Source organism: Paroedura picta, chromosome 16 (genome assembly GCF_049243985.1).
Source record: "Paroedura picta isolate Pp20150507F chromosome 16, Ppicta_v3.0, whole genome shotgun sequence".
Lineage (NCBI taxonomy): Eukaryota > Metazoa > Chordata > Lepidosauria > Squamata > Gekkonidae > Paroedura > Paroedura picta.
In genome coordinates this window covers 10,087,283-10,373,744 of record NC_135384.1, presented here as the reverse complement: position 1 = coordinate 10,373,744, position 286,462 = coordinate 10,087,283, and the positions used below count along the sequence as shown (strand labels likewise).

Here is a 286,462-nt window from a genome sequence, read left to right as displayed (position 1 = left end):
GCTGAAACCAATGCCAATGTCAGAGGTTTCTAACATTTCTCATCCTGCCACTACCTTGGGAATATTAACTCAGGATGGTGTGTGCATCTACAGATTAGCTGCATGGATGGTGGAGTCAACCACAAAATATTAGGGACGACAGTGTACTCCCTGCCCTGATAAGATTCCATTGGGAATTATATCACTAATAAGGAACAGCTTACTAATAAGGAACAGCTTATATCACTAATAAGGAACAGCTTACAGCTTCTTCCTACAATCACTATAAAAGTGCTTCAAAATAAGCTCTCTTGGCCCCACTATCTGAAGCATTAGCTTCTTGCACTGGATTCTCTCCCACCGCTTGCACGTGATGACACTACTGCATCTCTAGTCTTTCCTTCCTGCTAGGATCCTTTTCCCTTCTCTTAGTTCCTTACCTTTTATTCTTGACCAGGATCTCTTGTCTTTCTCCATCCTTCCTCTCCAATCAACTCTTATATGTTGTCTGCAACTCAGTGTTGCTGCTTTGTTCAGAGAGTTTAATCCTGAGCTGATGCTTTGACTTTTCAACACCCTTCCTCTAAAGGGGATTTGTTTCAGTGATTATTTCCAAGAATTTGGACCTGACCTCCCCTATGTGTTCCACATTTCAGTGGAAAAGGGATTGTTCAGCTGTATCATCAGGTACTTGATTTGTGACAGAAGCTCCTTTCTTTTGAATATATAATGGTAGTATAACAATATATGTTTTTAAATAAAAGGCTGGATGTATCATGGGGAAGAGCATAGTTGTTGCCGTTTCACTAGTCCATTGTTCCTCTTTAGTCACCAACTATGAAATTAGCCTATAATATTCTACCTGGACACACACATTCATTAACTATGAAGCTTGCTTAATGTATCAAGATTCAGCATGGTGCAGTGGTTAACAGCAGTGGCCTCTGATGTGGAGACTGTGGGTTTGATTCCACACTTCCCCACTTGAAGCTAGCTGGGTGATGTGGGCTAGTCACAGTTCTGTTAAAACTGTTCTCACAGAACAGATTTTACAGAGTGTTGGTTATGGGGATTGGAAGGGACAGTTGTTTGTAAATTGATTTGTAATTTCTTCAGGTAGTGAAATGAGGGATATAAAAGAAGAATAAGAAAAAGAACAGTTGGATCTTGTATGCTGCTTTTCTCAAGTAAACATTTATAAAAAGAATAGACCCTCCCGCCCAACCAAGATGAATTGCCACCGCAAAAGGCTCAAACGCAGCAACTTCTGTGCTTAACATTTAATTCTGTTGAAATTAAATACTTAAACCTCCCTTCAATCTTCCTGGCCCTATCCCAGGCAGAGTTGCTAGAAGACCTTTCTTTTCCTTTTCAACATTAAATCTATCAAAATTAAATTATACAATTGAGGGCCTGTTGACTGAATTACTAGAAAAAAGCATTCACTTGGAGAAAATGAGGGAGGAAATCTACTAAAATTGTACAAATAACGATTTGAATAAAGGATCCAGAAAAGAAAGGACAGCATGCCAATGTTCTGGACAAGTCTAGAATATCACAAATCACCTAGCTTGGCACAGATGTGCTAGATGCGTCTTTTGTTGTGAGAATATTTCTTGTCACAGAAACAGCATACTTTGAAGAGTCTTGAATTATTCTTTACAGTAATATTCATAAAGCTCAAAATCTGGAATCTAGAAGAATAGGGCTGACATCCTCACATGACCCTAATCATCTGCTCGCGGATGTTCATCTCCGGCCTCAGCAAAATGATGTAGCATTTTGGGAAAAAGATGCAACCCAGTAAACCAACACTGGAGGACAAGATGGAGAAGATCTCCACAGCCACCATGAATTTGCCTTTAGAGCTCAAATAGCTTGGAATAAAGGAAAACCAAACACTGCAAAAGACCAACATACTGAAAGTGATGAACTTGGCTTCATTGAAACTGCCAGGTAACTTCCTGGCAAGAAAAGCCACTGTGAGGCTGACACTGGCCAGAAAGCCCAGATAGCCAAGGACAGAGTAAAACATCATAGCAGAGCCCTCATTACATTCCAGGATAATTGTCTTGGGTTGGGAATGAATATTCATTTGTGGAAATGGGGGATAAGTACAGATCCAAAGGGTGCAAATAAGTACTTGAATGAAGGAGCCAGAAAGGACAATAGAATGGGCCAGTTTTTTTCCCACCCATCTCCTCATGTGGGACCCTGGTTTGGTAGCCATGAAGGCCAGGACCACAGTGATGGTTTTGGCTAGGATAGTAGAAAGAGCCACACAGAAGATGAGGCCAAAAGTTGTCTGGCGCAGAAGGCAAGTCACCTTCCCTGGTTCTCCAATAAATAGCAAGGAGCTGAGGAAGCAGATTAGGAGGGAAAGGAGGAGAATGTAGGTGAGGCTTTGGTTGTTTGCTTTGACGATGGGAGTGTTCTTGTATTTCATGAAAATTCCGAGTACCAAAACTGTGAACAGAGAGAAAGATACAGCCAAGGTAACTAATATGATCCCTAAGGTATCTTTGTAAGAAAGGTAGGTTGGGAACTTGGGAAGGCATTCATGATGGCCATCGCTGGGATAGTGATCATCTGGACATTTGACACAGGCATCCATGTCTGAAGGAATAAAAAAAACGGTTTCAGTATTTCAAAGCTATGAGCAGTATCTAATAGACAATGATATCAATGAGCTAGAAATTATTTTTCTGTCTTCCTTTTCTTTCACATCCTTCTCACTATGTAAATATCAATCATTTGAAATAATGGTGTAGCTTATGGTTTTGTGGCTTGGCATGCATGCACCCCATCATACAATCTAGGTTAAAAACAGAAGTATATTTGTTCTCAGCGGTGGAAACTTTAGGGCCATGATATTTTGTATATTGAAGTACAGAGAAGTTGCTAGCATTCTATATCATACACTGAAGTGCTTTTAGCCCTGTCCATATTCCCAGAATCAGAAAAGTGACTGTTTAATTCTATGTCATGGAAAGTTGCATTTTCTTATCTCAAAATGGCAGAATAACAGAGCTTATTCAATTATTTCTGCCTGTTCTACCAGAATGTTTCACAAGAGGCCTCTTACCCTTCTGCCCAGAGAACATCCCTTCTGGACAGGGAGTACAATTGTAGCAGCAAAATTTCCTTCCCTCCATTTTTGTCTTACTGTGGCCAGGCTGGCATGGGTCATTGCAGACTGAAACGGGAAGCACCTGTCCTTAAACAGAAAATTAGTTTAGCACCAAGCTATTGGCTTTTGATAATGGATGGTTTTCCAGAATACTTATTGGGGGGGTTGAATGATTAATTCCTTCAGATAAAAGAAATTAAAATTCTGTAGCAATCAGGAGGTTCTCTGTGCTGTCACCATTGATCTGTGATTTATCAAGCATAGGGTGACAGAAATGTGGATATCTAATATACACAGTTAAGAGTTGATAATGATCAAAATCGTCTATTCTATCTTGGCCCAGAAAGCAGTTATATATAAGTGAACACAAGCACATAATTATGTAATCTTCCCCCGGATACTGGTCATTTAAATGTTGCTCTTATTTGCACAGGAGGGGGTTGGCTTGCTCACAAAAGGAGGAATCAAATTGAGAAAACCAAATGCTGGTCTCCTTCACTCACCTGATCAAAGCCTTTATGCCACACAATTTTATCCTCTGCCAGAGTCAGCTCTTTGCCTGAAGGGGCCAGAGGATCCAGTTGTCCCACTTTTATTCTAGCAAAGGACCCATTTGACAAGATAAGCCAGTTGGTCACATCAAAAACAGAAACTAATTCTCTGTCTTGATCAAACTGGATGGTTTCTCCGACACTATTGTTGAAATAGATTCTCCTTAGAAAATTGTGTAACTAGATTGAAAAAGAATATAAAAGGGAAGAAAGATTTAAATGCTGGACAATTTGGATCCAGATTAAGTAAATTTTAGTATTTGAAAATTTGCTTCTTAGGCTATAAAGAAGTCAAATTACACAAACTTATGAAAGTGTTTTCAAAAGGCATAAGGATTTATGATATTGGGGGGGGGGAGGAGGACTGAATGTGCAAACTGGGAAATGAGAAAAATTCTAGCTATCTTTGATGACCAGTTTGAATAATTGCTGTACCTGCCATGGCTGTATATTCCGAACATCCACCTGCCCACCTTCTACCAATCTGGATTCATGTGTTTGGATCTTGTGCAAAACATGGGCCACAGCATGGACAGCATTGTAGACATTATAGCTGCGGCCAGTCATCTGCATTTCAAACAAAGGGCCAGGAAGGCTCTCCAGTTTCTCCTCCCCACTGCAGGTATCCTTCATATCCTCTTGATCATGTGCCAATGAACAGAAGAATGCTTGCTCCCAAAAGTTCTGAATAAAACCATCTCCTCCAGTCCAGGAAGGTCTTATTGTACGCAGGAATTCTTGGAATCCAGGAGGCTGATGAGAATGAACGGTAAAGGACAGGGCACCATGGAGGGTGTCTGTATCAGTAATCCTGTAGAAAGAGAATGACTCAAAGTCCCAGTGTGATGTCACTATCCACACTTTACTCAAAGGAGGCAATAAAACAAAAGGAGCTAGATAAAGAGTCATCCTTAGAGCCATCATGGTTGGAGTTTCTCCATGTACAAAAAATACATTGGTTTGTCTGTCCAAAAGAACTGGGTACAATTGAAGCTGCTTTACAATCATGTCTGTCAGATCTTTTATGTAAGTCATCATGGGTAATTTGTATGTGAATGCAGAACAAATGCTGTTCTCAGAGAGGAGAGGTACTATTCTCTGCAAAAACTGGTTTCCATTGTCATCATCTATAGCAAGAAGCCCAATCCAAGTCCACCTAAAATGATGAAGTAACTGTACAACTCCCCTGTACTGATAGGTGTCATCAGGCACCATCTGATATATAGATAGAAGTTTTTGTTTGTCAGCCTTTGCAAGGGAAAATGACCCATGAATGATCTGGGGAGAAATGTCATATGAATGAAATCAGAACATTCCATGTTTTCCTAGAATTTTGATCACTATGTACCCCCCCCCCCCCAATATTTGTAGCGTACCTGAGGAGTCTTGTAGATGTTGAGGATTGAGGCCATATGAGCAGAGGTGTCAGACAAAAGTCCTCCTATCACAGCTATGACTTTCTGCTGCTTATCACAGCTAAAATTAGGGACCAGCTTCTGCTGGGCAGAAAGTAAGCTGAGGGTGGCCTTAAAAGTCATCCTTCCAAGGCTGTAGCTGTTGAGGATGTAGAGCCCCAGACTGATGTTTGGTAAGAAATTGGGATTCTCATTCTCATTCAGCTCTTTTACAGCATATGTGAAGGCCAAAATGTGCTGGTAGTTTTTGGTTATTGACCTGCAACGAAATTATTTAGGAACGTTATCAAAATTGCTCTTACAATGTTCATTTTATAAAATGATATTTTAGTTGCTTAATTAATTTCTTTAACCATTCCTTTAGATTAGTGATCCCCAACCTGTGGGCAGCGGACCATATGTCGTCCTTCGACTAATTGGAGGTGGGCCCCAAAGGGCGCCTTCTCCCCCCCCCCCGGCCCTTTACTTCACCCCCCCCAGCCCTTTACAAAACACTTCATTCTTGTGGCATGTCTGCATCTTATTTTGAAGGGATGTTTAAACATTACCATAGCGATCAAAGAGCGCTAGGGCAGTGGTTGAGAGTAGAGGAGTAAACTACCCCCCCCCACCAGGCCTCAGTAAAAGGCGTTGAGTGGTCCTCGGTGAGTGGTCCCCGGTGATAAAAAGGTTGGGGACCACTGCTTTAGATTATACTGATTAGCAATGAAAGAAAAAACATTGACAATAGTTATCATGGCCTCTCATTAATCCCATGGAGGGCCAAATGGGGATGGATATGACCATCTCAGCAGGAAATAGGGGTGTATGCATTATACATCATGCGTAGCATCAGGGGTGATGTGGGACCTGTGCTGTATATATAAGTCCCCACATGCAAGGATCTCTGCTGCTCCGCCTGGTACATTGCCAGAGCAGCACCTCTCACACCTATTGTATGATGATCTTTATACAGCCTTGTCACAGATTTTGAGGTGTATGTTCCACGGTCAATATTTTGTCACCGCTATAGTTTTCATGGGATAGAGCCTCTTGGCAGGGCATCTAGTGTGTTTTTGATCTCCCTGGTTTCAGGGCCTCCCTAAGAGGTAGCACATACACAAGCACAGCATACCCAACTGGGGTCCAGTGCCTCATTTTACCAGGTGGTCTGGGGGCAGTCAGAAGAGGTTTGTGCCCATTGGCTACCCTGCATATGTCACTTCCCTTATTGGTGGTCTTCAGTAAGCAAGGGCATCTGCTGTCTCAGCTGAGAACGGTGTGGTTCCCCAGGGCATCCCTGGGTTCAACAGGGTGTTGTTGCAGTCTACTGACTTAAAGGTCAGGATCCCTCTCCCATGCTGTGCCACTCCTCCCATGGGGAGGTAATAAAGCTGTAGCCTTGTTTATACCCACCATTGGTGTGTCATGTCTTATTCCAGGTTATAATGCCCTCTTGCAAGTCAATTTTATTTGTAATCATGTCGGGTGTTTTGAAGCCTGAGATTATTTTTCTCTGCATTTCCTGCAGATATCATTTTCATATTTTTTTTGTTTTCACTTGACCACATTGTTATCTGTTTGGTCACTCTCCTTTCTCATATGATTTAAGACTTCCTCATTCTTTTACATGCCAGCCATTTAAACATCATTCACTGATTTATGCAAAGTTCCTTGAATCCCATTGGAGCTCATACAATATAAGAAACATGATAGTTTAAAGGAACAAGCGACTCAGCTTTCTAATTAATTAAAGGAAAAATTGGTCTACCAGTTGGACACAGTAACATCAATTTAAATCTACAATAATCCCTTCCAAATATGAAGGCCTATTAAAATTTACTCCTCACCAGAAATGGAGTTAACACTCTTTATATATATATTTAAATCAAATTATTCAAAAGAACTTGCCAACAGTTAGAGGAAACTAGTTTATATTCCTGGATAGAAAGTTGAGTATGTCAGTCATCATGGTGGTTGGCAAAAGCGTAAGAAGCCCCAAAGCCCAGATGCAGAGGGGAGCAGTCTCCTTCTAATCTGGCATGCCAGGTTCGATTCTGCACTCCCCCACATGCAACCAGCTGGGTGACCTTGGGCTCACCACAGCACTGATAAAACTGTTCTGACTGAGCAGTGATATCAGGGCTCTCTCAGCCTCACCCACCTCACAGGGCGTCTGTTGTGGGGAGAGGAATGGGAAGGTGACTATAAGCCGCTTTGAGCCTCCTTTGGGTAGGGAAAAGTGGCATATAAGGACCAACTCTTCTTCTTCTTCTTTGCCATCACAGATATTTCTCTAGTTTATTCATTCACACTTAAAAAAAATTACATACAAGCTCTATTAAGCCCTGACTCAATCCAACTTCAGATTGAGAAGCCTTATTGTAAAACAATGGAGTCTACAGCTGGTTTCTTCTTTAGTCACAGAAGTCTGAGAGTAGCCAAAAGGTGGAGGAAAGAGCTTAAGTTGCAAAAACAAGCTGGCACATGTGACTCTCTGCTGCTTCTAAAGAGAAAACAGACATAGCAACTCATCTGTGAGTTCAAAACAGTGAACAGAGGACAGATGTTTCATGATTTCTACACTGGATCAAAATGTATGTATCCATGCAGGAACCATCTTTTGGCGTTGAGTTGTAATTCTTGCATAAAACTGCTACAAGGTAGGTGGAATGTGATTCAGAAATATTTTTGAAAAATGCATTCAGTTTGATGGAAATGATGGTGGAAGAAAATGTGGAGCAAATGGAAAGATAAGTTTCTTACTTATGGAACCCGAAATCAAAACGGTAAACATTCAGTTTGACTGAACATGTAACATTATATGACTTCTTTGAAATCTGAAATGTCCACTCTCCATGAACAGAGGGATGTTAATAAGATATCTGACATTAGGTCTCATCGCAATAAGACAGAGAAATACCAAAAGTGCACATGAATATATTTCATATGAATTACCTGAAGATGAGCTGATCTGGCAAGTTTCCAAAGCCAGGCAATAAAATAATTATTTCTTAACCATAACGAACAAAGAGAATTGTAAATCTTCGTTGAAAATTTCCACAGACCTGCATGCTTGCTTTGAGAAAGTATTCCCAAGCACCAATGACTTATGATTCTGTGCAGGTAAAATATTTTCTTTTAGATTTCCATCCCTAGTGTGTTTATTGGCTGCAACAAACAAGGTAAACAGACCCAGCTTTCAGCCCATCAAAGTAGGGTGGCTCAAAGGTAGTCATCATAAACTAAACCATTCAAAGATGGGGGCCTGTTGCTGGGGCGAAATGTCCTGACCAGGAAGCACACCAGGACAGAATTCAACTTATAACTGGACATATGGCCAGGAATCTGGGTTTGATTTTTGATGCCTCCCTATCTATATAGTCTCAGGTCATGAAAATACCAAAGCTAGCATATTTCCATCTTCACCAGGCTAAGCTACTAGTGCCCCATCTAGCCCTAAGAAACATTACAGTTTAAAGGAACAAGAGACACAGCATTTAAATTGATAAAAGGAAAAATTGATCTACCAGTTAGAAACAGTGACATCAGGTAAAATCTAAATAATCCCAGCTCAATGATGAAGCAAAATGATCAAATTAAGTCAAGAAAAGGAAACTGAAATCCTTACCCAGGTTCATCAACTACCATATGTGATGGGTGTTCTAGGAAAGTTGGCGGATTATTGAAGTAAAGAACTTGAGATGCAATCCCACCAACAAGAAGGTCCCCTGGTTGATAAAAGTTGTGAGGAATCGGAAAGGGGTCATCATTTATGGAACAATTAATAGAAGACATCCAACACACTATATGATACGGTAGCAGCAGCAGCAGCATCAGTAGCAGCAGCATCTCAATGACAAATCTTTCCTTCCAGCTACAGACAACTCCTTTCCTATCCACCAAATTATATCACATATGTTTTGCCATATTATTCCTCATGAGGCCGATAACGTTGTTGGTTCTTTGGATTAAAACCTGATACAGAAGAACATATCTTCCTGAGCTATAATTCATAATTGGGATTCATATTGTCTTATTGTATTGATGAAGCAACTAGACCAATTCATAAATAGAATATAAAAAGTTATTTAAACATTTTTGGTCATTTTATGATTCAAGGGCAAGTAAATTCTATCAAACCAGAGGACATTTGACAAAGGCCATTCTGAAATCTATGACATTACTTAATTTCAAAGAACAGCATCTTTATTATGTTGTGTTTTTGTTCACAGATTTTTCATTGTAGAGATTCTCTTTAGATTAAAAAAAACCCCACAGAAATAATGGAGTAGTTAGTTGAAGAGAAGGTATATGGTACAATATTATGCGCAGATTTCCACATACCACCACTTTTGAAAGAGTAGCAAACACCCCAGAAGATAGAGATATAGTTCAACAAGATCTGAATATGCTGGAAAAGTAGGTCAATGAGAACAAGATGCAATTCAGTAAGGATAAGTGCAGAGTCACTTGAAGGAAGGTAGGGAGCTGTTCCTATTGGCAATAGAGGATAGGACCTGACATAAGGGAGACGATGCGTAGATGGGTACTGGCGAGATATCAGGGAAGAATATTCACAGACAGTGCATAAAATTAAATAACAATATAGCAGGGTAGGAATTGAAAGAAAGGGATAGTAAAATAGAAAGGGAGAAGGGAATACAATTGATCACCGGAGCCCTGTTTAATTCTCATGCATTTGTAATGAAACAGTTATCGGTTTACACAAAAGAGGTTTTTGTTATTTATCATATCAGTGCCTTCAGGAAATTTATTGCAAACCAGGAAGTAAACAATCAGTGGGCCAGCTTGGGTGGAGATAATTGCTACCCTGCCAATTAACCATGTAGACAGGATAATGTCTTGTCCCCAGAGTTCTAACAAGCAAACTTTTACTTTGTTGTTGCTAAAATGTCAATGAACTCTCTCTCTAGGCAGTGCAGATTCCAGCCAAGTAGGGGCCCTCATTAGTGATTTCATGCACCTAGAAAACTATCCTTGACCTTTCCTTGTGACCTCTACTTTGAGATTTTGTTTGTGTATGTAAGAAACCACGCCCTTTTCAACTGGCACTCACCAGACACAGTTACCTTCTCCTAAAGTTATAGACCTAAGATATAGGAGCTGAAACCAATGCCTTTAATGATTCCCCAAATCAGTCCCTATGTCACACATTTCACATCACAGCATGTTATGTCATGTATGTCAGAGGTTTCTAACATTTTTAATCCTGCCACTACCTTGGGAATATTAACTCAGGATGGTGTGTGCATCTACAGATTAGCTGCATGGATGGTGGAGTCAACCACAAAATATTAGGGACGACAGTGTACTCCCTGCCCTGATAAGACTCCATTGGGAATTATATCACTAATAAGGAACAGCTTACATGTTCCTTTTTCCTACAATCTCTATAAAAATGCTACAAAATAAGCTCTCTTGGCCCCATTATCTGAAGCATTAGCTTCTTGCAGTGGATTCTCTCCCACCGCTTGCACGTGATGACACTACTGCATCTCTAGTCTTTCCTTCCTGCTAGGATCCTTTTCCCTTTTCTTAGTTCCTTACCTTTTATTCTTGACCAGGATCTCTTGCCATTCTCCATCCTTCCTGTCCAATCAACTGTTATATGTTGTCTCCAACTCAGTGTTGCTGCTTTTTCCAGAGAGTTTAATCCTGAGCTGATGCTTTGACTTTTCAACACCCTTTCTCTAAAGGGGATTTGGTTCAGCGATTATTTCCAAGAATTTGGACCTGACCTTCCCCATGTGTTCCACATTTCCTTTGAAAAAGGATTGTTCAGCTGTATCATCATGTACTTCATCTGTGACAGAAGCTCCTTTCTTTTGAATATATAATGGTAGTATAACAATATATGTTTGTAAACAAAAGGCTGGATGTATCATGGGGAACAGCATAGTTGTTCCCATTTCACCAGTCCCTTGTTCCTCTTTAGTCGCCAACTATGAAATTGGCGTATAATAGTCTACCTGGACATACAGATTAATTAATTAGGAAGCTTGCTTAATGTGTCAAGATTCTGCATGGTGCAGGGTTTAACAGCAGTGGCCTCTGATGTGGAGACTGTGGGTTTGATTCCCCACTTCCCCACTTGAAGCTAGCTGGGTGATTTGGGCTTGTCACCATTCTGTTAAAACTGTTCTCACAGAGCAGATTTTACAGAGTGTTTGTTGTGGGGATTGGAAGGGACAGTCGATTGTAAATTGATTTGTAATTTCTTCAAGTAGTGAAATGAGGGATATGAAAGAAGAATAAGAAAGAGAACAGTTGGATCTGGTATGCTGCTTTTCTCAAGTAAATATTTATAAAAAGAATAGACCCTGTCTCCCAACCAAGATGACTTGCCACCGCAAAAGGCTTGAGTGGAGCAACTTCTGTGCTTAACATTTTATTCTCTTAAAATTAAATACCTAAACCTCCCTTCAATCTACCTGGCCCTATCCCAGGCAGAGTTTTTAGAAGACCTTTCTTTTCCTTTTCAACATTAAATCTATGAAAATTAAATTATACAATTGAGAGCCTGTTGACTGAATTGCTAGAAAAAAGCATTCACTTGGAGGAAATGAGGGAGGGAAAAACTACTCAAATTGTACAAATAACCATTTGAATAAAGGATCCAGAAAAGGAAGGACAGCATGCCAATGTTCTGGACAAGTCTAGAATATCACAAATCACCTATCTCGGCACAGATGTGCTAGATGCCGCTTTTGCTGTGAGAATATTTATTGTCACAGAAACAGCATACTATGAAGAATCTTGAATGATTCTTTACAGTAATATTCATAAAGCTCAAAATTTGGAATCTAGAAGAATAGGGCTGATATCCTCACATGACCCTAATTATCTGTTCCCGAATGTTCATTTCTGGCCTCAGCAAAATGATGTAGCATTTTGGGAAAAAGATGCAAACCAGTAAGCCGGCACCAGAAGACAAGATGGAGAAGATCTCCACGGCCACCATGAATTTTCCTTTAGAGCTCAAATAGCTTGGAATAAAGGAAAACCAAACACTGCAAAAGACCAACATACTGAAAGTGATGAACTTGGCTTCATTAAAACGGCCAGGTAACTTCCTTGCAAGGAAAGCCACTGTGAAGCTGACACTTGCCAGAAAGCCCAGATAGCCAAGGACAGAGTAAAACATCATAGCAGAGCCCTCATTACATTCCAGGATAATTGTCTTGGGTTGGGAATGAATATTCATTTGTGGAAATGGGGGATAAATACAGATCCAAAGAGTGCAAATAACTACTTGAATGAAGGATCCAGAAAGGACAATAGAATGGGCCAGTTTTTTCCCCACCCATCTCCTCATGTGGGACCCTGGTTTGGTAGCCATGAAGGCCAGGACTACAGTGATGGTTTTGGCTAGGATAGTAGAAAGAGCCACACAGAAGATGAGGCCAAATGTTGTCTGGCGCAGAAGGCAAGTCACCTTCCCTGGTTCTCCAATAAATAGCAAGGAGCTGAGGAAGCAGAGTAGGAGGGAAAGGAGGAGAATGTAGGTGAGGCTTCGGTTGTTGGCTTTGACAATGGGAGTGTTCTTGCATTTCATGAAAATTCCGAGCACCAAAACTGTGAACAGAGAGAAAGATACAGCCAAGGTAACTAAGATGATCCCTAAAGTATCTTTGTAAGAAAGGTAAGTTGGGAACTTGGGAAGGCATTCATGATGGCCATCGCTGGGATAGTGATCATCTGGACATTTGACACAGGCATCCATGTCTGAAGGAATAAAAAAAACGGTTTCAGTATTTCAAAGCTATGACCAGTATCTAATAGACAATGATATCAATGAGCAAGAAATTAATTATTTTTCTTTCTTCCTCTTCTTTCATGTCCTTCTTACTATGTAAATGTCAATGGTTTGAAATAATGATGTAGCTTATGGTTTTGTGGCTTGGCATGCATGCACCCCATCATACAATCTATGTTAAAAATAAAAGTGTATTTGTTCTCAGTGGTGGGCACATTAGGGCCCTGATGTTCTGTATATCCAGGTTTAGAGGCGTTGCTAGCATTCTATATCATGTATTGAAGTGCTTTTAGCCCTGTCCATATTCCCAGAATCAGAAAAATGACTGTGTTTTATTCTATGTGACAGAAAGCTGCATTTTCTTATCTCAAAATGGCAGAATAACAGAGCTTATCCAATTATTTCTTCCTGTTCTACCAGAATGTTTCACAACAGGCCTCTTACCCTTCTGCCCGGAGAACATCCCTTCTGGACAGGGAGTACAATTGTAGCAGCAAAATTTCCTTCCCTCCATTTTCGTCTTGCTGTGGCCAGGCTGGCATGGGTCATTGCAGACGGAAATGGGAAGCACCTGTCCTTCAATAGAAATTGAGTTTAGCACCAAGTTATTAGATTTTGATAATGGATGGTTTTCCATAATCCTTTTTTTTTTGGGGGGGGGGTTGAATGATTAATGACTTCAGATAAAAGTCACTGGTACACCTTGGAGGGCCTATATCCATCCTGTGCTGAGGCAGCTGCATTGGTTGCCAATTGCTGCCCGGATCAGGTTCAAGGTTCTCGTTTTGACCTTTAAGGCTATACACGAGTTGGGACCCACATACTTGAGGGACTGCCTACCCCCCTATATCCCCTGCAGGGCATTACGCTCGGCGGGGGAGAATGTCCTGATCATTCCTGGCCCTAGAGAAGTACACCTGGCCTTGACCAAGGCCAAGGACTTTTTGGTCCTGGCGTCGACCTGGTGGAATGAGCTCCCGGGTGAGCTGCGGGCCTTCGGGATTTACTAGCTTTCCGCAGGGCCTGCAATACAGAGCTCTTCCACCAGGTTTTTGGTTGAGGCCGGGATCAGCGAATGAGTGCCAACACTCCCCCCCCTGGACCAAGTAAGTTAGATCTCCTCCCCTCCCTCCCTGCTGGTCTGATAGCAGGGAATAGGAATAATGAGAGCTTCCGCGATGTTGGGATTGTTTTAAAGTCTTTTAATGGGGATAAGACTATTGTGACCCACCACGAGCCTACGGGGTGTGGGGGGGAATAAATCTAATTAATAATAATTAATAATAAAATAAATTAAAATTCTGTAGGAATCAGGAGGTTCTCTGTGCTGTCACCATTGATCCGTGATTTATCAAGCATAGGGTGACAGAAATGTGGATATCTAATATACATAGTTAAGAGTTGATAATGATCAGAATAGTCTATTCTATCTTGGCCCAGAAAGCAATTATATATAAGTGAACACAAGCACAGAATTATGTAATCCTCCCCCGGATACTGGTCATTTAAATGTTGTACTTATTTGCACAGGAGGGGGTTGGCTTGCTCACAAAAGGAGGAATTAAACTGAGAAAACCAAATGCTAGTCTCCTTCTCTCACCTGGTCAAAGCTTTTATGCCACACAATTTTATCCTCTTCCAGAGTCAGCTCTTTGCCTGAAGGGGCCCGAGGATCCAGTTGTCCCACTTTTATTCTAGTAAAGGACCCATTTGACAAGATTAGCCAGTTGGTCACATCAAAAACAGAAGCTAATTCTCTATCTTGATCAAACTGGATGGTTTCTCCAACACTATTGTTAAAATAGAGTCTCCTTAAAAAATTGTGTAACTAGATTGAAAAAGAATATAAAAGAGAATAAAGAGTTAAATGCTGAAAAAATTCGGATCCAGATTAAGTAAATTTTAGTATTTGAACATTTGCTTCTTATGCTACAAAGAAGTCAAATTACACAAACTTATAAACAAAGAGAAATTTATTTCAAAAGGCATAAGCATTTATTATATTGGGGCGGGGGACTGAATGTGCAAATTGGGAAATGAGACAAATTCCAGCTATCTTTGATGACCAGTTTGAATAATTGCTGTACCTGCCATGGCTGTATATTCAGAACATCTAAAAGCCCACTTTTATGTGTTTGGATCTTGTGCAAAACATGGGCCACAGCATGGACAGCATTGTAGACATTATAGCTGCGGCCAGTCATCTGCATTTCAAACAAAGGGCCGGGAAGGCTCTCCAGTTTCTCCTCCCCACTGCAGGTATCCTTCATATCTACTTGCTTATTTGTCAATGAACAGAAGAAGGCTTGCTCCCAAAAGTTCTGAATGAAACCATCTCCTCCAGCCCAGGAAGGTCTTATGGTCCGCAGGAATTCTTGGAATCCAGGAGGCTGATGAGAATGAACGGTAAAGGACAGGGCACCATGGAGGGTGTCTGTATCTGTAATCCTGTAGAAAGAGAATGACTCAAAGTCCCAGTGTGATGTCACTATCCACACTTTACTCAGAGGAGGCAATAAAACAAAAGGAGCTAGATAAAGAGTCATCCTTAGAGCCATTATGGTTGGAGTTTCTCCATGTACAAAAAATACATTGGTTTTTCTGTCCAAAAGAACCGGGTACAATTCAAGCTGCTTTACAATCAGCTCTGACATATCCTTTAGATAACTCGTCTTTGGTAATTTGTATGTGAATGCAGAACAAATGCTGTTCTCAGACAGGAGAGGTACTATTCTCTGCAAAAACTGGTTTCCGTTGTCATCATCCATAGCCAGGAGGCCAATCCAAGTCCACCTAAAATGATGGAGTAACTGTACAACTCCCCTGTACTGATAGGTGTCATCAGGCACCATCTGATATATGAAAGAAAATTGTTGTTTGTCAGCCTTTGTAATGGAAAAAGACCCATGAGTGAGCTGAAAGAAATAAGAATAATTTTGTTCATAAGAATGAAATCAGAATATTCCATAATATGCTAGAATTTTGAACCCTATGTCCCCTCCATGCTTGCAGTTTACCTGAGGAGTCTTGTACACATTTAGGATTGAGGCCATATGAGCAGAGGTGTCAGACAAAAGCCCTCCTATGACAGCTATGACTTTCTGCCGGTTATCACAGCTGAAGTTAGGGGCCAGCTTCTGCTGTGCAGAAAGTAAGCTGAGGGTGGCCTTAAAAGTCATCCTTCCCAGGCTGTAGCTGTTGAGGATGTAGAGCCCCAGACTGATGTTTGGTAAGAAGTTGGGATTCTCATTCAGCTCTTTTACAGCAAATGCCAAGGCCAAGATATGCTGGTAGTTTTTTGTGACTGACCTTCAAAAAAATATTTAGGAAAGCAATCAAAATTACATTTAGAATGTTTATCAACTGAACATCCAGTTTATGAATTGGTTTCTTTAGCTATGCCTTTAGCAATTATATATTTGATACTGCTTCGCAATGAAAATTCTGTCTGTAAATGACAGGGATTTTGAAGGGTACAGAGAAGTCTGGAGTTTTTTTCTCTGCCTTTGCTGAGACTCTCATTTTCCCGTAAGTTTGATTTCATATGGAATCATTTTCATCTTTTTAGATCGCTATCATGTTTCATATGACTTCATACTTCAAATGTTTTACTTGCTGCATTTCACCTCCCCACATTGGGGGCACCTTGCTGGAATATGGCTGCCTGGTGATCGACTGATCACCAAGGCAGGATCTACTTATGATGTCCCACGCTTAGTTACGTTAATAAAGTTGTGGACAGAGCCCAGAATCTGGGTATCCCGTTAGCTAATTATCTGAAGAAATTGAAATTCAGCTGTGTTAATTAGAAACAATGGATTAAAATGATACCAAATGTGAGGGACTCAGCAATTATTATAAAAGCAGCAAAGTTTCTATTGGCAATTTTAAATGAAAATATTTTACGATAGATTTTACATCTGGAACTGTTTGAAATTGTCGTTTTATGCTTTGCAATTTTATTGGTACTCTGAATCTGAATCTGTGGCCAAGTTATGACAAAAAGAAAGTTGTTACTAGAGTCATCTTTTGGACATGGTGAAATACCCCTTACCAGACAGATGTGACTATCTGCTACTTCTAGAGGGAGAAGAGATACAGCAATACATCTTTGGGTCCAAATCAATGAACAGAGGACAGATGTTCACATGATTTCTATATTGGGACAATAGTTTAGGATCCACTTAGGAACCCTCTATTGGAGGTGGGTTGCAATTGTTGCCTAAAATTGCTGTAAAAGTGATGGGATGGGATTCACAAAGGATAAAAAGGAAGAGAGAAGAGCAATGGAAGTCACTTTGGGTTCCCATTGCAGAGAAAAGTGGGACATACCCAAAAGACATAAAATGGAATGGAAAGTCCATCAGTGGTTACTTACTCACTGACTGAACACAAATTAAGTCAAAGAAAGAAAATCAAAGTCCTTACCCAGGTTCATCAAGCACCATACGTGATGGGTGTTCTAGGAAAGATAGCAGGTTATTGAAGTAAGCAACTTGAGTGGCGATCCCACCAATAAGAAGGTCCCCTGGCTGGTAAAAATTGTGAGGAATAGGAAAGGGGTCGTCATATATGGAGCAATTAATGGAAGACGTCCAACACACTATATGGCAGGGCAACACCAGCACTAGCATCAGTAGCAGCAGCATCTTGACGACGAGTCTTCCCTTCCAGCTGATAGCTGCTGCTTTTCTAGCCACCATATTTTATCACACCACTTTTGACGCATCATTCCTCATGTGACTGATGGTTCTTTGGTTTTAAAAAATGACATAGAAGGAAATGTCTTCTTGCTGCCGCTCAATGAGAATTATTTGTTCTCTCAGCATATGTAAGAAACAGATCAGCATACAAAAAGAATAGAAATCTGATCACAGCTGTTATGAAAACTATTGCATTATATCATTTCAATGAGCAGCATTTGGATTGCACTGGGTGTAGCTGTTAGCTATTTCACTGTTGATTTTTTATTTAGATTAAAAAAGAAACCAGAAAGGTTGAAGTTATTGGTTGAGGAGAAGAAATACGTTACAATATTGTACCTAGAAGTGATTAAAAAAAGAAAAGAAAGAATATATGATGGTAATTGTAATCGCTGAAGGAAACCTACCATAAAGTAGAAAGTGAATGGGGAACTCAGTTGATCATCTGAGCCCTGTGTCTATCTCTAGAACCAATTCTGAAGAAAATGTCATCATTTCAGACCACTTAAATAAAATTCATATTATTCCCCTCGATCGTGCCTTTAGGAAATCCATTGTAAACTAGGAAGAAACCAATCATTCAGACAATTTGGCAGGAGATAATTGCACACTACTGAGGACTGCTTCGAGGTCCCACACCTGCTACCTTGTAAACTGTGTGAGTTGAAAAGAGAATTTGTTGTGACCAAAGTTCTAACAGGTCAGCAAATTCCCTTGTGGTTCTACAATAGGAAAGAAGTATTTGGGGAATACAGATTGTGACAAAGTTGGAGGCCTACATCCTTTTCAACCGATAGTAAGCAGACAAACTAATAGGACCACCTGGAAGACAACATTTCTCTCACAGATCCACATTCCCCCATTTTCTTCAGTGACTTTCAATGTCATAGCATCAGGCAGTCAGCTTTGCATAGAACAGCTGTTCTGTGAGTTGGCTGGCATTCTGATTTTTCACCCTGAGGTATAATGGGATGCACCTATGTCTTTATATTTCCCACAGTTCAAATGTATTGCTGTTTCTAGTTCATTTCCATTGATGCCCCTAAGCAACTTTCAATGCCTGTCCTAAAACTCTCAGACCGTTTAAGCACTGGAGGTTTCATGCCGGGTTGCAGGCTGGAGTTTGAGTCATGGCAGGTTGCCCCACCTCTTCCTGCACCCACATGAGGGAGCATTTGGCCCGGTGCACCTCAATTGCCCCAATCTGTGCTCCTGCATGGGAGGTGGGGCAGTGAAGTTCCCAGTGTGTAAATGGTCTCAGAGAGATCAGAGTGACAAAGGACTGTTTGCCCCTGATTTCATCAAACGAGCTTTGGTTCTCACAATGAGGTCTTATACCCATTACTTGTTTTGTTCTATATTTCACTTGTGGTGCCTCCTGCCATCCACTGGGGGTTAGCTTGGATGACACTTACAGTGTTAGTAATCACAGGGGAGGGACTTATTCTGTGGTGGCACCTGACTCAGGAAAAGACATCTGCACACAGTTTTGTCCAGAGCTATTGCCACAACTCTTATTTGAACTTGTGGAATAAGAGGGCATAGAAAATGAATGACTCAAGTTCCCTTCCTAAATGTAGAGCAAGATCCATCTGCAATGACTAGTTTGATACCAGAGCAGGAAAATATGTCCATATCATTGATGAGTCTGTATATTATAAGTTTAGGCTCCTGAGGCTGATTCTTGATAGTTTGAAAGAATCAGATTCAAGTAATAGCTCCTCTTTCTACCTTCCACTAAGATATTAGATATTGATATACAGATTAAGCACACACTAAAGTATGCACTGACCTGAATGGCACAGGGTAGCCCATTGTCAAATCTCAGAAGCTAAACAGGGATAGCCCTGGCTATAGTATATGGATCTGAGATCCCTAAGAAATAGGAGGGTTGGAGCGCAGAGGCAACCAATGGCAAACCACCTCTGAATGTCTCTTGCCTTGAAAAGCATGACTCCATCACAAGCTGGATGGATGCGCGCACACATACACACACACTCCCCTACACTTCCCACCCCCCAAAAAGGGAAACAAAATGAACACTAAGTATATTTATAATAATAAATATTTATATATATATATATATATATATATATATATATATATATATATATATATATATATATATATATACACACACACCTAGAAAACTATCCTTGACCTTTCGCTGTTACCTCTACTTTGAGATTTTTTTTGTGTATGTAAGAAACCACGCCCTTTTCAACTGGCACTCACCAGACACAGTTACCTTCTCCTAAAGTTATAGACCTAAGATATAGGAGCTGAAACCAATGCCTTTAATGATTCCACAAATCAGTCCCTATGTCACACATTTCACATCACAGCATGTTATGTCATGTATGTCAGAGGTTTCTAACATTTCACAATGGTTTGTGCATCTACAAATTAGCTGCATGGATGGTGGAGTCAACCACAAAATATTAGGGACGACAGTGTACTCCCTGCCCTGATAAGACTCCATTAGGAATTATATCACTTACAGCTTACATGTTCCTTTTCCCTAGAATCACTAGAAAAATGCTGCAAAATAAGCTCCCTTGGATCCCCTATCTGAGGTATTAACTTCTTGCCCCGGATTCTCTCCCACTTTTCGTACGTGATGACACTACTGCATCTCTAGTCTTTCCTTGTTGCCAGTGGGCTCTTTCCTCCCCTAGGAGCCTTTTCCCTTCTCTTAGTTCCTTACCTTTTATTCTTGACCAGGATCTCTGGCCTTTCTCCATCCTTCCTCTTCTATCAACTGTTATATGTTGTCTCCAACTCAGTGTTGCATCTTTTTTTCAGAGAGTTTAATCCTGAGCTGATGCTATAATTTTTCAACACCCTTCCTCTAAAGCGGATTTGTTTCAGTGATTATTTCCAAGAATTTGGACCTGACCTCCCCCATGTGTTCCACATTTCCGTGGAAAAGGGATTGTTCAGCTGTATCATCATGTACTTGATCTGTGACAGAAGCTCCTTTCTTTTGAATATATAATGGTAGTATAACAATATATGTTTGTAAACAAAAGGCTGGATGTATCATGGGGAACACCATAGTTGCTGCCATTTCAGCAGTCCCTTGTTCCTCCTTAGTCGCCAACTATGAAATTGGCTTATCATAGTCGACCTGGACACACAGATTCATTAATTATGAAGCTAGCTTAATGTGTCAAGATTCAGCATTACGCAGTGGTTAACAGCAGTGGCCTCTGTTGTTGAGACTGTGGGTTTTATTCCACACTTCCCCGCTTGAAGCTAACTGGGTGATGTGGGCTAGTCACAGTTCTGTTAAAACTGTTCTCACAGAGCAGTTTTTACAGAGTGTTTGTTGTGGGGATTGGAAGGGACAGTTGCTTGTAAATAGATTTGTAATTTCTTCAAGTAGTGAAATGAGGGATATGAAAGAAGAATAAGAAAAAGACAGTTGGATCTTGTATGCTGCTTTCCTCAAGTAAATATTTATAAAAAGAATAGACCCTGTCTCCCAACCAAGATGAATTGCCACTGCAAAAGTCTGGAGCTGAGCAACTTCTGTGCTTAACTATCCCAGGCAGAGCTGCTGGAAGACCTTTCTTTTCCTTTTCAGCATTAAAACTATCAAAATTAGATTATACAATTGAGAGCCTGTTGACTGAATTGCTAGAAAAAAGCATTCACTTGGAGGAAATGAGGGAGGAAAAACTACTCAAATTGTATAAATAACCATTTGAATAAAGGATCCAGAAAAGGAATTACAGCATGCTAATGTTCTGGACAAGTCTAGAATATCAAAAAATCATCTAGCTCGGCACAGATGTGCTAGACCCCTCTTTTGCTGTGAGAAAATTTCTTGTCACAGAAACAGCATACTTTGAAGAGTCTTGAATGATTCTTCACAGTAATATTCATAAAGCCCAAAATTTGGAATCTACAAGAATAGGGCTGATATCCTCACATGACCTTAATTATCTGTTCACGAACGTTCAACTCTGGTCTCAGCAAAATGATGTAGCATTTTGGGAAAAAGATGCATCCCAGTAAGCCAGCACCAGAGGACAAGATGGAGAAGATCTCCACGGCCACCATAAATTTGCCTTTAGAGCTCAAATAGCTGGGAATGAAGGAAAACCAAACACTGCAAAAAACCAACATACTGAAAGTGATGAACTTGGCTTCATTGAAACTGCCAGGTAACTTCCTGGCAAGAAAAGCCACTGTGAAGCTGACACTGGCCAGGAAGCCCAGATAGCCAAGGACAGAGTAAAACATGGCAGCAGAGCCCTCATTACATTCCAGGATAATTGTCTTGGGTTGGGAATTAATATTTATTTGTGGGAATGGGGGATAAATACAGATCCAAAGAGTACAAATAAGTACTTGAATTAAGGATCCAGAAAGAACAATAGAATGGGCCAGTTTTTTACCCACCCATCTCCTCATGTGGGACCCTGGTTTGGTAGCCATGAAGGCCAGGACCACAGTGATGGTTTTGGCTAGGATAGTAGAAAGAGCCACACAGAAGATGAGGCAAAACGTTGTCTGGCGCAGAAGGCAAGTCACCTTCCCTGGTTCTCCAATAAATAGCAAGGAGCTGAGGAAGCAGATTAGGAGGGAAAGGAGGAGAATGTAGGTGAGGCTTCGGTTGTTGGCTTTGACAATGGGAGTGTTCTTGTATTTCATGAAAATTCTAAGCACCAAAACTGTGAACAGAGAGAAAGATAAAGCCAAGGTAACTAAGATGATGCCTAAAGTATCTTTGTAAGAAAGGTAGGTTGGGAACTTGGGAAGGCATTCATGATGGCCATCGCTGGGATAGTGATCATCTGGACATTTGACACAGGCATCCATGTCTGAAGGAATAAAAAAACTGGTTTCAGTATTTCAAAGCTATGACAATGATATCAATGAGCTAGAAATTAATTATTTTTCCTTCTTCTTTCACATCCTTCTCACTATGTAAGTGTCTGTGGTTTGAAATAATGGTGTAGCTTATGGTTTTAGTGGCTTGTCATGCATGCATCCTGACACACAATCTATGTTAAAAACAGAAGTGTATTTGTTCTCAGCGGTGGGCACTTTAGGGCCCTGATGTTCTGTATATCCAGGTTTAGAGAAGTTGCTTGCATTCTATATCATATATTGAAGTGCTTTTATCCCTCTCCATATTCCCAGAATCAATAAAGTAACTGTGTTTTATTCTATGTGACATAAAAGCTGAATTTTCTTATCTCAAAATGGCAGAATAATAGAGCTTATCCAATTATTTCTTCCTGTTCTACCAGACTGTTTCACAACAGGCCTCTTACCCTTCTGCCTGGAGAACATCCCTTCTGGACAGGGATTACAATTGTAGCAGCAAAATTTCCTTCCCTCCATTTTTGTCTTGCTGTGGCCAGGCTGGCATGGGTCATTGCAGACGGAAATGGGAAGCACCTGTCCTTAAATAGAAAATGAGTTTAGCACAAAGTTATTGGCTTTTGATAATGGATGGTTTTCCATAATACTTTTTTGGGTTGTTGAATGACTGATGACTTCAGATAAAAGAAATTAAAATTCTGTAGCAATCAGGAGGTTCTCTGTGCAAAATCGTCTATTCTATCTTGGCACAGAAAGCAATTATATATAAGTGAACACAAGCACAGAATTATGTAATCCTGCCCCGGATATTGGTCATTTAAATGTTGCTCTTATTTGCACAGGAGGGGGTTGGCTTGCTCACAAAAGGAGGAATCAAATTGAGAAAACCAAATGCTGGTCTCCTTCACTCACCTGGTTAAAGCTTTTATGCCACACAATCTTATCCTCTGCCAGAGTCAGCTCTTTGCCTGAAGGGGCCTGAGGATCCAGTTGTCCCACTTTTATTCTAGTAAAGGACCCATTTGACAAGATAAGCCAGTTGGTCACGTCAAAAACAGAAACTAATTCTCTATCTTGATCAAACTGTATGGTTTCTCCGACACTATTGTTGAAGTAGATTCTCCTTAAAAAATTGTGTAACTAGATTGAAAAACAATATAAACCAGAAAGAAGAGTTAAAATGGTGAAAAATTTGGATTCAGATTTAGAAAATTTTAGTTCTTGAAAATTGGCTTCAAAGTCAAATTACAGAAACTTATGAACAAAGAGAAAGTGTTTTCAAAACGCATACACATTTATAATCTTGAGGGGAGAACTGAGTATGCAAATTGGGAAATGAGACAAATTCCAGCTATCTTTGATGACCAGTTTGAATAATTGCTGTACCTGCCATGGCTGTATATTCAGAACATCCACCTGCCCACATTCTACCAATCTGGATTTATGTGTTTGGATCTTGTGCAAAACATGGGCCACAGCATGGACAGCATTGTAGACATTATAGCTGCGGCCAGTCATCTGCATTTCAAACAAAGGGCCAGGAAGGCTCTCCAGTTTCTCCTCCCCACTGCAGGTATCCTTCATATCTACTTGCTTATTTGTCAATGAACAGAAGAAGGCTTGCTCCCAAAAGTTCTGAATAAAACCATCTCCTCCAGTCCAGGAAGGTCTTATGGTCCGCAGGAATTCTTGGAATCCAGGAGGCTGATGAGAATGAACGGTAAAGGACAGGGCACCATGGAGGGTGTCTGTATCTGTAATCCTGTAGAAAGAGAATGACTCAAAGTCCCAGTGTGATGTCACTATCCACACTTTACTCAGAGGAGGCAGTAAAAAAAAAGGAGCAAGATAAAGAGTCATCCTTAGAGCCATTATGGTTGGAGTTTCTCCATGTACAAAAAATACATTGGTTTTTCTGTCCAAAAGAACTGGGTACAATTCAAGCTGCTTTACAAGCAGCTCTGTCAGATCATTTATGTAATTCATCTTGGGTAATTTGTATGTGAATGCAAAACAAATGCTGTTCTCAGAGAGGAGAGGTACTATTCTCTGCAAAAACTGGTTTCCGTTGTCATCATCCATAGCCAGGAGCCCAATCCAAGTCCACCTAAAACGATGGAGTAACTGTACAACTCCCCTGTACTGATAGGTGTCATCAGGCACCATCTGATATATAGATAGAAATTTTTGTTTGTCAGCCTTTGCAAGGGAAAATGATCCATGAATGATCTGGGGAGAAATGTCATATGAATGAAATCAGAACATTCCATGTTTTCCTAGAATTTTCATCACTATGTACCCCCCTCCCCAATATTTGTAGCGTACCTGAGGAGTTTTATAGATGTTGAGGATTGAGGCCATATGAGCAGAGGTGTCAGACACAAGCCCTCCTATCACAGCTATGACTTTCTGCTGCTTATCACAGCTGAAATTAGGGAACAGCTTCTGCTGGGCAGAAAGTAAGCTGAGAGTGGCCTTAAAAGTCATCCTTCCCAGGCTGTAGCTGTTGAGGATGTAGAGCCCCAGACTGATGTTTGATAAGAAATTGGGATTTTCATTCAGCTCTTTTACAGCAAATGTGAAGGCCAAAATGTGCTGGTAGTTTTTGGTTATTGACCTGCAAAGAAATTATTTAGGATAGTTATCAAAATTGCTTTTACAGTGTTCATCCTACAACATGATCTTTTAGTTGATTAATTAATTTCTTTAACCATTCCTTTAGATTATAGTGATTAGCAATGGAAAAGGTGTTGAGTGGTCCCCGGTGATAAAAAGGTTGGGGACCACTGCTTTAAAGGTAAAGGTAAAGGTGTCCCCTGTGCAAGCACTGAGTCATGTCTGACCCTTGGGGTGACGCCCTCCAGCGTTTTCATGGCAGACTCAATACGGGGTGGTTTGCCAGTGCCTTCCCCAGTCATGACCGTTTACCCCCCAGCAAGCTGGGTACTCATTTTACCGACCTCGGAAGGATGGAAGGCTGAGTCAACCTTGAGCCGGCTGCTGGGATTGAACTCCCAGCCTTATGGGCAAAGCTTTCAGACGGCTGCCTTACCACTCTGCGCCACAAGAGGCTCTACCACTGCTTTAGGTTATACTGATTAGCAATGAAAAAAAAAGCATTGACAATACTTATCATGGCCTCTCATTAATTCCACGTAGGGCCAAATGGGGATGGATATGACCATCTCAGCAGGAAATAGGGGTGTATGCATTGTACATCCTGCGTGGCATCAGGGTTGAGGCGGAACCTGTGCTGTATATATAAGTCTCCACATACAAGGATCTCACAGATGTTTCTCTAGTTAAGTCATTCACTAAAATAAAATTACATAGAAGCTTTATTAAGCCCTGATTCAATCCAGCTTCAGATCGAGAAGCCTTATTGTAAAACCATCAAATCTATAGCTGGTTTCTTCTTTAGTCACAGAAGTCTGAGAGTAGCCAAGAGGTGGAGAAAAGAGCTTAAGTTGCAAGAATAAACAGGCACATGTGACTCTCTGCTGCTTCTAAAGAGAAAACAGACATAGCAACTCATCTGTGAGTTCAAAACAGTGAATAGAGGACAGATGTTTCATGATTTCTACAGTGGATCAAAATGTATGTATCCATGCAGGAACCATCTTTTGGCGTTGAGTTGCAATTCTTGTCTAAAACTGCTATAAAGTAGGTGGAATGTGATTCAGAGATATTTTTGAAAGATGCATTCAGTTTGATGGAAATGATGGTGGAAGAAAATGTGGAGCAAATGGAAAGATATGTTTCTTACTTACAGAAACCCGAAATCAAAATGGTAAACATTCAGTTTGACTGAACGTGTAATGTGACTTCTTTGAAATCTGAGATGTCCACTCTCCATGAACAGCGGGATGTTAATAAGATATCTGACATTAGGTCTCATCACAATAAGACAGAAAAATACCAAAAGTGCACATGAATATATTTCATATGAATTGCCTGAAGATGAGCTCATCTGGCAAGTTTCCAAAGCCAACCAATAAAATAATTATTTCTTAACCATAACGAACAGAGAGAATTGTAATTCTTTGTTGAAAATTTCCCCAAAAATTGAAACTTTCCAAAGACCTGCATGCTTCCTTTGAGAAAGTATTCCCAAGCACCAATTACTTTTATTTCTGTGCAGATAAAATATTTTCTTTTAGATTCCCACCCCTAGTGTGTTTATTGGCTGCAACAAACAAGGTAAACAGACCCAGCTTTCAGCCCATCAAAGTAGGGTGGCTCAAAGGTAGTCATCATAAACTAAACCATTCAAAGATGGGGGCCTGTTGCTGGGGCGAAATGTCCTGACCAGGAAGCACACCAGGACAGAATTCAACTTATAACTGCACATATGGCCAGGAATCTGGGTTTGATTTTTGATGCCTCCCTTTCTATATAGTCTCAGGTCATGAAAACAGCAAAGCTAGCATATTTCCATCTTCACCAGGCTAAGCTACTAGTGCCCCATCTAGCCCTAAGAAACATTACAGTTTAAAGGAAAAAGAGACACAGCATTTAAATGGATAAAAGGAAAAATTGATCTACCAGTTAGAAACAGTGACATCAGTTAAAATCTACAATAATCCCAGCTCATTGATGAAGCAAAGTGATCAAATTAAGTCAAGAAAAGGAAATTGAAATCCTTACCCAGGTTCATCAAGCACCATACGTGATGGGTGTTCTAGGAAAGTTGGCGGGTTATTGAAATAAAGAACTTGAGTTGCAATCCCACCAATAAGAAGGTCCCCTGGCTGATAAAGGTTATGAGGAATCGGAAAGGGGTCATCATATATGGAACAATTAATGGAAGACATCCAACACACTATATGATACGGTAGCAGAAGCAGCAGCATCAGTAGCAGCAGCATCTCAATGACAAATCTTTCTTTCCAGCTGCAGCCAGCTCCTTTCCCATTCACCAAATTATATCACATAAGTTTTGCCACATTATTCCTCATGCAGCTGATGATGTTGTTAGTACTTTGGATTAAAACCTGATACAGAAGAACATGTCTTCCTGAGCTATAATTCATAATTGGTATTCATATTGTCTTATTGTATTGACGAAGCAACTAGACCAATTCATAAATAGAATATAAAAAGTTATTTAAACATTTCGGGTCATTTTATGATTCAAAGGCAAGGAAATTCTATCAAATCAGAGGACATTTGATAAAGGCCTTTATGAAATCTATGACATTACTTAATTTCAAAGAACAACATCTTTATTATGTTGGGTATGGCTTTTTGGTAACAGATTTTTCATTGTTGAGATTCTCCTTAGATCAAATAACTCCACAGAAATAATGGAGTAGTTAGTTGAAGAGAAGGCATATGGTACAGTATTATGCGTAGATTTCCACATACCACCACTTTTGAAAGAGTAGCAAACACCCCAGAAGATAGAGATATAGTTCAACAAGATCTGAATATGCTGGAAAAGCAGGCCAATGAGAACAAGACGCAATTCAGTAAGGATAAGTGCAGAGTCACTGGAAGGAAGGCAGGGCGTGGTTCCTATTGGCAGTAGAGGATAGGACCTGACGTAAGGGAGACGATGTGTAGATGGGTACTGGTGAGATATCAGGGAAGAAAATTCACAGACAGTGCATAAAATTAAATAACAATATAGCAGGGTAGGAGTTGAAAGAAAGGTACCGTAAAATAGAATGGGAGAAGGGAATACAATTGATCACCGGAGCCCTGTTTAATTCTCATGCAGTTGTAATGAAACAGTTATAGGTTTCCACAACTTAAAAGAGGTTTTTGTTATTTATCATGTCTGTGCCTACAGGAAATGTATTGCAAACCAGGAAGTAAACAATCAGTGGGCCAATTTGGGTGGAGATAATTGCTACCCTGCCAATTAACCATGTAGACAGGATAATGTCTTGTCCCCAGAGTTCTAACAAGCAAACTTTTACTTTCTTGTTGCTAAAATGTCAATGAACTCTCTCTCTAGGCAATGCGGATTCCAGCCAAGTAGGTGCCATCTTTCATGATTTCATCCACATAGAAAACTATCCTTGACATTTCCCTGTGACCTCTACTTTGAGATTTTGTTTGTGTATGTAAGAAACCACGCCCTTTTCAACTGGCACTCACCAGACACAGTTACCTTCTTCTAAAGTTCTAGACCTAAGATATAGGAGCTGAAACCAATGCCTTTAATGATTCCCCCAATCAGTCCCTATGTCACACATTTCACATCACAGCATGTTATGTCATGTATGTCAGAGGTTTTGTAACATTTCTCATCCTGCCACTACCTTGGGAATATTAACTCAGGATGGTGTGTGCATCTACAAATTAGCTGCATGGATGGTGGAGTCAACCACAAAATATTAGGGACGACAGTGATAAGATTACCCTGATAAGATTCCATTGGGAATTATATCACTAATAAGGAACACCTTACATGTTCCTTTTTCCTACGATCTCTATAAAAATGCTACAAAATAAGCTCTCTTGGCCCCACTATCTGAAGCATTAGCTTCTTGCACTGGATTCTCTCCCACCGCTTGTACGTGATGACACTACTGCATCTCTAGTCTTTCCTTCCTGCTAGGATCCTTTTCCCTTCTCTTAGTTCCTTACCTTTTATTCTTGACCAGGATCTCTTGTCTTTCTCCATCCTTCCTCTCCAATCAACTCTTATATGTTGTCTGCAACTCAGTGTTGCTGCTTTTTTCAGAGAGTTTAATCCTGAGCTGATGCTTTGCCTTTTCAACACCCTTCCTCTAAAAGGGATTTGTTTCAGCGATTATTTCTAAGAATTTGGACCTGACCTTCCCCTTGTGTTCCACATGTTCATGGAAAAGGGATTGTTCAGCTGTATCATCAGGTACTTGATCTGTGACAGAAGCTCCTTTCTTTTGAATATATAATGGTAGTATAACAATATATGTTTGTAAACAAAAGGCTGGATGTATCATGGGGAACAGCATAGTTGCTGCCATTTCAGCAGTCCCTTGTTCCTCCTTAGTCACCAACTATGAAATTGGCTTATCATAGTTTACCTGGACATACAGATTCATTAATTATGAAGCTTGCTTAATGCGTCAAGATTCAGCATGGCACAGTGGTTAACAACAGTAGCCTCTGATGTGGAGACTGTGGGTTTGATTCCCCACTTCCCCACTTGAAGCTAGCTGGGTGATGTCGGCTAGTCACAGTTCTGTTAAAACTGTTCTCACAGAGCAGTTTTTAGGGTGTTTGTTGCGGGTATTGTAAGGGACAGTTGCTTGTAAATTGATTTGTAATTAATTCAAGTAGAGAAATGAGGGATATAAAAGAAGAATAAGAAAAAGAACAGTTGGATCTGGTATGCTGCTTTCCTCAAGTAAATATTTATAAAAAGAATAGACCCTGTCTCCCAACCAAGATGAACTGCCACTGCTAAAGGCTTGAGCGGAGCAACTTCTGTGCTTAACATTTAATTCTGTTAAAATTAAATACCTAAACCTCCCTTCAATCTACCTGGCCCTATCCCAGGCAGAGAAGCTAGAAGACCTTTCTTTTCCTTTTCAACATTAAATCTATCAAAATTAAATTATACAATTGAGAGCCTGTTGACTGAATTGCTAGAAAAAAGCATTCACTTGGAGGGAATGAGGGAGGAAAAACTTCTCAAATTGTACAAATAACCATTTGAATAAAGGATCCAGAAAAGTAAGTACAGCATGCCAATGTTCTGGACAAGTCTAGAATGTCACAAATCACCTAGCTCGGCACAGATTTTCTAGACGCCTCTTTTGCTGTGAGAAGATATATTGCCACAGAAACAGCATACTTTGAAGAGTCTTGAATTATTCTTTACATTAGTATTAATAAAGCCCAAAATGTGGAATCTAGAATAATAGGGCTGATATCCTCACATGACCCTAATCATCTGTTCGCGAATGTTCATCTCTGGCCTCAGCAAAATGATGTAGCATTTTGGGAAAAAGATGCAACCCAGTAATCCAGCACCAGAAGACAAGATGGAGAAGATCTCCACGGCCACCATGAATTTGCCTTTAGAGCTCAAATAGCTTGGAATGAAGGAGAACCAAACACTGCAAAAGACCAACATGCTGAAAGTGATGAATTTGGCTTCATTAAAACTGCCAGGTAACTTCCTGGCAAGGAAAGCCACTGTGAAGCTGACACTGGCCAGAAAGCCCAGATAGCCAAGGACAGAGTAAAACATGGCAACAGAACCCTCATTACATTCCAGGATAATTGTCTTGGGTTGGGAATGAATATTCATTTGTGGAAATGGGGGATAAATACAGATCCAAAGAGTGCAAATAAGTACTTGAATGAAGGAGCCAGAAAGGACAATAGAATGGGCCAGTTTTTTACCCACCCATCTCCTCATGTGGGACCCTGGTTTGGTAGCCATGAAGGCCAGGACTACAGTGATGGTTTTGGCTAAGACAGTAGATAGAGCCACACAGAAGATGAGGCCAAACGTTGTCTGGCGCAGAAGGCAGGTCACCTTCCCTGGCTCTCCAATAAACAGCAAGGAGCTGAGGAAGCAAAGTAGGAGGGAGAGCAGGAGAATGTAGGTGAGGCTCCGGTTGTTGGCTTTAACAATGGGAGTGTTCTTGTATTTCATGAAAATTCCGAGCACCAAAACTGTGAACAGAGAGAAAGATACAGCCAAGGTAACTAAGATGATCCCTAAAGTATCTTTGTAAGAAAGGTAGGTTGGGAACTTGGGAAGGCATTCACGATGGCCATTGCTGGGATAGTGATCATCTGGACATTTGACACAGGCATCCATATCTGAAGGAATAAAAAAAACGATTTCAGTATTTCAAAGCTATGACCAGTATCTAATAGACAATGATATCAATGAGCTAGAAATTAATTATTTTTCTTTCTTCCTCTTCTTTCACGTCCTTCTCACTATGTAAATGTCAATGGTTTGAAATAATGGTGTAGCTTATGGTTTTAGTAGCTTGTCAGGCATGCAGCCTGACACAATCTATGTTAAAAACAGAAGTGTATTTGTTCTCAGCGGTGGGTACTTTAGGGCCCTGATGTTCTGTATATCCAGGTTTAGAGAAGTTGCTTGCATTCTATATCATATATTGAAGTGCTTTTACCCTTGTCCATATTCCCAGAATCAATAAAGTAAGTGTGTTTTATTCTATGTGACAGAAAGCTGAATTTTCTTATCTCAAAATGGCAGAATAACAGAGCTTATCCAGTTTTTTCTTCCTGTTCTACCAGCCTGACATACAGAAGTGTTAAAAACAGAAGTGTATTTGTTGTCAGCGGTGGGAACTTTAGGGCCATGATATTTTGTATATTCAAGTACAGAGAAGTTCCTAGCATTCTATATTATACAGTGAAGTGCTTTTAGCCCTGTAATTATCCCAAGAATCCAGGAAGTCACAGTGTTTAATTTTATGTCATGGAAAGCTGCATTTTCGTATCTTCAAATGGCAGACTAACATAGCTTTTCCAATTATTTCTGCTTGTTCTACCAGACTGTTTCACAACAGGCCTCTTACCCTTCTGCCCAGAGAACATCCCTTCTGGACAGGGAGTACAATTGTAGCAGCAAAATTTCCTTCCCTCCATTTTTGTCTTGCTGTGGCCAGGCTGGCATGGGTCATTGCAGACTGAAACGGGAAGCACCTGTCCTTAAACAGAAAATTAGTTTAGGACCAAGTTATTGGCTTTTGATAATGGATGGTTTTCCAGAATACTGTTTGGGGGGGTTGAATGATTAATGACTTCAGATAAAAGAAATTAAAATTCTGTAGCAAAAAAAAGGTTCTCTCTGTGCTGTCACCATTGACCTGCGATTTATCAAGCATACGGTGACAGAAATGTGGATATCTAATATACACAGTTAAGAGTTGATAATGATCAAAATCGTCTATTCTATCTTGGCCCAGAAAGCAATTATATATAAGTGAACACAATCACAGAATTATGTAATCCTCCCCCGGATATTGGTCATTTAAATGTTGCTCTTATTTGCACAGGAGGGGGTTGGCTTGCTCACAAAAGGAAAAATCAAATTGAGAAAACCAAATGCTGGTCTCCTTCTCTCACCTGGTTAAAGCTTTTATGCCACACAATCTTATCCTCTGCCAGAGTCAGCTCTTTGCCTGAAGGGGCCTGAGGATCCAGTTGTCCCACTTTTATTCTAGTAAAGGACCCATTTGACAAGATAAGCCAATTGGTCACGTCAAAAACAGAAACTAATTCTCTATCTTCATCAAACTGTATGGTTTCTCCGGCACTATTGTTGAAATAGATTCTCCTTAAAAAATTGTGTAACTAGATGGAAAAAGAATATAAAAGAGAAGAAAGAGTTAAATGCTGAAAAAATTGGATCCAGATTAAGTAAATTTTAGTATTTGAAAAGAAGTCAAATTATACAAACTTATAAACAAAGATAAAGTGATTTGAAAAGACATGAGCTTTTATTATCTTGGGATGGGGGGGACTGTATGTGCAAATTGCGAAATCAGATGAATTCCAGCTATTTTTGATGACCAGTTTGAATAATTGCTGTACCTGCCATGGCTGTATATTCCGAACATCCACCTGCCCACCTTCTACCAATCTGGATTCATGTGTTTGGATCTTGTGCAAAACATGGGCCACAGCATGGACAGCATTGTAGACATTATAGCTGCGGCCAGTCATCTGCATTTCAAACAAAGGGCCAGGAAGGCTCTCCAGTTTCTCCTCCCCACTGCAGGTATCCTTCATATCTACTTGCTTATGTGTCAATGAACAGAAGAAGGCTTGCTCCCAAAAGTTCTGAATGAAACCATCTCCTCCAGTCCAGGAAGGTCTGATGGTCCGCAGGAATTCTTGGAATCCAGGAGGCTGATGAGAATGAACGGTAAAGGACAGGGCACCATGGAGGGTGTCTGTATCTGTAATCCTGTAGAAAGAGAATGACTCAAAGTCCCAGTGTGATGTCACTATCCACACTTTACTCAGAGGAGGCAATAAAAAAAATGGAGCGAGATAAAGAGTCATCCTTAGAACCATCATGGTTGGAGCTTCTCCATGTACAAAAAATACATTGGTTTTTCTGTCCATAAGAACTGGGTACAATTCAAGCTGCTTTACAAGCAGCTCTGAAATATCCTTTAGATAAGTCGTCTTTGGTAATTTGTATGTGAATGCAGAACAAATGCTGTTCTCAGAGAGGAGAGGTACTATTCTCTGCAAAAACTGGTTTCCGTTGTCATCATCCATAGCCAGGAGGCCAATCCAAGTCCACCTAAAATGATGGAGTAACTGTACAACTCCCCTGTACTGATAGGTGTCATCAGGCACCATCTGATATATGAAAGAAAATTGTTGTTTGTCAGCCTTTGTAAGGGAAAAAGACCCATGAGTGAGCTGAAAGAAAAAAGAATAATTTTGTTCATAAGAATGAAATCAGAATATTCCATAATGTGCTAGAATTTTGAACCCTATGTCCCCTCCATGCTTCCTGCTTACCTGAGGAGTCTTGTAGACGTTCAGGATTGAGGCCATATGAGCAGAGGTGTCAGACAAAAGCCCTCCTACGACAGCTATGACTTTCTGCCGGTTATCACATGTGAAGTTAGGGGCCAGCTTCTGCTGTGTAGAAAGTAAGCTGAGGGTGGCCTTAAAAGTCATCCTTCCCAGGCTGTAGCTGTTGAGGATGTAGAGCCCCAGACTGGTGTTTTGTAAGAAGTTGGGATTCTCATTCAGCTCTTTTACAGCAAATGCCAAGGCCAAGATATGCTGGTAGTTTTTTGTGACTGACCTTCAAAAAAATATTTAGGAAAGCAATCAAAATTACATTTAGAATGTTTATCAACTGAACATCCAGTTTATGAATTGGTTTCTTTAGCTATGCCTTTAGCAATTATATATTTGATACTGCTTTGCAATGAAAATTCTGTCTGTAAATGACAGGGATTTTGAAGGGTACAGAGAAGTCTGGAGTTTTTTTCTCTGCCTTTGCTGAGACTCTCATTTTCATGTAAGTTTGATTTCATATGGAATCATTTTCATCTTTTTAGATCGCTATCATGTTTCATATGACTTTATACTTCAAATTTTTTACGTGCTGCATTTCACCACCCCACATTGGGGGCACCTTGCTGGAATATGGCTGCCTGGTGATCAACTGATCACCGAGGCAGGATCCACTTATGCTGTGCCATGCTTAGTTACATTAATAAAATTGTGGCCAGAGCCAGAACTTTATTATAAAAGCAGCAAAGTTTTTACTGGCAATTTTAAATGAAAATACTTTACGATAGATTTTACATCTGGAACTGTTTGAAATTTTCATTTTATGCTTTGCAATTTTATGCCAATAAAGGTACTCTGAATCTGAATCTGTGGCCACGTTATGCCAAAAAGAAAGTTGTTACCAGAGTCCTCTTTTGGACATGGTGAAATACCCCTTACCAGACAGATGTGACTATCTGCTACTTCTAGAGGGAGAAGAGATACAGCAACACATCTTTGGGTCCAAAACAATGAACAGAGGGCAGATGTTCACATGATTTATATATTGGGACAATAGTTATGGATCCACTTAGGAACCCTCTATTGGAGGTGGGTTGCAATTGTTACCTAAAATCACAAAGGATAAAAAGGAAGTGAGAAGATCAATGGAAGTCACTTTGGGTTCCCATGGCAGAGAAAGGTGGGATATACCCAAAACACATTAAATGGAATAGAAAGTCCATCAGTGGTTACTTACTCACCAACTGAACACAATGATCAAATTAAGTCAAAGAAAGAAAACCAAAATCCTTACCCAGGTTCATCAAGCACCATACGTGATGGGTGTTCTAGGAAAGATAGCAGGTTATTGAAGTAAGCAACTTGACTGGCGATCCCACCAATAAGAAGGTCCCCTGGCTGGTAAAAATTGTGAGGAATAGGAAAGGGGTCGTCATATATGGAGCAATTAATGGAAGACGTCCAACACACTATATGGCAGGGCAACACCAGCACTAGCATCAGTAGCAGCAGCATCTTGACGACGAGTCTTCCCTTCCAGCTGATAGCTGCTGCTTTTCTAGCCACCATATTTTATCACACCACTTTTGACGCATCATTCCTCATGTGACTGATGGTTCTTTGGTTTTAAAAAATGACATAGAAGGAAATGTCTTCTTGCTGCCACTCAATGAGAATTATTTGTTCTCCCAGCATATGTAAGAAACAGATCAGCATACAAAAAGAACAGAAATCGATTTTGCTTATTTTATGATGCAAGCATAAGAAAACATACTAGATCAGAGGAGATTTGATCAGAGCTGTTATGAAAACTATTGCATTATATCATTTCAAAGAGCAGCATTTGGATTGCACTGGGTGTAGCTGTTAGCTATTTCACTGTTGATTTTTTATTTAGATTAAAAAAGAAACCAGAAAGGTTGAAGTTATTGGTTGAAGAGAAGAAATACGTTACAATATTATACCTAGAAGTGATTTTAAAAAGAAAAGAAAGAATATATGATGGTAATCGCTGAAGGAAACCTACCATAAAGTAGAAAGTGAATGGGGAACTCAGTTGATCATCTGAGCCCTGTGTCTATCTCTAGAACCAATGCTGAAGAAAATGTCATCATTTCATACCACTTAAATAAAATTCATATTATTCCCCTCGATCGTGCCTGCAGGAATACATTGCAAACTAGGAAGAAACCAATCATTCAGACAATTTGGCAGGAGATAATTGCACACTACTGAGGACTGCTTCGAGGTCCCACACCTGCTACCTTGTAAACTGTGTGAGTTGAAAAGAGAATTTGTTGTGACCAAAGTTCTAACAGGTCAGCAAATTCCCTTGTGGTTCTACAATAGGAAAGAAGTCTTTGGGGAATACAGATTGTGACAAAGTTGGAGGCCTACATCCTTTTCAATCGATAGTAAGCAGACAAACTAATAGACCTATTATGTAGGAGCTGAAATCATTGCAAAACTTGCTACCCAAATCAATCGCTGTTCTGAGAGGTAATTGTTCCGATGACAAGGTCTCCTGGTTGCTAAAACTTGTGCAAAACGGGCAGGTGGTCACTATTTCTGCATGTTTGTGTCTTCTCACACACTGCATGAGGCCATAAGCCAAGCAAAAGCAGTAATATTAGGACCAACTGGAAGACAACATTTCTCTCACAGATCCACATTCCCCCATTTTCTTCAGTGACTTTCGATGTCATAGCATCAGGCAGTCAGCTTTGCATTGAACAGCTGTTCTGTGAGTTGACGGGCATTATGATTTGTGGTATTATGGGATGCGCCTATGTCTTTATATTTCCCACTGTTTCTAGTTCATTTCCATTGATGCCCCTAAGCAAATTTCAATGCCTGTCCTAAAACTCTCAGACTGTTTAAGCACTGGGGGTTTCATGCCAGGTTGCAGGCTGGAGTATGAGTCGTGGCAGGTTGCCCCACCTCTTCCTGCACCCACATGGGGGAGCATTTGGCCCGGTGCACCTCAATTGCCCCAATCTGTGCTCCTGCATGGGAGGTGGGGCAGTGAAGTTCCCAGTGTGTAAATGGTCTCAGAGAGATCAGAGTGACAAAGGACTGTTTGCTCCTGATTTCATCAAACGAGCTTTAGTTCTTACAAAGGGGTCTTATACCCATTTCTTGTTTTGTTCTATATTTCAATTGTGGTGTCTCCTGCCATCCACTGGGGGTTAGCTAGGATGACACTTACAGTGTTAATAATCACAGGGGAGGGACTTATTCTGTGGTGGCACCTGACTCAGGAAAAGACATCTGCTCACAGTTTTGTCCAGAGCTATTGCCACAAGTCTTAGTTGCCACAACTCTTAGTTGAACTTGTGGAATAAGAGGGCATAGAAAATGAATGACTCAAGTTCCCTTCCTAAATGTAGAGCAAGATCCACCTGCAATTACTAGTTTGAAACCAGAACAGGAAAATATGTCCATATCATTGATGAGTCTGTATATTATAAGTTGAGGTACCTGAGGCTGATTCTTGATAGTTTGAAAGAATGAGATTCAAGCAATAGCTCCTCTTTCTAACTTCCACTAAGATATAAGATATTGATATACAGATTAAGCACACACTAAAGTATGCACTGACCTGAATAGAACAGGGTATCCCATTGTCAAATCTCAGAAGCTAAACAAGAATAGCCCTGGTTACTATATGGATCTGAGATCCCTAAGAAATAGGAGGGTTGCGATGCAGAGGCAACCAATGGCAAACCACCTCTGAATGTCTCTTGCCTTGAAAAGCAAACCCTTTTCCCACACAAAAAGAGCAGAGGGTGACATCACAAACAGCGTATGGAGGCCATGGGGACTGCTTGAAAAGAAGAAAGCCTGTTCGAGCCTCCAAAAAACAACCTGTCCACACAAACACAAATGGCAAACATGACACAGTCACAAGCTGGATGGATGCGCACGCGCGTACACACGCAACCACACACCCCTACACTTCCCACCCCCCAAAAATGTCCCTTAAGAAAATGGAGGATGGGGACCCAACTACACGCACAACACAACAAGGAAACAAAATGAACACTAACTAAAAGCACTAAAGAAATGTATGTAATGGCTACACCAATTATTGTGTCATGAACTTTCTTGATCAGTATATAAATATACACATACACACATATAAATGTGTAAATATAAATGTGTAAATATAAATAAATATAAAATATAAATGTGTAAATATACAATATACACATACACACACACACACACACACACATACATACACATACATACTGTTACATCATGGGTACACAAAGACATGAGGAGTGAAGAAATACAAATTAGACTCCATTCTTTTAATTAATCAATATAATTTTATTTTCCTGATTCATGGGAATGGTAGTTTGTTAGTTACAATTGGTAGTTTGTTAGTTACAATTAGAAGACTAAATTGCATAAAAATGTAATGAACTGACCCCTTTGAATTTTCAGTCAATCAATGTTTATTTTATAGTCATTCAGACCAAAATTCACCCCCTTTGGTTTGTTTTTTAAAAATCCCACTTATTTCAGTGCTAATTGCTTCCATCTAAATGTGCAGAAATGTTAGACACAGAGGGTGCCACTCTAAGTACATTTTCCAGAGAATCAGGCCTGTTCTATTTCCACCTGGCTAGTTTTGTTCTCAGACAGAATTATTTTTGAATTAACAGGTACAGAAATGACAATTGTACTCCTATTCAGTTTTAGATCGGGCCTCTTTTACTTTTCTTCACAGACATCTCTACTTATTACCACAAATAGAAAAAAAATCTTCAAACTCTTGCTTAGATTTTCCTCCTTATTAGTTGTTCTTTATTGTTGAGGTCAGGCCTCATGATGATGATGTAACATTTAGGGAAAAAGATGCAACCCAGTAAGCCAGCACTGGAGGATAAGATAGAGAAGATCTCCACAGCCACCATGTATTTCCCTTTAGCACTCCAGTAAGTAGGAACAAAGGAAAACCAAACACTGCAAAAGATCAACATGCTGAAAGTGATGAACTTGCCTTCATTAAAACTGTCAGGCAACTTCCTAGCTAGAAAAGCTACAGTGAAGCTAACAATAGCCAGGAAGCCCATGTAGCCTAGTATACAGTAGAACATTAAGATTGACCCTTCATTACATTTCATTAAGATTTTCCCAGTCAGTGAGTACATGTCCACATCAGGAAATGGAGGAGAAATGCTTTGCCAAATTGTACAGATGCCCACCTGAACAAAAGAGCAGGAAATGACAATACAATTTGCCATGCGTTTCCCCACCCATTTTCTCATCTTGGATCCTGGTTCAGTAGCCATAAACGCCACAACCACGGTGAGAGTTTTGGCCAGAACAGAAGAAATTGCAATGGAAAAAATGATGCCAAAAATTATTTGCTGGAATGCACAGGTCGCATGTTTAGGCTCTCCAATGAAGAGCAAGGTACAGAGAAAGCAAAGCATGAGAGAAAGAAGTAGAATGTAGGTGAGGCTTCGGTTGTTGGCTTTCATGATTGGAGTGTCCTGGTACTTCAGGAAGATTCCCAGAATCACAGCTGTGATCAGAGCAAAGGAAATAGCAAAAAAGACCAAACTGATCCCCAAAGGTTCTTCATAAGAGAGGTAGCTTATCACCTTGGGCATACATTCATTGTGATATAAATTTGTGTAGCAATCTGGTGGACAATTGATGCAAGCATCCATGTCTAGAAAGGAAGATGAAGAATGTTGCGTTATGCAAGAGAGCTGATAAACTAATGTGATGCCCAAAATCAAAGATAACTTTTCTAGAAGCACCATCCACTCAGTCATTTAGACCTCCAGGTTATACAAGAAGAGGCAAGTTACTAACTAAATTAAGGCAATTTATTCTTTAAAGGGTTCACCAGAATTCTGAGAAAAAAAGATAATGAGGAGGGGAACTTGGGAAACCGAGTAAAAAATCTAGTCATGTCTAACCTACATTTTTCAGTATTACATTTCCCTGTTCATGTTCTGGTCATCCATGAGCAATGAGGTTGCTTTTCTTGAGCACATCTGGTGGTCCATGAGCAATGAAGTTGCTTTTCTGGACCATATTTTGTACCATGCCTTATTATTTCACCTATCACTGATATATCATACGTGATACTTTGGATATATGGTAAAATGTTGTCTCCTACCCTTCTTAGCAGAGATCATCCCTTCTGGACACTGAGTACAATCATAGCAGCAAAATGGCTGTCCCTCCTTCTGTTGCTTTCTGTAACCAGGGTAGCAGTTGTCATTGCACACAGAAATGGGCCACACCTATTCAGAAACATCAATAGACACATCGTTGGAAAGAGGAACACCAGCTGGAAGAACAATAGGGTAGTCATGATTTTATGCTTACTAAATTTCTTTTTTAAAATGCCCTAGCTCCTAATGAATTCTTGCCTTATTCTTGCATGATCTGTGTTAGTGGATATACAAAAGGTTTATTGCAACCCTTCCCGACAAATATTAGAACATTGTTTCCATAATTATCTTTGTGGGAGACCTTGGCCATGTTGCTGAGTTCTAATCCCTTTGATGAAGTTATATATGTACTTATGTCAGAACGTTTCCAAGTGGCTGGCTAGAACACAGTTCATGTCCCATCCCCCTCCCCCCTCCCCCCCAGTTTGATCAGGATATTAGTCTCTGTACTCTTTTCCCTCTTCTACATCAAACAAGCACTACACGTCTGCATATATATCTATATATCAAGGAAAGATTACTTTCTGGCTGCCTATGGAGAAGGAATGCGGAATCAAATCTGATTCTCCAGATGAGAAACTGCCGTTCTCAACCACTACACCCAGCTGGCTTAGGGGTCCCTTTCCAGGTTCTCTCTATTAACATATTTCTGTAGACCCCTTTTGCTTTCATTTGTCTTGTAAGTTGTTGCTGCTGAGTCACGCCTACTTCCTAACACTTGGTTTCGACTTCCAAGCAGAGCTTTACTCCTGAGCAGTTTTGAGGTCATATCCAAGTCTCCCATCTGTTCTCTAATGATAATTGTGGATCTGTTTTGACCATCGATCTTCTCAGCAGCAGTGATGCTTCTTTCTTTAGCTCAATAAAGTTAACAAATAATTTGCCCATGTTAGATTTTATGTATTTCTGGCTTTAAAAAGCTAAGACAGTGCAATGATCTAAGGTAGTATATTCCTTCCTGAACCCTATTTGCTCTGGCCCTAATTGTTGGAAGTCCAATTTATAAGTTTGGAGGCAAGATGTTTCACATAGAATTTACCTATGGTTGAGAATGAACTGATGGGATGGTAGTTACCAGGGTACTGTTCTTCCTTTTTTATATATTGGGGTTATGAGAGAATTTAACCATATATCTGGGATTTGTCTTGGTCGGTTGATTATTGTAAACAAATATGTAAGGGGTACAAGCCCATCAATCTGCATAGTGAATAAGCAAATTGGGAGGAATCCCATCTAGGCCAGGTGACTTATGGGGTGATGCTGCTCCTCCTGTGGCAACTTCATTTATTTACTGGGATGATAACAATATATTCAGTAATTCTGCATGTCTTAAAGAGACAAACAGGGGAAAAAACAGACAACAACCCTGAATATTTAATTTCATAGCAATCCTCCTTTTTGTTTTACTATGCAACCAAGTACCTGGTTAAACCATGTGTCCCCATGGATTCTTTCATCTAGTATTGTCAGCCTTTTGCCTGAAGGAGCCTGAGGATCCACTTGTCCCACTTTTACTTTAACAAGAGATTTGTTTGGAAAAATGACCCACTTTGCAACATCAAACCCTCCAATTAGTTGTCCACTTTCATCAAAACGAACTGTGTCTCCAGCACTGTTGTTGAATGCTGTGTTTCTCAGAAAGGGATGGAGCTAAGCTCAAAAAGAAACAAACACACACACATACAAAAACAATGAAGCACTGGAATCATGTATCTGCATTCATTAGGGTGAGCACACTTTAGATCTGGACAAATCTACCCATTTTAAAGTTCAGCAGCAGAAAGCCACTGAGCCCAATTTGTTCCCTATGGTTAACTTGAAGGAGAAATACAGATATTTTAACAAAGAAGAAAAACAGAAATCTGAAAAGGGGGAGAAATTACCTGCCAAGGCTTCAGATTCCAAGGCTTCAGCTGCCTTTCAGGCACAAATGCTCTATATTTGGTGTGAGATTCATACATAGTCTGTAGAGCATGTGCAATAGTGTGGACTGCATTGTAGACACTGTAGCTGTGGCCAGTCATGTCCATTTCAAAGAAAAACCCAGGAAGATTCTCCATCTTCTCTTTCCCAGTACAGGGTTCTATGATATTCTCCCCCTCACCCATGCTGGAAATTTTCAAGTAGCAGTTGAATGCCTGCTCCCAGAAGTCATGAATAAAGCCATCTTCTTTTGCCCAGAAAGGATTTATCATCTGGAGATATCTCTGGAATCCTGGAGGTTCATTTGAGTGAACTGTCAAGGACATGGCACCTTGGAAGGGGTGCATATCCCAGTGTCTTTGGGTCATACTTGATTCAAACTCCCAGTGGGTTGTCCAAATCCACATCTTCCCTATAGATGATTGAAGGCCTGCCATGTGCAAAAAATAGGACAAGTAATACATGGATGGTGGTTGACCATGGACAACAAACACATTGACGTTACTGTTCATGTGACTTGAAAATGTTGCCAAGTTACTTGACAACAGATTGAACATTCTCTCAGTGTAGGTCCATTTGGGCATTTTTTCTATAAAGGAATAGCAGATGCCTCTCTGGAAAAGCACTGGAACTAAATCTTGCAAAAACCTCTCTGCGTTGGCATAATCCACTGTAAAGATCCCAACCCAAGTCCATTGGAAGTGGTGGAGTAAATAGGCAATCCCAAGATACTGATTGGATTCATTGGGCACCATCTGGTACATGGACGAGAACAATGTTTTGTCAGTCAACCCTGACACAAGGGAGCCATAGGTGAGCTGAAAGAATGCACAGGTTCATTTTGCTTTAATGCTATTCAAATGGTGCATGATACATGATTCTATCAAATCACTTGGTAACGTGCTACGTTGTGGCTCACTGTTAATATAACATAAATGTTTCTCCAAAGGTGAATCAAGCATCACAGCTCATGTCAGTAGCATGAGCATCATGTGATGCTCCACTCACTGGTAACATTCTATAGAGGGCTATTGCTTTATGATAACTAGATCTGAGATTAATGTTTGCCAGAGTGAATTATGAGCCATCTGCCGGTTGGTTGCCTTGGTCATCAGGTCTTCTTCCTACAAGGAAGCCCCTTGCTGTCACTTGTTTAATTAAGCTTAATTTTTCTTTATTTATTGTTCATTCCCAGCTTGCATGTAATCTTGGTTGCCCCTCCCTCCTTTTGGGTAATGTAATTTTTTTCTGCTAGTGGGCAATTTATAAAGGTTCAATTTGTCATCTTCTTCAGTATGTATATTACATTTGCATGAGTTTCAATGATTGATGTCATCTTTATATTTCTTCTGATAAAATTCCAACATTTTTGAAGACATCAGCTCCTTTGAGTGAGCACCTCTTTGGCTTGATTCTGCATTGAGGTTCCCTTTCTCCCTGGTTTTGTTTCTATTTTTGGCAGAGTGATTTACACACTAAAATTGTGTTTAAAGCCTTAAACCAGGGGTAGTCAAACTGCGGCCCTCCAGATGTCCATGGACTACAATTCTCATGAGCCCCTGCCAGCATTTGCTGGCAGGGGCTTCTGGGAATTGTAGTCCATGGACATCTGGAGGGCCGCAGTTTGACTATCCCTGCCTTAAACTATGTGGTCAATATGTTAATGGTTAACTTAAGAATCTTCAATCCACTTGAAATATGAGAATTAACATTATATGCTGCAGCTGCTGCTGCTGCTGCTTATCTGTTCAGTCATGTCCGACCCTCGGCGATTCTATAGGAAAGTCTTCACCATGCGCCCCTGTCTCTGACTGCTTCTTTTAATTGGTTCATGGTCATCCCTGTATCAGCTTTGATCGTGTCGAGACAGAAGATGCTTTGGCGACCACGTTTCCTTTTGCCACTGACCATGCCGAGCATTAATGATTTTTCTAGCGAGTTTGATTTCATGATGTGTCCAAAGTAAGTGAGCTTCAGCCGTAATATCTTCCCTTCTAATGACATAGTTGGTCTTCCCCTCCCTAAAACTATCTTGTTGGTAACTTCGGCTTAATGGGAAGTTCATTAAAAAAAAAAAAAAAACCATGCAACCTACCTGTGGAATCTTATAGATGTTTGTTATGGTGACCATACAGAGTGAAATCCAAGAATCAAGTCCCCCAATGATAGCTATCAAGTTGTTCAGAAAGTCACACTTGTAGTTGGTGATCAGCCGATGCTGTGTGGAAAGGAGGTTCAATGAGGCTTTGTAAGTCATCTGGGCACTATGGAAACTGTCGTAGATGTGGAATCCCAAAGTGACATTGGGTAACAGTGTGGGATTTTCATTGATCTCCTTTACAGCGAATGTCAAAGCAAGGATGTGCTGGTAGTTCTTTGGCACCATGCTGCAATGGTCAAAACTCAAAACTACATGACCAAAACAATGCATGGATAGTAAAAAAGAAAACCCAATGTTTATATACCCCCAACTATTTCAATATTCCTTTGTACATTTTTAAATTATATGCTTCTGTGCATCAATAAAATGTGAAGGGAATCTTGAGTACAACTATGTCAAATTACAATTAGGTTTAGTTGCGTACTTTCTTTGTCAGTGATTGCATGCACATTAGAAACATCAGAAGGAGGGGGGAAAAACGATAACATTAACAGTAGGAACACACAGCTGCAGAAAAAAGGGCATACACTATGCTAGATGTTTTGAAAGTCTGAAAAACAGGGGGAAACTAAATAGCATAGAACTCCTAACACCTTGGTTCTGCTTTGTGTGGTATACCCAACTCCCCATGCAATTTGGAGCATGGAAATCCAAGGAAAAGAATTCAAAAGAGGAAAAATTGTGAGCAGTTCCATAAAGACATGAATTTAGATTACAAATGCAGAAAAAATAACATGCTGAATGTATCCATCATTAACGATCCTAACAATTGCAAGCCTAGACCTAAGAACAGTAGTATCATGGGGAAATATCCATTGCTGGAATGGAGTAAATGTGTAACAGTACAACACTAATCAAAGCTACTAATTAATGTAGATAGAAGGAAGTCACTGTGCCTGAGATGGAACTGTGAGTGGCATTAGAATGAACTGTAGCCATTGAGCAATGAATGAAGTTCATTCAGAAGGCTTACTGAAGAAAACTATCCATCAGATTTTATTTGCATGTTAATTGTGTATTCACAATGCATAATGTGACAGGGGAAAGAGCTTACTTGATCAAAACCTCAGACGGGGGTTCACTGAAATTAGTTTCGAGGAGCAGAGCAAAGGCTTGAGAAGATATCTTCCCAATGACGAGGTCTCCTGGTCGATAAAACTCATGCAGAATTGGGGAGGGATCACTTACACAACTTGGACTGGAATAGCTCGCCAGGCTGCGATGAACCAAATGTTTCTTGCATCCGACATGAGGCAGAAGCCCGGACAGCAGCATCAAGAGCATCAACAATTTGAGGTCTGAACTTCCCTTCCAGATATCCATTGCTCTGTTCTCCTCCAGAGAATTTAAATTCCTAACTTTTGCCTGACTACGATCTGCTGAGAATGGAGGCTGAGACTACTGTTTCAGCATGTACTCTTGTAACACCATCTTTTTAAAAACTGGATTGCTGCAGCTATTTCATAGAACTCAATGTTCCTACCAGCTTGGTGTAGTGGCTAAGGATGGTGGCCGCCAATCTGGAGAGCCGGCTTTGATTCCCCACTCCTCCACGTGCAGTCAAGCTCAGGCTAGTCGCAATCCTGTTAAGAGTTATTCTCACATAGCCATTCTGTCAGAGCTCTCTCAGTCCCGCCTCGCTCACAGGGTGTCTGTTGTGGGGAGCAGAAGAGAAGGCAATTGTAAGCTGCTTTGAGACTCCTTTGGATAGTGAAAAGCAGCATATAAGAACCGGCTCTTCTTCTATGAGGAATTTTGGGCCTTTCTATCTCTGCTAGAGAGCATACTTAATTTCGTTTTAGTCATGATCCCAGCATGGAACAACCAGTAGAAGAAATGGATGCAGCTTGTGGTAACTCCTCACAATATGTCTGCTCTAATAAATATCACCGGACAGTCATCTCATTCAAGTACTCAAGTACTGGCAGCAATCAGAGCAACAGAGCGCTGCTGGCGCCTGTCCCTTGGTCTGGGAATGAGAAAAATAGAGCCATCTTATAATCTTTTTCTGAATAAAAAAAATACTTATGGCCCTAATCCATTAGGAAAATTAGAGAGACACTGATAATTACCAGGTTGACAATTAGTTCCCCAAGGACTGACATCATTGTGGCATCAAAACTTAGAAAGGTAGCAGGTGCTGAAGGGCCATGGTCATCCATGATTTCTTTGCCCAGAGCCAAAATAATTTCTAAGACATCAAGATTGCAGAAAAATCGACTCATAGGTCCATAGAAACAAGCATAAGTAGTGAAAAGCCAGTGCTGTAGTTTACAGCCAGAGCTCACATCTCAGTAAGAGAATTTGGGTGTTGGGGTAATCTATTGGCCATCATGCCAACATATGGCACCACTGTCAGTGCAAAATAGGAAGTGACATTATTGAAGAAGAGTTGGTTGTTATACGCTGCTTTTCTCTACCTGAAGGAGTCTCAAAGCGGCTTACAATCGCCTTCCCTTTCCTCTCCCCACCCTGTGAGGGAGGTGAGGCTGAGAGAGCCCTGATATTACTGCTTGTTCAGAACAGCTTTATCAGTGCTTTGACGAGCCCAAGGTTACCCAGCCGGCTGCATGTGGGGGAGCAAGGAATCAAAATTACACCCCTCAAACTTCCAGGGTAGCTCAGGGAGGGTCTTCTTCTCTGACTCCCTTCCAATTTTCAAGATGATTGGACCAAGGGTCAATTGTAATTCACAAACACATTGGGGAAATAAAAATGTCAAGGTTAGTAACTAATGGCAGACACTTTCCCAGTTGTGAAAAGAAGTAAAAGAGACTAGTTGCTTGCCCCATCCATCTCCACCCAAGCATGGAAACATCCCCACAAGTGACAAGCTGTGCTGAGTTCGTTATCTTGTCCTGAGACCAAAGAGTTAGATTCTAAAATATATTACATGCTACTTACATCACATTATTATCACTTTGGCCACCTCATGAGAAGGAAGGACTCCCTGGAGAAGAGCCTAATGCTGGGAGCGATTGAGGGCAAAAGAAGAAGGTGACGACAGAGAATGAGGTGGCTGGATGGAGTCACTGAAGCAATAGGTGCAAACTTAAATGGACTCTGGGGAATGGTAGAGGACAGGAAGGCCTGGAGGATCATTGTCCATGAGGTCGCGATGGGTCGGACATGACTTCGCACCTAACAACAACATATAGAATCAATTACACACGTTTTCTTCCATTGTCCATTTTATTTATCCGAGCTAAATTTCTTAACTCATTGCTGTGTACAAGAGAACTGCATTCAGATTAACAAAAGACTCAGTTTCTTTTGACATCCCAGAACCCTGATATAATTGAACCTGTTGCAAAGTTTTTATATCTTGCCATGAGAAATCATGAATGTATTATGTCCTACCCTAAAGCATGATCTTTGCCTATGTTTTCACTAGCAGTGGATCCTTTTGCACTTTCCCTTCTTAAAATAAAAAAAAACCTAACAACAACAATAGTCACCTTGTCCCAAAGTGGGGACTGTAAGGAGGGTGGATATAAGAACTGATTGAGGTTAACATACTTACTGAGAAAAACCCCAATATGCCTGGTGAGTCCTGGGGACTGCATCGCTTTGAGTGTTGTAATAACTTGCATTTCTGCAGTTTCCCTTTCCAGTCTGTTCTTCAAGTTTCTTTGCAATAAAACAGCTACTTATTGAATGCCCTGGAAGGTTGAAGTATTCCCCTACAGGGTTTTCAGTCCTGTGATCTGATGTCAGACTTGTGTCCATTGATTCTTTGGAAGAGGGTTTGACCTGTTTGCCTTATGTAAAGAACAGAGGGGCCTTGTTGGCATTTAATGGCATAGACAATCTTAGAAGGTGAGCAAGTGAATAAGCTTTTGATGGTGTAGGTCAGTGGTCCCCAACCTGCGGGCCGCGGCCCGGCGCCGGGCCGCAAAGGCCATGGCGCCGGGCCGCGGCTCCCTCTCCCCGCCCCCCCTCCCCGCCGCAGTAAAAAACTTCCCAGGCCGCAAACTTGCGGCCCGGGAAGCTACTTACTGCGGGAGGGCGGGGAGAGGCAATCAGGGCCGGGCCGCGCCCGCGCGGCCCGCGGGTGCGGCCCGATCCACGGGTGCGGCCCGCGGGCGCGGCCGGGCGCGGATCGCGGGCGCGGCCCAATCCGCGGGTGCGGCCGGGCGCGGCTCGCGGGCGCGGCCCGATCCGCGGGTGCGGCCCGTGGGTGCGGCCGGGCGCGGCTCGCGGGCGCGGCCTAAAGCGTGGGCGTGGCCCGCGCTGCCGCGGGCCCTGCGGGCGCGGCCCGATGCCCTGCCGGTCCCCAGCCTAAAAAAGGTTGGGGACCACTGGTGTAGGTGATGTTGTTAGGTCCAGCAACTGTTATTGGAGTGTATGTGGCAGCAAAATTAGCATCTGGGCTTGTAGCAAACTCTAGTACCAGTGTCCATGTTCGAATTAGAGGTTGCATTGTTGTGGGTGAGGAGTTGTTTGAGTGGGGGGTTGTCTGTGTGCAAGAAAAGGTTTCCCCCCAGTACTTGGGAAAGAGAACTGTCATCATCCAGTAGAGGATGTAAGTCACTGAACTGTTTTGAGTTGAGAGCTATATGTAACTGCTCGTTATGGTCTCTTTGGGGCCTGACTTCAAATGGGTTTTCTCTGGGTATCCATCTGGGATTGTTAATCTGTTTCTTGACCTCATTGGAACTCAGTTTGAAGAAAGGATTCCCAAACACCACACAACTCTAGCATGCAGAAAGTATTAGGCTTGATATCATGAAGAGTCTAGCAGCTCACCTGCTGGGAAAGCCACTGTAAGTGATGCAGTTCAATAAAGAGTTAAAAATGGAGAGTGGGCCTTCATTGTATAGTGCAGTGATCCCCTTTTTATCACCGGGGACCAGTCAATCTTTGACAAGTTTACTGAGGCCCGGGGGGGGAGGGGTAGTCCTTTGCCGAGGGACGTTGCCACTGCCACCTGAGCCCCTGGTCCACTTGCTTTCCCGCCGGCGCCCCTGAATTCCTGCCACCCTCTGGGGGGCGCTGCCAGCAGCAGCTGCGCAGTGCCGTACCAAGGGGGAACCCCAGCCATGGCGGCCGCTGGAGAGCACCAAAGATGAGCCAGCAGCAGAGTGGCAGGGCATCCCCCGAGGCAGCAACTGGGGAGGAGGACGAGGAAGAGCCACGACCTAGTACTGACTGATCCATGGACCGGTAGTGGTCTTCAGACCAGGGGTTGAGGACTGCTGGTATAATGCAATGATCTGTTCAGCACTAGATGCAAGTCAGAATTTGGGAATGTGGATGGTGATAGTTGTATCAATAATATAGAAATCACTGTCTTGGACAATTGAGTAAGCTAGAACAATGTAATGACTCCCTCTGTTTGCAACCCTGCTGTTGCCTCATCTTAATTATGGTTTCTGTGATTAGGAAAGTAAATTATTCTTAGCATTTGTTTATGGATGGCAGAGTAACCATCACTGAAGTATCAATTTTTTTAGTCAATCCTGATCAGGACAAATCTAGTAGGGAAAGAGGACAATATAGCATTAGAAGGTCTAATGGCCTTGAACTAGTAACCTGACATACATCAGACAGAAATTCAGCCTTTGGATCACCTTCTCTCTTAGGCCAAGGAAAAGATATGCTGGAATATCAACCATAGTCAAGAAATTTGCTTGTAAAAGTAGGCAACAATTAGATATATATTAAAAAAAACACCAACAAAAGCCTCCAGGTCATGCTTCCTCCAACCCACACCCCAATGTCTTAGTATGTCATGTCCTGATTTGAAAGAAACTATATCAGACATGTTGGAAGACCCACTGGAACGACAGAAACCTTTGCCATGTTTTCACAGCCATCATCATACTTTAGATATCTTTTTCCACACACACAATTAAGGCAAATGGCAGCTAGTGTATTTTTATGGTGCTCCTCTTAAGTGCCTCATGAATGACTAGTGATGCCAGGCTCCATGTGGGACCTGGGAGTCCTCCGGAATTACAGCTCATGCCCAAGCAACAGAGATCAATTCCTCTGTATGGCATTAAACCCCATTGAAATTCCTCTCCTCCCCAATCCCTGTCCTCTCCAGGGTCCATCCCAAAGTCTTCAGGTTTTTCCCAACCCAGAGCTGGCAACCCTATGAATAACTCGACAAAGCCTTGAGTTGCAAAAGAAGAAAAGGGGTATAGTTGGGTGTGTGTGGGGAAGCAACAGATGAGATGGTTGATGGGATGTCCAGTGATCTAACAAAATACATCCAAGAATTGGATTATCCATTGATGATAAACTGGATTTATTCATATACAATGGGCAGGTTTCATATTCAGATCAAAATATTTTTATCTGATTTTCCCCTCCCATAGCAGGCTACAGAAGTACATGTGAAATGAAACGAGTGGGATCTGCAAAAGGAAGATGGATCTGTGGAAATCACCAGTTTAGTTTGGAGCAGACCCAAAGTATGCTGTTCTCTGTTGTCCAAAATTTCTCCTAACCTTGTCCAGAAGAAAGGAATTCCTGGAGAAACAAGGAACACATTTTAATCAGATCTTGTACTCTGAATTCTCCATGTTAACTGCCCTTGGCTATTTAAGTGAGGCTTAAGGAGAATGATATAACATTTTGGGGCAAAAATGCATCCAAGTAAGCCAGTGCTGGAGGCTAAAATCGAAAAGATCTCCACAGCCACCATATATTTCCCCTTGGTGCTTAGGTAAGCAGGAACAAACGAAACCCAGACACTGCAAAAGACCAACATGCTGAAAGTGATGAATTTGGCTTCATTAAAGGTATCGGGCAACTTCCTAGCAAAGAAAGCCACAATGAAGCTGACCATTGCCATTAAAGATGTATATCCCATCACTAAATAAAACATGGCCACTGACCCCTTATTACACTCAACCACGATTTCGTCAGCCAGAGACTTCATGTCAAAATCTGGGAATGGAGGAGTGGTACACAGCCAAATGATACAAATGATTACTTGAATAAGGGATCCAGAAAGAACCACCATGTTTGTGAGCCTTTTGCCTATCCAAATTCTCATTCTAGACCCTGGCTTCGTGGCCATGAAAGCCAGAATCACATTGATGGTTTTCGCCAAGACACAAGAAATAGCCACCGAGAAGATGATGCCAAAAGCCATTTGTCGGAGAAGACAAGTGATGATTCCGGGTTGGCCGATGTATAACAATGAGGAGAGGAAACAGAGAATGAGGGAAATGAGGAGAATGTAAGTGAGATCCCGGTTGTTGGCTTTGACCACAGGAGTGTTTTTGTACTTAATGAAGATGGAAAGAACCACAGCTGTGATAAAGGCAAAGGAACACGCCAGGAGTGCTATGCTGATGCCCAAATTTTCATCATAAGAGAGGAAGTTTAAAAATTTGGGAAGACATTTATCTCGGTCCCTGTTTGCATACTGATCTTCAGGGCATGAGAAACAGTGGTCCATGTCTGTAAAAGAGAATAGATTTTATTTCAGAAAATTCCCAAGATGAAATGAACAATTCTTCTCTTGCATTACTTTTTAAACCCTAAGAAATAGTGGCCATGTCAGGAGCCAGTATTTCTAAAAAATCTGAATTTAGCTCTGTTATAAATATTTATTTAGCTCTTCAACAGCCAGAGGAAAAGAGAGATCAAATCACATCCCAATCAAAGGAAAGATCTTTATCTGCTAAAACAAGGAATTTTTTTTGTTTAATATAGAATAAATTATATCTACATATTTAAAAACAATGTAATGATTTTGATCACTTCAAAAGTATCTAAACATTATATTCTCCTATTTCCACCTGCACACATTACTCCCTCCCTTACAAAAAGAAGAGCATGCACCAAATAGCATGTGTTGGAGACAGGTTAAATCTTCTTCAGTGTGGTAAAGGCATGATGTCTCTTACCCATCTGGTCTGAAATCTTTCCATCTGGACATCGAGCACAGTCATAGCAACAAAATGGCTTCCCCTCTTGCTTTTTCCTGCTGTAACCTGGAAGACATTTCTCATTACACAAAGAAGAAGGTGGCACCTATTCATGAACAAGAGAGTGGAAGACATGTTGCCATACTTAGTAAAACAGTCTTCTCATGGCCTAACCTAAACCTGAACAATATCATGTTGTCACATATGTAGAAATTCGACAAATGTTGCATTTGGCTGTTTGAACATTAAACCAACTCCATTTTCAGACCTGAAGTTTACTGTTTGATGATGAAAGTTAACCCCCATGAAATACTATTCAAAATACTTTATTTTTAAACCTCCAAATTCAACAACATGTTTATCTAGAAATGTCAAAAAATGTTCCACATACCTTCAAATTGGCTATTGTCAGTTCTCCGGGATGTGTGACTGTAGTCTGGGGGCTTTAGTCCTTGATGTTTTGTCAGTAACTGTGGCTGGCATTTTCAGAAGTAGACATGGAGAGATTCCCATTATGCTCTGTCCAATTTCTGAAGATGAAAGCCAAAGTTACTGGTGAAATGTCAGGGACGAAGACCAGCAAACTATGGCTACACAGCCTGGAAAGCCCACAACAGCCAGTTGACTCTGGCCATAAAAGCCTTCAACAATTCATACATTCAAATTATCAGATTATTGGGAAATACTGGACTGTTTGGCTAATTTTCCTATCTAACTGGAATGGAAACACTTCTTTGCTTAGCTTTGTTCTTTAGTTCGTACAATCAGATCCCACCTGGTTAAATGCGCTGGGCCATGTGATTATGTCTTCATTCATGGTGAACGTTCTGTCTGGTGAAGCCTGTGAACCAGTCCACCCTACTGTCACAGTTAAGAAGGAGTTGTTTGGGAACAATACCCAGTTCACAATATCAAATCCAGTCCTTATTTCACCATTCTCATCCAACGACACTTCCTCTCCGGCACCATTGTTGAACGAGAGGCCTCTCAGGAAATGGTGAAGCTATGTTGAAAGAAGCAAAACTCTTATAAACATTCTGAAGGATGGCATTTTGGTGTTTTTTGTTTGTTTGTCATTTCCAAATTCTGTAAGCAGATGTTTTTGAAAAGGAAATAATTTGTTTCCTTGCTGACAGATGTAACTGTGTTAAGGTGTTTTCACATCAATATGTTTCCATCCATGTAGTGGTTAGGAGTGCGGACTTCTAATCTGGCGAGCCGGATTTGGATCTGTGCTCCCCCAAATGGAACCAGCTAGGTGACCTTGGGCTTGCCACAGCACTGATAAAGCTGTTCTGACTGAGCAGGAATATCAGGGCTCTCTCAGCCTCACCTACCTCACAAGGTGTCTGTTGTGGGGAGAGGAAAGGGAAGGCAATTGTAAGCCCCTTTGAGACTCCTTTGGGTAGAGAAAAGTGGCATAGAAAAACCAAATCTTCTTCCTCAATAATATCAGGGTTCTCTCAGCCTCACCCACCTCACAGGCTGTCTGTTGTGGGGAGAGGAAAGGGAAGGCGACTGTAAGCCGCTTTGAGACTCCTTCGGGTAGGGAAAAGTGGCATATAAGAACCAACTCTTCTTCTTCTTCAATATGTTTCCATGTAAACATAAAGGGGGAACTGTATTTCATGATGGACCTTCCATCTCAAACATGTGGATATGATTCTGCCAACATTTTGGAGGTGTCCCTGTTTATTCTCAGTTCTGCAATCCTGCTTCTATGAATCCTGGGTCTCCTCCCACATTCCGAAAGGCTTTAGAAAGCATGCAAGTTACATGGGCAAAGGGGGTTCCCCTTACTCTCACAAAACAACCCTTCTGAGATAGTCAAAGCAGCTTGCATGCTGTTACTTAGCTTTTAAACATATTAAACCTGAAATCCTAAGTATACTTTCCTGCAAATAAGTGCCACAGATTGGAGCTGACTTTTCAGTAAACCTCCTGAAGACTGCACCTAAAAATACTAAGTAGAGAAAGGATCTTAGAATTCAGATATTACCTTCCAGGGTTGAAACTGCAGAGGTGTTAATTTGTCTCCATCCAGCACTGGCTTGGGTCTGAGTCTGGATGCATACATAGCGTGCAAAGAATGTGCTATAGCATAGATAGCATTGTAGATGCTGTATCTTTGGCCGGCTAAGGTTGTTACAAAATCAATACCAGGTAAGGTTTTAAGTTGGTCTTCCCCACTGCAGCTGATCTCCTCTTCCCCGAAATCTGGCAATAAACAGTGAGATGCTTGATTCCAAAAGACCCTGAAAATGTCAATCCATTTCGGCCAATGAGCACTTAAGAGGTGAAGGAAGTTTTGGAACCCTGGCACAACACCTGCATGAACCTCAAAAGATAAAGCACCATGAAGAGCACGTTTTAGGAAAGCCCAATGCAAACTCCCTGATTCAAAATTCCAGTGGGCGGTCATGACCCACAGTTTACCTATAGATATCTCTGAATTTTCAGCTATTTTTAGCAATATCCCCAACGGAATGGTGGTGTGAACGTCTACGTATACGATCAGCACATTGGTTTCCGTTTTGCTCAAAAAACGGGACATGTTCCGAAAGTGTTCCCTGAAATTGGGAACTTGCAAAGAAAAATTCATGGTGGCTAGTCTTTCAATGAAGGCAGCACAGATGCCATTCCGGGACATCATTGGAACCAGCGTCTGTAAGAAATGCTCGCCTTTATCATCCTCGGGTGCAATGATCCCAACCCACTTCCACTGGAAATGCCGAAGGAACTGAGTAATGGCATTGTAATGATGTCTTTCATTGGGAACCATTGGGTAGAAGGAAGGGACCTTGGCTCTATTGAGTTTCTCTGAAGCAAATAAAGAATAAGCCACCTGTTAGGAGACAAATGTAAATATTTCCAGATGTGGTTACGCACATCTAACCATCATGGGTCTGTTGGGTGTCTTATCGTCAAGGAACATGTGCTCCCCTATTATAATTGCCTTTAAACAGATGCTAAGATAAAATTCTCATTTCCTCCCAAGGAAGAATATCAAACAATTACTGGGCAATACACTTCTGCTTAGGATATTGGACCACAAAGCATATAATGGCATAAGATGGCTTAATTTGGATATTAAGACGCAGTTTGCTAATTTGCCACAATTTACTTTTGCCTTATGAATGTATGCTTATGATCCTCGTTTCATTTAGTCTGAGGAAGAGTACATGCACTCGAAACCTCATGCCTTGAATAAAACTTTGTTGGTCTTAAAGGTGCTATTGGACCCAATTTGTGTTGTCTAATTCCTTCAGGTGTCACTTGATTCAGTCATTGTTCTGCTGCTTCATACTAACATGGCTACACTTGAATCTACAACCTCGTTGTTTAACATGAATCAAAGAATCACATTTCTGTCTTCATTGGTTCTTCTGCCCCTTAAAGAACTCTGGATATACAAAGGAAGGGAGGAAAGCTCACATTATAAGAACTTCATATCACATTTCATACCTGTGGAATCTTATAAATGGGTAAGATGTTGGTCATTGAGAGAGAAGTTTCTGAGTCTGGCCCTCCAACGACGGCAACCAGATTCATTGCGGGGTCACAGTTGTAGTTGGGGATCGGCTTATCCCGGGCTGCAATAAGGCTCAGGACGCTCTTATAAATAATCTTTCCCTCAGAATAGCTGTGATAAATGTGGAACCCCAGTGTGGAATTGGGTAAAATCTTGAGGTTCTTATTGATCTGTTTCACAGCATACACCAAGGAGAGGGCACACAGGTTTTCCTCAGGTTTTGGTCTGAAGTGAAAAAATGATGCATTGTAATTTGATGACATTGCACCGAAAGATGTCAAAAAGAAGTCTGGATGGAAAATTTTAGGAGGAGGGTAAACATCTAGGATAACTATGGCATGAGAAGTGAGTGGGATAGACAAGGGAGGCAAAGCTAAAATGAAGGCATATCAAGTATGTGAAATTGGTGCACATACAGATTATATGTACATTTTCATGCATCCTTGTACATAGTTCATATTTTAAATATATAATATAAGGATATACATAGGGTTAAACCCTTCATTACTCAGTGGGGAAAACTTCTGTGCCAACATGCTCTGGACTTAAAGGCTCTTTTTTTTTTTTTTTTTTTTAGCAGGGAATAATTCCTATCGACAGGGAACATCACCTGACTCTTAAAGAGGGAAAATCCTTACACGGATAGCTGAACAGCCCATGGATTAGGACGTTGCTTGAAGTCTATGACGGGATATAAAGTTACAAAGTGAGAAGCGATCCCCCCAATGATGAAGTCGCCTTCCTGATAATACTCATGTGGGATCTGAAGGGGATCGTTCATGCGGCACATAATGTTTCGAGCAGTACATTGCGCTTGGAGAAGGAGCAATAACAAGAGCATCAGAAACACCATGACCACCCTGAGAGCCCTTATTTTCCCTGCCTTCACTCAGTGCTAAGTTCTGAATTTTATAAATCATTTTCAACACATGTTCACCGGGTGACGATACCCTGCCTTAAACGGCTTCTGAGTCAGCTGATGGGATAGTTTAGTGCCTGGTTGTTAATCTCAAACGACAGTAACCAGTTTGAGAACTCAGTGCCTGCTTAGAATTCTCAACATTCATGGAAGGGCCTATATAGGTTTTCCAGCTTGGCTATGTATAATGTTTATTGTCTAAAAAGATAATCAGCGAGAGTTCTTTTTTTTTTTAAGAGAAAGACATTGATGGATAGAGTCCAGAGATAATGACAAGGTTCGCAATTGCCTCCCTAAAGTATTGCACAGCACATAATATAGTGTGAAGCAGAATAATTGAAGGATTGACTGATCAAATCAAAGCTTATTATATTCCTGAGGGGAATATAACTCGGGCAAAATATGCATTATAAGTGGTATTGGCATGACTTTGTGAGCTGTTTTGGAGAAAAGTATGTTAGGAATATTTCAGAGAGTAGCCATGTTGGCAGGTGGTTGAACAACTAGATTTTGAATCTAGTAGCACCAACAAGGTTATCTGGCAATGGAAACACTGACTCTGAAAAATATATCTGTCTCTAAGGTGTTAATGGCATCACATCTAAATATTAACCAATTCACTATTTGCTGCTCCCCAAGGCTAGAGAACGTATTGTTGTCCACTTGGTGTCTCTGAGAAAATAAGAGCCCCTAGTTAATTCCTAGTTGGACTATCTACATGATGATGGTGCTAGAGATGTGCACAGAAACAGCATCAAAAGATTGGTAAATGTGAGAAGGATGGAAGGAAGGAAAAGTCAAAGAGAAAGAGGACTAGAGAAAGGAATGGTGGGAAAAGAAACAGGGGAAGGGGGAAGAAAGGAGGAAATGGGGAGGCTTCTCCGGGGAGCCCTGCATCCCATGGGAATGGCAGGAGGCTGTTTCTGGACAGAGGGTCAATCCAGACGGTGTGCTGTCATGGCCCCAATTCAGCATGTGTACACAAAAACCAACCCTAGTTCAGCATGTGGGCCACTCCAGTCTCAATTCAGCGTGCACCGAGCCCTGATCCAGGGAGCAGCACACAAAAGCTTCTCCTGGCAGGGCTAGCAGGGGGGCATTTCTGGAGCAGTGCCATGGCCCTGAACCCTGGCATACTGCAGGGAGGCTTCCTGGTCCCCCAGACCCAGACTTGCACTACTAAGTCTGGCCAAGGTCTCAATGGGCCCAGTAGGGTGGGGGACAGGCCTTTGCAGGGTCTTTCCAGCCTCCCCTGGCCCCACATAGGTGCTGGCAGAGGCATCAGTGGGCCCAGCAGGGTGAGTGTAATTGCTAATAACAATAAACATCAAATAATTCATAAACTTGTCACAGTATCTTCCTTCAATTAAAATATTTAATTGATAGCAAAATTTGTTTCAAGAACCAAAAAACCTTTCAGTCTGTATGTTCTTCAGTTCAGTTCAATATCAAAGAAAATCAAAAACAGTTGTATGTTACAATCAAACATGAAAACATTGATGGACAAAGAACTTACAGAGGGTGTCTCCAGTTACTGCCTCTGCCAGCTTTTCTCAACTTTTTTGCACTGAGAAACCCTGAATTATTCTTGAGGTTTTGAGAAATCCCAGAAATGAGCTGGTGGGCCCTTATTGGCTGAGTGCAATTTGAGCTGATTGGCCCTTATTGGCCGAGTGTAAGATTAGGGCCCTAATTGGCCCTAATTGGCTGACTGCAATTTGAGCTGATTGGCCTTTATTGGCTGAGTGCAATTTGGCCCTTATTGGCTGAATGCAATTTGAGCTAATTGGCCCTAATTGGCTGAGTGGAATTTGAGCTGATTGGCCCTAATTGGCCCTAATTGGTTGAGTGCAATTTGAGCTGATTGGCCCTAATTGGCCCTAACTGGCTGAGTGCAATTTGGTCCTTATTGGGTGAGTGCAATTTGAGCTGATTGTCCCTAATTTGCTGAGTGCAATTTGACTTGATTGGCCCTAATTGGCCCTAATTGGATGAGTGCAAGTTGAGCTGATTGTCCCTAATTGTCCCTTATTGGCTGAGTGCAATTTGAGTTGATTGGCCCTAATTGGATGAGTGCAAGTTGAGCTGATTGTCCCTAATTGTCCCTTATTGGCTGAGTGCAATTTGAGCTGATTGGCCCTAATTGGCTGAGTGCAATTTGAGTTATTGGCCCTAATTGACTGAGTGCAATTTGAGCTGCTTGTCCCTAATTGTTCCTGATTGGCTGAGTGCAATTTGAGCTGATTGTCCCTAGTTGGCTGAGTGCAATTTGAGCTGATTGGCCCTTATTGGTTTAGTGCAATTTGAGCTGGTTGGCCCTTATTGGCTGAGTGCAATTTGAACTGATTGGCCTTCATTGGCAGAGTCTCTATTGGTGGCACACCAGCAGGGAGGGCCAATCAGGTAGGGAGTGAGTTGGATGCAGGTAAGTTCAACTTTATAATGTTTAGTGATAACATGAGCAATATTGCCTGTGAACGTGGTGACTAATTGCAGTGAGCTGATTTTAGTCCAGTTAAAGATAAAGGTATCCCCTGTGCAAGCACCGAGTCATGCCTGACCCTTGGGGTGACACCCTCTAGCGTTTTCATGGCAGACTCAATACAGGGTGGTTTGCCAGTACATTCCCCAGTCAATACCATTTTACCCCCCAGCAGCAAGCTGGGTCCTCATTTTACCGACCTCGGAAGGATGGAAGGCTGAGTCGACCTTGAGCTGGTTGCTGGGATTGAACTCCCAGCCTCATGGGCAGACAGCTTCAGATAGCATTTCTGCCATTTACCACTCTGCACCACAAGAGACTCTTCAGTCCAGTTAGACAAAGCCTAACTATTTACTGCTATCTTTTCCTGCTGCTAATTCTGTCATAATGCAGCAAGTTAGAGTTCTGGAGAAGTCTCGGAGGTAGAGGGGAGGATGTTCTCCCAATGGCTGGGTTTGGTGCCACAACAACAGCAGTACACGGAAAAGCTAATTTTCTGCTCTATAATTACCAGTTAACACTCACGGTAACTGCCCAGGTATATAATGCCCAGTGGGTTCCTGAAAGGCACAAGGTAAATAAAGAAGAAACCGAGAAAATGGCAATAAGGAGCCCTTGAGGCCCACAAGACTTTAAGAGCATATACTTTCAAGAATCAATGCTCCCTTTGTCAAAATTCTTGGAAATGCCACTCTGATAATAGATAGTTTAGTAAAGGGCCAAATAGCTGTGGCCGTCTTCAAATCTGAGCAGTCCAGACTAGGACTTGTGGAGCTGAGGAAGCAGGAGTTGTGTTTATTAATCCTCCTTAGCATTGCATCTGTACCGTTTAAGTAAGATGCAGGAAGCAGCACTGTCAAAGTTACAAACTGAGAAACTGCAGGCACTAAGGCTATAAGGTTTGGCTTTATGCTAAGCAGGCTGCAATGCTGCCAGGAAGGTACATGTTATTGAAGGAAAGCGTCCTTTACAGAATGGTAGCACTCCTGGTGCTGTTGCTAGGGCTACTGCCTCATGTTGTCGACCACAGCACGAAGACTTGTTGCATGAATTGCCACGTAAGAGACCCCCTCCCCATTTCCCATGAGTTCTATCAGCCGGGAGACTTGGTCATTGGAATGCTTGTTTCTCAGGTCTTGTTCTTGGATCGCTCCACTCATTTCAGGGAACGACCATCTCAGATGCGGAAGAAGGAAATCATGTGAGGAATTCTCCACTTTCTTCCCCTGTCCTATGTATTTTAAAGGGCGCAATAACCAACTCTGAATACCAAACAATTATATCTTGAATATGAAAAACATTTCGCCCAGGGGATATGTAGAGTTTGCTCAACTTTTCTGCATATGTTTGTTTTTATTTGCTCTGAAGTCACTCCTGTTCCTTCAATATCTCATTCTAATATAGTCATGACAAGACTATTCATTGCATTTGTCCTGCTTTCCCCACTGGAATCCTATTTCCTTATGACCGCCATGGAAGTACAAGTTCCTTAACTACCCCACTTCCACTCCTCTTTGCTGCTCAGTATCAAGAACCCCTGGTTTCCCATTAGATTTACTTAATATAGACATCATATTATGCTCTTCTGTCTTTAGTACTTTTCTCATGCCTTTATGTTTTGAATGACTGGAGATGAGCAGGTCCACGGGTCATTTACCATGCAATCCTAGGCAGAGTTTTCTAGTAGCTATGCACAGAATTGCACTATATATGGTGAATATAGTACACCATATTGTATAAATGGTGGATTGGCCATGATTCTAGTTTAATTCTGAAGTCTGTTAACCTCAGCCCCCACCTATAATATGAGGAATATTACCGACCTAACCTTACAATGTTCAAGTAAGGATCATTCACCCGAAAGACTTTGAACACAACTCTGAAATGGCATCGTGTAGACCTTTACTTCAATCTTTATAGCATTTCATGTTCAGGTGGGAAGGGTAGACAATAAAAATAAACTTATTCTTATTCCATGTATTCAATATTTATTCAAAAACATATACACCCGATTTTTCAAATCCTTTGGATATCGCATGCTAGTTGATCTTAAATTGCAGTTGTTGGAATATGCCTTATGAATGCAATTCAGGATACCCCTGCAGCATACCTGTCAGAGGCACAGTCAAGGTTTAATTGGGGAATTAGCAAAGACAGGTAGAAAGAGATGTTATGTTCATGTTGTCTTCTTTTAGTCATTTTACGAGGCCTTCTTTCTTTCTTTCTTTCTTTCTTTCTTTCTTTCTTTCTTTCTTTCTTTCTTTCTTTCTTTCTTTCTTTCTTTCTTTCTTTCTTTCTTTCTTTCTTTCTATTCAGTGGCCTGATGCCAAAAAACTATCAGCACATTCTGGCCTTGATATTTGCTGTCAAGGAGATCAATGAAAATCCTGCAGTCTTACCAAATGTCAGCTTGGGGTTCCACATCTATGACAAGAACTACAATTCACAGAAGACTTTTCGTGGCACTCTGGCTCTGCTTTCCACAAAGCACAAGTTCATTCCCAACTACAAATGTGATGTTCAGAACCACTTGGTAGCTGTCATTGGGGGACTCGTTCCTAGGATCACCATCAACATGGGCATCATCTTAAACTCATACAAGATTCCACAGGTAAATTGAGTGCTTACAAACCTGGAGGCATCAGAACTGGCGTATGAAATAGAAGAATGGTTTTGTAATTCTGGGGAAAATGTGGGATTGAGAAACAGAAATCTCTATTGGGCAATTCCTGGGAGGTAGAGACATGGGAGGATAGAGTTTGGGGAGGTGTGAGCTCAGCAATTATGTGATATCATGGGGTACCCCCTCTGAAGGTAACATTCTTTCTAGAAGCAACTCAATATTGAAGCTAAGAAGTAAACCGGTGTTTGAAAATTGTATTAAGGGTGGAAGTCTGGTGTAATTTAGGCCTAGTTCTCACAAGCAATAATGAATAAGGTTGTAAAAGAAAGCATTCTAGAACCCGAATTTGGAAGTAGGTCAAGTTCAGCCAATGATTTTCCATCTCACCTACTTCTCATAAGAAATATACTTAATCCAAGCAGAAGGCAGATGTAAGCAGAAGGCAAGGTGGAAACTGGTTTGTTTGTGATATAGGCTCTCTCATTTGGTGAACATTGAGTAGGGTGCAGCCTGTCAAAACCGTATTTTATACTTTGGCCTTGTACCGCTTGACCGGCCTTGCTGTGGATTATTTCCTGTCCTATCTGCATATCACACTGGTGCTGTGGATTATTTCCTGCCACTTCTTCCTCCTGGCTGCTGAGAAGTGGCAGGAAGGAGTGAGAACAGCCAGCCCTGCTCCATAGCCAGATACCTCAGTAAGCAGAGAGAGGGAAGTGGAGCAGGGGGAGGCAAACTATAGGCACCCTCGGAGGCACTGTGTGAATCAGCTCTGTTCACCAGCAAGGCCTCTCCAGGGATGATACCAGGTCCTGTTGCATTACTGCATGTAGCAGACTTTGCATCTAGCTATATATTCTTAGGAGCTTCATGTTTTATTCTTTGCCACCAAGCAGGTCTTATTGTAATGATCTACTAATATTCCTATTTTAGTATATATTTGCTGCTCAATCCTTGGGTTCCTGACTTGTTCTCTCAGGCTGGGTTTTTGTTCCCTTTTTGTTTTTCACCATCCAAAAACTGGCCAGGGTTAACCCTACCTAACTTCCACGATCTGGCAAGATCAGACTTGCCTGGATTATTTGGGTCAGGGCACTATTTAGCAACAACAACAACAAAAATGTATTTGAAGGAACGTGTTGCATAGCAGCAAATGTATTAAGGTCACAAAACACACAGAGTTTGTACTGGACTACATTTTAAAAGCTTGAGTATATCTTTTCCCAGCTCACTTATGGATCGTTTGTCTCAGGAATGAGTGACGAAATATTACTCTCCTACTTGTACCATATGGTTCCAAATGAAAGCCACCAGTACACTGGGATTGTCCAGTTGCTCCTGCATTTCAGGTGGACATGGATTGGGCTCTTTATTCCAGGAGATGACAATGGAGAACGTTTTTTTCAAGCCTTGGACCCATTGTTTTACCAGAATGGTATCTGTCTTGCCTTTGTAGAAAGAATTCAAAAAACTAACAATAGAGATGAAAATGGAAAGTTACTTTTAATCTGGTTGAAAAAATTTCCATCTCTCATGAGAATCAAAGCCAATGTGTTTGTTGTCTATGGGACATTTCCTTCCATGTGGCAATTGAGTTGGCTTCTTAATATGACAGCCCTAGATTTACCTGTAGGAAAGGTATGGATTGTGACAGCACACTGGGATTTCAGATCAACAACCCGTGAAAGAGACCACAGTGTAGAACCATTCCATGGTGCTATCTCCATTGCAGTTCACTCAACGGAACCACCGGGATTCAGAAATTTTCTTAAGCATGTAAATCCTTCTTGGTCAAAAGGCGATGGTTTTATCCGGGACTTTTGGGAGCAGGCATTTAGATGTTCATTGAAAAATTCCATTATGAGTGAAAGTGAGAAAAGCGAAGTAAGCTGTACTGGACAGGAGAAGCTGGAGAACCTTCCTGGACCATTATTTGAAATGAGCATGACTGGCTACAGCTACAGTATTTACAATGCTCTTTATGCCATTGCACATGCCCTCCATGCTATGTATGAAACCAGAATCAAATACCAAACATGGGCAGCTAGAAAGAAGGTAGAACCTTGGAACCCACAACCGTGGCAGGTAAATGGACCCCAAGGACACATTTCTAATTTTGTTCTAAGTAAGCGATCCAAACATTGTATGCCCAAACTTTCACTGCATTACTTTTCAAAAATCTTCACTGTCACAATTTCCAAGGAAATTCTTTGTTGAACTCGTATTTCTCACTTCTCAGTTATACTAATCTCTGATCAGCAACTTGTTTTGGTTCTTTAATAATATTTGCTTGTTCCCTATAGCTACAATCCATTTTATTGAACTATTCCACTGCTTAAAGGAAGCTACATCTTTTTTTAAAAAAAGAGATGCATGAGAAAAAGAAAAGATGGCCCATTTTTCAAAGCTCAACTTTTCTACCAAGTTCTTTTGCACACCTACCATTTGCTCCATTTTTTCCAGCTGTGCCTTTGCAAGGCATGGGTAAGGTGAGCAAGTTAGAATTGATTGGATATAAGCAGGCATCAATTAAGGAAAGCCTGTCTGGGATAGAGCTCTGTCAATCTCACTGAGTAGAACCCCAACCATCTTTGCTCAATCTCCTCTTCATACTACAGATCCTATTCCACATGACGTTTGTCTCCAGAATCCCTGCTTTGGTTGACCCTGAGGTTAGATGCATAGGAACCCAAGACAGAGCTCTCTTGGACACAGCATCAAAATTTAGCAACTTCAACCCCAGGGTGACGCGTTTGTGTTCCTCTGTCAATGTCTTCTACAGGCATGTGCAGACTTCATTTGATGTATCCTCAGTAACCGTTATTGGCCCTCCTCCCTAATTCTGATGATCTATGTGCACTTGTTTCTATTGAATTGTTTTAATAATGTAAACATAATTGTTCATAATTCAAATGTCTTAATGTCCTTGGGGACCCTGATTGGCTGGAAATGCAGCATTCAAATGTGTTAAATAAATAAAAAACCCTATTCCCAGCATATTCTGCATTTGGTGGCTCATGGGGGGGGGGGACCCCTTCCTTTCTTTTTCACTAAGAGAAAAGCTGCTTGGATCCAACCCAATGGAAGGATGCCAACAGCTTGCTTGTCCTGTTATCTCTGAACAGCTCCATCACTTTTTGAGGACCATCTCCTTCAACAACAGTGCTGGAGAGACTATGTATTTTGATGAAAACAGAGAAATGTCTGCTGTATTTGGTGTTATAAACTGGAGAACTTTCACAAACAAGTCTGTTACTAGAGTACAAATCGGAAGCCTCAATCCTCATGCTCTTGCAGGAAAGGAGTTAACTATTCAGGATGACATTGTTGCATGGCACAGAACGTTTAACCAGGTGGGATTCAAATGCAGAAGATATTTGATAAATATTTCAACAAAATCTAATCTGGTGACATCTCACTATTTCCCATTAGCAGTATAGCTGATTGAGAAAGACATGGAAGAATTACAATGAACTCAGAGTCCGGTAGCACCTTTAAGACCAACAAAGATGTATTCAAGGCGTGAGCTTTCGAGTGCAAGTATTCTTCATCTGTCTAGGGCCCTCTTCTCCAGGACATGCAGCCCAGTCACTAAAGAGAGTTAGTAAAGGATCAGGTGTTAATGCTGGCTTTGACGTTTCAGATGGTAGTGTTAGCAGAGTAAATAAGGGAATAAGGTTGCACACCCTGATTTACTAATAGGTAAGAGTTTATTAAGGAATTTCTATACTTGATAGTGCAGAGGAGAGACAGAGACAGGAGCTGACTACATGCCTAACTAAGAGAGAGAGATGGACTGGAACTGTGGCTTCCGAGAAGAAGGAGGAAATTGCCCTAAGAGTGTCTGGAGACAGACAAGGAATGACAGGAGGGAAGGTCCTGACCTCACTGTCCTATCTAATCATCTTCTTGCTGCCCCCTGCAGGGTCTCCATCTCTTCTTCTTTGTACACCAGACATTGTCAATTCCAACAGGTAGAACCATACAGTCTTCTTGAAACTCTAATGCAGGGGTAGTCAACCTGTGGTCCTCCAGATGTCCATGAACTACAATTCCCATGAGCCCCTGCCAGCAAATGCTGACAGGGGCTCATGAGAATTGTAGTCCATGGACATCTGGAGGACCACAGGTTGACTACCCCTGCTCTAATGAATGGGAAAGACATTCCAACGCAGCTATGAAATGTGAGGTTCACAAAGATGACTGTACTTGTTCATTATGTAATGAAATCAAAACTCTCAAGGAAATCAATCCTAAAGTGCTATACTTTCTGGACAGGTGCTGCCCATTTCTGTGTGCAATGACAACTGCTGCCCTGGTTACAGCAGGAGAACAAAGGAAGGGAAGCCATTTTGCTGTTATGATTGTATTCCATGTCCAGAAGGGAAGATCAGCGATAAATCAGGTAAGACAAAATCTTCAAAGATTTCAGTTTACCACCCATTTGACAGAGTCAAAGGCTTTGAAGTAGGGTTGTGCAAAGTGGCCCCGATTTGGACTGATTTGGATTTGGATGAAGCCAATTTGGACTGATTTGGCTTCGAATCAAGCCGACTTGGACTGATTCAGCTTCAGACGGAGCGGACAAAGCGCTTCAGCACCAATGGAATTCAATGATGCCATTGACTTTCACTGGAAATCCCTGCTTCCCCACCTATCCTGAGAGCTGAGGGGAGTGGGTGTAAGTTACACCCCTCAAACTTCTGCCATGAACGGCCAAATGAAGAGAGTCAATCAGGTTTGGGAGCAATACCTCCACTGCTTCATCAACTGTCTCCAGGACAATTGGACCCACCTTCTAGCACTAGTGGAGTATGCGTAAAATAATACTCCACATGTGAGCACGGGTAGGTCACCCTTTGAAGTGGTGCATGAGTACGCTTCCCCCTCATTCCCAGTGTTAATTAAACCACCCAGAGAGGCTGCAGCGATCCCCCCAAGGGTGTACGAGTGGGCGACCAGGACCCAGGAAACCTGGTCTGAGGTGTCTGCCACTTTAAACAAAGCCAAGGCAGATTTCAAAAAGTGGGCAGACCGCAGTTGGCAGCCCGCCCCCTCTTATGCGGTGGGGAACGAGGTGTTCATTTCCACAAAGCATTTGAAAAATCGTAGATCCTGTAGAAAACCGAGTTATCAATTTGTGGGGCCCTTCAAAATCACCGAGGTAAGAAATGAGGTGGCCGTCACAGTTGAACTCCCAGCAGCTTACAAAAAGGTTCACCCGGTTTTTCATGCCAGCCTAGTGAAGAAGGCACCGCCACCTGACCAGTGGCATCCGAAATCACCACGTCCCCCTCCAGTCATGGTGGGGGACGAGACCCACTATGAGTTGTCTTTGTACTCTCTCACACACACAAACACCTATTTCTTTCCAGATATGGATGCCTGCGTCACATGCCCAGAAGTCTACTACACAAATTTGGATCACAATCAATGCATTCCCAAGACTATAAGTTATCTCTCCTATGAAGAACCTCTGGGGATCAGTCTGGCTTTTTCTTCTAGCTCTTTTGCTCTGGCCACAGTTTTAGTGCTCGGCACCTTCCTCAAACACCAAGATACTCCCATTGTCAAAGCCAACAACCGGACCCTCACCTACATTCTCCTCACTTCCTTGTTTCTCTGCTTCCTCTGCTCCTTGATGTTCATTGGTCAGCCTGTACAAGTGACCTGCCTTCTTAGACAAACTGCGTTTGGCATGATCTTCTCTGTGGCCATTTCTAGTGTTTTGGGCAAAACCATCACCGTAGTGTTAGCATTTGTGGCCACTCAACCAGGATCCAGAGTGAACAAATGGATGGGGAATAGACTGGCAGTTTCTACTGTCTTTTCCTGCACGTTTCTACAAGCTGTCATTTGTACTCTTTGGCTAAGTTCTTCACCTCCATTTCCAGCTATGGATATGAACACATTGACTGGGATGATCATAATGGAATGCAACGAAGGATCAGTCCTTTGGTTCTATTGTGTCCTGGGTTATCTCGGCTTTCTAGCCACGTTAAGCTTGATTGTGGCTTTCCAAGCCAGGAAGTTGCCAGCCAGTTTCAACGAAGCGAGGTTTATCACTTTCAGTATGCTGGTATTCTGCAGTGTTTGGCTGTCCTTCATCCCAACCTACCTGAGTGCCAAGGGCAAATACATGGTGGCTGTTGAGATCTTCTCCATCTTATGCTCCTGTGCTGGGCTCCTCGTTTGCATCTTTGCCCCTAAATGCTACATCATTGTATTGAGGCCTAAACTGAACACTAAAGGGAAACTAATGAGGAAAAATAAATAACGTTACTCAATTATCCTGACTGCTGTTTTTGATGTCAATATTGTTTAGCAGAAGAGCCTCTTATGGTGCAGGGTGGTAAGGGAGCCAAAATGCTGTCTGAAGCTCTGACCATGAGGTTGGGAGTTCAATCCCGGCAGCCAGCTCAAGGTTGACTCAGGCTTCCATCCTTCCGAGTTCGGTAAAATGATTACCCAACTTGCTGCGTGGTAAAATGGTAATGATTGGGGAAGGTACTGGCAAACCACCCCGTATTGAGTCTACCATGAAAATGCTGGAGGGCATCACCCCAAGGGTCAGACATGACTCGGTGCTTACACAGGGGATACCTTTACCTTTAACTGGACTAAAATCAGCTCACTGCAATTAGTCACCATGTTACAGGCAATATTGTTCATGTTATCACTAAACATTATAAAATTGAACTTACCTGCAGCCAACTCACTCCCTACCTGATTGGCCCTCCCTGCTGGTGTGCCACCAATAGAGACAGAGCACTCTGCCAATGAAGGCCAATCATCTCAAACTGCACTCAGCCAATGAAGGCCAATCAACTCAAATAGCACTCAGTCAATAAGGTCCGATCAACTCACATTGCACTCCGCCAATCAACTCAAATTGCACTCAGCCAATTAAGGCCAATCAACTCACATTGCACTCAGCCAATTAGGGCCAATCAGCTCAAATTGCACTCAGCCAACAAGGGACAATCAGCTCAAATTGCACTCAGCCAATTAGGGCTAATCAACTCACATTGGACTCATCCAATTAGGGCCAATCAACTCATATTGTACTCTGCCAGTTAGGGCCAATTAGGGCCAATCAACTCAAGGTTGACTCAGCCGGCTCAAGGTTGACTCAGCCTTCCATCCTTCTGAAATCGGTAAAATGAGTACCCAGATTGCTGGGGGGTAAAAGGTAAAGACTGGGGAAGGGAATAGCAAACCACCCCATAATGAGTCTGCCAAGAAAATGCTAGAAGGCATCACCCCAAGGGTAAGACATGACTCGGTGCTTGCACAGGGGATACCTTTACCTTTATCTTAGTGTTTGGCAGAGGGTTCTCTGAAGAGGATGTAGTGCACAAACTTTAGGATGGAGTCAGGGGTAGCATAGTCAGAGATATGGGGTGGAAAAATGTGCAAGATGGAAACTGTTCACATGCTTTATTTTCTGTAGGACATTTTCCATTTCTGAAGAGCTTTTTGTTCCATATGAATGCAGACTATTGCTAATGGATGATATAGATCATGGTTATTAAAATATTCTAACCTATTTTTGTTACGATACGATAACATTTCTTGTATGTAGCCAAAGGCCATTACAAAACACAATTAAAACAACATGGCACAAATATAAATAAATAAAAAAATATTTCTCCAATGTTGTGTACCTAAAAATGTAAACATGGACTACTAAGTTACAATAAAAGGGATAAAATGGTGTATCAAGGTGGATGCGCCTGTAAAAATGCATTAGCTTGAATCTTCCTGGCAGCCAGAGCAAAAAGTGCCACCCTATATGAGATATAGGGGTCGACATCTGATAACAGATAGGTGACTTTGTTAAAATCAGAAATAGGGTGTGAGTTTGGTAATAACTTGGCAAAGAATTTGCCCCTGGGTTCGGAGTACAGGGGACAAGCCAAAACATAGTGGGGCAGGTCCTCCATAGATGGATTTCCACATATACACAGGCGTCGGGCTGTGGGTATTCGGAGATATCGCCCAGAGAGCATGGCTGATGGCATCATTTGAAACCGCAAAGATGTTAGGGCCATTCAAAGATTACGTGTTGTTATATTTACTAAATATGATGCTCTATTATGGTCTTTTTGATTGTTTTATACCATGGGGCTGATTGTGATAGCAGAATTGAAGAGTGGTCAGTGAGTCAGCTTTGAACACCCAATCACGTAAATCAGAAATATTGGCTGATGTATGCAGTAAGTCATCTGGTACCTATTTTTGTTGGAATAAGCAAAATCTATAGCATGCATGATTCAAAAGCATATACACAAACATATATCAGAACATTCTAAGAAGCCCTGACTTGTGCACATTTATTTGGAGTTGTGTAAAGGCCTTAATTGCATTTGTATGGTCATAGGTATCTGTCCATATCATTGCACACACATTCAAATCTTGTGTTTGATCAATGCATGTAGAGGAGGAACAAGGTACAAGCAAGTTGGCTTTGTCCCCACCTCCATGGGATCACTACCTTGTGAGCATAGTCTGTGTCCTCAGGAGAAATATATTTTTATAGACACAGTTCCCATGATCATGCTTTTAAAATTAGCTCACTCATGAGGACAGTGTATACCAGGGGTAGTCAAACTGCGGCCCTCCAGATGTCCATGGACTACAATTCCCAGGAGCCCCTGCCAGCGAATGCTGGAATGCTGGAGGGCCGCAGTTTGACTACCCCTGGTGTATACACTTCTCACTAATAGATGGAAGTAGAGAGCAGGCCACTGTACTTGTACTTGTTCCTCCCTTATACACATGGGCCAAACACATGACTGAAACATTGGCAGCAGGCTCATGTGCTTGTGTGGGCAGTAATCCCTTCTATATAACAAAGTAGGGCCTTTGTGTACTTTGAAATGAACATGAATAAATCACATGCAATCAAAACAAGGAAGAGCTGGTTGGATTCGGAGCAACTTAGGTAGAGATAGTCTCAATTGCTTGAGATAATGCTTGTGAGTTTTAAAACCAGAATGATTCTTATAGCTGGAATGTTTTTATCTTTTATAATACTTAAGTCATCAATGATTCTTTTATCTTGTTAATGCCAGATGTTTTTTATGTACCTTGTAATTTGACTACTGGTCTAGTACCGTGATAATAAAGACTTGACTTGACGAATAAATCACATCTGAGTTTGTGATAGCGGAGCCTAAATACTATGTGCAACTTGAGTTACAGTATCACATTCATGTTCCCTGAAAGCACTTCTTTCCAATAGCGGATCGCTGGGGAAGGAGGCAAGCTGAACAGCAAACGGTACAGATGATTCTAGCTGAATCTGTGTACATTTACAGTTCCTGCATAGTTTATTCGGGACACAAAGTTCTATATTCCTTAGCATGGTGTGTGGCTGCTGGTAGTACAATGAATGCAGCAGTGGCCTACTGAGGCCCCAAGAGATAGCAAAAGAAGTTAGAAGGTCTTGATGAAACTTTCTGATCTGAACACATTTGACTCAGGCTTAGTCAATGGCATTTGCTGTAACCTATGGTTACCTGAAATCAGTTTAGAGAACTTAATGCTCAGGCAATTCCCTTAGGGGCAAATGCAAGCTTTCCCCTGCAATTATATCCAATGGTACCAGCAACAAGTGTAATCCAAGCAGGCATCAGGTGTCAACTAACTTGGAAATGAACTTTAACAAGCAACTAATTATTAACCAGGAGAGTGCTGCAGGCAAAGAGCAATTTTTGACTCTTGGAAGCAGATGCTGCTTCTCGCACACCCTGTTTTGATCATGTCAGCATTCGGATGTCACAGCTGGTGACAGCAGGGCATACACAGAGACATTCTACTCAGTTGCAAAAGGCCAGGAGGAAAAAAAAAAAACTTTCACATCCCCCACGTTTAGACTGGCTTCTTCTGTTGTCATTTGTACACTAAGCTGCTAAAAAAGGACTTTACTTTCAAACATGATGTTTCAAGATCATTCCTAATATAATCATTCTCAGTGGCATTATGAGTTTATATATATGAGTTTACACAGGCAACTGTTCAGGTCTCACACAACTTTATTAACAGTACAACCCAATGAAGAATTGCTTGAATCTAATGAGTTTAAAGGCAAAATAGACGATATTATAATACAAAATGAAGTTATGTGCAGTAAAGAAAACCCCTTTATGTATAACCTAAGTAGAACATAATGTATGTTCTAAGGCAGCCTTTCTCAACCTTTTTACCATTGTGAAACCCCTGAAACATTCTTCAGGCTTCAAGAAACCTCAGAAGTGACATGATCATGCAGAATTTAGCTAGGAAACATAGCTGTGTACATGCCCACCAAGGGCCCCTCCTTTTCCCACCCCCTCCAGGCCCATCGTTGGCCCTTTTGGGAGGGGTAGGTGGGTCAACATGACCATATATGGTCATATTACCCAATAAATGTCTAACAAATTTTATAAATATATTAAACATTAATTAACGCCCACCCATTCAGGAAACCCTTCCAGGACCGTAAAGAAAACCCAGGGTTTCACTAGACCCTGGTTGAGAAACCTGCCCTAAGGGAACATGTAGGGGTGCCACAAAATGTGGGCATGCAAAATTCTGACTCTGGATCAGGGAACCGCAACATTTCAGAATCTGGACTTTTGGGGCCTTTTATGCATAGGTGTTTCCCCATGCTTTAACCATGCATGTCTGTTGGGTTTGCGTTTAAGTTCTGCATTTCCCCTTGCTTTCACTGCATGCATCCGTCTGGTTTTCTTTTTCATTTTGCACTGATTTGTCTCCCTTCAGTGTTCAATTTTCTTTCTGGTCACTTTTCACCATGTCGTCTGAGACCGATTATGCATGGTGGCAGCCACACCAGGCTGCTGCTAGTTTCTGGCAGCAAAGCAACATGCCCTACTGCATCCTGCGTCCCAACAGGGGAAGACTTCTCCCACTCGACATGGTCTGCCCTGGCTTTTTTTGTGTTCACACAAAGCTGGGGTGGAAAGGTTCTGCAATGCCTTGCCGCAGCAGTGGTGGCAGTGGGGAATGGAGCGGGGGGTTCACTTCACAGAAGGGGCTATTCAAACTGCAGAAGGAAGGAGTAGAATCTTGAGATGACAGAAAAGACATTACCAGTCCAGAATGCAAGCTAGAAAGAGCAGTTTTTACACCCTTCCATCATATTGATGCACCAACCAGCTGGCAGCCTTCCAAGCCCAAGTTAAGTAGCCCAAGAGAAGACAGACTTTCCCTCTGGCCAGCTTACATTTTTGGGGATAGTGCTCAATTCCACACATGAAAACCTCAACAAGAAAGGAGAATTTAAGTACTTCAGGGAGAGCCTTTTCAAATGTCAGGGTTTTCTATCTTCTGATTATCAGATCTCTTTTGTTAACTTCAGGCCTCAGCATAATAATGTAACATTTAGGGAAGAAGATGCAGCCCAGCAGCCCTGCACTAGAAGTTAGGATAGAGAAAATTTCTACAACTACCAGATATTTCCCCTTAGTGCTCAGATAGGTTGGGACAAAGGATAACCAGACACTGCAGAAGACCAACATGCTGAAAGTGATAAATTTCGCTTCATTAAAACTGCCAGGTAAATTCCTGGCTAGGAAAGCCACAGTAAAGCTGACGAGGGCCAGGAAGCCCATGTAGCCCAAGACACAGTAAAACATAGCCACGGACCCCTCGTTACATTTCAGGACAATTTCTTTCCTCTGTGAGACCATATCGACATCTGGGAATGGAGGAGAGGATGCCAGCCACATGCTACATATGCCCACTTGTATAAGGGAACATACAAATACAATAGAGTTGGTCAGCTTTTTCCTGATCCATTTCCTTAGGCTGCTTCCTGGTTTGGTAGCCATGAATACGAGAACCACAGTGATGGTTTTGGCCAACACACAGGAGACAGCCACTGAGAAGACATTGCCAAAAGCCATTTGTCTGAGAAGACACGTCATTTTCTCACGTCGGCCAATGAAGATGAAAGTACAAAGGAAGCAGAAGAGCAGGGAGATGAGGAGCATGTAGCTAAGGTTCCGGTTATTTGCTATGACGATGGGCGTGTTGTGGTGCTTGACAAAGATCCCGAGAACCCAAAGTGTGATCAAGGCGAAGAAAAAAGCAAAACCCATCAAGCTGATCCCCAAAGGTTCTGTGTGAGACAAAAAGGTGACTGCCTTGGAAATACATTGAATTTGCTTTGTGTTTGGATACTGATCTTGTTGGCATGGAGAACAGGAATCCATGTCTGGGGGAAGAAGAAGAAGTGTCCTTTTAGAACTCATTCAGGTGTCCCCTTCTATTATGTAAGGACGATTTTTTCCTTTTTCAATTTACAGCTATCCTACTCTGCTTTTTTTCATATAGATCTGCAAATGTCTTTTGACACACAATACATACATTCCCTATCACAGTGTTATAAACCCCTTGATAATGATGGTTCAGCCATATTGTATGGATCCCTAGGAAGAAGTAATTCGATGGAGAGTAGTCAGAGGAAAGGAGCATCAGCAAAATAAAGCATCTAAGCAGACTATATAAGCATTCAACAAACAATCAAGAAGCAAAATGTTTAACTGAAATCAGAATTTGATTTGGAGAATAGCAAAGTTAGGAAATTAGAGAGCGGTTTATACTTGTGAGCCATCACCAACAAGCGGAGTAGGTGTGGCATAGACATTACTAATAAATAATAAGTAAATGAGTAATTGAAGTTTCCAGTGGTGTAACACAAACACCTTTATGAATACAATTGCTGTAAAACTAGAAGTATTTCTAGCTAGGATAATTTTTTTGCCCCTGTAGATCTTTCCATAGTGAAACAGGTTGGAACGGCAGTTCCATGAAATTTCAGTTTCATTTTGTTACATTAAATTTTTGTTATGGCTGTTTGGTCCTTCAAATCCCCTGGCTCCAAAATAAGAATTAGCCGTTTGAATTGAGCCTGGGAAGAAATCACTTAATGAACTGCAAGCACACGGCAAAAGGTCACATGACACATTTGACTGGAAGAGGAAGAAGAGGAGGTGACCAGTCACTGATGTCAAGTCATAGGCCATGGACAGCAGGCCAAAAGAGCTAGGGACAGGACACCCAGGCAAAATATGAGGAGACATTTAGTAATGAATAAGCCTAGGGTTAGAGGCAAGGTGTTGTCCTCTTCACCACTAAGAAATCCTTTGTCACCATTCTGCTGCTCTTGACATACCTGCACATAGAAGCAGAAACAGGGTACTCCTGCCGTCTACACAGATCTTTTAAAAAGGAATCAAAGAAAAAAGGGGTGCGTATGACTTGTTTAGGGATCATGACCCAGTAGGAAAGACTCTGTGACACAGCATAGTGTTCCATCCCATGAACGGTTGCTCTAATGCAGGGGTAGTCAAACTGCGGCCCTCCAGATGTCCATGGACTAAAATTCCCAGGAGCCCCTGCCAGCATTTGCTGGCAGGGGCTTCTGGGAATTTTGGTCCATGGACATCTGGAGGGCCGCAGTTTGACTACCCCTGCTCTAATGCATTACATATTTTACCTTCCTGGTTTGAAATTTTCCCTTCTGGGCACGGAACACAATCGAAGCAGCAAAATGGCTCCCCTTCCTTCTTTTTCTTTTCAGAACCTGGATAACATCGGTCATTACACAGAGACAGTGGTGTCACCTGTCATCAATAGAAAACATATTTTAAGAATGTGTCCTCAGACGAAGGGAAGCTTGTGTTCATCTCTAAGACCTTGTTCATCTTTAAAGTGCTGCTTGACCTATGTCTAGCTATGCTGAAATGGAAATTTCTTTGCTTAGCAAGTACTCAGATCCTTTCCAGTATTTTACTGAAAGTACTGTTTATTACTTCTAGAAGTTGATGGTTCCATGTGTCTCCCTAATTGTATAATGCTTCTAGGCTTCAACAAGGCATTAGAAACTCAAGATGAAAGTATAATATATATTCCTGATTTTCAGACCCCAAATCTAGTGGTCTTTCTCTAGATTAGGGAGAACGGATCTCTGTTACATCATCTACAGCAGGGTTAGTCAACCTGTGGTCCTCCAGATGTTCATGGACTACAATTCCCATGAGCCCCTGACAGAAAATGAAAATCTGGAGGACCACAGGTTGACTACCCCTGATCTACAGTATAACAATCCTAACACACTTTATTTGAAATCTGAATCAAGATACATAGTTTCACCACTAAGGTTACAGATAATGAATGGTTTAGAATGACAGAAGCAAAGAAAGAGTTTGAAGGGACCTCCAGGGCCATCTGGTCCAGACCCCTGCAAAATGCAGAAAATGGCCACAGGGGCCAAGCACCTACACAATCCCTTCTGTCCACCCATTTACAGTCTGCCTAAATTCACAAAATTAGGATTTCTGTCAGATGGCTATCCAGCCTCTGCTTAAAAACTTCCAAAGGAGAACTTACCAGCTCCTGAGGAAGCCTGTTCCACTGAGGTTTGTGATAAGAACATTTTAAAAGGTATGTAATGAAATAAAATACAGACTTTGAAAGGATTCTAAAAAAAAAACATTTTTTTTTCAGAATGCAACATTACATCCTTAGATTTCTGTTGCTGTTCCACCCCAAGGCCATGTCTAAAGATGTTTCCACATCAACAAGAAGGCTTTATCAAAATTAATAGCTGTAGCAATGTCTACCTGATTAAAATGAGTAGGCCATGTAATCGCGTCTTCATGAATGTCAAATTCATTGCCTGGAACAGCCCAAGGATCCATCTTTCCAACTTTCTTTCTCACAAAGGAGGTATTTGGGAATGTCACTATGTTTGTAATATCAAACTCCACTGAAAACTCCCCATTCTTATTCAAAAACACTGTTTCGCCAGCACTGTTGTTAAATGTCATGTTTCTCAGAAAGGGATGGAGCTATGTGGACAGGGGGAAAAAGGAGCAACTCCATTGCAGCTGTAAACTAGATATGAGAACAACTAAATTCCATGAATGAAGATTGCCTACCAAAAGAGTTTTTTTTAATGAGATGGATATTGACACCTCCCCCCCCCCCCCGAGGTCCCCGATGAGGGCAGAATTGGGAGCTCTCCTCTCTGAGAGTTTGGGCCAATATCATTGTTGTGGAGTACTGGATGACAAATGTACAAAATACGTTTTTAAGTTAACGGAGTTTCATCTCTTTTCTTGGATGTGGGAAACATCCAGAGGAATATCTTAGCTTATTAGGTCCAAATACACCATCCTGAATGACCTTTCTAATCCATAAAGAGTCAGGACAGGAGCCGAGGGACTGTGTATACCAAATGGATGTGTTAACAGGTAGGAGTATTATACAATCATCTAAAGCAGCCCCCTCCCTTTAAACATTTTTTAAAAAGATCTTGATAGATCCCCATTTCTGGTGAATTTGACATCTCTGCCTCTGAGAATGGCTTTTACCACCTTGAGATTTCATGAAATACCTTCTGCAGTATGCAATGGCAGGCAGCAGGGGATACAGGTTGTGCAGTGTCTATACAAGTGTAGTATGGGGAACATGGAAGATCTGACCCAGTATACATTGATTTTTTATTTTTATGTGGACCCACAAATACATTTCTTAGTAAGTTATCCCTGATGGTTTCTGGTGCCCCAGATTTTGAGAAAGAGATCCTTTATTGTCAGATAAAGATCCATATGTCTCTAGCAGAGTCACATTGTTTGCAATGGCAGCCAAAAAAAATTAGGTCTACAGTGTTGGGGTGACACCCTGATATCTGGAGATGTATCCTGTTAGTTATATCATATGTATTATAATTAATCATGTTTTTTAATTCCTGTTACAGTAACATTGTTGTGTTTTTAATGGATCTATGTGTGTTATGATCTATAATGGCTCATGGCCAATCCAATACATTTGACTTGACTATACTAGGACAATGCCATTTTAATCTTTTTTTACTGCTCGTAGATGGACATGTTGGATGACAGAAGGCAAATTATGACTCACACACTGCTGCATATTCAGCTTCCCCAGGAAGAGGTGGCTATTCTTGGTGACATACCCATGCAAATATACATATTCAAATCCTACAACAAGGGTTGATCTCAAAATGTTACTAATTAAAAAAAAACAAGAAATGATCAAGAAACTAAAAGGCAGAAAGAAAGAAATGTGTTGATATTTTAATTAACAGATATGTTCTAACTACACAAAGATTTTATGTGTCCATATTATTGCATGCTCCCTGCTATTAACTTTAGGTACCTGCCATGGCTGGATTTTCTGATGTTCCAGCCTCCCTCTGTGTAATTTAACTTTAGATGATTGCATGGCATGAACACTATTTGCAATAGCATGGACAGCGTTGTAGATGCTATAACTATGACCAGTCATGCTCATTTCAAAGAAAGGTCCAGGAAGACTCTCAAGCCTCTCTTCTCCAGTGCAGGTACCTTCAACCTCCTCATAATTGGGAAATGAACAACCAAAGGCTTGCTCCCAGAACGTTTGAATGAAACCATCTCCCTTGACATCCTGTGGCCTTAAGTTCAGAAGGAAATTTTGAAAACCAGGGACCTCCTGGGAGTGAACGGTGAAGGCCAGAGCACCATGGAAGCTTCGTATAGACCAACCCTCATGTATGTTGATTGCTGAGAAATCCATCTGAGCTGCCATAATCCACACTTTACTATATGATGCCTTGTTAGAAGATTCTCCTTGGTACAGCAGCCCTCTCAAACACATAAAGGCCTGGGTTTCTCCATGGACAACAGCAGCACTGGCTTTGCTTCCCATAATAGCTTCATATATTTCATGCCAGTTGTTCTGTGCGTTAAAGTATTCTGTAAAAGAACCAAAAGTAGAAATTCTTTCTACGAAGGCAGAACATATGCCTTTCTGCAAAAGTGCTGGTAACAGAGTCTTCAGAAAATGTTCTCCATTGCTATCTTTCAGGGTTACCAGACCTATCCATGTCCACCTAAAATGCAGCAGTAACTGGATAATCCCATTGTATTGATGGACTTCATCTGGAACCATCCGATATAAAACAAGGGATCTGGTCTGATCGTTCATCATGGGAGTGAAATCACCATAGCTAAACTAAAAGGCAGAAGGAACAGAAATTTAACAGAAATGTACATTGTCATTACATGGATCCTACATTGTTTCTAAGTACATAATCTTTCACAGTTATGGATTCTCCATGTTGTACATTCACATTTTACCTGTGGAAGTTTGTAGATATCTAACAGGGCTGCCAAATGGAAGGATGCTTCTGCACCTAATCCTCCAATTACTGCTGTCAGTTTGCTATGACCTTCACATTCATAGTTGGGGAGAAAATGCTGAAATGTGGAGAGAAGCTCTATGGCATTGTAATAGGTCCTTCTTGCACTGAAGTAGGTCTCCAAGATATGGAATCCCAAGGATACATTAGATAAGATCTTTGGATTTTCATTGATCTCACTCACAGCAAATGCCAAGGCTAGAATATGTTGGTAATTCTTTGTCACTACTCTGCAAATTAAAGAAAAGAACCAAATGTTTCACAAGGCCAGGCAATATTTTGTGATGTCCTTTCCCCTCTTTCAACCTTCTGAAAGATCTGTTCCATCTGAATATCAGCTCTATATGTTTTTTTTAACATCAGCCTGAGATCAGAACACCATGAATACAATGTGAAAATTACAAAGAGAAGGGGGTGGTGGGGAATGATACCAGCAGGCATGTTGCAGTGACTCCTGTCTTTTTCTTACCAGACTCTATAACAAAAGCATCAATAGTAGTCCTCCAAAACCTACAGGAAATATATGAGACAATTAAGGCAGGCTAAGGAAATGTGATCAGTTTCATCAATATTCAGTGTTATGATTAAATTAGATCAAGATGGAACAAGGATGAAACACTTTCCAAATACAATACTATACAAAGTTCATTTTGAAGCTTTACTTACTAAAGAAATCATAACTGAAGATAAGTAACAAATATTATAAAATAATATTATTATAATAATTATAAAGCCCTGGCCCCGACCTCTAATATGAGTTATTGTGGGAAACAGACAAAAGCAAATGGTATAGAGAAGGTGATAAATTAAATAACAGGGTAGATTTCACTCAATGTAAAACCTTTCTTCTTACTACTACAGACCATATCCAATATCTTTTGGCCACACAGTTCTCTACCAAAGGACTTTGGCCAAAGAGGGCAATAATCTTCCCATTTCAACCAGCAGAAAAGCCAGATGATTACAAGCCGTAAGAAAGGAAAAGGACTTCCGAGATGGATTTTAAAATACCATTTTAATTTTGAAGTAAATGAAAGCCTTGGAAAAACTGATACTAAAAGAGTGAAGAACAACAACAAAAATCCTTACATGGGAGATCCAGGATCTGGAGAAGGATTTTCATGGAAGGAATATTCACCATCCAAAATCAGTATCACTTGAGACACACTTGCACCAATCATGAAGTCTCCTCTCCTGTAATACTTATGAGGAGTAGGAACAGGGTCCCTGATGGGACACTTATTGGCATGTGCCAGAAGCTCAGCCCAAGGTATTGCAGCAACAAGAACAAAACCTGCAACACCACCATCGTGACCCTATGTCTCCTATAGCAACTAGAAACTGCTTTGACAAAATCTCGTCTTCTTAAATCCGGCTTTGAATTTTAAAGGGAGTGGCACATGCAAGGGGGTTCATGATTATGGCTCATGTACATTATTTTGAAATGATCAACATCTAGTGATCCACAGGGAACTCTGGAGTGAAGGGTAATTTCAGGGTAAATCAGCGAGAAGGGTATTGCATGTAATTAACCTGCCACAAGATATTGGGACCTTCCTGGAACTATGCCTAACAAACTTCCTGAAGAAATGAAATAATTTGGCCACAGCTGTTCTCTGAGTTTTAGTGTAAGTGGCCTCCACCCATCTACACAGAGAGAATGCCCTTCCTGTTGAGACCCTGGACAAGCAGTTACAGATGATGTTTGATCTTTAAATCAACCAGTATCCCAAGGCTGTGTTAAACTGGAATCTGAACATTGCAAACATATCTGAACATTTCAAATCTTTCTATATGGTCATGGTTGTGGGTGGCACTGAACCCCCACCGAAAATGACTCATTTTTTTAAATTGCTCAATGAATGTATTATTTATTATAAGAGAAACTTACACATAGTACAGATTACATTGTGTCCTTTTACTTCCTAAAGGAAACCCTCTGGCTTGGAAACAGAAGAGGGATCAAGATCAAGTCACAAAGGGAGGCAGTTCAGTGAGCCGACTTTACAAATAAAATAATAAATGGGGGAAGAGCTGAGGAAGGAAGCTTAGGGTTAAAGGTTTGGGATGATTATTTTCATATTAGCCACATTAGAACTTCATGGTGTTGGAGAACTTGCTTATCACTCGGCTAGCCTGTAATTGGTGAATTACAAGCAAAATTGATTGGTCTGGAAAATTCTATTGCTTTTTTTTACTATTAGGGCCATACCAACAAAAATCTCTATAGACTTGCAGCTGCTCATATTCCAGTGGTTCTCAACCTGGGGGTTGGGACCCCTTTGGAGGGTCAAATGACCCTTTCACAGGGGTCGCAGCAGGTCAATCAGCTTGGGCAGGGCTACACATCTATCTATCTATCTATCTATCTATCTATCTATCTATCTATCTATCTATCTATCATTTCTAGGTCAATGGAACAGAAAATATATCTTCCCAACATCTTCTTCATTATAATTTTCAAGACAGTTTTCTATACATTACTTCAATAGCTATTTCAAACATTTTAAATTTCATATTTCCAACTATATTATTAATTTCATCAGCACTATATATTCCAACATTTCCGTGTACCAGATATAGCTTTCAACATACCACACTTTAAAAGAAAGTCTATTACATCGAACAATGAATAATAAAGTTTTTTTGTTCAGCATCCACTTACTGGTTTTCCTCATTTATTCATTTGAGAGGATGTAGCCTTCGGTATTTTTGACTAGTTAGTCAGACGATAAGGAGAGATGGAGGCAATACTTCAGGTTGCCTGAGAATAGGTTGGACTAGAAATGTGCACAGGGAAAAAAATTCAGACCGCTTTGGATTTGGACCGAGTCAATTTCACTGAATCTGAAAAAGTTCAAAGCACCCTTCCCTGGCTCGGATTTGGCCATATCAAAGGTCAGAAAGCAACTGATCCTTTGACAGATCAGCTGCTTGGCAGGCCTTTTAAATGCCTCCCTCCATTTTCCCAGGCAGCAGAGAATGTGCTTTTCTGCTGGAGAATGCTTTGAGGGAGGCATTTAAAAGTCCTTCCAAGCAATTGAAGTTGACATACCAGCTGATTTCCCTTCCCCACCTTCTCAGCTGCAGCCTGAGGAAGTTGATGGAGAGGTACTTAAACCATCCAAATCATGGCTGATGTGATTTGGCCACCACTGATCTGACCCATTTAAATTGCAGGGATGGGCAATTCAGCTAGGATAGGGTCCAAAAGTACCCCAGTCAGCCTTGATTGGGATACTTTTCAGCTTATCCAAACTGAACCACCCATCCCCAGATAGAACTAATTAATGAATGCCCTGGTTGGTCAACTATACATTACCTGTCTTCGCTTCCTTACACTCATTTCCCCTTGCTCCCCAAAACAGCTGCGGGGAGCTGCTTGTCAAAGAGAGAGAAAGTTCAGAAAAGTGTCATGGTGTAAGGAAGGAATGGTTCCTCTCTTCCAAGCAGGTTTTTATTTTTTGTTTGTTTGGTTTGTGTTTGCATGAAATCCATGCGAGGGAATTTATTTCACCAGTTTCGCTGCTCCATGGCTCCACATCAGCAAAATAACTCCCCCTGGGTGGTTTTCACGTGGAAAAATATAACCCTGCTGGAAAATTTCCTACCCCATAAGAGTGATCCAACCTCATGTGGACTCTCTCTCTCTCGTTTTAAACACGCATTTCTCCACAGGTATTGTGTCGTGGGGGGGCATGAATGTGTCATTAATCTCTGAGAGAGATGGGTCCATTTTCAAGCTAGCTTGAGTGGTCAGGTTAGCTGGGGTCTCCAAGCCCAAACTTGCTTGAGCTACTATATGCAAGAGAGGGGTGAGGTTTAGAAACTCTCAGATCATTTTGATGTGCCAGCTGGCATTATCAAAATGATGGCAATTAATTCTGCCTCTGCGGAGGCCCAATAACTATTTATAGGGGGGGGGGGAAACAACCATCAAGAGTGATGTAAGTAGTATATATAATATCTACTATGTCATTTGGATCTGAGAGTACAGAGGTGTGAGAGGCATTTTTCTCTGTGTTGGAGGATTTATAAAGCAGGCACCAGAAGACCTGCCAGTGCAGTGCTGGAGACTCTCAATAGAATGTGGAGATGTAGAAATCCGTGTTCTGAGGGAACATTTGTGTTTAGGCTGGTGCTGCTACTTCTGATGTCTTCTGTCGCCAGCCAGGCTCATAGGAATAAATGCACTGTCCGTGATCCTTCCCCTATTCTTCATAGGTACTTGGAGCCAGGTGACCTCATCATAGGTGGCATTACTTCCCAGATCTCAATGTTTCCTAACGCAAATGACTTCCAGGAGCACCCCCATGAGTTTCTAACTACTGAAACTGTGTAAGGTATAATTTTATTGATCTCTTTCTATGAGTAGTATCCTGCTTGTATTTTCAGTTAAAACATAATTATCTCTCGGTAGCTTTTGACGATCCCCCAAAGTCCACACTGTGTATCTTTGAACCACCATGAAGAATGAATGCATGTGGCATCAGGGTTGTAGTAAGGTGAATAATTGACTCTGATGGTACAAAACAGTTGTCTGGGTCCAATTTGATAGATCTATTGGTCCGTCAATAGTATCCCTTCTAGGGTGAGTTATTGCTGACATAAGGGAACTCTACACACTTTTGGAGATCTATGTTTAGAACCAAATAGACACACAGACATTTTCAAACATCTTTGATTCTCCAGTCTTCTCAGTGTCCATCTATCATAATCTCCATGGATGTTTTTCTGAACAATCAGTAAGCACATAATACACATTTTAGGTTAATTCCTATACTAAATATATATATGGAAATGGAACGATGTTATCACAATATTGTTCTGTGTGTGTGGGGGGGAAGGGGGTGACTGCTTCTAAAACAGTGGTTCTCAACCTTCCTAGTGCTGTGACCCTTTAATCCAGTTCCTCATGTTGTGGTGACCCCCAACCATAAAATTATGCAAGTGTTATTTCACAGAAATTAAATCAAAACTGACCAATGGCATGAAGGTCCATTGTTCACGACTGTATATAAATTGGTTTTCTTTTTCTGGGATTCCTCAGTTCAGTTCTGCCTTTTGTCCCACCATGCCAATCTCGCACTTTTTCTCTGCTCCAGACAGACGAATGCTCTCTTGATCTACCCCACAGGGCTGTTGTATGGATGGCGCCCTCCCCAGCCAAGCTGCTTGCCCTGCCACAACCCCTGTGAAAGGGTTGTTCAACCCCCAAAGGGGTCCCGACCCCCAGGTTGAGAACCACTGTTCTAAAAAAAAATGTCCTCATGATTATAGCAATGATTTGATCAAATGCAGAATCTCTCTCTGATGCTGAATACAATTCTCGTTGTAGGGTTGTGACTAAGAACTACCATCATGTCTTAGCCTTGGTATTTGCTGTTGAGGAAATTAATGCAAACCACCAGCTCTTACCCAATATCACTTTGGGCTTCCACATCTATGACAGCAACTTCAATGCCAGACAGACCTACCATGCCGTAATGGAACTTCTTTCCACACAAAACAGATTTTCCCCCAACTACAAGTATGGCACCCAGAACATGCCGATATCTGTCATTGGAGCTCTGTACCCTGATATCTCTCTCTGTGTAGCAAACATACTGGGCATTTACAAGACTCCACAGGTAGCAATGATTCCAACAAGTCAATGATAATTTCTTCTGTGTAGCAAACGTATGGGGCATTTAGAACTCTCCACAGGCAGTGGATTGCAATCCTAAGCAGAGTTGGATCCTTCTAAGTCAATGGACTTGAGGATCTGGATGCTAACAATCTCACTTTTGGTCTCCCTTTCTCTTTTCTTCAAATTAAGATGCAGGCAGGGTATGCACTTTGAAATCATTTCTCACATTAAACCATGACTACGCCCTCCCTGCCCCAATTCCCTTCCGGGCATGCAAGTCTCCAATCTGCTGCCCTTCCTATCCAGGGGAGTGTCCCACCCTGGACACAAGAGGAGGCACAAATCTCTTCTGGACCCATTCAGGGCATGCAACTGCCAAATGCATCTATAGTAGGGAGGGAGGGTGGGAATCTCATCTGCATCCCAGGAGATGAGGGCAGGCAGAGCAAGAAGTGCTCAATTGTGCCTGCTCCTTTCAGACAATCCCATAGCAGCATGTGCACTCCGGGCTCCACTCCCCCCTTTCCGTGTATTCCCCCACCTGCCCTACCCACCGCGTCAATGGTGGTCTCGGCTTAAGCCGAGCTGCAAATTATTGTTAAAGCAATTGAAGGCATTTGGTTTGCAAATACTCATGAATGATGCCGACTGAAAAATGAATTTAAACCCAGTTGCTTTCAGGAACAATGCTAAGTTTGGTGTAGTGGTTAGGAGTGCGGACTTCTAATCTGGCATGCCGGGTTCAATTCTGTGCTCCCCCACATGCAGCCAGCTGGGTGACCTTGGGCTTGCCACGGCACTGATAAAACTGTTCTGACCGAGCAGTGATATCAGCGCTCTCTCAGCCTCACCCACCCCACAGGGTGTCTGTTTTGGGGAGAGGAAAGGGAAGGCGACTGTAAGCCGCTTTGAGCCTCCTTCGGGTAGGGAAAAGCGGCATGTAAGAACCAACTCTTCTTCTTCTAAAAAAAATTCAAGAAGAGAATCAGTAGACGCACTGTATTTTTAACATGTGTCCATGTGTCCTCTGCTCCTCTCACTCAAAATCTCTCTCTCCATAGTTTATATATGGGGAAAATCCAAGTATTCCTGGTAAAGCTGAAGCCAGTTCACTCTACAAGATGGTCCCAAATGAGGTCTACGAGTATAGAGGAATACTCCATCTCCTTCTGTATTTCAGGTGGACCTGGGTTGGCTTCCTTGTTTCAGAGGCTGACAACGGACAAAGGTTTCTGCAGACTGTACTTGCCCTTCTTCCTCTCAGCGGCATCTGTTTTGACTTTTTGGAAAGACTGAAAGTATCTTATGACTTTAATGACTTTATCAGTTCTCTGGCGGCAATATATAAAGTTTGCATGACAAGCAATGCTGCCGTGGTGGTTGTCTATGACGAAGAGATGACACGCTTTAGATGGTTGTTATATCTTCCTGAAATGGAAAGTGTGACCATTGGGCCTAAAGGTAAAGTGTGGATTCTGACCATTCAAATGGTATTCACATCACTGCTATACCAAAGGAGTTGGGATATACAAACCATTCATGGTGCTCTCTCCTTCACCATTCATTCAAAAGAATTATTAGGGTTCCAGAATTTTCTCCAGACTAGAAAGCATTTCTTGATAAAAGAAGATGACTTTGTTAGGGAATTTTGGGAGAAAGCATTTGAATGTGTCTATCCAACCACGTTAGTTACCATGGAAACTGAGAACATCTGCACTGGGTCAGAAAAGCTGGAGAGTCTTCCAAAACCTTTTTTTGAAATGAACATGATTGGCCATAGCTACAACATCTACAATGCTGTCTATGCTGTGGCCCATGCTTTACATGCCATGCAGTCGTCTCAACATAATCCCAGAGCCAGGACTGATATCAGAAGATTGAATCTTCAGGATTCACAAACTTGGCAGGTAATATAGATTCATTCCACATGGGAGTATAGGTGGGAAATGGTCTTTTATATATGTGGGTCCAGGACCTGAAGTGACTTCAAGGCCATAATCAACACCTAGAATTGAAAGGCCAATGTAGCTGTTTTAAACTGGAGAAGATATGGTTCCATCAACTAGATCTTGACAATAATTGGATTGTGGTATTCTTAACCAAATGTAATTATTATTAGGGATTATCATTAAAGCAGCCCAAATCAGAGTACATTGTTATAATCCAGCCTTGAGATGATAAAAACAGGGAACAGCATGGCCCAGTCAGCTGAATTCAAGAAGACTGAGAATTGGCAAACCACAGGCAGATAATAAAAAAGCATTCATAGCCATATCAGTTTTCTTTTCTGTACACATGCATTAAGGATGAATCAAAGTCCAAATAGTTCTTGAGATGGTCAGACACATTTTACATCCATTTGCTTTCTTCTAAGAACAAATTTGTCTCAGATGAAACATTTGTTTAGAATTTAAGCTGTTTTAAGGGAAAGTCAATTTTAATTTAAAAGAAAATTAAACAAAGCAAAAAAACCCAGAAATGTTTCTCAAAGACATTCTCAGCATCTTGTATCTATGTTTTCCTTTTGAATGCAGCTCCACCATTTCTTGAAGAAAGTCTCATTTAACAACAGTGCTGGTGATGAGATTTCTTTTGACCACAATGGGGAACTGATAACTGGATTTGATATTACCAATTGGGTCACTTTCCCTAACCAGTCCTTCCTTAGGCTGAAAGTAGGAATGCTGAATTCCCAAGGGCCCCAAGGCAATACCCTCACCATTCAAGAGGAATCTATAACATGGCACAGCAGTTTTAACCAGGTAGGAGCTGGAGGCAGGTGCTTTGGCAGTGTTTCAGCATTTAATGAATTATTCCTGGTCCGCACAGTGAATTTCATTAGGACACACTCTACTTCATATTGTTTAATTTGTATATTTGTAGTTGGATGTGATATAGAAAGATAAAAGATTTTTGTGTATGTGTGTGTATGGACAAAAAGGTAAAAGAAACTGGATTAAGATACCGAGAGTAGCTTCAGTTCAGGAGTAAGAGCAACTAATTATGTCAAAAAAATTCATTCTGGGTGACATTTCTACCACCATGTTGTTTTAACAGAGAGCCGGTTTGGTGTAGTGGTTAGGAGTGCGGACTTCTAATCTGGCATGATGGGTTCGATTCTGCATTCCCCCACATGCAGGTGACCTTGGGCTCCCCATGGCACTGATAGAGCTGCTCTGACCGAGCAGTGATGTCAGGGCTCTCTCAGCCTCACCCACCTCACAGGGTGTCTGTTATCGGGAGAGGAAAGGGAAGGCGACTGTAAGCCGCTTTGAGCCTCCATCATGTAGAGAAAAGTGGCATATAAGAACCAACTCTTCTTCTTCTTCTTCTTCTTCTTCTTCTTCTTCTTCTTCTTCTTCTTCTTCTTCTTAATATTATTATTATTATTAATATTATTATTATTATTATTATTAATATTATTAATATTATTTAAATGTATTACCAGAGTTTGCCCATTTCTGTGTGTACCGAGAGCTGCTACCCTGGCCATAGGAAAACAAAGCAGGAGGGGAGGCCATTTTGTTGCTATGATTGCATTCCATGTCCAAGAGAAAAGATCGCAAGCCAGAAAGGTAAGAAACCTACAAGACATTCCTGCAGAGAGTTAAATTGTTTTCATGAGCCCAGTGACACAAATGGATTTAGAAAAGTATAGAACACTCAGAACAATCTTAGAATTTCCACATCCCATACCCCTCCCAAACAGCATTAGCAGAGAGGGAAGAACAGAGATGAAGCTGGTCTTGCCAAACAGCTGTTTGACAGGATTTTCCCCCTCCCTTTAAATCTGAAAGGGCCATTATTTTATATGAGAAGATTGGGCCTCCAAAATGGAGGTCGGGTCCATAGTCATAAAACATAATGTCCCTTTCAAATTCAAAGAGATTGCAGATGCCAACTAACTGTTGATTGGACAAGCGTGACGTGGAAGTATAGGTCTACCAGAATTGGGATATAATGGAGCCATTACTTTCTATGGGCTGTAGAGAGGCTACATCTGCCACCTTGGGTAAATACAGATGAGATACCTGAATGATATGGGTCATCAAATTTTTCTCTTTTCCACTATTTCCTTTTACCTTCCCTGGCAGTAGAGATGGGTACAAAGTATCTCACAAACTAAACATCATGATGAATTTTCATTAATTTGTGATTTGCAAACTGAATTTCCTGGCAGGTCAACTGGTATGGCAGGTCAACTGAAGTTCCTAATAATATATACAATGAGTAAATACAATTTCTTTTACATCTTTTATATACCAGAAGGAACAACCATTACAGCTTCTAGATTAATTCCATTTTCATTGGCTTCATCAGTGGTTGAAACCTCCAATCCTCCAAGGTGCCGTGACCCCGTGCTTGGGGTCATTTAAGATATCTTGATGAGACCCAAACAACTAAATTAGAGGTTATTTGGGGCTTGGATATCTCTTCATTACATATTCCTACTGTGGCATTGATATGGGGACTGCATCTGCCTGGCCTACTGGCCTGTCTATATGGCCCCTTGCATATAACTAGGATCTGGGGGCAGGAATTGTAACACTGCTGGGATCATGTGTTGACCATGGGTGGACCCCCAATTCAGGGAAATTGATGGATTGTCCTGATGGTTTTGGCCTCACTGTAACATTGCTGTGAGGTGACAGCAGAATTGTTATGGATTCTCTGCTTCCATGGACATGATGCAAATGCATGATGCAGCCTTTGCGTCATGGTCCTTCTCTTTTTGGAGAGATAAATGATGGCACCCGAGCTCTGCTGGCAGCCCAGAACCACCACCACAGCATCTTTCAGTACTGAGCAACATTTTACTGACTTTTCCTGGCAGCCCAATGCTGAATTACCCCAAATAATTAAAACTTTAGCCTCCAGTCATACACGCCAAGAAAGAATTGCCCCTTAAAATGCATAACTGGTTTGTTGAAATGATGAAACCTAGTCCCATTCCGCACACATTAGATAATGCACTTTCAATGCACTTTAGAATTAGATTTTCCTATTCTGCACAGGAAAATCCAGATGCAAAAGTACACTGAAAGTGTATTATCCTATACATTCAGAATGAGCCCTAGTCACAAATTGGAAAGCTTGTGTGTAGGAGTGTTCAGAAAGTGGAGTACTTCCAATGAATAAACCCTTCTGCTGCAAGTGGTTCTAACAAACGGACCAAAAGGTGGGTCTAGGCCTTGAAAGGCAGAGGAAAAAATGGATTAATATTAACAGGCTCCTCCAGGTGACTTCACAGCAAGTTTCATTTTCGCTCTGAACAACACATAAAAAAACTATAAATTCCAACTTGTTGCTTGGTGATTCAACAGTGTATAATAGACAAGTATTGTCCAATATACATCAAGTACCTACATGATCAACTTTACAGGACAAAACTGTGTTCTTGGGCAAGTCTAGACTGGTGTTCTATCATCTTAAAAATATTTGACTAGAAAATTCCTCAAACAAACCAGAGGTAGAAGAGTTGGCAGTGGGTGGCTCTCTAACCTCCAAAGATGGCTACAAATGTTGAACAAGTAGTTTATCATTTGAATCATCACATTACACTGGCTCCCTTTTCTTAATCTATGGGATGATCTATGTGAGATGGAGATCTTTTGAAATTTGAGAACATTCAGAATGAACATTTTCATTTCCAGATTTGGATGATTGCTATAAATGCCCAGAAGATCAATATCCCAATGAAGACCATGATTTATGCATTCCAAAAGCTATAAGCTTCTTGTCTTATGGAGATCCCTTAGGGATCAGTTTAGCTCTTTTGGTGCTTTCATTTTCATGGCTCACTGTTTTGGTTTTAGGCAGCTTTCTAAAATACCACAATACTCCCATCGTCAAAGCCAACAACAGCAGTCTCACTTACAGCCTTCTCATCTCCATCCTGCTCTGCTTCCTTTGTGCCTTGCTATTTATTGGGCGACCCGGATTGGTGACATGCCTCACACGACACACTGCTTTTGGCATCATCTTCTCCATTGCTGTATCCTGTGTGCTGGCAAAGACTGTCACCGTGGTTCTGATTTTTATGAGCACCAAGCCAGGATCCAGGATGAAGAAATTGGTGGGGAAAGCCTTCACCTATTATATTGTTTTTTCCTGCACACTTATCCAAACAGGCCTTTGTGCTATATGGTTGGCAGTCTGTCCCCCATTCCCAGATGTTGATATGAATTCAATGACTGAAGCAATCATCTTGGAATGTAATGAGGGATCACCTACCATGTTTTACTGCATCTTGGGCTACATGGGTTTCCTGGCCTGTGTCAGTTTCCTGGTGGCTTTCCTAGCCAGGAAGTTACCTGACAGTTTCAATGAGGCCAAGTTTATCACTTTCAGCATGTTGATATTTTGCACTGTCTGGTTATGCTTTGTTCCAACCTACCTGAGCACCAAGGGGAAATACATGGTGGCTGTGGAGATCTTCTCTATCTTGGTTTCCACTGCTGGGTTGCTGGGTTGCATCTTTGCCCCTAAATGTTACATCATTGTGTTTAGACCTGAGTTGAACAAGAGGGAACAAATAGTGAGGAGGAAGAAATAAAAAACTTCAGTGTTTGTCAAGAATATGGATAAACCTATACTTCCTTTTTTTCTGATAGAAAGTCAAAATTCCATCTTCTCAAATATGTATTTTCATCTAAAGCCATTGTGTTTGATACAATTTCCTTGAGTTTTTGTGGTTGCTTTTTAATAAAAACCATTTGCATATGTCACATAGGACTGCACTGAACTGAAAGGAATCTTAACTAAACATCCTGCCATACACTACCTTCTCACACTTTCTGATTTTCTTTTAGAGATAATTCCAAAGTTCAAAAGGTTTTTTTTAATTTCACTTTTACCATGCATATCAGTCCAGGAGTTTTCTATTCTGAAGTGGTTTTTCCCCTTCAGCAGTCAGTTCACATTTCAGTCACTGTTGTTTTGATTCCCTTCGTCCCCCCCCCCCCCCCGTTTCACTTCCAAGCTGAAGGTAATTAAAAAACATACAGATTTCCTCAGATCCTCCCACTATGCCCTTTTGGGGGGGGGCACTCTCCTTTCCATGTTGAGATCATTCCACTCTGCAACTTCCACCATCCACCCTCCTTCATCAGTATACAAGCTCCACTATTGCTTACATTTTCACCATGTACATTTCGGGGGTGAGAGAGGTCACCAGCAGGATGAGTCTATCAATATATGTTTATCGCTAAACTAATTTAATTGAGGAGGAACATATTGACAGGGAAAGACTGAAGTATAAGTGGGAATCTTTTCTGTATTTAAAGAGAACAAAGTTGAGAAGTGGTGATTTGTGTGGGCTTACACCCATACAGGCATTTTTCAGGTTTTGTTCAAATATCTATGTTGCCTATTCATTACTTCAGTTGTTTGCATTAATTATCCACAGATTAGACATGATAAGTATAAAATTCATTGATGATGAAGTGATGTAGACAAATCTTAATTAGCAGGATGATTTTTTAGGCCTTCCTGAGATGAAAAGGAGGAAAGTGTATAAATATAAGTTATGAAGAGATCAGGGCCCTGCCTGAACTCCCAGAATTCCGCAGGTCCTGCAAAACGCATTTGACTGATGCTAATCTGACATAGAAACATCCAGTGGTCCCCCTCAAATCATACCCTCCATAATCTGAACGTTTCTGGCCTCCCTAGGGGCTTTGTTAAAGATGTTCTGTTGGGATCGTTCAATGAGTTAATTATGGTAACCTGTTAAGTTTATATTTACTGTCGGAATTGTTATTGATGTATTGTTGTCACTGTTATTAATATGTAAAGATCCATGTCTCCCACAAAGTTCCCATGTAAACCACCCTGGGCTGTATGGGAGGGTGGTATAACAATCTAAGAAAATAGATAAATAAAACAAATTACTCCTTTTCGAAGTTATTTTCATTCTTCCATACTACTTGAAAAAAAATAAAGTTATTCTGACACATTATTCCATACAGGAGTATCAGAATCTCTTCCTGGAGATGCACGTTATCTAAATTATCTTTTGTTATGTCACAAGAAAATGTTTCATGAAGTTTCAGATCATGGGAGCAAATTTATTCTCTTTTTCTGTTATGCTAACAGAGTAGAGTGAACTCGAACTGACAAGAGATACCAAACTTATTCTGACCTTGTCTTTCAACATGTATAATTATCAAAATTGTGGTGATTAATTCTTCCACCCCTGACGTTTCTTCATAGATTCAGTAAACATTTGAAAATTGTAGAGTAACGAGTGAGACCTAAAGCAAAGCATAACTGGCAGGCAATTTTCGAGCATTCTGGTGCTTCATTCACAGGATTTATAAGGCAGGCTCCATTATAGTGTCTTCATTGAACGAATCACCATTCATATCACTCTGGAGTGGAACTGGCGACTGTATGAATAATTTGGAACCCAGGCAATCTGTGTCTTAAGGAAAGACTTGTGTTTAGGCACATGGCTCTGGTGCTTTTGCTACTGTCCTATGTAGCATGTCAGAGGCTTATCGAGGAATGTACCATTGGTGATCCTCTCCCCGTTCTTCATAGTTATTTTCAAACTGGGGACCTCATCATAGGTGGCATGACCTCCCAATTCATACTGCCTCCTGCTGAGAATGACTTCAGACAACACCCTCGTCAGTCAGAGATTGGTGAGAACCTGTAAGGCATTATTTCTCTTGCTAACTTATGTAAGTATAATTGATTGCATTTGATTTCAGGAGGCAGCATGTTCCATTTAGGAAACGTGCCTTAAAATAGGAAGGGGCATTTCAATTCCTTCATTTGGTTTTAGGGATTAGGAATGCACACATTTCATTCAGGCATTTTCCGTTTGGGTCTAGTGGACCCAAACAAATTTGGGTTTTGCAAAAAAAAAAAAAAAAAACACCACTAGATTCCAGTAGCCGTAAAGGATTCAGGCAGCAGATATTTAGGAAATCCCTTTTTTCCAGGTCCAATAGATCTGAGAAGAAAACAAGAACAGTGGCAACAAAGCTGTAAAAAAAGGAGTGAGCTGCTTTTGCAGTCTCACTGCACCAAATCCTTTTTGCAACTCTTTTCAGCAATTTCAGTGGCTTTTAAAGTTTAAATTGTATTTGAATAATATACCCAGTGATTCCCGGAGGTGGTATGCAGTTTTATGTAATCTTACCATTTTGCTTTCTCCTAGGAATTCAATCTTGCTTTGTAAATTCTTCTGATTTAAGACATGAAAGGACACATTTCCGAGTGATGGACTATAAAACTGATGAATTCTGCTCAAATGAATGTGTCTGATTTTGGATTGTTGTTAGCGATTGTTGTGAGATTGATTGCCAGAGTCAACCATTTTTATGGAAAGTTTTTATGTTGGAAAAGAAAAGTAGCAGGAACAGTGCAGTACAGGAGCATGTTTGGTGTAGTGGTTAGGAGTGCAGACTTCTAACCTCGCAAGCCGGGATTGAATCTGCACTCCCCCACATGCAGCCAGCTGGGTGGCCTTGGGCTCAACACAGCACTGATAAAGCTGTTCTGACCAAACAGGGTTATCAGGGCTCTTTCAGCCTCACCCATCTCACAGGGTGTCTGTTGTGGGGAGAGGAAAGGGAAGGCGACTGTAAGCCGCTTTGAGCCTCCTTCGGGTAGAGAAAAGTGGCATATAAGAACCAACTCTTCTTCTTCTTCTTCTTCTTCTTCTTCTGTTTGCTTTGAAACTACCATTGACTTTGACTTGAAGATGGACTGGATTCTTCGAAGCCTATTAATGTTTTCAAATGAATGTTTTAACAGAATTTTCAGACACGGGCTTAACAATCAGACAGAATACCCACTGTAAGCAATATATGAAACCTACACCTAATTAAAAATGTGCAATAAGAGTATTCTTCCCTGAAAAATTTCACTGTGATTCTGTATACTATTCTCATTCCAGTGTATTGACTAAAAACTATCAACATATTTTGGCTTTGGTTTATGCTGTGGAGGAGATCAATAGCAATCATCAGATCTTACCCAACATCACTTTGGGCTTCAATATCTATGACAGTTATTACAATGAATGGTGGACCTATCGTGGCACACTGGAACTTCTTTCAACATACAACAGGTTCGTCCCCAACTTCAAGTGTGGGATCCAGAATAACCTGATATCAGTCATTGGAGCCCTTTACAGTGAAACATCCCACGACATAGCAGACGTTTTGGGCCTCTTCAAAGTTCCACAGGTAGTAGAATAGATGATGAATAAGTAAAGTGATTTTTGCCTTTCCAAAGCTGAAACTGCAGTATAAGCATTGGAACTCAGAAGGGGCCTAAATTTTTGATAATTTTCCATAAGTGAGCACTATAGGGGAGTAATGATTGAACAAGGAGGATTTTTGTTTGTTTTGCTACAAATGGCATTTAAAACAATCACTGAGGTCTTTTCCACATGGTGGCAGCCACAGCAAGCCGCTGCTGGGGTGTTGCAGCTGAACAGTATACCCCACTGCTTCCTAAGGCACCATGGGGACTTGTTTCATGTTTCAGGGAATGTTTCAGTGACTACCTTAGATTTCTAAGTGGATGGTGACTACCTTAGATTTCTGCATCCTACCAGATGCAGACCCAGAGGAAGTTTCTGCTGTATGTGTGTGTGTTTGTGTGTGCGTGAGTATGGGGGGAGGGATGGTTGTTTTTTTCTTTTTTTTCCAGGCAGATGTTGTTGCCCCATCCGGCCCCACAGCACCATGAAGTGCCACAGAGCTGAATGTGGGCATTTTCAGTCCCCTCCAGGCCTCTGTAAGATGGCCCCCATGTCCACACAGGCCTCCAATGGGCTAGGTCCCATGGAATGCATAAGAGAATGCACAAAATATCAAAGTTCCCTTAAAGCTGGACAATGGGGGGCTGGAAGAGGGACCCCCCCATAGCCAATGTAATGTGGAAGCGGGGGTTAGTCCCACTGCCATATGACCACCCTCTCGGTCTTTCTCACCCATGCAGAATCAGCTCAAGATTCTTTTACATGTCAAGGAAGATCCATGAAACGAACTTCTCTGGCCTTCATGCAGAAAGTGGAGGGAGGGGTTATCCCAACACATCCCCTGTCCAGTTTGCTTACATACTGGACACGAAAAAAACACACAGGGAAAGTGTGTTCTCTTCTCCCAAGAGAATTATGCATGGGGTTGTTTGTGTTTACTAGATGCAACTTCCCAATGCGTATTCCAGTCCACCTGGTTCTCCATATGTGTCATCATGACAATTGCTTTGGACTTGTTAGTAGCACCAAATGCATAACAACAAAGAAGCCTAGTCGTCCTACTCTATTGAGTCGATACGTTAAAGATTGTGGGGTAGATATGATGGAAGAAACCAATACAGTATGTGCATAGAAGCAGAAAAAGAAGAAGAAGAAGAGCTGGTTCTTATATGCCACTTTTCTCTACCTGAAGGAGGCTCAAAGCGGCTTTCAGTCATCTTCCCTTTCCTACCCCACAACAGACACCCTGTAAGGAGGGTGAGGCTAAGAGAGCCCTGATTTACTGCTCGGTCAGAACAGTTTAATCAGTGCCATGGCGAGCCCAAGGTCACCCAGCTGGCTGCATGTGGGGGAGTGCAGAATCGAACCTGGCATGCCAGAGTAGAAGTCCGCACTCCTAACCAGTGCACTGAACAGCCACAGCTACCCAGTCAGCTAGTATGGTTTATATATACATACATACATACATACATATGCATATGCATATGCATATGCATATGCATATGCATATGCATATGCATATACATATACATATACATATACATATACATATACATATACACATACATATACACATACATATACACATACATATACACATACATATACACATACATACATACATACATACATACATACATACATACATACATACATACATATATATATATATATATATATATATATATATATATATATATATATGATAGGCACTGACTGTTGGATGGCAGCCAAATGCCATCTGTACAAAGGTGTAGTTTATTAATAAACACACCCTCAGACCTCCAGTGATTGGCATGGGTGCATGAGGTTTCTGACCCTTGATCCCTCCCATATATCTATCTATTCACTTCATTTGTGCTCTCCTTTCTCCCCAATGGGGTCCAAAACAGCTTAGACTGTTCTCCACCTACCCATTCACTTTGTCTTTCCATAGTTCACATATGGCTCCACTCCGAGGAAGAGTGATAAAGCAGAATCCGTGTCCATCTACAAAATGGTCCCCAATGAAGCCTATGAGCATGCAGGGATTGTCCAGCTGCTGCTGCATTTCAGATGGGTGTGGGTTGGAGTCCTTACAGGAGATAATGACATTGGAGAAAGGTTTGTGCAGACACTACTGGCAGTTTTCCCTCTCAGCGGCATATGCTTTGCCTTCTTAGAAAGACTCAAGACATTCTACCTTGGTAACATTTTTGACTTCATCAATTTGTTGGTGTCAACATACAGTGTGGTCATGGAAAGCAATGCGAATGTCGTCATTGTTCATGAGGAACATATGATCCATTTAAGATGGCTATTATATTTACCAACAATGGGAATGGTGACAACGGAGCCTCAAGGTAAAGTGTGGATAATGACAGCTCAAATGGTGTTGACATCATTTATTTATCAAAGGAGTTGGGACATACAAGATATCTACGGAGCTCTGTCCTTCAGCGTTCATTCCAATGAAGTACCAGGATTCCAGGATTTTATTCAGACCAGAAAACATTTTCAGATAAAAGAAGATGGTTTCATCAGAGACTTCTGGAAAGAGGCATTCAGCTGTATGCTTCCAACTCAGTTTGGTAGCAAGGAAGGTGAGAGAACCTGCAGTGGAGCAGAGAAGCTGGAAAGCCTTTCAAAGTTATTCTTTGAAATGGACATGATTGGCCAGAGCTACAACATCTACAATGCTGTCTATGCTGTGGCACATGCGTTCCACGCCATGCAATCATGGCAGCACAAGCACAGAGACAATGTCGATAGAAGCATACTCAATCTACAGAATCCACAGCCATGGCAGGTAATAGTGATCTGCAGTGATGCAATGAGAAGTCCAAATATACATCTGTTACCATGACATCTGCTTGAGAGTAGTGACATGGGCACATCCTGCTCCTCCTTCCTTTACTTGTTGAAAAATAGGGAGGAAAAGAAATTGAGATTTGTTGGCTATTTAAAAGTAAGTAGCCAGCTGTTCCCCTGCAATTTTTTTGCCAGAACATTTCAACACATGACTTTTGATTATCACTGAATTTGAGGATGTACACCTTTAATTCAAACAACGTCTTCACACCCTCTGCCTCTTCTTATAATCTAACTTTGATTTTGTGTTCTGAGTGCCAATAAAAATAGGCGTACAATCTTGCAGCCCTCTGCAGGTCTTTTTGGGGTGGCGGGGTGACTGTTGACTTGCAGTGACACATGTTGGCTGCAAGGAGATGTGATGCAGATTTCTTTGGCTTTGAAATGGCCACAGCTTTTATTTAACATTTTAACTGGGTTGGCAACCAATGAGAAGACAGCCTGCCCTGCCAGTCACCCCACTATTCCCAGCCAGGAACTCAGATCTCCTTACTTCCCAGAATCCTGCTCTAACTGGGAAATGACCATTTGAGGGCGAGCCAAAAGGCACCAACCTCAGTTAGCTGCCCCCAGGTCACTTGGAAAATGGGCCCATCTTTTTCCTGGCAAATCCCTGTACCTATGATGATAACTAACACAACAATTTCAAAACTGGGTGGGAGGGAGGGAAGCTGTCTGCCATTGAACCAGGGACAAGAGTCAGGGGTAAATGGTGCCTTAAATAGGCGTGCCCAAGCTTTGCTCCTCCTCCAGGCCGCAGCAGCCCCCGAGCCGTATCAACATGCTGCCATGGTATGTCCTGGCCGCTCTGTTCACTCCGTATTGATCAGCTTTAGAAACTAGATGAAATTCTTCCTGCAGCATTTATTATCAGGGCCTCACAAGGCCTCACAAGGCTCTGGTCCCTTTTGGAAAAACAAAGTATTATCCTGGAAAGCTTTATACAGGGTATGTGTTTGTGTTCATGCACATGTGTGTGTGCTGTTTGAAGGTGCCATGGGAACCGCCATGCCCTGTTGCCGTGAATGTGCCACTGCCATGATGCTCTTGCAGCACAAGAGCCGCTGGGACGGTGGCATCGACCCTCCAGCCAGCCCTCTGCCACATCAACAGGCAGCCTCCGGTAAGTCTCAGCCACACTTTATCCGTTTGCACTTCTTAAAAATGTTCACATTTTCTTTTCTTCATCAATTTCAGATGCACTATTTTCTGAGAGATCTCTCCTTTAACAACAGTGCTGGGGACAAAATTTCCTTTGATGAGGACAGGGAACTAGTCGAGGGGTTCGATATAGTCAACTTGCTCACTTTTTCAAACCAATCATTTCACAAAGTGAAAGTAGGAAGATTGGACCCCCATGCTTCTGAAGTCAACCTACTCACCATTCATGATCAATCCATCTTGTGGCACAGCAGATTTAAAGAGGTAGGACCTGAGGGGAGATAACCTGGCAGTCCTTCCATTCTGAATGAATTATTTATTTTACTAGGGGAAGAAATCGCCGATTTCTGGAAAAACATTTTTTTCTCCAAATGTCATGGATGTTTCAGCCAACCAAGGACTTCCTCTCTACAAAAGACCCATGATATTTCAAGAAATTGGATGAGGATGTCCCATTTGAATAACCTGTCAGCAGTTAACCTTATCTCCAGGGCACAAGAATAAAAACTAGCAACGATAAATATTAATCCAAAATAGATTGTAGTTCAGGAAAGGGTTCAGACTGGAATCCAAGGTCCAGGCCAGGGTCTACAAAGTTCAAGAATGAGCCTCTTCAGCTGTCAGAAGCACATCACAAGAAGTTGGAGGGAAATTTCAATATAGGATGGCATTGTAGTCTGCTAATTCCTCTGGGGATCAGGTTGTCTGGGAAACTAATTTCCTGCAATTCCTTATTCGTACGAGAGTTGAACAACCTGCAGGAGGACAATTGAGAAGAAGCCTCCTGAATTCATTCTGGATTTGCTGACTTTAACATTATCTGCTCAATAACGGGATAGTCAAATATTTTTCAGATGAGAGGCAATATCCAAATATACACGTCTAGTATAAATGCATGGGATGTCCTGAAGATATTAAGCTATTCCCTCTTTTCACAGAAATATGACCAGATAACAATTTTGAGAACTGAGGTTAGTTATTCAACAAACAAAAAGTTGAGATGAACTAAAAAATGAGCTTCCTTTGGGTGCTTGGAATAGTTAGTGAGTGTTTTTAAGCACAGTGATTTCTGACACCAAAGTGCAAATAGGTAAAGGTAAAGGTATCCCCTGTGCAAGCACCGAGTCATGTCTGACCCTTGGGGTGACGCCATCCAGCATTTTCATGGCAGACTCAATATGGGGTGGTTTGCCAGTGCCTTCCCCAGTCATTACCGTTTACCCCCCAGCAAGCTGGGTACTCATTTTACTGACCTCGGAAGGATGGAAGGCTGAGTCAACCTTGAGCCGGCTGCTGGGATTGAACTCCCAGCCTCATGGGCAAAGCGTTCAGATGGCTGCCTTACCACTCTGCGCCACAAGAGGCTCTTTTAAAGTGCAAATGTGGATACACAAATCGACAATGAAATTTATTTTCCGGTCATGAATGTAGCTTAAATATAAAGTGTGTGAATTCTAGGCAATATCATTAACATAGGTAGCCATCTGGAATATAAGTCCTTCAAAATGATAACTCCCAGATATGGTCTCCTAAATAGCAATAATCTATTTTTCCCATGTAATAACCAGAAATTGCCTTCTTCTCTATGTACGGAGAGTTGCCAGTCGGGTTACAGTAAGAGAAGGCAGGAAGGGAAGCCATTCTGTTGTTACAGTTGTATTCCATGTACAAGAGGAATGATTGCAAGCAAGAAAGGTAAGAGATCATGCCTCTGGGCTCGGTCAGATGTAATCTGCTTAGGACAGTGTTGGTTTTGTAGAACTCTGATAGATCTATAGACACCACTGCCACTGTTATTCAGATTTCCAGGTTATGACATGTCTCCCCATTAAAAATAAAATTGCTCTGTTTTCTCTTGACCCAAGTAACAAAAAACAATAGAGATGAAATCAAAATGTGTGCCTTCCCCACCACCCTCTTCTTTGTACAAATTTTTATGACATACAGTGGTATAAAATGGGTTAATGTAAGGGAATAAAAAGAAAAATGGGCCAGTTTAACATTCTAATCCCTGTACCATACAAGCTCTGTAAGGTCAGAGAAATTGTTAAAAACTTAGTTACTTTGTCAAGGAGGAGATATTTCTACCCCTGCTCTTCTTGTGAGTAAGCCTTTACAGGAGGGGATGGAGGCATAGGCACAAACCAGAATGCTTCCAATACAAAAAGGCCAGGAGATGGGGGGACTCATGAATTACAACCAGTTTAGAAGCAGAGAAATCCAGTCCTTAGATAAGAAAAATGCACCTGTGCATTAAGTGCTCCCAAGTTTCTTCTCACTTATGGCAAGCTATGAATTAATGACCTCCAAAACATTTTCTAATTAACTACTGAGAAACTGCTCTGTCAGGAACCTCTTCCTGATGTTTAGACGGAATTTCTTTTGAATTAATTTCATCCCATTGGATCTGTTCTGTCCCTCTGGGGCAAGAGAGAGCAACTCTGCTCCATCCTCCATATGGCACCCTTTTAAATACTTGAAGATGAAGATTTAAATTAATTTCATTCCATATTCAAATCTTGAATCCATAGTGTTATCCCAGCCATCTGGTCACTACACCAGCCTGGCTTTTTTCTTTGCATATAAAACAATTAATGTGATAAATGATATTTGGAAGTTTGAGAAAATTCAAAAGGATTGTTTTCATTTCCAGACATGGATGACTGTTTTAAATGTCCAGAAGATCAATATCCAAGCCAGGACAAGGATTCATGTATTCCAAAGGATTTCAACTTCCTGTCTTATGAACACCCCTTGGGGATCAGTTTAGCTATTCTCACACTTATATTTTCTTGGCTCACCATTTTGATCTTTGGAATTTTCATGAGGAACCACAACACACCCATCGTCAGAGCCAACAACCACAACCTCACCTATGGCCTTCTTCTCTCCCTCTTGCTCTGCTTCCTTTGTGCCTTGCTATTTATTGGGCAGCCTGGGAGGGTGACTTGCCTCATAAGACAAATTGCTTTTGGCATCATCTTCTCCATCGCTGTATCTTGCGTGCTGGCAAAGACTGTCACGGTGGTTCTGGCTTTTATGAGCACCAAACCAGGATCCAGGATGAAGAAACTGGTGGGGAAAGCCTTCGCCAATTATATGGTTCTTTCCTGCTCACTTATCCAAGCAGGTCTCTGTGCTATATGGTTGGGAGTCTCTCCCCCCTTCCCAGAAGCGGACATGCATTCGATGACTGAACAAATCATCTTGGAATGTAATGAGGGATCACCTACCATGTTTTATTGTGTCTTGGGCTACATGGGCTTCTTGGCCTGTATCAGTTTCATGGTGGCTTTCCTGGCCAGGAAGTTACCTGACAGTTTCAATGAAGCCAAGTTTATCACATTCAGCATGTTGGTGTTTTGCACGGTTTGGTTATCCTTTGTTCCAACCTACCTGAGCACCAAGGGGAAATACATGGCAGCTGTAGAGATCTTTTCTATCTTGGCTTCCACTACTGGGTTGCTGGGTTGCATCTTTTTCCCTAAGTGTTACATCATTGTGTTTAGACCAGAGATGAACAAGCGGGAACAGCTAGTAAAGAGAAAGAATTAAAAACTTCAATGTAAGTCAATACTTGATTTTTCTGATAGAATCTTACCTGTCTTTCTACTAGGATCTCCTGCAACATGGGTGGCCAAACTTTGGCTCACCAGATGTCTGATTTTGGTTTTACATCAAATTACCTATTATACATAGATGTTTTCCTTCTCATTCCCTGTTCATGTTGCTTATTCATTCTGGATTTTCCTTCATTTTCACCATGCATATCATTCTGGGAGTTTTCCATTCTGAAGAGATTTTCCCCCTTCAGCAGTCAGTTCACATTTCAGACACTGTTGTTTTAATTTCCCCCCCTCCCTTGTTTCGACTTCCAAACTGAAGGTAATTTAAAAACATACAGATTTCCTCAGATCCTCCCACTATGCCCTTTTTTGGGGGGGGGCACTCTCCTTTCCATGTTGAGATCATTCCACTCTGCATCTTCTACCATCCACCCTCCTTCATCAGTATACAAGCTCCACTATTGCTTACATTTTCATCATGTACATTTCAGGGGTGAGAGAGGTCACCAGCAGGATGAGTCTCTCAATATATGTTTATCGCTAAACTAATTTAATTGGGGAGGAAAATATTGACAGGGAAAGACTGAAGTATAAGTGGGAATCTTTTCTGTATTTGAAGAAAACAAAGTTGAGAAGTGGTGATTTGTGTGGGCTTACACCCATACAAAGACAGGCATTTTTTCAGGTTTTGTTCATATATCTATGTTGCCTATTCATTACTTCAGTAGGTTGCATTAATTATCCTCAGATGAGACATGAGAAGAATTAAATGCATTGGTGATCAAGTGATATAGACAAATCTTAATTAGCAGGATGATTTTTTAGGGCTTCCTGAGATGAAAAGGAGGAAAGTGTATAAATCTAAGTTATTTATAAATATAAGTTATGAAGAGATCAGGACCCTGCCTGAACTCCCAGAATTCCTCAGGGCCTGCAAAAGGGAGCTCCTCCACCAGGCACTTGACTGAGTTTAATCTGACATAGAAACATTTGGCGGCCCCCCTCAAATCATACCCTCCATAATCTGAACATTTCTGACCTCCCTAGGGGCTTTGTTACAGTTGTTCTATTGAGATTGTTCAATGAATTAATTATGGTAACCTGTTAACCTTATATTTACTGTTGGAATTGTTATTGATATATTGTCATCATTGTTATTAATGTATAATGTTCTAAGTATCCCACAATGTTCCCATGTAAACCACACTGGTGCCGTATGGGATGGTGGTATAACAATCTAAGAAAATAAATAAATAAAACAAAATACTCCTTTTGGAAGTCATTTTCATTCTTCCATACTACTTGAAAAAAATAAAAATTAAAGTTATTCTGACACATTATTCCATACAGGAGTATCAGAATCTCTTCCTGGAGATGCACGTTATCTAAAATATCTTTTGTTATGTCACAAGAAAATGTTTCATGAAGTTTCAGATCTTGGGAGCAAATTTATTGTCTTTTTTCTGTTATGCTAACAAAGTAGAGTGAACTCGACCTGACAAAAGATACCAAACTTATTCTGACCTTGTCTTTCAACATGTATAATTATCAAAATTGTGGTGATTAATTCTTCCACCCCTGACATTTCTTGATATTCAGTAAACATTTGAAAATTGTAGAGTAATTAGTGAGACCTAAAGCAAAGCACAACAGGCAGACAATTTTTGAGCATTCTGGTGCTTCATTCACAGGATTTATAAGGCAGGCTCCAGTATAGTGTCTTCATAGAACGAATCACCATTCATATCACTCTGGTGTGGAACTGGCGACTGTATGAATAATTTGGAACCCAGGCAATCTGTGTGTTGAGGAAAGACTTGTGTTTAGGCACATGGCTCTGGTGCTTTTGCTACTGTCCTATGTAGCATGTCAGAGGCTTATCGAGGAATGTACCATTGGTGATCCTCTCCCTGTTCTTCATAGTTATTTTCAAACTGGGGACCTCATCATAGGTGGCATGACCTCCCAATTCATACTGCCTCCTGCTGAGAATGACTTCAGACAACACCCTCGTCAGTCAGAGATTGGTGAGAACCTGTAAGGCATTATTTCTCTTGTTAACTTATGTAAGTATAATTGATTGCATTTGATTTCAGGAGACAGCATGTTCCATTTAGGAAATATGCCTTAAATTAGGAAGGGGCATTTCAATTCCTTCATTTGGTTTTAGGGATTAGGAATGCACACATTTCATCCAGGCATTTTCCGTTCGGGTCTAGTGGACCCAAACAAATTTGGGTTTTGCAAAAAAGAAAAGAAAAGAAAAGAAAACACCACTAGATTCCAGTAGCCGTAAAGGATTCAGGCAGCAGATATTTAGGAAATCCCTTTTTTCCAGGTCCAATAGATCTGAGAAGAAAACAAGAACAGTGGCAACAAAGCTGTAAAAAAAGGAGTGAGCTGCTTTTGCAGTCTCACTGCACCAAATCCTTTTTGCAACTCTTTTCAGCAATTTCAGTGGCTTTTAAAGTTTAAATTGTGTTTGAATAATATACCCAGTGATCCCCAGATATGGTATGCAGTTTTATGTAATCTTACCATTTTGCTTTCTCCTAGGAATTCAATCTTGCTTGTAAATTCTTCTGATTTAAGACACGAAAGGACACATTTCCGAGTGACGGACTATAAAACTGATGTATTCTGCTCAAATGAATGTGACTGATTTTGGATTGTTATTAGCGATTGTTGTGAGATAGATTGCCAGAGTCAATCATTTTTTATGGAAAGTTTTTATGTTGGAAAAGAAAAGTAGCAGGAACACTGCAGTGCAGGAGCCAGTTTGGTGTAGTGGTTAGGAGTGCAGACTTCTAACCTCGCAAGCCGGGATTGAATCTGCACTCCCCCACATGCAGCCAGCTGGGTGGCCTTGGGCTCAACACAGCACTCATAAAGCTGTTCTGACCAAACAGGAATATCAGGGCTCTCTCAGCCTCACCCACCTCACAGGGTGTCTGTTGTGGGGAGAGGAAAGGGAAGGCAATTGTAAGCCGCTTTGAGCCTCCTTCGGGTAGAGAAAAGTGGCATATAACAACCAACTCTTCTTCTTCTTCTTCTTCTTCTTCTTCTTCTTCTTCTTCTTCTTCTGTTTGCTTTGCAAGTACCATTGACTTTGACTTGTATGTGGACTGGATTCTTCGAAGCCTATTAATGTTTTCAAATGAATGTTTTAACAGAATTTTCAGGCACGGGCTTAACAATCAGACAGAATACCCACTGTAAGCAATATATGAAACCTACACCTAATTAAAAATGTGCAATAAGAGTATTCTTCCCTGAAAAATTTCACTGTGATTCTGTATACTATTCTCATTCCAGTGTATTGACTAAAAACTATCAACATATTTTGGCCTTGCTTTATGCTGTGGAGGAGATCAATAGCAATCATCAGATCTTACCCAACATCACTTTGGGCTTCAATATCTATGACAGTTATTACAATGAATGGTGGACCTATCGTGGCACACTGGAACTTCTTTCAACACACAACAGGTTCGTCCCCAACTTCAAGTGTGGTACCCAGAATAACTTGATATCAGTCATCGGAGCCCTTTACAGTGAAACATCCCTCGACATAGCAGACGTTTTGGGCCTCTTCAAAGTTCCACAGGTAGTAGAATAGATGATGAATAAGTAAAGTGATTTTTGCCTTTCCAAAGTTGAAACTGCAGTATAAGCATTGGAACTGAGAAGGGGCCTAAATTTTTGATAATCTTCCATAACAGAACACATTAGAGGATAAATGGTTGCACAAGGAGAGTTTGTTTTGTTTTGCTAATAATAGCTTTTAAAACAATCACTGGGGTCCTTTCCACATGGTGGCAGCCACAGCAAGCCGCTGCTGGGGTGTTGCAGCCAAACAGTATACCCCACTGCTTCCTAAGGCACCATGGGGGGCATGTTTCAGTGGTGGATGGTGACTACCTTAGACTTCTGCATCCTACTAGATGCAGACACAGAGGAAGTTTCTGCTGTATGTGTGTGTGTGTGTGTGGGTGGGGGATGGCTGGTTCTGTGTTTTTTTCCAGGCAGGTGATGTTGCCCCATTCAGCCCCACAGCACCATGAAGTGCCACAGAGCTGAATGTGGCCATTTTCAGTCCCCTCCAGGCCTCTGTAAGATGGCCCCCATGACAACACAGGCCTCCAATGGGCTAAGTCCTGTTGACCCCTGAAATGCATAAGAAAATGCAGAAGATATCCAAGTTCCCTTAAAGCGGGACCAAGGGGGGCTGGAAGAGTCCCCCCCCCCAGTGCCAATGTAATGTGGAAATGGGGATTAGTCCCACTACCATATGACCACCATCTTGGTCTTTCTTACCCATGCAGAATCACCTCAAGATTCTTTTATATGTCAAGGAAGATCCATGAAACTAACTTCTCTGGCCTTCATGTTGACCCCTGAAATGCAGAATATGGAGGGAGGGGTTATCCCAATACATCCCATGTACAGTTATCTTACACACTGGACACGAAAAAAACACACAGGGAAAGTTCTGTGATTGGCTTTTATTCTCCCTCTTGAAATCTTGTGTGTTTTCCCAAGAGAATCGTGCATGGGCTTGTTTGTGTTTACTAGATGCAACTTCCCAATGCGTATTCCAGTCCACCTGGTTCTCCATATGTGTCAACATGACAATTGCTTTGGACTTGTTAGTAGCACCAAATGTATAACCACAAAGAAGCCTAGTCGTCCTACTCTATTGAGTCGATATGTTAAAGATCGTGGGGTACATATGATGGAAGAAACCAATACAGTATGTGCATAGAAGCAGAAGAAGAAAAGCTGGTTCTTATATGCTGCTTTTCTCTACCCGAAGGAGGCTCAAATCAGCTTTCAGTCACCTCCCCTTTCCTCTCCCCAAAACAGACAACCTGTGAGGTGGGTGAGGCTAAGAGAGCCCTGATAATACTGCTCGGTCAGAACAGCTTTATCAGTGCTGTGGCGAGCCCAAGGTCACCCAGCTGGCTGCATGTGGGGGAGTGCCGAATCGAACCTAGCATGCCAGAGTAGAAGTCCGCACTCCTAACCATTGCACTGAACAGGCTCTCACCACTACACCAAACAGCCACAGCTACCCAGTCAGCTAGTATGATTTAAGCAAACATTCCACAAATGCAAATACTCAGAATGTGAATGCTTTTGAATCAAATTATCAAGGAGATGTCTAACTGAACATATTATTGATATTGTTACACCCACAGTGAGGACAGCAGAATCCTTTAAGCAGGTTTAACTTGGGCTTTATTCCTAAGAGTTTTGCTGTTTAAAAGATATCATGTATATATATACGATAGGCACTGACTGTTGGATGGCAGCAATATGCCATCTGTACAAAGGTGTAGTTTTTAATCAACACACCCTCAGACCTCCAGTGATTGGCATGGGTGCATGAGGTTTCTGACCCTTGATCCCTCCCATATATCTATCTATTCACTTCATTTGTGCTCTCCTTTCTCCCCAATGGGGTCCAAAACAGCTTAGACTGTTCTCCACCTACCCATTCACTTTGTCTTTCCATAGTTCACATATGGCTCCACTCCAAAGAAGAGTGATAAAGCAGAATCCATGTCCATCTACAAAATGGTCCCCAATGAAGCCTATGAGTATGCAGGGATTCTCCAGCTGCTGCTGCATTTCGGATGGGTGTGGGTTGGAGTCCTTACAGCAGATAATGACATTGGAGAAAGGTTTGTGCAGACACTACTAGCAGTTTTCCCTCTCAGTGGCATCTGCTTTGCCTTCTTAGAAAGACTCAAGAAATTTTACCTTGGCAACATTTTTGACTTCATCAATTTGTTGGAGTCAACATACAGTGTGGTGATGGAAAGCAATGCAAATGTCGTCATTGTTCATGAGGAACATATGATCCATTTAAGATGGCTATTATATTTACCAACAATGGGAATGGTGACCCTGGAGCCTCAAGGTAAAGTGTGGATAATGACAGTTCAAATGATGTTGACATCATTTATTTATCAAAGGAGTTGGGACATACAAGATATCCATGGATCTCTGTCCTTCACCGTTCATTCCAATGAAGTACCAGGATTCCAGTATTTTCTTCATACCAGAAAACATTTTCAGATAAAAGAAGATGGCTTCATCAGAGACTTCTGGAAAGAGGCATTCAGCTGTACGCCTCCAACTCAGTTTCTTAGCAAGGAAGGTGAGAGAACCTGCAGTGGAGCAGAGAAGCTGGAAAGCCTTTCAAAGTTATTCTTTGAAATGGACATGATTGGCCAGAGCTACAACATCTACAATGCTGTCTATGCTGTGGCACATGCGTTCCATGCCATGCAATCATGGCAGCACAAGCACAGAGATAATGTCGATAGAAGGATACTGAATCTACAGAATCCACAGCCATGGCGGGTAATAGTGACTTTAATTTTGTGTTCTGAGTGCCAGTGAACATAGGCATACAATCTTGCAGTCCTTTGCAGGTCTTTTTAGGATGGCGGGGTGACTGTTGACTTGCAGTGGGACATGTTGGCTACAAGGAGATGTGATACATATTTCTTTGGTTTTTAAATGGCCACAGCTTTTATATAACATTTTAACTGGGTTGGGAACCAATGAGAAGAGAGCTTCCCCTGCCAGTCACCCCACTATTCCCAGCAGGGAATTCAGATATCCTTACTTCCCAGAATCCTGCTCTAACTGGGAAATGACCATTTGAGGGGGAGGCAAAAGGCACCAACCTCAGTTAGCTGCCCCCAGGTCACTTGGAAAATGGGCCCATCTTTTTCCTGGCAAATCCCTGCAGCTACAATGATAACTAACACAACAATTTCAAAACTGAGTGGGAGGGAGGGAAGCTGTCTGCCGTTGAACCAGGGGCAAGAGTCAGGGGCTTGGTACATGGTGCCCTAAATAGCTGTTCCCAAGCTCCGCCCCTCCTCCAGGCCGCAGCAGCCCCCGAGCCATATCAACATGCTGCCATGGTATGTCCCGGCCGCTCTATTCTCTCCATATTGATTAGTTATAGAAATTAGATGAAATTCTTCCTGCAGCTTTTATTATCAGGGCCTCACAAGGCCTCACAAGGCTCTGGTCCCTTTCAGGAAAAAAAACGTATTATCCTGGAAAGCTTTATACAGGGTATGTGTTTGTGTTCATGCACATGTGTGTGTGCTGGTTGACGGTGCCATGGGAACCGCCATGCCCTGTTGCTGTGAATGTGCCACTGCCATGCCGTCCTTGCAGCACAAGAGCCGCTGGGACAGTGGCATCGACCCTCCAGCCAGCCCTCTGCCACATCAACAGGCTGCCTCCGGTAAGTCTCAGCCACACTTTATCCGTTTGCATTTTTTAAAATGTTTACATTTTCTTTTCTTCATCAATTTCAGATGCACTGTTTTCTGAGAGATCTCTCCTTTAACAACAGTGCTGGGGACAAAATTTCCTTTGATGAGGACAGGGAACTAGTCGAGGGATTCGATATAGTCAACTTGCTCACTTTTTCCAACCAATCATTTCACAAAGTGAAAGTAGGAAGATTGGACCCCCATGCTTCTGAAGTCAACCTACTCACCATTCATGATCAATCCATCTCGTGGCACAGCCGATTTAAAGAGGTAGGACCTGAGGGGAGATAACCTGGCCGTGCTTCCATTCTGTTTGAATTATTTATTTTACTATGGGTGAAAATGTGGAAGAAATCGCCGATTTCTGGAAAAACATTTTTTTCTCCAAATGTCATGGATGTTTCAGCCAACCAAGGACTTCCTCTCTACAAAATACCCATGACATTTCAAGAAATTGGATGAGGATGTCCCATTTGAATAACCTGTCAGCAGTTAACCTTATCTCCAGGGCACAAGAATAAAAACTAGCAACGATAAATATTAATCCAAAATAGATTGTAGTTCAGGAAAGGGTTCAGACTGGAATCCAAGGTCCAGGCCAGGGTCTACAAAGATCAAGAATGAGCCTCTTCAGCTGTCAGAAGCACATCACAAGAAGTTGGAGGGAAATTTCAGTATAGGACAGCATGATAGTATGCTAATTCCTCTGGGGATCAGGTTGTCTGGGAAATAAATTTCGTAGGAGAGTTGAACGACCTGCAGGAGGACAATTGAGAAGAAGCCTCCTGAATTCATTCTGGATTTGCTGACTTTAACATTATCTGCTCAATAACGGGATAGTCAAATATTTTTCAGATGAGAGGCAATATCCAAATATACACGTCTAGTATAAATGCATGGGATGTCCTGAAGATATTAAGCTATTCCCTCTTTTCACAGAAATATTACCAGATAAAAATTTTGAGAACTGAGGTTAGTTATTCAACAAACAAAAAGTTGAGATGAACTAAAAAATGAGCTTCCTTTGGGTGCTTGGAATAGTTAGTGAGTGTTTTTAAGCACAGTGATTTCTGACACCAAAGTGCAAATAGGTAAAGGTAAAGGTATCCCCTGTGCAAGCACCGAGTCATGTCTGACCCTTGGGGTGACGCCCTCCAGCATTTTCATGGCAGACTCAATACGGGGTGGTTTGCCAGTGCCTTCCCCAGTCATTACCGTTTACCCCCCAGCAAGCTGGGTACTCATTTTACTGACCTCGGAAGGATGGAAGGCTGAGTCAACCTTGAGCCGGCTGCTGGGATTGAACTCCCAGCCTCCTGGGCAAAGCGTTCAGATGGCTGCCTTACCACTCTGCGCTACAAGAGGCTCTTTTAAAGTGCAAATGTGGATACACAAATCGACAATGAAATTTATTTTCCGGTCATGAATGTAGCTTAAATATAAAGTGTGTGAATTCTAGACAATATCATTAACATAGGTAGCCATCTGGAATATAAGTCCTTCAAAATGATAACTCCCAGATATGGTCTCCTAAATAGCAATAATCTATTTTTCCCATGTAATAACCAGAAATTGCCTTCTTCTCTATGTACGGAGAGTTGCCAGTCGGGTTACAGTAAGAGAAGGCAGGAAGGGAAGCCATTCTGTTGTTACAGTTGTATTCCATGTACAAGAGGAATGATTGCAAGCAAGAAAGGTAAGAGATCATGCCTCTGGGCTCGGTCAGATGTAATCTGCTTAGGACAGTGTTGGTTTTGTAGAACTCTGATAGATCTATAGACACCACTGCCACTGTTGTTATTCAAATGTCCAGGTTATGACATGTTGTCTCCCCATTAAAAATAAAATTGCTCTGTTTTCTCTTGACCCAAGTAACAAAAAACAATAGAGATGAAATCAAAATGTGTGCCTTCCCCACCACCCTCTTCTTTCTACAAATTTTTATGACATACAGTGGTATAAAATGGGTTAATGTAAGGGAATAAAAAGAAAAATGGGCCAGTTTAACATTCTGATCCCTGTACCATACAAGCTCTGTTAGGTCATAGAAATTGTTAAAAACTTAGTTACTTTGTCAAGGAGGAGATATTTCTACCCCTGCTCTTCTTGTGAGTAAGCCTTTACAGGAGGGGATGGAGGCATAGGCACAAACCAGAATGCGTCCAATACAAAAAGGCAAGGAGATGGGGGGACTCATGAATTACAACCAGTTTAGAAGCAGAGAAATCCAGTCCTTAGATAAGAAAAATGCACCTGTGCATTAAGTGCTCCCAAGTTTCTTCTCACTTATGGCAAGCTATGAATTAATGACCTCCAAAACATTTTCTAATTAACTACTGAGAAACTGCTCTGTCAGGAACCTCTTCCTGATGTTTAGACGGAATTTCTTTTGAATTAATTTCATCCCATTGGATCTGTTCTGTCCCTCTGGGGCAAGAGAGAGCAACTCTGCTCCATCCTCCATATGGCACCCTTTTAAATACTTGAAGATGAAGATTTAAATTAATTTCATTCCATATTCAAATCTTGAATCCATAGTGTTATCCCAGCCATCTGGTCACTACACCAGCCTGGCTTTTTTCTTTGCATATAAAACAATTAATGTGATAAATGATATTTGGAAGTTTGAGAAAATTCAAAAGGATTGTTTTCATTTCCAGACATGGATGACTGTTTTAAATGTCCAGAAGATCAATATCCAAGCCAGGACAAGGATTCATGTATTCCAAAGGATTTCAACTTCCTGTCTTATGAACACCCCTTGGGGATCAGTTTAGCTATTCTCACACTTATATTTTCTTGGCTCACCATTTTGATCTTTGGAATTTTCATGAGGAACCACAACACACCCATCGTCAGAGCCAACAACCACAACCTCACCTATGGCCTTCTTCTCTCCCTCTTGCTCTGCTTCCTTTGTGCCTTGCTATTTATTGGGCAGCCTGGGAGGGTGACTTGCCTCATAAGACAAATTGCTTTTGGCATCATCTTCTCCATCGCTGTATCTTGCGTGCTGGCAAAGACTGTCACGGTGGTTCTGGCTTTTATGAGCACCAAACCAGGATCCAGGATGAAGAAACTGGTGGGGAAAGCCTTCGCCAATTATATGGTTCTTTCCTGCTCACTTATCCAAGCAGGTCTCTGTGCTATATGGTTGGGAGTCTCTCCCCCCTTCCCAGAAGCGGACATGCATTCGATGACTGAACAAATCATCTTGGAATGTAATGAGGGATCACCTACCATGTTTTATTGTGTCTTGGGCTACATGGGCTTCTTGGCCTGTATCAGTTTCATGGTGGCTTTCCTGGCCAGGAAGTTACCTGACAGTTTCAATGAAGCCAAGTTTATCACATTCAGCATGTTGGTGTTTTGCACGGTTTGGTTATCCTTTGTTCCAACCTACCTGAGCACCAAGGGGAAATACATGGCAGCTGTAGAGATCTTTTCTATCTTGGCTTCCACTACTGGGTTGCTGGGTTGCATCTTTTTCCCTAAGTGTTACATCATTGTGTTTAGACCAGAGATGAACAAGCGGGAACAGCTAGTAAAGAGAAAGAATTAAAAACTTCAATGTAAGTCAATACTTGATTTTTCTGATAGAATCTTACCTGTCTTTCTACTAGGATCTCCTGCAACATGGGTGGCCAAACTTTGGCTCACCAGATGTCTGATTTTGGTTTTACATCAAATTACCTATTATACATAGATGTTTTCCTTCTCATTCCCTGTTCATGTTGCTTATTCATTCTGGATTTTCCTTCATTTTCACCATGCATATCATTCTGGGAGTTTTCCATTCTGAAGAGATTTTCCCCCTTCAGCAGTCAGTTCACATTTCAGACACTGTTGTTTTAATTTCCCCCCCTCCCTTGTTTCGACTTCCAAACTGAAGGTAATTTAAAAACATACAGATTTCCTCAGATCCTCCCACTATGCCCTTTTTTGGGGGGGGGCACTCTCCTTTCCATGTTGAGATCATTCCACTCTGCATCTTCTACCATCCACCCTCCTTCATCAGTATACAAGCTCCACTATTGCTTACATTTTCATCATGTACATTTCAGGGGTGAGAGAGGTCACCAGCAGGATGAGTCTCTCAATATATGTTTATCGCTAAACTAATTTAATTGGGGAGGAAAATATTGACAGGGAAAGACTGAAGTATAAGTGGGAATCTTTTCTGTATTTGAAGAAAACAAAGTTGAGAAGTGGTGATTTGTGTGGGCTTACACCCATACAAAGACAGGCATTTTTTCAGGTTTTGTTCATATATCTATGTTGCCTATTCATTACTTCAGTAGGTTGCATTAATTATCCTCAGATGAGACATGAGAAGAATTAAATGCATTGGTGATCAAGTGATATAGACAAATCTTAATTAGCAGGATGATTTTTTAGGGCTTCCTGAGATGAAAAGGAGGAAAGTGTATAAATCTAAGTTATTTATAAATATAAGTTATGAAGAGATCAGGACCCTGCCTGAACTCCCAGAATTCCTCAGGGCCTGCAAAAGGGAGCTCCTCCACCAGGCACTTGACTGAGTTTAATCTGACATAGAAACATTTGGCGGCCCCCCTCAAATCATACCCTCCATAATCTGAACATTTCTGACCTCCCTAGGGGCTTTGTTACAGTTGTTCTATTGAGATTGTTCAATGAATTAATTATGGTAACCTGTTAACCTTATATTTACTGTTGGAATTGTTATTGATATATTGTCATCATTGTTATTAATGTATAATGTTCTAAGTATCCCACAATGTTCCCATGTAAACCACACTGGTGCCGTATGGGATGGTGGTATAACAATCTAAGAAAATAAATAAATAAAACAAAATACTCCTTTTGGAAGTCATTTTCATTCTTCCATACTACTTGAAAAAAATAAAAATTAAAGTTATTCTGACACATTATTCCATACAGGAGTATCAGAATCTCTTCCTGGAGATGCACGTTATCTAAAATATCTTTTGTTATGTCACAAGAAAATGTTTCATGAAGTTTCAGATCTTGGGAGCAAATTTATTGTCTTTTTTCTGTTATGCTAACAAAGTAGAGTGAACTCGACCTGACAAAAGATACCAAACTTATTCTGACCTTGTCTTTCAACATGTATAATTATCAAAATTGTGGTGATTAATTCTTCCACCCCTGACATTTCTTGATATTCAGTAAACATTTGAAAATTGTAGAGTAATTAGTGAGACCTAAAGCAAAGCACAACAGGCAGACAATTTTTGAGCATTCTGGTGCTTCATTCACAGGATTTATAAGGCAGGCTCCAGTATAGTGTCTTCATAGAACGAATCACCATTCATATCACTCTGGTGTGGAACTGGCGACTGTATGAATAATTTGGAACCCAGGCAATCTGTGTGTTGAGGAAAGACTTGTGTTTAGGCACATGGCTCTGGTGCTTTTGCTACTGTCCTATGTAGCATGTCAGAGGCTTATCGAGGAATGTACCATTGGTGATCCTCTCCCTGTTCTTCATAGTTATTTTCAAACTGGGGACCTCATCATAGGTGGCATGACCTCCCAATTCATACTGCCTCCTGCTGAGAATGACTTCAGACAACACCCTCGTCAGTCAGAGATTGGTGAGAACCTGTAAGGCATTATTTCTCTTGTTAACTTATGTAAGTATAATTGATTGCATTTGATTTCAGGAGACAGCATGTTCCATTTAGGAAATATGCCTTAAATTAGGAAGGGGCATTTCAATTCCTTCATTTGGTTTTAGGGATTAGGAATGCACACATTTCATCCAGGCATTTTCCGTTCGGGTCTAGTGGACCCAAACAAATTTGGGTTTTGCAAAAAAGAAAAGAAAAGAAAAGAAAACACCACTAGATTCCAGTAGCCGTAAAGGATTCAGGCAGCAGATATTTAGGAAATCCCTTTTTTCCAGGTCCAATAGATCTGAGAAGAAAACAAGAACAGTGGCAACAAAGCTGTAAAAAAAGGAGTGAGCTGCTTTTGCAGTCTCACTGCACCAAATCCTTTTTGCAACTCTTTTCAGCAATTTCAGTGGCTTTTAAAGTTTAAATTGTGTTTGAATAATATACCCAGTGATCCCCAGATATGGTATGCAGTTTTATGTAATCTTACCATTTTGCTTTCTCCTAGGAATTCAAAGAGCCTCTTGTGGCGCAGAGTGGTAAGGCAGCCGTCTGACAGCTTTGCCCATAAGGCTGGGAGTTCAATCCCAGCAGCCGGCTCAAGGTTGACTCAGCCTTCCATCCTTCCGAGGTCGGTAAAATGAGTACCCAGCTTGCTGGGGGGTAAACGGTAATGACTGGGGAAGGCACTGGCAAACCACCCCGTATTGAGTCTGCCAAGAAAACGCTAGAGGGCGTCACCCCAAGGGTCAGACATGACTCGGTGCTTGCACAGGGGATACCTTTACCTTTACCTTTAGGAATTCAATCTTGCTTGTAAATTCTTCTGATTTAAGACACGAAAGGACACATTTCCGAGTGACGGACTATAAAACTGATGTATTCTGCTCAAATGAATGTGACTGATTTTGGATTGTTATTAGCGATTGTTGTGAGATAGATTGCCAGAGTCAATCATTTTTTATGGAAAGTTTTTATGTTGGAAAAGAAAAGTAGCAGGAACACTGCAGTGCAGGAGCCAGTTTGGTGTAGTGGTTAGGAGTGCAGACTTCTAACCTCGCAAGCCGGGATTGAATCTGCACTCCCCCACATGCAGCCAGCTGGGTGGCCTTGGGCTCAACACAGCACTCATAAAGCTGTTCTGACCAAACAGGAATATCAGGGCTCTCTCAGCCTCACCCACCTCACAGGGTGTCTGTTGTGGGGAGAGGAAAGGGAAGGCAATTGTAAGCCGCTTTGAGCCTCCTTCGGGTAGAGAAAAGTGGCATATAACAACCAACTCTTCTTCTTCTTCTTCTTCTTCTTCTTCTTCTTCTTCTTCTTCTTCTTCTTCTTCTTCTTCTTCTTCTGTTTGCTTTGCAAGTACCATTGACTTTGACTTGTATGTGGACTGGATTCTTCGAAGCCTATTAATGTTTTCAAATGAATGTTTTAACAGAATTTTCAGGCACGGGCTTAACAATCAGACAGAATACCCACTGTAAGCAATATATGAAACCTACACCTAATTAAAAATGTGCAATAAGAGTATTCTTCCCTGAAAAATTTCACTGTGATTCTGTATACTATTCTCATTCCAGTGTATTGACTAAAAACTATCAACATATTTTGGCCTTGCTTTATGCTGTGGAGGAGATCAATAGCAATCATCAGATCTTACCCAACATCACTTTGGGCTTCAATATCTATGACAGTTATTACAATGAATGGTGGACCTATCGTGGCACACTGGAACTTCTTTCAACACACAACAGGTTCGTCCCCAACTTCAAGTGTGGTACCCAGAATAACTTGATATCAGTCATCGGAGCCCTTTACAGTGAAACATCCCTCGACATAGCAGACGTTTTGGGCCTCTTCAAAGTTCCACAGGTAGTAGAATAGATGATGAATAAGTAAAGTGATTTTTGCCTTTCCAAAGTTGAAACTGCAGTATAAGCATTGGAACTGAGAAGGGGCCTAAATTTTTGATAATCTTCCATAACAGAACACATTAGAGGATAAATGGTTGCACAAGGAGAGTTTGTTTTGTTTTGCTAATAATAGCTTTTAAAACAATCACTGGGGTCCTTTCCACATGGTGGCAGCCACAGCAAGCCGCTGCTGGGGTGTTGCAGCCAAACAGTATACCCCACTGCTTCCTAAGGCACCATGGGGGGCATGTTTCAGTGGTGGATGGTGACTACCTTAGACTTCTGCATCCTACTAGATGCAGACACAGAGGAAGTTTCTGCTGTATGTGTGTGTGTGTGTGTGGGTGGGGGATGGCTGGTTCTGTGTTTTTTTCCAGGCAGGTGATGTTGCCCCATTCAGCCCCACAGCACCATGAAGTGCCACAGAGCTGAATGTGGCCATTTTCAGTCCCCTCCAGGCCTCTGTAAGATGGCCCCCATGACAACACAGGCCTCCAATGGGCTAAGTCCTGTTGACCCCTGAAATGCATAAGAAAATGCAGAAGATATCCAAGTTCCCTTAAAGCGGGACCAAGGGGGGCTGGAAGAGTCCCCCCCCCAGTGCCAATGTAATGTGGAAATGGGGATTAGTCCCACTACCATATGACCACCATCTTGGTCTTTCTTACCCATGCAGAATCACCTCAAGATTCTTTTATATGTCAAGGAAGATCCATGAAACTAACTTCTCTGGCCTTCATGTTGACCCCTGAAATGCAGAATATGGAGGGAGGGGTTATCCCAATACATCCCATGTACAGTTATCTTACACACTGGACACGAAAAAAACACACAGGGAAAGTTCTGTGATTGGCTTTTATTCTCCCTCTTGAAATCTTGTGTGTTTTCCCAAGAGAATCGTGCATGGGCTTGTTTGTGTTTACTAGATGCAACTTCCCAATGCGTATTCCAGTCCACCTGGTTCTCCATATGTGTCAACATGACAATTGCTTTGGACTTGTTAGTAGCACCAAATGTATAACCACAAAGAAGCCTAGTCGTCCTACTCTATTGAGTCGATATGTTAAAGATCGTGGGGTACATATGATGGAAGAAACCAATACAGTATGTGCATAGAAGCAGAAGAAGAAAAGCTGGTTCTTATATGCTGCTTTTCTCTACCCGAAGGAGGCTCAAATCAGCTTTCAGTCACCTCCCCTTTCCTCTCCCCAAAACAGACAACCTGTGAGGTGGGTGAGGCTAAGAGAGCCCTGATAATACTGCTCGGTCAGAACAGCTTTATCAGTGCTGTGGCGAGCCCAAGGTCACCCAGCTGGCTGCATGTGGGGGAGTGCCAAATCGAACCTAGCATGCCAGAGTAGAAGTCCGCACTCCTAACCATTGCACTGAACAGGCTCTCACCACTACACCAAACAGCCACAGCTACCCAGTCAGCTAGTATGATTTAAGCAAACATTCCACAAATGCAAATACTCAGAATGTGAATGCTTTTGAATCAAATTATCAAGGAGATGTCTAACTGAACATATTATTGATATTGTTACACCCACAGTGAGGACAGCAGAATCCTTTAAGCAGGTTTAACTTGGGCTTTATTCCTAAGAGTTTTGCTGTTTAAAAGATATCATGTATATATATACGATAGGCACTGACTGTTGGATGGCAGCAATATGCCATCTGTACAAAGGTGTAGTTTTTAATCAACACACCCTCAGACCTCCAGTGATTGGCATGGGTGCATGAGGTTTCTGACCCTTGATCCCTCCCATATATCTATCTATTCACTTCATTTGTGCTCTCCTTTCTCCCCAATGGGGTCCAAAACAGCTTAGACTGTTCTCCACCTACCCATTCACTTTGTCTTTCCATAGTTCACATATGGCTCCACTCCAAAGAAGAGTGATAAAGCAGAATCCATGTCCATCTACAAAATGGTCCCCAATGAAGCCTATGAGTATGCAGGGATTCTCCAGCTGCTGCTGCATTTCGGATGGGTGTGGGTTGGAGTCCTTACAGCAGATAATGACATTGGAGAAAGGTTTGTGCAGACACTACTAGCAGTTTTCCCTCTCAGTGGCATCTGCTTTGCCTTCTTAGAAAGACTCAAGAAATTTTACCTTGGCAACGTTTTTGACTTCATCAATTTGTTGGAGTCAACATACAGTGTGGTGATGGAAAGCAATGCAAATGTCGTCATTGTTCATGAGGAACATATGATCCATTTAAGATGGCTATTATATTTACCAACAATGGGAATGGTGACCCTGGAGCCTCAAGGTAAAGTGTGGATAATGACAGTTCAAATGATGTTGACATCATTTATTTATCAAAGGAGTTGGGACATACAAGATATCCATGGATCTCTGTCCTTCACCGTTCATTCCAATGAAGTACCAGGATTCCAGTATTTTCTTCATACCAGAAAACATTTTCAGATAAAAGAAGATGGCTTCATCAGAGACTTCTGGAAAGAGGCATTCAGCTGTACGCCTCCAACTCAGTTTCTTAGCAAGGAAGGTGAGAGAACCTGCAGTGGAGCAGAGAAGCTGGAAAGCCTTTCAAAGTTATTCTTTGAAATGGACATGATTGGCCAGAGCTACAACATCTACAATGCTGTCTATGCTGTGGCACATGCGTTCCATGCCATGCAATCATGGCAGCACAAGCACAGAGATAATGTCGATAGAAGGATACTGAATCTACAGAATCCACAGCCATGGCGGGTAATAGTGACTTTAATTTTGTGTTCTGAGTGCCAGTGAACATAGGCATACAATCTTGCAGTCCTTTGCAGGTCTTTTTAGGATGGCGGGGTGACTGTTGACTTGCAGTGGGACATGTTGGCTACAAGGAGATGTGATACATATTTCTTTGGTTTTTAAATGGCCACAGCTTTTATATAACATTTTAACTGGGTTGGGAACCAATGAGAAGAGAGCTTCCCCTGCCAGTCACCCCACTATTCCCAGCAGGGAATTCAGATATCCTTACTTCCCAGAATCCTGCTCTAACTGGGAAATGACCATTTGAGGGGGAGGCAAAAGGCACCAACCTCAGTTAGCTGCCCCCAGGTCACTTGGAAAATGGGCCCATCTTTTTCCTGGCAAATCCCTGCAGCTACAATGATAACTAACACAACAATTTCAAAACTGAGTGGGAGGGAGGGAAGCTGTCTGCCGTTGAACCAGGGGCAAGAGTCAGGGGCTTGGTACATGGTGCCCTAAATAGCTGTTCCCAAGCTCCGCCCCTCCTCCAGGCCGCAGCAGCCCCCGAGCCATATCAACATGCTGCCATGGTATGTCCCGGCCGCTCTATTCTCTCCATATTGATTAGTTATAGAAATTAGATGAAATTCTTCCTGCAGCTTTTATTATCAGGGCCTCACAAGGCCTCACAAGGCTCTGGTCCCTTTCAGGAAAAAAAACGTATTATCCTGGAAAGCTTTATACAGGGTATGTGTTTGTGTTCATGCACATGTGTGTGTGCTGGTTGACGGTGCCATGGGAACCGCCATGCCCTGTTGCTGTGAATGTGCCACTGCCATGCCGTCCTTGCAGCACAAGAGCCGCTGGGACAGTGGCATCGACCCTCCAGCCAGCCCTCTGCCACATCAACAGGCTGCCTCCGGTAAGTCTCAGCCACACTTTATCCGTTTGCATTTTTTAAAATGTTTACATTTTCTTTTCTTCATCAATTTCAGATGCACTGTTTTCTGAGAGATCTCTCCTTTAACAACAGTGCTGGGGACAAAATTTCCTTTGATGAGGACAGGGAACTAGTCGAGGGATTCGATATAGTCAACTTGCTCACTTTTTCCAACCAATCATTTCACAAAGTGAAAGTAGGAAGATTGGACCCCCATGCTTCTGAAGTCAACCTACTCACCATTCATGATCAATCCATCTCGTGGCACAGCCGATTTAAAGAGGTAGGACCTGAGGGGAGATAACCTGGCCGTGCTTCCATTCTGTTTGAATTATTTATTTTACTATGGGTGAAAATGTGGAAGAAATCGCCGATTTCTGGAAAAACATTTTTTTCTCCAAATGTCATGGATGTTTCAGCCAACCAAGGACTTCCTCTCTACAAAATACCCATGACATTTCAAGAAATTGGATGAGGATGTCCCATTTGAATAACCTGTCAGCAGTTAACCTTATCTCCAGGGCACAAGAATAAAAACTAGCAACGATAAATATTAATCCAAAATAGATTGTAGTTCAGGAAAGGGTTCAGACTGGAATCCAAGGTCCAGGCCAGGGTCTACAAAGATCAAGAATGAGCCTCTTCAGCTGTCAGAAGCACATCACAAGAAGTTGGAGGGAAATTTCAGTATAGGACAGCATGATAGTATGCTAATTCCTCTGGGGATCAGGTTGTCTGGGAAATAAATTTCGTAGGAGAGTTGAACGACCTGCAGGAGGACAATTGAGAAGAAGCCTCCTGAATTCATTCTGGATTTGCTGACTTTAACATTATCTGCTCAATAACGGGATAGTCAAATATTTTTCAGATGAGAGGCAATATCCAAATATACACGTCTAGTATAAATGCATGGGATGTCCTGAAGATATTAAGCTATTCCCTCTTTTCACAGAAATATGACCAGATAACAATTTTGAGAACTGAGGTTAGTTATTCAACAAACAAAAAGTTGAGATGAACTAAAAAATGAGCTTCCTTTGGGTGCTTGGAATAGTTAGTGAGTGTTTTTAAGCACAGTGATTTCTGACACCAAAGTGCAAATAGGTAAAGGTAAAGGTATCCCCTGTGCAAGCACCGAGTCATGTCTGACCCTTGGGGTGACGCCCTCCAGCATTTTCATGGCAGACTCAATACGGGGTGGTTTGCCAGTGCCTTCCCCAGTCATTACCGTTTACCCCCCAGCAAGCTGGGTACTCATTTTACTGACCTCGGAAGGATGGAAGGCTGAGTCAACCTTGAGCCGGCTGCTGGGATTGAACTCCCAGCCTCCTGGGCAAAGCGTTCAGATGGCTGCCTTACCACTCTGCGCTACAAGAGGCTCTTTTAAAGTGCAAATGTGGATACACAAATCGACAATGAAATTTATTTTCCGGTCATGAATGTAGCTTAAATATAAAGTGTGTGAATTCTAGACAATATCATTAACATAGGTAGCCATCTGGAATATAAGTCCTTCAAAATGATAACTCCCAGATATGGTCTCCTAAATAGCAATAATCTATTTTTCCCATGTAATAACCAGAAATTGCCTTCTTCTCTATGTACGGAGAGTTGCCAATCGGGTTACAGTAAGAGAAGGCAGGAAGGGAAGCCATTCTGTTGTTACAGTTGTATTCCATGTACAAGAGGAATGATTGCAAGCAAGAAAGGTAAGAGATCATGCCTCTGGGCTCGGTCAGATGTAATCTGCTTAGGACAGTGTTGGTTTTGTAGAACTCTGATAGATCTATAGACACCACTGCCACTGTTGTTATTCAAATGTCCAGGTTATGACATGTTGTCTCCCCATTAAAAATAAAATTGCTCTGTTTTCTCTTGACCCATGTAACAAAAAAACAATAGAGATGAAATCAAAATGTGTGCCTTCCCCACCACCCTCTTCTTTCTACAAATTTTTATGACATACAGTGGTATAAAATGGGTTAATGTAAGGGAATAAAAAGAAAAATGGGCCAGTTTAACATTCTGATCCCTGTACCATACAAGCTCTGTTAGGTCATAGAAATTGTTAAAAACTTAGTTACTTTGTCAAGGAGGAGATATTTTCTACCCCTGCTCTTCTGGTGAGTAAGCCTTTACAGGAGGGGATAGAGGCATAGGCACAAACCAGAATGCTTCCAATACAAAAAGGCCAGGAGATGGGGGGTCTCATGAATTACAACCAGTTTAGAAGCAGAGAAATCCAGTCCTTAGATAAGAAAAATGCACCTGTGCATTAAGCGCTACCAAGTTTCTTCTCACTTATGGCAACCATGAATTAATGACCTCCAAAACATTTTCTAATTAACTACTTTGTCTGGGTTATGCAGACTGAGGACCAAGGCTTCCTTTAGGGATGAAATTCCTTTCATTTGGAGTCTTCCTCTTTTGTTCCTGCCTTCAACATTTCCTTGTATTGATATCTTTTCCAGGGAGTCTTGTCTTCTCATAATTTAATATTAGTATAATATTAGAATTATAGAATCATGGAATAATAAAGTTGGAAAGTACCTCATGGGTCATCTAGTCCAACCCCCTGCACTATGCAGGACACTCACAACCCTATCGCTCATCCACTATAACCTGCCACTCCCTTAAACTTTCACGGAATCAGCCTCTCAGTCAGATGGCTCTCTAGCCTCTGTTTAAAAATTTCCAAAGATGAAGAACCCACCACCTCCTGAGGAAGCCTGTTCCACTGAGGAACTGCTCTGTCAGGAACTTCATCCTGATGTTTAGACGGAATTTCTTTTGAATTAATTTCATCCCATTGGATCTGTTCTGCCCCTCTGGGGCAAGAGAGAGCAACTCTGCTCCATCCTCCATATGGCACCCTTTTAAATACTTGAATATGAAGATTGAAATTAATTTCATTCCATATTCAAATCTTCATCTGGTCACTACATCAGCCTGGCTTTTTTCTTTGCATATAAAACAGTTAATGTGATAAATGATATTTGGAAGTTTGAGAAAATTCAGAAGGAATGTTTTCATTTCCAGACATGGATGACTGTTTTAAATGTCCAGAAGATCAATATCCAAGCCAGGACAAGGATTCATGTATTCCAAAGGATTTCAACTTCCTGTCTTATGAAGACCCCTTGGGGATCAGTTTAGCTATTCTCGCACTTATATTTTCTTGGCTCACCATTTTGATCTTTGGAATTTTCATGAGGAACCACAACACACCCATCGTCAGAGCCAACAACCACAACCTCACCTATGGCCTTCTTCTCTCCCTCTTGCTCTGCTTCCTTTGTGCCTTGCTATTTATTGGGCAGCCTGGGAGGGTGACTTGCCTCATAAGACAAACTGCTTTTGGCATCATCTTCTCCATCGCTGTATCTTGCGTGCTGGCAAAGACTGTCACGGTGGTTCTGGCTTTTATGAGCACCAAGCCAGGATCCAGGATGAAGAAACTGGTGGGGAAAGCCTTTGCCAATTATATGGTTCTTTCCTGCTCACTTATCCAAGCAGGTCTTTGCGCTATATGGTTGGGAGTCTCTCCCCCCTTCCCAGAAGCGGACATGCATTCGATGACTGAACAAATCATCTTGGAATGTAATGAGGGATCACCTACCATGTTTTATTGTGTCTTGGGCTACATGGGCTTCTTGGCCTGTATCAGTTTCATGGTGGCTTTCCTGGCCAGGAAGTTACCTGACAGTTTCAATGAAGCCAAGTTTATCACATTCAGCATGTTGGTGTTTTGCATAGTTTGGTTATCGTTTGTTCCAACCTACCTGAGCACCAAGGGAACATACATGGCAGCTGTAGAGGTCTTTTCTATCTTGGCTTCCACTGCAGGGTTGCTGGGTTGCATCTTTTTCCCTAAATGTTACATCATTGTGTTTAGACCTGAGATGAACAAGCGGGAACAGCTAGTAAAGAGAAAGAATTAAAAACTTCAATGTATGTCAATACTTGATTTTTCTGATAGAATCTTATCTGGCTTTCTACTAGGATCTCCTGCAACATGGGTGGCCAAACTTTGGCTCACCAGATGTCTGATTTTGGTTTTACATCAAATTGCCTATTATACATAGATGTTTTCCTTCTCATTCCCTGTTCATGTTGCTTATTCATTCTGGATTTTCCTTCACTTTCACCATGCATATCATTCGGGGAGTTTTCCATTCTGAAGTGGTTTTTCCCCTTCAGCAGTCAGTTCAGATTTCAGGCACTGTTGTTTTAATTTCCCCCCCTCCCTTGTTTCACTTCCAAACTGAAGGTAATTTAAAAACATACAGATTTCCTCAGATCCTCCCACTATGCCCTTTTTTGGGGGGGGGCACTCTCCTTTCCATGTTGAGATCATTCCACTCTGCATCTTCTACCATCCACCCTCCTTCATCAGTATACAAGCTCCACTATTGCTTACATTTTCATCATGTACATTTCAGGGGTGAGAGAGGTCACCAGCAGGATGAGTCTCTCAATATATGTTTATCGCTAAACTAATTTAATTGGGGAGGAAAATATTGACAGGGAAAGACTGAAGTATAAGTGGGAATCTTTTCTGTATTTGAAGAAAACAAAGTTGAGAAGTGGTGATTTGTGTGGGTTTACACCCATACAAAGACAGGCATTTTTCAGGTTTTGTTCATATATCTATGTTGCCTATTCATTACTTCAGTTGTTTGCATTAATTATCCTCAGATTAGACTTGATAAGAATAAAATTCATTGATGATGAAGTGATGTAGACAAATCTTAATTAGCAGGATGATTTTTTAGGCCTTCCTGAGATGAAAAGGAGGAAAGTGTATAAATATAAGTTATGAAGAGATCAGGGCCCTGCCTGAACTCCCAGAATTCCGCAGGGCCTGCAAAAGGGAGCTCCTCCACCAGGCATTTGACTGAGGTTAATCTGACATTGAAACATCCAGTGGTCCCCCTCAAATCATACCCTCCATAATCTGAACGTTTCTGACCTCCCTAAGGGCTTTGTTAAAGATGTTCTGTTGGGATCGTTCAATGAGTTAATTATGGTAACCTGTTAAATTTATATTTACTGTCGGAATTGTTATTGATGTATTGTTGTCACTGTTATTAATATGTAACGATCCATGTCTCCCACAAAGTTCCCATGTAAACCACCCTGGGCTGTATGGGAGGGTGGTATAACAATCTAAGAAAATAGATAAATAAAACAAAATACTCCTTTTCAAAGTCGTTTTCATTCTTCCATACTACTTGGGGAAAAATGACAGTTATTCTGACACATTATTCCATACAGGAGTATCAGAATCTCTTCCTGGAGATGCACGGTATCTAAATTATCTTTTGTTATGTCACAAGAAAATGTTTCATGAAGTTTCAGATCTTGGGAGCAAATTTATTCTCTTTTTCTGTTATGCTAACAGAGTAGAGTGAACTCGAACTGACAAGAGATTCCAAACTTTTTCTGCCCTTGTCTTTCAACATGTATAATTATCAAAATTGTGGTGATTAATTCTTCCACCCCTGACATTACTTGATAGATTCAGTAAACATTTGAAAATTGTGGAGTAATAAGTGAGACCTAAAGCAAAGCATAACAGGCAGGCAATTTTTGAGCATTCTGGTGCTTCATTCACAGGATTTATAAGGCAGGCTCCAGTATAGTTTCTTCATAGGACGAATCACCATTCATATCACTCTGGTGTGGAACTGGCGACTGTATGAATAATTTGGAACCCAGGCAATCTGTGTGTTGAGGAAAGACTTGTGTTTAGGCACATGGCTCTGGTGCTTTTGCTACTGTCCTATGTAGCATGTCAGAGGCTTATCGAGGAATGTACCATTGGTGATCCTCTCCCCGTTCTTCATAGTTATTTTCAAACTGGGGACCTCATCATCGGTGGCATGACCTCCCAATTCATACTGCCTCCTGCTGAGAATGACTTCAGTCAACACCCTCGTCAGTCAGAGATTGGTGAGAACCTGTAAGGCATTATTTCTCTTGTTAACTTATGTAAGTGTAATTGATTGCATTTGATTTCAGTAGACAGCATGTTCCATTTAGGAAATGTGCCTTAAATTAGGAAGGGGCATTTCAATTCCTTCATTTGGTTTTAGGGATTAGGAATGCACACATTTCATCCAGGCATTTTCCGTTTGGGTCTAGTGGACCCAAACAAATTTGGGTTTTGCAAAAAAAAAAAAAAAAAAACACCACTAGATTCCAGTAGCCGTAAAGGATTCAGGCAGCAGATATTTAGGAAATCCCTTTTTTCCAGGTCCAATAGATCTGAGAAGAAAACAAGAACAGTGGCAACAAAGCTGTAAAAAAAGGAGTGAGCTGCTTTTGCAGTCTCACTGCACCAAATCCTTTTTGCAACTCTTTTCAGCAATTTCAGTGGCTTTTAAAGTTTAAATTGTATTTGAATAATATACCCAGTGATTCCCAGAGATGGTATGCAGTTTTATGTAATCTTACCATTTTGCTTTCTCCTAGGAATTCAATCTTGCTTGTAAATTCTTCTGATTTAAGACATGAAAGGAAACATTTCCGAGTGATGGACTATAAAACTGATGAATTCTGCTCAAATGAATGTGTCTGATTTTGGATTGTTGTTAGCGATTGTTGTGAGATTGATTGCCAGAGTCAATCATTTTTATGGAAAGTTTTTATGTTGGAAAAGAAAAGTAGCAGGAGCACTGCAATGCAGGAGCCAGTTTGGTGTAGTGGTTAGGAGTGCAGACTTCTAACCTTCGAAGCCGGGATTGAATCTGCACTCCCCCACATGCAGCCAGCTGGGTGGCCTTGGGCTCAACACAGCACTGATAAAGCTGTTCTGACCAAGCAGGAATATCAGGGCTCTTTCAGCCTCAGCCACCCCACAGGGTGTCTGTTGTGGGGAGAGGAAAGGGAAGGCGACTGTAAGCCGCTTTGAGCCTCCTTCGGGTAGAGAAAAGTGGCATATAACAACCAACTCTTCTTCTTCTTCTTCTTCTTCTTCTTCTTCTTCTTCTTCTTCTTCTTCTTCTTCTTCTGTTTGCTTTGAAACTACCATTGACTTTGACTTGAATGTGGACTGGATTCTTCGAAGCCTATTAATGTTTTCAAATGAATGTTTTAACAGAATTTTCAGACACGGGCTTAACAATCAGACAGAATACCCACTGTAAGCAATATATGAAACCTACACCTAATTAAAAATGTGCAATAAGAGTATTCTTCTCTGAAAAATTTCACTGTGATTCTGTATACTATTCTCATTCCAGTGTATTGACTAAAAACTATCAACATATTTTGGCTTTGCTTTATGCTGTGGAGGAGATCAATAGCAATCATCAGATCTTACCCAACATCACATTGGGCTTCAATATCTATGACAGTTATTACAATGAATGGTGGACCTATCGTGGCACACTGGAACTTCTTTCAACACACAACATATTCGTCCCCAACTTCAAGTGTGGTACCCAGAATAACCTGATATCAGTCATCGGAGCCCTTTACAGTGAAACATCCCTCAACATAGCAGACATCTTGGGCCTCTTCAAAGTTCCACAGGTAGTGGAATAGATGATGAATAAGTAAAGTGATTTTTGCCTTTCCAAAGTTGAAACTGCAGTATAAGCATTGGAACTGAGAAGGGGCCTAAATTTTTGATAATCTTCCATAACAGAACACATTGGAGGATAAATGGTTGCACAAGGAGAGTTTTTTTTGTTTTGCTAAAAATGGCTTTTAAAACAATCACAGAGGTCTTTTCCACATGGTGGCAGCCACAGCAAGCCGCTGCTGGGGTGTTGCAGCCGAACAGTATACCCCACTGCTTCCTAAGGCACCATGGGGGGCATGTTTCAGTGGTGGATGGTGACTACCTTAGACTTCTGCATCCTACCAGATGCAGACACAGAGGAAGGTTCTGCTGTATGTGTGTGTGTGTGTGTGTGGGGGGGGGGGTTGGCTGGTTCTGTGTTTTTTTCCAGGCAGGTGATATTGCCCCATTCAGCCCCACAGCACCATGAAGTGCCACAGAGCTGAATGTCGGCATTTTCAGTCCCCTCCAGGCCTCTGTAAGATGGCCCCCATGACCACACAGGCCTCCAATGGGCTAAGTCCTGTTGACCCCTGAAATGCAGAAAATGCTGAAGATATCCAAGTTCCCTTAAAGCGGGACAATGGGGGGCTGGAAGAGTCCCCCCCCCCAGTGCCAATGTAATGTGGAAACGGGGATTAGTCCCACTGCCATATGACCACCCTCTCAGTCTTTCTCACCCATGCAGAATCAGCTCAAGATTCTTTTATATGTCAAGGAAGATCCATTACACTAACTTCTCTGGCCTTCATGTTGACCCCTGAAATGCAGAAAATGGAGGGAGGGGTTATCCCAACACATCCCATGTAAAGTTAACTTAAACACTGGACACAAAAAAAACACACAGGGAAAGTTCTGTGACTTGCTTTTATTCTCCCCAGTTGGGCCCTCTTGAAATCTTGTGTGTTTTTCCAAGAGAATCATGCATGGGGTTGTTTGTGTTTACTAGATGCAACCTCCCAATGCTTATTCCAGTCCACCCAGTTCTCCATATGTCTCAACATGACAATTGCTTTGGACTTGTTAGTAGCACCAAATGTATAACCACAAAGAAGCCTAGTCGTCTTACTCTATTGAGTCGATACGTTAAAGATCGTGGGGTACATATGATGGAAGAAACCAATATAGTATGTGCATAGAAGCAGAAGCAGAAGAAGAAGAGCTGGTTCTTATATGCCACTTTTCTCTACCCGAAGGAGGCTCAAAGTGGCTTACAGTCACCTCCCCTTTCCTCTCCCCACAAGAGACACCCTGTGAGGTGGGTGAGGCTAAGAGAGCCCTGAAATTACTGCTCGGTCAGAACAGCTTTATCAGTGCTGTGGCGAGCCCAAGGTCACCCAGCTGGCTCCATGTGGGGGAGTCGAACCTGGCATGCCAGATTAGAAGTCCGCCCTCCTAACCACTGCACTGAACAGGCTCTCACCACTACACCAAACAGGCACAGCTACCCAGTCAGCTAGTATGTTTTAAGCAAACATTCCACAAATGCAAATACTCAGAATGTGAATGCTTTTGAATCAAATTATCAAGGAGATGTCTAACTGAATCCTTTAAGCAGGTTTAACTTGGGCTTTATGCCTAAGAGTTTTGCTGTTTAAAAAATATCATGTGTGTATATATATGTATGTATGTATGTATGTATGTATGTATGTATGTATGTATGTATATATATATATATATATATATATATATATATATATATATATATATACGTATGTATGTATGTATGTATGTATGTGTATATATATATAAAGGCACTGACTGTTGGATGGCAGCCAAATGCCATCTGTACAAAGGTGTAGTTTATTAATAAACACATCCTTAGACTTCCAGCAATTGGCATGGGTGCATGAGGTTTCTGACCCTTGATCCCTCCCATATATCTATCTATTCACTTCATTTGTGCCCTCCTTTCTCCCCAATGGGGTCCAAAACAGCTTAGACTGTTCTCCACCTACCCATTCACTTTGTCTTTCCATAGTTCACTTACGGCTCCATTCCAAGAAAGAGTGATAAAGCAGAATCCGTGTCCATCTACAAAATGGTCCCCAATGAAGCCTATGAGTATGCAGGGATTCTCCAGCTGCTGCTGCATTTCAGATGGGTGTGGGTTGGAGTCCTTACAGCAGATGGTGACATTGGAGAAAGGTTTGTGCAGACACTACTAGCAGTTTTCCCTCTCAGTGGCATCTGCTTTGCCTTCTTAGAAAGACTCAAGACATTCTACCTTGGTAACCTTTTTGACTTCATCAATTTGTTGGAGTCAACATACAGTGTGGTCATGGAAAGCAATGCGAATGTTGTCATTGTTCATGAGGAACATATGATCCATTTAAGGTGGCTATTATATTTACCAACAATGGGAATGGTGACCCTGGAGCCTCAAGGTAAAGTGTGGATAATGACAGTTCAAATGATGTTGACATCATTTATTTATCAAAGGAGTTGGGACATACAAGATATCCACGGAGCTCTATCCTTCAGCGTTCATTCAAATGAAGTACCAGGATTCCAGGATTTTATTCAGACCAGAAAACATTTTCAGATAAAAGAAGATGGTTTCATCAGAGACTTCTGGAAAGAGGCATTCAGCTGTATGCTTCCAACTCAGTTTGGTAGCAAGGAAGGTGAGAGAACCTGCAGTGGAGCAGAGAAGCTGGAAAGCCTTTCAAAGTTATTCTTTGAAATGGACATGATTGGCCAGAGCTACAACATCTACAATGCTGTCTATGCTGTGGCACATGCGTTCCATGCCATGCAATCATGGCAGCACAAGCACAGAGATAATGTCGATAGAAGGATACTGAATCTACAGAATCCACAGCCATGGCAGGTAATAGCGATATGCAGTGATGCAATGAGAAGTCCAAATATACATTTGTTACCATGACATCTGCTTGAGAGTAGTGGCATGGGCACATGCTCCTCCTTCTTTTACCTGCTGAAAAATAGGGAGGAAAGGAAATTGAGATTTGTTGGCTCTTTAAAAGTTACTAGTCATCTATTCCCCTGCAATTTTTTGCCAGAACATTTCAACACATGACTTTGGATTATCACTGAATTTGAGGATGTACACCTTTAATTCAAACAATGTCTTCACACCCTCTGCCTCTTCTTAAAGTCTGACTTTGATTTTGTGTTCTGTGTGCCAATAAAAATAGGCATACAATCTTGCAGCCCTCTGCAGGTCTTTTTGGGGTGGCGGGGTGACTGTTGACTTGCAGTGACACATGTTGGCTGCAAGGAGATGTGATGCAGATTTCTTTGGCTTTGAAATGGCCACATCTTTTATTTAACATTTTAACTGGGTTGGCAACCAATGAGAAGACAGCCTGCCCTGCCAGTCACCCCCTATTCCCAGCCAGGAACTCAGATCTTCCTGCTTCCCAGAATCCTGCTCTAACTGGGAAATGACCATTTGAGGGGGAGCCAAAAGGCACCAACCCCCAGGTCACTTGGAAAATGGGCGCATCTTTTTCCTGGCAAATCCCTGCAGCTATGATGATAACTAACACAACAATTTCAAAACTGAGTAGGAGGGAGGGAAGCTGTCTGCCATTGAACCAGGGACAAGAGTCAGGGGCTTGGTACATGGTGCCTTAAATAGGCGTGCCCAAGCTCTGCCGCTCCTCCAGGCTGCAGCAGCCCCAAGACTTATGAACATGCTGCCATGGTGTGTCCCGGCTGCTCTATTCTCTCCGTATTGATCAGCTTTAGAAATTAGATGAAATTCTTCCTGCAGCTTTTATTATCAGGTAACCATTTCACCATGTGGTTCTCTCCCCTTTGTCCTTGTTTACAGATCTGTTCTACTCACTTTCATCAATTTAATGAAATAACTGTAGTCGTGCATCAAGGCCTCACAAGGCTCTGGTCCCTTTTGAAAAAAAATGTATTATCCTGGAAAGCTTTATACAGGGTATGTGTTTGTGTTCATGCACATGTGTGTGTGCTGTTTGAAGGTGCCATGGGAACCGCCATGCCCTGTTGCCGTGAATGTGCCACTGCCATGATGCTCTTGCAGCACAAGAGCCGCTGGGACGGTGGCATCGACCCTCCAGCCAGCCCTCTGCCACATCAACAGGCAGCCTCCGGTAAGTCTCAGCCACACTTTATCCGTTTGCACTTCTTAAAAATGTTCACATTTTCTTTTCTTCATCAATTTCAGATGCACTATTTTCTGAGAGATCTCTCCTTTAACAACAGTGCTGGGGACAAAATTTCCTTTGATGAGGACAGGGAACTAGTCGAGGGGTTCGATATAGTCAACTTGCTCACTTTTTCCAACCAATCATTTCACAAAGTGAAAGTAGGAAGATTGGACCCCCATGCTTCTGAAGTCAACCTACTCACCATTCATGATCAATCCATCTCGTGGCACAGCCGATTTAAAGAGGTAGGACCTGAGGTGAGATAACCTGGCAGTGCTTCCATTCTGAATGAATTATTTATTTTACTCTGGGTGAAAATGGGGAAGAAATCACAGAATTCTGGAAAAACATTCTTTTTCTCCAAATGTCATGGATGTTTCAGCCAACCATGGACTTCCTGTCTACAAAAGATTCATGAAATCTCAAGAAATTGGATGAGGATGTCCAATTTGAATAACCTCTCAGCAGTTAACCTTATCTCCAGGGCACAAGAAGAAAAACTAGCAACGATAAATATTAATCCAAAATAGATTGTAGTTCAGGAGAGGGTTCAGACTGGAATCCAAGGTCCAGGCCAGGGTCTGCAAAGTTCAAGAATGAGCCTCTTCAGCTGTCAAAAGCACATCACAAGAAGTTGGAGGGAAATTTCAGTATAGGATGGCATGATAGTCTGCTAATTCCTCTGGGGATCAGGTTGTCTGGGAAACTAATTTCCTGCAATTCCTTATTCGTAGGAGAGTTGAACAACCTGCAGGAGGACAATTAAGAAGAAGCCTCCTGAATTCATTCTGGATTTGCTGACTTTAACATTATCTGCTCAATAACGGGATAGTCAAATAGTTTTCAGATGAGAGGCAATATCCAAATGTTCATGCCTAATATAAATGAACGGAATGTTCTGAAGATATTAAGCTATTCCCACTTTTCACAAAAATGTGACCTGATAAAAATTTTCAGAACAGAGGTTAATTATTCAACAGACAAAAAGTTGGGATGAACTAAAAAATGAGAACTTCTTTGAGCTTCCCTTGGGTGCTGGGAATAGTTAGTGAGAGTTTTTAAGCACAGTGATTTCTGACACCAAAATGCAAATGTGGATACACAAATCTACAATGGAATTTATCTTCAAGTCATGAATGTAGCTTAAATATAAAGTGTGTGAATTCTAGGCAATATCAGTAACATAGGTAGCCATCTGGAATATAAGTCCTTCAAAATGATAACTCCCAGATATGTTCTCCTAAATAGCAATAATCTATTTTTCCCATGTAATAACCAGAAATTGCCTTCTTCTCTATGTATGGAGAGTTGCCAATCGGGTTACAGTAAGAGAAGGCAGGAAGGGAAGCCATTCTGTTGTTACAGTTGTATTCCATGTACAAGAGGAAAGATTGCAAACCAGAAAGGTAAGAGATCATGCCTCTGGGCTCGGCCAGCTGTAACTCTGCTTAGGAAAGTGTTGGTTTTGTAGAAATTTGATAGATCTATAGACACCACTGCCACTGTTGTTATTCAGATTTCCAGGTTATGACATGTTGTCTCCCCATTAAAAATAAAACTGCACTGTTTTCCCTTAACCCAAGTATCAAAAAACAATAGAGATGAAATCAAAATTCGTCCCTTCCCCGCCACCCTCTTCTTTGTATAAATGTTTATACAGTGGTATAAAATGGGTTAATGAAAAAGATGTAAGGGAATAAAAAGAAAAATGGGCCAGTTTAACATTCTGATCCCTGTATCATACAAGCTCTGTAAGGTCATAGAAATTGTTAAAAACTTAGTTATTTTGTCAAGGAGGAGATATTTCTACCCCTGCTCTTCTGGTGAGTAAGCCTTTACAGGAGGGGGATGGAGGCATAGGCACAAACCAGAATGCTTCCAATACAAAAAGGCAAGGAGATGGGGGGTCTCATGAATTACAACCAGTTTAGAAGCAGAGAAACTCTGCTCAATCCTCCATATGGAAGCCTTTTAAATACTTGAAGATGAAGATTTAAATTAATTTCATGCCATTTTCAAATCTTCATCTTCATAATGTTATCCCAGCCATCTGGTCACTACATGATCCTTTTTTCTTTTTTTTTTGCATATAAAACAATGTGATAAATGATATTTGGAAGTTTGAGAAAATTCAAAAATAATGTTTTCATTTCCAGACATGGATGAATGTTTTAAATGTCCAGGAGATCAATATCCAAACCCGGACAAGGATTCATGTATTCCAAAGGATTTCAGCTTCCTGTCTTATGAAGACCCCTTGGGGATCAGTTTAGCTATTCTCGCACTTATATTTTCTTGGCTCACCATTTTGATCTTTGGAATTTTCATGAGGAACCACAACACACCCATCGTCAGAGCCAACAACCACAACCTCACCTATGGCCTTCTTCTCTCCCTCTTGCTCTGCTTCCTTTGTGCCTTGCTATTTATTGGGCAGCCTGGGAGGGTGACTTGCCTCATAAGACAAACTGCTTTTGGCATCATCTTCTCCATTTCTCTATCTTGTGTGCTGGCAAAGACAGTGACTGTAGTCCTGGCTTTTATGAGCCTCAAACCAGGATCCAGGATGAAGAAATTGGTGGGGAAAGCCTTTGCCAACTATATTGTTCTTTCGTGCTCACTTATCCAAGTAGCCATTTGTGGATTTTGGTTGGGAGTTTCTCCCCCATTCCCAGAAGCTGATGTGCATTCAATGACTGAAGAAATCATCTTGCAATGTAACGAGGGATCTTCTACCATGTTTTACTCTGTTTTGGGGTATATGGGTTTCTTGGCCTGTGTCAGTTTCATGGTGGCTTTCCTGGCCAGGAAGTTACCTGACAGTTTCAATGAAGCCAAGTTCATCACATTCAGCATGTTGGTGTTTTGCATGGTTTGGTTATCCTTTGTTCCAACCTACCTGAGCACCAAGGGGAAATACATGGCAGCTGTAGAGATCTTCTCTATCTTGGCTTCCACTGCTGGGTTGCTGGGTTGCATCTTTGCCCCTAAATGTTACATCATTGTGTTTAGACCTGAGTTGAACAAGAGGGAACAAATAGTGAGGAGGAAGAATTAAAAACTTCAGTGTTGGTCAGGAATCTGTATAAGCCTATACTTCATTTTTATTCTGATAGAAATTCAAAATTCCATCTTCTCAAATATGTACTTTGACCTAAATCCATCGTGTTTGTTACAATCTCCTTGAGTTTTTGCAGTTGCTTTTTAATAAAGCCATTTACCGTATTTGCTGGCGTATAAGACGACTGGGCGTATAAGATGACCCCCCAACATTTCCACTCTAAATATAGAGTTTATTACATTACATTACAGTACTGAAGTGCACCCGGCGTAAAGGACGACCCCCTCACTTGGAGGCATGTTTTTCAGGGGGGAAAAGTAGTCTTATACACCAGCAAATATGTCAAATAGGAATGATTTTACCTGAAAGAAATCCTAACTTAAAGATCATAAATGTTCAGATTTTCACTTAGAGATCATTCCAAATTTATTTTAGAAAATAGCATGTGACAAATTGAGTCCTTGTTTTGGCATCTACAGGCGATCTGATACATACGAAAGATCACTTTTGAAGTAGCTTATTTCGTTATAAAGGTAAAGGTAAAGGTATCCCCTGTGCAAGCACCAAGTCATGTCTGACCCTTGGGGTGACACCCTCTAGTGTTTTCATGGCAGACTCAATACTGGGTGGTTTGCCAGTGCCTTCCCCAATTTTGTTATAGGGAGGTGGTTAAAATGCAGTAATTGATCACTCATTCTCCACTATGGAACTGACTATATGCTTTAAAAAAATCTCTTTTTTTATTTTCCATGTAAAAGTATACAGAAAAGAAGAACAGAATAGATAAAGGACATGCAGAATTACATTGTATTATATCCCCATTCCCCACTCCATGAGATCTTTCTATAGTCCTGGTGTAAATTTATTTGTCAAATTAAACCATGTAAAAATGCCATTGTACATGTCCAGTGGATTTCTATTGACAATGCTGATAAGTTTCGCCATTTTTGAAAGTTCATCCATTTTATCAAACCATAAGCTTAACAACATGCATATTGTCCTCATAGGAAACTTAACATTAAGGGCCTTTCTGCACATTGAAAAAATAGCATTACGTCAGCACAATGGCATAACCACTTCCTGTTTTCTGAGAATGGTTTTGTTTTGATTTTTTCCTTCCTTCGCTCCCAAGCTGAAAGTAATTCAAAAGCATACAGATTTCCTCAGATTCCCCCTCCACCTTTTTTCTGCTCTTTAAGGACACTCCAACACCTATGTGGAGATCATTCCACTCTGCACGTTCTGCCATCCGCCCTCCTTCATCAGCATACGAGCTCCACAATTGCCTTACATTTTCATCATGTAAATTTTTGGGGTTCTTTTAGAAGCAGGATGAGTCAAATGATGAAAGTTTATTGCTAAACTCATATCATTGGGGAGGAAATTATTGACAGGAAAAGACTGAGGTATAGGTGGGAATCTTTTTAAAATTTAAGAGAATGCAGTTCAGAAGTTGTGATTTGTTTTTGTGTATGCACATACGCAGAACACACTTTTTTCCAGGTTTGTTCCATGATCCATGTAGCCTGTTCACAACACCTATCTACAGATAAGTCATGATAAGAATAAAAAGTAGATTAATAAGTGACGTAGACAAATTTAATCAGCAGGGATGATGGTTTAGGGCATACTCCGTTGGGATATTGTTTTCATCCTTTTGTAAAGGTAAAGGTAAAGGTATCCCCTGTGCAAGCACCGAGTCATGTCTGACCCTTGGGGTGACGCCCTCTAGCGTTTTCATGGCAGACTCAATACGGGGTGGTTTGCCAGTGCCTTCCCCAGTCATGACCGTTTACCCCCCAGCAGCAAGCTGGGTACTCATTTTACCGACCTCGGAAGGATGGAAGGCTGAGTCAACCTTGAGCCGGCTGCTGGGATCGAACTCCCAACCTCAGGAGCAAAGCTTTCAGGCGGCTGCCTTACCACTCTGCGCCACAAGAGGCATCCTTTTGTATTACTATAAAAATGATAGTGATGCATTATTCTGTACAGGAGTATCAGCATCTTTTCCTGGGCCGATTCCGCACACATAGGATAATGCACTTTCACTGTGTTTTGGCAGATGGATTTTCCTGTTCACAACAGCAAAATCTACTTCTAAAGTGCATTGAAAGTGAATTATCTATTGTGTGTGGAATGGGCCCTGGTGATGCATGCTATCCAAATTATCTTTTGGTATGTCACAAGTAATTGATTCCTGAAGTTTCACATCATGGGAGCCAATTTATTTTCTGTTTCTGTTATGCTAACAGTACAGAGAAGAGTTGAACTTGCAAGAGATAGCCAACTTATTCTGTCCATGTCTTCCAACGCACAATTATCCAAATGATGGTGATTAATTCTGCCACCTCTGAAATCTCTTGATAGATCAAGTCAATCTTTCAAAACATAAAAGCAAAGAGTACAAAGAGTGACTCAAGTAGTTTCCACCGTACTATTCTGATCCGAAGTTCAGGAGACAGACAGGCATTTGTCAAGCTGTCTGGTCACTGGCGTTGTATTCATTAGGAGTTCTAAGGCAGGTTCCAGAATAACATCTGGAGACCGTATGTATAATGTGGAAACCGGGCATCCTGTGTCTTGAGAGAAGATGTGTGTTTAGTGATGTGGCCTTGGGGCTTTTGCTACTGCTCTATGTAGCATGCAAGACAGAGACAGAGAACTGTATCATTGGTGATCCTCTCCCTGTTGTTCATAGATATTTTCTATCTGGGGACCTCATCATAGGAGGCATTACTTCCCAATTCATACTGCCTCCTGCTGAGAATGACTTCAGTCAACACCCTCGCCAATCACAGATTGGTGAGAACCTGTAAGGCATTATTTCTCTTGCTAACTGAAACCATAATTCATAGAGCTAATAAATTACCCTGCAGGTCACAAGCAAAACTAAAGCACTCCTGCTCTTAAACATGAATTGATTCAGTTAATCAAGTGATCCACTAAAGTTTCCATGTATGGTTTTGAATTATTATATCACATCATATCCCTGTCTTCTTATCTCTTTCCAAGCTTTGCTTTTTTTTGAGGGGGGGAAGTTGGATTTAAGGGTACTGACATTTTCTATACTGCTCTGAATATATCTCCCCATCATTCCACCAATTAATTTTTCAGTAGTTACTTGTGACTTTAAAAAAACAATTAACTGTCCTTTTACTTGATTCCGTAAAATGAAATATTTTCAGAACATTCGTTTTGCTCTGCAAAGCGTGTCTTAAAATGCTTTTCAGCTCTTTGAAATTATTTTTTGGGAGAATTCAGAAAGGAAAGGTAGCCACCGTTTTCAAAGTGATTTCAGTTGAATTTAAAGTTTAAATCAAATTTGAATAATTTGCCCAGCTAGTTCAAATACCTGCAGAAATGGTATCCAATTTAATGCAATCACGCAGAATACACACGCTGGGTTGGACTATAAAATTAATAAATAAATAAATTAAATATATCTAAATAAAAATGTGCAATTACAGTATTTTTCTGGGTATGATGTAGCTTCTTGGTGGAAGAATATGGGTGAGGTTATTATTTTACTGAGTGAACATTTTCCTCTCATTCCAGTGTACTGACTAAAAACTACCAGCATATTTTGGCTTTGGTGTTTGCTGTGCAGGAGATCAATAGAAATCACCAGATCCTACCCAACGTCACTTTGGGCTTCAGCATATATGACAACTACTTTGACGCATGGTGGACCTACCGTGGCACACTGGAACTTCTTTCAACCTACAACCGATTCATCCCCAACTACAAGTGTGGGATCCAGAATAATCTGATAGCAGTCATTGGGGGTCTTTACTCTACCACCTCCCTCCACCTAGCAGGGATTTTGGGCCTCTACAAAGTTCCACAGGTATTAGAATAGAGAATCAATTAGTCAAATCGTCTTTGCCTTTCCAATATGACATTGTGGTGTGGGCAGTCTGATACCAAGGAGAGACTTGAATTTTTAATCATACTCCTCGACAGAGCACAACAGAGAAAGAATGGTCTCCCAAGGAGGTTTTTAAAAATACTTGTGCAGTTAAGAAAAAAAAATCACTAAGGTCCACTCATCTGTCAAGGAAGGCCCATGAAACTGTCTTCTGTGGATGCCATAGAGAAAGAGGAGGGAAGGAGCCATCTCTATATGCTTTCCCTGTACAGTTATCCCGCACACCATACAGGAGAAAACTAAATGCTCTGTTCATAGGCAGTAAGGGGACTTGCCTCTAGGTTTTCCGGAGAGGAACTTGGCTCCATGGGGGACTTGCCTCTGCGAATTGCCTCGAGTTTTCCCACATGGCCCATCTTGAAATCCTGTGTGTTTTCCAAAGGGAAGCATTTACAGACACACTTGAAGTACAATTACACAATGATATCTGTGTCTATTGTACAATATGCTGTATCAGAGGATGTGTGCGTGAACATGAAAGCTCATCCCATGAATAAAACGTTATTGGTCTTAAAGTTGCCCCTGGACTCTACATTTATTCTGGAACTTGGGGTGTGTTATTCTAACTGTATATAGATCCGTGTCCTGGGCACTTCTTGCCTTTTGATTAGGGACCAGAATCCTGATGGCACCTATTAAACCACCCCATACTGAGTCTGCCATGAAAACGCTAGAGGGCATCACCCCATGGGCCAGACATGACCTGGTGCTTGCACAGGGGATACCTTTACCTTTACCTTTAATCATGGGAAGTGACTGTGGGATGCCAGAAAAATGCCTCCTGTGCAAAGGTTTAGTTTATTAATGAACACAGCATAGCACCTCCCATGATTGACTTGGGTGCATGAGGCTCCTCACCCTTAATCCCTCCCATTTACCTATCTATTCAGTTCATTTCTGCCTTCCTTTCTCTCCCATGGGGGCTAACTCTCTGTGCCTTTGCACCATCTTAGTCTTCCTACAACTCTGGGAGATTCAAGAGACTGAGCGAACCTGACTGGACCAAGGTCACCCAGCAAGCTTCCATGGCAGAGCCGGGATCTGAACCCGCATCTCTCCGACCTTAGTCAGTTCTTGCACCAATGTCCAGTCTCATAAAGACTGACATTTCATTCCTAATGAATGAAGTCCAATGTGTTCTTCACTCATATGCCCAGCAGGAGCCGCACTTACAAATTGATTAGATTTTTGTAACATTTTCGGCATGTCTGAGTCAAAACATGCCTAACAACCATAATCAAGAGCAAGTTTCGCATTTAATACACTTGAAATGTATGTGGAGGGCCACCAAGATCCTGGAGGAGCTATGGCTGCATGAGAGAAACCAATGGGTTGTTTTCATTACAACAATTCACCCCAGGCTCTAAGGCAGCACTACAGTAACAGGGAACATGCTGATGCTTCTGGATGAATGGCTCAGCTTTCCACTTGTAACCCTGGGTGTTGGTAACACTGGTACAAGGGTCTACAGCATACAGGTGCCGTTGCTTCTCCTCCCACCCCATCATTTACGGCCAAGGACAGGGAGGAGGAATTTACAAGATTTTACTGGGCCCAGAAGAATTCTGGTTTGGTCTAGAATGTTCTCATGCAATTCAGTTGCTGCGATGGTGATTCTAGGTTCGTTCTCCATTCTTTTTCTAGTTAACATGACACATGCCCTCCTTTTCTGATGAACATTTCAAATCCTTAAAAATGAAGAGCACCTGGTTGTATAAAGAAAATCAAGAACAACTGATCATCGGAATAAAGGATCAGACTTGTAAAAATAACACATGCAACCATTATCTCTCCATAGTTCACTTACGGCTCCATTCCAAGGAAGAGTGATAAAGCAGAATCCATGTCCATCTACAAAATGGTCCCTGATGAAGCCTATGAGTATGCTGGGATTCTCCAGCTGCTGCTGCATTTCGGATGGGTGTGGGTTGGAGTCCTTACAGCAGATAATGACATTGGAGAAAGGTTTGTGCAGACACTACTAGCAGTTTTCCCTCTCAGAGGCATCTGCTTTGCCTTCTTAGAAAGACTCAAGACATTCTACCTTGGCAACGTTTTTGACTTCATCAATTTGTTGGTGTCAACATACAGTGTGGTCATGGAAAGCAATGCAAATGTCGTCATTGTTCATGAGGAACATGTGATGGATTTGAGATGGTTGTTATATTTACCAACAATGGGAATGGTGACCAAGGAGCCTCAAGGTAAAGTGTGGATTTTGACAGCTCAAATGGTGTTGACATCCTTGAGTTATCAAAGGAGTTGGGACATACAAGATATCCACGGAGCTCTGTCCTTCAGCATTCATTCAAGTGAAGTACCAGGATTCCAGGATTTCCTTCAGGCCAGAAAGCACTTCTGGACAAAAGAAGATGGTTTTGTCAAAGATTTCTGGAAAGAGGCCTTCAGTTGTGTATTTCCAACTCTATTTTTGAGTAAGGAAAGTGAAAAAATCTGCACCGGAGCAGAGAAGCTGGAGAGCCTTTCAAGGTTATTCTTTGAAATGGACATGATTGGCCAGAGCTACAACATCTACAATGCTGTCTATGCTGTGGCGCATGCATTGCATGCCAAGCAATCATGGCAGCACAAACACAAAGCCAGTGTTGATCAAAGGATATTCAAAGTTAATGATCCACACTCTTGGCAGGTAGGAGTGATTTGCAGGAATGCAACCAAAAGCTCCAATATGTGTTACTATGACATTTCCCTAGGAGCCGGGCCTAGGAGCAGTGCCCTTGCAGAGTTTGCGTTCTGCATATCAATGAAAATAACATGATAGTTTAGCAGCACTGGGAGATTTTGGGTTTTTTTTGGGGGGGGGGGATTACATGAGATTAATCCAGCTGCATTTATTGCCTGGTAGCTCCTCTTCATCAATGTTTCCTTATCTGTTCTAGTTAATATCATTTTTTAAATGAAATGGAATCAGTGATTCATAATGGCCTCCCAATGCTCTGGTCTATTGTGAAAAGTCATATTGCCCTGGAATGATTTCTCCAACCCCCCCCCCTCCCCTTCATATAAGGTACTCTGTTCATGGGTATATATTATCTACCTCCAGGACCATGGGATATGCATTATGGGAGGGTGATGTGCTTCAACGAATAAAGAGAAGGATTGGGGAAAAGACTGGGAAAAGACACATTTGGGAGAAGATGTCCATGTTTGTAACCAGCACTTGGCTAGATGGCCCAACTATTATCAGATTGTATCATTTAAATGTGTGTTTACTTTTCTTTATTCTTTTCAGCTGCACTACTTCCTAAGGGGTGTCTCTTTTAACAACAGTGCTGGAGACAAGATTTCCTTCGATCAGAACAGGGAACTGATGGAGGGATTTGACATCGTAAACTTGCTCACTTTCCCCAACCAATCATTCCACAGAGTGAAAGTAGGACAACTGGATCCTCATGCTGCCCAAGGCAACATGCTCACCATCCATGACCAGTCCATCATGTGGCACATCAGTTTTAAAGAGGTAGGATCTAAGAGAAGACAGCCTGGTGGTGTTTCCATTCTGAATGAATTATTCTTGACAGGCACATTGAATTTAAGTGAATGGAACTTCTTTAAGCAATGATTTCCTCATTTTTCAGAAGTTTCTGTGTTTATCTTTGGATGTATATGGGAGTGGCACAGAATTGAAAAATATGTTTTGTGACAGTTTCAGAGAGGTTAAAGTTCATCATTTTCACTACAAATCAGGATTGTAATTTGCTATATATATAAAACCACATGGCATTGGGTGTCTGACCATTTCTTTTACTATATGCAAAAAATGTTTCTTTTTTTAACACCTAATGGCACTAAAATTTTGGCAAACCATGACTTCCTCTCTCCTAAAGACCTCTGAAGTTTCTATAAAATAGGTCCATGGAGTCCCATTTATAACCTCTGCCAGCAGTTAACCTTATATGTATACAACAAGGATAATAATCAGAAATAAACTTGTTTCAAATGCCATTCAGGCCCCCTCCCAACCCTGGCCCAGGTTAAGGCTTCTGATGGGCTGTGGCAATAGCCACTGATGCCGCAGTGGCCAGAAGATGCCTGGCTGGATTAAAGGTAAAGGTATCCACTGTGCAAGCACAGGGTCATGTCTGACCCTTGGGGTGATGCCCTCTAGTGTTTTCATGGTAGATTTGATATGGGGTGGTTTGCCAGTGCCTTCCCCAGTCATTACCGTTTACCCCCCAGCAAGCTGGGTACTCATTTCACCGACCTCGGAAGGATGGAAGGCTGAGTCAACCTTGAGCTGGCTGCTGGGATCGAACTCCCAGCCTCATGGGCAGAGCTTCAGACGGCATTTCTGCTGCCTTAACACTCTGCACCACAAGAGGCTCTTCTGGTTGGATTAGGCCCATGCATAATGGAAGAGCTGGCCCATTGAGGCTCAGCTCCTCCCCCACACTTACGGTGTATCTACAGGGACACAAAATGTCATGGGGCATTTCTACACCCCAACAATGGTGGGATAGCAGCATGCCTTTATCCTACCATCTTGTGATGGGACCCCTGTGCCCCCCTTCCCTCCTTGCCGCCACCATCATGAGTCACGGCAGAACTTTCATACCCAGGAGTTCTGCCTGCGCATGCACAACTCTGGGATGAACTGTGTGTGCTTTGGGATTTCTTCCCCCATGCATACATGGGACACAGCAGGGCATGCTGCCCCACTGCCAGGAATTGATGGTGGCCTGGCTCGGCTGCCGCTGGGCATAATCCGTCATTCTCTAGATAACATTAAGCTGGAATAAAAACATGTGTTGGTCTTTAAGAGATCCAAAGTAACTTTGTCTCATGTTTTGTAATACAAAATATGACTATCCATCTGAAATATAAATCCTTAAAAGCATGAAAGTCTAGCCTAGGTACAATGTATGGATTTTTCCACAATATAATCATAGGTCCCCCTTCACAAAAATATCTTTTTTCTGATGCCAAAATAATTTATCAGACATCTGGGCCCTAAAAGAAATGAAACTATCCAGATATGTTCTCCTATATTCTGTTCTGTTTCATGTGTTGTTTATTAGTTCAATGAAAACCGCCCTGAGACTTCGAGGAGGGCAGTATATAAATCTAAATAAATAAAATAATAAATAAAATAAATATGGTAATAGTGTATTCTTCCCTATGTTTTAACCAGAAATTTCCTTCTTCTCTTTGTACGGAGAGCTGCCCACCGGGTTATAGTAAGAAAAGGCAGGAAGGGGAGCCATTTTGTTGTTACGATTGTGTTCCATGTACAAGTGGAAAGATTGCAAGGCAGAAAGGTAAGAGTTGATGCCTCTGTCTTCAGTCAGCTGTAATCTGCTTAGCATGGTGCTTATTTTGCACTAACCCGATAGATCTGTAATGCTGCCTCTGTTGTTATTCAAACATTCAAGTTCACAACATGTTGCATCCCCATAAAATATAAAACTGCACTGTTTTCCTCTACTACACAACCACAAAACAATAGTGATGATATCAAAATTAAATGGAGCTCTTCTGCCAGGTGTTTGACTGAGTTGAGGGCTAGGACCAACAACCCAATTCAGGCTATGTGGTATCATCTACCATACCCAACCCAGGGGTGGATGGGTGTGGGAGATGGGGGTGGATGGGGTTATGCTTCTAATCTTGGTTCAGGCTGCTTTTGTTGTCCTATTGGCATTGTTATGGGATTAGATGGGATTTTATATGTTTTATGGAGATTTTATATTGTAACCCACCACAAGTCTCTAAAGTAGCAGTCTAAAAATCTAAATAATCCTTATCCATTGTTCCTCTATATATTTGTGAAACACCCCTGTGGGAGGAGTGTGTCCAGGGTGTCCACACTTGAATACAGGCCAATCAAGGAGCTGCCTGTCCCCTGATAGGGCCAGCCTCTGCGCTCGCTCCCCTCCCTAGCAGCCTCCCTCACAAGGCGACTATAATGAGGAGAGGAAGGGAAGGTGATTTTAAACTGCTTAGAGACAACACTAGTTAAGAGTTTTATAATTTAGGAAATGCCCAATATATTAAATAATGTTTTTGATGCCAGATTTTAAAATTTAAAATGTTGCGGGATGGCAAATGCAGGTATATTCCAGCTCAATATCCTCACTTCCACTACCTTCATTTCCAGACATGCTTGAGTGCTACAAATGCCCAGAAGATCAATATCCAAACAAGGACAAAGATTCATGTATTCCAAAGGAGATCAGCTTCTTATCTTATGAAGATCCGCTGGGGATCACTTTAGTTATTTTGGCACTTATATTTTGTTGGCTCACCGTTTTGATACTGGGAATCTTCATGAGGTACCACAACACACCCATCGTCAGAGCCAACAACCACAACCTCACCTATGGCCTTCTTCTCTCCCTCTTGCTCTGCTTCCTTTGTGCCTTGCTATTTATTGGGCAGCCTGGGAGGGTGACTTGCCTCATAAGACAAACTGCTTTTGGCATCATCTTCTCCATCGCTGTATCTTGTGTGCTGGCAAAGACTGTCACGGTGGTTCTGGCTTTTATGAGCACCAAGCCAGGATCCAGGATGAAGAAATTAGTGGGGAAAGCCTTTGCCAATTATATGGTTATTTCCTGCTCACTTATCCAAGTAGCCATTTGTGGATTTTGGTTGGGAGTTTCTCCCCCAATCCCAGAAGCTGATGTGCATTCAATGACTGAAGAAATCATCTTGCAATGTAACGAGGGATCTTCTACCATGTTTTACTCTGTTTTGGGGTATATGGGTTTCCTGGCCTGTGTCAGTTTCATGGTGGCTTTCCTTGCCAGGAAGTTACCCGACAGTTTCAATGAAGCCAAGTTTATCACATTCAGCATGTTGGTGTTTTGCATGGTTTGGTTATCCTTTGTTCCAACATACCTGAGCACCAAGGGCAAATACATGGCAGCTGTAGAGGTCTTCTCTATCTTGGCTTCCACTGCTGGGTTGCTAGGGTGCATCTTTGCCCCTAAATGTTACATCATTGTGTTTAGATCTGAGTTGAACAAGAGGGAACAGCTAGTGAGAAGAAATAATTAAAAACTTCAGTGTAAGTCAAGAATATATGTATGCCTTTACTTTATTTTTTCTCCTAGAAAGTTATAAATCTAACCTGTCATAAATGCTGTGATACAAACCCAATCCCTTTGATATGATTTTTTTGAGTTTTTGCAGTTGTTTTTAAAATAAAAACATTTATACATATCACGTAGAACTTCTTTTGCCTGGAGAAGTCCTAATTTTATGATCTGCAATATACTACCAACCTAAAATGTTCAGATTGTCACATAGGCCCATTATGCACGGCCGCCGAAACGGCGATTTCGGGTCACATGGAAAACGCGGAGGGGGAAGACGCGACGCATACCGGTTATACACGGGGCGGGGCGCGACGGCGGCAAAACCCAGAGTAACCGATTATGCACGCGCCGATCCGGGCGCCGCTTCTGGTTGCGCCCCGCTCACCCGGAAGCTGCGCTTTCTTCCGCGTTTCACTGACGCGGCTTTTTCGGCGGCATGCACCGAAGCTGCAGCCGGTTGCAGCCGGCTCCGTGCGTTATCCGTGATTTTAGTCGCCGCCATTCCACCCCGAATGTGCGCTAAAACCCCCGTGCATAATGGGTCTTAGAGAGTATTCCAAAGAACCCAAGTTTTTAATAGTAAACAGCCTATGACAAATTGTGGCCCTACTATGTAGCATACCGGTGTGTGTGGGGGGTACATTTAATAATCTGACATATACAAAAGGCCACATTTGAAACCTTTGTTTTGTTATTGGGTGGTGAATACAATTCAGTTATGCAGGATCACTTTGTATGGGATCAATCATTCTACATTTTAGTAAGGACTGAAAAAAAAACAATAACTGCTGTCCTTGGATATTAATGGTAGTTCATTCCAGATCTTCCCTCACTTTCACCATGCATATCCTTCTGAATCAATTTTCCTCCCTTCAGCACTCTGTTTGCTTTCCACTCACTGTTTTCTGAGACTAGTTTTAATTTGATTTTTTCCTTCTTTTACTCCAAAGCTGAAAGTAATTCAAAAGCATACAGATTTCCTTGCATTGCAACCTGCACCTATTTTCTGCTCTTTAAGGATACTCCAACATCTACATGGAGATCATTCTACTCTGCACCCTCTGCTATCCTCTCTCCTTCATCAGCGTACAAGCTCCTCTATTGCCTTTCTTGTTCATCATGTAAATTTTGGGGGTTCTTTTACCAGCAGGATGAGTCAAATGATGAAAGTTTATTGCTAAACTCATATTATTGGGGAGGAAATTATTGACAGGTATAGGTGGGAATCTTTTAGAAATTAAAGAGAATGCAGTTCCGAAGTAGTGATTTGTGTGTATGTATGCCCATAACAGGCCTTTTTTTTCTCCCCAGTTTTGTTGTATGTGGCCTGTAGATTGCTTCAATGGTTCATAAAAATTATCTTCATAAAAGCCATATTAAGAATAAAATATATTGATTAATAAGTAATGTGGACAAATCTTAATAATCAGGGATGATGGTTTAGGGCATATTCCTTTTGGGTATTGTTTTCATCCTTTTGTACTACTATAAAAAAGTGATAGGGATGCATTATTCCATACAGGAGTATCAGCATATTGTCCTGGAGGTGTATGGTATCCAAATTATCTCTTGGTATGTCACAAGTATGTTTCTCAAATCCCTTCAGAAATGTTCATTCATTTTTCCGAGTGGTGGGCACATCAATTGGCAAACCTATTCGCTCTAATTAATGCTACTGGTCAAATCCCTGAACTGGCTAAACTCTATTATCTTGCCCATTTTTAAAAAGGGTAACATCAATCTGCCACATAACTACTGCCCTATTAGTCTACTGTCTGTTATAAGCAACCTGTATGCAAAATATCTAGCCAACATTCTTTCTAAATGGATCCATGACAATAACATATTAAGGCCAGAACAAATAGGATTTAGGAAAGGCAGTACCACACTTGACCTCTGTGCTATCTTATCCACTTTAATTGAGAAATACTTAAATCCTAAGAGAGCGAAATTATTTACAGCATTTATTGATCTTAAGTCTGCCTTTGATTCGATCCCGAGAGAAAAACTGTGGCAGAAATTGGCAGATTTAAACATTGAGGACCACCTATTACTTTTATTAAAACAACTACATTGTAATAATTTTGGCCAAGTAAAGTACTCAAAAGAGGGGAATCTAACTGATAAAATACCCATTAATATGGGAGTGAAGCAGGGATGCATTCTTGTTCCTCATTCATTTAATCTTTTTCTTAGCTATCTCCCTGTTCTCTTTGGGAGAACCAACAGTCACCTCCCTTTGGTAGATAATAGATCTACACCTCTGTTACTGTATGCGGATGATAGAATCATCCTTTCAAGAACCCGAATAGGCCTAACAAGATAACTTAGAACTTATTACTGTACCAAAACCCATCTCACGATTAATTATGAGAAAACGAAGATCTTAGTCTTTGCCAAAGCAAGACATAAATACCAGTGGTGAGAGGCAATCGAATCGAGCAAGTATATCACTTCAAATATCTTGGTATGAATTTTAGCTATAACAACAAGTGGACCTACCATATAGAGAAGACTGTCAAATCCTCTAAGGGGCAACTGGCTTTACTGGCAAAATTTTTCCACCAGAAGGGTAATAGGAATTTCTCAGCTGCAATGAAAATCTATACAGCTAAAATAATACCCCAACTGCTTTTTGGAAGCCCAATTTGGATGGGTGCATTCAGCAACCAATTTGAAAAATCTCAATCTATATTTTTAAGGCAATTGTTGGATGCACCAAAATGTGTCACAAACCATACACTTTTAGCGGAGCTTGGTCAACAGACTCTAGAAACCAGAGCCTGGCTTTGTACATTCAAATACTGGTTAAAAATCGACTTCAATTCTTTCCCACTATCTCTAATTTCTAACACTTTAGGAGAGCCCTATTTTATTAAGGGTAAGTTTTCATAAACTTCATTGCTTAGGATTAGATTTATCTAGTCTAGTTAATTATGATGAAAGCACAGTCCTGAAGCTGATTACTAAAAGACTAGAAGACCATAATATGCACATCAACCCACAGGATCTGTTCACCAGGCCACTGGGACATCCCCTGGTCTTATAAATCAATGTCCCTATATCATCAAGATGACCATTCCCTTAAAAGGGCCTTTCTCTTTGTGCGCCTAAATATCTTCCCTTCAAACCTATCAAGAGGTTGCTTCCTTCAAATCCTTTGAAATGAGAGAAACTGTACCAGATTCCCTTAACCACCTATTATTCAACTATCTCAAATTTCAGATGTTCCATCATTATCTGAGGGGTTTTATGGGGAAACTGAAGTATCTGTGCATCAATGGAAAACATCTAGTGAAGATGTTGCTGAGTGCAAAGGAGCCTTCTCAGATATTTGACCTTGCAAATATCCTGTCAATTATCTTGAGAACTAATTTATCTCTGCTGCATGAGGCTGGGAGTTCAATCCCAGCAGCTGGCTCAAGGTTGACTCAGCCTTCCATCCTTCCGATGTCGGTAAAATGAGTACCCAGCTTACTGGGGGGTAAACGGTAATGACTGGGGAGGGCATTGGCAAACCACACTGTACTGAGTCTGCCATGAAAAGAGGGCATCACCCCAAGGGTCAGACATGACCCAGTGCTTGCACAGGGGATTCTTTTACCTTTAACTTACTGTTGTCCATATGTCTATGCCTGGAATTTGTTTTAAATTTGTTTTATGTATATCAAATCTTATGCCAATAAAGGTATCTGAATCTGAATCTTAAAAGTATGTTTCTTGAAGTCTCACCTCTTGGGAGCCTATTAATTTTTTATGCTAACAGCAAAGAGAAGAATTGAACTTACAAGAGATAACCAGCTTATTCTGACCATGTCTTCCAACACATAATTATCAAAATGATGGTGATTATTTCTCCCATCCCTGAAGTCTCTTGATAGTTCACGTAAATCTTTGAAAATGTAACCACAAAGAGTGCAAAGAGTAACTCAAGTAGTTTCCACAGTACCATTCTGATCCGAAGCTCAGGAGACAGACAGGGAGTTGTCAAGCTGTCTGGTCACTGGTGTTTTATTCATTAGGATTTCTAAGGCAGGTTCCAGAATAACATCTGGAGACCGTATGTATAATGTGGAAACCGGGCATCCTGTGTCTTGAGAGAAGATGTGTGTTTAGTGATGTGGCCTTGAGGCTTTTGCTGCTGCTTTATGTAGCATGCAAGAGAGATACAGAGAAATGTGCCACTGGTGATCCTCTCCCTGTTGTTCATAGGTATTTTCAATCTGGGGACCTCATCATAGGAGGAATTACTTCTCAATTCATACTGCCTCCTGCTGAGAAGGACTTCAGTCAGCACCCTCGTCAGTCACAGATTGGTGAGAACCTGTAAGGCATTATTGATCTTGCTAAATTGTATCATTTTCTGAGGAGTTCTGCATGTCACAGATAGATAGATGAACAGACAGACATACCCTGTTGTCATTTTAGATCTGAATTACCTGTTAATAGTAACATAGTAGAACTGGAAGTCATAATTTTATCCAGTTTGCCTGCAAAAAACAATTTCCCCCCCTCCTGTAACTTTCAATTTGTGAAATCAGTCCAGCAAAGATTTGAATCTAGGACTTTCTCTGAAACAATAATTAATACAGCTGATACAGCTGATACATACAGCTGCTTTAAGATGCTTAGGGCTAATCCTGCATTGAGCAGGGGGTTGGGCTAGATGGCCTGTATAGCCCCTTCCAACTCTATGATTCTATGATTCTATGATCATCCTGCAAGTCACAATCAAATCTAAAGAGTTCCTGCTCTTAAACATTTCTTGATTCAGTGAATCAAGTGATCCCTTAAAGTTTCCAGTTATGGTTCTAAATTATATCACATCATATCCCTGTCCTCTTATCTCTTTCCATGCATTGTTTTTTTTTTTAAGGCAGGGAATTTGAATTTAACTCGCTGAAGATTTTTTTTTTGTATAGGATAATGACATTTTCTATAATGCCCTGAATACATTACTCCATCATTCCACCAACTAATTATTATTTTAAAAAAACAATTGTTATTAAAAACAAAACAATTAACTGGCTATTTTTATAACATTCTTTTTGCTCAGCCAAACTTGTTTTAAAATTATTTTCAGCTCTTTGAAATTGATTTTTGGAGAATTCAAAATGCAAAAGCAACCAGTTTTTGAAGGGATTTCAGATGAATTTAAAGTTTACATTTAATCCCCCCCCCCCAGTTCTACAGGCAGTTTAAATACTTGCAGAAATGGTATGCAGTTTGATGCTATCACACATAATACACACTCTAAGACAACTGGTTAAATAGGAGCAGACTAAAAATATAATAAATAAATTAAAAAACAAATCACTAAATAAAAAAGTGCAATTACAGTATTCTTCTGGGTATGATGTATCTTCTTGGTGGAAGAAGATTGATTTGATAATTATTTTACTAAGTGACATTTTTCCCTTTAATGTTGCATATGACTCTCATTCTAGTGTACTGACTAAAAACTACCAGCATATTTTGGCTTTGGTATTTGCTGTGGAAGAGATCAATAAAAATCACCAGATCTTACCCAATGTCACTTTGGGCTTCAACTTGTATGACAGTTATTTTGACGCATGGTGGACCTATCGTGGCACACTGGAACTTCTTTCAACCTACAACCGATTCATCCCCAACTACAAGTGTCTGATCCAGAATAACCTAATAGCAGTCATTGGGGGTCTTTACTCTACAACCTCCCTCTACGTAGCAGGGATTTTGGGCCTCTACAAAGTTCCACAGGTAATAGAAAAGAGGAACAATTAGTTAAATTTTCTTCACTGGGTCCCGAATAATTCTGGTTTGGTCTTGAATGTTCTCGTGTAATTCAGTTGCTGTGATTGTGATTCTAGGCTCATTCTCCATTCTTTTGCTGTTTGCATGAAACATGGCCTCCTTTTCTGATGAACCATTCAAATCCTTAAAAATGAAGAGCACCTGGTTTTATAAAGAACTGATTAATGGGAAAAAAACTTGTCAGGTTTTTAAAAATCACACATATAACCTTTATCTTTCCATAGTTCACTTATGGCTCCATTCCAAGGAAGAATGATAAAGCAGAATCCATGTACATCTACAAAATGGTCCCCAATGAAGCCTATGAGTATGCAGGGATTCTCCAGCTGCTGCTGCATTTCAGATGGGTGTGGGTTGGAGTCCTTACAGCAGATGGTGACATTGGAGAAAGGTTTGTGCAGATACTACTGGCAGTTTTCCCTCTCAGCGGCATCTGCTTTGCCTTCATAGAAAGACTCAAGACAGTTTATCTTGTTAACTTTTTTGACTCGGTCAATTTGTTGGTGTCAACATACAGTGTTGTCATGGAAAGCAAAGCAAATGTCATTATTGTTCATGAAGAACATGTGATGCATTTGAGATGGTTATTATATTTACCAACAATGGAAATGGTGACAATGGCCCCTCAAGGTAAAGTATGGATTATGACAGCTCAAATGGTGTTGACATCCTTGAGTTATCAAAGGAATTGGGACATACAAGATATCCACGGAGCTCTGTCCTTCAGTGTTCATTCAAATGAAGTACCAGGATTCCTGGATTTCCTTCAGGCTAGAAAGCACTTCTGGACAAAAGAAGATGGTTTTGTCAAAGATTTCTGGAAAGATGCCTTCAGCTGTGTGTTTCCACCTTCATTTGTTAGCAAGAATAGTGAGAGAACCTGCACTGGAGCAGAGAACCTGGAGAGCCTTTCAAGGTTATTCTTTGAAGTGGACATGACTGGCCAGAGCTACAACATCTACAATGCAGTCTATGCTGTTGCCCATGCTTTGCATGCCAAGCAATCATGTCAGCATAGCCACAAAGCCAGAGTTGATCGAAGGATATTGAAAGTTAACAATCCACAGTCATGGCAGGTAGTAGTGATATGCAGCAATGCAATAACTGTGATATTTTCCACAGAAGGGGAGAAGAGGAGCAGAAGGGATGGGGGTTTGGCATCTTGGCTGGAAAGGTGCCCCAGCCCGTGGTGGAATTTAATTAGGACAACTGGAAAGAACCTTACAGATGGCGGTTGAACTACTGCAGGGGTGGGAATCTGCCTCCTTCGCCGTGTCCTTTATTGGCTGGCTGCATTTGGATTTTGGGGGTTTGGGGCTGTATTGGCATACACCGGTTTAAAAAAAAATTACAGTTGGGGGGAGCCTTGGAGATCCACAAACCTTCTATTGGTTGCTTCTAGTGATTGACAGGCCGAGGAGCTGCTAGCGAGGAGTGATGTCCAGTGATGCATCAGGGCCTCACAATGCTCTGGTCCCTCGCGAAAAGGCATATTGGCCTTTAAAACTTTATACGGGGGAGGGGAGGCAGGGGAGGTGTACTTTATACAGGGGAGGTGTATGTATGGGCATGCATGTATGTGTGCTGTTTCAAGAGATTTGTGGGAAGTGGAAAGCTTTCTGCTGAGGAGCACCAATTTCCCACACATACAACACCAACAGCAAGATACCGTTGAGTCTTTCCTTTCAACTTATGCCCAAGGTGTCATGATTTAGGCCACACCCAGGCTCTTTCATGAGAAGACTAGAGACTATTGTTCAGCATGGTGTTAATGTTGGGGCCAAGATATTTTTCTGCTTCTTCTTACCCCCCCCCCCCAAGCACCCGATAAGGTACTCTCTTAATGGGTATAGGATTGCATATATATTATCTACCTCCAGGGCCATGGCATGTGCATTATGGATGGGTGGTGTGTATATATTTTATTAGATAGGTGCCATGCTAAGTATCCCCTGTTCACTGCCTGCTACAATGGATTGAACAGAAGGACGCAGACAGAAGGAGCAGTTGACAATGCATGTAAAGGTCACTTGGCTAGATGCCTCCCCTATTTGCATCTTTTAAATGTATATGTTTTCTCTGTTCATTTCAGCTGCACTACTTTCTTAAAGATCTCTCTTTTAACAACAGTGCTGGAGACAAGATTGCCTTTGATCAGAACAGGGAGTTGATGGAGGGATTTGACATCATAAACTTGCTCACTTTCCCCAACCAATCATTCCACAGAGTGAAAGTAGGACAACTGGATCCCCATGCTTCCCACGACAACATGCTCACAATCCATGACCAGTCCATCATGTGGCACAGCAGTTTTAAAGAGGTAGGATCTGAAGGAAGACAACTTGGTAGTGCTTCCATTCTGAATGAATGATTCTTGACAGGCACAGGGAATTTTACTGAATGGAACTTCAGAAATATTTCCTGAAGTTTCAGGTGTTTCTGTGTTTATCTTTGGATGTATAAATTAGTGGTACACACTAGAAATACATGTTTTGTGTCATAATACCAGAGAGGGTAAGATCATCATTCTCACTACAAACCAGGATCGTAATTTACCAACAAGGAGAAAAGCTATCTAGCTATCAATAATAATCAGAAATAGACATGATGCAGGCGCCGTTTGGGCCCCTTACCACCAATGACCCGTGTTAGGGCCTCTGATGACCCACGGCAATGCAATGTAGATTCTTCAGCATTCCTTATCTTGCTGCGGTGCCAGCAGAGGCATGGCTGGGTCAGGCCCATACATAAGGGATGAGATTCCACCTCCCCCACATCTACAATGTCTCTGCAGGGGCACAAAATGCCCTGTTTGGTTTGCTGTATTGCAGGGTCCAACGGGGCATTTCTATACCCCAATGATTGTGGAAAAGTGGCATGCCCCTATCCCACCATCCTGTGATGAGACTCTATGTCCCCTTGCCCCCCCCCCCTGCCTCCACCACTGTTATGAGTCACAGCAGATATGTCCTACCCCGGAGTTTTGCGTGTGCATGCCTATATTCTCCTAAAGGGTAATAATGTATTTTTCCCTATGTTATAACCAGAAATTGCCTACTTCTCTCTGTACGGAGAGCTGCCAGCCAGGTTACAGTAAGAAAAGGCAGGAAGGGGAGCCATTTTGTTGTTACAATTGTGTTCCATGTACAAGTGGAAAGATTGCAAGGCAGAAAGGTAAGGGTTGATGTCCTCAGTCAGCTGTAATCTGCTTAGCATGGTGCTCATTTTGCACTAACCTGATAGATCTGTAATGCTGCCTCTGTTGTTATTCAAACATTCCAGTTCACGCCATCTTGCCTCCCCATTAAATATTAAACTGCTCTGTTTTCCCCAGCTATACAAACAAAAAACAATAGTCATGATATCAAAATTAAACGGAGCTCTTCCACCAGGTGTTTGGCTGAGGTCATGTCTAGGAACAATGAAGCCCCTCCTCAGGCTACATGGTGCCATCTACCATACCCCACCTGGGGGGGGGGATGGCGGTGGGGGGGCTGGCTAGGCTGCCAATCTCAGTTCAGGTTGTTTTTATTATCCTGTCAGGGTTGTTATTGGACTACATGTGTTTTTATGTTTTATGGGGATTTTATAATGTAATGTGCCTCGAGTCTCTAGAGCAGTGAGCTTAAAATCTAAATAAAAACAATAATAACAATACTTCTACAACTATTACTACTACTAATAATAATAATAGGCTTTTTGGTATCTATTCTGTATAATGTTTACCACATAAAACAGCATAAAATGGATTGGTGGAAAAGCACACAATGACATTTTAAGAGAAGAAAAAGATACAAGGTTCAGGGTGCTTTCAATGTGATGTCCGCATTGTTAGGGGACTAGATGGGGCTTTATATGTTTATGGGGATGTTATATTGTAACCCACCATGGGTCTCTAGAGATGGCCGGCTAAACCCGTCAAAAGAGGCCAGGCAAAGCGCACAGTGCATTAAAGGCAACAGTGCGCTCCCACAACCAATGCCAGGGCATCATGCTGCCCTAGCTCTTTCCCATGCATGAGCCCTGGAATCTCCTCCCTCCCTCCTCCTTTCATCTCCTTCTGCCCGCCTAACCCACTGTCTCAATGGCGCCCCCGGGTAAGCTCAGGCCGCTTTATGTTAATAGTTTTAAAATTTTTGAAATGCCCAAGATATGAACTGATATTTCTGAGGCCAGAGTTTAGTATTTTATGTTGTGGGATAGCAAATGCAGGTATTTTTGTCCTCAATATCCTAACATTCACTAACTTCATTTCCAGACATGCTTGAATGCTTCAAATGCCCAGAAGATCAATATCCAAACAAACTCAAGGACTCATGTATTCCGAAGAAGGTCAGCTTCTTGTCTTATGAAGACCCCCTGGGGATGAGTTTAGCTATCTCGGCACTTTCATTTTCTTGGCTCACCATTGTGATACTGGGAATCTTCATGAGGTATCACAACACGCCAATCATTAGAGCCAACAATCACAACCTCACCTATGGCCTTCTTCTCTCCCTCTTGCTCTGCTTCCTTTGTGCCTTGCTATTTATTGGGCAACCTGTGAAGATGACATGCCTCATAAGACAAATTGCTTTTGGCATCATCTTCTCCATCGCTGTATCTTGTGTGCTGGCAAAGACTGTCACGGTGGTTCTGGCTTTTATGAGCACCAAGCCAGGTTCCAGAATGAAGAAACTGGTGGGGAAGTTCTTCGCAATTTATATTGTTCTTTCCTGCTCTCTTATCCAAGTGGGTATTTGTGGAGTTTGGTTGGGAATCTCTCCTCCATTTTCGGAAGCGGACGTGCATTCAATGACTGAAGAAATCATCTTGCAATGTAATGAGGGATCTCCTACCATGTTTTACTCTGTTTTGGGCTATATGGGTTTCCTGGCCTGTGTCAGTTTCATGGTGGCTTTCCTGGCCAGGAAGTTACCCGACAGTTTCAATGAAGCCAAGTTCATCACTTTCAGCATGTTGGTGTTTTGCACGGTTTGGTTATCCTTTGTTCCAACCTACCTGAGCACCAAGGGGAAATACATGGTGGCTGTGGAGATCTTCTCTATCTTGGCTTCTACTGCTGGGTTGCTGGGTTGCATCTTTGCCCCTAAATGTTACATCATTGTGTTTAGACCTGAGTTAAACAACAGGGAACAGCTAATCAGAAGTAGAGTGGCAATACAAGCACCTGTGTTTGGGTGAGTGGGCCGTTTGTCACGGCAGGGTCTGACGCGGCAAAGAAAACACTGTGGGGTGAGCCGGGACTACATTTCCCAGCACCCCTAGCATGGAGCGACATCAACGGCTGCAAGGGGAGGGGCTGGGAGCCGCTGTGTAACAGGAGCCACATGAAGTGCATAGCCTCTTTTACCCCTCGGAGCCAGAAGCAGCACTCACCCTCCCTCCCTTGATGTTATGTTACAAAAATTTTGGTTGTGTGATTGTTAGATTTAGTATTTTGAATAACTGTCACAGCTGGCAGATGGTCCGCTGGAAGCAAAGGGGTCAAGCTTGCGCGCTGACCTATTGGTTTAATGGGGAACCCCATAAGGGGCTGTGTTAAAGGGCTCACGTTTCCAGGTGGCAGACAAAACCCACTAGAGGCAAAACACCATGCAGGTTTTGCACTACGAGGCCACCTCCCGCAGATTAGCAGGATGTCCAGGTGAAGGCTTTCTAAACAGAATCACCTGTTGAGGGATCTGCTATCAATTGGATCTGCCTTGTGGTCAGCTGACCACAAGAGGGCAATATCCGCTCCCATGCTTGGTCACCTCCCACAATGAATAAACAGCTGTGGCCATTTTCCATGCCAAAGAAATAAAAGTTTCAGCGTTTTATTGAGGTGCGTCTATTTCCCCCTGCAAGGCAAATGAATACCATTAAAGTTCATACATTGCAATTTACATGGGTTTCTTCTGAGACTGCCCCACAAATCCAACCTTTTCAAAATGCTTTTATTCCCTCCGTTACAAATGATTTGGAAGTAGTATGAGTGCCAGTTAATGCAATTACAAAATGGCCTTATATGTTCCTTGTGTTTCCATTTTAGTTGCTTAATAAATTTTTATATCATTATTAACATGCAATGAAATGATTTGTTGTTCAACCAAAAAACAAAACAAAACATGGGCATATGACCAATTAAAGCTTAATAATGAGCAATATCTCTGTTGTCTGAACTCTTTGTTATATACCTGCCTATCTCAACTTCCGTACCCTTTAGAAACTCCTGAAACATTCCCCAGGCTCCCAGAAACCCCATGATTTTCACCATTATGTAGAACATGCTTATGAAGCATAGCTGTGTATACACTCACATAGGGCCCTTCCCCTTCCCATGCCTTCCAGGCTCATCACTAGCCATTTTGGGGGTGCGGGTGGGTTGGTTAATATGCCATATATAGGCATATTATGATAAATGTTTATCTCGCTCCCATTCTGGAAACCCTTCCAGGGCCATCGCTGTGCTTTCGTTACACCGTGGAAACAAGGGAAAAAATAGACTATATTAGGATTTGAAGACTTAAAAATGTAGTTCTTTGTCTTCGTACAGTATAATGAAAAGTGACTAATTATTAGAAGGTGGACAAGATTTAGTCTGGCTAGATGTAAAGTAAAATAACGATGTATCAATATGATAAGAATAAAATATAGATTAATAAGTGATGTAGAGGGGGTGTGGCCAAGATATCGTTCTGAGAGGATTGCAGTGCATTTGCAGTGCAATCACTGAAGCCTGACAGGGGCCAATTGTGGAAGCAATTGGCAGAAAAGAGGAGGGGTACGCAAACCCCACCTCACCTTTCTACCCAGGAAGTTCTTGGGGCCGTCTCCAATCCTTTAGGGAGTATATCTCCCTGGATTATAGGCTGTCAGCGTTTCGGGTAAAGAGGACGAATGCCATATTCTTTCTCAGATTTTTCTTTTCTCGCTTTCTCAAAGAATCTTAAAGAATCTGCTTCAACCCTACACGACAATTTACTGCAAATGAACGCTGTGAACTGAGGGGAGGACATCTGCTGAGTTCCAAAACATCATTTACTGCAAGTATCTCTCGGTCTATTTTTTCGTCTCTTTTCCTGCATCAAAGCCCTCTGTTTCCCCCCTCCTTTTGCTCTGCTCTGCCCAAAGCCACCTCGTTAAGAGGCAGGCTAATTCTCCTTTCTAAGCAGAAGAAGGACTCAAATCAACTCAAATTAATTGGCAAAAGCTCTTACTGCAATTGTTTTGGTTTTCGGAGATAAGAGATAAGAGCTGTGAATGGGAAGATCTCATGAGAATTCTGTTCCAGTACGAGAATATCTGCTTTACTGACTTCAATACGTCACATGCCAGTGCCAGGAACGTCAGAGGACAAAACAGAGGACCACTACTGGCCACTTGTAAAATTGTCTGAGGCTGGTTGTTGATTTTCAAGCCAAAAACTTGTCTATGTTAAAAAGAATGGCTCATCTAATAGAGAAACAAACCCAAGATTTGAAAGTATTTACAGAAGGATTGCGCAAAAATATTTTCAAGGAGATCCAAGACGGCAAGGAAGAAGTCTCTAACAGGAATGATGGATCAATAACAGTGGCTGATGATAGCTCTAAACAAGGTGGAAAACCAACAGTAGAAGAGAAATTTGAAACTTTGGAGATGGAAAAGGGGATGTCGGAGTCCTGCAGCCCAGATAAGGACATCCTTCTTAAAAAGACATACAGCCATTTCAAAGCAACAGTGCACAAGAATCAATCAAAAGATATATGGATCTGCTGTGAAAGTAATCGATTTAAAGGAACTCTTTGGGAAAAAAATTGTATTGATACTGGAGTCCAGGAGGTGCAACTGCCTCAAGATTTATCGATGCATATTATGCGGGAAAGAGTACAACTGCGCTTTCTACGCCAAAGGCCAACGGGACAGAATATAAGTCTACGGGAACAACAAGATGTAGCAAGCCTCGATATGAGACCCCCCTTAAGAAGACTGGGGAAGGGAAAGGGGAAGCAGTGGTTCTTTCTCTCTTTTTTCTTTTCTTCTGTAGGCATATAGGCAATATAATCGTTAGTGCCGGAAATATAAAATGGGGTTTTCCCACCATTATTCTTTCTTTACTAGTGTATTGCTATAGGACTAAAGCTCATACTGGTCTGTAGAAAATGTTTAATGTTAAGCTCTCGACTTAAATCTGAAAATACACCTGTCAGGATGGCTCTTAGAATGTGTCAAGTATAAATGGTTTTATAGATGTATGCGACACTAAAAGTGGTAATAAGGTAGGCTTCTTTTTTTCCCCTATGTATGGCCGAAATGTGAATAAGCTTATAAGTTCGGGGCAAAAGTTTATACCATTGTGTAGTCAACATGGGGCCTCAGATTTTCTATGTAAGCCGAATCTGTATTAAGGGTAAGGAGAAGCTATGAAATCCTCTTGTAATTCTCTTGTACATTTTTAACATAATGCCTACTTTCCTTTCTTTTTATCAGGGTATTGATACAGGGCCAAAGCTCATATTGTTCTACAAGAAATGTTTAATGTTAAGCATTTAATCTAAACCTGGAAACTTTACTATTCTCTGTATTAATAACTTATACTGTATTCTATATTTCTATTTTTATGAAAAAGGGGAAGCAGTGGTTCTTTCTCTCTCTTTTTTTCTTCTGTAGGCATATAGGTAATATAATTGTTAGTGCTGGAAATACAAAACGGGGTTTTCCCCCCTTTATTCTTTCTTTACTAGTGTATTGCTATAGGGCCAAAGCTCATACTGGTCTGTGGAAAAAGTTTAATGTTAAGCTTTCTACTTAAATCTGAAAATATACCTGTCAGGATGGCTCTTAGAATGGGTCAAGTATAAATTGTTTTACAGATGTATCTGTATTAAGGGTAAGGAGAAGCTATGAAATCCTCTTGTAATTCTCTTGTACATTTTTAAGGCAATGCCCTACTTTCTTTTCTTTTTATTAGGGTATTGACACAGGGCCAAAGCTCATATTGTTCTACAAGAAATGTTTAATGTTAAGCATTTAATTTAAACCTAGAAATATCTGTCAGGACAGCTCTTAGATTGTGTTAAGCAGTTAACGTGAGGTCTACGATCTCTTAAGTAAGTTGATTATTAAATATATCTCCGTAGTGCCCTCTAGCCTAATATTTTACTGTTCATGCTAGGTTTATACTATTATGTAGTTAGTGCGGGGTCTTTGATTTCCTACGCAAGCTGAATATCAAATATATCTCTGTAGTGACTCCCAGTCTAAATTTAAAGCATAACTAAAAGGCGGCACCTAATGGAGGAGGTGTAAATGTAAATGTAACCAATGAAGACTTTATTCTATCATTTTTTGTATTAACAACTTTTCTTTTGTATAACTAACTAGGCCCCTTTTCTTAAATGTAGTGGAAATGTGGATGGGTCTTAGACTCAAACGTGAACAAGTTTATAAGCTTTGGGCAAAAGTTTATATCATTGTGTAGTTAATGTGGGGTCGTACATTTTCAAATGAAGACTATATTTTACTGTTCTTTGTATTAATAACTTATACTGTATTCTATATTTCTATCTTTATGAAAATAAAAAAACTTGTATATAAAAAAAAGTGATGTAGACAAATTTAATCAGCAGAGATGATGGTTTAGGGCATACTGCTTTGGGATATTGTTTTCATCCTTTTGTATTACTATAAAAATGATAGTGATGCATTATTCTATACAGACTCACAAATGGTCATCCACCCAAACTAGATAAACTGCCAATCCCACTTCTTCTATATGCTGATGATACGGTCTTGTTTTCCCATTCCAGAATTGGTCTGATTAGATACCTGAATGCTTTCCATAAATATTGCCAACTCAATGACCTATCGATAAATTTCAAAAAAACCAAAGTGATGGTCTTTGCACAGAAGTGGTCTCCCTCAAACTGGCGCATTGGTGGTCATAAAATCGAGCAGGTCAAATGTTTCAAATATTTAGGAATCACCTTCCAACATAATTTGCATTGGACCAAACATAGAAATAGGATTACTTTGCAGGCTAACTGTTCCATTACCCATCTAAATCGGTTTTTCTTTCTTAAAGGCAATCAGTTTGTCCCAGCTGTCTGTCGTGTGTTTGACTCTAAAATTCTCCCTCAAATTTTATATGGCATCCCTCTGTGGATCTCAGGTTTTAACAAAAACATGGAGAGGTTACAGTCTGTCTTTTTCCGGCAGATTTTGAGAACTCCAAATTGCGTCCCTTACTCCTCTTTATGTCTTGAAAATGGACATAATCTTCTTGAAACTAAGGCCTGGATTTTCACCTTTAAATATTGGCTAAAACTGCATTTTAGGGTTCGATCAGATAACCTATTGGGCTGTTTACTGAGAGACTCTTTTAAATTTAAATGGTTCTCTACCATCCTGACTACACTCCAACAAATTGGCATTGACTACGATTACATCCTATCTCTGAATGAACCTTCCATTATGTGCCAAATCAAACAAAGGCTACTTGATCTTGAATTCCAAAAAATCCATCCCACTGTTCCAGCAATTTGCTCTCCCCATGCGCTTGGTCTCCAAGTGAAGCGCAGGATAATGCCGGCTTATTTCCATAACTTGGCAAATCCCCTCTATCGCAGAGCGTTTTCGCTTGCTCGGCTTAAAGCCTTCCCATCTAAAGTATTACAAGGGAGATTTGCCAAGATCCCCTTCAAAAACAGACTATGCACCTGCGAATCAAGTTCTCCTGACACCATCCAACATATCTTACTGGATTGCCCCTTGTTCACTCAACAGAGAAGGTATATCATACCTCTTATACCAAAATGGAGAAACCATTCAAGAGACTTGGTTTGCCAATTTTTACTTAGTGATAAGGATGCTGATGTCACTTTTATTATGGCTAAATTTCTGTCTTCAGTTTTTAAATTTAAACTGTCCGATGTATCTTGACTATCTTTGTATATCCCCCTAATCTGCTTTATGCCAATAAAGGTATTGTATGTATGTATTCTATACAGGAGAATCAGCATCTTTTCCTGGTGATGCATGCTATCCAAATTATCTTTTGGTATGTCACAAGTAATTGTTTCCTGAAGTTTCACCTCTTGGGAGCCACCTTATTTTCTGTTTCTGTTATGCTAACAATGCAGAGAAAAGTTGAACTTACAAGAGATAGCCAACTTATTCTGTCCATGTCTTCCAACACACAATTATCCAAATGATGGTGATTAATTCTGCCACCTCTGAAATCTCTTGATAGATCAAGTCAATCTTTCAAAACGTAAAAACAAAGAGTACAAAGAGTGACTCAAGTAGTTTCCACTGTACCATTCTGATCCAAAGCTCAGGAGACAGACAGGCATTTGTCAAGCTGTCTGGTCACTGGCGTTGTATTCATTAGGATTTCTAAGGCAGGTTCCAGAATAACATCTGGAGACCGTATGTATAATGTGGAAACCGGGCATCCTGTGTCTTGAGAGAAGATGTGTGTTTAGTGATGTGGCCTTGGGGCTTTTGCTACTGCTCTATGTAGCATGCAAGACAGAGACAGAGAACTGTACCATTGGTGATCCCCTCCCTGTTGTTCATAGATATTTTCAATCTGGGGACCTCATCATAGGAGGCATTACTTCCCAATTCATACTGCTTTCTCCTGACAATGACTTCAGTCAACACCCTCACCAATCACAGACTGGTGAGGACCTGTAAGGCATTATTTCTCTTGCTAACTGAAACCATAATTCATACAGCTAATAAATTACCCTGCATGTCACAAGCAAAACTAAAGCACTCCTGCTCTTAAACATGAATTGATTCAGTTAATCAAGTGAATCACTAAAGTTTCCATGTATGGTTTTGAATTATTATATCACATCATATTCCCGTCTTCTTATCTCTTTCCATGCTTTGCTTTTTTGGGGGGTGGGGGAAGTTGGTTTTAACTGCTGATTTTATTTTTAAAGGCTACTGACATGTTACTGTTCTGAATATATCTCTCCATCATTCCACCAATTAATTTCTCAGTAGTTATTTGTGACTTAAAAAAAAACAATTAACTGTCCTTTTACTTGATTCTGTAAAATGAAATATTTTCAGAACATTCTTTTTGCTCTGCAAAGCATGTCTTAAAATGCTTTTCAGCTCTTTGAAATTATTTTTGGGAGAATTCAGAAAGGAAAGGAAGCCACCGTTTCCAAAGTGATTTCAGTTGAATTTAAAGTTTAAACCAAATTTGAATAATTTGCCCACCTAGTTCAAATACCTGCAGAAATGGTATCCAGTTTAATGCAATCACGCAGAATACACACGCTGGGTTGGACTATAAAATTAATTAATTAATAAATTAACTATATCTAAATTAAAATGTGCAATTACAGTATTTTTCTGGGTATGATGTAGCTTCTTGGTGGAAGAATATGGGTGAGGTTATTATTATACTGAGTGAACATTTTTCTCTCATTCCAGTGTACTGACTAAAAACTACCAGAATATTTTGGCTTTGGTGTTTGCTGTGCAGGAGATCAATAGAAATCACCAGATCCTACCCAACGTCACTTTGGGCTTCAGCATATATGACAGCTACTTTAACGCATGGTGGACCTACCGTGGCACACTGGAACTTCTTTCAACCTACAACCGATTCATCCCCAACTACAAGTGTGGGATCCAGAATAACCTGATAGCAGTCATTGGGGGTCTTTACTCTACCACCTCCCTCGACATAGCAGAGATTTTGGGCCTCTACAAAGTTCCACAGGTAATAGAATAGAGGATCAATTAGTCAAATCCTCTTTGCCTTTCCAATATGACATTCTGGTGTGGGCAGTCTGATACCAAGGAGGATACTAAGGTCCTCTCATCTCTCAAGGAAGCCCCATGAAACTGTCTTCTGTGGGTGCCATAGAGAAATAGGAGGGAAGGAGCCATCTCTATATGCTTTCCCTGTACAGTTATCCTGCACACCATGCAGGAGAAAACTCCAGTTCCACAAATTTGCTTTTCTTCTCAAAATGCTCTGTTCATAGGCAGTAAGGGGACTCTAGGTTTTCCAGAGGGGAACTTGGCTCTGTGGGGAACTTGCTTCTGCTACTTCCCACATGGCCCATCTTGAAATCCTGTGTGTTTTCCAGACACACTTGCAATACAATTATACAATGATATCTGTGTCTATTGTACAATATGCTGTATCAGAGGATGTGTGCGTGCACACAAAAGCTCATCCCATGAATAACACGTTATTGGTCTTAAAGTTGCCCCTGGACTCTACATTTATTCTGGAGCTTGGGGTGTGTTATTCTAACTGTATATAGATCCGTGTCGGGGGCACTTCTTGCCTTTTGATTAGGGACCAGAATCCTGATGGCACCTATGAATTTGCTTATATTGGCTGTAGCCATTAACATGACATCCTGGTGTAGGTTATCTGGACTACTACCCCACAATGGTGTAAATGAATGGGTCCCTAAGACTGGGGATAACACTCCCCATGTTTAGTCCTATCTGCATGAATCTCCGCATGAGCCAACATGATGAGTGCTTTGAACTTATTAATACCATCAAATATAAAACATAAAAAGGGCTGCGTTTTCCTACAGAACTGATTCAATATGGTAAATGCCTTGCTTCAGATGACCCTGGAGTACGTATAATGGGAGAAACCAATATAAGGTGTGCATGCAGCATCAGTAGCTACCCAGTCAGCTAGTACGTTTCAAGCAATCATTCCACAAATGGCAAATGGCTTATTTTCTATTACAAAATAATTACCGAGGAGATGTTTGATGGAATGCATGTTTAATATCCTTATGTGCCAAATGATTACAGTAGATTTCCTTAAGCAGGCTTAACACAGGCGTCCTTAAGCAGGCTTAGCACAGACTTGTAAAAATAACACATGCAACCATTATCTCTCCATAGTTCACTTATGGCTCCATTCCAAGGAAGAGTGATAAAGCAGAATCCGTGTCCATCTACAAAATGGTCCCCAATGAAGCCTATGAGTATGCAGGGATTCTCCAGCTGCTGCTGCATTTCAAATGGGTGTGGGTTGGAGTCCTTACAGCAGATATTGAAATTGGAGAAAGGTTTGTGCAGACACTACTGACAGTTTTCCCTCTCAGAGGTATCTGCTTTGCCTTCTTAGAAAGATTCAAGACACTCTACTTTGGTAACATTCTTGACTTCATCAATTTGTTGGAGTCAACATACAGTGTGGTCATGGAAAGCAATGCGAATGTCGTCATTGTTCATGAGGAACATATGATCCATTTAAGGTGGCTCTTATATTTACCCACAATGGGAATGGTGACCAAGGAGCCTCAAGGTAAAGTGTGGATTTTGACAGCTCAAATGATGTTGACATCATTTATTTATCAAAGGAGTTGGGACATAGAAGATATCCATGGAGCTCTGTCCTTCACCGTTCATTCCAATGAAGTACCAGGATTCAAGGATTTTCTTTGGGCCAGAAATCACTTTTGGACAAAAGAAGATGGTTTTGTCAAAGATTTCTGGAAAGAGGCCTTCAGTTGTGTATTTCCAACTCCATTTTTGAGTAAGGAAAGTGAAAAAATCTGCACCGGAGCAGAGAAGCTGGAGAGTCTTTCAAGGTTATTCTTTGAAATGGACATGATTGGCCAGAGCTACAACATCTACAATGCTGTCTATGCTGTGGCGCATGCTTTCCATGCCAAGCAATCATGGCAGCACAAACACAAAGCCAGTGTTGATCGAAGGATATTCAAAGTCAGCGATCCACAGTCTTGGCAGGTCAGAGTGATTTGCAGCAATGCAATCAAAAGCTCTGATATGTATTTGTTACTGTGCCATTTCCCTAGGAGCAGGGCCTAGGAGCAGTGTCCTTGCACAGTATGCATTCTGCATATCAATGAAAATAAGATGATAGTCTAGCAGCACTGGGAGATTTGGAGTTTTTTGGGAGGGGGGGTACCTGAGATTAATCCAGCTGCATTTACTGCCTGGTAGCTCCTCTCCATCAATGTTTCCTTATCTGTTCTACTTAATATCATTTTTAAATGAAATGGAATCATGCATAAGTGTCTTATAAGGCTCTGGTCCATTGCGAAAAGACATATTGCCCTGGAAAGTTTTATACAGGGGGATATGTGTATGTATGGGCACACATGCATGTATGCTGTTTCAAGAGATGTGTGGCAGGTGGAGAGCTTTCCACTGAGAAGGAACCAAGATACCTTTGAGTCTTTCCTTTCAACTTATGCCCAAGGAGCTATGACTTCGGCCATATCCGGGCTTTTTAATGGGAGGACTGGAGACTATTGTTCAGTGTGGTGTTGCAGCTGGCCAAGATATTCTTCTGTACCATGGTACAGAAAATGGTACTGGCAGATCCAACATAAAATTCACACTCTGGGTATCAACTTGGAGCCTCTGGCTAATTATGAGGAGTTTCAAATATACAGTATTATTAGACAGAGAATCCATGATATTGAGAGATCGACCATCGAAGCGGGAATCAATCGGACTTGTTCCCCCCGCTTCTTCGGCCTTGCTTCCAACACAGGTCAGGGAGCTACTTATATGCAAAGTCTTATTAACCCACTCCATCGTCGTGCTTTTATGCTTGCTAGATTAAACATATTCCCATCAGCTGTCCTAGCAGGCAGATACAGCCATGTACCAATTGGGAACAGCCTTTGTAAATTTTGCCAATTAGAGCCTGACTCAGTGCCACATATTCTACTCTATTGCCCGTCACATTCTTGGCTTAGACAACGACTTGTTGTCCCTATCACGATGGACCTTTCTGTCCCTATGGACAGAATAACCGGACATTTGTTAGCTGATAGGTCCCCAGAAATAACGAAACTGGTGGCCAAATTCTTGGCTACTGTGATACAAAAGGACGGTCGGCTAGGCAAGAATCAGGTCTAGACCAGGGGCATCTACAATTGGTGGAAATTACTGATTGCTGGGCATTCTGGAGGAATCTACTGTTGGTTACTGCTTATTTTATTTTCTTTTATTTGTTTATCTAGACTATGTAATTTTTATTAATTAATTATAATGATGTATTACCCTTGTGCTTATGATGTTTTATATGCCATTAAAGGTTTTTTGAATTTGAATGTTGATATTTTTCTGCTTCTTCTTCTCCACCCCCACCCCCACCCCCCCTTCAAATAAGGTACTCTGTTCATGGGTATACATTATCTACCTCCAGGACAACGGCATATGCATTACGGGAGGGTGTTGTGCTACAACAAATTGAACAAAGAGAAGGACTGGGAAAAGACACATTTGGAAGAAGATGTCCATGCTTGTAACCAGCACTTGGCTAAATGGCTCATCTATTATCCGATTGCATCATTTAAATGTTTGTTTTCTTTTCTTTATTCTTTTCAGCTGCACTACTTCCTAAGGGGTATCTCTTTTAACAACAGTGCTGGAGACAAGATTGCCTTTGATCGGAACAGGGAACTGATGGAGAGATTTGACATTGTCAACTTGCTCACTTTCCCCAACCAATCATTCCAAAGAGTGAAAGTAGGACAACTGGATCCTCATGCTGCCCACGACAAAATGCTCACCATCCATGACCAGTCCATCATGTGGCACAGCAGTTTTAAAGAGGTAAGATCTGAGGGAAGACACCTTGGTAGTGCTTCAATTCTAAATGAATGATTCTTGACAGGCACAGTGAATTTAAGTGAATGGAACTTCTTTAAGGTATAATTTCCTCATTTTTCAGAAGTTTCTGTGTTTATCTTTGGATGCATATGGGAGTGGCACAGAACTGAAAAATATGTTTTGTGTCACAGTTTCAGAGAGGTTAAAGTTCATCATTTCACTACAAATCAGGATTGTAATTTGCTATATAAGAAAACCACATGGCATTGGGTGTCTGACCGTTTCTTTTACTACATGCAAAAATGAGGATGAAATCACAGATTTCTGGGAAAGTTTCTTTTTTTAACACCTAATGGCACTAAAATTTTGGCAAACCATGACTTCCTCTCTCCTAAAGACCTCTGAAGTTTCTATAAAATTGGTCAAGGAGGTTCCATTTAGAACCTCTGCCAACAGTTAACCTTACCTGTATAGAACAAGGAGAAAAGCTAACTCGCTATCAGTAATAATCAGAAATAAACTTGTTTCAAATACCATTCAGGTCCCCTCCCAGCCCTGGCCCGGGTTAGGGCTTCTGATGGGCTGTGGCAATAGCCACTGATGCCGCAGTGGTCATAAGATACCTGGCTGGATTAAAGGTAAAGTTAAAGGTATCCCGTGTCCAAGCACCAAGTCATGTTTGACCCTTGGGGTGATGCCCTCTAGGGTTTCCATGGCAGACTCAATACGGAGTGGTTTGCCAGTGCCTTCTCCAGTCATTACCGTTTACCCCCCAGCAAGCTGGGTACTTATTTTACCAACCTCAGAAGGATGGAAGGCTGAGTTAACCTTGAGCAGGCTGCTGGGATTGAACTCTCAGCCTCATGGGCAGAGCTTCAGACTGCATGTCTGCTGCCTTAACACTCTCGGCCACAAGAGGCTCTTCTGGCTTGATTAGGCCCATGCATAATGGAAGAGTTGGGCCATTGAGGCTCAGCTCCTCCCCCACATTTACGGTGTATCTACAGGGACACAAAATGTCATGGGGCATTTCTATACCCCAATGATGGTGGCATAGCAGCATGCCTTTATCCTACCATCTTGTGATGGGACCCCTGGGACCCCTTCCCTCCTTGCTGTCACCATCGTGAGTCATGGCAGAACTTTCATACCCAGGAGTTCTGCCTGCGCATGCACAACTCTGGGATGAACTGTGTGTGCTGGGGGATTCCCCCCCCCGCCCCATGCAAACATGGGATATAGCAGAGCATACTGCCCCACTGCTAGGAATTGATGGTGGCCCGGCCTGGCTGCTGCTGGGCATAATTGGTCATTTTCTAGAAAATATTAAGCTGGAATAACAACATGTGTTGGTATTTAAGGGACCCAAAGTAACTTTGTAACAGAAAAATTGACTATCCATCTGAAATATAAATCCTTAAATGCATGAAAATCTAGCCTAAGTACAATGTACTTCAAGACAATATCTTTTTTTGATGCAAAAATAGCTATTTATGATACATCTGGGCCCTAAAAGAAATGAAAATATCCAGATATGTTCTCCTAAATGGTAACAGTGTATTCTTCCCTATGTTTTAACCAGAAATTTCCTTCTTCTCTTTGTACGGAGAGCTGCCCACCAGGTTACAGTAAGAAAAGGCAGGAAGGGGAGCCATTTTGTTGTTACAATTGTGTTCCATGTACAAGTGGAAAGATTGCAAGGCAGAAAGGTAAGGGTTAATGCCTCTGTCCTCAGTCAGCTGTAATCTGCTTAGCATGGTGCTTATTTTGCACTAACCCGATAGATTTGTAATGCTGCCTCTGTTGTTATTCAAACATTCCAGTTCACAACATGTTGCATCCCCATAAAATATAAAACTGCACTGTTCCCTTCAACTATACAACCACAAAACAATAGTGATTATATCAGAATTAAACTGAGCTGTTCCGCCAGGTCTTTCACTGAGTTCAGGGCTAGGAACAACGACCCAATTCAGGATATGTGGTGTCATCTACCATACCCAACCCAGGGGTGGATGGGTGTGGGAGATAGGGGTGGATGGGGTTATGCTTCTAATCTTGGTTCAGGCTGCTTTTGTTGTCCTTTTGGCATTGTTATGGGACTATATGGGATTGTATATGTTTTATTGAGATTTTATATTGTAACCCACCACAAATCTCACAAGTAGTGGGCTAAAAATCTAAATAATACTTATCCATTGTTCCTCTATATATTTGTGAAACACCTCTGTGGGAGGAGCATGTCCAGGGTGTCCACACTTGAATACAGGCCAATCAGGGAGCTGCCTGTCCCCTGATAGGGCCAGCCGCTGTGCTCGCCCCCCTCCCTAGCAGCCTCCCTCACAAGGCGACTATAATGAGGAGAGGAAGGGAAGGTGATTGTAAACTGCTTAGAGACAACACTAGTTAAGAGTTTTATAATTTGGGAAATGCCCAAGATATTAAATAATGTTTTTGATGCCAGATTTTAAAATTTAAAATGTTGCGGGATGGCGAATGCAGGTATATTCCAGCTCAATATCCTCACTTCCACTACCTTCATTTCCAGACATGCTTGAGTGCTACAAATGCCCAGAAGATCAATATCCAAACAAGGACAAAGATTCATGTATTCCAAAGGTTGTCAGCTTCTTATCTTATGAAGATCCGCTGGGGATCACTTTAGTTATTTTGGCACTTATATTTGGTTGGCTCACCATTTTGATACTGGGAATCTTCATGAGGTACCACAACACACCCATCGTCAGAGCCAACAACCACAACCTCACCTATGGCCTTCTTCTCTCCCTCTTGCTCTGCTTCCTTTGTGCCTTGCTATTTATTGGGCAGCCTGGGAGGGTGACTTGCCTCATAAGACAAACTGCTTTTGGCATCATCTTCTCCATCGCTGTATCTTGTGTGCTGGCAAAGACTGTCACGGTGGTTCTGGCTTTTATGAGCACCAAGCCAGGATCCAGGATGAAGAAATTAGTGGGGAAAGCCTTTGCCAATTATATGGTTATTTCCTGCTCACTTATCCAAGCAGGTCTTTGTGCTATATGGTTGGGATTTTCTCCCCCCTTCCCAGAAGCGGACATGCATTCGATGACTGAACAAATCATCTTGGAATGTAATGAAGGATCACGTACCATGTTTTATTGTGTCTTGGGCTACATGGGCTTCTTGGCCTGTGTCAGTTTCATGGTGGCTTTCCTTGCCAGGAAGTTACCTGACAGTTTCAATGAAGCAAAGTTTATCACATTCAGCATGTTGGTGTTTTGCATAGTTTGGTTATCCTTTGTTCCAACCTACCTGAGCACCAAAGGGAAATACATGGCAGCTGTAGAGGTCTTCTCTATCTTGGCTTCCACTGCAGGGTTGCTGGGTTGCATCTTTTCCCCTAAATGTTACATCATTGTGTTTAGACCTGAATTGAACAAGAGGGAACAGCTAGTGAGAAGAAAGAATTGAAAACTTCAGTGTAAGTCAAGAATATATGTATGCCGGTACTTTATTTTTTCTCCTAGAAAGTTACAATTCCATCCTGTCATAAATGCTGTGATACAAACCCAATGCCTTTGATATGATTTTTTTGAGTTTTTGCAGTTGTTTTTCAAATAAAAACATTTATAAATGTCATGTAGTACTTCTTTTGCCTGAAGAAGTCCTAGTTTTATGATCTGCCATATACTATCAACCTGAAATGTTTGCTTTCCACTCACTGTTTTCTGAGACTAGTTTTAATTTGATTTTTTCCTTCTTTTACTCCAAAGCTGAAAGTAATTCAAAAGCATACAGATTTCCTCTCATTGCAACCTGCACCTAATTTCTGCTCCTTAAGGACACTCCAACACCTACATGGAGATCATTCCACTCAGCACCCTCTGCTATCCTCTCTCCTTCATCAGCATACAAGCTCCTCTATTGCCTTTCTTGTTCATCATTTAAATTTTGGGGATTCTTTTACAAGCAGGATGAGTCAAATGATGAAAGTTTATTGCTAAACTCATATCATTGGGGAGGAAAATATTGACAGTTATAGGTGGGAATTAAAGAGAATGCAGTTCAGAAGTAGTGATTTGTGTGTATGTATGCCCATTCCCATAATAGGCCTTATTTTTCTCCCCAGTTTTGTTGTATGTGACCTGTTCGTTGCTTCAATGGTTCATAACAATTATCTTTATAAAAGCCATATTAAGAATAAAATATATTGATTAATAAGTGATGTGGACAAATCTTAATAATCAGGGATGATGGTTTAGGGCATATTCCTTTTGGGTATTGTTTTCATCCCTTTGTACTACTATAAAAAAGTTATAGGGATGCATTATTCTATACAGGAGTATCAGCATATTGTCCTGGAGGTGCATGGTATCCAAATTATCTCTTGGTATGTCACAAGTATGTTTCACGAATCCGTCCAGAAATGTTTATTCATTTTTCCGAGTGGTGGGCACATCCATTGGCAAACCTATTCGCTCTGATTAATGCTACTGGTCAAATCCCTGAAGTTTGGCTAAACTCTATTATTTTGCCCATTTTTAAAAAGGGTAACTTCAATCTGCCACGTAACTACTGTCCTATTAGTCTACTGTCCGTTATAAGCAAGCTGTATGCAAAATATCTAGCCAACATTCTTTCTAATTGGATCCATGACAATAACATATTAGGGCCACAACAAATAGGATTTAGGAAAGGCAGCGCCACACTTGTCCAATGTGCTATCTTATCCACTTTATTTGAGAAATACTTAAGTCCTAAGAGAGCAAATTTTTTTACAGCATTTATTGACCTTAAGTCAGCCTTTGATTCAAACCCGAGAGAAAAAATGTGTCAGAAATTAGCAGATTTAAACATTGAGGACCACCTATTACTTTTATTAAAACAACTAAATTGTAATAATTTTGGCCACGTAAAGTACTCAAAAGAGGGGAATCCAACTAACAAAATACCCATTAATATGGGAGTGAAGCAGGGATGCATTCTTGTTCCTCATTCATTTAATCTTTTTCTTAGCAATCTCTCTGTTCTCTTTGGGAGAACCAATAGTCACCTCCCTTTGGTAGATAATAGATCTACACCTCTGTTACTGTATGCGGATGATAGAATCATCCTTTCAAGAACCTGAATAGGCCTAACAAGATAACTTAGAACTTATTACTGTACCAAAAACAATCTCACGATTAATTATGAGAAAACTAAGGTTTTTGTCTTTGCCAAAGAAAGACATAAATACCAGTGGAAGGTGAGAGGCAATCGAATCGAGCAAGTATATCACTTCAAATATCTTGGTATGAATTTTAGCTATAACAACAAGTGGACCTACCATATAGAGAAGACTGTCAAATCCTATAAGAGGCAACTGGCTTTACTGGCAAAATTTTTCCACCAGAAGGGTAATAGGAATTTCTTGGCTGCAATGAAAATCTGTGCAGCTAAAATAATCCCCCAAATGCTTTTTGGAAGCCCAATTTGGATGGGTGCATTCAGCAACCAAGTTGAAAAATCTCAATAAATTTATGATGCGCTGGAAGCGGAGTTTTCTAGAAGGGGTCAAGCTTGCGCGCTGACCTACTGGTTTAATGGGGAACCCCATAAGGGGCTGTGTTAAAGGACTCACATTTCCGTGTGGCAGGCAAAACCCACCAGAGGCAAAACACCATGCAGGTTTTGCACTACGAGGCCACCTCCCGCAGATTAGCAGGATGTTCAGGTGAAGACTTTCTAAACAGAATCACCTGTTGAGGGATCTGCTATCAATTGGATCTGCCTTGTGGTCAGCTGACCACAAGAGGGCAATATCCGCTTCCATGCTTGGTCACCTCCCACAATGAATAAACAGCTGTGGCCATTTTCCATGCTAAAGAAATAAAAGTTTCAGCGTTTTATTGAGGTGCGTCTATTTCCCCCTGCAAGGCAAATGAATACCATTAAAGTGCATACAATGCAATGTACGTGGGTTTCTTCTGAGACTGCCCCACTAATCCAACCTTTTCAAAATGCTTTTACTCCCTCCATTACAAATGACTTGGAAGTAGTATGAGTGCCAGTTAATGCAATTAAAAATGGCCTTATATGTTCCTTGTGTTTCCATTTTAGTTGCTTAATAAATTTTTATATCATTATTAACATGCAATGAAATGATTTGTTGTTCAACCAAAAAACAAAACAAAACATGGGTATATGACCAATTAAAGCTTAATAATGAGCAAAATCTCTGTTGTCTGAACTCTTTGTTATATACCTGCCTATCTCAACTTCTGTACCCTTTAGAAACCCCTGAAATATTCCCCAGGCTCCCAGAAACCCCAGGATTTTCACCATTATGTAGAACATGCTTATGAAGCATAGCTGTGTACACACTCACATAGGGCCCTTCCCCTTCCCATGCCTTCCTGGCTCATCACTAGCCATTTTGGGGGCGCGGGTGGGTTGGTTGGCATGACCATATATAGGCATATTATGATAAATGTTTATCTCGCTCCCATTCTGGAAACCCTTTCAGGGCCATCGCTGTGCTTTCGTTACACCGTGGAAACAAGGGAAAAAATAGACTATATTAGTATTTGAAGACTTAAAAATGTAGTTCTTCGTACAGTATAATGAAAAGTGACTAATTATTAGAAGGTGGGCAAGACTTAGTCTGGCTAGATGTAAAGTAAAATAACGATGTATCAATATGATAAGAATAAAATGTAGATTAATAAGTGACAGAAAAACTTTAATCAGCAGGGATGATGGTTTAGGGCATACTCCGTTGGGATATTGTTTTCATCCTTTTGTGTTACTATAAAAAACTATAGTGATTCATTATTCTATACAGGAGTATCAGCATCTTTTTCTGGTGATGCATGCTATCCAAATTATCTTTTGGTATGTCACAAGTAATTGTTTCCTGAAGTTTCACATCTTGGGAGCCAATTTATTTTCTTTTTCTGTTATGCTAACAATACAGAGAAGAGTTGAACTTGCAAGAGTTAGCCAACTTATTCTGTCCATGTCTTCCAACACACAATTATCCAAATGATGGTGATTATTTCTCCAAGCCCTGAAATCTCTTGATAGATCGAGTCAATCTTTCAAAACGTAAAAGCAAAGAGTACAAAGAGTGACTCAAGTAGTTTCCACCGTACCATTCTGATCCAAAGCTCAGGAGACAGACAGGCAGTTGTCAAGCTGTCTGGTCACTGGCGTTTTACTCATTAGGAGTTCTAAGGCAGGTTCCAGAATAACATCTGGAGACCGTATGTATAATGTGGAAACCGGGCATCCTGTGTCTTGAGAGAAGATGTGTGTTTAGTGATGTGGCCTTGGGGTTTTTGCTACTGCTCTATGTAGCATGCAAGAGAGAGACAGAGAAATGTACCATTGGTGATCCTCTCCCTGTTGTCCATAGGTATTTTCAATCTGGGGACCTCATCATAGGAGGCATTACTTCCCAATTCATACTGCCTTCTGCTGAGAATGACTTCAGTCAACACCCTCGCCAATCACAGATTGGTGAGAACCTGTAAGGCATTATTTCTCTTGCTAACTGAAACCATAATTCATAGAGCTAATAAATTACCCTGCATGTCACAAGCAAAACTAAAGCACTCCTGCTCTTAAACATGAATTGATTCAGTTAATCAAGTGATCCACTAAAGTTTCCATGTATGGTTTTGAATTATTATATCACATCATATCCCCGTCTTCTTATCTCTTTCCATGCTTTGCTTTTTTTTGGGGGGGGGGAGGAGGAGTTAGATTTAACTGCTGATTTTTTTTAAGGCTACTGACATTTTCTATACTGCTCTGAATATAGAATGAAATATTTTCAGAACATTCTTTTTGCTCTGCAAAGCTTGTCTTAAAATGCTTTTCAGCTCTTTGAAATTATTTTTTGGGAGAATTCAGAAAGGAAAGGTAGCCACCGTTTTCAAAGTGATTTCAGTTGAATTTAAAGTTTAAATCAAATTTTAATAATTTGCCCAGCTAGTTCAAATACCTGCAGAAATGGTATCCAGTTTAATGCAGTCACGCAGAATATACACGCTGGGTTGGACTATAAAATTAATTAATTAATTAATTAACTATATCTAAATAAAAATGTGCAATTACAGTTTTTCTGGGTATGATGTAGCTTCTTGGTGGAAGAATATGGGTGAGGTTATTATTTTACTGAGTGAACATTTTCCTCTCATTCCAGTGTACTGACTAAAAACTACCAATTAACTGGCTATTTTTAGAACATTCTTTTTGCTCAGCCAAATTTGTTTTAAAATTATTTTCAGCTCTTTGAGATTGATTTTTGGAGAATTCAAAAAGCAAAAGCAACCAGTTTTTGAAGGGATTTCAGCTGAATTTAAAGTTTAGATTGAATCCCCCCCCCCCCAGTTCTACAGGCAGGTTAAATACTTGCAGAAATGGTATGCAGTTTGATGCTGTCACACATAATACACACTCTAAGACAACTGGTTCAATAGGAGCAGACTATAAATGTAATAAATAAATTAAAAAACAAATCCCTAAATAAAAAAGTGCAATTACAGTATTCTTCTGGGTATGATGTATCTTCTTGGTGGAAGAAGACTGAAGTGATAATTATTTTACTGAGTGAATTTTTCCCTTTAATGTTGCATATGACTCTCATTCCAGTGTACTGACTAAAAACTACCAGCATATTTTGGCTTTGGTGTTTGCTGTACAGGAGATCAATAGAAATCACCAGATCCTACCCAACGTCACTTTGGGCTTCAGCATATATGACAGCTACTTTGACGCATGGTGGACCTACCGTGGCACACTGGAACTTCTTTCAACCTACAACCGATTCATCCCCAACTACAAGTGTGGGACCCAGAATAACCTAATAGCAGTCATTGGGGGTCTTTACTCTACCACCTCCCTCCACCTAGCAGGGATTTTGGGCCTCTACAAAGTTCCACAGGTATTAGAATAGAGGATCAATTAGTCAAATCTTCTTTGCCTTTCCAATATGACATTGTGGTGTGGGCAGTCTGATACCAAGGCAAATGACTTATTTTCTATTACAAAATAATTACCGAGGAGATGTTTGATGGAATGCATGGTTAATATCCTTATGTGCCAAATGATTAGAGTAGATTTCCTTAAGCAGGCTGAACACAGGCTTCGTTTTTAAAAGTCAGTCTCTGTAAAAGAATTCACACTACACATATTAGCCAGATTAATCATGGGAAAGAGCCTCTTGTGGCGCAGGGTGGTAAGGCAGCAGAAATGCTGTCTGAAGCTGTCTGCCCATGAGGCTGGGAGTTCGATCCCAGCAGCCGGCTCAAGGTTGACACAGCCTTCCATCCTTCCGAGGTTGGTAAAATGAGTACCCAGTTTCCTTGGGGGTAAACAGTAATGACTGGGGAAGGCACTGGCAAACCACCCCGTATAGAGTCTGCCATGAAAACGCTAGAGGGCATCACCCCATGGGCCAGACATGACCTGGTGCTTGCACAGGGGATACCTTTATCTTTACCTTTAATCATGGGAAGTGACTGTGGGATGCCAGAAAAATGCCTCCTGTGCAAAGGTTTAGTTTATTAATGAACACAGCATAGCACCACCCATGATTGACTTGGGTGCATGAGGCTCCTCAACCTTAATCCCTCCCATTTACCTATCTATTCAATTCATTTATGCCTTCCTTTCTCTCCCATGGGGGCTAACTCTCTGTGCCTTTGCACCATCTTAGTCTTCCTACAACTCTGGGAGATTCAAGAGACTGAGCGAACCTGACTGGACCAAGGTCACCCAGCAAGCTTCCATGGCAGAGCCGGGATCTGAACCCACATCTCTTCGAACTTAGTCAGTTCTTGCACCAATGTCCAGTCTCATAAAGACTGACATTTCATTCCTAATGAATGAAATGTATGTGGAGGGCCACCAAGATCCTGGAGGAGCTATGGCTGCATGAGAGAAACCAATGGGTTGTTTTCATTACAGCAATTCACCCCAGGCTCTAAGGCAGCACTACAGTAACAGGGAACATGCTGATGCTTCTGGATGAATGGCTCAGCTTTCCACTTGTAACCCTGGGTGTTGGTAACACTGGTACAAGTGTCTACAGCATACAGGTGCCGTTGCTTCTCCTCCCACCCCATCATTTATGGACACGGACAGAGAGGAGGAATTTACAAGATTTTACTGGGCCCAGAAGAATTCTGGTTTGGTCTAGAATGTTCTCATGCAATTCAGTTGCTGCAATGGGGATTCTAGGCTCGTTCTCCATTCTTTTTCTAGTTAGCATGACATGCCCTCCTTGTCTGATGAACATTTCAAATCCTTAAAAATGAAGAGCACCTGGTTGTAGAAAGAATATCAAGAACAACTGATCATCGGAAAAAAGGGTCAGACGTAAAAATAACACATGCAACCATTATCTCTCCATAGTTCACTTACGGCTCCATTCCAAGAAAGAGTGATAAAGCAGAATCCGTGTCCATCTACAAAATGGTCCCTGATGAAGCCTATGAGTATGCAGGGATTCTCCAGCTGCTGCTGCATTTCAGATGGGTGTGGGTTGGAGTCCTTACAGCAGATAATGACATTGGAGAAAGGTTTGTGCAGACACTACTAGCAGTTTTCCCTCTCAGTGGCATCTGCTTTTCCTTCTTAGAAAGACTCAAGACATTCTACCTTGGTAACATTTTTGACTTAATCAATTTGTTGGTGTCAACATACAGTGTGGTCATGGAAAGCAATGCGAATGTCGTCATTGTTCATGAGGAACATATGATCCATTTAAGGTGGCTATTATATTTACCAACAATGGGAATGGTGACCATGGAGCCTCAAGGTAAAGTGTGGATAATGACAGCTCAAATGGTGTTGACATCATTTATTTATCAAAGGAGTTGGGACATACAAGATATCCATGGAGCTCTGTCCTTCACCGTTCATTCCAATGAAGTACCAGGATTCCAGGATTTTCTTTGGGCCAGAAATCACTTTTGGACAAAAGAAGATGGTTTTGTCAAAGTTTTCTGGAAAGAGGCCTTCAGTTGTGTATTTCCAACTCCATTTTTGAGTAAGGAAAGTGAAAAAATCTGCACCGGAGCAGAGAAGCTGGAGAGTCTTTCAAGGTTATTCTTTGAATTGGACATGATTGGCCAGAGCTACAACATCTACAATGCTGTCTATGCTGTGGCCCATGCTTTCCATGCCAAGCAATCATGGCAGCAAAAACACAAAGACAGTGTTGATCGAAGGATATTCAAAGTTAGCAATCCACGGTCTTGGCAGGTAGGAGTGATTTGCAGGTAGCTCCTCTTCATCAATGTTTCCTAATCTGTTCTAGTTAATATCATTTTTAAATGACATGGAACTGATGCATAAGGGTCTTATAAGGCTCTGGTCCATTGCGAAAAGACAGATTGCCCTGGAAAGTTGTATACAGGGGGATATGTGTATGTATGGGCACGCATGCATGTATGCTGTTTCAAGAGATGTGTGGGAGATGGAGAGCTTTCCCCTGAGAAGGAACCATTTCACACACACAAAATACCAAGATACCTTTGAGTCTTTCCTTTCAACTTATGCCCAAGGAGCTATGACTTCGGGCATATCCGGGCTTTTTAATGGGAGGACTGGAGACTATCGTTCAGTGTGGTGTTGCAGCTGGCCAAGATATTTTTCTGCTTCTTCTTCTCCAACCCCCCCCCCTTCATATAAGGTACTCTGTTCATGGGTATACATTATCTACCTCCAGGACAATGTCATATGCATTACGGGAGGGTGTTGTGCTACAACAAATTGAACAAAGAGAAGGACTGGGAAAAGACACATTTGGAAGAAGATGCCAATGCTTGTAAACAGCACTTGACTAGATGGCTCATCTATTATCAGATTGTATCATTTAAATGTTTGTTTTCTTTTCTTTATTCTTTTCAGCTGCACTACTTCCTAAGGGGTATCTCTTTTAACAACAGTGCTGGAGACAAGATTTCCTTCGATCAGAACAGAGAACTGATGGAGGGATTTGACATCGTAAACTTGCTCACTTTCCCCAACCAATCATTCCACAGAGTGAAAGTAGGACGACTGGATCCCCATGCTGCCCACGACAACATGCTCACCATCCATGACCAGTCCATCATGTGGCACAGCAGTTTTAAAGAGGTAGGATCTGAGGGAAGACAATTTCTTGTGCTTCCATTCTGAATGAATTATTCTTGACAGGCACAGTGAATTTAAGTGAATGGAACTTATCTTCTTTAAGCAACGATTTCCTCATTTTTCAGAAGTTTCTGTGTTTATCTTTGGATGTATATGGGAGTGGCACAGAATTGAAAAATATGTTTTGTGTCACAGTTTCAGAGAGGTTAAAGTTCATCATTTCACTACAATTCAGGATTGTAATTTGCTATATAAGAAAACCACATGGCATTGGGTGTCTGACCGTTTCTTATACTATACATAAAAATGAGGATGAAATCACAGATTTCTGGGAAAGTTTCTTTTTTAACACCTAATGGCACTAAAAATTTGGCAAACCATGACTTCCTCTCTCCTAAAGACCTCTGACATTTCTATAAAATTGGTCAAGGAGGTCCCATTTAGAACCTCTGCCAGCAGTTAACCTTATCTGTATAGAACAAGGAGAAAAGCTAACTAGCTATCAGTAATAATCAGAAATAAACTTGTTTCAAATGCCATTCAGGCCCCCTCCCAGCCCAGGCCCAGGTTAGGGCTTCTGATGGGCTGTAGCAATCGCCACTGATGCCGCAGTGGCCAGAAGATGCCTGGCTGGATTAAAGGTAAAGGTATCCCCTGTGCAAGCATGGGGTCATGTCTGGCCCATGGGGTGATGCCCTCTAGTGTTTTCATGGCAGACTCAGTACGGGGTGGTTTGCCAATGCCTTCCCCAGTCATTACCGTTTACCCCCCAGCAAGCTGGGTACTCATTTGACCAACCTCGGAAGGATGGAAGGCTGAGTTAACCTTGAGCCAGCTGCTGGGATTGAACTCCCAGTCTCATGGGCAGAGCTTAAGACTGCATGTCTGAGGCCTTAACACTCTGCACCACAAGAGGCACTTCTGGCTGGATTAGGCCCATGCATAATGGAAGAGCTGGGCCATTGAGGCTCAGCTCCTCCCCCACAGTTACGGTGTATCTACTGGGACACAAAATGTCATGGGGCATTTCTACACCCCAATGATGGTGGGATAGCAGCATGCCTCTATCCTACCATCTTGTGATGGGACCCCTGTGCCCCCCTTCCCTCCTTGCTGCCACCATCGTGAGTCATGGCAGAACTTTCATACCCAGGAGTCCTACCTGCGCATGCACAACTCTGGGATGAACTGTGTGTGCTGGGGGATTTCTTCCCCCATGCATACATGGGACACAGCGGGGCATGCTGCCCCACTGCTAGGAATTGATGGTGGCCCGGCCTGGCTGCCGCTGGGCATAATTGGTCATTCTCTAGAAAATATTAAGCTGGAATAAAAACATGTGTTGGTCTTTAAGGGACCCAAAGTAACTTTGTAATACAAAATTTGACTATCCATCTGAAATATAAATCCTTAAAACCATGAAAATCTAGCCTAAGTACAACATACGGATTTTCCCACAATATAATCATAGGTCCCCCTTCAAGACAATATCTTTTTTTGATGCCAAAATAACTATTTATCACACAACTGGGTCCTAAAAGCAATGAAAATATCCAGATATGCTCTCCTAAATGGTAACAATGTATTCTTCCCTATGTTTTAACCAGAAATTTCCTTCTTCTCTTTGTACGGAGAGCTGCCCACCAGGTTACAGTAAGAAAAGGCAGGAAGGGGAGCCATTTTGTTGTTACAATTGTGTTCCATGTACAAGTGGAAAGATTGCAAGGCAGAAAGGTAAGAGTTGATGCCTCTGTCCTCAGTCAGCTGTAATCTGCTTAGCATGGTGCTTATTTTGCACTAACCCGATATATCTGTAGTGCTACCTCTGTTGTTATTCAAACATTCAAGTTCACAACATGTTGCATCCCCATAAAATATAAAACTGCACTGTTTTCCTCTACTACACAACCACAAAACAATAGTGATGATATCAAAATTAAATGGAGCTCTTCCTCCGGGTGTTTGACTGAGTTCAGGGCTAGGAACAACAATTCAGGTTATATGTTATCATCTACCCTACCCTACCCAGCGGTGGATGGCTATGGGAAATGTGGGTGGAGGGAGTTATGCTTCTAATCTTGATTCAGGCTACTTTTGTTGTCCTTTTGGCATTGTTATGAGACTAGATGGGATTTTATATGTTTTATGGAGATTTTATATTGTAACCCACAACAAATCTCTAACGCAGCGGGCTAAAAATCTAAATACTCTTTATCCATTGTTCCTCTATATATTTGTGAAACACCCCTGTGGGAGGAGCATGTCCGGGGTGTCCACGCTTGAATACAGGCCAATCAGGGAGCTGCCTGCCCCCTGCGCTTGCCCCCCTCCCTAGCAGCCTCCCTTACAAATTGACTATAATGAGGATAGGAAGGGAAGGTGATTTTAAACTGCTAAAGACAACATTAGTTAAGAGTTTTATAATTTAGGAAATGCCCTAAATTGAATAATGTTTGAATAATGTTGAATAATATTGAATAATATTGAATAATGTTTCTGATGCCAGATTTTAAAATTTCATGTTGCGGGATGGCAAATGCAGGTATTTTTCAGCTCAATAATCTCACTTCCAATACCTTCATTTCCAGACATGCTTGAGTGCTTCAAATGCCCAGAAGATCAATATCCAAACAAGGACAAAGATTCATGTATTCCAAAGGTTGTCAGCTTCTTATCTTATGAAGATCCCCTGGGGATCAGTTTAGCTATTCTCGCACTTATATTTTGTTGGCTCACCATTTTGATACTGGGAATTTTCATGAGGAACCACAACACACCCATCGTCAGAGCCAACAACCACAACCTCACCTATGGCCTTCTTCTCTCCCTCTTGCTCTGCTTCCTTTGTGCCTTGCTATTTATTGGGCAGCCTGGGAGGGTGACTTGCCTCATAAGACAAACTGCTTTTGGCATCATCTTCTCCATCGCTGTATCTTGTGTGCTGGCAAAGACTGTCACGGTGGTTCTGGCTTTTATGAGCACCAAGCCAGGATCCAGGATGAAGAAATTAGTGGGGAAAGCCTTTGCCAATTATATGGTTCTTTCCTGCTCACTTATCCAAGCAGGTCTTTGTGCTATATGGTTGGGAGTCTCTCCCCCCTTCCCAGAAGTGGACGTGCATTCAATGACTGAAGAAATCATATTGGAATGTAATGAAGGATCGCCTACCATGTTTTATTGTGTCTTGGGCTACATGGGCTTCTTGGCTTGTGTCAGTTTCATGGTGGCTTTCCTGGCCAGGAAGTTACCTGACAGTTTCAATGAAGCCAAGTTTATCACATTTAGCATGTTGGTGTTTTGCACGGTTTGGTTATCCTTTGTTCCAACATACCTGAGCACCAAGGGGAAATACATGGCAGCTGTAGAGGTCTTCTCTATCTTGGCTTCCACTGCTGGGTTGCTGGGTTGCATCTTTTCCCCTAAATGTTACATCATTGTGTTTAGACCTGAATTGAACAAGAGGGAACAGCTAGTGAAAAGAAAGAATTAAAAACTTCAGTTTGTCAAGAATATATGTATGCCTTTACTTTATTTTTTCTCCTAGAAAGTTACAATTCCATCCTGTCATAAAGGCTGTGGTACAAACCCAATGCCTTTGATAAGATTTTCTTGACTTTTTGCAGTTGTTTTTAAAATAAAAACATTTATACATGTCATGTAGAACTTCTTTTGCCTGAAGAAGTCCTATTTTTAAGATCTGCCATATACTACCAACCTTAAATGTTCACATTGTCACTTAGAGAGTATTCCAAAGAACACAAGCATTTAATAGTAAACAGCCTATGACAAATTGTGGCCCTACTATGTAGCATACCAGTGTGTGGGGGGGTACATTTAATAATCTGACATATACTAAAGGCCATATATGAAACCTTTGTTTTGTTATTGGGTGGTGAATACAATCCAGTTATGCAGGGTCACTTTGTATGGGATCAATCATTCTCCATTTTAGTAAGGACTAAAAAAAAAAACAATAACTGCTATCCTTGGATATTAATGGTAGTTCATTCCAGATCTTCCCTCACTTTCACCATGCATATCCTTCTGAATCGATTTTCCTTCCTTCAGCACTCTGTTTGCTTTCCACTAACTGTTTTCTGAGACTAGTTTTAATTTGATTTTTTCCTTCTTTTACTCCAAAGCTGAAAGTAATTCAAAAGCATACAGATTTCCTCGCATTGCAACCTGCATCTATTTTCTGCTCTTTAAGGATACTCGAACACCTACATGGAGATCATTCCACTCTGCACCCTCTGCTATCCTCTCTCCTTCATCAGCATACAAGCTCCTCTATTGCCTTTTTTGTTCATCATGTAAATTTTGGGGGTTCTTTTAAAAGCAGGATGAGTCAAATGATGAAAGTTTATCGCTAAACTCATATCATTGGGGAGGAAATTATTGACAGTTATAGGTGGGAATTAAAGAGAATGCAGTTCGGAAGTAGTGATTTGTGTGTATGTATGCCCATGCCCATAACAGGCCTTTTTTTTCTCCCCAGTTTTGTTGTATGTGGCCTGTTCGTTACTTCAATGGTTCATAACAATTATCTTTATAAAAGCCATATTAAGAATAAAATATATTGATTAATAAATGATGTGGACAAATCTTAATAATCAGGGATGATGGTTTAGGGCATATTCCTTTTGGGTATTGTTTTCATCCTTTTGTACTACTATAAAAAACTGATAGGGATGCATTATTCTATACAGGACTATAAGCATATTGTCCTGGAGGTGTATGGTATCCAAATTATCTCTTGGTATGTCACAAGTATGTTTCTCGAATCCCTTCAGAAATGTTCATTCATTTTTCCCGAATGGTGGGCACATCCATTGGCAAACCTATTCACTCTAATTATTGCTACTGAAGCTTGGCTAAACTCTATTATCTTGCCCATTTTTAAAAAGGGTAACATCAATCTGCCACGTAACTACTGCCCTATTAGTCTACTGTCCATTATAAGCAAGCTGTATGCAAAAAATCTAGCCAACATTCTTTCTAATTGGATCCATGACAATAACATATTAGGGCCACAACAAATAGGATTTAGGAAAGGCAGCGCCACACTTGACCAATGTGCTATCTTATCCTCTTTAATTGAGAAATACTTAAGTCCTAAGAGAGCGAAATTGTTTACAGCATTTATTGACCTTAAGTCAGCCTTTGATTCAATCCCGAGAGAAAAACTGTGGCAGAAATTGGCAGATTTAAACATTGAGGACCACCTATTACTTTTATTAAAACAACTAAATTGTAATAATTTTGGCCAAGTAAAGTACTCAAATGAGGGGAATCCAGCTAACAAAATACCCATTAATATGGGAGTGAAGCAGGGATACATTCTTGTTCCTCATTCATTTAATCTTTTTCTTAGCTATCTCCCTGTTCTCTTTGGGAGAACCAACATTCACCTCCCTTTGGTAGATAATAGATCTACACCTCTGTTACTGTATGCGGAAGATAGAATCATCCTTTCAAGAACCCGAATAGGCCTAACAAGATAACTTAGAACTTATCACTGTACCAAAAACCATCTCACGATTAATTATGAGAAAACTAAGATTTTAGTCTTTGCCAAAGCAAGACATAAATACAAGTGGAAGGTGAGAGGCAATCGAATCGAGCAAGTATATAACTTCAAATACCTTGGTATGAATTTTAGCTATAACAACAAGTGGACCTACCATATAGAGAAGATTGTCAAATACTCTAAGGGGCAACTGGCTTTACTGGCAACATTTTTTCACCAGAAGGGTAATAGGAATTTCTTGGCTGCAATGAAAATCTGTGCAGCTAAAATAATCCCCCAACTGCTTTTTGGAAGCCCAATTTGGATGGGTGCATTCAGCAACCAAGTTGAAAAATCTCAATCTATTTTTTTATGAAGTTGTTAGATGTACCAAAATGTGTCACAAACCATACACTTTTAGCAGAGCTTGGTCAACAGACTCTAGAAACCAGAGCCTGGCTTTGTACATTCAAATACTGGTTAAAAATCCACTTCCATTCTTTTCCACTATTTCTAGTTTTTAACACTTTAGGAGATCAATATTTTATTAAGGGTAAGAAGTAAATTTTCATAAACGTTGCTTAGGATTAGATTAATCTAGTCTAGTTACAATACAATACAATACCTTTATTGGCATAAAGCAGATTAGGAGGATATACAAAGTCTAGTTAATTATGATGAGAGCACAGTCCTGTAGCTGATCATTAAAGGACTAGAAGACCAAGATATTCAGATAATATGTACATCAACCCACAGGATCTGTTCACCAGGCCACTGGGACATCCCCTGGTCTTATAAATCAATGTCCCTATATCTTCAAGATGAACATTCCCTTAAAAGGGCCTTTCTCCTTGCGCTCCTAAACATCTTCCCTTCAAACCTATCAAGAGGACACTTCCTTCAAATCCTTCGAAATGAGAGAAGCTGTACCAGATTCCCTTAACCACCTATTATTCAACTATCTCAAATTTCAGATGATCCATCATTATCTGGGGGGTTTTATGGGAAACTGAAGTATCTGTGCATCAGTGAGAAACATCTAGTGAAGATGTTGCTGAGTGCAAAGGAGCCTTCTCAGATATTTGACCTTGCAAATATCCTGTCAATTATCTTGAGAACTAATTTATCTCTGCTGCAGAACTCTGCCCATGAGGTTGGGAGTTCAATCCCAGCAGCCGGCTCAAAGTTGACTCAGCCTTCCATCCTTCCAAGGTCGGTAAAATGAGTACCCAGCTTGCTGGGGTGTAAACGGTAATGACTGGGGAGGGCATTGGCAAACCACCATGTACTGAGTCTGCCATGAAAAGAGGGCGTCACCCCAAGGGTCAGACATGACCCAATGCTTGCACAGGGGATACCTTTACCTTTACCTTACTGTTGTCCATATGTCTATGCCTGGAATTTGTTTGTTTTAAATTTGTTTTATGTATATCAAATCTTATGCCAATAAAGGTATCTGAATCTGAATCTTAAAAGTATGTTTCTTGAAGTTTCACCTCTTGGGAGCCTATTTATTTTCTTTTTCTTTTATGCTAACAGCAAAGAGAAGAATTGAACTTACAAGAGATAACCAGCTTATTCTGACCATGTCTTCCAACACATAATTATCAAAATGATGGTGATTATTTCTCCCAGCCCTGAAGTCTCTTGATAGTTCACATAAATCTTTGAAAATGTAACTGCAAAGAGTGCAATGAGTAACTCAAGTAATTTCCACTGTACCATTCTGATCTGAAGCTCAGGAGACAGACAGGCAGTTGTCAAGCTGTCTGGTCACTGGCGTTTTTTCATTAGGATTTCTAAGGCAGGTTCCAGAATAACATCTGGAGACCGCATGTATAATGTGGAAACTGGACATCCTGTGTCTTGAGAGAAGGTGTGTGTTTAGTGATGTGGCCTTGAGGCTTTTGTTGCTGCTTTATGTAGCATGCAAGAGAGAGACAGAGAAATGTGCCACTGGTGATCCTCTCCCTGTTGTCCATAGGTATTTTCAATCTGGGGACCTCATCATAGGAGGCATTACTTCTCAATTCATACTGCCTCCTGCTGAGAATGACTTCAATCAGCACCCTCGTCAGTCACAGATTGGTGAGAACCTGTAAGGCATTATTGATCTTGCTAAATTGTATCAGTTTAATTGATTGCACATCCCTGTGCCAGCAATGTATTCAAATATGGGATATTTAGGAAACTTCTTTTTTCCATGTCCAATAGACCTGAGGAAAAAATCAAGAACATAGCTGCAGCAGAGCTGCAATAACAAAAACAAACAAAAAAACAAACACCTTTTTACTGACTTTCATCTGCTGTCCCACTGCATAAAACAGGCCCTGATAGATCACTGACTTTTGCAAGCTAAAGTGGACCAAGATTTTTCCAGTCCCCTTCTTTCTTTGCACTTTACATCCCACCCACCATCATTCTGAAGTCACTGGCCAGTGTTTAGGGTCCTTGTGTATGTGGGTGTGGCTTTTTGGCTATTCCAGGCCAGGATGTTCCAGTTCTCTTCCTTTTTGGCACTGATTATTATTATTATTATTATTATTATTATTATTATTATTATTATTATTATTATTATTATTATTATTATTATTATTATTATTATTATTATTATTATTATTATTATTAGATTTATTTCCCACCACTCCCTTGCGGCTCATGGCGGGTAACAGTATCCCAAAATCCCCATTAAAACCCCATTAAAACAATAATAACATTACCAATATTACCGGCATGGCAAGACAATCCTTAAACTAGTTACCCATTTGTGGTAACCAACATCATTTTCTGAGGAGTTCTGCGTGTCACAGATAGATAGATGAACAGACAGACACACCCTGTTGTCATTTTAGATTTGAATTACCTGTTAAAAGTAACACAGTAGAACTGGAAGTCATAATTTTATCCAGTTTGCCTGCAAAAAACAATTTTTTCCCCTCCTGTAACTTTCAGTTTGTGAAATCAGTCCAGCAAAGATTTGAATCTGGGACTTTCTCTGAAACAATAATTAATACAGCTGATACAGCTGATACATACAGCTGCTTTAAGATGCTTAGGGCTAATCCTGCATTGAGCAGGGGGTTGGGCTAGATGGCCTGTATAGCCCCTTCCAACTCTATGATTCTATGATTCTATGATCATCCTGCAAGTCACAATCAAATCTAAAGAGTTCCTGCTCTTAAACATGACTTGATTCAGTGAATCAAGTGATCCCTTAAAGTTTCCAGTTATGGTTCTACATTATATCGCATCATATCCCTGTCCTCTTATCTCTTTCCATGCATTGTTTTTTTGTTTTGTTTTTAAGGCAGGGAATTAGAATTTAACTCACCGAAGATTTTTTTTGTATAGGCTAATGACATTTTCTATAATGCCCTGAACACATTACTCCATCATTCCACCAACTTATTTTTCAGTTGTTGGTTGTGACTTAAAAACAAACAAACAATTAACTGGCTATTTTTAGAACATTCTTTTTGCTCAACCAAACTTGTTTTAAAATTCTTTTCAGCTCTTTGAAATTAATTTTTGGAGAATTCAAAAAGCAAAGGTAGCCACAGTTTTCAAAGGGATTTCAGCTGAATTTAAAGTTTACATTGAATCCCCCCCCCCAGTTCTACAGGCAGGTTAAATACTTGCAGAAATGGTATGCAGTTTGATGCTGTCACTCATAATACACACTCTAAGACAACTGGTTCAATAGGAGCAGACTATAAATGTCATAAATAAATTAAAAAACAAATCCCTAAATAAAAAAGTGCAATTACAGTATTCTTCTGGGTATGATGTATCTTCTTGGTGGAAGAAGACTGATGTGATAATTATTTTACTGAGTGAATTTTTCCCTTTAACATTGCATATGACTCTCATTCCAGTGTACTGACTAAAAACTACCAGCATATTTTGGCTTTGGTATTTGCTGTGGAAGAGATCAATAAAAATCACCAGATCTTACCCAACGTCACTTTGGGCTTCAACATGTATGACAGTTATTTTGATGCCTGGTGGACCTACCGTGGCACACTGGAACTTCTTTCAGCATACAAGAGATTCATCCCCAACTACAAATGTGGAATCCAGAATAGCTTGATAGCTGTCATTGGGGGTCTTTACTCTACAACCTCCCTCTACATAGCAGGGATTTTGGGCCTCTACAAAGTTCCACAGGTAACAGAACAGAGGATCAGTTAGTTAAATTTTCTTCACTGGGCCCCGAATAATTCTGGTTTGGTCTTGAATGTTCTTGTGTAATTCAGTTGTTGTGATTGTGATTCTAAGTTCATTCTCCATTCTTTTGCTGGTGTGCATGAAACATGGCCTCCTTTTCTGATTAACCATTCAAATCCTTAAAAATGAAGAGCACCTGGTTTTATAAAGAACTGATCAACGAGGGGAAAAACGTGTCAGGTTTTTAAAAATCACAAATGTAACCTTTATCTTTCCATAGTTCACTTATGGCTCCATTCCAAGGAAGAATGATAAAGCAGAATTCGTGTCCATCTACAAAATGGTCCCTGATGAAGCCTATGAGTATGCAGGGATTCTCCAGCTGCTGCTGCATTTCAGATGGGGGTGGGTTGGAGTCCTTACAGCAGATGGTGACATTGGAGAAAGGTTTGTGCAGACACTACTGGCAGTTTTCCCTCTCAGCGGCATCTGCTTTGCCTTCATAGAAAGACTCAAGAGAGTTTATCTTGTTAACTTTTTTGACTCTGTCAAATTGTTGGTGTCAACATACAGTCTGGTCATGGAAAGCAATGCAAAGGTCGTAATTGTTCATCAGGAACATGTGATGGATTTGAGATGGTTGTTATATTTACCAACAATGGGAATGGTGACAATGGCCCCTCAAGGTAAAGTATGGATTCTGACAGCTCAAATGGTGTTGACATCCTTGAGTTATCAACGGAGTTGGGACATACAAGATATCCACGGAGCTCTGTCCTTCAGTGTTCATTCAAATGAAGTACCAGGATTCCTGGATTTCCTTCAGGCCAGAAAGCACTTCTGGACAAAAGAAGATGGTTTTGTCAAAGATTTCTGGAAAGACGCCTTCAACTGTGTTTTTCCACCTTCGTTTGTTAGCAAGAATAGTGAGAGAACCTGCACTGGAGCAGAGAACCTGGAGAGCCTTTCAAGGTTATTCTTTGAAGTGGACATGACTGGCCAGAGCTACAACATCTACAATGCAGTCTATGCTGTTGCCCATGCTTTGCATGCCAAGCAATCATGTCAGCATAGCCACAAAGCCAGGGTTGATCGAAGGATATTGAAAGTTAACAATCCACAGTCATGGCAGGTAGTAGTGATATGCAGCAGTGCAATAACTGTGATCTTTTCCACAGAAGGGGAGAAGAGGAGCAGAAGGGATGGGGGTTTGGCATCTTGGCTGGAAAGGTGCCCCAGCCCGTGGTGGAATTTAATTAGGACAACTGGAAAGAACCTTACAGATGGCGGTTGAACTACTGCAGGGGTGGGAATCTGCCTCCTTCGCCGTGTTCTCTACTGGCTGGCTGCATTTGGATTTTTGGGGTTTGGGGCTGTATTGCCATGCACCTGATATTCTTCCTGCCACATTTACTGTCGGGTAGTTCCACTTCATCAATGGTTGCTTATCCATTCTAATCAATATCATTTTTTCAATCAAATGGAGTAAGTCCAGTGATGCATCAGGGCCTCACAATGCTCTGGTCCCTCACGAAAAGGCATATTGCCCTGGAAAACTTTATACGGGGGAAGGGAGGCAGGGGAGGTGTACTTTATACAGGGTTGGTGTATGTATGGGCATGCATGTATGTGTGCTGTTTCAAGAGATTTGTGGCAGGTGGAAAGCTTTCTGCTGAAGAGCACCAATTTCCCACACATACAACACCAACACCAAGATACCTTTGAGTCTTTCCTTTCAACCTATGCCCAAGGTGTCATGATTTAGGCCACACCCAGGCTCTTTCATGAGAAGACTAGAGACTATTGTTCAGCATGGTGTTAATGTTGGGGCCAAGATATTTTTCTGCTTCTTCTCCCCCCCCCCCGACCAGCACCAGATAAGGCACTCTCTTAAGGGGTATAGGATTGCATATATATTATCTACCTCCAGGGCCATGGCATATGCATTATGGAAGGGTGGTGTGTATATATTTTGGTGAGCCAGTTTGGTGTAGTGGTTAGGAGTGCGGACTTCTAATCTGGCATGCCGGGTTCGATTCTGTGCTCCCCCACATGCAACCAGCTGGGTGACCTTGGGCTCGCCACGGCACTGATAAAACTGTTCTGACCCAGCAGTGATATCAGAGCTCTTTCAACCTCACCCACCCCACAGGGTGTCTGTTGTGGAGAGAGGAATGGGAAGGAGACTGTAAGCCGCTTTGAGCCTCCTTTGGGTAGGGAAAAGCAGCATATAAGAACCAACTCTTCTTCTTCTTCTTTATTAGTTAGGTGCCATGCTAAGTATCCCATGTTCACTGCCTGCTACAACAGATTGAACAGAAGGACTCAGACAGAAGGGGCAGTTGACAATGCATGTAAAGGTCACTTGGCTAGATGCCTCATCTATTATCAGTTTGCATCTTTTAAATGTATATGTTTTCTCTATTCATTTCAGCTGCACTACTTTCTTAAAGATCTCTCTTTTAACAACAGTGCTGGAGACAAGATTGCCTTTGATCGGAACAGGGAACTGATGGAGGGATTTGACATCTTAAACTTGCTCACGTTCCCCAACCAATCATTCCACAGAGTGAAAGTAGGACAACTGGATCCCCATGCTGCCCACGACAACATGCTCACCATCCATGACCAGTCCATCAGGTGGCACAGCAGCTTTAAAGAGGTAGGATCTGAGGGAAGACAACTTGATAGTGCTTCCATTCTGAATGAATGATTCTTGACAGGCACAGGGAATTTTACTGAATGGAACTTATCTTCTTTAAGAAATATTTCCTGAAGTTTCAGGTGTTTCTGTGTTTATCTTTGGATGTTTAAATTAGTGGTACACACTTGAAATACATGTTTTGTGTCATAATACCAGAGAGGGGAAGATCATCATTCTCACTACAAAACAGGATCGTAGTTTACCATATAAGAAAACCACATTGCAGTGGGTTTCTGACCATTTATTTTATTAGAGGCAAAAATGAAGAGGACATCTCAGATTTCTAGGAAAGTTTTTTTTATCACCTAATGGCACTAATGTTTTGGCAAACCATGACATCCTCTCTTCTAAAGACCCCTAAAGTTTCTTGAAAATTGAACAAGGATGACGCATTTATAACCTCTTGAATAGCCTGTCAGCAGTTATCCTTATCTCCAGAGAACAAGGAGAAAAGCTAGCTAGCTATCAATAATAATCAGAAATAGACATGATGAAGCGACCATTTGGGCCCCTTACCACCAATGACCCGTGTTAGGGCCTCTGATGACCCACGGCAATGCAATGTAGATTCTTCAGCATTCCCTATCTTGCTGCGGTGCCAGCAGAGGCGTGGCTGGGGCAGGCCCATACATAAGGGATGAGATTCCACCTCCCCCACATCTACAGTGTCTCTGCAGGGGCACAAAATGCCCTGTTTGGTTTGCTGTATTGCGGGTTCCAACGGGGCATTTCTATACCCCAATGATTGTGGAATACTGGCATGCCGCTATCCCACCATCCTGTGATGAGACTCTATGCCTGCTTGCCCCCCCCCCCCCCGTTTCCACCACTGTTATGAGTCACAGCAGAAATTTCCTGCCCCGGAGTTATGCCTGTACATGCATAAAAGGTAAAGGTAAAGGTATCCCCTGTGCAAGCACCGAGTCATGTCTGACCCTTGGGGTGACGCCCTCTAGCATTTTCATGGCAGACTCAATACGGGGTGGTTTGCCAGTGCCTTCCCCAGTCATTACCGTTTACCCCCCAGCAAGCTGGGTACTCATTTTACCGAACTCGGAAGGATGGAAGGCTGAGTCAACCTTGAGCCGGATGCTGGGATTGAACTCCCAGCCTCATGGGCAAAGCTTTCAGACAGCTGCCTTACCACTCTGCGCCACAAGAGGCTCTTACATGCATATATGTACATGCATATATTCTCCTAAAGGGTAATAATGTATTTTTCCCTATGTTATAACCAGAAACTGCCTTCTTCTCTCTGTACGGAGAGCTGCCAGCCAGGTTACAGTAAGAAAAGGCAGGAAGGGGAGCCATTTTGTTGTTACGATTGTGTTCCATGTACAAGTGGAAAGATTGCAAAGCAGAAAGGTAAGAGTGGATGCCTCTGTCCTCAGTCAGCTGTAATCTGCTTAGCATGGTGCTCATTTTGCCTCCCCATTAAATATAAAACTGCTCTGTTTTCCCCAGCTATACAAACAAAAAACAATAGTCATGATATCAAAATTAAACGGAGCTCTTCCATCAGGTGTTTGGCTGAGGTCATGTCTAGGAACAATGAGGCCCCTCCTCAGGCTACATGGTGCCATCTACCATACCCCACCTGGGGGGGGGATGGCGGTGGGGGGGGCTGGCTAGGCTGCCAATCTCAGTTCAGGTTGTTTTTATTATCCTGTCAGGGTTGTTATGGGACTACATGTGTTTTTATGTTTTATGGGGATTTTATAATGTAATGTGCCTCGAGTCTCTAGAGCAGTGAGCTTAAAATCTAAATAATAACAATAATAACAATACTTCTACAACTATTACTACTAATAATAATAATAATAGGCTTTTTGGTATCTATTCTGTATAATGTTTACCACATAAAACAGCATAAAATGGATCGGTGGAAAGGCACACAATGACATTTTAAGAGAAGAAAAAGATACAAGGTTCAGGGTGCTTTCAATGTGATGTCCGCATTGTTAGGGGACTAGATGGGGCTTTATATGTTTATGGGGATGTTATATTGTAACCCACCATGGGTCTCTAGAGATGGACGGCTAAACCCATCAAAAGAGGCCAGGCAAAGCGCACAGTGCATTAAAGGCAACAGTGCGCTCCCACAACCAATGCCAGGGCATCATGCTGCCCTAGCTGTTTCCCATGCATGAGCCCTGGAATCTCCTCCCTCCCTCCTCCTTTCATCTCCTTCTGCCCGCCTAACCCACTGTCTCAATGGCGCCCCCCGGGTAAGCTCAGGCCGCTTTATGTTAATAGTTTTAAAATTTTTGAAATGCCCAAGATATGAACTGATATTTCTGAGGCCAGAGTTTAGCATTTTATGTTGTGGGATAGCAAATGCAGGTATTTTTGTCCTCAATATCCTAACATTCACTAACTTCATTTCCAGACATGCTTGAATGCTTCAAATGCCCAGAAGATCAATATCCAAACAAACTCAAGGACTCATGTATTCCGAAGAAGGTCAGCTTCTTGTCTTATGAAGACCCCCTGGGGATGAGTTTAGCTATCTCGGCACTTTCATTTTCTTGGCTCACCATTGTGATACTGGGAATCTTTATGAGGTATCACAACACGCCAATCATTAGAGCCAACAATCACAACCTCACCTATGGCCTTCTTCTCTCCCTCTTGCTCTGCTTCCTTTGTGCCTTGCTATTTATTGGGCAACCTGTGAAGATGACATGCCTCATAAGACAAATTGCTTTTGGCATCATCTTCTCCATCGCTGTATCTTGTGTGCTGGGAAAGACTGTCACGGTGGTTCTGGCTTTTATGAGCACCAAGCCAGGATCCAGAATGAAGAAGCTGGTGGGGAAGTTCTTCGCAATTTATATTGTTCTTTCCTGCTCTCTTATCCAAGTGGGTATTTGTGGAGTTTGGTTGGGAATCTCTCCTCCATTTCCGGAAGTGGACATGCATTCAATGACTGAAGAAATCATCTTGCAGTGTAATGAGGGATCTCCTACCATGTTTTACTCTGTTTTGGGCTATATGGGTTTCCTGGCCTGTGTCAGTTTCATGGTGGCTTTCCTTGCCAGGAAGTTACCTGACAGTTTCAATGAAGCCAAGTTCATCACTTTCAGCATGTTGGTGTTTTGCACGGTTTGGTTATCCTTTGTTCCAACCTACCTGAGTACCAAGGGGAAATACATGGTGGCTGTAGAGATCTTCTCTATCTTGGCTTCCACTGCTGGGTTGCTGGGTTGCATCTTTGCCCCTAAATGTTACATCATTGTGTTTAGACCTGAGTTAAACAACAGGGAACAGCTCATTAGAAGGAGAGTGGCAATACAAGCACCTGTGTTTGGGTGAGGGGGCCGTTTGTCACGGCAGAAGCTGATGCGGGAAAGAAAACACTGTGGGGTGAGCCGGGACTACATTTCCCAGCTCCCCTAGCATGGAGCGACATCAACGGCTGCAAGGGGAGGGGCTGGGAGCCACATGAAGTGCCCAGCCTCTTTTCCCCCTTGGAGCCAGAAGCAGCACTCACCCTCCCACCCTTGATGTTATGTTACAAAAGTTTCGGTTGTGTGATTGTTAGATTTAGTATTTTGAAAAACTGTCACAGCTTGCAGATGGTGCACTGGAAGCGGAGTTTTCTAGAAGGGGTCAAGCTTTTGCGCTGACCTACTGTTTTAATGGGGAACCCCATAAGGGGCTGTGTTAAACGGCTCACATTTCCAGATGGCAGGCAAAACCCACCAGAGGCAAAACACCATGCGGGTTTCGCACTACGAGGCCACCTCCCGGAGATTAGCAGGATGTCCAGGTGAAGGCTTTCTAAACAGAATCACCTGTTGAGGGATCTGCTATCAATTGGATCTGCCTTGTGGTCGGCTGACCACAAAACGGCAATATCCGCTCCCATGCTTGGTCGCGTCCCACAATGAATAAACAGCTGTGGCCATTTTCCATGCCAAAGAAATAAAAGTTTCAGCGTTTTATTGAGGTGGGTCTATTTCCCCCTGCAAGGCAAATGAATACCATTAAAGTGCATACATTGCAATGTACATGGGTTTCTTCTGAGACTGCCCCACTAATCCAACCTTACTCCCTCCATTACAAATGACTTGGAAGTAGTATGAGTGCCAGTTAACGCAATTACAAATGGCCTTATATGTTCCTTGTGTTTCCATTTTAGTTGCTCAATAATTTTTTATATCATTATTAAAATGCAATGAAATGATGTGTTGTTCAACCCAAAAACAAAACAAAACATGGGCGTATGACCAATTAAAGCTTAATAATGAGCAAAATCTCTGTTGTCTGAACTCTTTGCCATATACCTGCCTAACTCAACTTCTGTGCCCTTTAGAAACCCCTGAAACATTCCCCAGGCTCCCAGAAACCCCAGGATTTTCACCATTATGTAGAACATGCTTATGAAGCAAAGCTGTGTACTCACTCACATAGGTCCCTTCCCCTTCCCATGCCTTCCAGGCTCATCACTAGCCATTTTGGGGGTGCGGGTGGGTTGGTTGGCATGACCTTATATAGGCATATTATGATAAATGTTTATCTTGCTCCCATTCTGGAAACCCTTCCAGGGCCATCACTGTGCTTTCGTTACACAGTGGAAAGCTCTTACTGAGTTTGTACAGGGAAGGGAAACAATAGACTATATTAGGATGTGAAAACTTAAAAATGTAGTTCTTTGTCTTCGTACAGTATAAGGAAAAGTGACTAATTATTAGAAGGTGGGCAAGACTTAGTCTGGCTAGATGTAAAGTAAAATAACGATGTATCAATATGATAAGAATAAAACGTAGATTAATAAGTGACAGAAAAACTTTAATCAGCAGGGATGATGGTTTAAGGCATACTCCGTTGGGATATTGTTTTCATCCTTTTGTGTATAAAAAACGATAGTGATGCATTATTCTATACAGGAGTATCAGCATCTTTTTCTGGTGATGCATGCTATCCAAATTATGCATGCTATCCAAATTATCTTTTTGTATGTCACAAGTAATTGTTTCCTGAAGTTTCACATCTTGGGAGCCAATTTATTTTCTTTTTCTGTTATGCTAACAACGCAGAGAAGAGTTGAACTTGCAAGAGTTAGCCAACTTATTCTGTCCATGTCTTCCAACGCACAATTATCCAAATGATGGTGATTATTTCTCCAAGCCCTGAAGTCTCTTGATAGATCGAGTCAATCTTTCAAAACGTAAAAGCAAAGAGTACAAAGAGTGACTCAAGTAGTTTTCACCGTACCATTCTGATCCGAAGCTCAGGAGACAGACAGGCATTTGTCAAGCTGTCTGGTCACTGCCGTTTTATTCATTAGGATTTCTAAGGCAGGTTCCAGAATAACATCTGGAGACCGTATGTATAATGTGGAAACGGGGCATCCTGTGTCTTGAGAGAAGATGTGTGTTTAGTGATGTGGCCTTGGGGCTTTTGCTACTGCTCTATGTAGCATGCAAGAAAGAGACAGAGAACTGTACCATTGGTGATCCCCTCCCTGTTGTTCATAGATATTTTCAATCTGGGGACCTCATCATAGGAGGCATTACTTCCCAATTCATACTGCTTTCTGCTGAGAATGACTTCAGTCAACACCCTCGCCAATCACAGATTGGTGAGGACCTGTAAGGCATTATTTCTCTTGCTAACTGAAACCCTAATTCATACAGCTAATAAATTACCCTGCATGTCACAAACAAAACTAAAGCACTCCTGCTCTTAAACATGAATTGATTCAGCTAATCAAGTGATCCACTCAAGTTTCCATGTATGGTTTTGAATTATGATATCACATCATATCCCCATCTTCTTATCTCTTTCCATGCTTTGCTTTTTTTTGGGGGGGGGGAGTTGGATTTAACTGCTGATTTTTTTTTAAGGCTACTGACATTTTCTATACTGCTCTGAATATAGAATGAAATATTTTCAGAACATTCTTTTTGTTCTGAAAAGCGTGTCTTAAAATGCTTTTCAGCTCTTTGAAATTATTTTTGGGAGAATTCAGAAAGGAAAGGTAGCCACCGTTTCCTAAGTGATTTCAGTTGAATTTAAAGTTTAAACCAAATTTGAATAATTTGCCCAGCTAGTTCAAATACCTGCAGAAATGGTATCCAGTTTAATGCAATCACGCAGAATACACACTCTGGGTTGGACTATAAAATTAATGAATTAATTAATTAACTATATCTAAATAAAAATGTGCAATTACAGTATTTTTCTGGGTATGATGTAGCTTCTTGGTGGAAGAATATGGGTGAGGTTATTATTATACTGAGTGAACATTTTCCTCTCATTCCAGTGTACTGACTAAAAACTACCAGAATATTTTGGCTTTGGTGTTTGCTGTGCAGGAGATCAATAGAAATCACCAGATCCTACCCAACGTCACTTTGGGCTTCAGCATATATGACAGCTACTTTGACGCATGGTGGACCTACCGTGGCACACTGGAACTTCTTTCAACCTACAACCGATTCATCCCCAACTACAAGTGTGGGATCCAGAATAACCTGATAGCAGTCATTGGGGGTCTTTACTCTACCACCTCCCTCGAAATAGCAGGGATTTTGGGCCTCTACAAAGTTCCACAGGTAATAGAATAGAGGATCAATTAGTCAAATCCTCTTTGCCTTCCCAATATGACATTGTGGTGTGGGCAGTCTGATACCAAGGAGGGTACTAAGGTCCTCTCATCTGTCAAGGAAGCCCCATGAAACTGTCTTCTATGGATGCCATAGAGAAAGAGGAGGGAAGGAGCCACTCTATATACTTTCCCTGTACAGTTATCCTGCACACCATAGAGGAGAAAACTCCAGTTCCACAAATTTGCTTTTCTTCTCAAAATGCTCTGTTCATAGGCAGTAAGGGGACTCTAGGTTTTCCAGAGGGGAACTTGGCTCTGTGGGGAACTTGCTTCTGCTACTTCCCACATGGCCCATCTTGAAATCCTGTGTGTTTTCCAAAGGGAAGCATTTACAGACATACTTGCAATACAATTATAGAATGATATCTGTGTCTATTGTACAATATGCTGTATCAGAGGTTGTGTGCGTGAACATGAAAGCTCATCCCATGAATAACACGTTATTGGTCTTAAAGTTGCCCCTGGACTCTAAATTTATTCTGGAGCTTGGGGTGTGTTATTCTAACTGTATATAGATCCGTGTCGGGGGCACTTCTTGCCTTTTGATTAGGGACCAGAATCCTGATGGCACCTATGAATTTGCTTATATTGGCTGTAGCCATTAACATGACATCCTGGTGTAGGTTATCTGGACTACTACCCCACAATGGTGTAAATGAACGGGTCCCTAAGACTGGGGATAACACTCCCCATGTTTAGTCCTATCCGCATGGATCTCCGCATGTGCCAACATGATGAGTGCTTTTAACTTATTAATACCATCAAATATAAAACATAAAAGGGGCTGAGTTTTCCTACAGAACTGATTCAATATGTTAAATGCCTTACTTCAGATGACTCTGGAGTACGTATAATATAAGGTGTGCATGCAGCATCAGTAGCTACCCAGTCAGCTAGTACGTTTCAAGCAATCATTCCACAAATGGCAAATGACTTATTTTCTATTACAAAATAATTAGCGAGGAGATGTTTGACAGAATGCATGTTTATTATCCTTATGTGCCAAATGATTACAGTAGATTTCATTAAGCAGGCTTAACACAGGCTTCGTTTTTAAAAGTCAATCTCTGTAAAAGAATTCTCACTACACATATTAGGCCAGATTAATCATAGGAAGTGACTGTGGGATGCCAGAAAAATGCCTCCTGTGCAAAGGTTTAGTTTATTAATGAACACAGCATAGCACCTCCCATGATTGACTTGGGTGCATGAGGCTCCTCAACCTTAATCCCTCCCATTTACCTATCTATTCAATTCATTTATGCCTTCCTTTCTCTCCCATGGGGGCTAACTCTCTGTGCCTTTGCACCATCTTAGTCTTCCTACAACTCTGGGAGATTCAAGAGACTGAGCGAACCTGACTGGACCAAGGTCACCTAGCAAGCTTCCATGTCAGAGCCTGGATCTGAACCCGCATCTCTCCGACCTTAGTCAGTTCTTGCACCAATGTTCAGTCTCATAAAGACTGACATTTCATTCCTAATGAATGAAGTCCAATGTGTTCTTCACTCATATGCCCAGCAGGAGCCGCACTTACAAATTGATTAGATTTTTGTAACATTTTCGGCATGTCTGAGTCAAAACATGCCTAACAACCATAATTAAGAGCAAGTTTCGCATTTAATACTCTTGAAATGCACACAGAGGGCCACCGAGATCCTGGAGGAGCTATGGCTGCATGAGAGAAACCAATGGGTTGTTTTCATTACAACAATTCACCCCAGGCTCTAAGGCAGCACTACAGTAACAGGGAACATGCTGATGCTTCTGGATGAATGGCTCAGCTTTCCACTTGTAACCCTGGGTGTTGGTAACACTGGTACAAGGGTCTACAGCATACACATGGCATTGCTTCTCCTCCCACCCCATCATTTACGGACACGGACAGAGGGGAAGAATTTACAAGATTTTACTGGGCCCAGAAGAACTCTGGTTTGGTCTAGAATGTTCTCATGCAATTCAGTTGCTGCGATGGTGATTCTAGGTTCGTTCTCCATTCTTTTTCTAGTTAGCATGACACATGCCCTCCTTTTCTGATGAACATTTCAAATCCTTAAAAATGAAGAGCACCTGGTTGTATAAAGAAAATCAAGAACAACTGATCATCGGAAAAAAGGGTCAGACTTGTAAAAATAACACATGTAACCATTATCTCTCCATAGTTCACTTATGGCTCCATTCCAAGGAAGAGTGATAAAGCAGAATCCGTGTCCATCTACAAAATGGTCCCCAATGAAGCCTATGAGTATGCAGGGATTCTCCAGCTGCTGCTGCATTTCAAATGGGTGTGGGTTGGAGTCCTTACAGCAGATATTGAAATTGGAGAAAGGTTTGTGCAGACACTACTGACAGTTTTCCCTCTCAGAGGTATCTGCTTTGCCTTCTTAGAAAGATTCAAGACACTCTACTTTGGTAACATTCTTGACTTCATCGATTTGTTGGAGTCAACATACAGTGTGGTCATGGAAAGCAATGCGAATGTTGTCATTGTTCATGAGGAACATATGATCCATTTAAGATGGCTCTTATATTTACCCACAATGGGAATGGTGACCAAGGAGCCTCAAGGTAAAGTGTGGATTTTGACAGCTCAAATGATGTTGACATCATTTATTTATCAAAGGAGTTGGGACATAGAAGATATCCATGGAGCTCTGTCCTTCACCGTTCATTACAATGAAGTACCCGGATTCCAGGATTTTCTTTGGGCCAGAAAGCACTTTTGGACAAAAGAAGATGGTTTTGTCAAAGATTTCTGGAAAGAGGCCTTCAGTTGTGTATTTCCAACTCCATTTTTGAGTAAGGAAAGTGAAAAAATCTGCACCGGAGCAGAGAAGCTGGAGAGTCTTTCAAGGTTATTCTTTGAAATGGACATGATTGGCCAGAGCTACAACATCTACAATGCTGTCTATGCTGTGGCCCATGCATTGCATGCCAAGCAATCATGGCAGCACAAACACAAAGCCAGTGTTGATCGAAGGATTTTCAAAGTCAGCAATCCACAGTCTTGGCAGGTCAGAGTGATTTGCAGCAATGCAATCAAAAGCTCTGATATGTATTTGTTACTGTGCCATTTCCCTAGGAGCAGGGCCTAGGAGCAGTGCCCTTGCAGAGTTTGCGTTCTGCATATCAATGAAAATAAGATGATAGTCTAGCAGCACTGGGGGATTTGGGGTTTTTTGGGAGGTGGGGTACCTGAGATTAATCCAGCTGCATTTACTGCCTGGTAGCTCCTCTTCATCAATGTTTCCTTATCTGTTCTAGTTAATATCATTTTTAAATGAAATGGAATCATGCATAAGGGTCTTATAAGGCTCTGGTCCATTGCGAAAAGACATTTTGCCCTGGAAAGTTTTATACAGGGGGATATGTGTATGCATGGGCACGCATGCATGTATGCTGTTTCAAGAGATGTGTGGGAGGTGGAGAGCTTTCCACTGAGAAGGAACCTAGATACCTTTGAGTCTTTCCTTTCAACTTATGCCCAAGGAGCTATGACTTCGGGCATATCCGGGCTTTTTAATGGGAGGACTGGAGACTATTGTTCAGTGTGGTGTTGCAGCTGGCCAAGATATTCTTCTGTACCATGGTACAGAAAATGGTACTGGCAGATCCAACATGAAATTCACACTCTGGGTATCAACTTGTATTCTCTGGCTAATTATGAGGAGTTTCAAATATACAGTATTATTAGACAGAGAATCCGTGTTATTGAGAGACAGACCATCGAAGTGGGAATCAATTGGACTTGTTCCCCCCGCTTCTTCGGCCTTGCTTCCAACACAGGTCAGGGAGCTACTTATATGCAAAGTCTTATTAACCCACTCCATCGTCGTGCTTTTATGCTTGCTAGATTAAACATCTTCCCATCAGCTGTCCTAGCAGGCAGATACAGCAATGTACGAATTGGGAACAGCCTTTGTAAATTTTGCCAATTAGAGCCTGACTCAATGCCACATATTCTACTCTATTGCCCATCACATTCTAGGCTTAGACAACGACTTGTTGTCCCTATCACGATGGACCTTCCTGGCCCTATGGACAGAATAACCAGACATTTGTTAGCTGATACCAAACGGAACTTGTGGCCGAATTCTTGGCTACTGTGATACAAAAGGACGGTCGGCTAGGCAAGAATCAGGTCTAGACCAGGGGCACCTACAATTGGTGGAAACTGCTGATTGCTGGGCATTCTGGAGGAATCTACTGTTGGTTACTGCTTATTTTATTTTCTTTTATTTGTTTATCTAGACTATGTAATATTTATCAATTAATTATAATTATGAATTACCCTTGTACTTATGATGTTTTATATGCCATTAAAGGTTTTTTGAATTTGAATTTTGATATTTTGCTGCTTCTTCTTCTCCACCCCCACCCCCACCCCCCCTTCAAATAAGGTACTCTGTTCATGGGTATACATTATCTACCTCCAGGACAATGGCATATAAATTACGGGAGGGTGTTGTGCTACAACAAATTGAACAAAGAGAAGGACTGGGAAAAGACACATTTGGAAGAAGATGCCAATGCTTGTAAACAGCACTTGACTAGATGGCTCATCTATTATCAGATTGCATAATTTAAATGTTTGTTTTCTTTCTTTATTCTTTTCAGCTGCACTACTTTCTAAGGGGTATCTCTTTTAACAACAGTGCTGGAGACAAGATTTCCTTCGATCAGAACAGGGAACTGATGGAGGGATTTGACATTGTCAACTTGCTCACTTTCCCCAACCAATCATTCCACAGAGTGAAAGTAGGACGACTGGATCCCCATGCTGCCCACGACAACATGCTCACCATCCATGACCAGTCCATCATGTGGCACAGCAGTTTTAAAGAGGTAGGATCTGAGGAAAGACAATTTGTTGTGCTTCCATTCTGAATGAATGATTCTTGACAGTGAATTTAAGTGAATGGAACTTATCTTCTTTAAGAAATGATTTCCTCATTTTTAAGAAGTTTCTGTGTTTATCTTTGGATGTATATGGGAGTGGCACAGAACTGAAAAATGTGTTTTGTGTCACAGTTTCAGAGAGGTTAAAGTTCATCATTTTCACTACAAATCAGGATTGTAATTTGCTATACAAGAAAACCACATGACATTGGGTGTCTGACCGTTTCTTTTACTACATGCAAAAATGAGGATGAAATCACAGATTTCTGGGAAAGTTTCTTTCTTTAACACCTAATGGCACTAAAGGTTTGGCAAACCATGACTTCCACTCTCCTAAAGACCTCTGAAGTTTCTATAAAATTGGTCAAGGAGGTCCCATTTAGAACCTCTGCCAGCAGTTAACCTTATCTGTATAAAACAAGGAGAAAAGCTAACTAGCTATCAGTAATAATCAGAAATAAACTTGTTTCAAATGCAATTCAGGACCCCTCCCAGCCCAGGCCCAGGTTAAGGCTTCTGATGGGCTGTGGCAATAGCCACTGATGCTGCAGTGGCCAGAAGATGCCTGGCTGGATTAAAGGTAAAGGTAAAGGTTTCCCCTGTGCAAGCACCGAGTCATGTTTGACCCTTGGGGTGACGCCCTCTAGCGTTTTCATGGCAGACTCAATACAGGGTGGTTTGCCAGTGCCTTCCCCAGTCATTACCGTTTACCCCCCAGCAAGTTGGGTACTCATTTTACCTACCTTGGAAGGATGGAAGGCTGAGTCCACCTTGAGCCGGCGGCTGGGATTGAACTCCCAGCCTCATGGGCAGAGCTTCAGACTGCATGTCTGCTGCCTTAACACTCTGCACCACAAGAGGCTCTTCGGGCTGCATTAGGCCCCTGCATAATGGAAGAGCTGGGCCATTGAGGCTCAGCTCCTCCCCCACGCTTACGGTGTATCTACAAGGACACAAAATGTCATGGGGCATTTCTACACCCCAACGATGGAGGGATAGCAGCATGCCTCTATCCTACCTTCTTGTGATGGGACCCCTGTGCCCCCCTTCCCTCCTTGCCACCACCATCGTGAGTCATGGCAGAACTTTCATACCCAGGAGTTCTGCCTGCGCATGGACAACTCTGGGATGAACTGCGTGTGCTGGGGGATTTCTTCCCCCATGTATACATGGGATACAGCAGGGCATGCTGCCATACTGCTAGGAATTGATGGTGGCCCGGCCCGGCTGCCGCTGGGCATAATTGGTCATTCTCTAGAAAATATTAAGCTGGAATAACAACATGTGTTGGTATTTAAGGGACCCAAAGTAACTTTGTAATACAAAATATGACTATCCATCTGAAATACAAATCCTTAAAAGCATGAAAATCTAGCCTAAGTACAATGTACTTCAAGACAATATCTTTTTTTGATGCAAAAATAGCTATTTATCATACATCTGGGCCTTAAAGAAATGAAAATATCCAGATATGTTCTCCTAAATGGTAAAAGTGTATTCTTCCCTATGTTTTAACCAGAAATTTCCTTCTTCTCTTTGTACGGAGAGCTGCCCACCAGGTTACAGTAAGAAAAGGAAGGAAGGGGAGCCATTTTGTTGCTACAATTGTGTTCCATGTACAAGCGGAAAGATTGCAAGGCAGAAAGGTAAGGGTTGATGCCTCTGTCCTCAGTCAGCTGTAATCTGCTTAGCATGGTGCTCATTTTGCACTAACCCGATAGATCTGTAATGCTGCCTCTGTTGTTATTCAAACATTCCAGTTCACAACATGTTGCATCCCCATAAAATATAAAACTGCACTGTTTCCCTCAACTATACAACCAAAAAACAAGTGATTATATCAAAATTAAACTGAGCTCTTCCGCCAGGTGTTTGACTGACTTCAGGGCTACCCAATTCAGGCTATGTGGTGTCATCTACTATACCCCACCCAGGGATGGATGGGTGTGGGAAATAGGGGTGGAGGGGGTTTTGCATCTAATCTTGGGTCAGGCTGCTTTTGTTGTCCTTTTGGCATTGTTATGGGACTAGATGGGATATTATATGTTTTATGGAGATTTTATATTGTAACCCACCACAAATCTCTCAAGTAGCGGGCCAAAAATCTAAATAATCCTTATCCATTGTTCCTCTATATATTTGTGAAACACCCCTGTGGGAGGAGCATGTCCAGAATGTCCACGCTTGAATACAGGCCAATCAGGGAGCTGCCTGCCCCCTGATAGGACCGGCCCCTGCGCTCGACCCCCTCCCTAGCAGCCTCCCTCACAAGGCGACTATAATGAGGAGAGGAAGGGAAGATGATTTTAAACTACTTAGAGACAACATTAGTTAAGAGTTTTATAATTTAGGAAATTCCCAAGATAATAAATAATGTTTTTGATGCCAGATTTTAAAATTTCATGTTGCGGGATGGCGAATGCAGGTATATTCCAGCTAAATATCCTCACTTCCGCTACCTTCATTTCCAGACATGCTTGAGTGCTACAAATGCCCAGAAGATCAATATCCAAACAAGGACAAAGATTCATGTATTCCAAAGGTTGTCAGCTTCTTATCTTATGAAGATCCGCTGGGGATCACTTTAATTATTTTGGCACTTATATTTTGTTGGCTCACCATTTTGATACTGGGAATCTTCGTGAGGTACCACAACACACCCATCATCAGAGCCAACAACCACAACCTCACCTATGGCCTTCTTCTCTCCCTCTTGCTCTGCTTCCTTTGTGCCTTGCTATTTATTGGGCAGCCTGGGAGGGTGACTTGCCTCATAAGACAAACTGCTTTTGGCATCATCTTCTCCATCGCTGTATCTTGCGTGCTGGCAAAGACTGTCACGGTGGTTCTGGCTTTTATGAGCACGAAGCCAGGATCCAGGATGAAGAAACTGGTGGGGAAAGCCTTTGCCAATTATATGGTTCTTTCCTGCTCACTTATCCAAGCAGGTCTTTGTGCTGTATGGTTGGGAGTTTCTCCCCCATTCCCAGAAGCGGACATGCATTCGATGACTGAACAAATCATCTTGGAATGTAATGAAGGATCACGTACCATGTTTTATTGTGTCTTGGGCTACATGGGCTTCTTGGCCTGTGTCAGTTTCATGGTGGCTTTCCTGGCCAGGAAGTTACCTGACAGTTTCAATGAAGCCAAGTTTATCACTTTCAGCATGTTGGTGTTTTGCACAGTTTGGTTATCCTTTGTTCCAACCTACCTGAGCACCAAAGGGAAATACATGGCAGCTGTAGAGGTCTTCTCTATCTTGGCTTCCACTGCAGGGTTGCTGGGTTGCATCTTTTCCCCTAAATGTTACATCATTGTGTTTAGACCTGAGTTGAACAAGAGGGAACAGCTAGTGAGAAGAAAGAATTAAAAACTTCAGTGTGTCAAGAATATATGTATGCCTTTACTTTATTTTTTCTCCTAGAAAGTTACAATTCCATCCTGTAAATGGTAATGACTGGGGAAGGCATTGGCAAACCACCCTGTACTGAGTCTGCCATGTAAAGAGGGCATCACCCCAAGGGTCAGACATGACCCAGTGCTTGCACAGGGGATACCTTTACCTTTAACTTACTGTTGTCCATATGTCTATGCCTGGAATTGGTTTGTCTTAAATTTGTTTTATGTATATCAAATCTTATGCCAATAAAAGGTATCTGAATCTGGATCTGAAAAGTATGTTTCTTGAAGTTTCACCTCTTGGGAGCCTATTTATTTTCTTTTTCTTTTATGCTAACAGCAAAGAGAAGAATTGAACGTACAAGAGATAACCAGCTTATTCTGACCATGTCTTCCAACACATAATTATCAAAATGATGGTGATTATTTCTCCCAGCCCTGAAGTCTCTTGATAGTTCACGTAAATCTTTGAAAATGTAACTGCAAAGAGTGCAAAGAGTAACTCAAGTAGTTTCCAGTGTACCATTCTGATCCGAAGCTCAGGAGACAGACAGGCAGTTGTCAAGCTGTCTGGTCACTGGTGTTTTATTTAGTAGGATTTCTAAGGCAGGTTCCAGAATAACATCTGGAGACCGTATGTATAATGTGGAAACTGGGCATCCTGTGTCTTGAGAGAAAATGTGTATTTAGTGATGTGGTCTTGAGGCTTTTGCTGCTGCTTTATGTAGCATGCAAGAGAGATACAGAGAAATGTACCATTGGTGAACCTCTCCCTGTTGTCCATAGGTATTTTCAATCTGGGGACCTCATCATAGGAGGCATTACTTCCCAATTCATACTGCCTTCTGTTGAGAATGACTTCAGTCAACACCCTCACCAATCACAGATTGGTGAGAACCTGTAAGGCATTATTGATCTTGCTAAATTGTATCATTTTCTGAGGAGTTCTGCATGTCACAGATAGATAGATGAACAGACAGACATACCCTGTTGTCATTTTAGACCTGAATTACCTGTTAATAGTAACATAGTAGAACTGGAAGTTATAATTTTATCCAGTTTGCCTGCAAAAAACATTTTTTCCCCCTCCTGTAACTTTCAGTTTGTGAAATCAGTCCAGCAAAGATTTGAATCCAGGACTTTCTCTGAAACAATAATTAATACAGCTGATACATCACCCTGCAAGTCACAATCGAATCTAAAGAGTTCCTGCTCTTAAACATTTCTTGATTCAGTGAATCAAGTGATCTCTTAAAGTTTCCAGTTATGGTTCTAAATTATATAGCATCGTATCCCTGTCTTCTTATCTCTTTCCATGCATTGTTTTCTTTTTTAAAGGCAGGGAATTTGAATTTAACTCGCTGAAGATTTTTTTTGTATAGGCTAATGACATTTTCTATAATGCCCTGAACACATTACTCCATCCTTCCACCAACTAATTTTCCAGTTGTAGGTTGTGACTTAAAAAAAAAAATTAACTGGCTATTTTTAGAACATTCTTTTTGCTTAGCCAAACTTGTTTTAAAATTATTTTCAGCTCTTTGAAATTGATTTTTGGACAATTCAAAAAGCAAAAGCAACCAGTTTTTGAAGGGATTTCAGCTGAATTTAAAGTTTACATTTAATCCCCCCCCCCAGTTATACAGGCAGTTTAAATACTTGCAGAAATGGTATGCAGTTTGATGCTATCACACATAATACACACTCTAAGACAACTGGTTCAATAGGAGCAGACTATAAATGTAATAAATAAATTAAAAAACAAATCCCTAAATAAAAAAGTGCAATTACAGTATTCTTCTGGGTATGATGTATCTTCTTGGTGGAAGAAGATTGATGTGATAATTATTTTACTGACTGGATTTTTCCCTTTAATGTTGCATATGACTCTCATTCCAGTGTACTGACTAAAAACTACCAGCATATTTTGGCTTTGGTATTTGCTGTGGAAGAGATCAATAAAAATCACCAGATCTTACCCAACGTCACTTTGGGCTTCAATTTGTATGACAGTTATTTTGATGCCTGGTGGACCTACCATGGCACACTGGAACTTCTTTCAATGTACCACCGATTCATCCCCAACTACAAGTGTGGGATCCAGAATAACCAGATAGCAGTCATTGGGGGTCTTTACTCTACAACCTCCCTCTACGTAGCAGGGATTTTGGGCCTCTACAAAGTTCCACAGGTAATAGAAAAGAGGATCAGTTAGTTAAATTTTCTTCACTGGGCCCCGAATAATTCTGGTTTGGTCTTGAATGTTCTTGTGTAATTCAGTTGTTGTGATTGTGATTCTAAGTTCATTCTCCATTCTTTTGCTGGTGTGCATGAAACATGGCCTCCTTTTCTGATGAACCATTCAAATCCTTAACAATGAAGAGCACCTGGTTTTATAAAGAACTGATCAACGGGGATAAAAGTGTGTCAGGTTTTTAAAAATCACACATGTAACCTTTATCTTTCCATAGTTCACTTATGGCTCCATTCCAAGGAGGAATGATAAAGCAGAATCCGTGTCCATCTACAAAATGGTCCCCAGTGAAGCCTATGAGTATGCAGGGATTCTCCAGCTGCTGCTGCATTTCAGATGGGTGTGGGTTGGAGTCCTTACAGCAGATGGTGACATTGGAGAAAGGTTTGTGCAGATACTACTGGCAGTTTTCCCTCTCAGCGGCATCTGCTTTGCCTTCATAGAAAGACTCAAGACAGTTTATCTTGTTAACGTTTTTGACTCTGTCAATTTGTTGGTGTCAACATACAGTGTTGTCATGGAAAGCAAAGCAAATGTCATTATTGTTCATGAGGAACATGTGATGCATTTGAGATGGTTATTATATTTACCCACAATGGGAATGGTGACAATGGCCCTTCAAGGTAAAGTGTGGATTCTGACAGCTCAAATGGTGTTGACATCCTTGAGTTATCAAAGGAGTTGGGACATACAAGATATCCACGGAGCTCTGTCCTTCAGTGTTCATTCAAATGAAGTACCAGGATTCCTGGATTTCCTTCGGGCCAGAAAGCACTTCTGGACAAAAGAAGATGGTTTTGTCAAAGATTTCTGGAAAGACGCCTTCAGCTGTGTGTTTCCACCTTCATTTGTTAGCAAGAATAGTGAGAGAACCTGCACTGGAGCAGAGAAGCTGGAGAGCCTTTCAAGGTTATTCTTTGAAGTGGCCATGACTGGCCAGAGCTACAACATCTACAATGCAGTCTATGCTGTTGCCCATGCTTTGCATGCCAAGCATTCATGTCAGCATAGCCACAAAGCCAGGGTTGATCGAAGGATATTGAAAGTTAACAATCCACAGTCATGGCAGGTAGTAGTGATATGCAGCAGTGCAATAACTGTGATCTTTTCCACAGAAGGGGAGAAGAGGAGCAGAAGGGATGGGGGTTTGGCATCTTGGCTGGAAAGGTGCCCCAGCCCGTGGTGGCATTTAATTAGGACAACTGGAAAGAACCTTACAGATGGCGGTTGAACTACTGCAGGGGTGGGAATCTGCCTCCTTCGCCGTGTCCTCTACTGGCTGGCTGCATTTGGATTTTGGGGGTTTGGGGCTGTATTGCCATGCACCTGATATTCTTCCTGCCACATTTACTGTCTGGTAGTTCCACTTCATCAATGGTTGCTTATCCATTCTAATCAATATCATTTTTTCAATCAAATGGAGTAAGTCCAGTGATGCATCAGGGCCTCACAATGCTCTGGTCCCTCGCAAAAAGGCATATTGGCCTTTAAAACTTTATACGGGGGAGGGGAGGCAGGGAGGTGTACTTTATACAGGGGAGGTGTATGTATGGGCATGCATGTATGTGTGCTGTTTCAAGAGATTTGTGGGAGGTGGAAAGATTTCTGCTGAGGAGCACCAATTTCCCACACATACAACACCAACACCAAGATACCGTTGAGTCTTTCCTTTCAACTTATGCCCAAGGTGTCATGATTTAGGCCACACCCAGGCTTTTTCATGAGAAGTCTAGAGACTATTGTTCAGCATGTTGTTACTGTTGGGGCCAAGATATTTTTCTGCTTCTTCTTCCCCCCATCAGCACAAGATAAGGCACTCTCTTAATGGGTATAGGATTGCATGTATATTATCTACCTCCAGGGCCATGGCATGTGCATTATGGAAGGGTGGTGTGTATACATTTTATTAGCTAGGTGCCATGCTAAGTATCCCATGTTCACTGCCTGCTACAACAAACTGAACAAACTCAGACAGAAGGACTGTGACATTTGTGAGCAGTTGACAATGCATGTAAAGGTCACTTGGCTAGATGCCTCCCCTATTATCAGTTTGCATCATTTAAATGTATATGTTTTCTCTATTCATTTCAGCTGCACTACTTTCTTAAAGATCTCTCTTTTAACAACAGTGCTGGAGACAAGATTGCCTTTGATTGGAACAGGGAACTGATGGAGGGATTTGACATCGTAAACTTGCTCACTTTCCCCAACCAATCATTCCACAGAGTGAAAGTAGGGCGACTGGATCCCCATGCTGCCCACGACAACATGCTCACCATCTATGACCAGTCCATCATGTGGCACAGCAGTTTTAAAGAGGTAGGATCTGAGGGAAGACAATTTGTTGTGCGTCCATTCTGAATGAATGATTCTTGACAGGCACAGGGAATTTTACTGAATGGAACTGATCTTCTTTAAGAAATATTTCCTGAAGTTTCAGGTGTTTCTGTGTTTATCTTTGGATATATATGGGAGTGGCACAGAACTGAAAAATATGTTTTGTGTCACAGTTTCAGAGATGTTAAAGTTCATCATTTTCACTACAAATCAGGATCGTAATTTACCATATAAGAAAACCACATTGCAGTGGGTTTCTGACCATTTATTTTATTAGAGGCAAAAATGAAGAGGACATCTCAGATTTCTAGGAAAGTTTTTTTTATCACCAAATGGCACTAATGTTTTGGCAAACCATGGCATCCTCTCTCCTAAAGACCCCTAAAGTTTCTTGAAAATTGAACAAGGATGACGCATTTATAACCTCTTGAATAGCTTGTCAGCAGTTAACCTTATCTCCAGAGAACAAGGAGAAAAGCTACCTAGCTATCAATAATAATCAGAAATAGACATGATGCAGGCGCCGTTTGGCCCTTTACCACCAATGACCCGTGTTAGGGCCTCTGATGATCCACGGCAATGCAATGTAGATTACTCAGCATTCCCTATCTTGCTGTGGTGCCAGCAGAGGCGTGGCTGGGGCAGGCCAATACATAAGAGATGAGATTCCACCTCCCCCACATCTACAGTGTCTCTGCAGGGGCACAAAATGCCCTGTTTTGGTTTGCTGTACTGCGGAGTCCAACGGGGCATTTCTATACCCCAATGATTGTGGAATAGTGGCATGCCGCTATCCCACCATCCTGTGATGAGACTCTATGCCCCCTTGCCCCCCCCCTGTTTCCACCACTGTTATGAGTCACAGCAGAAATTTCCTGCCCCAGAGTTATGCATGTGCATGCCTATATTCTCCTAAAGGGTAATAATGTATTTTCCCCTATGTTATAACCAGAAATTGCCGTCTTCTCTCTGTACGGAGAGCTGCCAGCCAGGTTACAGTAAGAAAAGGCAGGAAGGGGAGCCATTTTGTTGTTACGATTGTGTTCCATGTACAAGAGGAAAGGTTGCAAGGCAGAAAGGTAAGGGTTAATGCCTCTGTCCTCAGTCAGCTGTAATCTGCTTAGCATGGTGCTCATTTTGCACTAACCTGATAGATCATTAATGCTGCCTTTGTTGTTATTCAAACATTCCAGTTCACGCCATCTTGCCTCCCCATTAAATATAAAACTGCTCTGTTTTCCCCAGCTATACAAACAAAAAAACAATAGTGATGATATCAAAATTAAACGGAGCTCTTCCATCAGGTGTTTGGCTGAGGTCATGTCTAGGAACAATGAGGCCCCTCCTCAGGCTACATGGTGCCATCTACTGTACCCCACCCGGGTGGGTGGATGGCTGTGGGAAATGGGGGCGGGGGACTGGCTATGCTGCCAATCTCAGTTCAGGTTGTTTTTATTATCCTGTCGGGATTGTTATGGTACTAGATGTGTTTTTATGTTTTATGAGGGTTTGATAAAGTAATGTGCCTCGAGTCTCTAGAGCAGCAGGCTTAAAATCTAAATAATAACAATAATAACAATACTTCTACAACTATTACTACTACTAATAATAATAATGGGCTTTTGGTATCTATTCTGTATAATATTTACCACATAAAACAGAATAAAATGGATCGGTGGAAAGGCACACAATGACATTTTAAGAGAAGAAAAAGATACAAGGTTCAGGGTGCTTTCAATGTGATGTCGGCATTGTTAGGGGACTAGATGGGGCTTTATATGTTTTATGGGGATGCTACATTGTAACCCACCATGGGTCTCTAGAGATGGCAGGCTAAACCCGTCAAAAGAGGCCAGGCAAAGCACACGGTGCATTAAAGGCAACAGTGCGCTCCCACAACCAATGCCAGGGCATCATGCTGCCCTAGCTCTTTCCCATGCATGAACCCTGGAATCTCCTTCCTCCCTCCTCCTTTCAACTCCTTCTGCCCGCCTAACCCACTGTCTCAATGGCGCCCCCCGGGTAAGCTCAGGCCGCTTTATGTTAATAGTTTTACAATTTTTGAAATGCCCAAGATATGAGCTGATATTTCTGAGGCCAGAGTTTAGCATTTTATGTTGTGGGATAGCAAATGCAGGTATTTTTGTCCTCAATATCCTAACATTCGTTAACTTCATTTCCAGACATGCTTGAGTGCTTCAAATGCCCAGAAGATCAATATCCAAACAAACTCAAGGACTCATGTATTCCGAAGAAGGTCAGCTTCTTATCTTATGAAGACCCCCTGGGGATCAGTTTAGCTATCTCGGCACTTTCATTTTCTTGGCTCACCATTGTGATACTGGGAATCTTCATGAGGTATCACAACACGCCAATCATTAGAGCCAACAATCACAACCTCACCTATGGCCTTCTTCTCTCCCTCTTGCTCTGCTTCCTTTGTGCCTTGCTATTTATTGGGCAACCTGTGAAGATGACATGCCTCATAAGACAAATTGCTTTTGGCATCATCTTCTCCATCGCTGTATCTTGCGTGCTGGCAAAGACTGTCACGGTGGTTCTGGCTTTTATGAGCACTAAACCAGGATCCAGAATGAAGAAACTGGTGGGGAAGTTCTTCGCAGTTTATATTGTTCTTTCCTGCTCTCTTATCCAAGTGGGTATTTGTGGAGTTTGGTTGGGAATCTCTCCTCCATTTTCGGAAGCGGACATGCATTCAATGACTGAAGAAATCATCTTGCAATGTAACGAGGGATCTCCTACCATGTTTTACTCTGTTTTGGGCTATATGGGTTTCCTGGCCTGTGTCAGTTTCATGGTGGCTTTCCTGGCCAGGAAGTTACCCAACAGTTTCAATGAAGCCAAGTTCATCACTTTCAGCATGTTGGTGTTTTGCATGGTTTGGTTATCCTTTGTTCCAACCTACCTGAGCACAAAGGGGAAATACATGGCAGCTGTGGAGATCTTCTCTATCTTGGCTTCCACTGCTGGGTTGCTGGGTTGCATCTTTGCCCCTAAATGTTACATCATTGTGTTTAGACCTGAGTTAAACAACAGGGAACAGCTAATCAGAAGAAGAGTGGCAATACGATTACCTGAGTTCGGATGAGGGGGCCATTTGTCGCGGGGGGGGGGCTGACACGGCAAAGAAAACACTGTGGGTGAGCCGGGACTACATTTCCCAGCTCCCCTAGCATGGCGCGACAGGAATGGCAGCAAGGGGAGGGGCTGGGAGCTGCTGTGTAAGAGGAGCCACGTGAAGTGCCCAGCCTCTTTTCCCCCTCGGAGCCGGGAGCCACACCCACCCTCCCTCCCTTGATGTTATGTTACAAAGGTTTCGGTTGTGTGATTGTTAGATTTAGTATTTTGAAAAAATGTCACAGCTGGAAGATGGTGCACTGGAAGCAAAGTTTTCTAGAAGGGGTCAAGCTTGCGCGCTGACCTACTGGTTTAATGGGGAACCTCAAAAGGGGCTGTGTTAAAGGGCTCGCATTTCTGGGTGGCAGGCAAAACCCACCAGAGGCAAAACACCATGCGAGTTTCGCACTACGAGGCCACCTCCCGCAGGTTAGCAGGATGTCCTGGTGAAGGCTTTCTAAACAGAATCACCTGTTGAGGGATCTGCTATCAATTGGATGTGCCTTGTGGTTGGCTGACCACAAGAGGGCAATATCCGCTTCCATGCTTGGTCACCTCCCACAATGAATAAACAAGCTGTGGCCATTTTCCATTCCATAAAAGTTTCAGCGTTTTATTGAGATCATAGAATCATAGAATCATAGAATCATAGAATCATAGAATCATAGAATCATAGAATCATAGAATCATAGAGTTGGAAGGGGCCATACAGGCCATCTAGTCCAACCCCCTGCTCAACGCAGTATCAGCCCTAAGCATCCTAAAGCATCCAAGAAAAGTGTGCATCCAACCTTTGCTTGAAGACTGCCAGTGAGGGGGAGCTCACCACCTCCTTAGGCAGCCTATTCCACTGCTGAACTACTCTGACTGTGAAAATGTTTTTCCTGATATCTAGCCTATATCATTGTACTTGAAGTTTAAACCCATTACTGTGTGTCCTCTCCTCTGCAGCCAATAGAGATGTGTCTATTTCCCCCTGCAAGGCAAATGAATACCATTAAAGTGTATACATTGCAATGTACATGGGTTTCTTCTGAGACTGCCCCTCCATTACAAATGACTTGGAAGTAGTATGAGTGCCAGTTAACGCAATTACAAATGGCCTTATATGTTCCTTATGTTTCCATTTTAGTTGCTTAATAAATTTTTATATCATTATTAACATGCAATGAAATGATTTGTTGTTCAACCAAAAAACAAAACAAAACATGGGTGTATGACCAATTAAAGCTTAACAATGAGCAAAATCTATGTTGTTTGAACTCTTTGTCATATACCTGCCTATTTCAACTTCTGTACCCTTTAGAAACCCCTGAAACATTCCCCGGGCTCCCAGAAACCCCAGGATTTTCACAATTTTGTAGAACATGCTTATGAAGCATAGCTGTGTATACACTCACATAGGGCCCTTCCCCTTCCCATGCCTTCCAGGCTCATCACTAGCCATTCTGGGGGTGCGGGTGGGTTGGTTGGCATGACCATATATAGGCGTATTATGATAAATGTTTATCTCGCTACCAATGTAGTTCTTTGTCTTTGCACAGTATAATGAAAAGTGACTTATTAGAAGGTGAGCAAGACTTAGTGTGGCTAGAGGTAAAGTAAAATAAAATAACTATGTATCAATATTGACTAATGTAGTTCTATATTGTGTTGGAGAAGATACCACGACTGGTCAGTCAGTCAGTAACCTTTTATTGGCATAAAATGTATAATACATATAAAAGTAGGGTTTAAAATTTCAACAAAATAGTAAAATGGGGTTACATAACCAAATAGATCTTAAAATGATTAAATAAACTATAAAAGATAAAATACAAAATACACGACTGGTCATGTGTGGGTTAGGTTCCTGTTCAGGTGAATTTTAAGATGTGAGATGTCTGTACTTTGTTGCTTTTCTCATAATCTTTTTCTAAGCTATTCTATTTTATATTAAATTTTTAAAATCATTTTAAGAAGAACTTACTAATTTCTGCCTGTTGCGTACTGCAGTTGGGGCATTGTGGTCAACCAGGATACATTGACTGGCAGGTAGGTCAGTCAACGCCAGGATCTGTTCATCCCAAGCTTTGTCAAGGCATCTTACAGCTGTGGGCAATAAAGTTGTGGCTGTTTTTCTCCAAAATATTGAGAGTGATTGGGTTTATTGGCAGGTTTCCGTGGGAGGAGTCCTTTGCCGTTGCTAGCCATCCCCCTTCCCTAGGCACTGGGTTTGTGAACAAATATAGTAAAATATTAGTTCATTATCCTATGAAGTCTCTCATTATTTATTTATTTATTTAAATAATGGGACTTATACCCCATCCCTCCCAGCAGGATGACTTGGGGTGGCCTCCATCGTTTTAAAAATCGCATAGATAACTATATGAACAATTCATCTATAGCATTAAATTAAAACATTAAAACTTAAAAACATTTAAACCTTCCAAGTTGAACTTATTATCTGATTTGTCATCAGATATTACTGTCTTTAGTTTTTGGTTTTGGGGCAGGGGGTGTACAGCCTTATAGAGGGAGCATTTCAATATTTTTGTTCACGTCGTCGTGATGTTCATCGGCCCCAATCAAAAACTTGGAAGAAGTGTTCCCTTCAAAAGTGAGCCAGCTCTCAAAGAGCCTGCAGCTCTTCCACAAGCTCATTCCACCAGCTTATGGCCAGGATTGAAAAGGTCCTGGCCCTTGTTGAGGCTGGACATAGTTCTTTAAGGCTAGGGATCACCAGTTTTCTGGAACTGGGCAATCATTATGCCCTTGGTGGATATAGTTACTAAGTGGTCCATATGTTAGGCCCAGTCCATGTATGACCTTGAAGGTTTGTACCTTAAAGTGGATCTGGAATTCAACTGGGAGTCAGTGTGGCTGCCTTAGAGATGACAAACATATTCATAACAGATCTTGTCTTCTAACACGTATGATTATCAAAATTATGGTGATTAATTTGGCCCCCTCTAAAGTCTCTTGATAAACCCACTAAACATCTGAAAATGAAACACTAAACCATGTGAAGAGTAACATAAGCAATGTCAATTATCCCATTCTGAGCTGAAGCTAAAAAGGACAGACAGGCAATTTTCAATGTCTGGTGCTCAGTTCTCTAGGAGTTATAAGGCAGGCTCCAGAAGAGCATCTTGATAGAATGAATCACCATTCACATTACTCTGGTGTAGTTCTGAAGACTTTATGTATAATGTGGAAACCAGGCATCCTGTATCTGGAGGGAAGATGTGTGTTTAGGAATGTGGCACAGATACTTTTGCTGCTGCCCTATGTAGCATCCAAGAGAGATACAGAAAAATGTACCATTGGTGATCCTCTCCTGGTTCTTCATAGATATTTTCAGCCTGGGGACCTCATTATAGGAGGCATTACTTCCCAGTTCCTATTGCTTTCTGTTGAGAATTTCTTCGATCTCCACCCTCGTCAGTCAGCGATTGGTGAGACCCTGTAAGGCATTATTATGCTTGCAAATTTATATCAGTACTTTTTCAGTAGTCTTCTGAGTTTGATGCATCTAATTCAAAAATAGTCCCCTTGTTGGAGCACAATTAATGGGACAATGATCTTACGGAGTGAAAATATTCCTTGTAATGCTGTCTACAACTCTTATTCCAGTGTGCTGACCAAAAACTACCAGCATATTTTGGCTTTGGTATTTGCTGTGGAGGAGATCAATCTAAATCACCAGCTCTTACCCAATGTCACTTTGGGCTTCAACATGTACGACAGTTATTTTGCTGCATGGTGGACCTATCGTGGTACACTAGAACTTCTTTCAACGTACAACAGATTCATCCCCAACTACAAGTGTGGGATCCAGAATAACCTGATGGCAGTCATTGGAGCTCTTTACACTGAAATCTCTCTCAACATAGCAGAAATTGTGGGCCCCTACAAAGTTCCACAGGTAGTAAAATACATGATCAATAAGTCATATTTTCTCTTTGTCTCTCCAAATATGACATTATGGTATGGGTAATTTAAGATTGAGTTGGGCTAGTATTATCAATAATTTTCCTCAACAAAACACAACAGAGGAGAAAGAATATCACCAGGAGATTTTTATAATATTAAAAAACCTCTTGCTTTTGAAAGAAACTCACCAGGATTATCTCATCTGTTAAGAAGCCTCATGAAATTGACTTTTCTGGACTGAGTGCAAAAAGAGGAGGGAAGGAGATGGCCCTATGCTTTCCTTGTCCAGTTTACTACACACTGTAAAGGGAAAAAATACACTAATTTGATTTCCTTTTCTCAATGCTGTTTTTGTGTCCAGTGGGTGAAATTCCTAGTTTTTAAGGCATTTCCGCACATCACAAAAAATACTGTTATGCCAACTGTATGGCATAGCACTAAATATTATCATGCCTCCTGGCCACTCCTCACCTTCTTGCTGTCTTGCTGCCTTTTTGCACTTCTCACCTTCCACAAGCATGACTGGAAGTGGCGGAAGAGAGCAACATGCTTTATACAAGACTCTCTTCCGCCTTTCAATCAAGCTAGGAAGCCGATCCCCTTTCTTCATTTTTCAAAGGTCCTACAATGCCTGCCAACTTAAAAAAAAAGTTCTCAATTTCTTTAACAATATAACACATATCTGTCAAGTATGTAAGCTATGTTTATCTGCAAATCTCTCTCTTCTCCATTTACCCATCTACTTTACATTTGCATAGTACATTTATGGATCTGCTCCATGGAAGAATGAAAAAGCAGCAACCAATCCCTTCTACAAAATGGTCCCCAGTGAAGCCTATGAGTATGCAGGGATTCTTCAGCTACTGCTGCATTTCAGATGGGTGTGGGTTGGAGTGCTTACAGCAGATGGTGACATTGGAGAAAGGTTTGTGCAGACACTACTTGCAGTTTTCCCTCTTAGGGGCATCTGCTTTGCCTTCATAGAAAGACTCAAGAGATTTTATCTTGGTAAACTTTTTGACTTCATCAGTATGTTTGTGTCAACATACAACGTTCTCATGGAAAGCAATGCTAATGTAATAATTGTTCATGAGGAGCATATGATACATTTGAGATGGTTGTTATATTTACCAATGATGGGAATGGTGACAATGGAGCCTCAAGGTAAAGTGTGGATTATGACCACTCAAATGGTGTTGACGTCATTCAGTTATCAAAGGAGTTGGGACATACAGGATATCCATGGAGCTCTGTCCTTCAATGTTCATTCAAATGAAGTACCAGGATTCCAGGATTTCCTTCGGGCCAGAAAGCACTTCTGGACAAAAGAAGATGGTTTTGTCAAAGATTTCTGGAAAGAGGCATTCAACTGTGTACCTCCAACTCAGTTTGTTAGCAAGGAAAGTGAGAATACCTGCACCGGAGCAGAGAAGCTTGAGAGCCTTTCAGGGTTAATCTTTGAAATGGACATGATTGGCCAGAGCTACAACATCTACAGTGCTGTCTATGCTGTGGCCCATGCTTTACATGCCATGCAATCATGGCAGCACAAACACAGAATATTCAATCTTCAGGATCCATTTGCATGGCAGGTAATGCTGAAATGTGATGATAGGGTAACAAGTCCAAATAATTATTTGTTTCTTCACTGTTTCCCTGGGATCAGTGGCCTTGGCGTCTTCTCCTCCTTCCTTTATTTGGTCAGAAATAGAAAATAATAATAATTTGGGGGGTTATTGAAACCAGCAGTACAACTGCCATTTGGCTGCCACGACCTTTCAACACATGCAATCCCCAGCCCCTTAGAAAGATTTCCCGCAAGAAAAAGAAGAATTGGTTCTCATATGCTGCTTTTCAATACCCGAAGAAGTCTCAAAGAGGCTTACAGTTGCCTTCCCTTTCCTCTTTCCACAACAGACACCTTGTGAGGTAGGTGAGGCTGAGAGAGCCCTGATATTACTGCTCGGTCAGAACAGCTTTATCATTGCTGTGGCGAGCCCAAGGTCACCCAGCTGGTTGCATGTGGGGAATGTAGAATCAAACCCGGCTCGCCAGATTAGAAGTCTGCACTCCTAACCACTACACCAAGATGGCTCTTAAGGAATAATGAAGGAATGACTTCCCCTCACTTGTAAAATGGACCAATGGCTCCACAAACCTACTTCCCTAGGATTTTGAGTATACTTTGGGTCAGGATTGCTCTGCGCATTTTGCTCTGATCTCGGATTAAAACAGCAATCTGTTCAGAAGATAGACAAGAATACAGAAAAGTCATTATTTATTTATCTATTCTAAATATTATTTATTTATTTATTTAAGTATACTCGTTCTGTCTTGACCATCAAAGAGAAATGTGGACTATTAATGAAATTAACATCCCATTGTCCCCCAGAGAGACACAATAGAGCTTACAAGAATAAGTTGGGAAATTGTATATATCAGGCAGCAACCCCATTTCCCTATTTATTTATTTATTTATTTATTCATTCATTCATTCATTCATTCATTCATTCATTCATTCATTTACCACCCTCCTCGAAGGCTAAGCCACTGTGGAAAGACTTTGGCTGTGAATCATGGACTAACATAGCAAGGGCTGAGATTTCTTTGGTTCTTACCTTTCTGCTGATGTGCCTTTGACCCGATCTATGCTTTATAACAGGATGTGGGGAAACCATAGTTCAGCAAGGGGTTGCATATGGCCAAGCTCTTCTTCCCCCTCTTCTCCTTCCTCACTTACAGGAGCATACAGTACACCATATATGATGGCATATGCATTATGTAACATCCAGGACCATGGAGAAAGAATAGCTGGATGCCTCCTATGTTTACTGGCGGCTGTTATCAATATACTCAAATAGAGGAACTGGGAAAAGCTCCCGCTTGGAATATTCCAGTGGCAAATTAGTTTCACCATGCAATGTGGGGCCGTGGGGGGTTCTTTATTTTGCAGGAGGGTGGGGTTGGGTTCCATGCAATCCTACCTTCCTGCAGTATGAAACTGAATTCCCTGGTCCACCCCACAGCACCACAAAGTGCTGTGAAGCCAACCAGGGCATTCTTTGTCCCCTTTTTTCCCCTCCTGTTGGCCCCTGCCGCAGCTAAGGGAACACCGATTCTCCCATGTTCCATTAACCCAGGCCAATTGAGGACCTGATCCATGAATACTCTCTTCCATATGAATACCCTCTCAGCCTTTCCCGCCCATGCAGAATGGGCCCTTGACACATTTGGCTAGATGGCTCATCTATTATCAGTTTGCATCTTTTAAATGTTTATGTTTTCCTCATTCATTTTAGCTGCACTACTTTCTTAAAGATCTCTCTTTTAACAACAATGCGGGAGACAAGATTTCCTTTGATCATAACAGGGAACTGATACAGGGATTTGAAATAGTAAACTTGATCACTTTCCCCAACCAATCATTTGACAGAGTGAAAGTTGGAAGACTGGATCCCCACGCTTCCCACGACAACATGCTCACCATTGATGACCAATCTATCACTTGGCATAAAAGTTTTAAAGAGGTAGGGTCTGAATGAAGATAGCCTGATAGTGCTTCCAATCTGAATGAATCATTCTTGGCAGGCACAGTCCGTTTTATTGGGTGGAACTCATCTTTCAGTAATGATTTCCTAATGTTTCAAATGTTTCTCTGTGCATTTTGGATATATATATTAGAGGTATATACTTGAAAAAAAGTTTTAATTTTGCATCATAATTTCATAATAGGCAAGATCATAATTTTCATTACATTTCAGGAGTATGTTTACAAAAATCTGAAAAGTATGTTAAATCAGCCATTTCTTTTACTATTGGATAAAATGCAAAGGAAATGGTAGATTTCTGGAACAGCTGTTTTAATATCAAATGGCACAAAAGTTTCAGCCAACCAAAGACTTCCTCTCTACTAAAGACCCCTGAAGGTTCAAGAAAATGGATAACAGGGTCCCATTTACAGCCTCTTGAAGTGGCTCCCACCAGTTAACCTTCTCCTCAGGGATCAAGGAGAAACGCTAGCTAGCTATAAATAGCAATTAAAAAAATAGTCCAGACTTTAGTTCAGGAAAGGGCTCAGAATGGAGTATGAAGTCCATATCATGATCCGTGTACTCCAAGCAAGGTCCAGACAGAAGCTTCTAAAGCAAACCTGAGACTTCAACCCGCAGAAAAACACCACAAGAAGTTAGAGGGAAATTTCAGCATAGGATAGTGTGGTGGCCTTAAGAGCAAGTCTGCTAATCCCTCTGGAGATCAGGTTGGTTGGGGAAAAAATTTCATTTTTGTAGGAAAGAGGAAGAATCTGCAGGCAGACAACTGAGAATATGTCCTTATAAAATTCTGCAAAATGTATGTTAGTTATTTAAGAAACAAAGGGGTGGGGGCAATATGAACCAAAATGTGTAAGCTTATTTGAGTGTGCATATTTACCCTCAGATTATTTGGAACACGCCCTGGAGTTGTTGAACACACTGATTTTTGCCACCAAATCTCAACTGTGGTGAGGGAGTTTTTGTTTTGTTTTTACACTGAACTGTTTTGAGATTTATCTTCAAATAGCAGATATAGCCAAAGTACAAAGCGTGCAAATTTTTCCATAAAGGTCTACCTTCTAAGGAATGTAATTATTTGATGCTAACGGTTTATGTATTACAAAGAGTCCACTATTATGTCTGCAAAAGTTTGACTCTACAAAACTGCAAGCTAGAATATTTTTTAAAAAATGTGTTGGTCTTTAAGGACCTCTCTCTAACTCACACTAACATTGTGGGTCCTTAAGGAAATGAAAATATCCACTTATGTTCTCTCAAATGATAATCTATTTTTCCCAATGTAATCACCAGATATTGCCCTTTTCCCTGTGTACTGAGAGCTGCCAACTGGGTTCTAGAAAGGAAAGACAGGATGGGAAGCCATTTTGTTGTTACAATTGTATTCCATGTACAAAAGGAAAGATTTCAAGCCAGAAAGGTACCTAGATTGTCGAATTCTTCCTGTTCAGACTATTTCCATTTGAACTTTCTTCAGCTGATCTATGTCCTTTTGCCTTTTTTGTACTTTCTTAGTTCTTTTAATCCAGTAGCAAGATATACTTTTGTCACTACTTATTTAGGACTATCCTAAAAAAAGTTATTGAGAAATTATACTTTGTAGGGTCAGTGTTCAGAGTTCTATTTTTATCTTCCAAATGGTGTTGAACAGAAAATAAACATTCAAAAAATAAAAAGTAATTCACACAGCAAATTATATATTGTATAATCCCAAATACAAAAAGTTTTTCAAAAGTTTGACAAATCTAAATGTTTCTTCAAAATGCTGGATATACAGAAATAATATTTATTTATTTATTTATTTATTTATTTATTTATTTATTTATTTATTTATTTATTTATTTATTTATTTATTTATTTATTTATTTATTTATTTATTTTTCTGTGCCACCCATTTCTTTGCAGGTCTGGGCGGTTTAAATACATACATACATACATACATACATACATACATACATACATACATACATAAAAATAAATAAATGGTCCGCATTGCTGTGGGACCACAAAGCTACATTCCCCAAATTAATACCACCTGGGAGCTCATTCCAACAAGCTGGTACTAGGCCCTGGTCAAGAACAGACCCATTTCATTGGGGCTGGGGATCACCAGCATGTTGGCACTGGCTGAGTCCAATAGCACTTTTAAGACCAACAAAGATTTAATCAAGGCATGACCTTTGGGGGATGCACTCAGTCTGTCTTTAAGATGCACTGGGCCCAGACTATGTATGGCCTTAAAGGTTAATGCCAACATTTTAAACTGGATCTAGAATTCAACTGGAAGCCAATGTAGTTGCTGAAGAATTGGTATCATATGGATCCTCCAAGAAGTTTTAGTGTGGACCTGGGAAGCCACATTCTGAACCAGCTGCTATTTTCAGAGTAGAGATAAGAGAAGGCCAGTTTACAGCAAGTTACAGTAATCTAGCCTAGAGTCAACTCTTGCATAGGGCACTAGTAGCTTAGCTTGATGAATATTATACAGAATCATCTTAGCTACTCTTGTGACCTGAGCCTCCGTAGTCAGGGAGGCATTAAGGATCACTCTTAGACTCCTGGCTGATTGAGCAACTGAGAGCTGCACACCTGTCAGGCTTAGCAAGGCATGCTACCTGGTCTGGCCCTTTCTCACCCTGCCAGAGGACCTCCATCTTCAAGAGTTTGAGCATCAGACAACTTGGTTGGAAGTAATCTGCCATGGCCTCAAGGCATCTGGCCAAATAATGAGAGGGGGCACCCAGCTGTCCATCAAAAGATAGAGCAGGGTATCATCCTTATATGGGTGACACCCAAGCCCAAAACTCCAAACCAGCTGGGTGAGGGGGCACATAAAGATGTTAAATAATGTACGGGAGAGAATTGCACCTTGTAGAAATGTTATTGCTGTTTACCTCATGTCAATTCAAATTTTAATCTCCATAGTATGATCCTGAAATTCATATCAGTACAAGATCAGGGACTTTTTCTTTACATACAAAACAAAATGATGTTTGGAAGTTTGAGGAAATTCAAAAGAAATGTTTTCATTTTCAGACATGGATGACTGCTTTAAATGCCCAGACGATCAATATCCTAACAATGATAAGGATTCATGCATTCCAAAGGATGTCACTTTCTTATCTTATGAAGACCCATTGGGGGTCAGTTTAGCTATAACGGCACTTTCATTTTCTTGTCTCACCATTTTGATACTGGGAATCTTTATGAGGTACCACAACACGCCCATCGTCAGAGCTAACAACCACAACCTCACCTATGGCCTTCTTTTCTCCATCTTGCTCTGCTTCCTTTGTGCCTTGCTATTTATTGGGCAGCCTGGGAGGGTGACATGCCTCATAAGACAAATTGCTTTTGGCATCATCTTCTCCATTGCTCTATCTTGCATGCTTGCAAAGACTGTCACAGTGGTTCTGGCCTTCATGAGCACCAAGCCAGGATCCAGGATGAAGAAACTGGTGGGGAAAACCTTTGCCAACTATACTGTTCTTTCCTGCTCACTTATCCAAGCAACCATTTGTGGAGTTTGGTTGGGAGTCTCTCCCCCCTTCCCAGAAGCTGACATACATTCAATGACTGAAATAATCATCTTGCAATGTAACGAGGGATCATCTACCATGTTTTATTGTGTCTTGGGCTATATGGGCTTCTTGGCCTGTGTCAGTTTCATGGTGGCTTTCCTGGCCAGGAAGTTACCTGACAATTTCAATGAAGCCAAGTTCATCACTTTCAGCATGTTGGTGTTTTCCATGGTTTGGCTATCCTTTGTTCCAGCCTATCTGAGCACCAAGGGGAAATACACGGTTGCTGTAGAGATCTTCTCTATCTTGGCTTCCACTGCTGGGCTGCTAGTTTGCTTCTTTTCCCCTAAATGTTATATCATCATATTACAACCTGAGTTAAATAACAGGGAACAGCTAATAAGAAGGTTAACGTCAGTACGTGCATGCCATTAAAATACGTATATAGCCACGCAGTTGCAGTTTTTCTGAAATTATCTCACCAATCCAACCTTTTCAAAATACTAGTCAGAGTCAGATTCTCTTTATTGGCATAAGAATGGCAAAGCATCAAACTAAAAATTTAAACAATTTCAGTTACAGATTCTATCATGGAAAGATTTTCATTTAATTTGCCAACAAAGACTTAGCCACTTTTACAATTATTCATGTGTCCTTCACACTTAGCATAGTTTTAATCCAATGTCTCTCATCAATATAGAAAGATCTCAATTTCTTTAAATATTCAGCTAATGCATGTTGATATAGAGAAAACTTAGGACATTTCAAGAGTATGTCATATAATGTGCCCGGGATATTACACCCATGTCTCTCCTGAGAAGGGATCTTCAAAAATCTACCTCGAGTGAAGTTTGAGGGAAAGATGTTTAGGTGAGGTAATGGAAATGCTCTTTTTAATGGGTGTGTCTCCAAAATACAGAGATACAAGTGTATGGTTTTGTATATTAAAGGATTATCCCAGAAATGGGTAGAGAACCTTCTGTCAGGAGAAGAACCTAATAACTGGGCATCCAGATCTTCTTATTTCTGTGACACTGATTTTAGGATAACCCCTTCTTCTTGCCTGTTAAGGGTTGTGGTGTCCAGAACCATAATTTGACATTTCTGTGATATTTTACTTAACCAGTTAAGAGAGTAAGGATTACTCAAAACGTTAATCGGCAGACTACTTGGTTGAGCACGGAAATGAATGTTCAACCTATATTTGAAGGACTGAAGCCAAGAGCCAGGTAGGTTGGTTGGCCGAATTAGATGGGTGTCTGTTGGTCATCACACAATCGCTTCCCCGGGAGGACTCTAGGGAAAAGGGACCTGCTCTTCTGGCTGGGAGGTGGTGGGTTCTAGGGCACCCTTAGAGTTCTGGAGGTGTGTATGTAGTGTCAATAAAGTTGTGACCTTGTTAACACCAATCTGGAGTTGTGTCTTGTGTGGCCCACATGCCATCCTGCCAATCAAACACTGAAACAACATTCTCTTATTGGCACTGGATGGTAATTGGTTTATTTAACACATGTATTGTATATAAAATTTAGATGTCTGAATAGAGTCAAATTGCAGTTTGGGGGAAATAGATGAGAATCTTCAGGTATTTAGTAGTATCAAGTTTGCTAACATTATGTGGTAGCACACATTAAAATCTAGCAACACATTTTTCCCATACAAGAGTAACAGCATCTTTTCCTTAAGCTGCATACTATTCAAAATATCCTCTGGTTTGTCCCAAGTAAATCTTTCCTGAAGTTTCACGTATTGGGAGACAATTATTGTCTTTTTGTATTATGCTAACAAGGTAGAAAAGAGTTTAAATTTGAGATGACGAAAGATTCTGAACAGACCTTGTCTCCCAAAACCTATAATTATCATAATGATGGTGATTAATTCTGCCACCTTAATGACTCAGTAAACATTTTTTCAGTGAAATAGTAAAGAGCATGTAGAGTAACTAAAGTCTTGCCTATAGTACCATTCCAGTCTGAAGCTAAAAAGGACAGACAGGCAATTTTCGAGTACTCTGGTCACCGGTGCTTGATTCACTAGGATTTATAAGGCAGACTCCAGAATGGCATCTTCATACAGGATCATTATTCATATTGGTCTGATTTAGTTCTGGAGACTGCATATATAATGTGGAAAATGGGCAACCTGTTTCTGGAGGGAAGCGGTTTGTATAGGAAAGTGACTGTGGTGCTTTTGCTGCTGCCCTATGTAGCATGCAAGAGAGATAAAGAGAAATGTGCCATTGGTGATCCTATCCCAGTTCTTCATAGGTATTTTCAGTCTGGGGACCTCATCATAGGAGGCATTACTTCCCAATTCATACTGCCTCCTGCTGAGACTGAGTTCAGTCAACACCCTCATCAATCACAGCTCGGTGAGAACTTGTAAGGAATTATTTTTCATGCTAATTTATATCAGTCTAAATGGTTGCATTTGGTGTCAGGAGACATTTTGTGTTCAGAATCAGGCCTGTACATATTCCCTCATGACTTTTCTGTTAGAGTCTTTTGGACTCTAAAACATTTGGGATTCCCAAAAACTCCCAGATTCAAGTCCTAGAAATATATTCAGATCTAGGAAATTTAGGAATTTCCAATTCTGGGGGTTCAATAGACCTGAGAAGAGTACAGCGGTACCATGACCTCCAGTGATCTGGACATGATACTCCATTTGATACAGCCCAAAATCCCATTTGCCTTTTTAGCCACTGAATCACACTGTTGAGTCATGTTCAATGTATGGTCTACTAAGACTCCTAGATCCTTTTTGCACATGCTACTGCCAAGACAAGTCTCCCCCATCTTATATTGATGTATTTCGTTTTTCCTACCTAAATGCAGAACTTTACATTTGTCCCTATTGAACTTCATTTTATTCAACTTAGCCCACTTCTTGAGCCTATCAAGATCATAGAATCATAGAATCATAGAGTTGGAAGGGGCTGTACAGGCCATCTATTCCAACCCCCTGTTCAACTCAGGATCAGCCCAAAGCATCCTAAAGCATCCAAAAAAGTGTGTATCCAACCTTTGCTTGAAGACTGCCAGTGAGGGGGAGCTCACCACCTCCTTAGGCAGCCTATTCTAGCCTATTCATTACAATATTCTTCTGCTTAAGATCATCCTGTATTCTCTTGCTGTCTTCAGTTGTGTTTGCTACCCCTCCCAGTTTAATCTTATCTGCAAATTTAATGAGTATCCCCTCTAATCCCTCATCCAAATCATTTATAAATATGTTGAATAACACAGGCCCCAGGACAGATCCTTGGGGTACTCCAATTGTCACTCTTTTCTAAGAAGATGCTGAACCATTAACGAGTACCCTCTGGGTATGATTTGTCAACCAGTTATTGATCCACCTGACAGAATTAGGATCCATACCGCATTTTACCAACTTGTGAACAAGAATGTCACGTGGAACCTTATCAAAAGCTTTACTGAAATCCAGATAAACTATGTCCACGGCATTCCCTTGATCCAGCAAGGTAGTCACTTTCTCGAAAAAAGAGATGAGGTTGGTCTGACGTGACTTGTTCTTGTGAAACCCATGCTGAGTCTTAGTAGTAGTAGTATATTTATTTATGGTCAAAGACCAATAAAATGCAATGAAAATTACAAATACAAGGGGGTGAACTATATCAGGTGCAGTAAAATTCCATTATTGCTTAAACCAATCCAAAATGTTTTGTTTGACATATTCAAAAAACATATTCAAAAAACATTTTAAACAATTTAAAATACTTTAGCCTTATAAATGGATATTATTTTATGTCTTTTAATTCCCTTTGTCGAACACTGTAAGCAAAGGCAAAATTGTATTTGAATAATATGTCCAGGGATACAGGCAATTCTCAAACCTTCAGAGATGGTATGTCATTTTATTCAGACTATTGGCCCTGCAAGGAACTGGAATGGATAACCCTGCCCCTTGCAGATCCAGCTGTGTGTGTGTGTGGGATAAGAGGGCCAGGAGAAAGCTTCCATGTGCACACCATTATCATGTATGGGCATAGTTGCAAGCAGACATAGCACACATTTAGCCATACATTAAATGTATATAAATAAGTTTGTCATTGCAATATTCTTCTGCTTATGAAGCACATTCTTCTAAAACAAATACCCTTGGTGGGGCACAACTGATGGGACAATTCAAATGGGTAGCCATGTTGGTCTGAAGTAGCACAATAAAATCAGAGTCCATTAGCACCTTTAAGACCAACCAAGATTTGTTGGTCTTAATAAATCTTTGAATAACTCTTTGTTGGTCTTAAAGGTGCTACTGGACTCTGATCTTATGATGGGACAATGATTTTACTAAGTGAATTTTTTCCCTGTGATACTGTATACGACTCTCATTCCAGGGTACTGACTAAAAACTACCAGCATATTTTGGCGTTGGTGTTTGCTGTGGAGGAGATCAATAGAAATCTTCAAATCTTACCCAACGTCACATTGGGCTTCAACATGTACGACAGTTATAACACTGCATGGTGTACCTATCATGGCACACTGGAAATTCTTTCAACATACAACCGATTCATCCCCAACTACAAGTGTGGGATCCAGAATAACCTGATTTCAGTCATTGGAGATCTTTACTGTGAAACCTCCCTCAACATAGCAGAAATTTTGGGCCTCTTCAAAGTTCCACAGGTAGTAGAACAGGTGATCAATAAGTCATATTTTCCTTGTCTTTCCAAAAATGACATTGTGGAATGGGCAGTATGAGGCGGAAGTGGGGCTTGCATTTTTAATCGAACAATGGAAGCAACAATCCATAGACTACTGTTCCCAATGCATGCCCTCAGGCCTTCTGAGCTGCCGTCCTGTTGCGCTGATAGGTGACCACAGGTGATATTTGGCCTGGAAGGGCTAGAGATACAAGAGGTATAAAGAGGTACAAAGGGAAGGGACCCGATCTTACTACCCTGGCCTCAACCAAATGCCTCGTGGAAGAGCTCCATCCTGCAGGCCCTGTGGAACCCCGAGACTCCCTTCCATTTTAATTTGCCCTTTCATTTTAATTAGAACTATCTATTTGAATCTTCTCTGAATCTTTAATATTTAAGGGCTTCACAGTCTGCCTCCTTGGCCAGAAAATCTGGGTATAAATAAATACTGCCATATGATTGGTTTTTGGATGAAAAGTCAAATATGAATAACAGGCTGATTTCTAGTCAGAGATCATGGGGGGCGGGGCAGGTTTTCACTGCATCCGTAAGAAGCTACATGTCACAAAGATTAAAAATGCAAGAGGTTTATTCCCTACAGTGTTACTCATAGCTACTACATATGTGAATGTGTTTGTGTGGGAATCTCTCTTCTCCTCCACTTCCCCGTCCACTTCATCTTTCCATAGTTCATTTATGGATCTGCTCCGAGGATGGATGATAAAGAAGAAACCGTTTTCTTCTACAAAATGATCCCCAATGAAGCCTATGAGTATGCAGGGATTCTCCATCTACTGCTGCATTTCAGTTGGGTGTGGGTTGGAGTCCTTGCAGCAGGTGATGACAATGGAGAAAGGTTTGTACGGACAATACTTGCAGTTTTTCCTCGCAGGGGGATCTGCTTTGCCTTCTTGGAAAGATTCAAGACAGTTTATATTGATAACATTGTTGACTCTATCAACACGTTGGTGTCAACCTACAGTGTTGTCATGGAAAGCAATGCGAATGTAGTAATCGTTTATCAGGAACATGTGATGCATTTGAGGTGGTTGTTACATTTACCAAAGATGGGGTTGGTGACAATGGAGCCTCAAGGTAAAGTATGGATTATGACAGCTCAAATGGTGTTGACATCATTTACTTATCAAAGGAGTTGGGACATACAAGATATCCATGGAGCTCTGTCCTTCAATGTTCATTCAAATGAAGTACCAGGATTCCAGAACTTTCTTCAGACCAGAAAACATTTTCAGATAAAAGAAGATGGTTTTGTCAAAGATTTCTGGAAAGAGGCATTCAGCTGTATGTTTCCAACTTCATTGGTTATCAAGGGAAGTGAGAACATCTGCACCGAAGCAGAGAACCTGGAAAGCCTTTCAAGGTTATTCTTTGAAATGGACATGATTGGCCAGAGCTACAACATCTACAATGCTGCCTATGCTGTGGCCCATGCTTTACATGCCATGCATTCATGCCAGCACAAACAAAGAGCATGTGTAGCTAGGAGGATACTCTACTGGCAAGATCTCCAGGCATGGCAGGTAATAGCGACATATGCCAATGCAATAAAAAGACCCAGTATGTTCTTGTTTCTTCAGTGTTTTCTTGGAAGCAGGGGTCTGGGCATTTTCTGGAGAGCCACCTTGATGTCTTAGACAGGAGTGCGGACTTCTGATCTGGCGAGCTGGGTTTGATTCTGCACTCCCCCACATGCAACCAGCTGGGTGATCTTGGGCTCGCCATAGCACTGATAAAGCTATTCTGACCAAGCAGTGATATCAGGGCTCTCTCAGCCTCACCCACCTCCCAGGGTGTCTGTTGTTGAGAGAGGAAAGGGAAGGTAAACCGCTTTGAGACTACTTTGGGTGGAGAAAAACAGCATATAAGAACCAACTCTTCTTCTTCTTCTTCAGTAATCTCAGGGCTTTCTTAGCCTCACTTCCTTCACAGGGTGTCTGTTGTGGAAAGGGAAGGTGAATATAAGCTACTTTGAGACTCCTCCGGGTAAAGAAAAGTGGCATATAAGAACGAATGCTTCTTCTTTCTTCTCTTTTTCAAAAAGGGAAAAAAACCCTGAAATGTGGCAGTTATATAAAGGACAGGACCCAGCAGGTCTTGTGTAATTTTTGTGCCAGTACATTTATACACACCCAGAGAGAGCCCCTCAGAAAGATTTCTCATAAGCAGTGGTCCCCAACCTCCGGTCCAGGGACCGGGACCGGTCCATGGATCAGTCGGTACCAGGCCGTGGCTCCTCCCCGTCCTCCTCCCTGGCTGCTGCCTTGGGAGCTGCCCTGCCACTCTGCCACTGGCTCACCTTTGGTGCTCTCTAGCGGCTGCCATGGCTGGGGCTCCCCCCTTGGCTCCCCCCTCTCCAGCTTCTGCTGGCAGCACCACCAATTGGGTGGTGGGAAGTCAGGGGCGCCGGCGGGAAAGCATGTGGAGCAGGAGCTGAGGCGGTGGTGACGTCTTTTGGCAAAAGACACCCCCCCCCAGGCCTCAGTAAAATTGTCAAGCGTTGACCAGTCCCCGGTGATAAAAAGGTTGGGGACTACTGCTCATCAGGAATGATGACACCAAAAATATCAGAACACTGCCCCTCCGCAAAAAAAAGCAAACAAACATGGGTCTGAATACCATAGTGGTATTTGGGATCCAGGATTGCAGGAGTACTTGTTTTTTGTTGTTGTTGTTTTTGTTTGTTTGTTTGTTTTTGCATCCCCAGCATGACTTCTATAGGATTCTGAGTAAACTCTAGCTGGACAGCCCAGTTTAATTTGCTCCTAAGCAGGATTAAGGAGATAGATAGGAATACTGAATGGTCATTCAGGATGAAGTTAATTCAAAAGCATATACATTCCAGAGGATCCCCCCCTCCCCATGCTTCTCTTGCCCATCAAGAGGCCATGCTACAACCCACATTGAGGTCATTATTCTAGAAATTTGACATCTGGCTTTTTTCAAAGACCTGGCTATGAAACATATAGGCCAGGATGCCTTTAGTTCTTATCTTTCATCTTATGCTCAAGGGTTTGTGCCTTTGGCTACACCCAGGTTGTAGAACAGGAAGGGGAGAAAGTACATTTCAGCATGGTGTTGCAGCTGGACAAGATTTTCTATACTATCTTCTCCCCACCACTGAAAGGAGAATGCAGTCCATTGTTTATGGCTTATCCATCATCCAGGACCATGATATATGCTATAGTTTACTAACTGAATACTATGCTGCGTGTCCTTAAGAAGAAGGACTGTGAAAAGCCACTGCCTGAGACATTTGGAAGACGTCACCAAGGCATGTAACATCCCATGATGCCTCACCTAGCATCAGTTTGCATCTTTGTATGCTTTCTTTCCATTATTCATTTCAGCTGCACTACTTCCTAAGAGGTGTCTCTTTTAACAACAGCGCTGGAGACAAGATTGCCTTTGATCGGAACAGGGAACTGATAGAGGGATTTGAAATAGTAAACTTGGTCACTTTCCCCAACCAATCATTCCACAGAGTGAAAGTAGGACGACTGGATCCCCATGCTGCCCACGACGACATGTTCATCATCCATGACCAATCCATCACTTGGCATAAAAGTTTTAAAGAGGTAGGGTTTGAGAGAAAATAACTTGGAAATGTTTACATTGTGAAAAATTGGTTGATGACTGGCATAACTGGTTATTGGCTGCCATCAATGAAATTGCCCCTTAATGTCCTCTCCCTACCCACCCCAAGCTCTCCCTACCCACCCTGGTTCACAGAGAAGCTTCATGTGAAGAAGTGGGAGATGAGACAACTGGAGTGAGGTTGGAGGAAGAATGACAATGAAGAATATCTCATAGGAAGCTTATGAGAGCCTATGAGATGGCAGCAAGAGAGGCAAAATGTTATTGTTATGCCACCTCCACTGAATCCACTAGGTCACAACGAGTAATTCAGTCTTTGACCACCCTTCAGGGAGGGTGCACAAATAATAGCCAATTATATATTAGCTGTGAAGCTTTTGCCAGCTATTTTTCAGATAAAGTCTCATCCATCTACCATGACTTTCCTCTAACACTGGAAAATCAGCATTCCCTTCCTGTGGGGCATTGGAGGCCCTAATGCGGGCCAGGGATGGGAGGGGGCTGGGCCAATGTCAACATCATGCGTCTGTGGCAATTTGCCCCGCTGATGTGTGAACGCTGGCCTGGCACACTCGTCACATGAATAATCAGCCCCTGTGATGTAATTGAGGCTGAGAGAGCCCTGATATTACTGCTCGGTCAGAACAGCTTTATCAGTGCTATGGTGAGCCCAAAGTCACCCAGCTGGTTGCAGGTGGAGGAGGAGCGCAAAATCAAACCAGATTAGAAGTCAGTGCTCTGAACCACTATACCAAGCCAGTTATCCTTCTGAAATCTAGTTCCTTAAGGAAATAAAAATAGCCACACGTTCTTCAAAATGGTAATCTATTTTTTTTCCTATGTCATAACCAGAAATTGCCCCTTTCTCTATGTACTGAGAGCTGCCCACCAGGTTCTAGAAAGAAAAGACAAGAAGGGAAGCCATTTTGTTGTTACAATTGTATTCCGTGTACAAGAGGAAAGATTGCAAGCCAGAAAGGTAAGAGATCATGCCTCTGGGCTCAGTCAGCTCTAACCGTTCTTAGGATGGGGCCACTCGTTTACAAACCTGATAATCTGCCACTGCTCTTATTTTAAAATTTGAGGTTATGACCTGTCCATTCCCCATTCAAAACAAAACTGTACTGTTTCCTCCAAGTATATTAACAGTACTCGAGAGTGACAGAAATTAATGTATGTTTTGCATCTGTTCTTTATAAATAATTATCACATAGCATGGCATCAAACAAATTTCTATTGCAAATAGGAGAAGTAGGAGGGATGGACCCCATCCAGAAAACTCTGGTTCACTTCCAAATCCAGCCATGAAACGAAGCAGCTGGTTCACATTGATCCATTTCACTTTCTCCATGCTTTGAAGAGGGACTAGATGACCCAGGCGGTCCATTCCAACTCTATGATTCTATGATTCTATGAGGGAGGAAACTAAAGGAATCACACAACCACCAGGCACACGCCTCCTACTATAGCCATCTCAGTGATTGATGATGCTTTTTCCAACTCCCAAGCAGAAGTGAAGGAAAGGGATCACTAAAATGGCTGGAAACTATTTCATCCACAGCGCCTGATGTGGCCCCCAGCCATTTTTGAGATCCATTTGGAAGCAGGAAGAAAGTGATTTGCAGACATTTTAGCCTCATAAAAAAGAAAGAACCTTCCCTAGGTTATAATAAACAATTTCAGAATAAATGTAACTAAAAATCTCTTATTTCTTTTAATAGAACAACCAAAACGGCTTCCAGATTATAACCGTTTTCAAGTGAATTTTCATCAGTGGTTGTTCTTCTAAAATATAAAAGTATACAATTAGTAAAAGCTTGTCAACCATTTTTTCAGAACAGAAGAGAATATATTTATCTTAACACAGTCGTTACTGAGTCTCAAACAATGCATGCCTCCTATAAATGTTATAAACATACAGTCATTGTTTCTTTAACTATCCTCGATATATAAATATAAATCAAATGTAAGCTTTTTGGCTATTATTATAAAAATTATACTAAAGGGCCAAGTCTTACCAATTTAATGTTTGCTAGTTAAGTCCTTCAATAGGATCTATAATAAAATAACATTTTTAAAATTAAAATTAAATCTATTGCCATTTGAAAATATTAATCCTTAGTAATAACCTCTTACCAATTCTTCTTGGCAGAATTTAAATAATATATGTATGGCCTTTGGCTCACAGGTACAAGGAAGTTTAGTCAAAAGACTGTTCCCACTGGGTTGTAAACTGCCTATGGTAAGTATACTCTAGCTGAGAAACTTACTCCATGCCACACCTATACCAATTAAAGCTGCAGTCTCACCCAAAAGAGAAGAGTTACAAATATATGTAAAAAACTTTAAGGGCTCTAAATTCTCACAATTGGCCATGAAGACTCATCTAAACTTGAGGCTGGGCTAAGCAGCCAATGGGGAGCTGCACTTTGCGCAGCTCCCCTTTGGTGGCTTGGCCCTGGATGGACACTTGGAAGGCCCAATCAGGAGCTGCTTCGCGGCTCCTGATTGGGCCCTCTGAGTTTTTATCCTGGACAGGGCCTGCCCTAACTCCTCCCCAGTAGCCCTTACCCTTTTATTTAATCCGCTCCACAGGAGCGGTTAAGGATATGGAGGATATATACCACTCTGGCTTTTTTTCTTTACATTTGAGACAATTCATGTAAGAAATTATTTTTAGCAGGTTGAGGAAATTCAAAAGAAATTATTTCTTTTCCAGATATGGATGACTGCTTTAAGTGCCCAGAAGGTCAATATCCAAACAAAGGCAAGGAATCATGTATTTTAAAGGTTGTCAGCTTCTTGTCCTATGAAGACCCTTTGGGGATAAGTTTAGTTATCTTGGCACTTTCCTTTTCTTGGCTCACCATTTTGATATTGGGAATCTTCGTGAGGTACCACAACACACCCATCGTCAGAGCCAACAACCACAACCTCACCTATGGCCTTCTTCTCTCCCTCTTGCTCTGCTTCCTTTGTGCCTTGCTATTTATTGGGCAGCCTGGGAGGGTGACTTGCCTCATAAGACAAATTGCTTTTGGCATCATCTTCTCCATCGCTGTATCTTGTGTGCTGGCAAAGACTGTCACGGTGGTTCTGGCTTTTATGAGCACCAAGCCAGGATCCAGGATGAAGAAATTAGTGGGGAAAGCCTTCACGAATTATACAGTTCTTTCCTGCTCTCTTATCCAAGCAGGCCTTTGTACTATATGGTTGGGAGTTTCTCCCCCCTTCCCAGAAGCGGACATGCATTCGATGACTGAACAAATCATCTTGGAATGTAATGAAGGATCACCTACCATGTTTTACTGTGTCTTGGGCTATTTGGGCTTCCTGGCCTGTGTCAGTTTCTTGGTGGCTTTCCTGGCCAGGAAGTTACCTGACAGTTTCAATGAAGCCAAGTTTATCACATTCAGCATGTTGGTGTTTTGCACGGTTTGGTTATCTTTTGTTCCAACCTACCTGAGCACCAAGGGAACATACATGGCAGCTGTAGAGATCTTCTCTATCTTGGCTTCCACTGCAGGGTTGCTGGGTTGCATCTTTTTCCCTAAATGTTACATCATTGTGTTTAGACCTGAGATGAACAAGAGGGAACAGCTAGTAAAGAGAAAGAATTAAAAACTTCAATGTAAGTCAATACTTGATTTTTCTGATAGAATCTTACCTGGCTTTCTACTAGGATCTCCTGCAACACGGGTGGCCAAACTGTGGCTCACCAGATGTCTAAGTACTACTGTTTCTACAAGCCGCTGGCAGCATGGCCATTTGGCAAGTGTTCATGTTAACTGTAGTTCATAGATATCTGGAAAGCCATAGTTTGGCCACCCTGTCCTATAGTATCACCCACCTCCTTTCCCTTTCTAGTGGTGTCATCCTGCATACCTTTTGTTCACACATATCCTATGATCTTTAAAATAGCCTTCTCAGTGGCTCCCCCCTCCCCCCATTTAATCAATGAAAAGGCTGGTAGGATCAAAGTTATGCATGTCATGCATAGATACATTCTAAGAGAGAGACTATGGTAGATGGATGACCATCCCAAGAAATGTATGAAAATATTGGGTTGCATCCAGAGATTGTGTTTCCTTAAATGAAGAGTCTTTAATTGGATGAAGATTTATTATTACAATAATAATAACCACCAGGGCAGTTAGGATCTACCCCCCAAAGTGGCTAGAACAGTGGCTTTTTAACCCTGGGGTAACTGTTTACGCTGTTTCACTCTGTTTTATTGGGCATTTTATTGTGGGGATTTTACTGTGTTACCCGCCATGAGCCAGTTTGTCTCAGATTGGCAGACTATAAATCAATCAATGAAATAAATGTTTAAATAGAATTTAAAATAAATAAAAAACTTAAATAAATGAATGAATTGTATTGCATAATAAAAAGGGAACTATTGGTTTCAACCCATTACATAGCAAACAATTGTGTCTAAACATATAAACAGCATCCCTTTCTTGGCATCACACTCCAAACTGGTTTATTTAACACAGATGACTCAATCAAACTGAGTCTGGTTGGGGGGGGGGGGGGGATGAAAAATTTCCGACTTATATTTATGTGAAATAGGCTTTTGATCCTGAGAGAAGGGTTCAGTAAGAATCTTTGAATTGAACCCTTGAATTCCTCCATGTAACACCTATTAATCAGATTGCCTTTTTTGAATGTGTGGTGATGGTGGTAAATTCTTACACTGGCTCTGTTGGCGTTGTTGTGAAGCGGAAGCCGTTGTAGTGGTTTGTCACTTCGATGTGACAAATGAACACAAGCAACACAGGTTTGTAGGTTTCTTAACCTTTTATGTACAGAATATTTACATGTTATCCAGCAGAGTGCTGCGCGCACAATGGCATTTCAGAGAGAGAAGAACAGCTTTCCCATCATTCCTTATATACACAACCTATGTACATGCAACCTTCTCTAATGTTGCATCAGCTTTCTATCCAGCCAATAGAAGCATTTGTGCTGTGTCATTCCTGTGCACCTGACACTTCTCACATGATCAGCACCTGTCAGTTAGATCAGTTTGATCAACTTCACGCTGTTAGCTGTCACTTGGTACATTATACCAACACCCCTCCTCAGATAACAGAGTGAAGTCCTAACATGTTACTAAACAGTTCATGTTTGTTTATACATACAGGCTTTTTTCCTTCAGGCAACTCTGCCTCTGTGAATACTTCGTTGTTTACCAGTGAGTCAAATTCCGCCTGCATGGCTCCTAGCCAGGCGCCCCTTTCTGGTTCTGCAAAACCCAGAATTTCCTTGAAACTCTCTGGCTCCTGTGTGCCAACAAAGTTTATCACTGGAGTTCCCAGAGTCTCATACTGCAAGCGGTTTGGTGGAACCCCTGCAGTCTTTCTAAGAGTTGCTCTGACACTTGGCTTAGTCTCTGAGCTTGCCTGCATCTGCTGAGATGGAACAGGCATTTGACCTCCCTGGTCATTGTGATTTGTTTCACCAGCATCTGGAGTAACTGGCAGCATAGCCATTTCAGGACTCTGTATGTGAGACCAGTTATTCTGCTCATTGAATGAAGCAGAACGGCTGAACCTCACTCCAGTTTGTCCCTCTTGAAAACGATATGCCTTCATTCCAGACTGATAGCCAATGAATTTCAGAAACTTTGACCGTGGCCCTGCCTTAGTTCTCTTTGCTTTGGGAATGGACACCCAAGCCCCAGACCCAAACACTCGCAAGTGATTCAACTTAGGCAGTTTTCCATACAATAGGAAGTATGGAATGTGATTAATAGAACTTGACCACACACGGTTACATACATAACAGGCCGCACTGACAGCCTCTGCCCACAGACACGTAGACGACCTTGTGTCCTTTAACATACACCACATGACTGTCTGCAGTCTGCCTATATGTCTTTCAGCCACTCCATTTTCACTGGGACACCCAGGATTTGCTATCCTATGGCTGATGCCATTTTTCTCCAGCCACTGCTCAAAATCATGAGAAATAAACTCACCCCCAAAATCTGTTTGTATGGAGGACAGTTGACACCCCAACTGCTTTTGTGTTTTAAGACACCAGGTTTTAAATAGCTTGAATGTGTCTGACTTGTGCCTCATAGTTAGTGTCCAGCAGAACCTGCTATAATCGTCCACTATACAAAGCATGTACTGCCGTCCTGAGACACTAGATGGCATCTTTCCCATAAGATCCATGTGTATTAGCTCAAGAGGTCTATGTGTTACTCTTGTGCTTCTTTTAGCCATTGGAAACGCCTTGGCTTTTACTTCCTTACACACCTGACAATCCAAATAATTTGTACACTCCGAGATGTCACCAACCCCAAGAATATCTAAGGTTTTTTTCAATGCTGAGTATCCTATATGCCCAGTCCTTCGGTGCAATAAATGTATACAATTATTGTGAATGGGAGTGTTATCAACAACCTGTGCACTTTCTGAAGTCTCCTTCAACAGATACACACCATCAGACAGACACCCCTGCACCAACTCCTTTCCTTCTTTCCAAATTGAACACCCCTTATTAGTGAATATGACATAAAACATTTCACTTGTTAAGACAGACACACTTAGGAGATTGGAACGAAGTGAGGGAACACACATTACATTCTTAAAAGTACAATTAAGGTGTGGGAGATATAGTGAACCCATACAGACAACTTCTCTTGTTTGTCCATCAGCCAGCCGCACTTCCTTTAGCTGAGATGTCTGAATGTCTGTCAGCAGCCTCTGGTCATTGCAGAAGATTCCTGTAGCTCCGCTGTCGATTACCCAGTCCCCTCCTGAGGGTAATGCTGTGTTCACGAGCTTGATCGTAGCAGTACCCATTATCCTTTGGGCACTATTTGTAACATCCTTCACCGATTGGGAATTAGCTTTTGAACAGAAACGAGCAATGTGTCCCATTGACTGACAAATCCAGCACTTTCTCACTCTCCCAAACACCTTCTCCTGCTTTTGGAAGTTGCTTGGTTTACAATAGACAGCAGACACCTGGGATCCGGAACACTCTTTACATTCCACAGACGAAGTCGACTTTCCTTTGGCCATATGCCCAGACACAGATAAGACTCCCTTGGCAACTTGCCTGGACTCAAAATCTTGTAGTCGCCCAGTGACTTGGCTCCATTCCAAATCACGTGCTTCATAGCCCTCCAGGCTGGAAACGACTGGTTCAAACTCAGGTAACAGAGATGAAAGCAGAATGAAAATGCGATCCAATTTCGAGGTATCTTTTCCTCTAAGCTCCAAATTACGAAAGCACTCACCCAGAGCATCAATATGTGATCTCACAGACTGACCTGGCAGCATCTGAGTTCTATACAACCTCCTTGACAGAGATATCAGCGTACCGGCCGAGTCCTGGAGATAAACATTGCTCAGAGCAGTCCATGCCTCACTCGCAGAGTCAGCATTGTAGATATGCAGCAATTGTTGATCATTCACAGCTAACACAATTGTAGCAAGAGCCCTCTTATCAGCCACCTCTTCCTGTGAACTCGGTTTGGGAGGGGGATTCTCCACATACCTCCAGAGCCCTTCTCTGGTTAGATAATGCTTCATCCGCAGCGCCCACACATTGTAGTTTTCCGAGTTGAGCTTCTCCACGGGGATAGCAGCTGTGCTCGTCATCGCAGCTGGAGAACTCATCAACACGTCTCTCTTCCCGCCTGCCTCCGTACCAGCACCGGCAGATAACTGCTTCTCCTCAGCAGACATCCAAGCACTCAGGATAACACCACTGCCACAAACTCACCACTGCAACCACTGCAACCTCTGGGCCCATAGCCCTGTTGGCGTTGTTGTGAAGCGGAAGCCGTTGTAGTGGTTTGTCACTTCGATGTGACAGATGAACACAAGCAACACAGGTTTGTAGGTTTCTTAACCTTTTATGTACAGAATATTTACATGTTATCCAGCAGAGTGCTGCGCGCACAATGGCATTTCAGAGAGAGAAGAACAGCTTTCCCATCATTCCTTATATACACAACCTATGTACATGCAACCTTCTCTAATGTTGCATCAGCTTTCTATCCAGCCAATAGAAGCATTTGTGCTGTGTCATTCCTGTGCACCTGACACTTCTCACATGATCAGCACCTGTCAGTTAGATCAGTTTGATCACCTTCACGCTGTTAGCTGTCACTTGGTACATTATACCAACAGGCTCATCAGAAATCAGCACCAAAGATGAGGGCACCTCAGTTTGTATATTCATGAAGGGCAGAGTGGAGTATGAAGATATTTACTAGTATGAAGTCTGCAAACTGTATTGAATAGCAGTGCTACTAACAGCACTATGAATTAATGCCTCTGCTCTGAGATGAAATCTTTGGTTTTATCAACCATAATAATGCTAGTACAGTGGACTTGAATAGCAGAAAATATTCCGATTTGCAGTGCAGTCTGAAAAATTGTAAAATATTAGTTGATCAGAATGGCAGGGCCCTGGTCTTTCCTGAGCACCCATTCCTGTCTCTGAATGGCATTACATGTATACTGTCCTACATATCTTTCCTATTAGTTCTGCTGGTGGAGAATGTGTTTGAGACCTAAAGGCATTGACAAGCTATTATGGGCCCTTTATGATAATGGCAAATGTAGGAGTGTTGGGAGTTCTCTTCAGTCCTGCTGAAAAAATGGCCTGTATCCAACCAGCTTTAAAAAAAAAAAAACTATGCTAGGAATTGTGGAGTTTGCAGGGACCGAAGTCATGTGAGATAGGAAGGCTCCAGAAAATTTACACAGGGTCCAACCCTGTAACATATTTAAGCAAATTAATATTGACTAATTAAATTGAATTGAACAGTATGAATCAGTTTTTTCATTAGTGAAAAAAGCAGGAAGGGTCCTCTCTGACCACCCATAAAGGCTTTGCTGGGGAACACAAGGCACACTTGGACAATGCCGTCTAGAATAGAGGCTTCAGTTAGGAGGAGAATTGGAAGAAAATGAATGAAAATGTTGGCTGAATCCAATGCTTTGGCTTCAAATATCCAAAATCACATTGTGAAAAGCATGTTTGTACCTATTCCCCAAGGACTTGTTTGATTACTAGAGATTGTGTTTATAGCCACAGTCCTGCCACATGCACTAGAAACAACTAATGAAGGTTTCAGAGGCTCTGAGAAACAACAGAATTAATCACAGTTATTTTTATCATTATTGTCAAACCTGAACAAAAATTATACTGTATGGCAAATACAGCTGTTTGGTGCATTTTGTGGTCAAGGCTGCGTTCATTTAATCATTTAATCATTTGCACACATTGTAATCATTTAACTTTTTTGCTTATTAACTGTTGCCTGTGGTTCAACTCAGGCCTCAAAGTAATGATATAGCATTTAGGGAAGAAGATGCAACTCAGCAGTCCTGCACTGGAGGCTAAGATAGAGAAGATCTCCACAGCAACCAGGTACTTCCCCTTAGTACTCAGATAGGTTGGCATAAAAGATAACCAAACACTGCAGAACACCAACATGCTGAAAGTAATCAATTTGGCCTCATTGAAACTGTCAGGCAACTCCCTGGCTAGAAAAGCCACAGTGAAACTGATAATTGCCAGCAAGCCCAGGTAACAGAAGACACAGTAAAACATAATTGTGGACCCCTCATTACATTCCAGTATAATTTCTTCAGGCACTGCATGCTTGTCAATATCTGGGAAGGGGGAAGAGATGGCCAACCACATACTACAGATGCCTATTTGGATGAGGGAGCAGCCCAGAACAACTGCACTGGCAAATTTGTTCCCCACCCGTTTCCTCATCCTGCTTCCTGGCTTGGTGGCCTTAAATGCTAGAACCACAGTGGTGGTTTTGGCCAACACGCAGGAAACAGACACGGAGAAGATGATGCCGAAAGCCATTTGTCGTACAAGACAGGTCATCTTCTCAGGTCGGCCAATAAATAATAAAGAAGAAAGGAAGGAGAACAGGAGAGAGATGAGGAGAGTATAGGTAATGCTCCGGTTGTTGGCTTTAACAATGGGAGTGTTGTGATTCTTCATGAATATTCTTAGTACCCAAATTGTGATTAAAGAAAAGACAATGGCAACAGTGGCTAAAGTGAACCCTAGTGGCTCTTCATAAGACAAGTAAGTCATACATTTTGGAATACATTGATATTGTCCTGCATTTGGATAGAAATCTTCTCTGCAAGTGACACAGTCATTCATATCTGGAACAAAGACAGATAGAGTTCAAGAAATTTTGTCTTCTCATAATTATTCCCATTTAAATCATTTGAAAAATGTGTACCAAACAAATCACTGAATCTGGAAAGGCTTCATAATTCATCCTTAAGTGGACGCTTACATTATTTTGATACTGTCAGCTTGGATGGTAGCACCTTGTTAGGTTCAATCAAGCTTCTGAGATCCTCGCCATATTAGAGAAAAAAACTTCCCCTACTCATCTTTCAAAGAGTATATAGCAAAGAAACAAGTTGAGTCTGTATTCATCAAATAGGTACACTGCCTTTTCTCCAAGAACCTCAGGGCACAACTTGCCTTCAAGTTATCCTAATTTGTTGGTTAATCTGAGAGAGGGAGAGGAATTGGACTATGGGCATCCATAGAATTTCATAGAAGGAGAATGTATTTGTTTGAGACTCCTTCTGGCAGAGAAAAGTGGCATATAAGAACCAACTCTTCATCATGTGTAGCTTCTATATATCATAATTTCCTGCCATTCACTAGTGTTAAATCTACATTTATATTCTACGGTTCCCAGCACAGCTGTCTCACAGTAGATCACAACATATAAAACAACAATAAAACACTTTTAATAACCCCTCCCATCCACTTCCTTAATCCCTTAAACTTGATGGCCTTTGTAATTTGATGGCCCTGAAAGCTAAATTAATCAATTGGCTACCAAACTACCAGGTTCACCATGAAAACGAACAGGTTCACCTTCCTCCTGTTGCCCTCCAAAGGAAGGTTGCCAAACTGCAATACATTTCCCTCAGAAAAAAGATCCAAAAATCATGATCAGATCAAATGTTTCTAGATCACATATCAATTTCCATTTTAATATTAATCAGCAGATACACTTATTTCAGAGTAACTCAACAACATGTATTGCTCCATGTATTGTTCTTATGTTATTATGTAAACCGCCCTGAGCCCCCGGGAAGGGCGGCATATAAATAAATAAATGAATGAATGAATGAATGAATGAATAAATAATTTTCATTGGGTTTTTTTTGTTGTTTCACACAAATATTAAAACACAAGTATAACAGCAACTCTGATTTTGATCCAGCCAGTTTCTTTGCTCAATCTTTCATAATCCACCTTCCTACTAGAGCTCTTATCCCTTTTGTACATGGGAACCCCACAATACCCACAGAGCCTTTTTGTTAACCCCCTTCTCCTATTTGTACCAATAGAAAAGTCGGTTGATCCATTCTTCCCCTCTACCTTTCTGAGTGGAAATCTTCCCTTTGGGACATGGGACACACTCATAGCAGCAAAATGGTTCACCCTCCCTCATTTTCTTGCTTTGACCAGGTTGGCAGCTCTCACTACATACGGAAAGAGGCCGTGCCTAATACATAAATGTAAGATAAGAACAATAACCTTGAGAATAAAGAACATGTCAACATTATCAGTCTGAATTCCTTCAAAATAGACTTCATTGTTTCACAAAAATTTACTTACGAAAAATAACCTCAACCTCTTATTTTGCTCATTTGTGGCCAGGGAGGCTCGAAGACATTCTTCACATGTGTAGAGCAAAGCGTCAGGTTGTATATGAGGAATGTGCTGCCAAGCAGCATTAGAGTCCCATATCAGCCCCCCCTGCCCCCGACATCTCTCGCTGTTGGTCATATCAATGGTATCAGGCACCCCTCACCTTCCCTATATATTGTATTTATCAATAAAAGTTTGCAAAGTTTGTAAAGGGACTTCTGACAAACAACATGCAAAAAATATTTTGGTATTTCATGGTTTACAATACTAATGTTCTACGTCATTTATTTTGAAAGGATATTTAATTTGTTTAGAATTAGAATTAGAATTAGAATTAGAATTAGAATTAGAATTAGAATTAGAATTAGAATTAGAAGAAGAGGAGGAGGAGGAGGAGGAGGAGGAGGAGGAGGAGAAAGAGGAGAAAGAGGAGAAAGAGGAGAAAGAGGAGAAAGAAGAGGAAGAAGACAAAGCAGCAGCTACATTCACCTTCCCTTCCCTCTAACCACACCCTGTGAGGTGGGTGAGGCTGAGAGAGCCCTGATATTACTACTCGGTTAGAACAGCTTTATCAGTGCTGTGGTAAACTCAAGGTCACCCAGCTGGTTGCTTGCTCGCCAGATTAGAAGTCCACACTCTTAACCTCTACACCAAGCTGGCTCTCTAGTTCCAAAAACTGTATTTTTATTTATATTATTGCTCCTCAGACTTTGTTTCATCAAGGTCTTCTGGGTCATCAAGGTCTTGTTGGTTGGGCATTGTTTCTGGAGGTTCATCCTTGCCACCTTTTGTACATACCATCTGTTCCACAATATATTTCTGGTAAGGTCTTTGAGGAGGAGCATGTATCATGGCTTATACCCACTCAGGGTGGCTGTCCTGCCTCTGAGTGCCTCCTCCAACCGGCTTGCCTGTCTGCCCATTAGCCAGCCAGTCATCTTCCATCTTCCATCTCTGGCCACTCCCTCCTACTTCCCTCCAACGCTCAGAGACTGCAGATCCCTGCCACATGAGAGCTGTCCCTGCTAGTGAGTTCCCTTCCTGGGGGGCTTCAGGCTGCAGACCTGGGGGAGAGAGAGGCCATCCACAGAGTTCTTCCACACACACCCCAGTCTAGCACCCATTGTATTATTGAATGCAATGGGCTTGGCTCCTAGCTATAAATAATAGCAAAGTGCCTATGGTCCACTGTGAAAAGATAGCTCAGGATAATTCCAGTTGGGTCCTACCTGGTTAAACCAGCTATGCCACGTAATGGCATCATCATTAATAGCAAACACTTCATTATGAGGATCCATCATCCCAACTTTCACTCTAATAAAGGATTGGTTTGGGAAAGTAACCAAGTTCATAATATCATATCCTGTTTTGATTTCTCCATTAGTATCAAAGGAAACCTCATCTCCAGCACTGTTGTTAAATATGACTCTTCTCAGATATTGATGGAGCTATACAGAAAATAAAAATCCAGAGATATAACATGCACACACTTTCAAACAAACAAAAATTCCAGATCAGAAAAATGTTGGACTTTCAATATGGCCCAGTGAAGTCATATTCTATTAAACAAGCCTGTTCAATGAGCAATCTACAAATGTCCTATTCATATACCAGCCCATGACAGCCAAGTTCCTATATGCACCAAATGTTTGTACAATTATAACAAGGTTTGAGCCATTTTGTTTTGTTTGTGTGCAATTTTCACCAATTCTTTATTTTTTAAATTGCTTTATTGAAGTCCAGCCTATATGTCTGACTAGGTACAGTTTTTCTGTTCCCCAAGATTCTAAATTCCAAAATCACATGGTCACTACTGTATAGTATGGCCACTACTTTCTCCTCAACAACCAGTTTCTCCCGATTTATGAGAATCATGTATAAAATTGCAGACCCCCTCATTGCTATGCCACCTTCTGGAAAATGAAGTTGTCAGCAAGACAAGTAAAGAATTTATTGGACTTTTCATTTCAGCAGAGTTGGCCTTCCAACAGATATCCACTATGTCCCACCTCACTGAGAACTTTGTAAACTGGTCTAGGAACATCTCATCCATATCCTCTCCCTGGCCTGGTGGTCTATTGTAGATCCCCAGCATAATACCACTATTATTTCTTACTCTTTTTATTTTTACCCAAAGACTCTCAACTGAACTTCCGTGCTCAGATACTTGTACTTCCTCACAAGTATACACATTCCTAATGTATACTGCCACTCCTCCCCCTTTTTTATTGGACTGTCCCTTTAAAATAAATTGTATCTCTCAATCCTAATTTTCCAATCCTGACTGTTATCCCACCAAATCCCTGTAATGCCTATTAGGTCACAATTCCCTTCCTTTGCTAGGACTTCTAGTTCTTCCAGTTTGTTTCCCGTACTCTGTGCATTAGTGTAGAGACATTGTAATCCTTCATTTGTGCGACTCAGGGTTTTAAGTTTTGAATTTACCTGTAAATTAATGGCTTCCTGCATATGTGCCATTTCCTGTAAATCTACAGGGTTACTATCTACAATTCTGGTCATCAAACTATCCATGAGATTACTTACCTGCCATGACTGTTGACTCAAATGTCTCCAAAACTTTCTATCCGTCATTGTTTTATGTTTGTAAAGGGATGAATGCATGGCATGCAAAGCATGTGCCACAGCATGAACAGCATTGTAGATACTGTAGCTGTGGCCAGAAATTCTCATTTCAAAAACATCTCCAGGAAGGCTATCAAGCTTCTCCTCCCCTGTGCAAATGTCAACAAACTCTTTCTCCAACAGTGAGTCTGAGAAGTGACAGAGGAATGTGTGTTCCCAGAAGACCTTGATGAAACTATCTCCTTCATCCTGAAGAGGCTTTCTGCTGCGAAGAAATTGTTGGAATCCTGGTGGTTCACTTGCATGAAATGTGAAGGAGATAAAACCATGCAGGACTTGTAGGTCCCAGGATCTTTGATAATAATTTGTTGAAAAGTCCATCTGAGCTGTCATTACACCAACTTTGATCATTGGGATATCAATTTTCAATAATTTTACCAACCATCTCAAGTATGAGACAGATTCAGCATCTCCAAAAATGACAACTACATTGGCCTTACTCCCCATTAGGACATTAGATATTTTCTGTCCATATTCCAGCATGTCCATATAATAATCCATCATGGTGGCTTGAAGGAATATTTCCTTGAAGGCCAAACAGATGCCATTTGAAGAAAGCAGAGGAAGCATGGTTTCCAGAAATATTTCTCCACGTTCATCATCTACTACAATAATCCCAATCCATATCCACCTGAAATGCAGAATTAAGTCAAGAATCCCCTTGTACTGCTGGGCTTCATTTGGGACCATATAATAGGCAGAAAGGCCTGTGACTTTATCATTCCTCATCAAAGCAGAGCTGTAGGTGAGCTGAATATTGGGGAGGAGATGTAGAGAATGAGAGAGAAAACTTTTAAAAAGAATTATATGTAGGTACAAACACATAATCTGCACATCAGGATACACTTTTCCATTTATATGAGGATGAACTTCCATTCTGGAAGCAACGTTTCTCCAACTTAAATATTTGGAACCACCACTTCAAATGAAAGAAGATATCTTAGGAACATAGAAAAGATTTAAACTTGAGTTTTAAGGGAAGTTTGGGTATTTATTTATATATTTTATTTATATTGTGATTTATTTGCTGCCACTATCAGTCAGGTCGGCTCGCAGTGATTTACAGTTGTTATAAAAATAGAATGATCTAAGGTAATAAAAACCTCATTTTAAAACCCTAACAATATAACAACATAAACAAAGACAGTGGCACACCCACTAAGACAGATTTTTCTTTGGCAGGTGCCAGACCCCATCTAGCAGGTAGAAAAAAGGAGGATGCAATGTCTGAGATTGAATGTCATCCAAAAGGGAGGGGAGGGAGAGGGAGGATCCAGTGATCCTCCGGACCCTAGCCCCAACCAAATGTCTGGTGAAAGAACTCTCTTAGATCGTTTACACACTGGAGGTTTCATGCCAGGCTACAGGCTGGAGTTTTAGTCATGGCAGGTTGCCCCACCTCGTCCTGCACCCACACGGGGGAGCATTAGGCCTGGTGCACCTCATCCACCCTCGATTTGTGCTCCTGCATGGGAGCTGGGGCAGTGAAGTTTCCAGTGCATAAACAGTCTTACAGGCCCTGCATATTTTAATAAATGCACTTAGAGACAAACCACTGATTGGTCGCCTCCATTGACTGGCAGGCTAAGGAGAGGTGAGTAAAAGAGCATGTTTCTCTCTCTTGTGCCTTTCCCTCCTGTTAGTGAAGAGTGGAAAAGGCGAGACATGGTGAAAGGAAGGCTTTACATTGTGGAGGGGGGAAATGGCACAATTTACTATCCTGCAATTGTGGGTGGAAGACATTGTGCAATTTGGCCCTCCTTGCAGAAATGGTAACATAGTTGAGTGACCATCTCATTACAACTATATTGAAAAAGAGCCTACAGTTATCGATGAAGACATCGCCTGGAAGGTAGATATGGCTGGGTACTGGTAGATTTAACAATATATATCTTTGGAGAACCAGCTGTAGAAGATCTAATTACTTATGTGCTTCATTATGCTCTCTATTCAGAACCAATATCCAAATATTGAGGAGGGGTGCTTGTTTTGTATATCAGGCATGCAGAGGATGAAATAATATGTATGTTGTTGTCAGATGAAGTTCCTCATATTACCTACAAACTAGCCTTATTTGCTTTAGCTGCAAAATATACCAGGGATAGATTTGTGAAACACAGCTTTATATGACTTGTCCCGGCATTGTTATTCTGTTTTAATTATTCCATGTACATAGTCTGTATAGCTTTAAAATTGCTTATTGTAAGGCTTGCAACATCTCTGCAATTTCATCCTACCCATGGGTCACAGTTAATAAAGCTACCTTTAATCTTTAAAAGAAAAATCTGAGATTACTTATTATATGTGCCAAGCTATTGTATTTGACAATTTAGGTATGCCTGATCTTTGAAGAAGGCCATCACACCAAAATGTGCTTAGTCAGGAACATTTGGTCTTGGTTTGATAGTTTATCAATTGACTTTGTATATGAGGCTGTCTTAGGACTAGAATTGTTTGTAACTTTCTTTGTTCTAAATAGTCTTATCTGATGCTCCAGATAAATAACCACTGTTTGTTAACACGGAAACATAGCCTTTTAAAATCTGTTCTTGATATTTGTTTACTTTGGATTGTGATTTTGTTTATGAGTCTGAGTCTGACTAAGAAAAAACAACAACAAAAATGCTATGCATTTTGAGAACATTAGATTCTCATAGGGCTGAAATTACACAGAAGAAGTATGTCACTGAACTATAAGGGGTGTTTCTCTTGGTTTAGATATCCTGCGAACAGGTGAAGTCAATCTTTCTGTAATAATTACACCCTTCCTGTCAAGTTCCCATTATGTTCTGCATATACAGCCTACCTGTGGAATTCCATAGATGCTTAAAACAGTTGCCATATAGAAGGAAGTTTCAGATTAAAGACCTCCAATCACTGCCATTGGATTATTCTCTTTGTCACATTTGTAGTTGGGAACAAATTTGTTCTTTGTTGATAGAAGTTCCAATGTGGCATGATAGATTTTTATTGCATCAAAGTAGCTGTTAGAGATGTGGTAGCCCATGGTGATGTTTTGTAAGATATGCAAGTTTTCATTTATCTCCTTCACAGCGAATACCAGAGCTAAGACATGCTGATAGTTTTTAGTCTGTGCACTAGGATGAAAGAGAAAGAAATATTCTTCTCTTACCAAAAAAGTTGTTATAAGGCTGTTCTCTATGAAGTAGCATTTCCTGAATACTCACAACAGGGTTTAGAGACCCAATACTGTGGGTTTTTATGTTTGATAAGAAGACCTCAAAGCCTCTTGTGGCGCAGAGTGGTAAGGCAGCATAAATGCTGTCTGAAGCTGTCTGCCCATGAGCTTGGGAGTTCAATCCCAGCAACCGGCTCAAGGTTGACTCAGCCTTCTATCCTTCCGAGGTCGGTAAAATGAGTACCCAGCTTGCTGGGGGGTAAATGTATATATGTTCCTATACAGTGCAGCCTGTATAGTCTACTATATATACACAAAGTACAGGTAAGAATTATGGTTAAATAATGAACCCTTACTTACACAGCCATTTTGTTTAATATATTATTTGGCAGAGCTCTGAAGGAAACCATTTCTGATGGCACATATATTGGGGAAACAATGCCTCCAATCATCAAGTCTCCTTTTTGAACAGACTTGTAAAGAATAGGAAGAGGATCCATGATAGTGCATTTAGCAATGTGATTCTTGCGCATTGTGTGCGGCAAAAGCATGAGAAAAAGAATCATAATTTTTCCATCTGGATAAAGATTTCTCTCTTTCCTCATTTCCAGAAAGCCTGGTTACTTTGATTCAACAATCTCATGACCAGACTGACTAGGCAGTATCTATCCTCTGTCCTTAACTGTAATTCTGAATGGCAAATTATAGCATTTAAAGCAGATTTTACTGTCTTAATTTTATAATACCCACTGTAATTCCCCTGGGGCTTGGACAAGCAGTAGAATTAATCATAGCTGATAATTACAGAGGAGATAATACCATTTTCCAAGTTGAATTTACAAGTTCTCTGTGAAATATCCAAAAATTACATGGCTGTTTAGTGGGAAGTCTATGCATGGGGAATCAGGTTGAATGACAATAAGTCGCAAAAGGACACCGGGGGGAGGGGATGGAAAACAGGACTAGCTGGACTGAAGTGTGTTTGTGTAAAGTACTGTCAAATAACAGCTGATTTATGGCAACTTCTTAGAGTTTTCAAGTCAAAAGATGAACAGAGATAGCTTGCCATTATTGCCTGCTTCTGTGTAGCTTCCCTGACTTCCCCTGGTGATCGCCCATCTAACCCAGGCCAATCCTGGTTAGTTTTTGAGATTTGAGGAGATCTTCTCCCATTATAGGCATTGTGGAGGACCTAATCTGAGTTCCCCATATTCTGTGATTTCACAGGTTGCAACGTGAGAGAGGGCTTTATTGTCATGGTAACAAAACTCTGGATCTCCTTCCCCAGGGACATTGGTCTGACCCTTTCTGTTACCATCTTTCACCAGAGGGTGAAGATAGGTATTTTTAATCTGTCATTCCTTCAGTGAGGATTCCTTCTAGACCAATTTTTATCCACTGTTTCTGAATTTTTGTGTTTTTCTATGTTTTTGTGTTTTTGATGGTGTGTGCTTTTATGGAGGGACTGGTTTTAAAATGTTGTTTTATTTGGTACTAGAAAATAAGCCCGCTGTAGTCTAAATACAGCGGGCACTAGCTGTTAGTCCTTGCCCCCCCCACCCCGTGGCGTGGCCTACCTGTCCGAGCGGAGTCCAAGAGGGTCTGTGTGTGGGTGGGGTGGGAGCGGTGGGCACTACTGGCTCCGCCGCTGCCGCCGCTGCCGGCTCCGCCGCCGCCATCGGGAAGGCAAGGCAGGTAATGGCGGCAAGCGGGCAAATGTGCAGAGAGTGGAAGGGGCGGATCGGGAGGCGCTTCGCACCTCCCAATTAGCCAGTCCAGCGGACTTCGTGCCTGCCTATTGGCCCCTTCAATTGTCAGTCTGGGGGAAAGGGGCCTATCGGCACCCTTCCTCATCCCGGACAGGGCCCTCGGGGCCCTTACTGCTTTATTTAATCTGCTCTGCTAGGAGCAGTTAAAGATATTTAAATTTGTTAGCCACAATTATATTTATATGTTAGACTGGATATAAATGTTGTTAAATAAATGCAAAATAAAGAAAACCACACTACTCCAATTGAAGTTAGTAAAGGACAGCTCCGTAATAAATAAATGATGAACATAGGCTTAATTCATATGGGGCGGGCTGTTATCTTCAGTGATACTGTATGGTAGCAACCTGTATTTTACAACTTGGTCATTATAAACATATTTTTAAAAGTTATACAGTTTTTCATTCTACTTAATGCAGGTAGCTCTGAAAGTACAATGACTATGAGGGGTTTCAATTAAAGAAATAGGAATTAACAATTTTACTGTAAAAAGAACACTTCACAGATTATTTTCTCTGATGGGTGATATGGTTTTTGGAAGTGTTTATTTAATGGTCTAACAATTGCATCAAGTAGGACAAAACCACATTTCAAAATATATGCCTAGCCTTTTTGTTGTTATCAGAGACACCAAGGCAGAAGATTTGTTTATGTTGTTGTTAGGTATTTGTCCAAGATGGCTTTCATAATAATATCATGTCTTCATGAGTCACATATACAGTCTGGCTAGCATGTATTTAGACTGGACCATAAACTTAAGGTAGGTGCATCTTCATTACCCCAAATGTAAATTTGGTAGTAAAGCATAAATAGATATCCCTCATAAAAATTATTTTGAAGTGTCACAAAGTCTGCAAATCCTTGTTTATCACCTCATCACCCATCCATTATTCTTCTGTACTCCACTTTATCTTCACAACCACAACAGTGCAAGATAGGTAACAGTGACATGATGTGGTTGTCCCAAATTCACCCATCCTACTTCCATGGCTGAGCTGGGATTCCATCATAGGTGTCTTTGCCTGCTACTTTTACACCAAATAGGCTTGGATAGATTATGGCGGTAATGGAAGGAATGTGTTCCATCCTCTCTGGCTCTGCTGTGCTTTTTGCTGTCTGGACTTTCCTGGCTTCTCATTAGTAAATCTTTGCTTTCATTGTTAATAGAAGGATGTTGTGTGCCAATTCCCTTCATTTTTGGCACTGCATTTCCTATTGGCATCCTGAATCTGGTCATCAGTTTTGAAATAAACTCTTTGAACAATTCCAGTATAACCATTCAAGTATAGTTTATATATGAAAACCGAGACATTTAAATTCCTTTAGTTTTTCTCCTGATAAAGTGTTCTCTCGTGTTCAGCTCCGGCCTTACTAAAATCATATAGCATTTGGGGAAGAAAATGCAGGCCAGCAAGCCACCCGCAGATGCTAAGATAGAGAAGATCTCCACAGCTACCATGGATTTTCCTTTGGTGCCAAGGTAGGTTGGCACAAAGGACAACCACACACTACAAAAGAGCAGCATGCTAAAAGTGATAAACTTGGCTTCATTGAACCTGTCAGGTAATTTCCTGGCAAAGAAGGCCACCATGAAACTAACCATGGCCAGGAAGCCCATATAGCCCAAGACACCATAAAACATGATAGGTGATGCTTCATTACATTGTAGTATCATTTCCTCATTCTTTGAGTGCATGTCAATATCTGGAAATGGAGGAGAGGTTGCCAGCCACACAACACAAATGCCTGCTTGGATAAAGGAGCAGGAAAGAACAAGAAAGATGGCCAACCTCTTCCCCACCCACTTCATTATTTTGCTTCCTGGCTTGGTAACTACAAAAGCCAAAACCACTGTGATGGTTTTTGCCAACACACAAGAAATGGCTCCTGAGAAGAGGATGCCAAGAACAGTTTGTCGAAGGATACAAGTCTCCTTCCCAGGTTGGCCAATAAATAGTAATGTGGAAAGAAAACAAAGCAAGAGAAATATCAGAAGAGCATAGGTGATATTCTGGTTGTTGGCTTTGACGATGGGTGTGTCACAATGTTCCATAAAGGTTGCTAGAACAGATGCTGTGATCAAAGAAAAAGAAAGGCTGATGATGACTAAGGAGATGCCTAAAGGTTCTTCATAGGACAGGAAGGTTATGACCTTGGGAATGCACTGAGTTTGATTTGCACTGGAATAGAATTCCAGACTGCAAGTGACACAATCATCCATATCTGTAAAGCAAAGAGAAGAGATGCCAATTGAGTTGAATCTCACATTCCATAATGATTACTATATCTACCAATGTGACAGTATCTGTCTCGTGGCAAACAGTGAGGTTAGGCTGGAGTCAATCAGTATAGGATTGGGTTCTAAATCACAAAGCTGTCATATGCTGCCATTCAAGATCAAAAAAGACAAGACCTGGGAGGGAGTAAAAACAATCTTGAGGTTGTTCTTTTCTGTGTTGCACTACTAGAAGGCTTTTTGAGAGGTTTTTAAAAAAACTAACAGCTTAGTTGCTATAGCACAATAACATATAGTGATTTTTGTTTCAAATAACATTTTTAGAAGCCCTCTAGAGATACAATGGGACAGCAGTTCAGGCCTGATCTTTTGACTGTTTAGGTCACAACTATAAAATCAGAGTCCAGTAGTGCCTTTAAGACCAACAAAGATTTATTCAGGGCGTGAGCTTTCGAGTGTCATGTCAGGAGTTCATAGTCTGAGGAAGAGTGCTTGCACTCGAAAGCTCATGCCCTGAATAAATCTTTGTTGGTCTTAAAGGTGCTACTCGACTCTGATTTTATTGTGCTACTTCAGACCAACACGGCTACCCATTTGAATCTATCCTTATGGTAGGTCATAACTAGTTTCATTTAGAAAGGGGATGAGCTGTTCTTGTAGCAGGAATCTGGCATAATATTTCTCATTACAAAATGTCTCTTACCCCTCTGACTGGAAACCTTCCCTTCAGGACACGGAATGCAGTCATAACAGCAAAATGCCTCCCCTTCTCTCCTTTGTTTGCTGAATCCTGGGAGGCAGTTGTCAGAACACAGAGAAGTGGGCAGTACCTGATCCACAATGGAAAGAAAGACAATGTTACTTCCAGATTCCAGACAAAAATTTGTATTCAGAAGTGTGTTTGTATTTTTCCTAAGCACAACAGTCATTATTTTAGGGATATTTTGCTACCTGGGGAGCGAGGGACCAATGATAAAGTAATGATATCAAGCTTAGTTCACTTAGTTCTTGGAACCAATATTGTATTCATGTCACTAATACTGGAACATACAATATCTGCAGTGTGCATGATTCAGAAACATATGAAGAATGTCCTGTAGGGGGCATCAGAGGATATCTGTATTTTGCATAGCTTAGGAACTTTCTGGTATTTACCAAATATTCTCCTCCTGCATGCTGATTGACTCTTTAAAAACTTCCTGATCCACTGAGTATATTTCCTCCCTGCTTGCCAACAAAACAGACGGGATGAACAGAACCATTAGATTGTTAGGACTCGCTATCTCTTCTACTTCTATCCAATAAAACTATTTTATTCTTTTAAGCAGCCTACTGCTTCGCAACCTCTTTGCATCTACAAACTCAGCTAACTATCCTACTCAACCAGATTGATGCAATATACAGATCCTAATTTGAAAAATCTAGGTTCAACTATATGTGCAATGCCACTGATGATGGGCCAGCCATTATTTCTGAACATCATAGCCCATAGTTCTATTATCTTGATAGATATTTACCAGACCTTTGGTGAACTTCAGAACAGTGGCTTGGATCCAGTGAACTTTGCCACCACATGACAAGTAGAGGCAAGTGCCATCTTTGGACAGCAATATCTTTATGCTAAGTAGGGTTGCCGGGCAGTGCCTCACCATCCACATTATGACATCACCAGCTATGCACAGAAACCAATCCTTGTACAACCAGAATTGATGCCAATGTGTCAATGGGTGCTTTGGGTGAATGTCCTGCCATGGCACCTTGGTCTTTCTGATGTGATATCCTGGCACCATTTTCTGGCTGGAGTACCAGGATGCTGCCACCATTCCCTGCTACTTCCTGCCATTCCCCCCTGTGAGTGGCAGCAGAGGAGTGCGTGCTGGCTGTGGAGAAGCCCCCATCCCCAGTGAATAGCAGCCCAGGTGGGATCATGGGATGTGCCCTACATGAATTAAAGCCACATGTGACAGAGTCTGTAATGTTTTAGATTGTTGTAACCTATGGCCATACACAATGAATTCAGTTGAGGGGGTGTGGGCAAAATAGAAGACAAAACAGATGCAACACATTCTGACCCTTCAATTTGATCTTATTTAAAAGGTCAGAGTCAATTTGATGTCAATGGGAAGTGTGCCTTCTATTTTCTTTGCCCATACAAAAATGAACAGCGCAGTGATGCAGGCTACTGTGTCTTTCCTTAACCAAACGGTCAGTTTTTGAAGGGGCTCATGTGCAAAGGAGCCGTGTCTTCTTATTCAGCATGTCAACTCAACACCAACTGGCATTACAGCCCTTTGACAAAGACACATAGCAGCCCATCTTAAACGTTGCAAGTAAAAAAGTCTCTAGGGGTAGGTGCTTTTGCTTAAGTCATGATTGAAATCAGGTTTCACTTTGGAAAAACAGCTGAGTAAAGGGAAGTTTGAGAAGGTTTCCCCAACATTTCAGTTCCAGGTTCCAAATTTCATCATATTGATTTGCCAGCGCCCCAGGGAATTAAGCTCTGTGGGATGGATCCAGGCAGCCTTTTTTTTACTCAGTCTTGCCCAATTCCCCTCCTTACTATACCTCACTGACCTGCCTACACCTCACTGAGCCAGCTTGGTGTAGTGGTTAGGAGTGTGGACTTCTAATCTGGCAAACCGGGTTTGATTCCACGCTCCCCCACATGCAGCCAGTGAGGTGACCTTGGGCTCATCACAGCACTCATAAAGCTGTTCTGACTGAGCAGTGATATCAGGGCTCTTTCAGCCTCACCTGCCTCACAGGGTGTCTGCTGTGGGGAGAGGAAAGGGAAGGTGATTGGTAGCTGCTTTGAGACCCCTTTGGGTAGAGAAAAGCGGCATATGGGAACCAACTCTTCTTCTTCTTCTTCTTCTTCTTCTTCTTCTTCTTCTTCTTCTTCTTCTTCTTCTTCTTCTTTTCTTGATGCAGATCCTATGATTCCCATCAAAGCCTGTTCAAATGGATTGTCAAAAGGGACCCTTCTGGGCTTTTTTTTAATCAGATGAGAAACTGAAACCCATTTTTTATGGCAACAGGACTGTCTTTCATGCATTAACACAGGGATAGTCAAACTGCGGCCCCCCAGATGTCCATGAACTACAATTCCCAGGAGCCCCCTGCCAGCATTCGCTGGCAGGGGGCTCCTGGGAATTGTAGTTCATGGACATCTGGAGGGCCGCAGTTTGACTACCTCTGCATTAACAGGTAACATCTACTTTGCTTCTCGGCACTCCTTCCAGCTGGGTAGGTTTTCCTAACTAACCACAATGGAAACGCACCTGGTGAAATTCGCTGTGCCACATGATGGCATCTTCGTTAATGGAGAAGACATGGTGTGGAGCAGCCTTGGGGTCTATCCTCCCAACTTTCACCTTACGAAAGGATTGGTTGGGGAAAGCAACCCAGTTGGTAATGTCATATACAGTTATGATTTCTCCATTGGGATCAAAGAAAATCATCTCCCCAGCATTGTTGTTAAACATGACATTTCGCAGAAAGTAGTGGAGCTAGATTAACAAAGAAAGAACAGGCATGTCATAAAAGTCACAGTGATTAGCCATGTATGTCTAAAAGTTCTGCAGGAGAATTCTGGCTTCTAAGTGAAATATCACTTAAAAGACAGAAAGAAAATTAGTTGGTATGGTGCAAGTCCAAATCATAGAACCGATCTTGTTAAAGAAGTCGTGCATATCTGAATTAAGGGACTCAAGTGTTCTGTTCTTTTCTCTTTCCTGGTTCTGTCTTTCCATTTTTATGGAAATTCAGCTGAGGAGGAGGAGGAGGAGAAGGCTTTTATACCCTGCTTTTCACTACCTGTTCCCAGCTCAAAAAATCAGCAGTGGTTGATGATCCTTGGGAATTCTTACCATAGCTCAGAGACTGAGGCTGTAGATGAAATGTTCTCCCACCCAAAATACAAAGAAAATATTACAAAGACTTCTCATGGGGTGATTCAGAAAATCAGAATAATGTGTCAGATGGCAGGCGCACTGCTCTCACAGGTCACACCCAGAAGAAAACAAGTCCATTTCTAGTCAGTTGTTTATAGTCAGTTTTAAGAGGAAGAACGTGAATGTGTGAAAAGTTTCTGGAGAGCATGTTTTGGTGGACAGATGGGACACTATATTTTTACCAACAAAAATGGTTGCCTCCTACATTTCTTTCCTTGAAATATTACCTGCCATGGCTGTTGTTCCAGAGGTTCATATCTCTTTCCACTCATTCTTCTGAGCTTGTAAAGAGAGGTATACATGTCATGCAGGGCATGTGCCACTGCCAAGACAGCATTGTAGATACTGTAGCTGTGGCCAGTCATGCCCATTTCAAAAACATCACCAGGAAGGCTATCAAGCTTCTCCTCTCCTGTGCAGTTTTCATCAAACTTCTTCCCTAACAGAGAGTTGGAAAACTGACACAAGAATGCTTGTTCCCAGAAGTCCTGGATGAAGCCATCGTCCTTGGTCCAGATAGGACTTCTGTTCTGAAGGAACTGTTGGAACCCAAGTAGTTCATTTGTATGAATTGTGAGGGACAGAGCACCATGGAAGACCTGTGGATCCCAACTCCTTTGAAAAAAATAGGATGTGAAATCCATCTGGGTTGTCATAATCCATACTGTACCTTTCTCCTCTCTTATATAAACCAGGTCTGATATACGCATCCAGCATCTTAGTTTAGCGATAGACTCTGTATCTCCAAAACAGACCAATACATTTGTTTGATTGCTCATAATAATTTCATATACTCTCCACCCTTTTATTAACACATCAGCAATGTGATGGTTAAGGTACGTTACTTGGGGGATCTTTTCTATGAAAGCCAAGCAGATGCCATTCAGGGAAAACTCTGGAATCAGGGTCCTCACAAACCTTTCTCCATTGTCATCATCCACAGCAATGATTCCAACCCATGTCCACTTAAAATGCAGAAGCAACTGAATGATCCCCATGTTCTGATGGGCTTCATTGGGCACCATCTGGTAGAAGGAAGGGCCTGAGATTGTATGATGCATCACTGGATTGGGACCATAAGACAGCTTAAAGTAGAAGGGAGGTGGTGAAACAGAATAATAAGGTTCATAGATAACTCCAACCAACTTTTCATTTGCTATTAATATGAAGTCCAATTCTGCAACTAGAATGATTCCACAACATTGATATGGAGGATATTTGCTCTGGTATGAAAAGGATTTGGTCTTGAGGACCAGGGTGTGGTGGCCACTAGCACTAGGTTTAAACCTCCACTCAGTATGAGGATAATTTGTGCCAGTCACTCTCTCTCAGCCAAGCCTAACACAAAGGTTTATTGGGATAAGGAAAAAGAGGAGGGGAAAGCCAATTATGGGATTTTGTATTCCTTGAAGAAAGGGTGGATGATATGATAGAAATATAGAAAAAGTCCCTTACTGATCTCAGGTAGTATAGGCAAGATACAAGTGACCCTTAGCCCTAATATGTGGGTGAATTGATCAAAGGTGTTCTGTTGACTGTAACTTTCCCCAACATGTTCATGCTGTGTTTTCGTAAATCTAGTAGCCACAAAATTATTATATAATGCTGTATTTTCATCTAGTATCATCATAATCATAAGATTCATATGAGAATACATTAATACACACACACAAAGGAGGACAGATATATCCTGAAAGAGGCAGTGGCAGCCCTGTGTACTTGTTTACACATCTGCATTATGTTCTTGATCATTATAAAATCAAACAATATAGTCCATGTGACTTAATACCAAGGGTTAGATCCTAAGGTTCCATTCTATCAGGGCCATATCAGTTCCTCTAATGAAATGGCCTTTCCATTTGGAGAGGACAGAAAGGCTTTTTTTGAGGCGGGTTCTTGCCTTGTGCCACAAAATCCCACTGTGCCTCTACACTGACCACTGACCTACATAGTCCATTGTGGTGCAGCAGTACAATTTCAGTGAGAACCAAAGAGGAGAGATAGAGAAGATGCCTTCTTCAAGTATAACAGCTCTTTTGCTGCTTGGGAACGAAATCCGTGTCTAAAAAATAGGACCTAATGTTACCAAAAAAGAGATACTTCTTAATGGTCCTTGAAAGTATCATGCATTTAGTTGTGAATAATCAAGTAAAAAGGAATGAATTCCTGGATGACTGAGTCCATTCTATGAGCCTCACCTTCACAAGAACAAAAGATGATATTAGAGATGGTGAATTTATACAAGCCACTACTTAAAATTCCAGTCATCTATATGTAAATCACTCTTCGGTACTTTGCTTGAAGTCCATTTTAAAATGCAATGATTAGTTATTAGTAAATGCAATGATTAGTTATGCAATTTGACATGCAGGCATGGACTGAAACACAGTGGAAACTCTAACATCTACGGATGCTTGTGAGAATAAATTTATAGAGAAAAAAATGACTTCTGACTGAGTTAATAAAAATTGCTATGGTTTGATTCTCATGTCCTGGATATGATTTCCAAATATGTCTTAAACTACATCCCAGCCTCCAAATCACAAATTTACTTCTTAAATTCCCTTTATGCCTTACAAATTCACTCTACCTGTGGAATATTGAAGATGCTTAGCATGGTGTCTATGTGGAGGGAAGTTTCAGGTTCAAGTCCCCCAATGACTGCTATGAGATTGTTTTGATTGTCACACCTGTAGTTGGGGATAAATCTCTTCTTTATGGACAGAAGCTCCATTGTTGCATGGTATGTTTGCCTTGCATTGTAATAGCTGTTGTAGATGTTGAAGCCCAGAGTAATGTTGGGTAAGATCTGGTGATTTCCATTGATCTTTGTCACAGCAAACGCCAAGGCCAAGATATGCTGATAGTTCTTAGTCAGTACACTACAATGAGAGTTATTATAGAAATATATAATATAGAAATATTCAACAGAAGTAAAATTACTGACATGGTGTTGTCCTCTGGAAGCTCTTCTCCCTTCAAAATATCACATTCTCAATACCCTCTCGCTAAAGTATGGGCTCACCAGGTATTTAATACTGGAAAGTTGTTTTATAATCTTTCTACATAGAAACTTGCAGAAAATGTGGTGCATGTTCCATTAAAAAAAAGGAAACGAAAGTGTCTTCTAAATTGGAAATAATGAAATCTCCATCTGTTCTTTTGAGAAATATAATATAGAAATGTAAGGGAGATTGGTAATAAAGTTCCATCACATGGCTGGAATTCTAGATAAGAGTGAGGATGAAGATGAGAATGAAGAAGAAGAAGAAGAAGAAGAAGAAGAAGAAGAAGAAGAAGAAGAAGAAGAAGAAGAAGAAGAAGAAGAAGAAGAAGAAGAAGAAGAAGAAGAACCACCTTACAAGGGAACGCTATAAGATGTGAAATTGGGCTGGTCCTTGAAGGACATCATTTCTGAAGGGATATAAATATGAGAACCAATTGACCCAATTATGACATCTCCTTCTTGGTAATACTTGTGAAATATAGGGACAGGATCACAGATGGTGCACTTAGCAATAGGAGTCCTGCAAAAGGTGTGTGGGAGCAGCACTGATAACATTGCCTCTAATAACAACATATGGAATGGCCCCCACTAAAGTCAATAAATTAAAAATTATCTGAGTAGCACTTCTGTCTCTTGCCCCTTTGCCAGTATCTGATATGAATATGGTAAATATGGAGCAAATTTTATAGTCTCCATTATCAGCTTTGGAAATAGCCTATAGATTCCCTTATGGATTTCAGTGAGCGGTACGATTAATCATAGGTATTCTGATAATTACAAACTGTCTTCTCCTTCAGGTAGTTTTCTGTGATACAGCTGAAGAAAACATGCTTGTTATAATTCCATACGAATCTTTTCTGTTTCAGTGGGTCAGCAAAGGAGATTGAGCCTTTGGAAAATGTTGTTTTAATCTTAACAAAGTTGGGGCAGAAATGATACTAATACAACTGAAACCTGTTCAGTGCTTTAACATATATTCAGACCCTGTCCTCAGCCCCATTTACTGCAGGCAAAGATACTTTCAAACAGAACAAAGGCTCAAATGGGTTATATACAGGTTGTTAATAACCTTTGCTTTAATTGAGGAAGAAGAAAAGTACCTTAAGGCAGGGGTAGTCAACCTGTGGTCCTCCAGATGCTCATGGACTACAGTAGTACATGGCCATCTGGAGGACCACAGGTTGACTACCCCTGCCTTAAGAAGTCTCAACAGAGTCTACCTTAAGCAGTCTCAAAGGAGCTTGTACTGGCCATTCCCTCCATCTCCCCAAAATATGCATTTTGTGATAGAGATGCTGCTGAGAGAACTGTGACTGGTCTAAAGTCACCAGCAGGTGCTGTGTGGACGAGTGAAGAATCCAACCCAGTTTTCATGATTATTGTCCACCACTCTTAACCTCTACACCATGCTTTCATTGTTTTCCGTTCTGCAGTGTAACCCTAAACAAAGAATGTAGCACTTGGCTAGGGAAGAAAACATATCTCCACAGCTGTCATACATTCCACCTAGTTAATTCAGTTAGCTGAGTTGACCAACCACTGAAAACACCAGTTAAATTCCTAGCATTGCTAGCTAATAGCACAGCAAGCTAATAATGGCCAAGAAGCATATAGTCTTAGGGACAAAAGAAAAAAAAAATAGAAGTTAACCCCCTCTTTTCATAACACTTTTCTTAGACTGCTGTCTGTGAAAGAAGAAGAAGTTTCCAATCAGTCTCAATAACCTTGTAAACAAGAAACTGAACAGGAAAAAGGAGTCTGCTACCACGGTATAGAAGACAGTTTGGTGAGGAGAGCCAGAAGAAATGGGAAAAGGATAAAAATGTAAAGTTATAAACTTGTTGTTTTTGTTTTCAGCCATTTAATCATGTATGACTCTTGGTAATTGCATGGCACAGCTGTGGCCATGATCCCCAATCCTGCACCATCTCCCTCAGTTGTATAATGTTCTGGCTGGTGTCCATCCCGATCGTGTCCTACCACCGTGCCCTCTGTCGGCCTTGTTTCTTTTTCCATTGACCAATCCTAGCATAATTGCTTTCTCCATTGAGTTGGATAGCATGATCTGGACAAAGTAAGTGAGCTGGAGTTTTGTGAGTTGGTTGTTATACGTCAGACTTTATGTGCTGTAGTATTTCCTTGTGTGGGACTTTTGCTGTCCATGGAAACCGCATAGAGTGATTGCAGCAGTTTGATCAAATGCACTGCCACCTCCAAATTTTGCAGAGCTTCTCACAATTTGTGGTGATCCATATAATCACTGCACAGTGGATTGTGAAGGTCAGTGGTCAGTGTAGGGGCACAGTGGGACTTTGTAGCACAAGGCAATAATTCCCCCCCCCAAAAAAAGGCTTTCTGTGCTCTCCAGATGGAAAGGCGATTCCATCCAATAAATTGGCATGGCCCTGATAGAATGGAACCTTAGGATCCAACCTTTGGTATTATGTCACATGGATTATATTGTTTGATTTTATAATGATCAAGAACATAATGCAAAAAATATTTATATTTATATGTGTTTGTATATATATGTTGTACACCACCCAGAGTTTGACTACCGAAATAGGTGGTATATAAATTGAATAAATAAATGACATTTGTATTCTTGAGGAACAATTTTCATGAAAACATAATAAAGCTCAGTTAATGAGATGAATGCAGCTTCTCCACTGATTATTTCCTCCTTGTTAGCTGTTCTCTCTTGTTTGAGGAACCAAAAAGAAACTGAGTATATAACTTTTTTCATATCCATGCATTTAAACCACCAAAAGTAGAAAGATATTTTGATCTCTCAATTTTGTATTGTTGAAATGAAAGAATCTTGAGTATGGAAAACTTGCTTGACAATCTTAGTAGTAATAAGTGCCAATATGCTCTTATTTTTTTTCTGAAACTACTATATAGCTTATTTACTGAAGCAGATACAATTTCTTCACTATTTTTTATTTTTAGATGTTCTCTGTATAATAATGTAGCATTTGTGCAAAAAAAAAAAAAAAGTACAGCCCAGGAAGCCAGCACTGAAGACTAGGAAAGAGAAGATCTCCATAGCCACTACTTATTTCCATTTAATACAGAAGTAGGCTCAAACAAAGGACAACCAAACAGTCCAAAATATCAGCATGCTGAAAGTGATGAATCTGGCTTCATTGAAAGTGCCAGGTAGCTGCTTAGCAAAGAAAACAACTATGAAACTTGTGTTGGCTAGGAAGCCAATATAGCCCAAGACACAATAAAACATTATGTATAATTTTTATTTATATCACATAAATGTGAGTCATTTAAACCTTTTCCCTCTCACTAGCTGCTCTTTGCAGTTCAGTTCTGGCCTCAGAATAATAATATAGCACTTGGGGAAAAAGATGCAACCCAAAAGTCCGGCACCAGAGGCTAACATAGAGAAGATCTCCACGGCTACCATGTATTTCCCCTTGGAGCTTAAGTATGTTGGTATAAATGATAACCAAACACTGCAAAACACCAGCATGCTGAAAGAGATCAATTTGGCTTCATTGAAACTGTCAGGTAACTTCCTGGCATTGAAAGCAACAGTGAAGCTAGCAATAGCCAGGAAGCCCATGTAGCCTAGGGCACAGTAAAACATGATTGCTGGGCCCTCATTACATTCCAATATGATTTCTTCCAGCATTGAATGCATATCAACATCTGGGAATGGGGGACAGGTGGCTAACCAAAGAATACAGATGCCTATTTGAACAAAGGAGCAGCAAATAACAATGGTGTTGGCCATTCTTTTACCTAGCCACTTCTTCATCTTGGATTCTGGCTTGGTGACCATGAAAGCTACAACTACAGTGATGGTTTTTGCCAGCACAGAAGAAACAGCCACTGAGAATGTGATGGCAAAGACAGTTTGGCGAAGGAGACAGGTCATTTTTTCTGGGTGTCCAATGAACAGTAATGCACAAAGGAAGGAGAGAAGGAGGGAGATGAGAAGAGTGTACGTGATGTTCTCATTGTTAGCTTTGACAATGGGACTATTGCGGTACTTCATAAATGTTCTTAGCACCAGAGCTGTGCTCAAAGAAAACAAAACAGCAACACTAGCTAAACTGATCCCTAGGGGTTCTTCATAGGACAAGTAGATGACAATTTTGGGAATGCATGAACTCTTCTCCTTGTTTGGATAATAACCATGCGGACATTGAAAACATGTGTCCATGTCTGGAAAAGAAAATATGTCATGCTGTGAAATCTCTTTGAAAAGCAGCTTAAGGGAGAAATTGGCTAATAAAACTTACAAGCATATTTAAAAAATGTTCATTGGGCAATGTTGATTCATTCTATGTTGATATGAAAAGTGTCATTCTGTGCATATGATGATCATTTCTTTATTTACTAGCAGTGCATTCAGGAATGCAATAGACCTAGCTGATTTGGTTGGTCCTTGACAACTAGGTCCCCAGTGAGTGGGAGGTGGCTTTGGGACTGGAGCAGCCCAGCTAGGCAGCAAGGCCACTGCAGTTGGCCCTCCAACCATGGGGCCTGTGACTAGTTCTTCCCCCCTCTCCCTAGTACAAGGGAAGCAGCATCAGGATGGGAGCCACTTACCTGCCAATCAGGTTTGCTGGGACTGGCCCTCTGATGCCAGTGCCACCAAATGTGCCCGTCCATCCTTGCACTACCAACCAGTGAGCAGGAGGTACTGTTGAGACTGGAGCAGCCTAGCTGGCAAGCAGGGACACCAGGGCTGGCCTTCCTCCTGCAGTGCCACTGAGAATGACCAGACTGGAATTGTAGTGGCCCAGCCAGGGAGCAGTGGCTCCAGAACCAGCCCTTCACCTTCAGCATCATTGTCAGGGAGGAAGCATTGTAGGATTTTACTGTATTGTTCCTGTTCCACTATGTTTCGTGTGAGCCGCCCTGAGCATCAGGGTAGGGCGGTATATAAATAGAATAAACAAACAAACAAAAAGTAAGACTGGTATTATTATTACACTGCAGATCTCACCTTCACAATCAGCTATTTTTCCTTCTGGGCAGTGAATGCAGTCATAGCAGCAAAAGGCTTTCCCCTCCTTCATTTCTTTTCTATAACCAGGATGGCAGTTATCATTACATACAGAAAGTGGCTGAACCTAATAAGTCAATCACAATGGGAATATTTACATTTAGCGCAAGGTTCTTGGAATTTCTAACGGACTGAAGAAATGATGGCATGTCGCTAGTTTCCTAAGCATCATTGTGGAATAACTTTCTTTTCTACTTTCTTTAAATGTGCCAGCCAATGAATCCAAGCACTGCATTTTGGACACAGACAAGACAGTGTATAGTGTTTAAAGAGCGGGGGACTCTAATCTGCGGGCCTAGGTTTGATTCCTTACTCCTCCACATGAAGTCGGGTGGGAGACCTTGGGCTAGTCACAGTTCTCTTAGAGCTGTTCTCACAGTACAGTTCTGTCAGCGCTCTCTCAGCCCCGGCTACCTCTCATTGTGTCTGGTGCAGGGAAAGGTGTTTGTAAACTGCTTTGGAACTCCTTCAGATCATGATAAGCTATGTATATCCCCCCAGCTCTACTTATGTTTGCTTAAGAAAAATAACAATTTGCTTTTGCCTTATATCTACAATTATGATGGTTGTTCATTTATTCTGAGGAAGAGTGCCTGCACTTGAAAGCTCATGCCTTGAATAAATCTTTGTTGGTCTTAAAGGTGCTATTGGACTCTATTGTGCTACTTCAGACCAACAAGGCAACCCACTTGAATCTATGTTTGCTTAATTGTTTCTATGGTGATTTCTTTTTCTCTTGCAAGCCCGTTTGAATCCCTCCAGGAAAAGAAGTAGGGCATAACCCCTAAATAAAAATAAATCTTTGTCTTACAGGAGAAAACTTCCACCAACATACTCCAACTTGTAATGAGAATCTTGGGCATCACAAGGAGTGTGGTAATGTAAACAGTAGGTCAAAGGGCATGTACTGTAGAACTTGCTTCAACAGTTGTAGTCTGGAACGCTAACAGAAACCCCAGGTGGATTCACCTCCAGCTTTGATAAAACACTGTGCAAATGATGGTCATTTCCAGATGCCTGGATGGAGTTAATCAATGCAGCTGAGATCTATGTATGTTTCAGTAGACATCATTTCCCAGAATATTCCCAGAAATTTCATCGGCATTGTCTAAAACAGGATAATCTACTAAATCTACCACTACATGGAACTAGCAGGGTTTTTTTTTTCTTATGTTCTTATGGCATTATTCTATTCTAAGTGGAATTGTAGCCTGAGAATTCATGCTGGTAATAATACACACATGCAAAGTGGTTTCTGCACTCAAGTCTTTGCTAACCTTTCAGTAACTTCCATGTACACTCTATATCAGTAGAGTTTTCAAACTATTTATATTCAAATCCTACCTGATTGAACCAGCTGGGCCACACAATGGCATCGTTATTCAAAGTCAATGCTTGATCGGAAGGAACCTGGGTATCCATCCTTCCAACGTTCACTCTAACAAAAGTTTTATTTGGGAAAGTGACCCAGTTGATGACATCCAGTCCTCCTATTAATTCCCTGTTCTCATCAAAAGAAACCAGGAGTCCAGCAGTGTTGTTAAATGAGACACGTCTCAGAAAGTGGTGGAGCTAGAAAGAACAGGCAAATAGGAAATATAAATATGTGTATGTGTCAAATGAAGCTTTCCCACTGAGCTGTAGATCTTTTTCACTGTCTAAGGCAGGCTTTCTCAACCAGGGTTTCATGAATAGGCATAAGCCAACTGGGAGGGGCAGGATATAAAAAATGAAGTTGTTATTATCATCATCATCATCATCATCATCATTATATCAAAGGCTGCATTTAGATTCAGGAGGAGCAACAAAGAAACATGATTTTTGTCTATATGGAGGAGATCATCAACTAAATCCTTTATGGACATCTCTGACCAATAGCCCAGCCTGAAACCAAACTGAAAAGGGACTAGGATTTGTGTGTTGTCCAGGAAGACCTGGAGTTGGCCTGCTACTGCTTTTAATCAGCCAGACATTAATATTTATGCCATTACCTGCCATGGCTGCAGATTCAGAAGATTCCTTTTCTCTCCCACTGTCATTGCTGTTTTTCTGGAGTGAGATGAATACATGGCATGTAAAGCATATGCTACAGCATAGACAGCATTGTAGATATTATAGCTGTGGCCTGTCATACTCATTTGAAAAACAGACCTAGGAAGGTCCTGTAGTTTTTCCATTCCAGTACAAATATTTCCATTCACAGTGTCCCAGACAGAATTTGCAAACACACAGTTGAATGCGTGCATCCAAAAGTCCCTGAAGAAGCCATCTTCTTTTCTGCTGTAAGCGTTTCTGCTCTGAAGAAAATGTTGAAATCCTGGCACATCATCATAGTGAATTGCAAAAGATAAAGCTCCATGGATGCCTTGAATATCCCATTTCCTTTGAAAACTAAATGATGTGAACTCCATCTGTGCTGTCAAAACCCACACTTTACCTTTCATATTTTGTGTTACATCTGCAAATTTTAGTAGGGTTAGCAATAGTGTCATGGAATAAGTTTCTCCATAGAAGACCAAAGCATTGGCTTTGCTGTTCAAGATGGTACCATAGAAAGCCTGCATCCTGTTAACAGAATAGAACCGGGGGTGCATCTCGATAAAGGCAAAACATATGCCTTCTCTGGAAAAGAAGGGAAGCATCATCTGAATAAATCTGCTTTCACTCTTATTGACAACAATCAGCCCAATCCATGTCCATTTAAAATGAAGAAGTAATTGAAGTATCCCCATGTATTGAAGAGCTTCATTTGGGATCATCCCATAGAAAGAAAACTCTTGGGCTTTTTCAACCGTCCCCGAGGCAAATCCATACAAGAGCTAAAGAAAGATTTGAAGAGGAAGATATGGATAGTTCAAAAACAAAAATTAGCTTGTGTGAGAGATAATTTCAGCATGTTAATATGAGCTTCCATGGGAATGTTGGCAAGTGCCATCATGTTATAGGAGACATCTGAGAAAATGGTAGGATTTTCAAGGCAAAGGACATTCCAGGGTTGCTTGCTATTGTCTGCTCCTGTCCTTCAATAATCCCACACAATTTTTTTTACAAAAAAGCCCCCCAGAGTGTCATGTGATTCAGCTATGAAGATCCATTGTACCAATGTATGATTCAGTGGTCATTGTCAATACGAGAGAAATGTGAACTTGGTGGAAAAAGTTAAGAATATTTGAAAAACCGAAACAGTTCTAAACAGGCCATGGACTGAGTTGTGGCAAATATATTCTTTCCCCCCTCAAATCAATAGACACCAATATGAATGAATGAACAATCAAGGGACATCCCCTCCTAGCTATGTAAAAAAAAATAGCAATTATTTCTGTTTAGTTGTATTTTCTATTCACAAAAAATGAATTGATCTTTTTCTGAACATCACACAGTACATCCTGGGAGCAAACAGAGATATACAATTCTATACTCCACCTAAGTACATCATACCTGTGGTATATTATAGGTCCCCAAAATATCTGAGATTTGGTAGGAAGTTTCCCAGTTAAGTCCCCCAATGACAGTGATTAGATTGTCCTCAATGTCACACTTGTAGTTGGGGACAAATTTATTCTTTGTGGAAATAAGTTGCATTGTGACATAATAAGTTCCCCTAGCATCCATATTGTTGTCATAGACATGGAATCCCAAAGTGATGTTGGGTAAGACATGAGGATTTTCATTAATCTCCTTGATAGCAAATTCCAAAGCCAAGACATGCTGATAATTATTTGTAATGAGACTAAAATAAAATTTATATTAGTGTCACAAGCACATTGATTTGATTAGATTTTACATTCCCACCCCACTGCACCTTTTCCCCAAGTGCTCTGAGAAGTAGCTTACATTGTTCTCTTCTTCCATTTGTTCCACATAACAAATTCATGAGGTAAGTCAAGCAGAGTGTGTTTGAATTGTTCAAGGTCACCAAGCAGGCTTCCATAGCAGAGCAGGGCTTCGAATCTAGGTTTCCCACATCCTACACCCACACCACCCTGGTTTATATTTTGTACTTTGACACTGATGAGCATCTTCCTATGGATTATTTTAAATAGGCATGCTCTTACAGAGCAGGTCTGAAAAGTGAAGTCTGGTCCAAAGACCATGCAAAGTGGAATGGTTATTCTGAGCCCAAATAATAGAGTCGAATGCAACCAACTTTTCTATTGATTACCGGAAAGCTAGGATGTAGATCATGCAATCTGCACACACACTAGCCTGTGAGATGGGGTTGTAGTAAGGATAGAAACTGGGAAAGACTTAATGAAAAACCTGGATGTACCTCACAGTTCCCCCTCCCCCACTATCAACACCCTTCCTGTGCTGTTGTTCTAAATGTTACTGGTGTTTACACAAAATTGAGAGGTAGAAAGAAAGAATCGGGTTTCTTTCTCAATAAAAGCTAAAGTTATCAATAATTACAATTTGTGAACAAATTTAGAGCCCAGTGGCACTTTTAAGGTAAACAATGTTTTATTCAAGGGATGAGCTTTCGTGTGAATGCACACTTTCTCAGATACAATATCATGGAATGAAAACAATCACTTGTGACTTATCAATGGACCGTGAGAGCAAATTAACATACAGCATAATGAAATTGCCCAGGTTCTAGAGATTACACAGGAAAAGGTATCTCTGGAACCTGGACAATTAATTTGTCCTGTCCATCTATATGTCTGAAGTGATTATTTTAATTCAATTCAGAGGAAGTGTGCATGTACATGAAAGCTCATACCTTGAATAAAACTTTGCCCATCTTCAAGGTGTCACTGGATTCTAAATTTGTTCTCCTGCTTCAGAACCACATGGCTACCTACTTGAATCAATAAAAAGTCCTAAATCACATGATAGCCTTATAGTGGCTCAGACTCTTGTCTCTTTTCTACTTTGACAGGCAGTAGGGCTCCAAGTTCTCAGAATTTCACATCACCTGATATTTTCAACTTGAGGTGCTAGGGCTTGATCTTTGACCTGAGCCCTTTTGCATGCAAAGCAGATGCTCTACCACTGAGCCATATCCCTTCCTCCTAAAAACAACAACAACAAACAACTACATTTTAAAATTTCCAAACCCTTATAGGCACTCTCAGGAAGTTAACATTTCCATTCATTTTATTACTGTTCCATGGAACACAAATTATTATCAATCTCTGTTTGAAGATTCATCCCAGCCGAAACCAGGAGATCTGGGTATAGATCTAACCTCTGATTCTGCACTGCTAAAAATATAACAACCTTGTTGAGTTGGGATCAAAATACTGAAGGCTCCCAGCATGTGTGACATGGAGAGGAGAGGAGAAAACATGGATGCAGGTGTCAGATTTGGCTCAAAGTCTAGCAATGGTCTGGAAGGAGGTATACAAGAAAGAAAAAAATACATTCCTTACTTGTAACCAAGCATTTCCTGCTTTCCAGTAAAACGCTCTGAACTGGAAAAATGATGAATCTGAGAAGTGATGCAACCGAGGTTCAAATCTCCGGAATGAAGATATGTGTGAAGAGGAAGATGGGGTTCCTGCATGCTGCATTGAACACCCTGGGCCCTGCAGGGCATGTGAGGCAACAGAAGCAGCAGCATCAGTACCAAAAATGCAAATCTCTCTGCACCTAGTCCCCTACTTGCAGCTAGAATGCATAAAACAGTTCTCAGCATCTTAAGAAACAATGACGCAGTTTAATGGCTGTTCAGTGTAGTAATGCATTTGTCATCTGGAACGCGAAACAGCAAAGACTTGATCTGTCCCTTGTCACTAGCTGTAGTTTTGTGAAAACATGGAGGTACCTTTATATCCCTCTACGGTGTCCTTGTCCTCATTTTTATTATTGACCACTGGCACTCCCTAAGGGCTTAGCAAGCAACTCAGTCATTTGCAGACCATTTGGTAATTGTTGGGGGCTCAGCTTAATGCCGTGTATTCTCCGGAGTATAGCTGAATAACAGTTTTGCGAGATCCGAACAGAAGTATCATCGTCCTGTTAGCTGGATGCCTGTTTCCTACAGCAAGACAAGTAGGACTCCCCCAAACGTTACATTTTTAGTTCATTGGTTTTCTTTCCGGAAATCCAGGCCACAGCAATTTGCTGTGCTAACTTAGCCGTACCATTAGGACTGTTTCGATTACATTAGATATCTGATTGTTTTAATCAACGAAATATGTACTTAAACAATCACTTCTGCTTCCCAGTGCTGTGAAGGGTGATTTTCTATGGCTTGAATTTCCCTCACAGCTTTCCAAGAAATGCTTGGCTTACCAAGTGGGCTTTCCCTTGCTTGGGTCCTATTGTTTCTTGAGGAGAAGAACTGGCTAGGTCTCCTCTGATTTAGGAAAGATGCCATTTGTGTGGCTGGGCTCTGCTCAAGGCATCTCTGCCAGTAATCAGAAGACTCTCTTCTTTGTGGCTGGGTACTCTTTGCCTCCCTCAGAAGCCTTCCTCATGGTTCTGGGGGAAGAGGCCTCTTTCCTCAGGGTGGACAGCATTGGGGCAGAGTAGCAGAGAGGGGCTTTCCACCTCCTGCCCTGTTCTTAAGAGTACTCCAACAGTCCCCACTGCAATGGGGGAAATGGAAGGGGGAAGAGGGCACACTCCAATCCCACCTGGCAAGCAGGGGGACAAAGATAGATGCCCGGAGGCTGGCCTAGTGCAATAGAAGCCCAGTTATGTGGAAAGGGATCCAGTTGGAGAGGCAAAGCCACCCTTCCCTCCTGTCCTGGTCTATTCAGTGCTGACAGCCCAGCTCAGGAGCAGCAGCAGCAGGTGGTATAGGACCCCATTCATGGCTGGAGCCTTGCCAAGCCCTCAGTGCACCCTGGCCACAGCTGGCAATTTGGGGAGCTGAGTGAAAAAAATCAGCAGGCTGGAATCTGTTATCCCAGCAATGGCCAGAAGAGATAGCCATTAGAACTCGTGTGGCAATCATCCCCCAAAGTCCCACCTCCCCTGCAGGGGCACTGAACCAATCACCTTCTGTTTTAGGAAGTGGGTTGTTGGGGGCCATGGGAGTTGTTTTATTATATGGAAATGCTAGCAATAATGCCCACTGTGCCCACTGTGCAAAAACACACACACAACCAGGCTCTAGAAAACCACTGATGTTCAAGAGAAAGGTGGGTACAAAACATATGGGTACAACACAATAAAGTTTCCCCTTTCTGCTATTTCTGACTGCTGTTTGGCTGGTGATGTCTGCCCTTCTGAAGTCTGATGCCTACTGCTGGCAATTGTGATTGTCTGCAAGGTCAAGTCATTGCCTAATAACATCTAGTTCCCCCACAAACTCTTACTGAATTTGGTAAGGCCTGACCTGGTAAATAAAAATCCATATCTGACAGGAAGGTCCTACAAAATCCAAGGCATAAGTGGTCCATAATTACAAGTCGAGTTAGCTTGGGAGTTCAAATACTATTGCTTTACCAAGAAATGAACAGGAAAATATGCCATGAATCATTGAATTTCTTGTATAGGACTAGGGTCCTCACAGGGAGATCTTGGAGGGCCTATATCCAGCCCGTGCTGAGGCAGCTGCATTAGTTACCAGTTGCTGCCCAGATCTGGTTCAAGGTTCTGGTTTTGACCTTCAAGGCCCATTCGTGGTTTGGGACCCATATATCTGAGGGACCACCTTTTGTCCTATGCCCCCCATGCAGAGCTCTATGCTCTGCAGGTACTAATCTATTAGTACCTAGGGAGCCACACTTGGCCTCAACCAGGGCAAGGGCCATTATAGTCCTGGCCCCCACCTAGTGGAATGAGCTCCCAGAGGAGCTAGTGCAGGAGCTTTCGGCATTCCGCAGGGCCTGCAAGACGGAGCTCTTCCACCAGTTGAGGCCAGCATGGTGGGGAAGATCTGCTGGGGCCCCCAGTGCTAAGAGGGTTCCCTCTTCCCATTCCTCTATAGATGTTTTTTTGGGGGTAGAAAGTTGAAGTCCACCATGGCTTTTAGGAACCTGATTTTATTGTACGTTATGTCACAAACACGTCATAAATGTCCATATCACACAAGTATTCCTTTCATTGCATTAAAATTTGGAGATTTGGCTGTAGGGAACTAAGGAAACCTAACTTGGCCTGCATGGCATGCTATACTTCTGATTTTACATGACATTCAGTTTACCACCTCAAATGACGACTAAGAATGGCAAATCAAGTGTATTTTTATTTTACGAGGCATACATTAGAATGCTGATGTTATAGAAGTGGTGGTTTTGCATTCATCCTAGAAATGTAGATTATATTTGGGCATAAATTTGCATGATTTATAATTTCCTCCCCATTACATGTTCCCTTTTGTTCAGCTCCGGTCTAATTGCGATAATGTAGCACTTTGGGAAAAAAATACAACCCAACAATCCAGCACTGGAAGCTAAGATGGAGAAGATCTCCAAAGCCACCGTGTATTTCCTCTTCATGCTGACATAAGCTGGAACAAAGGAAACCCAAACACTGCAAAACACCAGCATGCTGAAAGTGATACATTTGGCTTCGTTGAATGTGTCAGGCAAATTCCGAGCAACAAATGCCACCGTGAAGCTAACAATGGCCAGGAAGCCCATAAAGCCCAGGACACAGTAAAACATAGCCACAGACCCTACATTGCATTCCAATACAATTGCTTCATTGATTGAATGCATGTCAGCATCTGGAAATGGGGGGGAAGTGGCCAGCCAGACAGTACAAATACCTGCTTGAATAAAAGAACAGGCCAAAATAATGGAGTTGGCAAGACTTTTCCCTACCCACTTCCTTATCCCGGCTCCTGGCTTGGTGGCCATGAAAGCTAGAATGACAGTGATGGTTTTTGCTAAGACAGAAGAGACGGCCATTGAGAAGATCACTCCAAAGACAGTTTGACGAAACAGACAGACCACTTTCCCAGGTGGGCCAATGAATAGCAGTGCGGATAGAAAGCAGAGCAGGAGCGAAACGAGAAGTGTATAGGTAAGGTTTCTGTTGTTGGCTTTGACCAGAGGAGTGTTATGGTGCCTTATGAAAGTTGCTAGCACGAGAGCTGTGACCAAAGAAAGTGAAACAGCACCAGTGGCTAAACCAGTCCCTAGGGGTTCATCATAAGACAAGAAGCTTATAATTTTGGGAATGCAGCCATTCTGGTCCTTGTTTGGATAGTGATCTTCTTGGCATTGGAAACAGGAAGCCATGTCTGGAAAAGAGAAAATGCTGGAGCAGTCATGTTTATGATCACTGTTTTAAGCATGCATTCTTCATTTGAAATAAGAGTTGCCTTACCATTTCCCCATTTACTATGCAAATGTATTTTATTGTATTTTATTATTTTATCCTTGTAAACCACTGTGGGCCCAGTCAGGAACAGCGGTATATAAATCCAATAAATAAATAAATAAAAATAAATAAATGTCTCATTGAAATATTTTTTGGCACTTTTATCAGATATTAAACTGATATACCACTGGAAAATGGTCTGCATAGGGTATGACCTATGTTTGTTGCTTTAAATCTTCCCAAACTACAAGCATCAGAAAAAGTTTAACATAACAGATATTAACTAATAGCAATGGCAGTTCAGCAATTTGAATCAATAAACAGGCTTTCACTCGCCGGAGGTTTTCAAAAAGAAGCTGGACAGCCATTTTTCAAGGACACTCTCAGTCAGGATTTTCACACAATATTGGGTGGCCTCAAAAGCCTATAGGAGCCTTTCCACCAAAATATTCTATGACATGTCCATGACTTGGGCCCATTCCGCACACGTTAGATAATGCACTTTCAACGCACTTTAGAGGTAGATTTCCATGTTCCTCACAGAAAAATCCAGCTGCAAAAACACATTGAAGGGCCTAACCTTATCCCTGATCTGAAAACTCCAGCTGGTGCAGAATGCAGCAGCCAGGGTTCCTATGGGAACACCTTGGGAGGTCCATATCCACTCCAACAGCTGCACTGGCCACCAGTTAACTACCAGATCAAGCTTAAGGTTCTGGCAATCACCTTCAAGGCCATCTGAGTTCTTGGCCCTGAGAAACTGCCTCACTATCTATGCCCCCCAGAGAGCACTAAACTCTGCTAACATCAACAAACTGGTGATCCCTGGCAGCAGAGAAACTCACTTGACCTTGACCAGAGCCTGGCTCCCACCTGGTGGAATGACATCAGGGCCCTGCTGGACCTTAAACAATTCTACAGGGCCTGAAAAATGAAGCTCTTGTGCCAAGCTTTCAGCCAAGGCAAATGAATCTACCACCAACCAGAGTCCCAAGGTCCCTCCCACCATCAAAAGAAGAACAAACCCATAAGTCAGAAAAACTGAACCAAAGATTCCTTGTCCTTTACTATTATAAGTTCTCACTGTTATATATTGTTCTCATCATTAAAAATATGTATTATCTACTCCCAATCAAAATGTTATATTGTGCTACATTATGAAGGTTTCAGTGTAAACCGCCATGAGACTCAAGGGGTGGCAGTATATAAATATAATTAAATTAAAGAAAAAATTATTCAATGTGTGCAGAATGGGCCCTGGTTCTCTCAAAATGTGTCCATTCATCTTGCATACACATTCCTTAGTTTTGCAATCAATGTCCTTGAACACATTGCCCATTATCACCCTCACCGTTTCTGTCAGATATCTCCCCTTCCGGACACAAGGCGCAGCCATAGCAGCAAAAAGACATCCCTTCCATCCTTGCCTTTCTAAAACCAGGCTGGCAGTTGTCATTACACTGAGAGACAGGCTGTGCCTAAACCAGCATCGAAAAGGAAGAATACAAATAAAACAAGGATGGATGTGGAATCTTTCAATTGCACATGAGAAAATCGTTTTGTAGCCTATCAACTTTGCCTGCTAAATAAAATAAGAGGAGGGGGAAAATTAATCTCTGACCCCTGTGATAGAGATCACAGGACTTGCAATCATCTCCATCTCCAAGCAATATGGCTACCCTTGTTGAGTCTTACTTAGGGAAGGGCATGAACCGGGCTGTGAAATTTGTCACGAATTTTGGCCTGTTCGTGGTTCACAAGCTGAAGTTCACAAAAGGGTCAACCATCACAAATTTTTAAGCTGTTTGTGGCACAGCAGAAACCTACAACAACTGCTGAATGTTGAAGGGCACACACAAAACATAATTTGGTTGCCTGGACACCACAAGGCCTTCACTCCCAAGCTGTGAGGATGTGGATGTTTAAAATTCAGATCACTTGACAAAATGTTGATGTTCCCCCTTCTAGTAGGACTCCAATGAACTTGAAACTGGCTGAACCAAAAAACATCCACAAAAGCATAACACCACTTTTGAAGAAGACAACAGATACCCTGTGAAGTAGATAGGTCTGAGAGAGCTCTGTCAGAACTGCTCTGTGAAAACAACTCTGACAGGACTGTGAGAAGCCCAAGGTCACCCAGCTGGCTACTTGTGGAGGAGTGGGGTGAATCAAACCTGTCTCTCCAGATTAGAGGCTACTCTTAACCACTACACCAATCTGGCTCCTTGAAGTACCTGAGCAGTTTAGCTATACCTGCATTAGGTAGGTGGAAAAAGTGAGGGGAGTAAGCTACATTTTGGTTCTATGATGCTGGATCGATACATTAAAAACTTGGTGGCAAATGGTGACACCCAAGTACTACTTATATTTGAGTCTTACCTCATTAAACCACCTGTGCCATGTTATGGCATTTTCATCGATAGAGAACATTTGGTCTGGAAGAGCCTGTGGGTCCATCTTTCCAATTTTGACTCTATGGATGGTTTGATTGGGAAAAGTGATCCAGTTTATGACATCAAACCCAGCTACTAACTCCCCATCCTGCTTGAAAGAAATCTTGTCCCCAGCGCTGTTATTAAATGAGACATGTCTCAAAAACTGGTGAAGCTGGCATGGAGAAAAAATATGATTAGCCCTAAGCTGGGATCAATTTGCTCCCCTGTTTGCGCTTTTATTGTCAGAGTACATAGCCAACTGGTTGTACAACTTTGCTCTCTTAGGATATTGTCACACAAATTGTTAAATGGTTAGATTTCTGCTGCTGTTATTGAAAATCGAGGGTTTTACTGTATTGCTGTGGCTTTAATTTGTAAACCACCATGAGCCAGTCTAGGCTGAAAGCAGTGGGTAATAAATAATAAAAATAAAATAAAATAATAATAGACAAGGAGGTGTAGCCAAGAGTTCATTAAAAGAAACAAATCTTTATGAAAAGCACTTATACATCCTAAACTAATCTCATTCACGCAAGTTTCGCTGCATGCAAGGACAGCCCAAGCAGAATACCAGCACGGAAGATGCAAAACAGAATGTTGCCTGTTCTTTCTCCGTCCACTCTTTGCTTCCCCCCCCCCACACACAATCTTTTTTCCCTTCCCCTATCACTCCAAAATGTGTCTGTTCAGTCCTTGCTGATATCTTTGTTAACCTTCTGCCAAGCTCTTTAGGCTAAATGGTCTGTTCTTCTGCTTTTTTCATTACTATTTCAGGGTCCTTTCCCCTTATCTCAAAATATGGCATGAGAGAACCTGGGCTTATACCTGCTCTTCTAAACTTGTTTTTTAACATTGAGAAACCCCCGAAACATTTTTCAAGTTTTGAGAAACCACAAAAGTGGCACTATCATGCAGAATATGGTCGGGAAGCATAGCTGTGGACAAGCCCACCTGAGGTCCCTTCCTTTCCCACCCCCTCCAGGCCCATCATTGGTCATTTTGGGAGGGTGGCAGGTCAACATAAACATATAGGGTCATATCACCTGATAAATGTTTAACAATTGTGTTAACATACATGCAGACATGAAAACGCTAGAGGGCATCACCCCAAGGGTCAGACATGACCCAGGGCTTGCACAGGGGATACCTTTACCTTTACCTTACATGCGCACGCACACATTTACAAGCATTTTGTATCTCTAAACATCAGGTTAAATTTTCTGAATGCACAGAATTTTTTTAGGGCCAGTTGCATTTCGATGTTTTGCTCCTATAACCTTAAAAACAGACAAATAAGCATTTTAATGAAGCATAACCTACTAATGCTAAGTAATAGAAATAGAAACCAGATCTGGCAAAAGCAGAGAATATACAGTGCCATTTTTTAATAAGAAAGTGGGAAAAGTAATTGAACAAAAGGATTTAATGGAAAATTTAGACTGAATTCTGGCATGGCTCTATCCTGTAGCCTGATCACACATTCTGTAAAATCTAAGAGTTACAAATTATGTGTAGGTGGAATTCATAATCTTATGGGCCTAATCCACCAAACTGCCTTCAGAAAGGCCAGGTAGCGATATCAGAAGAGTCAAAGCTCACTAAGTAGTCCATTACCTTCCACTGCTGATGCTTCCTTTTCTCTCCATTCAGAATTGCCCTATTATTTGCTTTGGATGAATACATGGCATGTAAAGCATGGGCCACAGCAAAGGCAGCATTGTAGATACTGTAGCTGTAGCCAGTCATACTCATTTCAAAAAAGGGCCCAGGAAGTTTCTCTAGTCTCTCCTCTCCAGTACAGATGTTCTCATCGCTCTCCCCTAGATCAGAATCTGGGTAGACACAGCCAAATACCTGTGCCCAGAAGTCCCTAATAAAACCATCTCCTTTTGTGGTGGAAGGGTTCCGGCTCCGAACCAATGGTTGGAAGCCAAGTGGCTCATTGAAATGAACAGCAAAGGACAGAGCACCATGAATGTCTTCTACATCCCAACTGTTTTGGTAGACAATTGAGGTGAACTCCATCTGGCCCGTCAAAATCCACACTTTATAGGTGGGCTTTTTCATTATGTCCTCCATTTCAGGAACATGTAACAACCATCTCAAAGTGATCATGGAATTAGCCTGTCCATAGAAGACCACGGCCTTGGCTTTGCTGTCCATTACGGTGTCAAATATTTTTGCCACCCATGTATTCATGGATTCGAGGATATCATAAAAACGCAAATGGTGGTATATTTCTATGAAAGCAGCACAGATGCCATGCTGTAAAAATTCGGGACGCATGCTCTCAATAAACCTTTCTCCACTCTCTTTGTTATCAGCGACAAATCCAACCCATGTCCAATTGAAATGACGGAGTAGCTGAAGTATTCCCCTATGCTGAAGTCTCTCATCTGGGACCATCTGGTAGAAAGAGTGGTCTTTAGAGTTGTCCTCGGTCATCCCTGAAGCAAATCCATACAAGAGCTATGGATACATTTGATGGGAAGGATAGACAGGAAGTTTTTCAAATTAAGCTACCTCTCAGTGAGAACATATTCAGTGGCTTAATGACTGTCTTCGTATACAAACTGAAATTGTTATTGTGGGTCTATTAGTCCTATTTTGCTACATTAAAGGGCATATTTTCTGACTGTGTTTGCTTTCAGCGCTTGATATTTCACATCATTCTTTGGTAGAGCCCTCTTTCTGCCACAACAATTTTATATAAATACTTGCTTCTTTCCGAGGAAACAAGAATATTTCTAGATTATTGGCAATGTTTCTGCAATTAAAATCAGTAGCTGGTGTGTCAAGTTAGGGTGGCCAGTATACAAATATATTGTGTGGAATCCATGGATGTAGGTATTTATCCCAACTGAGCCCTTTACCTATTGTTCTTGTCCCAAATTTGACCATGGATGTCCCATGATCCCCATCATCACCATTATTATTATTTGATTTTTAAACCACTTCTCTCCCATAGGGTCCAAAGCAGTTTCCAATATTAAAATACATAGATATATGCTTTATTTCTAGCACTGACATTCTCAAATTCATCTTCAATATAACCAGTTCTCTGTCTGGCAACTAATTTTAACTTGTTGAGTATCTCACTGTATCCATTTTTGGGTTACTGAAAGAGTTTCCCCCTTCTCCTTTGCACTGCCAGTTTTAGAATCATAGAACCATAGAGTTGGAAGGGGCCAGACAGGCCATCTAGTCCCACCCCCTGCTCAATGCAGGTTCAGCCCTAAGCATCCAGGATAAATATCTGTCCTGCTGTGGCTTGAAGAGCACAGTTACTTTGTGCCCTTTTAATTTCGCCTTCACCCCACCATACCTCTAGAAATTGGTTCAAGGAAGTTTTGGAATCAACAAGCCAAATATAGAAATGACAACAACAAAAATCCAACGAAAGTATAGCGTTAGAATTCATGCAGTGAGAACAGCTCAGGGGAAAAAAGGCAACTCGAGCGGCTTGATGTAATACAATTCAAACATAACGAAGGAGTGTTGGGTAGCATCTAATGGAAGATGGAATCTCCCTTCTGACATCAATTTCATTGAGTTGCCTTGGAGCAGCAAATGCAAAACAAAATATGCATATCACATGCTGCTATATAACCGTAGACCTCATCCAGCATTGTTTTGTCAACCTTCCCCATGAATTACCTTACTAATAAAGATAGCATCATCACCTTAAATCAAAATGATTGAAATATAATTGAAGTAATTGAAAAATAAATAAAAATAAGTAGCATTATGCTCCAGTTTTCCCCAAGAGTAACCCTTTTTGAGAGAGTAGATTTAACAATATCTGAAACGGCACTACCAATTAATGTCAAAAGAGTGACTGAGTCAATATTCCATTACACTGTGTCCTTATTTTTGCTTTAAATTATTGATAACGCCTATGGAATAAATGCTTTCTTGGACAGATATACATAGGAATGAGAAAGACACAAAGAGGATTTGCACTGTAATCAAAGGGTAACAACTTATATCCCCTTTCAAACGTTTTTGACTACAGCAATGAAAGAGAGCATAAGGTTGTGATTCGTCCTATAAACAAAGTCTGATGCATGACAGATAATGCCGATGTATCAGTGTACACAAGGCTACCTGTGGAATCTTGTAGATACCCAAAACATTCGCTATCTCATCGGAGGTTTTGGGATAAAGTCCCCCAATGACTGCAATTAGATTGTCTTGGCTGTCACATTTGTAGTTGGGGATTAATCGCTTCCTTGTGGAAATAAGTTGGAGCGTGGCATGGTATGTCCACCTTTCATGCAAATAGCTGTCATAGATATTGAATCCCAGTGTAATATTTGGTAGGATTTGTGGATTGTCATTGATTTCCTTTACAGCCAATTCCAAGGCTAGGATATGCTGGTAGTACTTGGTTATGACACTGCAATAAGATTTACATTTTGTGTCACATGTATTCTCTGCAGTTGGTAAGATCAACACCCCTGCTTTCCCTAACTTCTTTACAAATAATATTATTTATGACATCATGTATATATATAGAATTTTATGAGGCAAACCTTCATCCAGAAAGGGTGACAAACAAGTGATACAACTAAACTGAATCTGTGCACAGCACTATATCCATTAGCTATATCCTCAAGGTGCATAGTTAAAGTACAACATTCTAAAATTAATTACTTGCTTCAAATGAATATAAGACCTTATTTCAAGAGAGCCAGTTTGGTGTAGTGGTTAGGAGTGTGGACTTCTAATCTGGCATGCCACATTCGATTCTGCACTCCCCAGATGCAGCCAGCTGGGTGATCTTGGGCTCACCATGGTGCTGATAAAACTGTTCTGACTGAGCAGTGATATCAGCGCTCTCTCAGCCTCACTCACCCCACAGGGTGTCTGTTGTGGGGAGAGGAATGGGAAGGTGACTGTAAGCCGCTTTGAGCCTCCTTCGGGTAGGGAAAAGTGGCATATAAGAACCAGCTCTTCTTCTTCTAAACACACACAAAATTTGTGGGATGTTGTTTGGCTCAAATACCCTTTTTCTCCAGTCACCAGTACCCCACTACAAAGGATCATTTACAGGCACCCAAACAGCTTCATGCCCCAAAATTCTGCTGACATTCTTAAGGTTAAGTAAAGAGTAGAGGTTTGCACATGGTTTACTATGCTGAACTACTTATTCTGGTCCATGATCACAAAAAACTAAACGAAAACACACAGTAGAGGCTGTTGTGTATGTGGACACTTTAAATTAATAAACTAAAAAGTTTCTTTAGTAGTACAGATGAAATATATACATTAATACAAAGTAAAATCTAATTGTAGAGTTGGAGAAGGGTGCCAGGATCTTATTGAAGAGCAAAAGTAACCTCTTTCACCCCTCCCAAAGTATCCTAGGAGAAGGTAATGGTAGTACAGAATTGTAGCTAACGTTCTGATTTGCTATTTTTTTTTCAATAGCAAACCAGGCTATACAAATTAGCATTCTTGGGAACTCAAGGACCAATGTGCAAAAGAGAAGGGCAAAAGAGACACTCCTTACAAGAAATCTTCAAATATTGAAGGAAAATGTTCTTCAAACTTATGCTGCTCCCCTAGGAGGAAAAAGTTCTGAGAAGCAATGGCACCCAAGATGAAGTCTCCTGGTTGGTGATACTTGTGACGAATAGGCTCAAGATCCCAGATCCCACATGGAACATAATGAGCCCAACATGCATTATGAGGCAGGAGAACCAGTAGCAAAAACAGTACCATTTCCATCCTCTTTGGAGACAGAATCTACAGTGCAGTCTACATAACAGTCTAGTCTACATGATTTCAGTTGCGTTATTTGAATGCAAATAGGCCTGAGGCCTGGAATATAAAACACAACATTGCAGATATCATATGCCCCTCGTTTAAACGTCATGAAGATATATCTCTATCATACTTCAGTCAAAGTTATCAGGGGGTTTTAGGGATCACTAAAATTCCATCAGGGATTTAGCAAGCCACAATATTAATTATCATCCTTATGGTTATTATAGAGGAATCATCTTAAAGTTAGGTATTCCTTGGGGCTTTGCTGAAGAACACACATTAGTTTGCACTGAGCAGAAGTGTTAGGCTTGCATCA

General features: G+C 41.3%; 20 protein-coding genes across 30 annotated transcripts; 13 read left to right on the top strand and 7 right to left on the bottom strand.

The window, feature by feature from the left end:
• Positions 1 to 11,904: 11,904 nt before the first annotated feature.
• Positions 11,905 to 12,801, bottom strand: LOC143825159 (vomeronasal type-2 receptor 26-like). Its single transcript, XM_077313185.1, has one exon. It carries the CDS (start codon positions 12,799 to 12,801, stop codon positions 11,905 to 11,907), a length of 897 nt encoding a protein of 298 aa, XP_077169300.1.
• Positions 12,802 to 30,249: 17,448 nt separating this feature from the next.
• LOC143825158 (vomeronasal type-2 receptor 26-like) lies at positions 30,250 to 35,420 on the bottom strand. Its single transcript, XM_077313184.1, has 6 exons — positions 35,146 to 35,420; positions 33,846 to 34,137; positions 33,468 to 33,743; positions 32,433 to 32,660; positions 31,883 to 32,009; positions 30,250 to 31,148 (listed from the first exon to the last, which is right to left on the bottom strand). The coding sequence occupies exons 1-6, from the start codon at positions 35,418 to 35,420 to the stop codon at positions 30,250 to 30,252; spliced, it is 2,097 nt and encodes a 698-aa protein (XP_077169299.1).
• Positions 35,421 to 38,638: 3,218 nt separating this feature from the next.
• LOC143825157 (vomeronasal type-2 receptor 26-like) lies at positions 38,639 to 45,461 on the bottom strand. The gene is made up of 6 exons (XM_077313182.1): positions 45,193 to 45,461; positions 44,073 to 44,364; positions 41,938 to 42,795; positions 41,477 to 41,704; positions 39,997 to 40,123; positions 38,639 to 39,540 (listed from the first exon to the last, which is right to left on the bottom strand). Exons 1-6 carry the CDS (start codon positions 45,459 to 45,461, stop codon positions 38,639 to 38,641), a joined length of 2,676 nt encoding a protein of 891 aa, XP_077169297.1.
• A 5,179-nt stretch (positions 45,462 to 50,640) lies between these two features.
• LOC143825156 (vomeronasal type-2 receptor 26-like) lies at positions 50,641 to 59,775 on the bottom strand. The gene is made up of 9 exons (XM_077313181.1): positions 59,607 to 59,775; positions 59,472 to 59,520; positions 57,644 to 57,789; positions 56,198 to 56,372; positions 55,493 to 55,784; positions 54,027 to 54,872; positions 52,803 to 53,030; positions 52,007 to 52,133; positions 50,641 to 51,557 (listed from the first exon to the last, which is right to left on the bottom strand). The coding sequence occupies exons 1-9, from the start codon at positions 59,773 to 59,775 to the stop codon at positions 50,641 to 50,643; spliced, it is 2,949 nt and encodes a 982-aa protein (XP_077169296.1).
• Positions 59,776 to 59,934: 159 nt separating this feature from the next.
• On the top strand, positions 59,935 to 67,860 carry LOC143825155 (vomeronasal type-2 receptor 26-like). Its single transcript, XM_077313180.1, has 6 exons — positions 59,935 to 60,161; positions 61,277 to 61,571; positions 62,811 to 63,668; positions 64,709 to 64,936; positions 65,862 to 65,988; positions 66,959 to 67,860. Exons 1-6 carry the CDS (start codon positions 59,935 to 59,937, stop codon positions 67,858 to 67,860), a joined length of 2,637 nt encoding a protein of 878 aa, XP_077169295.1.
• A 5,053-nt stretch (positions 67,861 to 72,913) lies between these two features.
• LOC143825154 (vomeronasal type-2 receptor 26-like) lies at positions 72,914 to 84,284 on the bottom strand. Its single transcript, XM_077313179.1, has 7 exons — positions 84,223 to 84,284; positions 78,743 to 79,034; positions 77,722 to 78,617; positions 77,475 to 77,631; positions 76,220 to 76,447; positions 75,094 to 75,220; positions 72,914 to 73,809 (listed from the first exon to the last, which is right to left on the bottom strand). Exons 1-7 carry the CDS (start codon positions 84,282 to 84,284, stop codon positions 72,914 to 72,916), a joined length of 2,658 nt encoding a protein of 885 aa, XP_077169294.1.
• A 6-nt stretch (positions 84,285 to 84,290) lies between these two features.
• On the top strand, positions 84,291 to 90,989 carry LOC143825153 (vomeronasal type-2 receptor 26-like). The gene is made up of 5 exons (XM_077313178.1): positions 84,291 to 84,434; positions 85,495 to 86,340; positions 86,968 to 87,195; positions 87,882 to 88,008; positions 90,088 to 90,989. The coding sequence occupies exons 1-5, from the start codon at positions 84,291 to 84,293 to the stop codon at positions 90,987 to 90,989; spliced, it is 2,247 nt and encodes a 748-aa protein (XP_077169293.1).
• A 2,022-nt stretch (positions 90,990 to 93,011) lies between these two features.
• On the top strand, positions 93,012 to 102,221 carry LOC143825152 (vomeronasal type-2 receptor 26-like). The gene is made up of 7 exons (XM_077313177.1): positions 93,012 to 93,091; positions 94,344 to 94,635; positions 96,592 to 97,443; positions 98,703 to 98,930; positions 99,521 to 99,637; positions 100,235 to 100,361; positions 101,320 to 102,221. Exons 1-7 carry the CDS (start codon positions 93,012 to 93,014, stop codon positions 102,219 to 102,221), a joined length of 2,598 nt encoding a protein of 865 aa, XP_077169292.1.
• A 1,968-nt stretch (positions 102,222 to 104,189) lies between these two features.
• Positions 104,190 to 113,101, top strand: LOC143825151 (vomeronasal type-2 receptor 26-like). The gene is made up of 7 exons (XM_077313176.1): positions 104,190 to 104,269; positions 105,548 to 105,839; positions 107,753 to 108,604; positions 109,582 to 109,809; positions 110,395 to 110,442; positions 111,109 to 111,235; positions 112,200 to 113,101. Exons 1-7 carry the CDS (start codon positions 104,190 to 104,192, stop codon positions 113,099 to 113,101), a joined length of 2,529 nt encoding a protein of 842 aa, XP_077169291.1.
• Positions 113,102 to 115,069: 1,968 nt separating this feature from the next.
• Positions 115,070 to 124,659, top strand: LOC143825150 (vomeronasal type-2 receptor 26-like). Its single transcript, XM_077313174.1, has 7 exons — positions 115,070 to 115,149; positions 116,741 to 117,032; positions 118,945 to 119,796; positions 120,774 to 121,001; positions 121,587 to 121,703; positions 122,301 to 122,427; positions 123,758 to 124,659. Exons 1-7 carry the CDS (start codon positions 115,070 to 115,072, stop codon positions 124,657 to 124,659), a joined length of 2,598 nt encoding a protein of 865 aa, XP_077169289.1.
• Positions 124,660 to 126,603: 1,944 nt separating this feature from the next.
• On the top strand, positions 126,604 to 135,497 carry LOC143825149 (vomeronasal type-2 receptor 26-like). Its single transcript, XM_077313173.1, has 6 exons — positions 126,604 to 126,683; positions 127,966 to 128,257; positions 130,270 to 131,121; positions 132,457 to 132,696; positions 133,719 to 133,845; positions 134,596 to 135,497. The coding sequence occupies exons 1-6, from the start codon at positions 126,604 to 126,606 to the stop codon at positions 135,495 to 135,497; spliced, it is 2,493 nt and encodes an 830-aa protein (XP_077169288.1).
• A 991-nt stretch (positions 135,498 to 136,488) lies between these two features.
• Positions 136,489 to 148,815, top strand: LOC143825148 (vomeronasal type-2 receptor 26-like). The gene is made up of 9 exons (XM_077313172.1): positions 136,489 to 136,555; positions 136,700 to 136,802; positions 139,056 to 139,347; positions 141,227 to 142,078; positions 142,682 to 142,909; positions 144,581 to 144,707; positions 145,547 to 146,430; positions 147,440 to 147,610; positions 148,219 to 148,815. Exons 1-9 carry the CDS (start codon positions 136,489 to 136,491, stop codon positions 148,813 to 148,815), a joined length of 3,321 nt encoding a protein of 1,106 aa, XP_077169287.1.
• A 143-nt stretch (positions 148,816 to 148,958) lies between these two features.
• On the top strand, positions 148,959 to 157,466 carry LOC143825147 (vomeronasal type-2 receptor 26-like). Its single transcript, XM_077313171.1, has 8 exons — positions 148,959 to 149,061; positions 149,399 to 149,501; positions 150,702 to 150,815; positions 151,937 to 152,228; positions 152,507 to 153,358; positions 154,375 to 154,602; positions 155,330 to 155,456; positions 156,541 to 157,466. The coding sequence occupies exons 1-8, from the start codon at positions 148,959 to 148,961 to the stop codon at positions 157,464 to 157,466; spliced, it is 2,745 nt and encodes a 914-aa protein (XP_077169286.1).
• A 3,147-nt stretch (positions 157,467 to 160,613) lies between these two features.
• Positions 160,614 to 172,295, top strand: LOC143825146 (vomeronasal type-2 receptor 26-like). The gene is made up of 7 exons (XM_077313170.1): positions 160,614 to 160,656; positions 163,230 to 163,305; positions 164,703 to 164,994; positions 166,155 to 167,006; positions 168,621 to 168,858; positions 170,444 to 170,554; positions 171,394 to 172,295. Exons 1-7 carry the CDS (start codon positions 160,614 to 160,616, stop codon positions 172,293 to 172,295), a joined length of 2,514 nt encoding a protein of 837 aa, XP_077169285.1.
• Positions 172,296 to 173,146: 851 nt separating this feature from the next.
• On the top strand, positions 173,147 to 184,440 carry LOC143825145 (vomeronasal type-2 receptor 26-like). The gene is made up of 9 exons (XM_077313169.1): positions 173,147 to 173,225; positions 174,047 to 174,220; positions 174,460 to 174,537; positions 175,648 to 175,708; positions 177,462 to 177,753; positions 179,226 to 180,077; positions 180,726 to 180,953; positions 182,558 to 182,684; positions 183,539 to 184,440. Exons 1-9 carry the CDS (start codon positions 173,147 to 173,149, stop codon positions 184,438 to 184,440), a joined length of 2,793 nt encoding a protein of 930 aa, XP_077169284.1.
• Positions 184,441 to 188,300: 3,860 nt separating this feature from the next.
• On the top strand, positions 188,301 to 202,362 carry LOC143825144 (vomeronasal type-2 receptor 26-like). The gene is made up of 10 exons (XM_077313167.1): positions 188,301 to 188,335; positions 188,444 to 188,557; positions 190,335 to 190,626; positions 190,907 to 191,758; positions 193,061 to 193,288; positions 194,569 to 194,695; positions 195,720 to 196,641; positions 199,602 to 199,893; positions 202,109 to 202,275; positions 202,335 to 202,362. The coding sequence occupies exons 1-10, from the start codon at positions 188,301 to 188,303 to the stop codon at positions 202,360 to 202,362; spliced, it is 3,057 nt and encodes a 1,018-aa protein (XP_077169282.1).
• On the bottom strand, positions 202,305 to 258,351 carry LOC143826281 (vomeronasal type-2 receptor 26-like). Of its 11 annotated transcripts, none has more exons than XM_077315002.1 (8): positions 258,242 to 258,351; positions 257,423 to 257,549; positions 249,477 to 250,325; positions 246,660 to 246,786; positions 245,342 to 245,413; positions 238,707 to 238,821; positions 237,263 to 237,299; positions 202,305 to 202,329 (listed from the first exon to the last, which is right to left on the bottom strand). In XM_077315002.1, the coding sequence occupies exons 1-6, from the start codon at positions 258,292 to 258,294 to the stop codon at positions 238,802 to 238,804; spliced, it is 1,248 nt and encodes a 415-aa protein (XP_077171117.1). In that variant the 5' UTR covers positions 258,295 to 258,351; the 3' UTR covers positions 202,305 to 202,329; positions 237,263 to 237,299; positions 238,707 to 238,801. The 11 variants fall into 11 exon arrangements, with proteins under 11 accessions (XP_077171117.1, XP_077171119.1, XP_077171114.1 ...); XM_077315004.1 differs by lacking the exons at positions 202,305 to 202,329; positions 237,263 to 237,299 and adding exons at positions 221,042 to 221,209; positions 222,021 to 222,130; XM_077314999.1 differs by lacking the exons at positions 202,305 to 202,329; positions 237,263 to 237,299 and adding exons at positions 224,939 to 225,011; positions 227,139 to 227,309.
• Positions 202,487 to 208,218, top strand: LOC143825143 (vomeronasal type-2 receptor 26-like). Its single transcript, XM_077313166.1, has 4 exons — positions 202,487 to 202,960; positions 204,564 to 204,791; positions 206,365 to 206,491; positions 207,317 to 208,218. The coding sequence occupies exons 1-4, from the start codon at positions 202,487 to 202,489 to the stop codon at positions 208,216 to 208,218; spliced, it is 1,731 nt and encodes a 576-aa protein (XP_077169281.1).
• On the top strand, positions 208,891 to 215,947 carry LOC143825142 (vomeronasal type-2 receptor 26-like). The gene is made up of 6 exons (XM_077313165.1): positions 208,891 to 209,033; positions 210,147 to 210,438; positions 210,719 to 210,885; positions 212,631 to 212,820; positions 213,791 to 213,917; positions 215,022 to 215,947. The coding sequence occupies exons 1-6, from the start codon at positions 208,891 to 208,893 to the stop codon at positions 215,945 to 215,947; spliced, it is 1,845 nt and encodes a 614-aa protein (XP_077169280.1).
• An 18,603-nt stretch (positions 258,352 to 276,954) lies between the features above and the next one.
• Positions 276,955 to 282,819, bottom strand: LOC143825140 (vomeronasal type-2 receptor 26-like). The gene is made up of 3 exons (XM_077313164.1): positions 281,989 to 282,819; positions 279,288 to 279,414; positions 276,955 to 277,856 (listed from the first exon to the last, which is right to left on the bottom strand). The coding sequence occupies exons 1-3, from the start codon at positions 282,817 to 282,819 to the stop codon at positions 276,955 to 276,957; spliced, it is 1,860 nt and encodes a 619-aa protein (XP_077169279.1).
• Positions 282,820 to 286,462: the final 3,643 nt, after the last annotated feature.

Coding starts and splice junctions, on each gene's coding strand:
- LOC143825159 (XM_077313185.1), bottom strand. CDS start 12,801: ATGGATGCCTGTGTCAAATGTCCAGATGATCACTATCCCAGCGATGGC.
- LOC143825158 (XM_077313184.1), bottom strand. CDS start 35,420: ATGGTGGCTAGAAAAGCAGCAGCTATCAGCTGGAAGGGAAGACTCGTC. Junction 34,138..35,145: donor ATGGTGCTTGATGAACCTGG/GTAAGGATTTTG, acceptor ATTTTTTTGAAG/GTCAGTCACAAAAAACTACC. Junction 31,149..31,882: donor GATGTTCTCTGGGCAGAAGG/GTAAGAGGCCTG, acceptor TTATTCCTTCAG/ATATGGATGCCTGTGTCAAA.
- LOC143825157 (XM_077313182.1), bottom strand. CDS start 45,461: ATGGATATCTGGAAGGGAAGTTCAGACCTCAAATTGTTGATGCTCTTG. Junction 41,705..41,937: donor GGAATCTGAAGCCTTGGCAG/GTAATTTCTCCC, acceptor TTTTGAGCTTAG/CTCCATCCCTTTCTGAGAAA. Junction 39,541..39,996: donor GATGATCTCTGCTAAGAAGG/GTAGGAGACAAC, acceptor CTTCCTTTCTAG/ACATGGATGCTTGCATCAAT.
- LOC143825156 (XM_077313181.1), bottom strand. CDS start 59,775: ATGCTAAGGAGGATTAATAAACACAACTCCTGCTTCCTCAGCTCCACA. Junction 57,790..59,471: donor GTTACCGTGAGTGTTAACTG/GTAATTATAGAG, acceptor TATTGTTATTAG/CAATTACACTCACCCTGCTG. Junction 54,873..55,492: donor CCATTTATAAGATTCCACAG/GTATGAAATGTG, acceptor GTCTCCTAACAG/GTGGCTTATTCTTTATTTGC.
- LOC143825155 (XM_077313180.1), top strand. CDS start 59,935: ATGGTAGCACTCCTGGTGCTGTTGCTAGGGCTACTGCCTCATGTTGTC. Junction 60,162..61,276: donor ATGCGGAAGAAGGAAATCAT/GTGAGGAATTCT, acceptor CTTTCTATTCAG/TGGCCTGATGCCAAAAAACT. Junction 61,572..62,810: donor ACTCATACAAGATTCCACAG/GTAAATTGAGTG, acceptor ATCTTTTCCCAG/CTCACTTATGGATCGTTTGT.
- LOC143825154 (XM_077313179.1), bottom strand. CDS start 84,284: ATGGTAGGTCTGTCTGGCATTGAAGTTGCTGTCATAGATGTGGAAGCC. Junction 79,035..84,222: donor GAAGCCCAAAGTGATATTGG/GTAAGAGCTGGT, acceptor TTTAATTTGCAG/AGTAGTGACAAAGAATTACC. Junction 76,448..77,474: donor AACATGTCCATCTACGAGCA/GTAAAAAAAGAT, acceptor CTGTCCACATAG/CTCCATCCCTTTCTGAGAAA.
- LOC143825153 (XM_077313178.1), top strand. CDS start 84,291: ATGGAACTTCTTTCCACACAAAACAGATTTTCCCCCAACTACAAGTAT. Junction 87,196..87,881: donor GGCACAGCAGTTTTAACCAG/GTAGGAGCTGGA, acceptor ATGTATTACCAG/AGTTTGCCCATTTCTGTGTG. Junction 88,009..90,087: donor AAAGATCGCAAGCCAGAAAG/GTAAGAAACCTA, acceptor TTTCATTTCCAG/ATTTGGATGATTGCTATAAA.
- LOC143825152 (XM_077313177.1), top strand. CDS start 93,012: ATGACCTCCCAATTCATACTGCCTCCTGCTGAGAATGACTTCAGACAA. Junction 94,636..96,591: donor GCCTCTTCAAAGTTCCACAG/GTAGTAGAATAG, acceptor GTCTTTCCATAG/TTCACATATGGCTCCACTCC. Junction 100,362..101,319: donor AATGATTGCAAGCAAGAAAG/GTAAGAGATCAT, acceptor TTTCATTTCCAG/ACATGGATGACTGTTTTAAA.
- LOC143825151 (XM_077313176.1), top strand. CDS start 104,190: ATGACCTCCCAATTCATACTGCCTCCTGCTGAGAATGACTTCAGACAA. Junction 105,840..107,752: donor GCCTCTTCAAAGTTCCACAG/GTAGTAGAATAG, acceptor GTCTTTCCATAG/TTCACATATGGCTCCACTCC. Junction 111,236..112,199: donor AATGATTGCAAGCAAGAAAG/GTAAGAGATCAT, acceptor TTTCATTTCCAG/ACATGGATGACTGTTTTAAA.
- LOC143825150 (XM_077313174.1), top strand. CDS start 115,070: ATGACCTCCCAATTCATACTGCCTCCTGCTGAGAATGACTTCAGACAA. Junction 121,704..122,300: donor TAACAATTTTGAGAACTGAG/GTTAGTTATTCA, acceptor TGTAATAACCAG/AAATTGCCTTCTTCTCTATG. Junction 122,428..123,757: donor AATGATTGCAAGCAAGAAAG/GTAAGAGATCAT, acceptor TTTCATTTCCAG/ACATGGATGACTGTTTTAAA.
- LOC143825149 (XM_077313173.1), top strand. CDS start 126,604: ATGACCTCCCAATTCATACTGCCTCCTGCTGAGAATGACTTCAGTCAA. Junction 128,258..130,269: donor GCCTCTTCAAAGTTCCACAG/GTAGTGGAATAG, acceptor GTCTTTCCATAG/TTCACTTACGGCTCCATTCC. Junction 131,122..132,456: donor AGAATCCACAGCCATGGCAG/GTAATAGCGATA, acceptor CATCAATTTCAG/ATGCACTATTTTCTGAGAGA.
- LOC143825148 (XM_077313172.1), top strand. CDS start 136,489: ATGCATATTGTCCTCATAGGAAACTTAACATTAAGGGCCTTTCTGCAC. Junction 136,803..139,055: donor TTGCCTTACATTTTCATCAT/GTAAATTTTTGG, acceptor CTCTCATTCCAG/TGTACTGACTAAAAACTACC. Junction 142,079..142,681: donor ATGATCCACACTCTTGGCAG/GTAGGAGTGATT, acceptor TATTCTTTTCAG/CTGCACTACTTCCTAAGGGG.
- LOC143825147 (XM_077313171.1), top strand. CDS start 148,959: ATGAATTTTAGCTATAACAACAAGTGGACCTACCATATAGAGAAGACT. Junction 149,062..149,398: donor AAAATTTTTCCACCAGAAGG/GTAATAGGAATT, acceptor TTCATTGCTTAG/GATTAGATTTATCTAGTCTA. Junction 150,816..151,936: donor TCACAGATTGGTGAGAACCT/GTAAGGCATTAT, acceptor CTCTCATTCTAG/TGTACTGACTAAAAACTACC.
- LOC143825146 (XM_077313170.1), top strand. CDS start 160,614: ATGGGGCCTCAGATTTTCTATGTAAGCCGAATCTGTATTAAGG. Junction 163,306..164,702: donor GCTATCCAAATTATCTTTTG/GTATGTCACAAG, acceptor CTCTCATTCCAG/TGTACTGACTAAAAACTACC. Junction 167,007..168,620: donor GCGATCCACAGTCTTGGCAG/GTCAGAGTGATT, acceptor TATTCTTTTCAG/CTGCACTACTTCCTAAGGGG.
- LOC143825145 (XM_077313169.1), top strand. CDS start 173,147: ATGCATTATTCTATACAGGAGTATCAGCATATTGTCCTGGAGGTGCAT. Junction 174,538..175,647: donor CAGATTAGCAGGATGTTCAG/GTGAAGACTTTC, acceptor TATTCTATACAG/GAGTATCAGCATCTTTTTCT. Junction 177,754..179,225: donor GCCTCTACAAAGTTCCACAG/GTATTAGAATAG, acceptor ATCTCTCCATAG/TTCACTTACGGCTCCATTCC.
- LOC143825144 (XM_077313167.1), top strand. CDS start 188,301: ATGTGGAAACTGGACATCCTGTGTCTTGAGAGAAG. Junction 188,558..190,334: donor TCACAGATTGGTGAGAACCT/GTAAGGCATTAT, acceptor CTCTCATTCCAG/TGTACTGACTAAAAACTACC. Junction 191,759..193,060: donor ACAATCCACAGTCATGGCAG/GTAGTAGTGATA, acceptor TATTCATTTCAG/CTGCACTACTTTCTTAAAGA.
- LOC143825143 (XM_077313166.1), top strand. CDS start 202,487: ATGGGAATGGTGACCAAGGAGCCTCAAGGTAAAGTGTGGATTTTGACA. Junction 204,792..206,364: donor GGCACAGCAGTTTTAAAGAG/GTAGGATCTGAG, acceptor TGTTTTAACCAG/AAATTTCCTTCTTCTCTTTG. Junction 206,492..207,316: donor AAAGATTGCAAGGCAGAAAG/GTAAGGGTTGAT, acceptor CTTCATTTCCAG/ACATGCTTGAGTGCTACAAA.
- LOC143825142 (XM_077313165.1), top strand. CDS start 208,891: ATGTGGAAACTGGGCATCCTGTGTCTTGAGAGAAAATGTGTATTTAGT. Junction 210,886..212,630: donor GATGGTGACATTGGAGAAAG/GTTTGTGCAGAT, acceptor TTTTAACAACAG/TGCTGGAGACAAGATTGCCT. Junction 213,918..215,021: donor AAAGGTTGCAAGGCAGAAAG/GTAAGGGTTAAT, acceptor CTTCATTTCCAG/ACATGCTTGAGTGCTTCAAA.
- LOC143826281 (XM_077315002.1), bottom strand. CDS start 258,294: ATGTGGTGGCAAAGTTCACTGGATCCAAGCCACTGTTCTGAAGTTCAC. Junction 250,326..257,422: donor GAAGGTTTCCAGTCAGAGGG/GTAAGAGACATT, acceptor CCCAATATTCAG/CTCACCTACAGCTCTGCTTT. Junction 238,822..245,341: donor ATATCAATGTATTCCAAAAT/GTATGACTTACT, acceptor TGTTCATCTCAG/GTCTAAACACAATGATGTAA.
- LOC143825140 (XM_077313164.1), bottom strand. CDS start 282,819: ATGACCGAGGACAACTCTAAAGACCACTCTTTCTACCAGATGGTCCCA. Junction 279,415..281,988: donor GGAAGCATCAGCAGTGGAAG/GTAATGGACTAC, acceptor ATGCTGGTTTAG/GCACAGCCTGTCTCTCAGTG. Junction 277,857..279,287: donor GGAGATATCTGACAGAAACG/GTGAGGGTGATA, acceptor TCTCTTTTCCAG/ACATGGCTTCCTGTTTCCAA.